Here is a 239449-nt window from a genome sequence, read left to right as displayed (position 1 = left end):
GCCTTGCCTTTGACTTCTCTCTCCTCTCAGCTATAGCCATGAGAAGTGGACCAGTGAAGGAAGGTGCAGGGAGACCTGGGTTTCAGCAGTGCTTTGGAGCATTCTGGATATGTGTGTACTCTGTCAAATACTGGCACACATTTCAGGGGCAGTATGTCATTCTTGTAACCTCCTATGTCTTGGGAAAGGGAGAGTATTGCAGATTATTTTGCTGGACACCAAACTACTAAGAGTACCCAATTGTACCCTTGGGAAGTCATTATAATAGGCATTTCTTAGAGCTCAAATAAATCTTGTCTAAGCATATTAAGAGCATGAACACTAGCCCAGTATATCACAGCAATTATTAAACAACATCAAAGCTATGCAGCGGTATTGCCTTCCATACTATTACCAGTGTATAGTTAATTTTTAGTTCTTTACATTGGTAAATATAGGGCACAAAAACGACTTCAAGATATCTCAGTGAGTTACCCACCTTACCTCTATCTAGTTTAATGTAAAATATAGCTAAATTCTATGAAAACTTCAAGCAAATGTTTTATACAAACTTTAGAGAAGCATAAGAGAGCCAAATATTATAAAGAGGTTCAGATGTTAGGTAGTTAAGAAAACACAATTACCCAGTAAATCTAGAAATGTAAAGATGAAGTAACATTAGAAAACCTATTACTGTAATTTATACCAACAAGATAAAGGTGTATAACCATTCTATTCATTGTCTTCCTAAATACACATCTGATCACTGCGACTGCTCCTTTCTTCAATCTCTTCTACATAGTAGGTAGATTGATCTTCTGAAAATTCCCAATATTGTTTAGTTTCCTCTCTCTGAACTAGCATGGCATTGCATGATCCCAATTCCTTACTTTTGCCTTTTTCACTATGTCCTATGGTCCCTTGACCTCTTCCAAGGACGTTTATGATCTTTAGAATGCCACTCGCCAAACACCCAGTTATTTCTCCTTACTCTGTTCTTAAATTATGGACTCGTAACCATTTTCCTCAAGTTCCAGATCTATTTTCCCTGGGATGTTGTGAAGAAAAATACATAATGACTTGAGATCAGACTAGATAAAAGAGTTGAAAGAAAAGAAAGGATCAAAGTTAGCTCCATGTTTCCCAGCACGAGAGACTGAATAAGTGATGAGAAAGTACATCACTGTAGAAAATCTGAAGGAGAACCTTCTTTGGAGTGAATGTGATGACATCATCTTTAGATAAATTATTCAAATTCATAGATTCTCACATTAAAATTGTGAGCTAGTCAAGTCCTTGAGTAGTTTTGTAATAGGATATGTATATCAGGCATGAAGTTACAGATGGAAATAAAACTTGGAAGTCATCTATAAAGAGGTAATGAAGATATGAAAGAAGGCATTAGAAATGAAAACTAAAAAACTAATATCTTAATGTATTAAATGATATTTTCAAGTTATATGGTTTCTGGAACAATTGAGACTAGAAATCAGAGCTGAAACAAAGTTAAGGATTCTTCTCACTCTGGATTTTATTTTTCTGAACAAGAAAATCAGATCATATAGTGCATTAAAATATTTTTCCTGATCTATTAAATTACTGATAGAAATTTTATACATATGGAAATCAAATTACTTGTTATAATTTCTTTGATACATTAAATGCAAAGCAGAAATTACTTTGAAGACAAAATGCATAGAAATTAGAAAAAACTGCTTTTACTGTGAAGTTTGTGAATATTATTTTTACTATTGCTTTCAAAATAAAATCTCATAAAACCTAAGAAGTTTTACTAAAAAGAACCTATAAGTTAGGAGAACAAGAACAGCAATGGGTTTTTATAATTCTTCATATTTAAAAAAATTGGTAAATCTCAACCCTATAATTTTCTCCTGCATATTAGTCAAGTGAGTTTTAGAGAAAGAGATGTTAAAAAAATTATTTTCATTATTTCAAAAAGATTAAAACAAGTATTTTTTTTCTATAATGCGTACAATAAAAGTCATTTATAAGTCCTCTCCTTTTTGATTATATGTAAATATATATATATATATATATATATATATATATATATAAACGTATTGGATTCAAGCAAATTACCGAAGAAGAAATAATTCCATACTGTTTTCAATGAGAGAACAGTCTTTTATGTCCAAAACAGCTACTGATTAAACAGCCTACAAAACTGAATAAGCAACCTTCTAGAGTCCAATCCGAAAGATTAGAGCCCAGAGGCATCAGCTGATACTGCAGACAAGATTCCAGCTGTGGAGCATTTTGAATGAGAAACTCCTCTTGCCTCTCAGCCACTATAGGCCAGGCAGAGATGTAACCAGAGCTCCGTCTGGTGTCACAGGGAAGGCTGGCAGTGGCAGCATTGCCTTTCCCAATCCAGGAGGCTAGGAACCTGTGACTCATGCATAAGTCATAACTAGTCTTCAGACCACAATTAATGCTATCTGCACATGGATGTGTATACACACAAGCTTACACACACATACACACACTCTCTCTCACGATAGTCAGAAGAACTGGAAGGAAAAAAATTATTTATCTACACATGTTAAAATAATATGAAAACATATTCGTAATAATAGAAAAAAGTCCTATATGATTCTTACTACATCTTGCTTCAAAATAGTTCATATTTAATAGAAAAGGGCAATGGCCAACACGTTTGGCTCAATAGTTTTGATTTTCACCATACTGTCTATATACCATGATTACATACAACTTCTAGGCATCATGTCAAACGATGTCAATTATGTCTGCATTTGTAATAGACCTCTTTCAACAAAGGGGAGCTACATCAAAAAAAAGTCTATCCCAATTTATTTCCAGTGCAATTACCTTTGGTGATAAATTTCAACCACTTTCCTACCAGCATTGTCAACTCCTGTGCCCAACCCATCCTGAAAAACTCTAACCTTAGGTTCAATCCCCACTCTTCCATACCCTGTTGCTGCATGCTGCTGGAGAAAATGGATGGTCCCTGATTACCCTCCAGCTCTCTTCAAATCTATGTTCAGCATCTTTCTTCACTATCCAAAAGAAAAAAATAAAATGTCTACCAAGCATGAGCTATTATAACTGTACTTCTTTATGTCCATCTCTGCCTTCTTAGTACTGCCTTCCTTAGTGTTTCAGACAGTAAGGGGCTTCCCCTGTCTGAGGCTAATCAATTGCCTCTAGGAAAAGTCCATCACCTAGTTTTCTTCTGACATCTCAACAATCATTTTCCTCTACTTTGATTTCTTCCTTTCATCCTATGAACCCATTTTAATTACTCTTATTTTCTAAAAACTCTCCCTTGATCCTGTTTTCAACTAGCTCTTCTTTATCTTTCTCATTATAAGAGTATCTTTAAATTTTATCCAGATGAGGAATTCACTTCCTTAACTTTCACTTACTTCCTTTCTTGGTACTACTGTCACCTGGTTCTCTTCCTGGCACTAGCATTGTTGACTCCTTTACTGAGTTTTTTTCCTCCACATATTACTAAAAAATTATCATTTATAAACTTTTGTTCTAGATCCTTAAGAGGCAATGTAAGCATTCATTACTGAGCAAGACATTGCTACACAGACACTGCTCCATCTCATGGTACCAGCTTTTGAGCAGCCATACTAACTGTGTCTCAGGACTGTGCTTCACAGAAAAGAAAGAAGGATAAATTTATTTATAAACATTCATTTCTTATTGGTCAAAGATCTTGCCTACATTGTGTCCATTCTCCTATGTTTCTGAATAACACATTCATGGGCAGTAAGAAGAGTTCTGTGGCATCCTACATCTTTTGTCAGAGAATTCTCTGGGATAGGAAGCAAAGGGTGCCATTCCACTCAAAAAAATGTCTAGGTGTGGGATTGTGGTACTTTCTTCTTAGAACATAACACAATTGTAATTACATGATGTTGTAATAATTCATTTCACTCCTCAATTAGCTAAGTGTGTGTAACTTAGTACCTAGAACATAGTAAGTGTCCAAGTACATATTTATTAAGTGAATGAATGAGATGGATCAAGTAGCATTTTGTACTTATTAAAAGAACTGGTTTGAAAATCTGACAGATGTAATTTTGAATTCTTATTTCAGTCATATTGTGTGATCTTGGTGAGTTATTAAACTATGAAGTTTCTCCTTTCTCACAGGAAATATGTAGAGAATACGAAAAGATAAATATTCATAGTTTGCTTTCAGTTTTAGATGAGACAATACATGCAAATTTCCTTGTATTGGGCTTTGTACATAATAAGTCCTCAATTGTTTTTAATATTTATTTTTGTTTTAATTTTTGTGTTTAGTGGACTTAATTTTAATTTTGCTGTTATCCAAATGATTGAGGTACATGTTCCTAAAGATCAAATAGTAATTTAGATTTTCGATGAAAAATAGCAGCCCCTGCTCCACCATTCCCCACTTCTAAATTCCACTCCTTAGTGCTTTTCACTGTTTGATCTCTTACTACCTCTATATTCTGTATAATATATTTACATTACCACTTTTGATTTAGTTTGAGATGTTATTTATTAACTTTCTGTAATGGATGAGGGCTTACACTCAAGAAATCACTTCACAATGCATAACTTTCACCTCTTCTTATCCCCTCAGAAAAGTTTTATCTTTATTTTTTAAATGTCACTCTCCATTGTTTACATCATTATGATTAAATAATGTTCTCAGATATTTAATAGCATACTGGGATTAATAGCATACTGAGAAAAAAATACTGTGATTATATATGCATCATTTGGGCTTAATTTGGAATAACAACCATCAATATTTGTTTAGGAATTTCTTTTTTATCTATTACAAAATTTCAGACAGAACATTCCTTCAGTGTGTGTGTAGTAGTTTGTTAATCCCATACCACAAATTTGTCCCTTCCCACTTCCCACTTTCCTCTTCCCTTAGGTAATCACAAGTTTATTTTCTGAATCTGTGAGTCTGTTTCTGTTTTTCACATACATTCATTTATATATTTTTTAGATTCCACATGTAAGTTATATAGTATAGTATTTGTCTTTCTCTGACTTATTTCTGTAAGCACAATATTCATCCATGTTGCTGCAAATGGCAGAATTTTTTTATTTTCTATGGCTGAGTAATAGTCCATCATATAGATATAGATATATACATATATATTCCACTTTTTAATCTGATCATCTGTTGAGGGGCGCTTGGGTTGTTCCATGTCTTAGAACTTGAAGGGATATTGGAAACGTTTGAAAATAATTTCTTTTTTTTAAATTAATTCATTCATTTATTTTCGGCTGTGTTGGGTCTTCGTTGCTGCACGTGGGCTTTCTCTAGTTGTGGCGAGCTTTTGTTGCGGTGTGCGGGCTTCTCGTTGCAGTGGCTTCTCTTGTTTGGGAGCACGGGCTCATGCACGCGGGCTTCAGCAGTTGTGGCGCACGGGCTCAGTTGCTCCGCGGCATGTGGTATCTTCCCACACCAGAGCTGGAACCCACGCCCCCTGTGTTGGCAGGCAGATTCTTAACCACTGCACCACCAGTGAAGTCCCTGAAAATAATTTATTAGTAAGACTTCTATACCCACCCAACCTGTAATCAAGAGTGATGTTAAAATAAAAGTCTTTGGCCAACATGTAAAATTTCAAAAAATCTATTTCCCGTTCACGCTTTTTATAATTGAATTTTATTTTTTATTGAAGTATAGTTGATTTACAATATTGCGTTAGTTCTAGGTGTACAGCATAGTGATTCAGTATTTTTGCAGATTATACTCCATTATAAGTTATTACAGGATAATTGCTATAATTCCCTGTGCATGCTTTTCCTCTCTTTCACTTTCTCTTAATAGACACACAGTGTATACATATATATGTATTTTATTTGTTTATTTATTTATTATTTGTTTATTTATTTACTGGCTAAATCATTTGAGAGTAAGTTGCAGATTTAATTTTTTCAGCATATATCTTCATAGGACAAACACATTATCTTACATAGTCACAGTACACTTATAAAATTAAGCTTAAAATTGATGTAGTACTATTGTCTAATATAAAATCCATATTCAAGTGTTACCAAATTGTCTCAATAATATATTTTATAGCAATGTGCCCCAACAAGGATCCAACAGGAAATCACACGTGTTAGTTTTCATATCTCTTAGGTTTCTTTAATCGGACACCATTCCTAAGCCATTCTTTTTCTTTCCTGACATTGACCCTTTTAATGATTATGTCAAAATTATTTAGGAAAAGTTATTTTATAGTATATTCTTTGATTTCTATTATTTCTTCCTGATGAGTATTTGATATTTTATTCTTTAATCTGTAGCAAAATACTGCATAAAATGTTCTTCATAAATCGTCTCATCAAGAGGCACATAATGTCAGTTTCCCCATCATTGATAATATTAACTTTAGTCACTTGGTTAAGTTGATGTCTTCCAGATTTCTCCTGGATAAAAGAACTTTAAAAAAAAATTAATATTCTTTTGGAAACTTGGGATAAATGAGGAAAAGCGACAGGAAAAGTGTTCTCAGAAACCTAGCTTTCAGTATAGTCAATATTTCTTGATTGATTGTGAATTCTCATACTAAATATCAAAGGCTTACGCTTAGAGTGGAAATAAGATAAGGGAAACCCATAACAGTAAATCTAATGATATATGTGCCAAATTGCTTTATTCTGGGATTTCTTAAAGGAGTTTGCTCTCTGTGTTGTTAAAATTTATGCTACAGCTTGTTTAGGCAAAGGGCCTTCATATCAGTATGGTTTCTTCTAGTTGTTGCTTAAAAAACAGGTATGACTTTTTTCCTCTATAGCCCCCAGTGACACACACTGTGACTGACAGCTACTCTTAAAAGATGAGCACATATTTCTTTCTTAAGAATCTCTTTCCAAGGAACTGCCACATAATTTTAATACAATTTAATCAGAAAGGGGCTATCTGGGTTGACTTCATTATACATTCACACATTCAATCACACCAGCATCACTTTTCAAATACCATCTCTTACAAATGGATGCTGTTAACTTTCTCAACAGTAAAGGCACAGGCATGTGATTTCCACCCATCAGTGGAGAATTAATAAATCACCCAACATATTACAGTTTCACGCCAAGTTAGCACCTTCATCAGGGAATGAAATTAGCAGAGCAAATCCTGGCTAATTGTGAAAGATGCTAATTACCCGCTCACCCTGTAAAATAAGGCATGAGTGATGTGTGAGGAGCCCTGCACAGAGTCAAGAGCACTTGGAAATGCAACACTTAAATAAAGCCTAAAACTGCTTATGCAGAGAGAAATGGAGACCAGACAGAGAGTACAATCTACAGCCGGTAAAATGAAAAAGAATTTGCAGGGATTTTTTAAGATCTCATTTCAGAACTGTAGCAAGACTAGTAGCGGCTTGGATGACTCCAGGGATTCATGATGGAGCCTTTACTTCTAGGTCTGTAATGTAAATCCCCACCTGGTCACTGCTGGGAGCAAGTCCTCACTGGTTAATAGCTGTTCACAGCCAGGACATGGAATAGCTGTGAAAGAAGTGACTTCAGTTCAGCTACTCCTGGGTGGGGGGGTCCCCGTTACAGACTGGCAATAATTCTCTCCCCTGCTGGTGGTCTCTGCAGAGAGGCCAGGAGCTGAACAGGTCACTGGATGTAGATCCTGAGCAGGCATTTCAGAGGCTGCCAGCTCCTGCTTGGCTGAGACCAACTGGTGGAGGTGAGATGGGAGGATATAGCCCTGTCACTGTCAATCTGGGACCCTTCCCCGGATGGGAGATTTATTTCCCCAAAGCTGTCAATTTTCACTCTTTACCAGCACGAGGCTCACATTAAGAAGGGAAGCATGTTCCTAATAGTACTGTTTAGGTGTGTGATTTAAAAAACAAAAACAAAAAACTGTGCTACAACATGTACTAACTTTTTCTACACTTTCTAGCTCCTCTAAAGATCTGAACAAGCACTTAAGACCTCAGTACATCTAAACCCAAATAAACAAAACCAATGTTTCTATTTTTCAGCTTGTCTGTTAGGTCCCACACACTAAATTTGCTTATGAAGGGCAATTATCACTTTAAATTTAATTAAAATGTCCCTGACTAATGACGTGTGCAAGCCGCTAAAACAATTTTACCATTTACAATTGCAAAGGTTACCCAGAAAATGATGTTGTATTGTGGTTAATTTGTGTAGTGATGCAAAGGTGGTAAATTATTAACTCCCCAAAGAGGCAGTATGGAAATTCTTCAAAAGATGAGCTTTGTGACACAATTTAAAACATCAAAATGACAAAAAATAAAGGGAAGAGAAAGAAAGAAAGAAAGAAAGAAAGAAAGAAAGAAAGAAAGAAAGAAAGAAGAAAGAAAGAAAGAGAGAGAGAGAGGGAGGGAAGGAGGGAGAGAGGGAGAGAGAGAGAGAGAGAGAGAGAAAGGAAGAAAGAAAGAAAGAAAGAAAGAAAAAGAAAGAAAGCAAGCAAGCAAGAAAGAAAGAAAGAAAGAAAGAAAGGAAGAAAGGAAGAGAGAGAAAGAGAAAGAAAGGGAAAGAATGAAAGATAGGAAGGAAGGAAGGAAAAGAAAAAAGAAAGGTAAAAGAAAAAATAGTTAAATTCCCCCAAATTTCCAAATCATCTCTTTTAACAAAAAAAAGTGAATAACAAAAATGTGTTTATACTATTATTATTGGAATTCAATATAATATATTTAACTTTAAAAAATAAAGTAGAAATCTTTCATTTTTAGATTTTTCTTTTTACTAATCATAAACAACAAATTCACGACAAGATAAAGGCAACTGCTTGCTTCATTCCATGACTACCACTCCCGGAATGAATTACATGTTGTGATATACTCTACCTCCAGAACACAGTAAGTTTTCGGTACATCATTATTAATATGTGATTAAACTCGTTAGAATGGCAGAGGGTTAAAAATAATTCCATCCAGAAAATCCTTTTATTTTTAATTCAACAGTTTTAATAGTCCTTAAAATTAAAAAAGGAAAAACTGTACTGTGGGCATGCCATATTGCCAGTTATTCCTCTCGGTATGCCAAATACTCCCCTTAGTAATCCAGAATTCGTACTTTCACAGAAGGTAGAGCTGCTATTTTATATATATATATATATATATATATATACACACACACACACATATACTTATATATTTTATATATCATTATATATTATTTAAATCTTCCTGGGACATATTAAGAGGTCACACAGTAATTGCAAAAGCATAGAAATTGCTTTGATGTTAAAAATAAAATTTCAGAACCTTATTAATATCATGATTGGTGTTCCCTGTAATAGATTTTGTTGTTATCACACAGCTGAAAAACTACTATCTGATTTACAATCTTAAAAAAGGAAGACAGGCAGCAAAATATATCCTCATAATGCTATACAAGCTGTATCATATTAAAATTAAGAATATCAATTGCATTCAGTAATACATTTTGTAATTGATTGATTACTGAAAAATTATTTATAACTTTCTTGTTGCTGAATGCCTGCCTTGACAGGATATTGTCAATTCTCATATAACAGATTGGGTCAGATTTGACTGTTGCCTTAATTATTCTTGACTTCTGTGTTGGAATTTTTTTTCGTTCATTGGCTATAAACACTAAATTCGTGTGTAAATTCTGGTTATCTGACCTTATATTTGCTGCAGAAATAACTTAGTGGTAGAATCGGAATTATAATTTTGGGGATTAGGTAGAAGGGTGAATCTCTTCTCAAATTCTCATTAATTTTATTTGCTATAAGAAAGAAATATACCTAGAGAAGATAGAGCGTTGTGTCTACAGTTCTTAGCTGTAGGCTTCAGCTTGCCTCTGATCCTCTAACAATGCTTTGTATTTGGTTCCTAGAAGATACTGACAGACTGTTTCAACTAAAGCTACTTGTGATTTCTTGTTCTGACAAGGACCAGAACAACAGCAGGGGTGTCCTTACCATCATCAGTATCACTGTCAGGGAAAGAAGAGTGCCAGCACTGAGCAGTCTGCTCAGGCCTCTCTTGGCACCAGCAATCGTGGTGGTGACAGCTTCTTGGCTCTATGAACGTTGCTAACATACCACACAATCTAGACCCCGAGAGCCTCAATGGGCTGCACCTATGTTTTTCTTCTTATTTAGTATTAAATAGAGTCGTGTGTGCATAAAATGATTTAACAAATGTTCTGTAACCATTTAAACTATTGCAACAAATACATTTTTTATTGTAAAAATAGTACTTCAATAGCCATCTGACAGATGACTGTTTTTTCCCTAGAAATATTGTCTAAATGGAATAGTAGTGGCCCAGTGAGCATGGAGGACCCTGGAAGTAATAAATGATGATCAGAGCTCTGTAGAAGGCTAAGATTTGTGGCTATTTCAAATAGATGACTGTAAGATCTTAGGCGTTAGGGAATTTGAGTATATGACCAGTTTACTTACTTTAAATAAATTCTTAAGATATATGCTGCTTTTTTTCCCTCCTAGCTCTGATTTTCACAAGGCAACTCATAAAAATGTAGGCTCTTCAAGGCATTGTTAGGTTAAGGGCTGGTAATGTAGTTTAGGGGGAAGATACTTCATTGACTCAGGAAGCCTTGACGTCATATCTTAAGGCTTTATTTTTTTCTACCAGACAGAGTCAAAGCTTTATTGAGGGTGATCCAACTGGGGGTTGTTTATGAATAATAACCCTGTGAAATCCCAGATTCTTTCATGACAAAATCACTTCCATCCATTCAATCTTGAAGGAGCAAAAGACTTCTTCTGCAAGTGAGGGTTAATACATTTGAATGTTCTTTTTTCTGAGATTACAAATGCATTCTTTTTCCATATCCAACAGTTCTTGATCCATATCCAACTGTTTTTGTTTCATAGCCTTCTGTTTATTTTTAGAATGCTATCGTATTTTTTTAGACGCTTATTCAGTTTATGGTAATTCCTTTTTTTTAGATTACTCTCTTATTTATGTGAGTTCAGGAGTGATCTCTCATTGGGATCTTTCCATTAAATTAATTTTTCTCATGGCAGCCATATCGTGGCTGGTTGGATTGTTTCTGTCCATGCTTACTCCTCCGTGTTTGATTTCTCTGCACTGACTTTTCCAGGACCCCAGGGTTCTCAGATGAGAACCAACCCTTATATTTCTGATTCCATATTATTGTCTTAAGGAAATATAACCCATCCGTTTTGAGAATCAGGGTGTCATTTGGCCCAGCTCTTCGTTGGAGGATTGTCACTGACCTTCTTTGACATTCCGGTGATATTGCTCATTATGTATGCTATATTGCTCAGATCCTAACCAGAGTCCAAGCTATTTCCAGCCTCCATCTGCAGACCCAGTCCTCTGTTTCCTCACAGAGGGTAGAACATTGTTAGAGCTGGATCTCATGGGAGTTGAACACAAAGATGCCACGAGTCATTTCCAGTAGTGGAGCCTGTGGGTTTGCCTCTTCGAGGTCTTATTTTCTGTGTTTTCTTTCCATTCTGCTCCCCAGATAAAGTTAATCCACTTTTGACCATGAATATATCTTTTGAAATATGTACTAATAATGTTTCAACTGTCGTGTTGTGTTTTTGTGTATGAGGATTCAGTGCATACTGTCTCTAACGTATTTGCCAGAAGACCTCCCAAAAAACATATTTTAAAATATATGTTTTATATTGTCCAAACTAACCTTGGACAGTTTCATAATAGGTTGTGTTTTCTACAGAATCCAAAGATTGGAAGGAATACAGAACATGTTAGTTCTCAAATAAAGGCAGGATATTTATCGGAGGATGAAGCATCTAAATACAAGAATGGAGAAACCTGGAATATAAATTTTAAGACTGGTATACAGGATATTTTACAGTTTTAATATATTTAACCTATGGATACAAAATTTAAAGGTGTCAAAACATACCTATCGGGATCTATCAATCGACTAATCAATTAATCAATACATAGATATAATAAGCATAGTTTAGAGATTCTGAGACTTGAATATGTGATTGTTGGGTATATAACTCTCCAACAAAAGACATGTTCAGAATGCTATCAAGAATGTGCAATTGACTTTATCTTGTAAAATACCTTATTCTATAAAATATCTTACTCCATAAAATATCCTACTCTATAAAAATATTTTAAAGTGTCATCAATTCATATTTGACACAAAATGTTAAAGTTTTTAAAATCTAATATCACATTAAATCACTTTATTGATTCAGTACAAAAAAAGCTTAAATTGGCAATATGAATATTTAAAATAAGTAGCACGAATGAACTTTCTTGCTAGGTTATTCAACTTAAAGTTGCAGGAACCAAATAAGGAAATATACATGCTATTCAGAAATAGGTGGGATAATTTTTTCCTCCATTGGAAAAAATCCATTTATTTCAAGTATTTACATATTGATCTTATCAGTGCTAATAATACTAATACAATTCAAACTTTCAATTGTGCCAAACTTTCAAAATTTTTCCATGCTAGTTTTCCAATGAGAATGTGGCAATACGTATAAAAGTATATATGAACCATTCATTTTTTTAGCCAACAAGTATTTAGGGACATCTACTCTGTATAGAGCATAACTAAGTTTTAAGTAGAACTCAAATAAGTCACACTTTTTGCTATGGTAACCATCTGTTATTTTTGTCTACAGAGCATCGTTTTCTTTGGGGAATTTTCTATCCCACAGAGCACCTGAACATGGTATATCAACTTTCAATATGTAGGGGCTCTATCAATATTTATTAAATTAAATAATTAAGATGCTTTCTTATAATATGATTCAAATACAATAACAAATGAAAAGAACAAAGAATTTAAGAATGTAAGATAAAGAATACAACTTTAAGCAAATGAGAGCCATGAAAATGACTACATTATATCTAATATTTTTTTAAAGTAATTTTCTTACTCATACAGAACACAAGAAACAAATTGTTTCTGTATATATAAGCCCATGGTAAGAATTTTTCCAGCATTCAATGAATAGTTCTTGGATTTTAAGAGACTATCATTCTGAGATATTCCATTCTGGGGGACTCTCCAGCGTTACATTTTATTACTCTCAGCCACCAGGTCCTCAGTTCTCGCTTCTTCTGTCTCCTTAAATTTCTATGTTCTACCCTTAATGACACCTTTGGAATATGTAGATAAAGATATGCACTTTGTTTTTTTTTGTTTCCATCAGATAGCATTGCAATCCCTCCACATGTGTAAAGCACTGTCTTTCCAAGACTGAATCTGACAGAAAATGTCACAGAGATTTTATGTGTCAACATTTCTCCTAGTTGCTCCCAATTTTATCCTTTCCATTGCCTGTTTATTTTAAAATGAAACACATTTTTATAAAGGGCATTTGTGTTGAGACTTCCAACCATGATCTTTCTTAGAGGACTGTTCTTTTCTTTAAAATACCAGGATTTGCATATCCAAATTCAGTTTAACCTCCTTGCTTTCATTATCCCAAACTTTCACATATCAGGAAGCTGGTTCCCATTCTAAGTTGAAGGGGAAAGTTGGTATGGTAAGAAATAAAAGAGACCATTGAGTTGACAATAGCTTTCTGTTGGCTACTGAAGGCCACACTACTTTAAGGAGATGTTTCAAAGGAGAAAGAGGAGCACTTGAAAGTCATATTGAATTTATTTTCAATGCATTACAAGATTACAACTTTTTATAATTATTCACCTTTTTAAAACAGCACTTGCAATAAATACTTTGTATTTCTGAAGTCTTACTATTTCGTTATCTTGCCATTTCTTTCCCTTTTAGTTGCCATCCTGAAGGAAGAGTTAAAATTGCATGCAGATGTGTTACTTGTAATAACCAAATTTCAAACACTCTACTGGGAAATAATGTTACTTGAGAAATACACTGATAGCAAAACTCTCAAATCAAAGAATAACAAGAGCTTTCTGTAAAATTAGATTCACCAAATGATGTGAAATGTTGATGCTCACATAGTCAACCCAGGCACTCTTAATAACCAATGTCACTAGTTAAAGATTAAATATTTAAGTATATATTTAAGTATTAAGGTACTTTATAAACTTGCTTTAGAATAAAAGAATAAATCTTACTAGGTGGAAGAAATTCAACGTGCTTGAAATGAATAGAATTAACTATGCATCGCCAATATTATATATTTTGATTTATATGTCAATCCCTAATTTATTAATTGAAAGCATAGCTCTTTGACTTCCATCAAAATGCTGGTGTCTACACTGAAAAGTCTAATATTGAGAAAAAAATGTTCATAAGATAAAATCAATGTCATGCACAGGAAAGACTATAAACAGAGAAGTGCAAAAGAACCGCAGCTCAAGAATTTCATAGCTATGTGACCTTAGGTAAGAACTTAACCTCTTTGTCTTCTGTAAAGTGAACTCACTGCAAGCTTGTTCCAAGAGTTAAAGTGGCTAGCTGAGTATCTGGCAGTAAAACTACAAAATAATAGATTTAGATTATATCATATTCATTATTATTATCATCAAAATTACTTTAACAGTATATGCTATTTCTCTATACCTTCAGTCAAAGTTCAGGCACTGAGATATTTTGAACATATACTTTGCTCACAAAATATTTTGCAAAGCTGCTACATATTCAAGAGGGAAGAGTAAACACTTTACATCATAGGTATACTCATAAAGACAGGTACTAAACACTAAATGTAAAATAATGAGTCTCTATCTTACCATCTATTATTGGTTCAGACATGGTAAACATATTTTTTGAGTTACCTATAATAAAGAGTAAAAAGCACGCTAGAAAGTTGTTAACTAAGAAAATCCTTCAGAACAGATTTAAGCTTGGATTATAACAAGAACAATAGTCAAGTAATTTTTTTCTTATAGCTTTCTTAAAAATAAATCAACATTGTCAGTTTGGAAATGTCTACTCATTAAATATGAGCTTTTTAGTTTCAATCCTTTTACTTTATTAAAAAGAAAATATCTATAGAGTAAAGAGCAAATTAATGAATGTTTTTAAATGATGAGTTGAATTCATTTTGTATACATAGAAAAATATCATATTTTAGGAAGATTATTTTGGAATTATTTCCCCTAAAATGAGTGAGCTTCTTATAACCATGCCAGTATGTCTATAAACAGAAAAATAAGTAGAAACAAGTTCTAGGTTAACTGGTCATGATAATAGAACAAATCCTTTAAGTATAAAGGGACTAGATAAAATTACAAGTTTCATATCTTTCTGTCTAGAATAAACTTCTCTTCGTCAAGTCAGCTGTCTCCTCTTCGTCTATAAATCCTCTGAAGAGGCAGTTTACACATAACACAGGTGTTAAATATAATCTACCCCTTTGGTTATTTACCTTTAAGATTAGATATATTCATTGGTTTAAGAGGAGAACAGAAGCCTTGACTGCTTATGTGTTAGGGAGGAAAAGAAATTTTAGGGACATATTCTAGCCTAAGCCAAAGTTAACACGTCTTGGCTTTCATTACTCAAAGGAATGCCAAGTCTAGTTGGGAATAGGACCTGCCACTGTGTCATCACCTCACAACTGTTAGATGCTGACAATAACCCATTTTGGAGCTAATATCCTGACAAACACCACTCTCCCATGATTTAGTTTTGGCATATTTGCAAGTATTCATGAACACTGCCAGAAAAATAAGTTATTCCTACGGGAATTCTTGGAATAAATTAAAAAATAATCATTTCCTTAGTTATGATTTTTATGTACTGATAAAAAGTAGTGAAGCAGGAAAATTTGTGGGCAAAATGAGCTCTTAATCATGTTGATTACATATTTGTAAAACATTAAACATGATTTCATGATGTGCTCTTGAAATCATAAGAAAAGAGAAGCTCAGAATTACAACCTAAGAGGCAAGGGAAAAAATTCTCATGAATGACTATATGTTATGTATAATGTTTATAATTAAAATAAAAAGTGACTGCTTTGCTATTCTTCACTCAGACCCTGTATTTTTTAAAATGGGATTCCAGTGGCATTTTGCTAATTATGAGTCACGATACACCTAAAACCTAGTTCTTAAAGAGAAAAGGAGGCAGAAATTTCCAGCCTCTAATTTAGCCAGCTCAACTGTTCAGATTTTAAAACCGGGAATATAAAATCTCACTATATTGTGTGAAGAGCCAAGTAATATATAGATAGCTATAAAAATAAGAACACATAAATATCAGAATTACTTCTTCAAAAAAAATCTGTGATTTGAGGACCATTTAGAAAGTAAGAATTCTTATAAAAACTAAAAGATACTGTAAAGAATGGAATTATACAACTTAAAATATCTGAATATTAGCTTGAACTTTCCCCCTCAACTTAAATACCCCTATAATTGCATTTATATTTGAGGTAAAATTTAGATTTATATCATAACAATCCTTTCTTGAAATCAAAACATGATTCACTGACTGTCTTTGAGTGACAGTGGTGCTCACCAAATAGGTCCTCTGCTTCACCATACTTCTTCCTCCCCGCCCCCCCCCACCCCGGGAAGTTAGTGGGACCACGTTAATATCTCCAGCCATTAAACTTTCAGCAAACGTGGTATGATGTCCTTCTTGGCCTATACAGGTATATGCATGGCTGAGTCGCTTTGCTGTGCACATGAAACTATCACAACATTGTTAATCAGCTATACTCCAATATAAAATAAAAAGTTACAAGTAAAAAAAAAACTAGTAAGCAATACTCTGTTTCTTCCAAAGCCACAGCGATTCAAGAGTTTACATGTTGCAGAGCCTAAATTATTGCCTTGTCACTTTATGTGTGTGTGTTTCATTTAGTACTCTCAGTTGTCCTATGGAGTAGTGTTATATCTATTTGATAAATTAGGAAACTGAGAATAAAATTGGTCATCACTGACATGATGGACATAGTAAAAATACATGTCTTGAGATCAGACAGAAAAGCGTTCAAGTCCTATATTTGCCACTTGCTTCTTATGTGATCTTGACCAGGTTATATTTTAAAGCCTCAGATCCTTCACCTGAAAAATGGGAATTATTGCAGTACCTCTTTGTGGGATTATAGTGAGAATTTAGTGACATATGTTAAGCTCTTAACATGTTGTAGACACTCAATAATGGAGACCCATTTTTCTTGTATTGTCACAAACCCACAGGCTGTTTGACATCTTTTAATCTTTGACTTTTTTCTAACGGTTAGGATAAGACATAAGGAAAAATCAGCTTTAAGATGAGGCATTTTCATATTACAGAGAATCAGGTACAATCAAGTGTGCCACCATCACACAAAGATATAAATTCCTTACATGGAAAAGATTCTTTCTTTGGTTCTTCTTTTTTTTTTAATGTGAGCAATATACTTTACTACACTTGTCCAAAAATTAAATATTGCAGAATTATAAATTCTGGGTTCCATAGTAAATTCTTTAGAAAACGTTTGTTTTTCTAACCTTTTGTCAATTTTAGGAGGAACACATTTTGAGGTAGGAAGATGGAATTGTAAGAGGAGATCCATTGTTAAGAGTTCTCTGTTAAGATTCCAGGGAATCTTTGAAGAATATTTGTACCTAAGAACACAAGGATGATAAAGGTGATCTTTCTAAATGATTATCTAAAGCTGTCTATTGCCTGATTAAATCTTTCCACTTTTTCCCCTCAAGAATAAGGTTTAAATTTTGTAGCATTTGTGTAGACTGATCTGCTTTCTGTTGATTTTTCAGACTAACCACCATCTTTTTCTGGTAAGCATTAAATCAAGCTATATTCAATTTCTCAAGTGATCCATATTCATTTATTCCCCCAGTCATTATACGTGCAAACCTATGATAACAATTCCATTGCAGACCTGGGGCTTATTGTTCTCTAGGGTGAGAATATAAACCAATTAAGAACAGAGTCATTTTTAGGGATGAGTAAAGAAGTTGTTTGGAAGATAAACCTTCCTGAAGAGACAGGCAGACCTGAGAAATGGCGAAATATCAGGAGAAAGAGCATTTGAGCATCTGGATCTAGCCATACATGAAGTCAGAACTATACCATCTGACTTCCCATGTACAGATGACAAACATATAATTTCTTTCATTTGCAACTATACTTATTCACAGATTTTCATTTTTCTAATTTTCCCCCAAATGTCCTTAAGGTGTGGACGCTAAATTTAATGTGCATAGGAATCTCTGGAGAAGCTTGTTGGTGACAGATTTATGGCTTCACTTTTAGAATTTCTGATTTAACCATTTGGAGAAAGAACCCAGGAATTTGTATTTTTTTAGCCAATATCTCATGTGTTTCTTATATATCTGAGGCTTTCCTACTTTAAGAAGAATTGGCTTTAAGGATTAAGAAACTACATGTTTTGACAGTACTTGAAAAACATAGCAACATACATCAGCAACTTTGCCTGGTACAAATATCGGGTGTCCTTCTTATCCCTGCAAATATACATACAATGAATAATATTTGTTTTACTCAATCAGATAACTGAAAATATGAAATCAATGACTGTATTTTTATAGAGTCATTCCTCTGATCAATAACCATTGGCTGTCTTTACCTAACCCTCAACACCAGGGCACACTAACAAATAATCATTGAATTTAATGACTTCATATTGCCCTAGGTTCAGGACAGCTGTTCCAGAACCTTCTAATGTGAACTGATACTTCTCACTGCTGATGGCGGCCGTGGCCCATGCCATCGCACCATCTGCTCAGCTCTCACTCGCAGCAGCTGCTGCTCTTGCTTTGGCAGCCTCTGCCTGGCTCTCTGTGCCTCGCTCCTGCACTACTCCTCTGCGCTGCTAAAATCACAATACATTTCACCCTCCACTCCTAAACAGAGGAATTCCTTAGTCATTTCTCCTTTTAGATTCAGAGAAGCCCTTTGTGAAACATCTACAGGGCTCACTTTAAAAATCCCTTCCTTCTCAAACTTAGCAATTTCATACTATTAATGATTTCTTAAATTGGAGGGGGGGGGGCGGGGGGAGGGGCGGGCTTAGTCTTGTTTGCCACAGCAGAAATACAGAGCTTCACAAATGCAATGGTAATGATACTTGCTCAGATGATGCTTGCTCTTAAAAAATAGTAATAATAATAATAATAAAATAATTTTTAAGAACTCAAAAATTTTACTAAATACAGAAGAGAATAAACCCTTAGAGCTTTTTGCAATTTATTCATATATAGTTATATATATAAATATATATATAAACAAATGTGATGACTATAAGCTTACCATATATTTGATTAACAAACAGAGAGAAAAGTAGTATGTAACTCTCAGTGAGAAATATAAAATTTTAGAAACATGAATTTATAAGCCAGTTTGGGAAATATAAATACATAGAAATGATTGAAATATAAGATATAGAATGATCGATTAAAGTGTTTCTTTAGAAGAGCTCATCTCCCCAACACTTCTTCAGTGCCCTCCTTTATCTCTAAAGGCAGATGACTCCTCCTCTGCAGAAAATGGAAGGTTTATAAGTTAGAGAAATTAAACAAGAGGAGCTTTGGATTCAGGGACGCAAAATGAAGCACAAGGCAAGGATGCAATAGAAGGAAAAATTAAGGGAGAGGCTAGTACATGATAATCTCTATATGCTGTGTCAGAATTCTAAGTTCTAATCTTCCTCCCTGCTCCTAGAATACCAGCAGTCAATTCTATAACGATCCATACTCTTTAAATTAGGAGATTATATTTTCCCTTTGGTGTGTGTATAGGGGGGGACCCTCCACATTTTTGTATTTGAGGTGTTTAAAGAATTGTTTTAAGAGAGAAAATCATGGTTCTTGTACAAGTATAACATAATCGTGTCAAACAAAAAACAAATCCGAATTAGTAAAGACAGACCTTGTTCAGAAGGCTTATTGCGAGGGAGGGAAAGAGGCTATTGCCTGGAAGAGAGACCAGAACTAAGTATGAACTTTATTATGCTGAAGCAGAGGGCAGTCGGATTTCTAAGGGCTGGGTGAGCTAGAAGAAAAGTACTGGAGAAGATTGGGAGGAGGTCAAATGCCATCTGTGTTTGTGAATTGGTTTTATCCAAAGGAAAAATAAACTTCTCCTATCTTTAGGACAGGAGGTAGTTTCATAGCTCAGAATAAGGCACCCTACTACAATCAGGGTCCCATCTCCCACAGAAACAGAGAGAGAGTAGTGCTATCTCTTTTGAAATAATTAAAAATAATTCTGATAAGACTAGGGGTCTTTGTCTAAGCACATTATGAAGGTAAATAATAATCTTTCCTATTGTAGAGGAAGACATTAATCAACAAAACAAAGAAGCAAGCCCATGGGAACTCAGTAAACTTTGAAAAACATATATATATATATATATATATATATATATGTATGTCATGGCTTCTTTCCAGACTCAGCTATGATAGAAAAGTTTTGCCTTTCTCTGTGTGTTAATTGCTACTTATGCTTTCATATTCTAGAATAAACTGATACTTGAAGATAAAATTGTACTATTTCTCCTTGGGGAAAAAAATAATATACACACATGTATTTCTCTGTCACTGCTGCTCCTCGTATAGACTTCACTAGCAATAGCAATTTTACCTCTTAATCCACATAACCTAATTTCTTTGTACAGAGAAAAACACGGAAGGTAGAAAAGTAAGAATTGACTGTCATACGCAAACATTTTAAGAAATTAACTGAATACATGTAACTGGCAATGTTGAATTGTATCTGAGTTCTATGTTCCTGGAAAGTAGTAACAAATCCAGAAATCCCCAAGCCTTGTGTGTTCCAAGAAAAGGCTAGCCATAAAGGACCTTCCAACTCTCACATATTTAGAAATAAGACACTTCTCCCTCCTTCCTCATGACTCTCATATACTTGTGTATGATTCTTTTGTTTAGTTGCCTCTATAAAACCCCAGACTCCTCCTTTTCTTTGAGACGTTCTTCATCTCTTTTTCCCTATCACAGTAGGCTGAACACAGTTAACTCCTTAATTGTTCTGTGCATTTGTCTTTCACATAGTACAACTTTCTACAGCTATGTACACCCCTTTTATAATAATTTACTAATAATTTCTGGAGGTAGGGAAACATTTCACACACAATAAAGGTCAAGGCTTTTCTTAATTATAGACACACCGACTCCCAGACATAAAACAAATACATGAGAGCTTATAGTTTCAGCTCTACAATCTCAGCCACAGGTCACAAGTAAAAATACACAAGAACTCGCACATTCCTTCCCAGCAGGCACAAATTTATTTATTTATTTGAGGTGGCAAACAGACAAATCCATGAAAATAACAAACTGGATTCTCCACCATCTCTTACCTAGTGGAGAACAGGTTAATACCATTGATCAACCAAGAACACCAAACGGTCAGACGATAAAACCAAACTATCAATTATTGCTGCCACCCACCAATGGGGAACCATTTAGTGGTCGTACATGAACCAGAGACAAAAAGGAAAACACAGAATCAGAAGAGAGGAGGAAAAAAAGCAAGAGGAAAAGAGAGTCACAAGCTGTAAAATTTCATTATCATTTGGAATTCACTTTGGGAGTAAAGAAAAGCCATGCCTGGGGTTAAGCATCACAGTAAGCACTCTTCTCCATCAGTACAGTTTACTAAACTCTGGCAGGTAAATCCACGAGGATCTCGGGGTTATCGCCAAAATGAAAGCCACATTGCTGTTTGATTCCTCTGTGGTCAAGTTTACCAGTTGCTAATTCTGCCCTCACAGATTGAGCTTCCTTGTCAGCGTCTGTAGTGTTTCCTTCTCAAATATAAGCTGACAGCCATAGATCAGCAAATATTTTGAGCATAAGAATAAAAGATATCAAAGCCAACAAACAAGGAAAGTCATTATAAAGTAAAAAGAGTCCATTCAGTTTACAGGTTTTTAAAATGGGAGAAAAAATGATTTTGCATATTATACAAAGATGCTCATTGTGTTATCTTATCCACCCCTACCAGAAGCAGCTATCAAATGATTTACTCAACAAACAAAAACGCAGATTTCCAAATGAAGTTTAAGTGGTTAAGAAGGCAAAGGAGAACCAAGAGGTAGGCAGGATCACTTTTTGAAGGAAATGATTTGTTAATTAATACTATGAAATATATCATAAAAGCTATAAAGAACCACTGGGGAATTCTGTGTAGGATATGATAGTGTACACAGTACTTTCACAAATATTGACATTTTTTGAAACATAGCACATTATAAATTCACTTCAGGATTTTCTAATGTCCATCCTAATAGAGAAACCAAATGCTTAAGATAAGTCACAAACAATTTGCTTCTAGGTGACTCTTTTCTAGAAGTTAGAGCCCATAGTTTCATTCCTATTCTAGATTTAAGATATAGAAGTACTGATACTATGCTATATAGCTCATATAGGATAGTCTTTCCATTTCCCAGGGTTACTGGAGATTGATAAAAGAGAGGCAACTGGGGAAGTACAGGGAGTATGTCTTACACTGCCTCCAGTTAGGTGAGTTAACTTCTCTGACTACACATCCAAAGAGAAAGATTAATCTTCCTACTGACTATTCAGAAGCTGAGGAGCCCACTTCTGCATCCAAATGTGTTGTGCACCAAAAATGTACAAAACTCATGGGTTACTTAGTGAAGGCTTAAGGAATTTTGTTTCTTTTTTGCATTTTTTAAATTGTTTAGCATTTTCTAATTTCTCTCTCTCTCTCTCTTTTTTCCTGATTCTCTAAGTGACCTGTATCTTTCTTCTACTGTCTTGTCTTTAAGTATTTCTTATCCACTATTTCTTGAAAATAGTTATATCCCTTTGTTCTTCTTGTTCCTTTCTTACTCTGCCATTTCAAGCCTCCCCCAAATGCTAAATATAAAGGATATCGTTCTCCACCTACAGTGCTGTTGGGTCTGAAGTTGGGAGGGATAAACTCTGCTCCCATTGGAGGATGGTGACATTTGCAATTTTAATCTAACTCCGCCTGTGCTAGATGTGGAGAGGTGCGTTCTTGAGTTCACCATAATTCATTACTCTGATGTCTCCTCAAAATGAATGCTTCACAACATCTGACCTGGAGTATAAAAGTTGAAGAAGAACTGATGAAGAACAATAAGGTAGTGGAAAAGAAAAATTTCACCTAACACCTGCTAAAAATAGCAAGGAAAACTGTATTCAAGACTATTACAGGGACTTCCCTGGTGGCGCAGTGGTTAAGAATCCTTCTGCCAATGCAGGGGACACGGGTTTGAGCCCTAGTCCGGGAAGATCCCACATGCCGTGAAGCAACTAAGCCCGTGCGCCACAACTACTGAGCCTGCGAGCCACAACTACTGAAGCCCGCGTGCCTAGAGCCCGTGCTCTGCAACAAGAGAAGCCACCTCAATGAGAAGCCCGCGCACCTCAACGAAGAGTAGCCCCCGCTCGCTGCAACTAGAGAAAGCCCGTGCGCAGCAACAAAGACCCAATGCAGCCAGAAATTAACTAATTAATTAATTTGTTTAAAAAAAGACTTTTGCAATAAAGCTCAAGACTATATTGCAAGAGGGAAGAAAGATTGAGCTCAACTCTGTTGAAAAAATAGAGGATTTTAAATGCTGGAGTGAGCTAATGGAAAATTACTAGAGGGCATTAAGGGGTAGTTCAGTCCATTTGATTAGGCCTCTGTGTTTACTAACTGTTGCTTATTGAAATTAGGCTCCTAGCCTCCCACAGAGACTGGGAAGCAGTGGCTCTGCTTTTCTTGATGGTTACATTTCAAAGGATGGTTGCAAGGTCCTTGAGAAAGACATTCCTGGGTTGTAGAAGTTTCACCTTTCAAAGAAGAGAAAAAGATCTTACAAGTGCAATTTTCTAAAGTAAATGCTCTAATAAAAGGGAGTTCAGGAAGAGGCCTAACATAGTCGGAAGAGGCCTAACATTTTGTCAAGCTGTTAAGGCTGTCTTGGTCAGCAGCATAGAGGGTATTCTAGGAAATACATGTATTTAAATTTAATTTAGCAAAAATCTGGAATATGTATGTGTAACATAATCAAATTAAATTAAAATCCTGTGTGTAACCACCTAGAGGGGTGGGATGGGGAGGGTGGGAGGGAGGGAGATGCAAGAGGGAAGAGATATGGGAACATATTGTATGTGTATAACTGATTCACTTTGTTATAAAGCAGAAGCTAACACACCATTGTAAGGCAATTATACTTCAATAAAGATGTTTAAAAAAAAAAAGTAATGGCTATTTGAATTTTTTCCAAAAAAAAAAAAAAAATCCTGTGCCTATTTGTCTTACAATAGTGAAAGAAGTGATATCAGTTTTTCCCTTACTTTTCATTTTGTTGTTCCTTTCTTTAACAAATAATTACTGAACAAGTCTTCTTTGTTAAGTTCTTTGTTTGAGAAACACAAAGCACACACACACATAAGAGAGAGGCAGACTTTTCAACAGCAGTGGGAATTAAGTCCTTGAAGTTAAGGCTTTTACTCAGAATCATCAAATTCCAGGAGAAGTTTTTACTAACAATGTTTAGTCGAAAAATTGAGCCAGGATGATGGATTCATGGGTTGGAATTCAGGTAGGATAGAAACTAGAAATGGAATAATTGCTCCTACAGCATTGTATTCCTTTCACCAAAAAATCATAGGGAAGTTAAAGAAGATGCGTCAGGTGCTAATTCTTATGCACAGGAGCTTCTTTCCAGGCTGACAGAGTCATTACCTCCCTCCCCCCCCCCCACCCCCGTTAATACTCATTTCTTACACTGATTCTAGAAGCTCTACTACATTTTAACTGGGAGTCCCTACATCATGACTTCATCACTAGAAGAACCAAAAAAAGAAAAAAATCCAAGCTCTAGCAGCTATTAGTTTTGTCTTTTAAAAAATTTAGTTATTGAAAATTAACGAATCAGCCTATTGAATATTCTTAAATATTTGGTCAGGAACAGTAGAGTCTTCTCAGATGATCAATATTTTATTTAATAAAAACATATCAAACACATATGATTATTAGAATAACAATTTTGGGGTTTTTTTAAATTGAAGTATAGTTGATTTACAGTATTGTGTTAGTTTCAGGTGTGCAGCAAAGTGATTCGTTATATGTATATTTTTTTCAGATTCTTTTCCATTATAAGTTATTACAAGATATTGAATATTTGCTTGTGCAAGTTCGTGTGCCCGACACACAGTGAGGCCAAACAAACCGAAACATCAGAGTTTGGAGAAAGGTTTATTGCAGGGCCATGCAAAGAGACGGGTGGCTCATGCCCCCCAAAACCCAGAACTCCCCAAAAGTTTTCAGCAAAGCATTTTTAAAAGCCCAGTGAGGGAGGGGTGTCGCAGGGTATGTGATCAGCTTATGCACAATTCTCTGATTGGCTAATGGTGAGGTAACAGGGTGGTGGCACAGGGGTCAACATTATCAGTCCTTAGGCTCCAGGAGGCCTGGGGCTGTGTGCTCACAGTCATCAAGTTGTTAATGTTTTCCAGTTGGTGGGCGTGGTTCACTTTTGTAAAACAGCTCAGGAAATGTGCATCAGAAACTGTTACGTAGGTACTTCAGAGAGGAGCTAGAGCAGAGGATATCTATAGTAATATTTTAGAAAGATCTACGTGATTATGGCACTTGGCGTTGCTACGGAACTCTTTTGTGTATGGGTGAATTTTATTTATCTGTCCTTTTTTTTAAGTTTTAGGCATGATGTTTCAGCACTCTTATTTCTGAGAAAGAAGGAACATACCATTTTTATACTTCCTGCTTCCTACAGATGTCTTCCTGAAAATTGGAGAGAAATTACAAGCCTGTCTTTAAGTTGAAAATAGGAAAAACTGGACATAGAGTTAAAAAGGGGACGGGGCTAGGGAGTTTATGATTGTAACTGCCAAGATGACTCCAATAATTCTTGCCTCCTGTTATTTATGCCCTTGTGTGATATCCTTCTTAACTGAATTAGGGCTACTCTGTGTGACCAATGGAATACTACAGTGTGTGACTTCCCAATCTACATGTTAAAACTATCACAGCTTCTATTTGTGCCCTTGGATCACTTACTGGGGACCAATAAACTGCCCTACTATGAGGACATTTAAGCATCCCTGTGGAAAGGCCAATCAGGAGAGCTACTAAAGGTCCCACCAACAAACAGAACCAGTTTTCAAGAGGTATGAATGAGTGAACTTGGAAACAGTTAAGCCGGCAAGAGGGATAGATGCCTGAGCCTGCAGAGGATTGCATCTGATTGCAATCAATGAGAAACTCCAAGACAAAACTGCTCAGTCAAGTCGGTCCCAAATTCCTGATCCCCAGAAACTGAGAGGTCATATTTATTGTTTGAAGCCACTAAGCTTTGAAATGAGCTGTATTACAAGAAGGGGAGCAGAATACGTCACCCCAAATGTGCCACTTTGGCACATCGATTGTTTTGAGCTGAAGGCAAATAGGACCCAGCAGACTCAGGAAGAGCTTTTTGCCTCTCCTTTAACTGCCTAAACTAATTTAAACTAGGAAAAGAGCTATTACCAGAGATAACTTTTTATATCAGAAAGACTTATCTGTATGGCAGGGCAAACATCTGTTTACCAACCTCTTCTCATCCTCCTGGGAATTGTCTCACTCGCCTTTGAAGCCCCAGACCCCTACCCACTTCTCCGTAGCTCAGGATGGTGTATAAGCCTCAATTGTCTGACTGCCTATGAGTCTACTATATTTTTATGGGGACGCCCATACGTACAAATTTTTTTTTCTCCTTTTAATCTATCTTACATCAATTTAATTATTAGGCCAGCCAAAGAACCTAAAAAAGAAAAAGGGAAAAGTTTTCCACCCCTACGGAAGCTATAAATCATAGGACAAGAGGGGGAAAAAAGTTTAAAGGGCTGTGATATCCAGGAGGTTTCTTAGAATTTATATCCCAAAAATTCCTTTGACTTTATTCTGTGTGTGACAGATGTTTGAATTTCATAGGGTCTAGAGAATTTCAGGTGCGCGGCCCAAGTTTCTGGGCAAGTCTAGAGTTGTTGAGGCATTGCTACACAGAGGACTTTGAAGCAAACGTACAGTTTTACTGACTGATGTGAAGAAGCAATCAGCTTCAGAGGGAATTTTAGTAGGTAAGAGTTCAGCCATGGAGGAAGAGAAGGGAGAGGAGTCTGGGATGAATGGAAAATGGGAATGAAGCCATTGAATTGGAAAAGGAAAAAAAAAAAATATATATATATATATATATATATGTACATCTCAGCAGGAAGTTCTCACAGGAGATGTTATTAGGTTAACTCTTACCCTAAGGATATTATAGCCATAATGTATGTAACTTTTCTTGTACAAATATCATTTTCAAATAGCGTTTAATGCACAGACACTGGTTTCTTCTTTCTCTGTATTTATGTTTGTGTTTTCTGAAATTTTTGGTAGCCAACCTTTAAGTAAATGATTGATTTTTTTAAGTTTTTTTAATTCATATATTTTAACAAACATGTTGTGCTTGTAAACATATTAGTCTTCCTCTATCTATCTCCAAAAGATTTTTGGGGATAATTCCAATTCTATTCTATTCTATCCTGTTATCATATCATATGTTAGACCAATGTGTCTTGATTTTCTGCTTTAGAAAAAAAAGTCATGGCAGATCATTTCTTTCGATGCGAAGAAGCTTAAACAGAAAAAGAACAATGTATGAAAATAAGAGAGATGTGAACGAAGCAGCCAACTGGCATCCATGCTTCGGACTCATATGCAAATCAAGTTATTCTGTGCTTTCCAACACTTCCCAAATTCTTTTAAAACCATATTTGAAGCTGGATAGCAACTCTCTATGAAGACATCAGTGATAAAAATGCAGACAGCATTGTGTTGGGTAGAGCAATGCCAGGAGTTGACAGGACCAACAGATAAAACCAAAGCAATTAAGTTTCCATAAACACTTGACTTGGTGTTGAATCAACACTCTTCTTTCTAAACAGCAGTGTAGCAAGGCATAAATAACAAATCATACATTTCCAATCTATAAACCATGCTGGTTTGATGAAGTAACAGAATTCTTTTCCAGCTTTTCTTTTTACCATGTGGAAGAAAAAAAAAAGTTACTCAGTAATTTGTGAGTTTTACTTGAGACATGAATTTCTCTCTCCGCAAAATATTTAAAGATTTATAGATGAGATTTGGCATGCTTCCAGCTTACTACCATCCCTCTCCAGCAACAACGACAAATTCTTATGGCTAGAGGTGAGCAATTTTTGAATGACATTTAGTCATTCTTTCTCACAAACTGTTTTCCAGGCATTTATTACCAGCTCTTTGGCAAAGCTAGAAAATGCTGTCTCAAGAGCCTTCAATCTTTCTGTTATTTTTTATTTCCTATCCCCCATCTCAACACATAACACAAAATAATTCATGACTACACACTCTTTGCCTTATTTCATTCCCTTGTAGATAGGTATTCAATTGACCTTTCTCAGGAAAGATCCAAGGAACACATTTTTATTAAATAATAGTGTCTTCTTTCTTCCAAAGAACAAAGGCAAAATCCACAATGGAAAAAAAAAAAAAAGAAAAAGAAAAAGATACCAGAACCTATGTAGAGACTGCAATATAAATGGTCATGCACTCATGTAAACAAGCATTTCCCAAGTTTTCAGAATAATAAAATAAATCAAAAACATCTGATTTTACCTGTGATTTTCTACACTCATATATGATTTCTGTCTGTGCAGCAATGCCCTTCTTTGCTTTAAAAGTCTTATTTATCTGCCCTTATCTAGCTCAAATGGCATCTAGAGTATTTTAGTATCTAATACAATATGATTTAAAATTTCCAGACGTTTCAAGGCAGTCCGTTGCTTCCACAAGACTTTGGACAAATTTTTATTAGAAAGCTCTCATATCGCAGGTAGTTTTCCTGTTAAACAAGAAGTTCCTTAGGAAAATGCACTATTTATCTTTTCATTCCCAGAATCTCAGTGTCTGGCATTTATAGTGCAGTTGCCATAAATACATTGTATGTACTATATACCAGGTGCTAGATTGCAAACTTCATGAGATTGAGCAGTTTATATATTTGATTATTTCAGGTTTCTTTAGTGTCTAGGGGAGAGCATGGTACATATTAACATCTCAATAAATATTTATTGAATGCATCCATTCTTGCATGCAAAGAAAGCTGATAAGCTGCTTTTCTTTTCTGGGCCATGGGGTCACTTTCCCTTTCATTGTCTTGCTATCTGACTGTGGCAACAGTGAATCATGCAACTAATCTTTGCCGCTTGTTCCAAATGTGGAAGTTTAAGACTGGTGAGTTTCATAGATAACGTAGTCTGGATTACAAATTAGAAACGCATCCACAATCATGACTTGTAGGCTTCACAGGCTCTAGATTTGTTGTGATTATTATGTGTTCATGCCCCTTGTGTGCTGTAAATTCCTGAATCTCTTGTAAGCATTTTCATTGAGCTGACTTCCTCATAGAGCAAATCTTCCCTGTGGAGTATTGTGTAAAGGCAAGAGCACACTATACAGCCAAATATCTGGTTCTCATCAGAACACTGAATATTACAAACTGTGTGAGCTGGGGTAAGTTATCTATGGCTTTAAGTGTCAGTTTAGTTATTTGAAAAGTGAGATTAATGATAAATGACTACTTAATAGCATTGTCATAATGTTAAATAAGAGATAATGTGCAGCCTTATCTTAACACCATCCATTATAATGTAAAAGTAAATGTTAGTTAGAGAACAGACTTGTGGCTGCCAAGGGGGAGAGGGGTAGGGGAGGGATAGAGTGGGAGTTTGGGGTTAGCAGATGCAAATTAGTATATATAGAATGGATAAATGACAAGGTCCTACTGTATAGCTCAGGGAACTATATTCAATATCCTATGATAAACCATAATGGAAAAGAATATAAAAAAGAATGTATGTATATGTATAAATGAATCACTGCTGTACAGCAGAAATTAACACAACATTGTAAATCAGCTATACTTCAATAAAAAAGTAAGTAAAACAACATAACCACTTTAGGGGGAAAAAAGTAAATGTTAGCTATTTCCATGCTTTTAATAAAGGGATTAATAAACTTAGACATACTATGCAAGTGTAATATTACTTATTCAAATCATTCTCGAGAACTTCTTGTAGCAAAGCTAAGAAGAAACTGATTTTCATGTAGGGCCAATTACCATGTGGTTATGTACATCTTAAAGTGCTAAGGCAGGCATCTTTTATTTCATGAACTATGTGACACTGCTTCCAAAGCAACCAGCCAGTCATAAGGCAGGGGTCCTCTGTCTCTTTTATAACTGAAGGCAGGCTAGTTTCAAATTTTACCTTGAAAGTCAACAGGCATTTCATGGATTGTCATAAACCACTTAAGTATATATGTGATTCTGTTTACATATTCCATTATATTACACTGGTCCATTTATCCACAGTGGTGCCACTAGTACTCTTTCTTAATTACTATAGAATCATAGTAAATCTTGATATCTGATAGTATAAGTCCTCCAGCTTTATTCGACTTCAGTATTTTATCAATGTTCAAATCAAGCTTAGAATAACTTCATGACTCATGACTTAAATAGGATGGACAGACACACATACACACACACAAACACAAGCATTAACCATAAAGAAAGAAAGATAAATGGAACATATTTAAATAAAGAATTTTTTAAAACAAAAGATACAATTAAAAGAGTTCAGAAAGTAAGACAGGTGAAGAAGAAAGATTTGCAATACGTACATTTGACAAATACTTTATATCAAGAACATACAGAGAATTAATACAAACCAATAAGAAAACGGCAGTCAACCTACTTACAACAGCGAGCAAACAATTTGACAGAGACTTCACAAAAGATGGTATCAAAGTGGCTGACAAACATACAAAAATGTGTTCAATATCATTAGTAATTAGACGAATATAAATGAAAAAGCCTGATGAAATTCCATTACATAAACATAATGGATAAGACTAAAAAAAAAAAAAAAGAATACCAAGTATGGGTGAAGATATGAAGCTGGTAGAAGTAAAAAGGTATATATTTCTACAACTCCATTGGAAAAATATTTGACAGTACCTACTGAAGGAAAACATATGTATACCATATAACCTAATAATTCCACTTCCGGGTATATGTCCAAAAAAAGTAAATAATAATATGTATTAAAAGGCATATGGAAAAAGTGTCCATAGAAATTTTATTTGTAATAGCTCTAAACTGAAAACAAACCAAATGTTCATTAATAATAGATTGGGTAAATAAATTATATTATCTGCATACTACCCAGCTATTAACAAAAGTAAACTTCTTTAAAAGCAACATGGATGAATCTCATAGGCATAATATTAAGTGAAAAAGTTTAGGTACTAAAATATATATATTCTGCTTATGTAAAGTTTCAAAGCTGATTAAACTAAGCCTTAATTATGGAAACCAGAATGATTTTTACTCTTAGGAGTTACTGACTGAAAGGGGAGCCAGAGACCTTCTTGGGTGGTGGAACTATTATATATATATATATTGCTTTGGTGGTTACACAGGTATATACGTATTTACAAATTTATCAATCTATACACTTAAAATTTACATACTTTACTAAATATAAGTTATACCTTAGTAATTATTTTTAAATTTACGAATTCACTGAGGCAAAGAAGATAAAAAGGATTGATGATCTAATCCTTGTAGAGTTTATTCTTTTGAATTCTTTAATTAAGGGAAGGAAGGAACTGTTCTTCCTGTAAGTGCTTTCTGAGAAGGACATGGTCTAACAATTTAATCCATATATGAGAAACCATTCCCAAGGGCATGCCAGAGGGCAGGACTCAGTTCTCCTTAGTCTTTTCCCTCATTTTTGATCTTTCCTCCTACCAAATATTAAGTTGCAAATATCCAACTTCTGTTTATACGTTAATAAGGCATACAATCTGAAACAGAAATGTAGGGGAAATTAATTTTAATAGTCAGTGTATCAAGTTTCTGGTATTACTGTTGGAAAATAGTTTGAGTTTGGGCTTAAAATTGCCTATTGCTTATTAGATAACTATGTTAAGTAGGGATTGATGTTCAAGTTAATGAGCATCCGTGAGCTGATATCTCAGCTGCTCTGTAATACTTCTGTTCAGAAGAGCTGCCTTTACCTGAGTCCTGTGCAAGTAACTGGAATTCCTTAGTTAAAATGGCCTACTTAGTATCCAGGTTTTGAGTCCTCCAGGCAGTGGAGAATCATTCAGATCATTCTGGAGGTTTGGCCCTGGTCCTGTTCCTGAAGCTACCCCTGTCCTAATTCTCCAGTAAACAAGCCTCAGTGTGTCCCCAGAGTCTCTAACCCTGGGGCCACTTATTTTTCCACCCCCATAACCTCTACTCAACCTCAGAGTCATGCTCTCCAGTTTTCATCTCTATTTCTGCACCTTGGTCACTTCCGCTGGAGTCACTGTTTGCCAGAAGCTCTGCCTATTGCCTGCTGCTTTCTAGTCCTTTAACCTGACCCTCTGACTCTATCTCTGAAGACGATCCCAGAGCCCAGTCTGTACTTTTATAACAATTATGGGCCAACAAGGATGCCTTTATAACTACCTGGATCCAATCTCATTCTAAAATGCTTAATATACTACTGATGCTCAGGTATTAACCTTTACCTCTCTGTTTTGGCTCAGTTGCTCCAAGTGGATATTTGAACCTTAAGTAAAGGTATCCTCCTATTTTCCTCGTAGCCTCTGATTTCTGAAGAGTTTTAGGTCGAATGCACACATTCTACCTATTCATAGACCCCAAGCCAAAACTTAGGCTCAAAAATCTGAGGTCCCCTGCGGCTTAGTTGCCCTTAACTTCAACCAATCAAAGCTCTTTGGAGGAGCCAAATTTGCTAAGGTAACTGTAATCCCAGTTGACACTGATTGTCCCATGAACACTCTCAAGAGGTCACGATAAGTTTTCTTATGGTTGCTTTCAATTCTTGCACAGGATATAAATTCTGGCATTAAATCATCAATACACAGTATTGTACTTAATTCCTTATGTATCTTATATCATAAAATGGTGATTTTTCACCCATTTATGACAGAAGAAAGATATTATATCTGTATGTAAAATATCCAGGTTGTTTTTACCTATTTCCAGTAATATGGGGGATACTGTATGCTTTCAAAGGCCATCTATCAGAATTATAATCCATTTATAAAATAACATATGCTTTCAAATTTGGATTAGGAAGCCCATTGAGCAGATTGCAACATTCTAAAAAGAACAATAGTAGCCAACTCTAAAGAGTTGGTTGTGTCTTGTAGTCCTATAAATTTGAATGCCCTTTTGTTGGATTTCATTCTAAGCAAAAATAAGTTGATTTTCAGAAAACTTGTGGATTTATCGGTGTCATAGATAATAGGAAAACCTAGGATAAAACATTAGTATTTTAACTCCAGGATCAGTATGACTTTTATTATATCACATGTATTGATTAGCAGAGTGTGTGTGTGTCTGAAATTATTATTCAATTATTATTTAAATTATTTAACTATTAAATTATTATTTCAATTATTTCAACTGTACAAAATTTAATTTAATAAATATTTATTAAGCACTTATTATGTATCAGGTATACTTAGAGGTAAAATTAGTTTTGTATCATGTCAAAAGAAAAAAGTGCAAAGATTTCAATCAATTTCCAATTCTGAAGCACAAATCCTACGGTAATTTACGAAAAGTATCCTAAAAATGGCTGGGTGTTTGTGTTAAAATATTCATGATAACATTACTTATAGAGAAAAATATTAAAGCTTAAAATCAAACTTAGCCAAGATCTTAAGTTAGTTACAACTTATTCACATTATCAAAATGATGCTCTTAATGAACATATAATAACAATAGAAATTCTATTGAATACGATTTTGGGGTATATTATGTGTTTATGTATAAATCTAAGTGCAGAATTTACGCATAAGAAAAAAAGACTGGAAAGATAAAATCTAAATTGTCAATGCCAGTTGTTTGGTGTGAAACAGGTAATATTTTTGGCATTTCTTAAACATTTTATAACAGCTTTTTTGAGGTACATGCTAGTGTATATCCAGAAAACATCATAACAATTAAGATAACGAGCGTACACACCACCCCCCAAAATTTTTCCCTTAGAAAATGCAACAGAAGTTATAGACAGCTTCATTAAGGGGACTAACTTGAATAATAACAGTTCACTGAATAGAGACAGAGATATAGAGATATAGTGTGAGGGGTATAAATATTAATATGTGTGTATATATCAACCTACTATAGTTCAGAAGCTTTTTTATTCTATTTTTTCTTCAATAACTCAGGGAAAAAATTAGTTGCTTTATTGGATTTTTGAGGACTAAGTAAGAGACTAGGTTGCATATTTCATCATCTGTGTTACTATATTACTGTCTATCTTAGGGTTCGAGGGTTTGTAACATTTTGGAGGAAGAAAGAGAGGAAGGGAAAGAAAAAGATGAAAAAAAAAGTGCAATAAGGGACAGATTGTTTGTATGTGTATGTTCTCTGAAAAAGTTGATTTACAGAATTCTTTTCATACAAACATGTTTGGCAGTGTGTGGGAGGAGCTTGAGAGCAATGGCAAATTGCATTGTGTGTATCATTCTGCACAAATCATTTAACCTGCTTTTTGAAAGTATTTCTTTAAAATACAAACCAAACTGTTAGCCTCTTCTGCTTCCCACTCAGCAGGATTGATTCAGAAATAAATTTGTCAGGTCGTAAAAAGAATGTACCAAACAAATTTAATAACCTATGCTTATTAATATCCTAGCATCAGCAACCTATATCAAATAGAAATAAAAGAGAGAGTATATTAGCTCTGATTTGCTCCACTCACAATGACAATCATTTTTAGCAGAGTGATCAGACTTTACAGAATATCTCTAAATCATGTACGTAAATCACTTGTACCAACATCACACCTCCTCGCTACAGGCAATAGAGAATTCAAATCTAATCTTGTTGTTTTATGTTAGTTTCCTGTTGCTACTGTAACAAATTCCTATAAACTCAGAATCTTCAAACAACACAAATTTACTATTTTATATTCTGGATGTCAGAAGTCCAAATGGGTCTCACTGAGCTAAAATCAAGATTCAGCAGGAAGACTCCAGGGGACAATCCTTTTCCTTGCCTTTGCCTACTTCCAGAGGTTGCCCATATTCTCTAGCTCATGGTCCCTTCCTCTATCTCCAAAGTTAGTCGTGGCTAGTTGAGTCTTCCTCATAATCCATCATTGACGCTGGCCCTCTCTTCCACATCTAAGTACCCTTGTGATGACATTGAGTTCACATGGATAATCCAGGACAATATCCCTACTTTAAAGTCAGCTGACTAGCAATATGAATTTTACCTGCTACCTTAATTCTCTTTTGTCACACAGTGTAACACATTCAAAGGTTACAGGGATTAAGACATTAAGTCTACTATTCTTCCAATCACAGTTCTCTCTTCTTCTCTTGGTCCTAATGACTAACATAATAAACCTTGTTCTGATCCTGCAGGTCTCTTTTTGCAGAAACTGCAGGTATATGTAAAAGTGTTTCCACAAAAGGCTTTATTACAAAACATTATTCCACAAGTTTGCAATAGTCTAAATTTATGTTACTTTTCTTTCCAGGGATGACAATGAAACACTTCTTGTTTCTGGCTGCTGCTGCTGTCTTCCTGCATGTTTTGATTACAAGAGTATGTGAGGATTGTATGTTTTATGATTACTTTTGAGAAGAGGATAAGAGCTAACCCTCTGCTAGAACTCACTTTGTTACAGGCACTGTTGTGAGGACGCTATGCCCGTCACTCACCTAGTTCTCACCATAGCCCTATTAGGCAAGTACTATTCATAATCCCGGATTACAGAGAAAGAAACCAAAACATAAGGAGGTTAAGTCATATGTTCAAGGTCAGATAACTGGGAAGTGACAGAGCCTGAAGGTAAATTCAAGCAGTTTGTCTCCATGGGCCTGTGCCTATGTCATGATAGCCTCTCTGGATAATTCAAAAAAGCTAAAAATGTAGGGCGGGAATTACTTTCTTTATAACCGATCCATGCATTTTCCAAGACAAAATGGGAAAAAGGTATTCTTTTTTAGTTTTTACCCAGAAAAGGTAAGTATTTCATCAATATCCCAATTGAGCTCTCTGACTGATGACAATAACAAGAATTTAACACATCCAAATCAAATATAAAACGAAAGGTGCAACAGCACGGAGAGAAGTGTGTGGATCTGTTAGCAATGGGGTTAATATATGAGGCCTGAAACTCACCGCTTATTAAAAACAAGAGTTTCAACATTCACACAGCAGAAACCAAACATTCAATGGTATCTAATAGGATATAAATTCCTAATATTTTATGATCATCAACTAACATGTACCTCTAAATAACCTCAATGATATAAAGAAAATATTACATCTTTTAATGTACCCAAAATATTTTTACGATGAGCTGAAGTTAATAGTGTTGGTAAAGAACATGAGTGGTTTTTTTATTTTCACATGCTACATAGGAGAAGTCAAAAGTCGAAGGTGCTTAATTCAATAAATGAAAGAAAATCCGTACGTATTAGATTACTGGGGTGCTGGTTTGGATCTTTTCACTCACACTTTTTTCCCAAAGAGAAACCAGGTGGAGGTCTTGCCCGATACGCAACAATCCTCCGGCAAGCTGGAGGTGTGGCATTTTGGAGTCATCACCAGGTATAGGCTGTGACCATCACGGTGGGGAACTAAAAAGCCTTGGAGGAGAGGTTTAAGAGAGGAAGAGTTCAAGTTCTGAGATAGCAGATGGTTGAGTCATCCATGTGGATGCTGAAGTCCCTCCATATGACTGCAGAATTTGGGGTGGACAAGATGAATTGTTTTAGGAGACCCAGTTTCTATAAATGAGAGAAATTGACAGGAAAATCATTGTAGGAGAGTAAATGTTCAGGAATGATGTAGGTAGAGCTAATTGCCATGAGTTTCACTGGAGCAGGGTTTTCTTAGAGGAGCAAGGAGAATTATAATCTGGAACTTGTAAGGGAATTCTCATGGGTTCCCAACCTTCCCTCAGATCTAGCCCAGGCTACCTGCAGTATGACAGGAAAATAACACCTCGTGAGTGTGCTTTTGAGGAAATGACGTTCACAGGGGACAGTCTCTAGAGGAGTCTACTGATTTTATAGTTTTCTCCCGATATCCTTAAACTGTTGATACAAAATAAATGACAATAACTACTTCTATATTTGAGCAAGGTATGGCTGAATCCCATCCGTTCAGAAACTGTATTGATAGTCTTGCGGTAGCTGAGGAATAGATAGATAACCACTCAAATTATACTACATAAGCTTTGTCACTTTAAAAAAGTAGTATGAAACGCATGTGATATATCACACACACACACACACACACACACACACACACACAAAAGAAGATGCTCTTTATAAAAATTAATGCTAACCCAAAATATTAAGGCCATGCATTGTTCTTAGTGAGTTACAGGATAAAAGGTAAACAAATGAAAAGAACGGTCACAAATTCTAGACTGTAGTTGATTTGAATTCTATTTTTTTTTTTTAACAAATAATAAAATAAACAAAACTTTTATTGTCAATTCCATATTACAAAATTTTTTTGAATTCTATTTTGTATGTATACATACTGATACAAATATCAATGTTTTCTCATATGAATAAGACAGAGATGCAGAACCTGGGTTGAAGATATTAGAGGTTTTGTACTCAATAATGAATCTTTTAGATTCTCCCAGACACATACCTTTAAATAATATTCAAGTGCAAGTGTTTATTTGGGAAGCAGAGAGAAGGCTTGTAGGAGGTGGGGTGAAGAATGAGCCAAGGAAGGGAAGTCGGTCAGTAAAAGGTGTAATATTATCAAAACATCTTCCACTGTGGTTCACATTGCCCAATAAAATGCTTCAACATGGTCCAAAATACCAATCATAAATCTGAAGAAAACCAGTCACAACCAGAACAGTCACTGTTCTATAGACTTGTATAATGTCAGGCTGACGTTCAGAAGTCCTCAAAACCAGCACCGGAGAAATGGAGACTAATATACTGAGATGTTGTAGATTAAAAAATGCTGTTGATCACTATTCATTCAACATCAATTATAAATTCATGTCACAAAGTCTACAAGTAATATACTATGCATTACAAATTCCACTTAAAAGAAGTAAGACTAATTAATAATTTTCTGGTAACAGGCAAAACCACCTAAAGTTCCATATGATACACTCCTTACAGAACTGGCAACTGTCCAAGAAGATATAGTGGCTGTACATAACACCCTCAGGAGGGGAGTATTTCCACCAGCCAGCAACATGCTAAAAATGGTAAGATTAATTAAACAGCAACCACAACAATGCCAATAATAGTAACGGTGTTTACTGAGATTTTATTAAGTTCTATTTGCTTTCCATATACTAAAAGTTTGGTCTTCACAAACAAACCTATCATGCAGCAGCAGAAGAAACAGAGGCACAGAGAAGGTAAGTAGTTTTCCCCAACTCATAGAGTTAGTAAATGACAGAGCCACAATTCCAACGCAGAAAGACTAATTTCACTCTTAACGGACCCTAAGACAGTGCTTCTCAAACTTGAGCGTGCTTAAGAATCAGCTGAAGCACTTGGTAAAGCACAGGTCCCTGGACCCCACTCTCTGAGGTCTGATTAAGGAGGTCTGGGATGGGGACCACTCCAAGCTCCTAGATGATGCTGCCGGTCAGTATCGTCCATGTAGCAGACCTTGTTTCATAAATTACAGAGGCATTTCACAGCTGTCTTCATTGAGCAGCAGCCCAGAGGCTAAGACACTCTCTGAGAATCAAGATGCCCAGGTTCGGGCTTCCCTGGTGGCGCAGTGGTTGAGAATCTGCCTGCCAATGCAGGGGACACGGGTTCGAGCCCTGGTCTGGGAAGATCCCACATGCCACGGAGCAGCTGGGCCCGTGAGCCACAATTACTGAGCCTGCGCATCTGGAGCCTGTGCTCCGCAACAAGAGAGGCCGCGATAGCGAGAGGCCCGCGCACGGCGATGAAGAGTGGCCCCCGCTTGCCGCAACTAGAGAAAGCCCTCGCACAGAACGAAGACCCAACACAGCCATAAATAAATAAATAAATACTTTAAAATAATAATAATACTTCTTAAAAAAAATAAAAAATTAAAATAAATTTTAAAAATTAAAATAAATAATAATAAAAAAATAATAATAATAAAAAAAAAAAAGATGTCCAGGTTCTAAGCCAGGTGGTGCAGCCAGATGAACAAATATTGGCAAATCTATTTCCCAGTTTCCTTGCATCCCATAAGAGAAAAGAGAAATTGCCTTTCCACTATAAACCTGCTGCGTGAGCAGACTAGGTGCTGCCAAACAAAACAGATTTAGGGACTACTCGGGTGTATTAGGTGATTAGCCTCACCTATATTATATACCGGAAGTATCACTCAGGTTTTTGGTATCGTAAGCCTGGCTCTTTAGCCCTGGACTGGCTTAGAGGAACAAGGGTCAGAAATAATGCAGGCTATGGGAAGTGATTCTAAGAGACAGCTTCCTCATGCAAATGACAAAAAGGAAGGAAGCTAGTGACGAGAAAAATGATTTTGAAATTTATCTCTTGGTCATCTTAGAATCCAAAACAATAAAAGCCAATAGTAGCATAGGCATTCTTGCATTGTGAGTGTTGTAGCTAACATGCATATTGTGCTTACTATTGATTGGCAGGCAGTCTTCTAGAACGGTATTGCATTATTTCATTTAATTCTCTCAGTCATCTTATGATGTAGATGATACTATCATCTCTGTTTCACAGATAGTGAATCTGAACCTCAGAGAAATTCGGTAGCTCATCCAAAGTCCTAAGTACTGGATCAGTACAGATTCAAACACAAATGGCCAGCTCCAGGCACCTGCTCTTAACTCTTTACCTTCCTTAGGACAAACAGGGTTCAAAATCCTTGGTTTCCAGATGAGCAAATAAGTGTAGCTGGGATGTAGTAAAGAAGTTATGGAGTGAACAGAAAATATAGTCTCTGATTTCAGAGACTTTATTATTGTGGATTCAAGGTGAATACAGAGGAAACATTAGAACATATTGTTTGAATATACAGAATGCATATATTCAAGTGCTAAGGTCCAAAGGTATGAGAGATCAACAAGATGATAAAGTAAGTGCACCAGTAAAACTGAGTAACATTTTAAAGGGAATATGGGAGTTGAGTTTTTCCATAAATAATGCATAGGGCACAGATAGAAAGGAACTGATAGAATTACAGTAGAGCTGAAGAGCCAATCACAACTGCCAGGCAGATATTTTCCAAAAATGAAAAAAGTTTCTGCACATAGGATAAGAATTTTATTTGAATAGAACCATTTATTAAAGCCAGAATTCATAACTTTGCTGCAATAACCATGAATACTTACTTTTGATTTTAATCATGGATCTATCACAAAAAAATTAGTATCTTACCAACATTAATCAGAGGAAATATCCTAAAGAGCTTCCTCAAAGAGGTCTGAACTACAGACTGTTTGTAATTAATGTTGCAGGTAGTTTACACAATAAGATAACAGACTCTGAGATGGAGATTGGCATGCATGATGCTTATTGGGGAATAATCTCCAGATTTACACCGACCATGGATATAGATAGAGAAGCAACATAGGACATACAAAGAAGTTTGGTTGTGATGTAGGCATAACAGGGTCCTCAGCTAATCCTATGCGAAGCTGTACAACTAGGACAACTCAGTACAACCTTGTCCTGAGTTGGAGGGAGGTTACATGGCACTTATAGTTACTACAGCTACTTGCTGTTAGATATGGGCTGCCACAGGGAAGTGAGTATTCTCGTCAATGAGGATAATTTTTAGAGAAGACAGTAGGGCAGGACTCTCAGCTTAAAAGGAAATAAGTGCTTCGGTTCAGAAAGTGATCTGGGTATGGGTAGTGCATCATGCATGCAAAACTAGCAATCAGCAGTAAATTAACCAGATAAGTTCCAGTCCTACTTATCTGGTAACCTGGTCATAATAGGCAAGAGTTTATACTCGTGAGTCCAATGATGGTATCCCCACTGCCAGGAGATGCTATGCCCTAATGGGATGTGTTATGTCATCTCTACTTTTTCAATTAGATGTATCCGTCACTGAAATACATCTTTTCTTGCATGAAACAGTCAAACCCTAAAAAACCACATTTTTACTTTGACACTAGGCTAATGAGTTACTTAATTGACCTCACAGTTTAACCAATTCATCAACCTGAGGGGTAATTCTGTAAAACTCACACAGATGGCAGCCTATGCATATAAGAGAGAAACTTCTTCGGTGTCAGGAAAAATATTGAAAACCTAAGTTAGGGCATCATCCAAAAATTATTCTCAAGCGTAGCTGAATGATTTATGTGAAAGCCTGTAGTAAATAAGAAAGGCCACAACTTTTGTTGGTAATAATGTGTTGCATGCAGGTATCGGGACAGTCTTTTAAGTGGATGTGCATAATATGAGAATGAAAGAATGCCTGGGAGAACATCCGTCACATAGTCCCATAACTAGTGTGGACATAGTCCCGTGTCCTTTGATTTGTGTGTGACTCATTCAAATCACAAAAATGTGTTATCCTTTTCTACACAAAAGACCTCATATTTGTAGATACAAACTTAGTCTCTTTTTAGTAGATTTTCTGCTTTTCATCTACTTTGGAGAAAAACCCAACAAAATGCTTCAGCTTAGCACAATTGACACACATCACGAGTTAGGAGCACACACTCCAGAGCCAGACGAACCTGGATTCCAATTCTCTTTTTGCCATTATTGGTTGTATTATCCTGAAAAATTATGCAACATCTCCGCACCTCAGTTTCCTGATTTGCAGATGGGGATAACAACAGTACGTCCCTTGTAGAATTGCTATGAGTAAAGATGAGAGAATATACATATAGAATTGGTAAGAGGTCCTGGCATGAAGTATTAGCTATGATTTGCTATTATTATTATTCATAACTTAGATGCAGATGTGTAATACCATACATGTTTCTAATCACAGAAATATTTATTTATTGAGCATGTAGCATAAGATTTATCATGTCACAGTTGTATTGCATAAATTATCACATTAAAACTTTTGAACAAGCTATTGGGTATGAATTGTGGGAAAACTGTACAACCTTGTCTGTACAATCTCAACTGTACAACCTTGAGATTCAAAGAGATTAAATAATGTGTCAGAGATAAAACTACTAATAAATGATGGGATGGATTTCTAACCCTGGTCTGTTTTACTGGAAGCATTTACTCAAATTCTTTAATATTTCTGAAAGAGAAGCTACAACTGAATGTTACTGCCAAATTGTGATTTTGTAAATTCAAGGGCTAAAACAATGGATTGAAAGATTTGTCTTCCTCTTCCAACCAAAATATTTAAGAGAGTTGCTGTGATTTAAATTGTTAGCTAATACAATTGAGGATATTGCTAGCCTTGGATTTTTAGAAACAATAAACTAGAATCTTATCAAAGAAATGTTAATAAGGCCTTGTGCTTGTATTTCACCTGTAGAACTGGAGTGAAGAAGCTGCAAGAAATGCCAGAATGTTGTCAAAAGATTGTGAATTGGTAGAGAGCAATGCACTTAAGAGGCGAATTACAAGTAGGTATATGACACACCTTTCTGCTCAAAAGTTCTCAGGAATTGTTAAGTAACCTGGTATGGGTAAGTTAAGTCATCTAGCCTATATTTACATTTGCCCCATAAATGGTAGGAATTGTGGCCCACTGCACTGTTTCATTATTATTAATTTTTGAATCTGGAAATTCAAATTTTCAAATTCCTGATTCTGGTCACCAAAAGAAAAGAATCAAAGCTCTCACTATCACAGAAGAGTTCAGTAATGTGAAGATGACTAGCTGGAAAGCTGTATAGCTAGAAGGTTTCCACTCTGTATATTTATTTCAACTTCTTACAATATTACCATGGGGCTATCTTTAGCTTTGGAACACTAATACAGTTGAGAGGTGAGTTATATCCAACTCTACTGAGCTGCCCATGAGAACAATTTTAGGCGCTCAAAAATGAGTCCATCTCATGCCATGTATATTAGGTGGATCCCTGCTGGTTTCCAGAAAAGCCATCAGTACCTCCTACACAAGTAGACATTAATAACATTTACAGGATACTTGTTTATTATAAATATTTTTAAATATTAATGAAACTTCCATAATTACAGATCACTAGGCATCTTTGCCCAATGTTGTTAAGCAGTGAATTAGCAATGTGAGTCCCCCTGCTATATTTACAGATTATTGGGCATCTTTACCCAATGTTGTCGAGCTGTGAATTAGCAATGTGAGTCTTCCCTGCTCCAGAGAAGGGCAGTTTACTCCCAAATATCATATTTGATCAAGGCCCACATCACAAGAGGATGGATGGTTAAATGAGCACATATTTATTTCAAGGTCTATGCATGATGAATACCTCTGTGTGGCTGCTTTCAAGCCATGGGCCTGGTTACAATGCATAGGTTATTCTGATTGGTTTCACCCTTCTCCATCAGCTTGGACATGGCAGAGACTGAGATGTTGGTTGATCTGATTCCCAAGCTTGCAGATCATCTCCTACTGTCAAATTCTCAGCAAACTTGAGCACCACAAGTTTATTCATCAGTGAGAAAGAAAATTGTTAGCAGAGATAGAGCTGAGTTTGCTTCCTCTTATCAAACATTGCTTGGATGCCCAGTGAAACATTTGTAGAATAAAAGTACGAAAAGTATCCTTATAAAGTATTTCCAAATTTTGTAGAGTATGACCTAGATCTTTTTCCTCCTTTCAGATACTTTTTGTGGAGAAAATATGCATCGGACGTCTTATCCTATCTCATGGTCAAACGTAATCAGAATCTGGTACAGTGAGTCTAAATATTTCAAGTATGGGGAATGGACCCCGACAGATGATGACGTGATGATCGAGCATTACACACAGGTAAACTGTGTGCTGGCAAATATACCCATTGGTTAAGTGACCATAAGCATGCGTGGAAAATAGGCGAATGAGAACCATGGGAAATCATTCTATCCATTTTATGCAAACTTACACCCTTTAAAGATTTTTGTTTACTTTTAGTGGGAAATAATATTCGGAAACCAGTATCTGGGATCTGGGTATGTGCAAGGACAGAGAAAAACTAGGGAAGGGGTTGGAAAAGGAGGCTGAAACCTGATAAATGCAAGAGTGGAAGGAGATGAACACAGAAGGGAAGTGGGACTATGTCACTGCAGCCTTATTAGCTATCATCAATTTTACATTGTATTTTAAATGCAGTAGAAGTCATTAAACAGGTAAGTGATTTAACCTGATTCATGTTTTTAAAATACCATTGGGCTTCAGTGTAGATAATAAAATAATTCTACAAAAATGACTTTGAATATCTAAATCAGGTGAGTTATTTTCCAGTAAAAAATAAATTAACAAAACTCATCCAGAATGGATAGATTTAAACATTGAACATGTAAGAAATACAAAAATGGAAAAACAGCTGTTGTCCCCAAAGCAGAAGACTCAGATGTGACCGCAAAATCTATAATAAAATTTACTTAAAATAAAGCCTACTTAAGATTAATGTTAAAAGCTGACAAAGATAGTACATTTAAAACTCATAGACTTAAATCACTTATGTATAGCAATGCAGACATTTCTAAGTAAAAGATTAGCAAATAGCATTCTTCTTTTAAGATTGATATCCTTGGACAAAAGCAGTATGTGCCAGGAATCCAAGAATGTTATAGCATTAGACCATTTATTTATATAACTTACGTTATCAGGCAGAGGATAAAAACCAAAATAATTACCCAGAGAACTAAAAATATGACAAATGTGTGATGTCAATTCCTACTTTCCATTTCTTTTAGATAAAAGTAGACTAGCCCCACTATTTCCATCAAAAGAGCATGAGCTCTATTACTTTGGAATAGTAATTTAATATTTCCTCTTCCAAACACTTATAAGGTTTATTATTTAATCCCCACCATATACCTATGATGTAAAAGATAATATTATTATATTCCATTTTAGGAATAGGAAAATGAAATTTCAAGACATAAAGCAAACTGGTAAATACCATCCCACCAGAAAATGGTAGAGACAGACTTTGAACCTGACTCAATTTTTTCTCGAAGGTCAACTCATTACTCTCCACCATGCCAGTTTTTTGATGATTAAGTAAAGTTCCTTCCATGCTTTGATTTTTATATAATCACCAAGCAGCCTTCATCAGGTTATCATATATCCCATATAGATTTGATAAGAAGAAGAGAATGAGTCAGGGTCAGCGATGGCAACTGAGTATGCATATGTATGTGTGTTATCTAGACACATGGGAATCTTCCTGTTTCTAGGACTTCCTAATAAGCCATGCTCAAAGCATCCTAAAAACATGTGTGTTTATTTTCAATCAAGGATAACAATATTCAGAGAGTAATCATTTAGCAAAATACCAAATTGTTAATAAAATAACCTTATCTTTACAGGTTGTTTGGGCCACTTCTTACCTTATTGGCTGTGGCATATCATCATGTCGTAAAGGAATTCAGTATCTCTACGTTTGTCACTATTGTCACGAGTATGTATTTTACAGCTTAGTTTCACATAGCTTTTAGAAATGTATTTCCCTTACTAGTTTCCCTAATTTAGTTTCTTAACCATTATAAAATAAAACTCAAATAAATATTTCTTTTCAGTTAAGAACTTTAGGGATACAATGTCTTTTAGCCAACACCTAAAACACTACACCCCCACACACATATTTTTATTTATATTTTTCTAAATAAGTCTATATCTCAATATAATGTTCAAATTAGGCACTATTACCAGTCATCTCGCTATGTGTTATTCCTTCTTCAAGTAGCATTAGTTAAGAGAAACAAATTTCATCTAGCTTAAGCAAAAAAAAAAAAGGATATTTATTTTAACAGTGCAAGAGTATTTTTAGAATGCAAGGGCAGAAATGCAGTAGAGTGTCAAGAATGAACAAATGAAAAAGCCAAGTGTTTCTGTATTTAGCATTTTAGTCTTGGCATATCTATTTCCTTTAGACATTAAATTTACATGTTACCAAAGGTGTGAGCAACAATTCCAAGAAGAGATCATCTGATTGCTCTGGTTAGGGACAGCTGTACTCTTTTGTCTTGTCACCTCTGGTTAGGAAGCAAGGTCAACTTCAGAAAAGGGTAATTGCAAGAACCCACAGGGACCCACTTGTGTGGCTTGAGCGGTGATTATCAGAAAGCAGGGATTGTTCTGAGCTGGATATAAACCTCCATTAGTTTGCTACAAATGCCAGTTTAAATGTTATTCTGCTAAGGAAAGTTGTTAGTCTGCACATGTCTCCTTCAGCTACCTGTGTTTTACTTGTTCAATACACAAGTCTTTCCTCCATAAGATGAGCTCCAAGTATGGTATTTATTGAACTCCCATCTCCCATGTGTGTAGCACAATAAAAGATACGCAATATGAATCAATGAAACTGATTTCTCTCATAGTAAGTTACCATATTTACACTTTAAATGAGGTCTCCACTATCCCTGTAGATTCAGTAGATGTAGCATATTCATACAATAGCTCTATGTGAGCTCTTTACTGGTTTTATCATGTCTTGATTTCAGTACTTAATATTTGTTGTGATTTTATCTGTGTGATTAGTACTCAAGACAATAAGGTCTCCTTGCATATACAATGCATCAATTGTACTAAATCCTTGTGGGAGCTCATGGTCTGCAGCAAACTTCTGACAACACAAAAAAGAAAAGTAGAATACATGGGGCTGAAATACGAGAATTCTCTCAGCCAAAGATGAGGCCAAGAGTCTGACAAAACCCCTTGCTGAATTAAATAATGTTTCTTTTATAAATTTAAATTTTAACAATTCATTCAAGGAGAAATATATCAGATAGAATGTTGTTTCAACTAGAATATTTACTTTATTTTTTATGTAATATTAAGTGAAAATCAGGAGTTTGGGGTTTTTTGAGCATGCACAAGCCACTCGTTCTCCTTGCTTGGCCCTGCAATAAACCTTCCTCTACTCCAAAAGAAAAAAAAATTTAAGTGAAAATCAGCCATAATCCCCATTGTTTTCTTGGATATCTAAGGGACGACCGTCTTCTCTGAAATTTTAAATTGGCTCAAAACAGGAAATTCTCATCTATTCTCTCTCCCCAAACTCCAACTCTTTGGCTTTTTCCATGTTGTTGTACTTTCATGTTTTATAATAGTGCATGTGTTTCTACAAATGGCACTGACATGTATCAAAATTCTCATGACATAGGGCAAGATGAAGTTAGAACATCTCCAATTTGACTCACTTAAAAATTTTCTTACATTATTAAGAACGATGCCCTTTTACATAAATGTTTATCAAGTCTTTATGGGTATAAATAAGGCTCAGAGTCCTATCATAAATGTTTCTAAAGCCCCCTGCTTGTTAGAACTTGACTGTCCAAAGAGATGCAAATTGTCTAAATATTCTTAGCACCTCAGAGTTGCCTCCGGTATATTCAAAAAGATAAATTATTCTCATTCTAAGGCTAGAAATCTTACATTTCTTAGAGATTACATACCAGTGGTTACCAGTGGTTTTCAAAAATTGTTTCATTGTTTTAAATTATTTTAATTGATTTTCAATAGTGAGTGAAATTTTATATGCATTTTTCAAACATCAATTTTATTAGGCCCTTTTTTCTTTATTCTTTTTTAAGGGGCAATGATCCTGACAAAAAGAACGTACCTTATAATAAGGGAACTCCATGCGGAGACTGTCCAAATAACTGTGAAGATAAACTTTGTAGTAAGTTTTACATCTCAGTGTGCTTACTCTTGACTGTTGATCTGGGAGCCATGTGTCCTTAAAATCAAGCATGTAACAATATTGTACTTTTCTATTACTTTTTCCTCAATCATCCCAAAGGAAAAATCAACATTATCTGATTTCCCTTCCCCCACCCCCAGAGTGACCCAGAAGACCACTGATTAAATCTATTGGATTGGAAATTAGAATGTCCAAGTCTAAGCTCAAGTTTCCACCCTAAAGCTTAAAGTTCCCACCCTAATATGGGCACCTCGGATAACATGTTAATATAAGTATAAATTTTTCTCTGCTCTATAAAAAGTTTCTTGGCTCTCTTATTGCAGCCCTGAAGTTAGACATCTTGCTTTCAGGCTACCAGTGTTCTCAGATTACTTGCCGGTCATAACCTCCCTAACCTGCCTGACCACTTATCAGCGCCGGTAATTTCTTACTGAGTGATCCTTATTCTTTGAAGTTTCCGCTGACACATTGGAGGATATTAGCTGATGATCACACTGTCCGTGTATCGCACTTCCTTTTATTTCCTAAGTAAATCTTACCTAAAATGCAGTATTAACCAAATGAGTTCCAATTACATGTTCATTTCCTTAGATAGCTAAAGTTTCTTTTTATAGAGCTTCCTGCAGGCATAATTCCTTACTCCACAGGGATATGTTTACATCATAATTTTCAATAAGTTTGTGGAGAAATAACAAACCTCCCCCGCCCCAAAAAAATATCCTTTACCTTCAGATTTGTAAGACCAAAAAACTTATTTTCCTTCACCTGACCAGGTCATTCTGTTTGCTTTTAAAGCAAGGAAAATGTAATCTCTTTCCCTTTACCAATTTCTCTCACTCTTGCTCTCTCTCTTTCTGTCTCCCTCCTCCTTCTTTCCCTCCTCCTATCACTTTCAGTAATTCATTTCTGAAAATAAATGTACTTGGAGAAAGATCAAATATCTACTAATTATCTTTGCTACAGGGAATGGGGTAGGTTTTTTTTATCCAAGAGACAAAAGCAATGTCTACAATGGAATTGAAAGATGCAATAGAAGTAAAATGAGAGTAGAAAAGAAAAAAAGTATTACTTAATAATATTGACTATATAACACAGAATATACATCTCTTAAGCCCTTTACTCACCAAAGAGGCATGAGAAGATGAGAGATAAGCTTTTGAGTCAATATTGGGTAACCCTGCTTCTTCCTTTCAGCGAACCCTTGCGTCTACTACGATGAATACAGTAATTGTAAGACACAGACACGAGGAGGTCCTGCCTGCAGCCACCTGTCAGTTCAACGACTCTGCAAAGCTAGTTGCCTGTGTCCCACTGAGATAAAATAGCCTTTGTTATTTGCAGCTGTAATGTGCTGTTGAATCATAACTTTGACCTTACTTTGCTTCAGCAGTTTCCCCTGCATTTCATGTGGTTTTAATTACACCTGAGATCTTAATTTTCACTAATCAAATATGGGCATCAGTACGTTTACGACAGTGCCCCTCACTCCTGTTCTGATACATCGTGAAGTAACATTGTTTTAAACTTTCTTAAAGCTGGGGTGAATATGATTGATGAAATATGATTGAACTATGAAATATGGAATGAAATATGATTTAAATATAAGGCAGTTCAACACCTGCCTCATATTTAAATCATGTGATGTCTCGTTCTCAGGCTGGCATGATTCAGTGGATTGGATAACTGATTCAGCAACCTGTACTAAAGGAGGGTCTTTCCCTGTTTGACTCCTTCCCCTGCTTTCCCAGGTCTCCAACCGCGCTGATGTTTGTCTTTCCTGTACAATTTACATGCACGAATAATTCTTCACTTCTTAACTTTACTTCTACCTTAAATCAATCATTAAAACAATCCACAAAGCAAACAAAGAGTCCAGTCTCATTACTTGAAAGGTAAACATTGGTTAATTGGAAATGATTTAAATGTCTCATTGTTTCATTCCCATGTCTATACACATTTGTAAAGCAGGGTAAGAAAACCGTGTGAGTGCTTAATTTAACAAAAGATGTATTCATCATTGATTACATGCAAGGGGTAATCCGTATACGGAGGATATTGTCTCCCTCATTTCAAACCGAATTGGAACATTAAAGAAACCTAGTGAGGAGGGCTGTAGTAAACAAAGAGCCCGTGGCTCTTCATTGGATGAGTCTTTGCCAAGAAAGAAGAGTCTTTCATCTCCCTGTTGGGCTCTGCTCTCCTCACAGGGCATGAGAGCTTCCCCTTCTGGTCTCCTGACTCTACTTCATTGAGGTTTCTGTTTATTAATCTTTCACGAGGGCAACTTTTTGAATACTTCCCAACCTCACTCCAGTGACCACGGCTTATCAGGAGTGTTTGTGGACACAGCAGCATTCTTACTCCTAGACTTGAAATCTCATGGTATGTTCCAGGGTCACCGTCAGGGGGAGTGTCAAGACTGGACTCAGAAACCCAAATACATTGTTCTATTAAAAACAGACAAAACAACAACAACAACAACAACAAAAAAAAAAAACAGACATGTGTGGAGACAGCCCACACTCTGTCTATGGAATGTGTATCTCTCTAAATAAACCTGCTTTCAGTTTAAAAAAAAAAACACAGGTGTGTGTGTGTGTACATATACTAATGGATGTCCAGAAAACCTGTAAAACAAAGGTAGTAAAGAGCGTCATTAAGGGCAAAAACCTGATTAGATTGTTGGGTTTGTAGTGGAGAGCAAATGGGCACAAAAATGGATCCAGATTACAGGGAAACTTGAAGGAAAGACAAACTGGATGACTTGGATTTGATGCCATAAGAAAAGGTAATACATCCTGATTCTCAATTTAAAAAGCTCTACAATAAAAACTCATTTCTCTGCAGATGTAAATGGAGGCATGTGTAATAAAATGATCCAAGATATGCAGATGGACAACTGCCTATATTAGGGGTCATTGTTCTAAGCATTTGGTAACCTGGTCATAACAGCAAGATTTCTTTACTAGTGAGGGCATTAGTATACACTTTGCCAGAAGATCTTATGCCCTGATTGGGTATTTTCTGTCAGTTCTACTCCTTCAGGTACATATAGTTTGATAGAAATATGTCTTTTGGTGTGAAATAATTAAAAGCTGTAGAAACATGGTTTTTTTCTCTGTGCCAGGCTGAGTTACTTCATTCATCTCAGGGTTTAGAAAATTCATTCACATGAGGGGTAATTCTAGAAAATGACCACAAGATGGCAGCATATACATATTATCGTTAAACTTGGTTTGAAGCCAAGGAAAATTAACTGTTAGATTGATATCCTAAAATTACTCTAAAGAGTAGCTAAACGATTTGCATTAAAAATTATAGTAGGGCTTCCCTGGTGGCGCAGTGGTTGAGAGTCTGCCTGCTAATGCAGGGGACACGGGTTCGAGCCCTGGTCTGGGAAGATCCCACATGCCGCAGAGCAGCTAGGCCCGTGCGCCACAACTACTGAGCCTGCGCGTCTGGAGCCTGTGCCCCGCAACAAGAGAGTCCGCGATAGTGAGAGGCCCGCGCACCGCGATGAAGAGTGGCCCCCGCTTGCCACAACTAGAGAAAGCCCTCGCACAGAAACGAAGACCCAACACAGCCATAAATAAATAAAATAAATAAATAAATAAAAATTAAAAAAAAAAAAAAAGATTATAGTAAAAACAAAACAACCTCCACACTTTGTTGGCAACAGGTCACAGTCCTTTAAGAGGATGTACACAATGAAAAGATAATAGTGTTAGGGAGGTTATTCGTCCCACACCTACTGATTACTTGTAGAATAGCTGTTGCTGACAACGACCTGATAACATATCTGAGCCTCAGTTTCCTCATTTGCAAATGGGGATAATAATAGCCCCTCCCTTGTAGAGTTGCTGTGAGGGTAAAGTAAGGGGAAAATATATACAGAATTCCTAACAGATCCCAGCATGTTGTGTTAGCTATTAATTTTTTTATTTTTATAATGCACAATTTTCCATTGAGATGCCTGACACTACAGTTGCTTCTAATCAAAGCTGTCATTTATTAATTGTGCTCATAGTACAAAATTTAGTATATCACAATTGTATTGCATGGAGTATCTCATGGTAATAAAGGTAATACATGGCCTTCATTAAGTTGAGGTAGTTTCTTTCTATTCTAGTTGTTGAGTATATCACAAAAGGGTGTCAAATTTGTTCAAACACTTTTGAAACAACAATTGAGAAGATCATGTTTTTCCCCCCTTCCTTCTCTTAATGTGGTCTATTAAGTTGATTTATTTTTGTAGGTTAATCCATCCTTGATTCCAGGAATAAATCCCACTTGGTCATGGCATACAATCTTTTTAATATACTCCTGAATTCAGTTTGCTGGTATTTTTGAGGATGTTTTCAAAAATAATCCTAAATTTTATTGTAGTTCCCTTTTCTTCTAATGTCTGTTTATGGCTCTGATGTTAGCATAACACTGGCTTTCCAGAATAAATTAGAAAGTTATCCCTCCTCTTCAATTTCTTGAATGAGTTTGAGAAGGATTCATGTTAATTCTTCTGTAAATATTTAGTAGAATTCACCAGAGAAACGTCTGGTTCTGGGCTATTCTTTGTTGGGAGATTTTGCTTACTAATTCATTCTCTTTATTATGTATAGGCCTACGGAGCTTTTTTATTTCTTCATGACTTAATCTTGACAGGTTGTGTGTTTCTATGAATTTGCCCATTTCTTTTAGGTAATTCAATTTTTGGCATACTATTGTTCATAACACTCTCATAATCCTTTTTCTTTCTGTGATTTTACTTATTTGTCATCTTTTTTCTTAGTCAAATCTAGCTAAATGTTTGTCAATTTTGTAGATGTTTTTGAAGAACCAACTTGTTGATTTTCTCTACCATTTTTCTATTCTCAAATATATTTATCTCTGCTCTAATCTTTATTATTTCCTTTTTTCTACTACCTTTGGATTTAGTTTCTTATTTTTCTAGTTCCATCAAGTGTAAAGTTAACTAGTTGACTTGAGGTGTTTCTTTTTATAACATAAACATTTACAATTATAAATTTTCATCTCTGTTTTTCTTTCTCTGCAAACCATAAGTTTTTGGATATTGTGTTTCATTTTCCATAATTTGAAGACATATTCTGATTTCCCTTGTGATTTCTTCTTGTCCCATTGGTTGTTCAAAGTTTTGTGTTTAATTTCCACATATTTGTGATTTTTTCACTTTTCTTTCTGCTGTTGATTTCTAGTTTTATTCCGTGTAATCAGAAAAGATACTTTTAAATATTTCATTTTTTTAACATATTAAGATTCATTTTGTAGCCTAATGTGCGTTTTCTCCTGGGAAATATGCTGTGTGCACTGGAGTAAAATGTGTATTCTGCTATTGTTGGCTGGCGTGTTCTTTGTATTTCCCCATTGATCTTATGTCTGTCTGTTCTATCCAATATTGAAAGTGGGGTGTTGAACTCCTACTATTACTGTAGGGCTGTGTTTCTCTCCCTTGATTTCTTTCAGTGTTTGCTTCAGGTATTTGAGAACTCTGATGTTTGGTGAATACATGTTTATAATTGTTATATCTTCCTGGTGAAGTGATCCTTTTGTCATTCTTTGTCTCTAGTAACAGTTTTTGATTTAGAGTCTATTTTGTATGATATTAATTTAGCCATTCCTAATTTAGCCCTCTTGTTGTTGCTATTTGCATGGGTATCTTTTTCCATCCTTTCACTTCAACTTTTGTGTGTCTGGAGGTGTGAAATGAATGTCTTGTAGATGGCATATAATCAGATCCTATTTTTAATCCATTCTGCCAACTATATCTTTTAGAGAGGAGTTAAATCCATCTACTTGTATTTAATATACTTAGTGACAAATAAGGACTAACCTTAGGTATTTTGTTATTTGTCTTCTGAATGTCTTTGTATCCTTTTTGTTCCTCATTTCTCCATTAATCTCTTCTTTATTGTTCAGCTGATTTTTTGACAAGTTTTGATTCCTTTTTTATTTCCTTTTGTGTATATTTTATTATTCTTTGTGGTTACCATGGGGATTATGTAAAACACCCTAAAGTTATTAAAATATATTTTAAACTGATTCCAACTTTGCTTCAATTGCATAAAATACTCCATTGCAACTCTGCCCCTCCTCTTTTATTGATGTCACAAGTTACTTCTTTAAATAAATATTGTGCACCCATTAACAGAGATTAATAATTATTGTTATGCATTTGCATTTTAAATTCTGTAGAAAATAAAAAATTAGCTACTTTTAGGGGTGTGAGTCTCAGCCTATCCATAGGGATGCTGTGGGTTAGAATGTCTGTGGGGGACGCACCTGGGCTCATACTATACGTGGTGGTTCTCACAAACATTTCCCTGGCTGGAGCCAGTGTTGTGGCTGGACTGGCCCCTGGGGTTCATATTATGATTGCAAATGCACCTCAGCAACAACCAGCAGGGAACTTTGAAAAGACAAGTTTTATTACTCACAAGTTGTGGAGAATACACAGCAAGCCTGGGGCCACAGAGTAAGCCCACAGCTAGAAAGAGAGAAAGGGAGTAGACTCAGGATTATGCTTTTATTGGGGTCAAGGATGGATGCCTAGGGTTTTGCGCGTTCACTTTTTATTGGTGAGTGTAAAATGGGAATTAAAGCATGGGAAGGGAAAAGCCAGCGTTCATCAGAGGGTCCGTTAGCTAGGTCAACCAGAGTTTTCCAAAAAGGGAACCTCATGGGTGGGACAGCCTGGTCCTCTCTCTGGTTGTATTGCTGGCAATGTGCTTCTTATACATAAATGTTTCTGAAGTGGATGCTTCAGCAATCCAAATGTTAATGTCAGGCACTTACATTACAATCAAAAAAGCTAACTGCCAGGCATTTACACTACAGTTACAAATCAAAAATTACAATGATATATAAAAATCGTATTAACCATAATAAGTGTGCAGTTCAGCGGCATTAGGTACATTCACATTTTTTGGTGTAATCATCATCACTATCTATGTCCAAAATATTCATCTTTAAAATCTAAAACTCAGTAACTCAAGTGATGGTCTAGCTCTCAGTCCCTTGCAACTACCATTCTACTCTCGTCTCTATGAATTTGGCTACTCTAGGTACTTCAAATAAAGAAAATCATACAATAGTTGTCCTTTTTGTGACTGGCTTATTTCACTCAGCCAAATATCTTCAAAACTCATCCATGTTGTAGCATGTGTCTGAATTGCCTTCCTTTTTAAAGTTGAATACTATTCCCTTGTATGGATATACTAGATTTTCTGTATTCATTCATCTGTCAATGGGCACTTTGTTTGCTTACACCTTTTGGCTTGTGTATAATGCTGCTAATAAACATGGGCGTACAAATGTCTCTTTAAGTCCTTGTTTCAATTCTTTTTGGAATATATCCAAAAATGGAACTGTTAGATCATAAGGTAGTTCTATTTTATATTTTTGAGGAACTGCCCTACTGTTTTCCCCATGGGCTGCATCATTTTACATTTCCACCAACAGTGCACAAGGGATCCAATTTATCCACATCTTCAACATTGTCAAGGTGTCAATTCTATCTAACTAGATCAAGAGAGCCAATGCAAGGTATAGATTTAAATCAAAATCTCAGCAAGTTATTTTGTGAATTTAGACAAACTGATTATAAAGGCTATATGGAGAAGCAAATACCCAAAATAGTCAACACAATATTGAAGAGAAGACCAAAATCAGAGGGCTGACGTTCTCTGACTTCAAAACTTACTATAAAGCTACAGCAATCAAGAGCATGTGGTATTAGTGAAATAACAGACAGATCGGAACAGAAAAGAAAGCCCAGAAATAGACCCACATAAATAGTCAATTAATCTTTGAAAAAGGAGCAAAGACACTACAAGGAAGCAAAGATAGTCTTTTCAACAAATGGTGTTGGAACAATTGGACATACACATGCAAAATGCAAAATCCTATAAACAGGCTTTACACTTTTTACAAAAATTAAATCAGAATGAATCACAGACCTGAATGCAAAATGCAAAACTATGAAATTCCTAGAAGACAACATAGAACACCTAGATGACCTTTGATGTGGCAATGCCTTTCGAGGTACAACACCAAAGGCATGATCCATGAAAGAAAGAATTGATAAGCTGATCTTTATTAAAGGTAAAAACCTCTGCTCTGCACAAGATAATGTCAAGAGAATGAAATGACCAGCCACAGACTGGGAGAAAATGTTTGCCAAAGATACCCCCGATAAAGGACTATTATCCAAAATATACAAAGATCTCTTAAATAAGAAAACCCAATGAAAAAAATGAACCGAAGACCTTAACAGACAAACCCACCAAAGAAAATAGAAGACAAAAAAGCATATGAAAAGACGTTCCACATGATATATCATCAGGGAAATACAAATTAAAACAACAATGGGATACCACTACATACCTGTTAGAATGGCCAAAATCTGGAACTCTGACAACAGCAAATACTGGCAAATATGTGGTTCAGCAGGAACTCTCATTCATTGCTGGTGGGAAAGTAAAATGGTACAGCCACTTTAGAAGACCGTTTGGCAGTTTCTTATAAAACTAAACATTCTCTTATTATATGATATAGCAATCTCACTTCTTGGTATTTACCCACAGGATATGAAAACTTATATCCACACAAATATCTGCACATTGATGTTTACAGAAGGCTTTTTCATAATTGCCCAAACTGGGAAACGACCAAGATGCACTTTGGTAAGTGAATGGACAAATATACTGTGATACATCCAAACAACTAATATTATGTAGTGCAAAAAAATGGAAACATATAGAGGACACTTAAATGTAGTGTCCAATGTGGTAGCCAATCTGCAAAGGCTACTTATTGTACGATTGCAACTATATGACATTCTGGAAAAGGCAACACTATGGAGATAGTAAAATCATCGGTGGTTGCCAGGGGTTTGGAGGTATGAGAGGGATGAATAGGCAGAACACAGAAGACTTTTAGGGCAGTGAAAATACTCTGCATGATTCCATAATGATAGATCCCTGTCGTTATATAGCTGTCCAAACCCAGAGAATGTAAAACACCAAGAGTGAATCCTAATGTAAATATGGACTTTGGGTTATTATATTAAGATGGGTCAATGTAGGTTCATCAATTGTAACAAATGTATCACTCTGGTGGGGCATGTTGATAGTACGAGGGGATATGCATGTTTGGGGGCAAGGAATATATGAGAAATTATACCTTCCCCTCAGTTTTGCTGTGAACATAAAATTGCCCTAAAAATATAAACTCTTAGTTTATTCACACACATACACACGGGTATTTTCCTTTACATTATATTTTTGTAAATAAATAAATATGACATTTATAGAATGTAAAAATTCAGAACTATTGCCAGTAGTGTTGCTATGTGTTATTGAATTTTTTTTTTTTTTTTTTTTGGCCTTGCCATGTGGCTTCAGGGAACACAGTTCCCCAACCAGGCATTGAACCCAGGCCACGGCAGTAAAAGCCTGGAATCCTAACCACTAGGCCACCAGAGAACTCCCTGCTATTGATTCTTGAAGTTAGTATTATTTAAGGCAAAAAAATTTGAGCTAGCTTAAGCATAGAAGCAATGAAATTTATTTCAAGAATACAGGATTATTTTTAGAACTCAATAATAGCATTGTGGTAGAGTATCAAAAAGAGAAAAATCCAAGGGCTCTTGTACTTTAGTTCGAATATTGGTTTATGTCTTTAATTAAAAATTAAATTTACATGTTGCAGATTTCATCAGAGGTATTCCATCAGAGGAATCAGAAGTCCTAATTCCCAGAAAAGATAATCTGATTTTTTTTTTTTTTGACCACGCCGCATGGCGTGTGGGATCTTAGTTCCGTGGAATCTTAACCACAGGATCGCCAGGGAATTCCCAAAGATAATCTAATTCTTTCACTAGGGGCAGGGATACTCCCTTGACTCCTCAACAGTGGTTATAGAGGGAGATCAAGTTAAGACAAAGATGATACAGGGACCCATCTCTGTTGCTCAGGTGGTGATCATCAGAAAGGAGGGATTGTTCTGAGCTGGATATAGCCCCCACCATAGCTGACTACAAATACCAGCTTAAATATCACTTCTGCTAATGACAGCTGATGACTGATCTACGTGTCTCATTCTGCTATTTGTATTTACTTGGTCAACACAAAAGTCTCCTCCCTAAGATGAACTTCAAGCATAATGTTTAACCACTGTCTTCCAGGCATGTGGCACAGTAAAAGATGTTCAATATAAATCAATAAAATTGATTGATCATCATTTAGATTTTTCATTTGCTTATTTCCCCTAAAGATATTTGTTGTGTTCATTTTAAGTTTGTATAGACTTTTCAATAGTTCAGCTTCCTTTGGTATGTTTTGTCCCACTTTTGGCTTTCTCACATAAATTTTGAATATATTGTATTTTTCCCTATGAATACCACTTTATTTTTTCCTTTGGGTGTTTGGTGAAGTTGGAGAATTTCATCAGTTCTGAGAGGCTTTACGTTGCTGTCGATGGTCTCGGGCTCTCTATCCTCCATCCTCCCAAATGGACATTTCTTGTCCTCAAGATAACATCTCTGTTGCTCGGTTTCATAACTGCTCTTCTTCTTAATAGCTGTGTCCCTTTAACTGCTAATGGCTAAAGGCTGCCAAAACTAAGTATATTTATTGTTCTAGGTTCTCGGCTCCCGTCTCTAACTGCTTCCAGCATTGTCCCAGCATTTCTCTATAACTGGCAAAGGAAGAGCAGTAGATATTTGGAATCTACTGCCAGGACTTATTTTCAAGGTGAAGATACCATTTTCCCATTCCTTCTTTAATTTCATGTAGTTTCCTTATTTTGCTGAGTTCTTTGATCTAATTTCCAGGCTTAGCCAATACTCATCAAAGTTCACACCTCGTCCAAATGCTACCGCAATTAGGCCTTTCCTGATCTCAGTTACTGACTTGATTTAAAGGGCATGAAAAAGAGAAATAATGCCACAATTCTATCCAGCAACCTATCCCTATCTCCTCTCCTTGGACTTTGGATACTTCCCACTGAGCCCATGTCTTTGCGTCCATCAAGAAAACATAAAGTTCCAACCATCTTAGGATCCATCAACATTATATCAGTTTTATAATTGCAGAAGTCTCTCTTAGAATTCCCATCTCATTTCTGTCATCTCTGGGGCTAGATGAGGGGTGAAGAATAAGTATTTATAGCTTATGTCTCCAGCTTATAGGAAACTTAGTGTTGTCTGGTCATATTTTGGAACGTATATATTCTTTTTTTTTTTTTTTTATGGGTTTTTAAAAGTTATTTATTTATTTATTATTATTTTTTTTTTCACACACACACACTGTATTTTATTTTTACAAGAGATAAATAGACTGACACCAAGCATTGTACATGGATGACCACAACAAAAGCAACAATGATTGCAATTACCAAACATGAAACACACTCATACTATGTCATAATATTGACATTCAGTCCAGTAATCCTCCACTGTAACAGCTCCTTTACTTTGCAGTGAAAATTGATTTGTATATTCTTTGCCTCTGAGTCCTTGTGGGATTTTTTTTTTTTTTAATTCAGACAGAAAGTCACAAAAATTATACTCTTCCTCATCAGTTCACTCAGTCCCATGTAATTCATTTTTTTTCATCTTGATCTTTTGTTAGCACTTTTATGAGTTCATCAGTTTTTCATTAGAGTTCTGAAAATGCTTATTCATTCAGTTCAGCAGTACAGTCAGTTACCAGAAACCTGTACTTGTCAGAGTCTTTTCCATGAATTTCCTGAAGATGAAACCCTTTTACAGGAACACATTTGCAAAATCATCAGAGTACACCCAGAACTGTCTGTAAATGACAAAAGACTTAAAAATGACCATGGTTAAAGATTTGATGAAAGTTCATAATAATGCAGTTGACAAGAAAATTAGTTATTTCTGAGATATACATTTTAAAGTAATAACTAGGATTATTACTTATAACATTATACCAGAACATATAAGATTTTTAGAAATTTCATGTAATGTCTGAAACATTTATATTAACATATTTCCATACAAATACAAATATAAGATTTTTAGAAATTTCATGTAATGTCTGAAACATTTATATTAACATATTTCCATACATATTTCCATACAAATACAAATATAAGATTTTTAGAAATTTCATGTAATGTCTGAAACATTTATATTAACGTATTTCCATACAAATAACCCAATGAAAGTTTAGTATTAGTTGTTTTGTTTGTTTTTTTATACTGCAGGTTGGTATTAGGCGTCAATTTTCTACACATCAGTGTATACATGTCAATCCCAATCGCCCAATTCAGCACACCACCATCCCCACCTCACCGCAGTTTTCCCCCGTTGGTGTCCATATGTCCATTCTCTACATCTGTGTCTCAACTTCTGCCCTGCAAACTGGCTCATCTGTACCATTTTTTTAGGTTCCACATACATGCATTAATATACGATATTTGTTTCTCTCTCTCTGACTTACTTCACTCTGTATGACAGTCTCTAGATCCATCCACGTCTCAACAAATGACTCAATTTCGTTCCTTTTTATGGCTGAGTAATATTCCATTGTATATATGTACCACAACTTCTTTATCCATTCGTCTGTTGATGGGCATTTAGGTTGCTTCCATGACCTGGCTATTGTAAATAGTGCTGCAATGAACATTCGGGTGCATGTGTCTTTTTGAATTACGGTTTTCTCTGGGTATATGCCCAGTAGTGGGATTGCTGGGTCATATGGTAATTCTATTTTTAGTTTTTTAAGGAACCTCCATATTGTTCTCCATAGTGGCTGTATCAATTTACATTCCCACCAACAGTGCAAGAGGGTTCCCTTTTCTCCACACCCTCTCCAGCATTTGTTGTTTGTAGATTTTCTGATGATGCCCATTCTAACAGGAGTGAGGTGATACCTCATTGCAGTTTTGATTTGCATTTCTCTAATAATTAGTGATGTTGAGCATCTTTTCATGTGCTTCGTGGCCATCTGTATGTCTTCTTTGGAGAAATGTCTATTTAGGTCTTCTGCCCATTTTTGGATTGGGGTGTTTGTTTCTTTGATATTGAGCTGAATGAGCTGTTTATATATTTTGGAGATTAATCCTTTGTCCGTTGATTCATTTGCAAATATTTTCTCCCATTCTGAGGGTTGTCTTTTCGTCTTGTTTATGGTTTCCTTTGCTGTGCAAAAGCTTTGAAGTTTCATTAGGTCCCACTTGTTTATTTTGGTTTTTATTTCCATTACTCTAGGAGGTGGATCAAAAAAGATCTTGCTGTGATTTATGTCAAAGAGTGTCCTTCCTATGTTTTCCTCTAAGAGTTTTATAGTGTCCAGTCTTATATTTAGGTCTCTAATCCATTTTGAGTTTATTTTTGTGTATGGTGTTAGGGAGTATTCTAATTTCATTCTTTTACATGTAGCTGTCCAGTTTTCCCAGCACCACTTATTGAAGAGACTGTCTTTTCTCCATTGTATACCTTTGCCTCCTTTGTCATAGATTAGTTGACCATAGATGCGTGGGTTAATCTCTGGGCTTTCTATCTTGTTCCATTGATCTATATTTCTGTTTTTGTGCCAGTACCATATTGTCTTGATTACTGTAGCTTTGTAGTATAGTCTGAAGTCTGGGAGTCTGATTCCTCCAGCTCCATTTTTTTGCCTCAAGACTGCTTTGGCTATTCGGGGTCTTTTGTGTCTCCATACAAATTTTAAGATGATTTGTTCTAGCTCCGTAAAAAATGCCATTGGTAATTTGATAGGGATTGCATTGAATCTGTAGATTGCTTTGGGTAGTATACTCATTTTCACAATGTTGATTCTTCCAATCCAAGAACATGGTATATCTCTCCATCTGTTGGTATCATCTTTAATTTCTTTCATCAGTGTCTTATAGTTTTCTGCATACAGGTCTTTTGTCTCCCTCGGTAGGTTTATTCCTAGGTATTTTATTCTTTTTGTTGCAATGGTAAATGGGAGTGTTTCCAAAATTTCTCTTTCAGATTTTTCATCATTAGTGTATAGGAATGCAAGAGATTTCTGTGCATTAATTTTGTATCCTGCAACTTTACCATATTCATTAATTAGCTCTAGCAGTTTTCTGGTGGCAGTTTTAGGATTCTCTATGTATAGTATCATGTCATCCGCAAACAGTGACAGTTTTACTTCTTCTTTTCCAATTTGTATTCCTTTTATTTCTTTTTCTTCTCTGATTGCCGTGGCTAGGACTTCTAGAACTATGTTGAATAATAGTGGTGAGAGTGGACATCCTTGTCTCGTTCCTGATCTTAGAGGAAATGCTTTCAGTTTTTCACCATTGAGAATGATGTTTGCTGTGGGTTTGTCATATATGGCCTTTATTATGTTGAGGTAGGTTCCCTCTATGCCCACTTTCTGGAGAGTTTTTATCAGAAATGGGTGTTGAATTTTGTCAAAAGCTTTTTCTGCATCTATTGAGATGATCATATGGTTTTTCTTCTTCAATTTGTTAATATGGTGTATCACATTGATTTGTGTATATTGAAGAATCCTTGCATCCCTGGGATAAATCCCACTTGATCGTGGTGTATGATCCTTTTAATGTGTTGTTGGATTCTGTTTGCTAGTATTTTGTTGAGGATTTTTGCATCTATATTCATCAGTGATATTGGTCTGTAATTTTCTTTTTTTGTAGTGTCTTTGTCTGGTTTTGGTATCAGGGTGATGGTGGCCTCATAGAATGAGTTTGGGAGTGTTCCTTCCTCTGCAATTTTTTGGAAGAGTTTGAGAAGGATGGGTGTTAGCTCTTCTCTAAATGTTTGATAGAATTCACCTGTGAAGCCATCTGGTCCTGGACTTTTGTTTGTTGGAAGATTTTTAATCACAGTTTCAATTTCATTACTTGTGATTGGTCTGTTCATATTTTCTGTTTCTTCCTGATTCAGTCTTGGAAGGTTATACCTTTCTAAGAATTTGTCCATTTCTTCCAGGTTGTCCATTTTATTGGCATAAAGTTGCTTGTAGTAGTCTCTTAGGATGCTTTGTATTTCTGCGGTGTCTGTTGTAACTTCTCCTTTTTCATTTCTGATTTTATTGATTTGAGTCCTCTCCCTCTTTTTCTTGATGAGTCTGGCTAATGGCTTATCAATTTTGTTTATCTTCTCAAAGAACCAACTTTTAGTTTTATTGATCTTTGCTATTGTTTTCTTTGTTTCTATTTCATTTATTTCTGCTCTGATCTTTATGATTTCTTTCCTTCTGCTAACTTTAGGTTTTGTTTGTTCTTCTTTCTCTAGTTTCTTTAGGTGTAAGGTTAGATTGTTTACTTGAGCTTTTTCTTGTTTCTTGAGGTAGGCTTGTATAGCTATAAACTTCCCTCTTAGAACCGCTTTTGCTGCATCCCATAGGTTTTGGGTCGTCGTGTTTTCATTGTCATTTGTCTCTAGGTATTTTTTTATTTCCTCTTTGATTTCTTCAGTGATCTCTTGGTTATTTAGTAACGTATTGTTTAGCCTCCATGTGTTTGTCTTTTTTACGTTTTTTTCCCTGTAATTCATTTCTAATCTCATAGCGTTGTGGTCAGAAAAGATGCTTGATATGATTTCGATTTTCTTAAATTTACTGAGGCTTGATTTGTGACCCAAGATGTGATCTATCCTGGAGAATGTTCCGTGCGCACTTGAGAAGAACGTGTAATCTGCTGATTTTGGATGGAATGTCCTATATATATCAATTAAATCTAACTGGTCTATTGTGTCATTTAAAGCTTCTGTTTCCTTATTTATTTTCATTTTGGATGATCTGTCCATTGGTGTAAGTGAAGTGTTAAAGTCCCCCACTATTATTGTGTTACTGTCAATTTCCTGTTTTATGGCTGTTAGCAGTTGCCTTATGTATTGAGGTGCTCCTATGTTGGGTGCATATATATTTATAATTGTTATATCTTCTTCTTGGATTGATCCCTGGATCATTATGTAGTGTCCTTCCTTGTCTCTTGTAACATTCTTTATTTTAAAGTCTATTTTATCTGATATGAGTATAGCTACTCCAGCTTTCTTTTGATTTCCATTTGCATGGAATATCTTTTTCCATCCCCTCACTTTCAGCCTGTATGTGTCCCTAGGTCTAAAGTGGGTCTCTTGTAGACAGCATATATATGGGTCTTGTTTTTGTATCCATTCAGCCAGTCTATGTCTTTTGGTTGGGGCATTTAATCCATTCACGTTTAAGGTAATTATCGATATGTATGTTCCTATGACCATTTTCTTAATTGTTTTGGGTTTGTTTTTGTAGGTCCTTTTCTTCTCTTGTGTTTCCCACTTAGAGAAGTTCCTTTAGCATTTGTTGTAGAGCTGGTTTGGTGGTGCTGAATTCTCTTAGCTTTTGCTTGTCTGTAAAGCTTTTGATTTCTCCATCAAATCTAAATGAGATCCTTGCCAGGTAGAGTAATCTTGGTTGTTCTTCCTTTTCATCACTTTAAGTATATCATGCCACTCCCTTCTGGCTTGTAGAGTTTCTACTGAGAAATCAGCTGTTAACCTTATGGGAGTTCCCTTGTATGTTATTTGTCGTTTTTCCCTTGCTGCTTTCAATAATTTTTCTTTGTCTTTAATTTTTGCCACTTTGATTACTATGTGTCTCGGCATGTTTCTCCTTGGGTTTATCCTTTATGGGACTCTCTGTGCTTCCTGGACTTGGGTGGCTATTTCCTTTCCCATGTTAGGGAAGTTTTCGACTATAATCTCTTCAAATATTTTCTCTGGTCCTTTCTCTCTCTCTTCTCCTTCTGGGACCCCTATAATGCGAATGTTGTTGCGTTTAATGTTGTTCCAGAGGTCTCTTAGGCTGTCTTCATTTCTTTTCATTCTTTTTTCTTTAGTCTGTTCCGCAGCAGTGAATTCCACCATTCTGTCTTCCAGGTCACTTATCCGTTCTTCTGCCTCAGTTATTCTGCTATTCATTCCTTCTAGTGTAGTTTTCATTTCAGTTATTGTATTGGTCATCTCTGTTTGTTTGTTCTTTAATTCTTCTAGGTCTTTGTTAATCATTTCTTGCATCTTCTCAATCTTTGCCTCCATTCTTATTCCGAGGTCCTGGATCATCTTCACTATCATTATTCTGAATTTTTTTTCTGGAAGGTTGCCTATCTCCACTTCATTTAGTTGTTTTTCTGGGGTTTTTTCTTGTTCCTTCATCTGGTACATAGCCCGCTGCCTTTTCATCTTCTCTATCTTTCTGTAACTGTGGTTTTTGGTCCACAGGCTGCAGGATTGTAGTTTTTCTTGCTTCTGTTGTCTGCCCTCTGGTGGTTGAGGCTATCTAAGAGGCTTGATGGGAGGCTCTGGTGGTGGGTAGAGCTGACTGTTGCTGTGGCGGTCAGAGCTCAGTAAAACCTTAATCCACTTGACTGTTGATGGGTGGGGCTGGGTTCCCTCCCTGTTGCTGTGGCGGTCAGAGCTCAGTAAAACCTTAATCCACTTGACTGTTGATGGGTGGGGCTGGGTTCCCTCCCTGTTGGTTGTTTTGCCTGAGGCAACCCAACACTGGAGCCTACCCGTGCTCTTTGGTGGGGTTAATGGCAGACTCTGGGAGGGCTCACGCCAAGGAGAACTTCCCACAACCTCTGCTGCCAGTGTCCTTATCCCCACGGTGAAACAGAGCCACCACTCGCCTCTGCAGGGGACCCCCCAACACCAGCAGGTAGGTCTGGTTCAGTCTCCCCCAGCGTCACTGCTCCTTCCCCTGGGTCCCAATGCACACATTACTTTGTGTGTGCCCTCCAAGAGTGGGGTCTCTGTTTCCCCCAGTCCTGTCAAAGTCCTGCAATCAATTCCCACTAGGCTTCAAAGTCTGATTCTCTAGGAATTCCTCCTCCCGTAGCCGGACCCCCAGGTTGGGAAGCCTGACGTGGGGCTCAGAACCTTCACTCCAGTGGGTGGACTTCTGTGGTATAACTGTTCGCCAGTCTGTGAGTCACCCACCTAGCAGTTATGGGATTTGATTTTACTCTGATTGCGCCCCTCCTACCGTCTCACTGTGGCTTCTCCTCTGTCCTTGGACGTGGGGTATCCTCCTTGGTGAAGTCCAGGGTCTTCCTGTCAATGATTGTCCAGCAGCCAGTTGTGATTCTGGTGCTCTCGCAAGAGGGAGTGAGAGCATGTCCTGGAACGTATATATTCTTAAGGAATATTTCTATTACGGTTGTGAGAATCATTTATCTTTCTCCCTTTAGTGAGTCTATCTAATATCTTCTTTCAATCCTACTTAATGCTGGAGACACAAGGACACACATTCTCATTCTTTGTCTTCTGATTAGCTAGATGTTACATTTAGAGAACTTTAAAAGATATAACATAACTGTACTGAAGGATGGAAGTTTTTTATATGAAAACTGAGTGATTAACTGCCCTAGTCACATTCTTCTATTTCCTATTGGAAATTGTAAACTCTGCAGTAATAAAATTTGTGTTAAGTGCATGAGACCCCTGGATGCGTTTTTTAGAAGACAATTATGAAGGCATATAGAAGGTGTTTTCAAGTTTTGATTAACCAGTATATTACTTTATCTCATGATGAAAAAAACCTTAAAGCTAATTTTTAAAAAAATCATAGCAGTTTAAGTATCATTAGAAAAATAACTCTGTTACCATGAATTTGAATACTCTAGCTGCTAATCACTGTTTTGTTAAAATTTGAATTGAAGGAATCACTTTTGAAAAACTTTCGAATCAAAAAGTTTTAGAACACAATTTCCTTATTATTTGTGGGGGACTAAGCTGCATTTTGGACTCTAGTGAATATGAAACACAACCTAATTTCAGCAGCACACTAATCCTTTCTTAGGATTACTTTGAGCTGAAGATGATTGGTCTTGTTTATTTTTAAATGATTCTTATTTACATTAGTTTAATAAAATTAAAATTCCCATCTTAATCCTCACAGCTTGGGTTCAGCCTATCCTGTGCTTATCTGAGTTAATAACAGAGTTCCACAGGAAGTCAATATGCAAAGACATTTCAGAATATATATATTTGTCATTTGGGTGGCTTAGTCATTTCATTTTGTCTGTATATTTATCTGATGCTTTTTGCATTTAGTAAAAAACCAAAAACCGCCCATACTTAACAAACAAAATTTAAACAATACTAAATTGTGTTCATATTTAATAATTAGTCTTAATATTTATGTAATAGTACTATATTAGTGAAAAGGATAGGTGAATAGATAAATCAACAATGAAAGAGCTAGATAAAACAGGTACTATAAATTTTCAGCCATTTACTAGTAAAATAACGTCTGTGCTTTTTAACGTTGCCAAGGGAAAACAGCACTCAGTCTCAGGAAACATGGCAGTTATAGTTACAATTGCCTTCATGCATCTAAGAGTTGGAATGAGAAATGTCAAGCCTCTTTGCATGGGGTACAGAGAACTACTTTGTGATGGACCTTAATCTTTGGTTTGACATCTTTTGACCCAACCCATCCTCTTAGGTAATAGGTTAATTCATTCCTTTAAATCTTGAAAACAACTAAGCATAGGAGAAAATCATCTAGTACTCATCTGACCAGTATGAAGACAGGCAACATGTCTTCAACCAATGCCTGCTGAACTTGAAGCCAGCAGCCTGGGATCAGGAATTCTGGGCATTTTTCTGAAACTTGTCCCTGTTACTCTTCTTGAATTTCCTGACCACAAAACTGTCGTGGAAGGGAGGAGGAGGGGCAAAAACACGCGTGTTTGTGAGCAAACCTTCAAAATGCCAACTTTCTCTGAGTGCATTGTTGACACCACACTGGTATTGGGTGTCAAACCCAAGTATCTATGGACTTTTCCAATCAGCTCTTTAAATTGTTAATTCAGAAGATCGTGCTGGGAAAGGAGGCCCTCCTTTTTTCAGCCACGCCCTGGGCATTTTGAATCCTGATATTATGCCCTGGGCATTTTGAATCCTGATATTATGCCCTGGGCATTTTGAATCCTGATATTATCTCCAACCGGCTCGTACTGTTCTGTTCACGTATGTGAGCAGACATTTATTTTCCTCCTCAAGTGATGGTAATGACGGTAATGAGAAAATGTGTAGGGTTTTCACGGTGCATCCCTGGAGGGAGATAAGGGAGTTGCGTGAATAATTCAGTTGGCTCAGGACCGCGCTGATGGCATAAAGCCCGGTGACGTCGCCCGCACGTGGCTGGCAGGGTATTTAACAGCCGTGGCCGGAGCGGTGAGCAGCAGCAGGTCCCTGGCCGTCGCCCTGCAGCAGAAAGATCTGGGCTCTAAGCCAAGGTAAGAATTGGAGCAGGCTGGTTTAGACTAATTCTATTCTCCTTTAACTCAGAAATCTAAGAGCTCACATGACAGCTACCCAAGGGATTTTGTTTTTGTTTTTTCTTTAGTGAACTAGTAGTAAAACCCTAGCCTTCTGCTTCACTGTTCAAAGTAAATAATTTTATCTTACACCATAAAACTATGATTCCTCCTGTACTATTCCTTCAGGTACATTTTAATCTGATAGAACCATTTTGCAAACATATGAAATGACAGTGCAGTCTTCTCTAAGTCGGATTTCAAGCTCAAATATATACGTATAGCTATACAATGCATAAATATACCCACAAACGTACACACATGCACACTTCTTTATTAACTCAGAATGAAAATGCAAATGAATTTATTAGCCTAAGAGTGGCACCAAATGGAAATTTATGCACATACATTTAGATAACAGAACCCTTGAAAATAAAGCAGTTGCAGCTATTAATTTTCCTCTGACAGTTTTTTAAGTTCCTCGTAAAAAATGAAACAGAAGAAACGAAATTGAGTTATTTGTAGTGAGGTGGATGGAGTTAGAGTCTGTCATACAGAGTGAAGTAAGTCAGAAAGAGAAAAACAAATACAGTATGCTAACACATATATATGGAATCTAAGGAAAAAAAAAAAAAGTCATGAAGAACCTAGTGGCAAGACGGGAATAAAGACACAGACCTACTAGGGAATGGACTTGAGGATATGGGGAGGGGGAAGGGTAAGCTGTGACAAAGTGAGAGAGTGGCATGGACATATATACACTACCAGACGTAAAATAGATAGCTAGTGGGAAGCAACCGCATAGCACAGGGAGATCAGCTCTGTGCTTTGTGACCACCTAGAGGGGTGGGATAGGGAGGGTAGGAGGGAGGGAGACGCAAGAGGGAAGAGATATGGGAACATATGTATATGTATAACTGATTCACTTTGTTATAAAGCAGAAACTAACACACCATTGTAAAGCAATTATACTCCAATAAAGATGTTAAAAAAAAAAAACAGCATGAATACTGTCAATATATCACAAGGGCCACATTAGGTTTTGTGATATACATCATAATATAAAGAGCACTGTTAGAGCACAAGCTGGGAGCCATTAAATCATTCTAAATCACTGTTACATTCCATTAGTGTCAATGGTGAAACCACATAGTAGGCTTTACTACAAACTTCACCTTGGTAGGCCATTGTCTCTAATAACCACTTCTCTATGATGTGGTATCATACACAGAAATCCAGGGAGATAATAAAGTCTCCCTTATTTCTTTGTTATTGGATAGGTAAAGTTAAATTTAGCTGTAAGTAAAAAAAAAAATCCTGAAGCTTTGTTCACTAACTGCAAGTTGCTGCTATTTGGACAAAAAAAAAAATTAGGCAGACTTTGGAAGAACAGTTTGAAATACATTTAAAACCAGGCAATGCTGAGGCCAGGGTAGGCTGGGCAGTGCCAGCAATTACGATGTCATTTTTGAAATGCAGTTTAGCACATTTGTGCGCCTCTTTACACTTTGGTTCAGGAGCAGAGTATTGATTATAGAAACACTGTAAGTTTCAAACCTGCCCTTTCCCTCATTCTCCCCTGGTTTGTGCTGTACCCTTTTAAAAAGTCATTTGGGCACTTTGTTGAGGTGAGGTTGGTAAGGACTTCAGCTCAAACTGAGATCAATTTTCAAATGTTTCAGGGAGACTTGTTGTACAGTGTTCTGTGCCCCTCTTCTTTACAAAGAGAACCATTTATTCCTCTCCCCCTACTACGAATTTAGTCACAATCCCTTCACTCTATTTCTTAGATACAAATATAATGCTCACTGCAAAGATTTCTACTACACAATAGACACCTTTGTTATTGGCTAAGGACGTTTTAGGATAGGATAAAATAAGTGAAAGTCAGATGCAATTGCATAAATGAATAATAATATAATGAATGACTGAAATAATTCATCATTTAATAGACTACCAGATCAAAGACAAAATTCTTTATATTCTCTCTGTATTAGCTTTGATAAATTGTAAAGTGTTTAAACAATTACTGATTGTAAATAAGTACTTTTTTTTTTTAACATCTTTATTGGAGTATAATTTCTTTACAAAAACAACAATCTACCCTTTGCAGGTGAGTTTTGAATAAAGCCAGCTTAGGGCATTGAAATAGATTATTACTCTAATGGCTCCACTTTGCTTTTGGTCCATTCTTTAGGAACAGACTTAAAAAAAAAACAATAATACTACATGTATCCCTCTGATAAGATGATGTTTTAAACTTAGGAAGAGAAAGCAATAAGGCAAAGAGGAACAAATAACAAATACATTAAGGGAAGTAGAAATAAGTCACCAGGAGTTGAATACTTCAGAAGGATAAACAAATAAAAATCATAGTGAGGAATCTGGTAGATGTACGTTTATAAGAATTATCTAATAAAAGGGAAAAAAATAAATAAATTTGGAAATTATAAAGTAGATAAAGTATAAGAAATATAGAAATCCGGTCTCATACCTGGTAGACTTATTTAAAGTGTCCTCATGCCATGAAACACTTTTAGATTTCTCTGTTAACAGTGTTAGATTTCTTTGTTAATTTGCTTACCCAAATCAGATGTACCAGATTGACATAAAAACATGTCTCTCCATCCCTCCAATTTCTCTTCCCTTCCGTTTTCTTTTCTTCTTTCTCTCTGTCTCTCTCTCTCTACCTGCCTCCCTCCCTCTCCTTTCCTTATCTTTTTCCCTCTGTCTCCCTCCCTTTCCCTCTTCTTTCCCATCTTCTTCCTGTTAGCTCTCTTGCCCTCTCTTCTTCTTTCTTTCCTTCCTTTTTAAAAAATTAACAGTCTTTTTCAATGCTGGGTTATGCATAATATGTTTGGAAATAGCAATGCTGGAAAGTGTTAACATAGCACTTCATGGAAGGAAAATTAAAAATAAAAACCTGAGCTATTACGGCTTTTTTTAATGAGGATTCAAACAGAAAAAAGCATAAGCTTGATTTGCTGTCTCTGTTGCCTAAAGAAAGTCTTTTAGCTAAATCCTCACCTCTGACCTTGATTTTTACTTTCAGGGTATATTGTATTTCTCTTTTTTGTTACATGTCTGGTTTGCAATGTCATTGGTGTTAATAGGAAAGAGAGAGAATTGCTGTTTGAAAAGTCCATGCTCTGCTTTATGAAGGCTAGCTTTATTTTCTATTTTTGTGATATTTTCTTTTTTTGCTTTTGAAAAAAAATCATGATAAAGGTCAACTCTTAAATACGTTGGAAAACTTACCTGAGTCAAAATTACATTTAAGAAATAATAGATGTTATCTTCTGATGTCAAATTGGCATATCAGATTTTATCACTAAAGAATTTAATCTCAAAGTGTCATAAATAAACTGGTACCAGAATTAAAAGGAAAACATTGTTGATGTTTGTTCTAAAGTGCTGGTTTTAGGCTTCAAATGGGGAACACACTAGGTTTGATTTGTATCACACAGTTATCAGACAGAGTAGTTGTGTCTTCCAGATCAAAGGAAAAAAAAAAACTCCAAGTCAAGCCATATATTATTGCTTCTTAATTTCCTTTACCTTCTGATTCCAGAGAAGATTTTGCTGAAGGCTTAGTAAGAGTAAGAATCTACAGGGAATGCTTCACTTGTGGCTTTGCCTAATTCTACATTCCTTCTAGATGGACATGGTGACGGTTGGAAAGTTGTGGGGAAAACTTTGCAGTAGGATTACACTATGGCTAATCTGCCAGGATCAAATAACCTACTTATTACTGAATATGCTAATCCATTTTCCATATTCTATACATCCATTCCAATTTTAAGAAACAGTGCTTAAGGAATCTGGATTAATATGTGATCATAAAGCCTGCATGGAAAACCAAGAAAAGCAATGCCATTAAATACTCTTTCATAGAAAAAAAAAAAGAATTAGAGCAGGCTAGGAAACTGGAAATGCCCAGCCCGGGGATGGGGGTGGGGAGGTAGGTGGGTGAAAACAGGGGAGAGAAAGATCTGTGGGGTGAGGGGTCTTCTGATCCTCCATGCCTCTTCAGGCACTCAGGTTGGTACATGGCCTGATTCGGTTCAGACAGACGACAGAGTGGTCAGTTTTGTTGCTCAGCACCTAGCCACCAAAGACTCAACATCCTGTCTAAGATATCCTATTGAAACTTGTTACCTATTGTAAAAGACAAATCATTCTATTTATGTGAAACACTGAGTCATAGCAGAAACCTTAAGTCATTTCTAACTCTGGTTTTTCATGAGATCAAACTAAGAGTTTTAGTTTCTTATTTATGTTTTGAACGAATAGTTATTAGAAACCGTATATTACAAACAATTAGAATTGTGACTGAGGACTCTTCTGGACTTTATGTAATCTGCTGGCTTCCAGGAAAAGACATGAAGAGATATAGGTAGGACCCCCCAAATCCACTCAATACCCGCCTGGCTACTTACAGAAATTACCTTCTAAAGAGTGTATGGGTTGGAGGCCTAGATAAGGAGTTGAGAGTCTTGAAAGTGTGCTGTGATATTCCAAGGAAGTTGGTCAACCAACAGTTAACTGAGCTTCTTTAAGAAGCTCATATCGGGAGTAGAAGGAAGTGCTCTCACTCCCTCTTGCGAGAGCACCAGAATCACAACTGGCTGCTGGACAATCATCGACAGGAAGACACTGGACTTCACCAAGGAGGATACCCCACATCCAAGAACAGAGGAGAAGCCACAGTGAGACGGTAGGAGGGGCGCAATCAGAGTAAAATCAAATCCCATAACTGCTGGGTGGGTGACTCACAGACTGGCGAACACTTATACCACAGAAGTCCACCCACTGGAGTGAAGCTTCTGAGCCCCACGTCAGGCTTCCCAACCTGGGGGTCCAGCAATGGGAGGAGGAATTCCTAGAGAATCAGACTTTGAAGCCTAGTGGGAATTGATTGCAGGACTTCGACAGGACTGGGGGAAACAGAGACCCCGCTCTCGGAGGGCACACACAAAGTAGTGTGCATATCGGGACCCAGGGGAAGGAGCAGTGACCCTGGGGGAGACTGAACCAGACCTGCTGGTGTTGGTGGGTCTCCTGCAGAGGCGGGGGGTGGATCTGTTTCACCGTGGGGACAAGGACACTGGCAGCGGAGGTTCTGGGAAGTGCTCCTTGGCATGAGCCCTCCCAGAGTCTGCCATTAACCCCATCAAAGAGCCCAGGTAGGCTCCAGTGTTGGGTTGCCTCAGGCAACAGGGAGGGAACCCAGCCCCACCCATCAACAGGCAAGTGGATTAAAGTTTTACGGAGCTCTGACTGCCACAGCAACAGTCAGCTCTACCCACCACCAGAGCCTCCCATCAAGCCTCTTAGATAGCCTCAACCACCAGAGGACAGACAGCAGAAGCAAGAAAAACTACAATCCTGCAGCCTGTGGACCAAAAACCACAGTTACAGAAAGATAGAGAAGATGAAAAGGCAGCGGGCTATGTACCAGATGAAGGAACAAGAAAAAACCCCAGAAAAACAACTAAATGAAGTGGAGATAGGCAACCTTCCAGAAAAAAAATTCAGAATAATGATAGTGAAGATGATCCAGGACCTCGGAATAAGAATGGAGGCAAAGATTGAGAAGATGCAAGAAATGATTAACAAAGACCTAGAAGAATTAAAGAACAAACAAACAGAGATGACCAATACAATAACTGAAATGAAAACTACACTAGAAGGAATCAATAGCAGAATAACTGAGGCAGAAGAACGGATAAGTGACCTGGAAGACAGAATGGTGGAATTCACTGCTGCGGAACAGACTAAAGAAAAAAGAATGAAAAGAAATGAAGACAGTCTAAGAGACCTCTGGGACAACATTAAACGCAACAACATTCGCATTATAGGGGTCCCAGAAGGAGAAGAGAGAGAGAAAGGACCAGAGAAAATATTTGAAGAGATTATAGTCGAAAACTTCCCTAACACGGGAAAGGAAATAGCCACCCAAGTCCAGGAAGCACAGAGAGTCCCATAAAGGATAAACCCAAGGAGAAACATGCCGAGACACATAGTAATCAAAGTGGCAAAAATTAAAGACAAAGAAAAATTATTGAAAGCAGCAAGGGAAAAACGACAAATAACATACAAGGGAACTCCCATAAGGTTAACAGCTGATTTCTCAGCAGAAACTCTACAAGCCAGAAGGGAGTGGCATGATATACTTAAAGTGATGAAAGGGAAGAACAACCAAGATTACTCTACCCGGCAAGGATCTCATTTAGATTTGATGGAGAAATCAAAAGCTTTACAGACAAGCAAAAGCTAAGAGAATTCAGCACCACCAAACCAGCTCTACAACAAATGCTAAAGGAACTTCTCTAAGTGGGAAACACAAGAGAAGAAAAGGACCTACAAAAACAAACCCAAAACAATTAAGAAAATGGTCATAGGAACATACATATTGATAATTACCTTAAATGTGAACGGATTAAATGCTCCAACCAAAAGACACAGGCTTGCTGAATGGATACAAAAACAAGACCCATATATATGCTGTCTACAAGAGACCCACTTTAGACCTAGGGACACATACAGACTGAAAGTGAGGGGATGGAAAAAGATATTCCATGCAAATGGAAATCAAAAGAAAGCTGGAGTAGCTATACTCATATCAGATAAAATAGACTTTAAAATAAAAGAATATTACAAGAGACAAAGAAGGACACTACATAATGATCAAGGGATCAATCCAAGAAGAAGATATAACAATTATAAATATATATGCACCCAACATAGGAGCACCTCAATACATAAGGCAACTGCTAACAGCCATAAAACAGGAAATTGACAGTAACACAATAACAGTGGGGGACTTTAACACTTCACTTACACCAATGGACAGATCATCCAAAATGAAAATAAATAAGGAAACACAAGCTTTAAATGACACAATTGACCAGATAGATTTAATTGATATTTATAGGACATTCCATCCAAAAACAGCAGATTACACGTTCTTCTCAAGTGCGCATGGAACATTCTCCAGGATAGATCACATCTTGGGTCACAAATCAAGCCTCAGTAAATTTAAGAAAATCGAAATCATATCAAGCATCTTTTCTGACCACAACGCTATGAGATTAGAAATGAATTACAGGGAAAAAAACGTAAAAAAGACAAACACATGGAGGCTAAACAATACGTTACTAAATAACCAACAGATCACTGAAGAAATCAAAGAGGAAATCAAAAAATACCTAGAGACAAATGACAATGAAAACACGACGACCCAAAACCTATGGGATGCAGCAAAAGCAGTTCTAAGAGGGAAGTTTATAGCTATACAAGCCTACCTCAAGAAACAAGAAAAAGCTCAAATAAACAATCTAACCTTACACCTAAAGAAACTAGAGAAAGAAGAACAAACAAAACCCAAAGTTAGCAGAAGGAAAGAAATCATAAAGATCAGAGCGGAAATAAATGAAATAGAAACAAAGAAAACAATAGCAAAGATCAATAAAACTAAAAGCTGATTCTTTGAGAAGATAAACAACATTGATAAGCCATTAGCCAGACTCATCAAGAAAAAGAGGGAGAGGACTCAAATCAATAAAATCAGAAATGAAAAAGAAGTTACAACAGACACTGCAGAAATACAAAGCATCCTAAGAGACTACTACAAGCAACTTTATGCCAATAAAATGGACAACCTGGAAGAAATGGACAAATTCTTAGAAAGGTATAACCTTCCAAGACTGAACCAGGAAGAAACAGAAAATATGAACAGACCAATCACAAGTAATGAAATTGAAACTGTGATTAAAAATCTTCCAACAAACAAAAGTCCAGGACCAGATGGTTTCACAGGTGAATTCTATCAAACATTTAGAGAAGAGCTAACACCTATCCTTCTTAAACTCTTCCAAAAAACTGCAGAGGAAGTAACACTCCCAAACTCATTCTATGAGGCCACCATCACCCTGATACCAAAACCAGACAAAGACACTACAAAAAAGAAAATTACAGACCAATATCACTGATGAATATAGATGCAAAAATCCTCAACAAAATACTAGTAAACAGAATCCTACAACACTTTAAAAGGATCATACACCATGATCAAGTGGGATTTATCCCAGGGATGCAAGGATTCTTCAATATACACAAATCAATCAATGTGATACACCATATTAACAAATTGAAGAAGAAAAACCATATGATCATCTCAATAGATGCAGAAAAAGCTTTTGACAAAATTCAACACCCATTTCTGATAAAAACTCTCCAGAAAGTGGGCATAGAGGGAACCTACCTCAACATAATAAAGGCCATATATGACAAACCCACAGCAAACATCATTCTCAATGGTGGAAAACTGAAAGCATTTCCTCTAAGATCAGGAACGAGACAAGGATGCCCACTCTCACCACTATTATTCAACATACTTTTGGAAGTTTTAGCCACAGCAATCAGAGAAGAAAAAGAAATAAAAGGAATACAAATTGGAAAAGAAGAAGTAAAACTGTCACTGTTTGCGGATGACATGATACTATACATAGAGAATCCTAAAACTGCCACCAGAAAACTGCTAGAGCTAATTAATGAATATGGTAAAGTTGCAGGATACAAAATTAATGCACAGAAATCTCTTGCATTCCTATACACTAATGATGAAAAATCTGAAAGAGAAATTTTGGAAACACTCCCATTTACCATTGCAACAAAAAGAATAAAATACCTAGGAATAAACGTACCTAAGGAGACAAAAGACCTGTATGCAGAAAACTATAAGACACTGATGAAAGAAATTAAAGATGATACCAACAGATGGAGAGATATACCATGTTCTTGGATTGGAAGAATCAACATTGTGAAAATGACTATACTACCCATAGCAATCTACAGATTCAATGCAATCCCTATCAAATTACCAATGGCATTTTTTACGGAGCTAGAACAAATCATCTTAAAATTTGTATGGAGACACAAAAGACCCCGAATAGCCAAAGCAGTCTTGAGGGAAAAAAACGGAGCTGGAGGAATCAGACTCCCTGACTTCAGACTATACTACAAAGCTACAGTCATCAAGACAATATGGTACTGGCACAAAAACAGAAATATAGATCAATGGAACAAGATAGAAAGCCCAGAGATAAACCCATGCACCTATGGTCAACTAATCTATGACAAAGGAGGCAAAGATATACAATGCAGAAAAGACAGTCTCTTCAATAAGTGGTGCTGGGAAAACTGGACAGCTACATGTAAAAGAATGAAATTAGAATACTCCCTAACACCATACACAAAAATAAACTCAAAATGGATTAGAGACCTAAATGTAAGACTGGACACTATAAAACTCTTAGAGGAAAACATAGGAAGAACACTCTTTGACATAAATCACAGCAAGATCTTTTTTGATCCACCTCCTAGAGTAATGGAAATAAAAACCAAAATAAACAAGTGGGACCTAATGAAACTTCAAAGCTTTTGCACAGCAAAGGAAACCATAAACAAGACGAAAAGACAACCCTCAGAATGGGAGAAAATATTTGCAAATGAATCAACGGACAAAGGATTAATCTCCAAAATATATAAACAGCTCATTCAGCTCAATATCAAAGAAACAAACACCCCAATCCAAAAATGGGCAGAAGACCTAAATAGACATTTCTCCAAAGAAGACATACAGATGGCCACGAAGCACATGAAAAGATGCTCAACATCACTAATTATTAGAGAAATGCAAATCAAAACTGCAATGAGGTATCACCTCACTCCTGTTAGAATGGGCATCATCAGAAAATCTACAAACAACAAATGCTGGAGAGGGTGTGGAGAAAAGGGAACCCTCTTGCACTGTTGGTGGGAATGTAAATTGATACAGCCACTATGGAGAACAATATGGAGGTTCCTTAAAAAACTAAAAATAGAATTACCATATGACCCAGCAATCCCACTACTGGGCATATACCCAGAGAAAACCGTAATTCAAAAAGACACATGCACCCGAATGTTCATTGCAGCACTATTTACAATAGCCAGGTCATGGAAGCAACCTAAATGCCCATCAACAGACGAATGGATAAAGAAGTTGTGGTACATATATACAATGGAATATTACTCAGCCATAAAAAGGAACGAAATTGAGTCATTTGTTGAGACGTGGATGGATCTAGAGACTGTCATACAGAGTGAAGTAAGTCAGAAAGAGAAAAACAAATATCGTATATTAACGCATGTATGTGGAACCTAGAAAAATGGTACAGATGAGCCGGTTTGCAGGGCAGAAGTTGAGACACAGATGTAGAGAACGGACATATGGACACCATGGGGGGAAAACTGCGGTGGGGTGGGGATAGTGGTGTGCTGAATTGGGCGATTGGGATTGACATGTATACACTGATGTGTATAAAATTGATGCCTAATAAGAACCTGCAGTATAAAAAAACAAACAAACAAAACAACTAATACTAAACTTTCATTGGGTTATTTGTATGGAAATACGTTAATATAAATGTTTCAGAAATTAAAAAAAAAAAAAAAGCAGCTCATATCTTGGGACTTCCCTGGTGGTGCAGTGGTTAAGAATCCACCTGCCAATGCAGGGGACACGGGTTCAATCCCTGGTCCGGGAAGATCCCAAATGCTGTGGAGCAGCCAAGCCCTTGCGCCACAACTACTGAGCCTGTGCTCTAGAGCCCGCGAGCCACAACTACTGAGCCTGTGTGCTACAACTATTGAAACACCTAGAGCCCGTGCTCCACAACAAGAGAAGCCACCGTAATGAGAAGTCCGTGCACCGCAATAAAGGGTAGACCCCGCTCAAGGCCACCAGAGAAAGCCCGCACGCAGCAGCAAAGACCCAACACAGCCAAAATAAATAAATAAATAAAAATAAATAGATAAAAGAATTTACCATTGGCATAGGTTAATTAACTCTTATAAGCCTCAATTCCTTCATCGGTAAAACACCACCACACCTGCGAAGGTATGAGAGTGAAATTAGACATTGTATTTTGCCCCACACTGTCAAAAATGTTCATTCCTCTCCCTTTGATAATCACACTATTGAGAAGAAAGGCAATACATGGAAGAGGTACCAACTGTCCACTATTTACAAATCAATAAGGCCTGAGAAGTACTGCAGATAAATAGTTTAGAATTTTCTTCTCCTCCAAGAATTTGGGAGTAGCAATTGCATAGGAAGACAGTTAATCTAAGCAGTATTCCTTTAATTTACAAAGTGAGTAATTTTTATATGATGAATGGTGGGGAAGAGAATATGAATGCTTCCTAAACTTCATATTCTTGTTGCTTCATCTAAAGGACCAAGGATTTTTTGACACATTGAGAAAGCACAATGTGGGCAACCCAATGCTGAGTCTTTTAAAAAGTTAATGAAGATATTAAATAACCTTTGTACCCAATCATGGATTCAGCAAATTCGAACGGCTAGATTTTCAATATATTAGTTCTATTTGTATTTTTTCTATACTGGGAAATTTGAAAATATAGACAAGTGTAAGGAATAAAATAAATATAACTTCTAATGCCTCCATTGGAGAAATAACTACTACTAAAGTATTTGTACATTTCTGTGTAATCACAACCCTGAAATCTTGATTAGAGTTGTGTATAAATAAAAGGACAGAAAGATCTACTTTTCATAGACAAGAGGAAAAAAACTAAGAAATGGTATACACTAAAAATAGACTTTGCCCTAAAATTGAAATGAATAATCGATGCAAGATCATAATTAACTGTGTCGAAATCTGTTTTTTTCCATATTTTTTTTCTGATGGGCTTAGGAGCAATAGAAGTGGGCAGAAAGAAGTGGTATGTCCCTCACCTTTATAGGTATAATTCAAGTGCAACAGTCAAGTTCTTCAGCTTATTTTTTATTGTCCCTATCAGAGACAAGGTTGGTTCTATTATGATTCTACTGGCACCATATGACAGTCCTCTCTTGTTACATTACTTATAAATTTGGGAATCACGGCTCCTTTGAGATAACCAAGATCATTACGTTAGTTCTTCCCTCCTAGTTAGAGGTCCATGTACTACATGTTTCAATGTAGACCTTTGTTCTCTTTGACTTACTTCCTAGCAATGGCTTTACTCCCAGTTGTGCTGTTTCTGGCTGCTGTGCTGCTACCATCTTTCCCCACCGAAGCAAAGGTAAGGTTAAAGTGGAAAAATCTTTCCAGAGCTATCCAGGCAGCTCTGTGGGATGGCAAGGCACTTTGAGAGTGGAAGTAATGAGAGTGTCTAGTACATCACAGAGTACTCATTGGTAGCTCAGAGCACTTAATGCAATTATCTAGATGAAAGTTTAAGGATGAGCAGTCCAGTACAGCAGCCACCTGTCACACATGGCTATTGAAGACTTGAAATGTGGCTTTTCCAAAACAAGATGTACTGTAGGTATAAATTACACACCAGATTTCAAAGATTTAGTACAAAAAAAGAAAAATATTGCATTATTTTTATATGGAGTGTATGACGGAATGATATTTTACAAAATTAATGCATTAGGTCCTTAGGGCTGTTGTAAGAAATTAACACAAGTTTGGTGGCTTAGCCCAATAGAAATTTATTCTCTCACAGTTCTGGAGACCAGAAGTCTGAAATCAAGGTATCAGCAGGGCCATGCTCCCTCTGGAGGATCTAGGAGGGAGTCTGTTCCATGTCTCTCTCCCAGCTTCTGGTGGCTTCCATCAATCCTTGGCTTGTGGCTACATCACTGAAATCTCTGCCTCCATCTTCACATCACCTTCTCCTCTTGTGCTTCTTATAAAGACACGTGCCATTGGATTTATTTTTCATTCAGTATTGGTCCCTGTCCTTAGGAATGTACAAGTAGGCAGGAGAAATAGACGCATAATGAGATCATGGAGATAAAATGTGGTCAGACCCATATTCACAGTATTTGCAGAGCTTTGAAGGGGACTCAGTACTGGGGGAGCAGAGAATAACTTATCCCAGGGTGTCAGGGGAAGATCAACCAAGGACCCTGTCTATTCAGACTTACACTTCAAAAGCTTACTCATGCTGGGACTTCCCTGGTGGCACAGTGGTTAAGAATCCGCCTGCCAATGCAGGGGACACGGGTTCAAGCCCTAGTCCGGGAAGATCCCACATGCCGCAGAGAAACTAAGCCCTCGTGCCACAACTACTGAAGCCTGCATGCCTAGAGCCCGTGCTCGGCAACAAGAGAAGCCACCACAGTGAGAAGCCTGCACACTGCAACGAAGACCCAATACAGCCAAAAATTATAAATAAATAAATAATAAATTTATTTTTAAAAAAAATCTTACTCATCCTCATGTAACATCAGCCTTTTGTGTAAATTTAGGCTATCAAATTGCTATACCTTGTGGGAGCAATTCACACACCCTACTCCACCTCCAGGTTTAGGACCCATCCCCTCCAACACACACACACACACACACACACACACACACACACACACACAAAGATACACCAAAAATATCAGCACCTGATTTAATACCTTATCAGTTATATTTCTGTTTCTAAAAGGAACAAAGTCAGCAATAGTCCATTTACTGGATGGCTTTGCTCCCTCCAAATGGCCTTGGAGATTTTTTTAATGGGGTCTTTTGAGTGACCCTATAAAATCTACCTATAACAGGTAGAATCACCCATAGTCAACATCATTCTCAATGGTGAAAAACTGAAACCATTTCCACTAAGATCAGGAACAAGACAGGTTGCCCTCTCTCATCACTGTTATTCAACATAGTTTTGGAAGTTTTAGCCATAGCAGTCAGAGAAGAAAAAGAAACAAAAGGAATCCAAATCGGAAAATAAGTAAAACTGTCACTGTTTGCAGATGACATGATACTATACATAGAGAATCCTAAAGATGCTACCAGAAAACTAGTAGAGCTAATCAATGAATTTGGTAAAGTAGCAGGATACAAAATTAATGCACAGAAATCTCCTGCATTCTTATACACTAATGATGAAAAATCTGAGAGAGAAATTAAGGAAACACTCCCATTTACCATTGCAACAAAAAGAATAAAATATCTAGGAATAAACCTACCTAAGGAGACAAAAGACCTGTATGGAGAAAACTGTAGGACACTGATGAAAGAAATTAGAGATGATACAAACAGATGGAGAGATATACCATGTTCTTAGATTGGAAGAATCAACATTGTGAAAATGACTATACTACGCAAAGCAATCTACAGATTCAATGCAAGCCCTATCAAACTACCAATGGCATTTTTCACAGAACTAGAACAAAAATTGCACAATTTGTATGGAAACACAAAAGACCCCAAATAGCCAAAGCAATCTTGAGAAAGAAAAACAGAGTTGGAGGAATCAAGCTCCCTGACTTCAGACTATACTACAAAGCTACAGTAATCAAGACAGTATGGTACTGGCACAAAAACAGAAATATAGATCAATAGAACAGAATAGAAAGCCCAGAGATAAACCCACGCATATATGGTCACCTTATCTTTGATAAAAGAGGCAAGAATATACAATGCAGAAAAGACAGCCTCTTTGATAAGTGGTGCTGGGAGAACTGGACAGCTACATGTAAAAGAAAGAAATTAGAACACTCCCTAACACCATACACAAAAATAAACTCAAAATGGATTAAAGACCTAAGTGTAAGGCCAGGCACTATAAAACTCTTAGAGGAAAACATAGGCAGAACACTCTTTGACATAAATCACAGCAAGATCCTTTTTGACCCACCTCCTAGAGAAATGGAAATGAAAACAAAAATAAACAAATGGGACCTAATGAAAATTAAAAGCTTTTGCACAGCAAAGGAAACCATAAAAAAGACGAAAAGACAACCCTCAGAATGGGAGAAAATATTTGCAAATGAAGCAACTAACAAAGGATTAGTCTCCAAAATTTACAAGAAGCTCATGCAGCTCAATATCAAAAAAACAAACAACCCAATCCAAAAATGGGCAGAAGACCTAAATAGACATTTCTCCAAAGAAGATATACAGATTGCCAACAAACACATGAAAGGATGCTCAACATCACTAATCATTAGAGAAATGCAAATCAAAACTACAATGAAGTATCACCTCACACCAGTCAGAATGGCCATCATCAAAAAATCTACAAACAGTAAATGCTGGAGAGGGTGTGGAGAAAAGGGAACCCTCTTGCACTGTTGGTGGGAATGTAAATTGATACAGCCACTATGGAGTGGGAATGTAAATTGATACAGCCACTATGGAGAACAGTATGGAGGTTCCTTAAAAAACTAAAAATACAACTACCATATGAACCAGCAATCCCACTCGTGGGCATATACCCTAAGAAAACCATAATTCAAAAAGAGTCATGTACCACAATGTTCATTGCAGCTCTATTTACAATAGCCAGGACATGGAAGCAACCTAAGTGTCCATCAACAGATGAATGGATAAAGAAGATGTGGCACATATATATAATGGAATATTACTCACCCATAAAAGAAATGAAATTGAGTTATTTGTAGTGAGATTGATGGACCTAGAGTCTGTCATGCAGAGTGAAGTGAGTCAGGAAGAGAAAAACAAATACCATATGCTAACACATATATATATGGAATCTAAAAAAAAATGGTTCTGAAGAACCTAGGGGCAGGACAGGAATAAAGACACAGACATAGAGAATGGACTTGAGGACACAGGGAAGGGGAAAGTTTAGCTGGGACGAAGTGAGAGAGTGGCATGGACATATATACACCACCAAATGTAAAACGATAGCTAGTGAGAAGCAGCCCCATAGCACAGGGAGATCAGCTCAGTGCTTTGTGACCACCTAGAGGGGTGGGATAGGGAGGGTGGGAGGGAGATGCAAGAGGGAGGGGATATGGGGATATATGTATACATATAGCTGATTCACTTTGTTATACAGCAGCAACTAACACAACAATGTAAAGCAATTATATTCCAATAAAGATGTTAAAAAAATAAAACAGGTAGAATCATTTTACTAGAATACTGAATGCACTTCGACTGAACCTCAACATTCCTTCTCTAAATACATTCTAAATATATTCTTTCTCTAAAAACAGACACCATGTCAGGTAAAAGTTCCCCTTAAAGTCTAGGATGAGTCTTGAGGTCCACTCTTACCCCACTGCTGCAGCCTGATTGAATGTGGATGAATCTGTCTTCATGTTCTTATTGTATACCCTTGTACACGATATTATAAAATATTATAAAACATTATCACTTGTATGTCTAGAAAAATCACACTGAGGGTTCCCTTGAAACTAGAAATTGGCATTTGCGGCCTCAGAGGAGTTTTTAATTTGTCATGCCGTGAATTCCATTCCCATTCTCAAAACTTCAAACTACTTCTTCCCTATTTGTCATTGCCTTGGTTCAGTTCATTGGCAGTGCTTAACAACTCATAGTGGCTTGAACTGAGCACTTTGTAAAGTCATCTCAGAGCCCTTGAATTAACTTATTCACCCTTAAATGCAATTTTCAAAAATGTTTAAAAAATAACCCTAATTTTATTTCCCTGTAGGATCCAACCTTTACTGCTCTGTTAACCACTCAAATGCAAGTCCAAAGAGAGATTGTAAATAAACACAATGAACTAAGGAAATCAGTCTCTCCACCTGCCAGCAACATGCTAAAGATGGTAAGAAGCAAGAGTATAAATAAAGTGGTGTGAACCAGCAGTGGTAAGAGCAGGCAGCTAACTGGCATCTCTTAAAGACTTTTGTGGCTTACAAAGTTCTGTCTCTATTTTTCTATTTCATTTAGCTCTGTCATGGGCAGGGCAGAAATGAATTTTCCTTTATAATGGTTAAAGAACTTGTCAAGATTACAGGGCTCTTAAGTTGGGAAGGCAGAATTTGGAAGCCCAATCTTCAGACATCAAATGTGAAGGTGTTACATTTTTGGTTCACTATCTTCCCTAGTCGAAAATAAGAAATCTCCTATCCTTCAGGATCAATGCCATTTAGGGTAAATAACAGCCCATTTCCCAGGGAATAGTCCATAAAAGCTAGATATCTCCCATGTGGACACAGCGGGCTACAAATGGAATTGGCTATAAACTAGGTCAGCTTATTACTATTGAAATGTAGTCAGACTATCGCACATGTTAATTAGTATTTAGAGCAGCACCATTATTAAAAATCTTAGGTGTGGCTGCTATGCTATCATAGTCAGATAATATTGTATTAGGTATTTCTCTCGGTAGACATACCTGTGGACTTGTCTTTGTGTGGAAACTGGCACTGGGACAGATAAAGACACACACACACACATACACACAAACAAAAAGGTACTTTCATACCAATGATAATTAGATAATACGTCTACAGAAGTTTTAAAGTAATGCAAATCAGCCTACCAATTAGACTTTAAAGCATATACTTCACTGGAGTTGAATCTTTGTGTATTTTGTTTTTCTTGTGACCTTTAGGAATGGAGCAGAGAAGCAGCAGCAAATGCCCAGAAGTGGGCAAACAAGTGCACTTTAGAACACAGTAATCCAGGTGACCGGAAGACCAGTATGTAAATGAGTCAATGTTTGTTGAATAAATGAGCAAATAAAATATTAGATAAATAAAATAGGATAGACCATTCTGGGGCATTGTATTCAGAAGACTTTGTGAATAAATGTTGTTTATATGGCTGTATTTTTAAAATTAAACTATCTGTATATAGAGAGATATGATAAGTACTATTTCAACTATAAGTTGATTATTTACATTATGCAAATTATTTCTTAAGCAGCATCTCATTTGCTCCTCTTGATCAGCTCATGGTGAACAGGTCATGCATAATCATTTTCCCGATTTTAAAGATTAAAAAATAAGGATGCGGAAGGAATGAATTATGCAAGAACACAACTGGAAGGAGTATCATATACTGGAAAGTTAACCAGGCTTCCTGATTTCTCACCCTTTGTCCTTTTTGTGATATTGTGTAGCTGTATGGTGTTTTGAAATCAGATTATTTTGCATTCACAAAATGTGTTAAAATATGTTGAACTCTTCCTGAATTTTACTCTAAAAATATTTAAGCTTTTTTTAATCAGGATGAATATTTTGGGTGTGTTGATTCATTTTTTAAAGTTTTGGTAACAAATTGTCAAGTATTTTGTACAGACTGTGTGCCTATAATGCATAGAATAATATACTAGACTCAAAAAAACTTTGAGACGTATCTTACCAATGATCATAAAAGCCATGAGAGAAAAAAAACTTGTATTCACAAACCTTACATAAAATGTTTCACATTATCAAGCATGATATACACATAGGTAAGCCCAATTTAAAGGTAGTGAATAACTTACCTGTTATTTCAGTAGAATTATTCTTGTTTATATTGTTGATGCAAACATTATGATGAAATTACAACAGGAGGCAACTGTGTTCAGTAGAACATTGGAACAAATGGTCTTAAAGATCCAAGTCTACTGTTAGTTTCTTAGTTTCTGTCTTTCTCTATTAAAGGAGATATCCAAAAATATTTTATACTCTCTTTAAGCAGCACATAAACATTATATTTCAAGTCACCAAAATGTAAATATTAAGAGAGGGCTGAAAAGGGTAGAGAAAAGTTTCTGGACTGCAAGTCACTTCTTTCTTCTTTAAATTAATTTTACTGTGGTAAGAACACCTATCTTTTTTTTTTTTTTAGTGTTTAAAAAATTTTATGCTGCTAATAACACTTAACATGAAATCTACCCTCTCAAGAAATGTTTAAGTGTATGATACAATATTGTTGATTGTAGGTGCCATGCTGTCTATCAGATATCTAGAAATTATCTCGCTTACCAGAAAGTTTATGCCCATTGATTAGTAACTCCCCATTCCTCCTTCCCCCCAGCCCAGCAACCACCATTCCACTCTTTGATTCTATGAATCTGACTATTTGAGATACTTCATATTGATAGAATCAGGCACTAGTTTTCTTTCTGTGACTAGCTTATTTCACTTAGCAAAATATCCTCAAGGTTCATTCATGTTGCTGCATGTTGCAGAATTTCCTTCTTTTCTAAGGATGAATGATATTCCATTGTGTGTATATACCACATTTTGTTTATCCATTCATCTGCTGATGGACATTTAGGCCATTTCCACATCTTGGCTATCGTGAATAGTGCTGCAGTGAACATGAGAATGCAAATATCTCTTCAAGATCCTGATTTCAATTCTTTTGGATAAATACTCAGAAGTGGGATTGCTGGATCATTTGGTAGCTCTACTTTTAATTTTTTGAGGAACCTCCCTACTGTTGCCTACAACAGCTACACCATGTTTTATTCTCACCAACAGCATACAAGAATTCCAATTTCTCCACGTCCTCACCATCACTTGCTGTCTTTTGTTTTTTGATAACAGACATCCTGACAGGTGTAAGGTTATATCTCATTGTGGTTTTGATCTGCATTTTTCTGATGATTAGTGACATTGAGCATCTTTTCATATACCTGTTGGTCATTTGTACGTCTTTTTTGGAGAAATGCTGTTCAAGTCCATTTTGCTCAAGATTCTTAGTCATTTCCTCAGGCAGCCCCCAGAAAAGATGGATCTCTGACAGTCCATCCAACTCTTTCCCTCCCCAGGGAGAGGCTAAGAGCTGGAGTATTTTGTTTGTTCACTCTGTGCTGAACCAGGAAGGGAGGCTATGGCAACTGCCAGCCCAAGTATCTGTCTCTGTTCTCACTAGCCGCAGGCAGCGAGTTTATGCTAGGTCTTGATAGTATTCCAAAACAGGCAAGTCAGGAGCCAGTCCTTCAGGCAGCCTCTGGAAAATGGGTGGCATCAGATGACCAAACCAGCTTCTTCCCTCCCCAGGGAGAAGCAGGCAGCTGCGGTTTTTGTCGGCTTGCTCTGTGCTGAGCTGGGGAGAAGGGCTATGGCATCTACCAATCCAAACTGCCATCTCTGTTCTCCCCCAGGGAACAAGATTGTGCTCCAGGACTGGCAAGAAAGATGCCAGTTCTTTGGGTAGCCCCAGAGAAACTGGAGCACTGGACACGTTGATCAACTCTGCCTCCCAGGGAAGAAAGGAAAAAATGAAAGGATTTTTTCATTTGCTTGCTCTGTGCTGAGCCAGAAGGAGGAGTTATGGTGTCTACCAGCCCAACCACCATCTCCATTCTTAGCCGACTGTCTGACCTCCAAGACTAGCAAGACAGAAGCCAGCCTTCTGGGGCGCCCCCTTGGAAACGTTGGGTTGCTGGACACATGAGCCAACTCTTTCCCTCCCCTGGGAGAAGCTGGGAGTTAGAGGGTCTCTTCCTGATTGTATAACACTCTGCTGAGGGTAGGGATTCTCGCAAGAGGGTTTTCCAATCTTCTAGACGCTTCAGTGAGTCTGGTTTCATATCCCTCAGGGTAAGGAAGCCTTTAGTTTTGTTTTTGGATTTCTGACAAGGGCAATTTGTTCATGAATTGTTGCTGAATCAGTGTGTGTATTGGGGAAAGGAGAGTCCAGGGCTTCCTACCTCACCATTCTGCTGATGTCACCCTCTGCAAGGTCCTTCCTGCCTAACTCTCTGAGGGGAATTTGGCCTTGTGACATTATGATTCTCGGATTAAGGGAAGATCTACAAGTTTTGAACACCTTCCTGATGTCAGTTGCCTCTTGATTGGGACTCTTAAAGACTGCCCATAAACCTTTTTTTTTCAAAGTTTATGCAGATTCATAATCATAAATATTTATTCTGGGTCCTATATGTGAAAAATCTCTGCTGAGGGTGGGTAAGAGGAGAGAAAAAATAAAATTTGGTTGTTGCCTTTCATAAGCTTACAATACAAAGCTGAGAGCACACACATTATACCTGTAAAGAATTTAGCATGAAAAAGAATGCATCTTTGACAATCCAGAGGGAGAAGGATTTTGTTTGGTTTGGTCTGGTTTTAATTTTTTTTGAAATATAGTTAATTTACAATGTTGTGTTAGTTTCAGGTGTACAGCAAAGTGATTCAAATATACATATATATATATATTTTTACATTCACTTCCATTATAGGTTATTACAAGATATTGAGTATAGTTCCCTGTGCTATACAGTAGGTCCTTGTTAGAATAAAGTCTTCTCAACCTATTCAAAGTTTGCATATTGTGGCCAGCCTCAGTGGGCTAGGTAGATCTGTCTTCTATTCAGCTTTACAGTTGAAAAGGAATGGAAGCATCTTTTTCATGTATTAACAGTTAGCAAATACAGGCACTGAGTTTGAAGGGCAACATCCTTGTGTTCATATAGTTGACTTCTCTTGCCACGGCATGCTTTTTTGTTTTCTTCATGAGTGATCTGTTCACACTTAGGTACAAAATGTGGTGAGAATCTCTACATGTCAAGTAACCCTACTGCCTGGTCAGATGTAATCCAAAACTGGTTTGAAGAGCACCACAATTTTGTCTATGGTGAAGGACCGAAGAGCTCCAGTGCAATTGTTGGACATTATACCCAGGTAACCAGAACAAATGAAAAACTTCCACCACAAATGCTCTAACAGAGAAAGTTTCTCCTAATGATGACCAACTCCAATGTTCAATCTGGGGGAAGGGCTTGAGTATAATAGAGTCCTGGCATTTGGCTGGTATTTCATCTAGAACTGTCATTTTTTTTTCCATGGGCTGCAAAATTCTTGGCAAGGAAGTACACTCTGTACTTTTCCAACATTATAAATGGATAAAGTAGTGAATATACATGAAATTTAATATTTTTAAAGTTTGTGACTTTGTTTCAGTAATTTAAATATTTCCATAAGGTGTACGGCTACAAACTATAAGAGTCACTTTTTTTTCAAATATTTGGCTACGTTGGGTCTTCATTGGTGCGCGCAGGCTTTCTCTAGTTGCCGTGAGCGGGGGCTACTCTTCGTTGTGGTGCGTGGGCTTCTCATTGCAGTGGATTCTCTTGTTGTGGAGCACAGGCTCTAGGCACGCGGGCTTCAGTAGTTGTAGCATGCGGGCTCAGTAGTTGTGGCACGTGGGCTTAGTTGCCCCGAGGCATGTGGGATCTTCCCGGACCAGGGATGGAACCCGTGTCCCTTGCATTGGCTGACGGATTCCTAACCACGGCACCACCAAGGAGGTCCCAAGAATCACTCTTTTGTTTTACATTTGCTATTATTTGTTTTCTCAGTATTTTCCCCTCTTCTTTAATGTACTCTCATGTATTCCCTTATGCATTTGTAGCTTGTTTGGTACTCATCTTTCCGTGTTGGATGTGGAATTGCCTACTGTCCCAATCAGAAGAGTCTAAAATACTTCTATATTTGCCAATACTGTCCTGCGTAAGTATATACTTTAAAGTCGAATGCCAATAATTCCATCAGCAATTTAATATTTTAAAATACTCTTACATTTAACCAACCAAAATAAAAAAGCATATTTTAATAAAGAGAAAGGATAAACCTTTGGAAATACTGCTTAAGGTAAGATACATTCAACTTATCAGAGAAGAGACCAAGTTCTCATTTCCAAGAGTAAAAGCTGAAACTCTCTTTCCTCAATTATGAAGTCATGTCTTTTCTCTCAATTGCCTTTCCCCAGGGCTCAAGGTTATTCTGTGGGCACGTGTAGTATGCATTTCTCTAGATTTGATGTCGTCAGTTCTCACTAATTTCACACCCTAGGTGGGTGGAAGCTTGATGATTAAGCAAGAGGCAGTAGTGGAGTGAAAAATAAGGGATAGTAAATTGTGATTTCAGCCCTTTCTGCTGAAACGTTCCTATTCTTACTTATCTTGAAAACCACATATGTTATTATCATTAGAAATGATTCATTCTTCTGGGTCTCCAAGGTTTTTCAAGAGATCTTTAATATATTTCAGAGTCCAGAAAAAGGAAACATCTTAAGCTTTTGTTTCTCAGAAGTTTTCACAAAAAACTCCATAATGAACAATTCCTTACAGTCTTTATTTATAACAGGAAACATGCTCTTTCATTAAGCAAAATGTTTGAAGTTCTCCACAACAAATCCTATGGATAAACTGAAGACCTAACCTCAACATATCTGCTAGTCTTAATTTCTTTTAAAATTTGAAGTTCTTGACCACTACAGGCAGGGAGGCCCCAAACCAAGCCTCATACAGGATTTATTTGATACTATAGATGACCCAGGGGTATGGGTCTCCAGTTTGAGAAATATGACCTCCAAAGTCATTTTCCTGAAAACAGCTATTAGAGTTTAGTAGAAAGAATAGATAGGTCATTTGGGGAAGGACAACACGGGCCTAGGAAGACCCTGAGCTCACCTCCTCCCATGCACACACTGAATCTACACCTACACATATAAAGAAATTGCTCCTGAAGACCTGAAGGCTGATTTAGCAGCTTCTGTAGATAGAAGGACCACATAGAAATTAGTAGGAAAGATGGAGACACTGTATGCATGGGAACCCCACCCCCATTTCAGCGATCTGCAGTAGGAGGGATATAGCTGAGGGGCTTGAGAACAGAGTCACCTGCCCTGGGACACAGCAAAAAAAAACCCAGCAATTTAAAAAGCGCTCAGACTATACAGAAGGAAAATCCATCTACTATCCTGAGAGCTTCTTCCAAATGAACAGGGAACTGCTGGAGCCCTCTCCAGAGTCGGAGACACCAGTGAGCACCATTGTTTGGTCCCCCTGGGACTCCCCCAGTCCACACCTTTCCCAGCTGCAGCCCTAGCCATCCCACCAAGGCAGCCTTAAGCACAGTGCTCCCCAGGGACTTCCTCTAGCCTGGCCCATTCCAGTTCAAGCTGGTCTGCTAAAGCCACCAGTCACAAGCAGTCACAGGGGATGCTCTTACACAAGGCCACTCCTTCAAGACCAAGAGCAGTAGCTGTTTAGCCTAAATCATAGAAAAAAACCCAAAATTTAGCAACTATACTCCAATAAAAAAAATTTTTTTAATAATAATGAAAACAAAATTCAAACAAAATGAGGAGACAGGAATATGTTCCAAATGAAAGAACAGAATATAACCCCAGGAAAAAACTCTAATGAAATGGAGATAAGTAATTTACCTGATAGGGTTCAAAGAAATGGTTATAGGATGTTCACTGAACTAGGGAGAATAATGGAAGAACACAATAAGAATTTCAGCAAAGACTTAAAAAATAAAAGAACCAATCAGAAATGAAGAATATAGGAACTGAAATAAAAAATACACTAGAGAGAATCAATAGCAGATTATATGATACAGAAGAACAGATAAGCGATCTGGAAGATAGAATAGTGAAAAATCACCCAATCAGAACAGCAAAAAGAAGAAAGAATTTTTTTTTAAATGAGGAGAGTTTAAGGTACCTCTGGGACAACAGCAAGCTACCAACATCTAGGGGTCCCAGAAAGATAAGAAAGAGAGAAAGGAACAGAAAACATTTAAAAAAAATAATGCCTGAAATCTTCCCTAACCTGAAAAAGGAAACAGACATCCAGGTACAGGAAGCTAAGAGAATCCCAAACAAGATGAACCTAGAGTTACACCAAGACATAATTAAAATGGCAAAAGTTAAAGCGGAAATTTCTAAGGCAACAAGAGAAAAACAACTAATCACACAAAAGAGAAACCCCATAAGACTATCAGCTGATTTCCAGGAGAAACTTTATAGGCTGGAAGGGAGTGGTAGGATATATTTAAAGTTCTGAAAAAACAAAAACAAAAAAAGCTTACAACCTAGAATATTCTGTTCAGCAAGGTTATCATTCAGAATTGAAGGATAGATAAAGAGTTTCCCAGACAAGCAAAACTGAAGAAGTTCATCATCACTAAACTGGCCTTACAAGAAATGTTATAGGGTCTTCTTTAAGCAGAAAAGAAAAGGCCACAACTAGAAACAGAAAATACATATGAAAGAAAAAATCTCACTGATAAAGGCAAATATATAGTAATGGCAGTGGATTAGCCACTTAAAAAGCTAGTATGAAGTTTAAAAGACAAAAGTGCTACTATCAATTGTAACTGCAACAAGTAGCGAAGGGCTACACAAGGTAAAAAGATGTAAAATATGACACAAAAATCATAAAACAGTTGGGGGTAGTAAAAATTTAGTGCTTTTAGAAAGCCTTCGAACTTAAGTGACTATCAGCTTAAAACAGACAGCTATAGATACAGGCTGATATATATGCACCTCACGTTAAGTACAAAACAAAAACCTACAATGGAAACACAAAAAATAATGAAAAAGAAGTCCAAAGATAACACTAAAGGAATCCATCAAACCACATGGGATGTACAGATGGGAACTGGAATTATTGTGGTGATTTCATAATGTATAAAAATATCAAACCACTATGTTGTACACGTGAAACTAATAGAATATTGTGTGTCAAGTATAACTTAATAAAAAAATCGATAGATCCTTGGAGAATGCATCCAAACTCACTGCCTGGCTGTGAGAGGGGAGGCATCGGGAACCAGGCATCTGAAGTGAGAGCTGAAGTGAATAATGAGGAAAGCGGGAGTGAGAGAACCTCCAGAACACTTCTGTGTCTATGTCACAATTTTTCCAAGGGCTACCACATGGACAGCCATGTTCTGTGCAGGAAGACAGATTCAAATACATCACTTTGGGCCCTTGGCTCCCTTGACACTACTGAGATTTGCATTCCCATGTGTTTTCCGATGAATTAGATAAATTTAACAGCCAATAGGATAATCATCATCGATGAGTTACAAGTTAGTCACTGTAATTGACTACACTCAGGCTATTGGCATTTATCAAAACTTTTTAATCTAACGTTCCTTTTTCGGTAAACATAAAAATCTCTCACGCACTACCTCTGGAAACTCACAAACCTTCCCCAGCTCTCCCTGACCCACAAACACACACACCACAAACTACTTAAATAGCACAATGCCATCTCGAAATTAAAAATATATATATTGGAGCTTTACTGCCCCTAGTTCATATTAGAGGAATTAGGGTATTTATCCTTTTTCAAATATAAAATTATATTGCAATATTGAGTATTCTTTTTCATACTGCAACCTCCTGGCCCCAGGATCTTTCCCTGTCTCTCAAAGGGATATATTTATCCCTAGCTAGCTCTTTGCGGGGCACGGCCTTACCAATCTGACCAAGTCTACTGGGAGATGAAAAGTGTATTGCTGCAAAAAAGTTATCTGAATGCTTTAGACTAGTTATGCCAATGTAGCTGCCCAGCCTGAAGAATTAGAGTCAAGGGGATGGGTCGATGTGTGTGAAGTATTTTCTTAATTTGGATGTTATGTAAATTACATGTTGGGAATTGTAATTTTTCAGTTTGGTTTTGTTGGTTTTTTTTTTTTTTTTTTGGCCCGGCGGTGCGGCTTGTGGGATCTTAGTTCCCCGACCGGGGTCGAACCTGGGACCACAGCAGTGAAAGTGCAGAATCCTAGCCATTGGACCGCCAGGGAATTCCCCTCAGTTTTGTCAACAGAACTAAAAACATTACTTATATACTTATATATATTTAGTGCTGATGTTGCCCTTGGCAACTAAACAGTAAAGTGAAAAATATTTGACAGTGTGTATTTTACATTACAGTGGTAATAATGTGAGTAAAAAGAATACCCCTTACCAACAAGGAACACCTTGTGCCAGTTGCCCTGGTAACTGTGACAGTGGACTATGCAGTAAGTTTAAAGTGATTAACTTGCTATTATAATCAAGAATTGATGTTTAATTTTCTTTTTATGGATAAAGAAATCTCCCAAAGTAACCAATTTAAATAACATCTTTATGCCAAGACAAAAAGATTACCCAACAGAGTGTGTTTAAGTAAACATTTTACACATTTCAATAACCTACATATTCTCTGTAATGAAAAGAATACAGGCATACCTCAGAGACGTTGTTCCAGATCACTGCAAGAAAGAAAATAGGGCTATTAAGCGAGTCACACAAATTTTTTGGTTTCCCAGTGCACATAAAAGCTATGTTTACACTATACTGTAGTCTATGAAGTGTGCAATAGTATTATGTCTAAAAAAAAACCAATGTACATTAAATTAAAAATAATGCTTTTGGAAAAATTGAACCAATAGGCTTGCTCAATGCAGGGTTGCCACAAACCTTCAATTGTAAAAAACACAATATCTGCAAAGTACCATAAAGTGAAATGCAATACAATGAGGTATGCCTATATTATCATATGTAAGATAATGAAACATCTAGCATCCATTTGTCTCTGTGACCTCACAGAGCTTATTAATAACTATACATTCATGCTTCTGATAAATAATTTCATCAGCGTTAGTATCATTACACCAAAGGTAGTATTTTGAAAGAATAAAAATGTATAAATCTAAGGATGTGAGACCACATTGTGTCTCAGTCTGTACAGGCAAACTGAATGTTTCTTTTGTGCAAATGAGTTCCTCATGCTGATTACTGCATTTTTTTCTATAGTATAATTGGAAGCATGGTGATTAACATAATAAATGATCACTTGCCCTATAAATTAATCATGGTTTTGTGCACATTTTTAATGACAAAATCCAACCTGTATATGATATGGGTTCATAGAATCCATAAAGATATTGTTGCAAAAGGAGGGAATAAAGTAAATGTCATATGTGTCATTTCTAAAGTTGTCACGATCTGAAGTAAAAATAGCTGTTGGTTTTTAATAGTTGGGATACTTTTATTAAAATTATTATGAACAATAGAGTTGACTCATTCCCTGAGATTTTTACCTTTCAAATGCATTCACCTTTAGTCAACATTCTTTCTTACTGAATTATAGAACTATAATTCAGACTATTGATGATGTCAAAACTATAAATTAACGAAAGGAAAAAAATCAGCTAAAAAAACATGGAATATTTCTACCTCTGCTGAATGCTATATTAGCTAAGGAGCTTGGAATTTATCCTATTAGCAATAAGCACTCAATTGAAAGGTTTTCAGCAAAAGAGTGACAAGGTCAGAATCATGTTTGATAAAGAGCTTTCTAGCAATGGTATGTAGAAACTATTGGATGGAAGTCAGCAAGAAAACTATTGAAAAACATGGGCTAAAAAGAAATTGAATGTCTTAACCTCATTACTGGGAAAATGAATGAAGAACAATGGACAGGGCTGAGAGACAAGAAGTAAAATAGCCAGTGTTTGTTACCAGTGCTGGCTGGTGCTGGTCAGAAGTAGAAAAGGAGTTCAGATTGATTCAGTTCCTGGCCTGAATGACTGAGTAGTCAGGGAGCCATTCCCCTGGGATTGTGGGAGGAGAATAGTCACCTTGGATCCACTGTGGGTAGGAGGATGAGTTTAGTTTGAGATTTGTTGGGTTTGGGGTCCCTGGAGAACATCCAAAAAAGAAACATTAGAAAGAAAGAAGGCATATTATCATTGTTTTACATCTCTATCTTCCCACTGGAATCACTTTCTCCTGAAAGAAAGCATTGGTGTCTGAGGCAGTGTGTCCAATAGGATGAAATGACAAGGATGTTCTCTATCAGCATGTATCTTACAAGTAGCCACTAGTCACACGTGGCCATTGAACACTGTGGCTGGTAAGATTAAGGAACTAAATTTTTAATTTCGCCTAATTTAAAATAATTTAAGTTTAAATAGCTCTATGTGTCTAGTAACTCCTTCCATATTAGATTCTGTAGGTATTTTCATTTTACTCTCTTTGCTAAGGGAGAAAAATAGGTCAATTCATTTTAGAAACATGTCACCAAGTTCAAAATAAAAAGTGATGGATTAATCAGTGAGCTCAACTAAGGCACCTCATATGTTCCTCAAGAAGTGAAAGGCCCCTTGTGGTGTAAGTGACGCTGACTTGTTTGTCCAATCTTACCCACTCATACACTTTGAATATGTGGATTGTTTTTTCACTACTGAGAAAAATGATAATGAGGTAACATTTGTTTTTGTTACAGCCAATTCTTGCGAGTATGAAGATCTCCTTAGTAACTGTGATTCCTTGAAGAAAACAGCTGGCTGTGAACAGGAATTGCTCAAGGAAAAGTGCAAGGCTACTTGCCTATGTGAAGGCAAAATTTACTGAAATGCCCAATTTGCATTGTGCAGGACTAAGTGGAGAAAATCTGCATCATTTAGTTGACACATACCAAGAGGGAAATTGTAGGCATGTTAGTTACAAATTTGATTCCAAACAGTAAGGAACCTTTTTCTCCAGGATATTTACAGAGATGTCTTTCATACAACGATTTACAAAAGTAAGCTAGTTTATGACAACAACTTTGGACTGATACAAATTTGTCACCTTACATTTAATTAACTGAATCAAGTTGAGAATTTTGAAAGTTGTACAACCACAGGACTTAGTCACTAGAACTTTGGATTAAAATAAAGAATTACATGTTTCCTGAAACAACATGCCAAAAAAAAAAAAAAAAGACTGTAACATTGTCATTCCTACTCTAAGACTTTTTACATGGTTAAAGAATGAATTCAAAGATTGACATCTACCTTTGTCTTATGACATCCTCTTTAAATAAAAGCAAACAGCTTTTAAAATAAAGAATTTATCTAAGCAAACACATGGATGTGATTCTTGAGTCATATTTTATAATATTAATATATAACCCCAGCTAGACTAGCCCAATATATGATTAGACAGAGCAAAATTTCCGAAAACATTTGCCTATAAAATTAAATTTTGGGAATTCCCTGGCAATCCATTGGTTAGGACTCTGCACTGCCACTGCAGGGGGCCAGGGTTCGATCCCTGGTCAGGGAACTAAGATCCTACAAGCTGTGTGGTACGGCCAAAAAATAAAAAAATTTTAAAATTTAAAAATTAAATTTTAACAATAACAAAAAGGAATCAGTTGTATTCTCATTTTGCTTTTTGCTTTTTGACATTTTGCTCCCTTCCGCACTGGTTTGATATCCTACCTTTTGTATAAAAAGAATAGTAAATACAGAAATACACATGCAATTTCACATTTATGCAAAATGTACATGAAACATGGGAAATATATACCAGAAACTAATGAGATTGGTTATATAGAGTGGGTGGGTGAGAACGGGTTGGGCAGGATGGAGGGTGTCAGAAGGCTAGGAGAAAATGGGTGGGGTGTGACACTTCTCTATTTCCTTTTATATAGTTTCAGCTTGTGAATTTTGTTTCACATACTCTTTAAAATAAAATATCATCAACAAGGGTGGGGAGAAAAATCCAAAATGAAATAAAAACAAGAATAAAATAAATTGTATTGCACATAGATCAAATAATCACCATAAAGGGTGGGAAAAAAGAATCAATTCAACTGTTTGAATGTCATATTTGGACTGTATGTCTTCTATATTTATATAAACAAATGTTCAACTCTAGTCAATAAGATTTTGTTTTGTTTGTTTTTAATATAGACACATGGATTAGTAATTCTGAAACTACTATGTATCCTACAAACACACAAATAAATATAAATAATGGAGCCAGGATTCTCACTGTTGGAGAAAGGCTTTACACACATGGAAAGAAGGAATACAGGATTAAACCCTGTGTTGTTGCATTGGAATTGGAGGTATTAGTGTGAATTTGTAGTTTTTCACATATACATAGAGGTGTTAGAGAAATAGTGAACAGAACAGAAGGAATTCCTGCCCTCCTGCATGGATAATTTTTGAAACTGGAGGATTAAGAACATAAGGGTTCCCAGAGTCACTAGGGACACAAACCATTCTTTGGGATGATAAAAATTATTCGTAAAATGTAACAACAAAATGTAGTCTTAACCACTTTTAAATGAAACACATAGTGGCTTTGAGTTAAAGAAAGTTCCAGGGACCTCCCTGGTGGCGCAGTGGTTAAGAATCCGCCTGCCTATGCAGGGGACATGGGTAAGCCCAGGCGCTACAACTACCGAGCCTGCGAACCAGAACTACTGAGCCCACGTGCCACAACTACTGAAGCCCGTGCACCTAGAGCCCGTGCTCCGCAACAAGAGAAGCCACCGCAATGAGAAGCCCACGCACCGCACCGAAGAGCAGCCCCCGCTCGCCGCAACTAGAGAAAGCCCGTGTGCAGCAATGGAGACCCAATGCAGCCAAAATACAAAATACATAAATAAATAAATTTAAATCGATGTGATGCTAATTAGAAATTTAAAAAAAAAAGTTCCAGAAAAAAACGGTTTCACGTTGGCCCCATGAGGTATTAATCCTTATCCCGGCAAGGTTAGCAGCCAGCAACAAAGACGGTAGTAGCTGGCGAGCAGTCACTTCAGTGGCGTCCAGAAGACAAACTCATCTTTGAGATCTGGAGCTACTGGAAACATGTTCACAGAGAGTCCCCAAGCATCAGAATCCTTAGAGTCCCAGATCTGTGAAACAAGGTGGGGTAGAAAAGTAGACAAAGAGCAGATGCTATGGGGGAGGTAACAGGATCTGTTAGCACACGTGAGAAAATCCCTGGGGGCACCCAGTAGCAGTTGGGTGAAAAGTGTAGGGTTTATGGCTCTTTCAATAGCAGGCAGAAGGGAACGCTCTCTTCCCTGTCACATACATGCACACACATACATGAAAACAACTGATGGAAACTGTCTTAAAACCAAACCCCCTAGTACTGGGAAATACGATTATAAAATGTACTCTGGATCTATGTATAGAATATTGAAATGTCATCAGGTACTGATTTCGCCATTTCACATTGAGATCATGTTTCTCTTTTGTAAGTGAAATAACGCATGTAAGATATTTAGGAGTAAGAGAGACTAATGGTGCTCAGTAAATTCTAATTTACTTCTCTGTTTCACCTTAGTGCTACCAAAGTTAATTAGAAAACATTCTACATTCCAGGTGATATGCTGATTTTTTTACGTTCATTTTTTGCACTTTATCCTCGCAATAGTCCTTTTGTCTGCGTTTTGCAGGTGAGTGAACAGGGACAGTAGGGTGAAGTATTTTGTTCTGATAGGGACTGCCACCCAACATCAGAGCACAGACTCAACCCTCACGCTTTTAGGGAATACACAATGCTGTTTCCTGATCTAGACTGAAATTAATTGACAGTTTGGATGAAAAATGCATTCAGACGGAGGATTTAATGGGAAATGAAATAAAGTTTTATACAAAGTTCTTAGGTTCTTTGTTCTATATTCATGGAGATGTGTTTACTTTGGACAATGTGACATTTAAGACTTGTATTAATAGTTCAATGGTAGTCAGGCATGGAATACCTCCTTAGAATTTTATAAAATTACATCATGACTCAAGCCTATTGACTTCCATTTCTATTATCTTAACAACCTGTTCTATAGTTATAAAAAAGGTGACAAGAAATAAATTAAAACTTGAAGAGAACTAATTAGGCTGGGTGAGAGCATGAAGGAGACTTCTGGAATTAGTATAGCTGGTTTCATAGCTATACACATATGTAAAAATTAAAGTGGCTATATACCCTTAAGATTTTGTGCATTTATTGTATATTAGTTATGCTTCAATTTTTTAAAAAAAGATGCAGGGAGGGAGGGAGGGAGGGAGGAAGGAAGGAAGGAAGGAAAAAAAAGGAAAAGGCAAAAAAAATAAAAGAAAATAGGTTACTATGATATGGCAAAGAGCACAGGTTTGGGAAGAAAATCTGGTTTTTGTTTGGTGCATATTATGATTGGAGGTATGGAGTGGCAGTTGAATATATGAGTCTAGGATTCAGTCTAGAATGGAAATAAAAATTTGGAAATCATCTCTGTATAGTTGATACCTACAGTCATGATATTAGATTAGATTCCTAGGAAGTGATTGAAGGAATGTGCTAAATCCCAGAATATGCTGAAGCTTGGAAAATAAGATATAAAGGTTCACCAAAAGTGTCAAAACAGGAGAAGAAGTGGAAAGGACTGAAGAGTATAATGTAAATGGATGTCAGAGAGACAGATTACTGTGTAACGCCTATCATTTTTTTCAATCAAAGAAATGAATCTTTAAATTCTCTATGCCTGTGCAATTACCTGAAGGAGGAAAGGAATAATTCAATCTCTAAGGAGACACAAATGGATCATCCAGATGCGTGGGGAATACTGAAAACCTTTTGAAAATGATCATGAAATTACTGTCAGTTGATAGCTATCAGTTAATCTTGAAAAATGATGAGGAAGGAGAGCCATATAAGGTGACTGACATGACAAATGGAAGGAACCAGAAAATCTGGAAAGCTTGATATTAACCTGTGGGAAATTCCTATGATTTAAAATATTTTTCTTATCTTCTTATATTTAAAATATTTGACTTATCAACCCAATCAGGTTATACAAGCTCCTTGGAGTTATGGACGACTTTTCTCTTATGTCCCCTAAACACTCAGCACCCTGTAGAACAATATTTGATGTTCAGGGGATGTTTGTTGTGTTGAGTTGTTTCTAAACTCCTTTTCTATTTCTTATGTTATTATTTTTATTTTTAAATTCCAGATGGATTTTTTGGTATATTCAACCCTGCAAATATGAAGAACCAGAGCTTAAAAGGACCTTCAGAGGTTCTATGGCCTACTCTCTTTTTAGAGATGAGAACACTGAAACCCTGAAAGAGGTTACAGAAGTAATTAGTGCAAGTTACAAGTCTAACATTGATTCTAAACCCAGGTTCCCTGAGTCCAATTTCAGTAAGTGTTTCACTAAAACTACACTTATTCTTAAATATCATCATTGCTTACCTCTCTACCATAATCATATTTGCCTTCATTACCTATTTCCTTATTCAGTATCAATCCCTCAAAAGATTATCTGCTTTGATTTTTTGGCATCTCCCCAAGTATATCCTTATTCATTGTTAAATTTGGTCTATGTTTAACTAGAACTCTGTTCAGTAACCCACACCCAGTACTCTGCTCAACATTAGCTACAAATTAGTAGCAATTTAATAAATGGATACATGAACAAATAAGTAAATGAATGAAAAAATAACTCATTAATTGCTACAGGAATGTATTTTGTGAGACTGACACAGATTTTTTCAGAATCCAAAGGGTTCTTTACCAGAAGGATGTGTTGCCAAAGAATTCCTTAATGTACTTCTTGCTAAAATTGTACGTGAAAGAACACTACCTGCTCTCTAATTTAACAAAAAAAAGAGAATAGTGTCGGCTCCACCTTTTTGGTAAACATGGACCATCGCTACTGTTTCTGTGGGGAAGAGGAAATAAGAGCCAGCTTCCCTTTGAAACATAGTAAATACAAGGAAGAAACATACATAAAGGAATACTGAAAGTTTAGTTGATTCCCAAGTCCTCTCTCTCTCTCCTTAATACGATGTTTATTGTTTTAAAATGTTAAGTTGATATATTGGTTGTTTGGTGCCTATAAAATTGAAAGAGAAAGTAACAGTGTCTAAAAATGTAGCATAAAGGAACATACCACAATATATTTATTTGATGGAACAAGAACATTGAAGTTAAAAGGCAACTCTGAGCATTGATATACATCATTATATTTATAATTGAATATCCAACTGAATATCCAATACCATTATGCATATCTCTGGTAAAAAAAAAAAGGATAGTCTTTCATTCAAAAATATATTAAATATATATTGAGGATCTACTATGTCCCATATGTACTGATTAGTTGCATTGGGAAAGCCTGACTTTATGGAAGGTATGGATCTCCTCAACATCTTAAAACAATGTGGGCAGGTTTTATAATGTTTTCTAAATATAAAGAACTCCAGGACAGGAGGTCATCATTATTATCAGGGATGCACATTTGATTCAGCTTTTTTATTGGCAACTTGGAGTTGTGAGTTAGGATGCTGACTTGCCAAGCTTTAGGTTGAACTAGAGCTGGAGAGGATAACCAACTCAAAGGCAACATGAAAGTCATCAGTGGGGTCAAGTCAAACCAATGTACAAAAAGAAAGGAAGGAAAGAAGGAAGGAAGAAGGAACATTAATTGCATAACTCAATAATAAAAAAAAATATGAGAAAAGACAAAAAAAAATTATGTGACCATCAGAGGGATAATTTCTGCAACTTGCCAAGTCTTACTGCAAAACAACAAAAATAAGAAAATCCAATAGAAAGATAGGCAGAAGTCCTTATCAGATGATAAGAAAATAAATACAATCACCAATAACATATGTAAGGAGGCCTGGCTTTATATATAGATATAGAGGATGAAAACTTAACATTTTTCATATATCACATTGATGAGAATTTAAAGTTTAATAGTACCCAGGGTAAGGGAAGAAAGCAATCACTTTCTTATGGGAGTACACATTAGCACAAATTTGAGGACAATTTGACGATTTTTTAAATGCACATATTCTTTGATCAGCAACTTCACTTCTGGGAAATTCTTCAATAGCTATATTTACTTTATGTGTGTGAAAATGTCCGAACAAAATGATATGATTGCAGTATTGCATGGAATCGTAAAATATTTTTAAAAAGGCTGAAAATAGCCTACGTGCTTAAATCTACATCAGGAAGGAACTGAGTAAAGACCTTATGGGATGTCTACAGGAGGAGTCAACAAATTTTTTTAAATTTTTATTGAAGTCTAGCTGATTTACAATGTTGTGTCAATTTCTGCTGTACAGCAAATTGACTCAGTTATGCATATATAGATATGCTTTTTTCATATTCTTTGCCATTTTGGTTTATCACAGGATATTGAATATAGTTCCCTGCGCTATAAGGTAGAATCTGGTTGTTTGTCCATTCTCTATATAATAGTTTGCATCTGCTAATCCCAAGCTCCCAATCCCTCCCTCTCCCCCGCAACTTCTCCCCCTTGGCAACCACAAGTCTGCTCTCTATTTGATGAACTTCTTTTGTAAAGGTCAAGATAGTAAAATTTTTAGGATTTGTGAGCCACATAAGATCTCTGTCACATATTCTTCATTTTTTTTTCTTTAATATAGTATTGGCACAGACTTCTGATCTAGAGAATGGGATACCATGGCCAATAAAAATCATTCATGTGCAAAGAAGGAAAAGTCATGTGAAATATTGTCTGGCAAAACCAAAAAGAACAAAACGTGTTTTCTTTATCTAAAGACCTTCTTTCTTATAATACTGGAAGAAATGGTATCCATCAGGCATATGTACTTATATTTACCTTTTTCCCTCCTGTTCAAATGGGAAAACTGTCCTTGCTCCATCCAAGGCCAACCATGGCACCCATGCTCTGGAGCCCAATTCCTTTTGCTCACACGAAAAGCTTTTTTTTTTTTCCTTCACAGGAAAATTTCACTTTTTTGTCTTTATTAATTCCTTCATTTAGACTTTCCCATTTTTCTCCTCAACCCACTCCATTCCAGCTTTCATCTCCTCTAAGCCTCTAAAATCATTCTCATTAGGGTAAGTAATACCCGAAAGACTTAGTAAAGGAGCGCCAACGACAATTAGCCGAAGAAAAAGAACAATGGTGTCAGAGTCAGACAGACTTGCATTTTAATTGAGTCCTGGAACTTTTCTAGGTGCTGTTAGATTTTGGGAGTGATTTAGTTTCTTGGCTTTCCCATTTGTACAATGACAATAAGAAACAAACCTACCTTGATGGACTGTTTCAAGGATAATAATTAACCTGTGTAAACAGCCTGGCAGCTATCAGGTGCCAGTGGATGTTTTAAAGGTCAGTAAACGCTTACTGGAAAGACACATTAGTGCCTGAAGCCCAGTACGCTGATGTACCTTGATAAAACGCAATGGGGAAAGAACCAAGTTCCGGGAGGAAAAAAAAAAAGTCCTGCCATACTTTCTGGGAGGCCCTTCAGTTCTAACCTTATCTTTGGAAAGCAGCTTGCTCAAGACCGTGCCTGGTTTACACGACTTCCCTTTCATTTTAGCTGTACCCTCCCTTGGGCCTAACGGCCAGGACCCTAATCAGGCGGGATCTCCCTGGAACCCAGATACAAGTTTCTGTCCCCACCCTTCTCCTCTACTATCACCTCCTTCTCTTTTGTTCTATATTTTAGTTTTGTACAGTGGAATTGCAGCTACTGCATTTTATTATGAGTGAATTTAGGGAAACATGTTTGGGACCTAATCCTTTCTTGGCAAGACTGTGGAGAATGAATATTTTTCAACATTAAAACTCTTCTTCACCTTAACCAAGTAACCAAGGTTAACATCACCAGTGATAAAACATATCCATATCTCATACTCCGTGATATGTTAGGAGGAGAAGGGCAGTTCACCTCTGGAGTAGTTAACCCTAAAATCCATAACCCCAGTCTAATCATGAGAAAACATCAGGCAAACCCAACTTGAGGAACATTCTGCAAAATATCTGAGCAGTACTCTTCGAAAACATCAGAGTCTAAGAAGGCACGATAACTAAATGCAATATGGGACCGCGGATTGAACCCTGGAACAGAAAAAGGACACTAGCAAAAAAGTCTGGAGCTAATAGTATTGTACCAGTGTTAATTTCCTGGTTTTGATCATTGTACTATGATGATGTTAGATGTCAACATTAGAAAAAAACTGAATGGAGGGTCATAATGAACTCTCTGTTATCTTTGCAATAGAGATAAATCTTAAGTTATTATTCTAAACCTAAAATTATTCAAAATTAAAAATTTAAAAATCTCTTCTGATTCCTAATGTTGATAGGATATAAACACTTTAGTGGCTTTATTAGTTAAATAGTATGCCTTCATTTTTCCAATTTATTGTCCTTAAAGCAAGGTTTCAAATTTCTCCCCCAAACTGCCCCATACATTTGCCACTTTGTTAGCTTTTTAATAACCTAGGTTTCACATCTCTTTTTGATTGATAAAGTACCTGCAGTATATTCTCTCTCATCTAGTCTTTACAACTTCTTGAGATGGAAAAGGAGTCCTCACTGCCACATTAAAGATGAGCAAAATGGTGACAAAGGCAGTTTGAGATTCACTTTATGGTCTGTGAGTTAGCAACAGAGTTTTGTCAAGAACCTGGACGGGTGCAATTCAACAACACTTTAAAAAAAATTATGAGCAAAGGATCTGAATAGACATTTCTTTAAGATATACAAATAGTCAAAGCACATGAAAAGATATTCAACGTCATTAGTCATCAGGGAAATGCAAATCAAAGCCACGAGGTCATAGCACTAGAATGAATGGCTGGGTCAAAAAATCAGACAACAGCAACTGTGGATGAGGATGTGGAGAAATCAGACTCCTCATACACTTCTGGTGGGAACATAAAATGGTGCAGCCACTTTGGAAAATTGCCTGGCAGTTCTTCAAATGATTAGTCTTAGACCTAGAAATCCCACTCCTCAATATATCCCCAAAAGAAAAAAAAGTATATCTACAACAAAAACTTGTATGTAAATGTTCATTGCAGCATTTCTCATAATAGCCAAAAGCTAGACTGAAAATTTTTGAGGCAGCAAGGAGTGACCTCCTTAAAAAGGGGATGTTTTTATAGAATGTCAACTGTGGCTCAACACTTAACCCATAGTAATGATCAGATTTGAAGATTCTTTGTACCTGATCATTGGTTGATGAGATTCATCCATTTAACAGGCAGGGGTAAATACATGTTAGTGATCCCCACTCTTTCCATAGTAAAAACTACATTTAAATAAATATAGAATTATATTTTAAATATATAATATATAAGTGTATAACAGTCCTCAACAGGATAGAAATGTAGTTTTCATATCTTTTGATTTGAAAAGTACATAGGGCATATTTTTTTTTCTCAGTGCAAAGTTTGAAGTTCATAGCAATTTTTAGTATTCTGTAATAAAGCCATTATGTATCAGGGACAAAGTTTGGGGACATCTGTCGAATAACTATATGCAAACATAAAATATTCTCTATTATCTAGATGTCCTCACTGGGAAAAAGAGTGCCCCAAGTAAGAAAGTTGACATCTATCTTAATTTGATAGTACCTTCCAAATTAAAGTAAAATAAAATATAATAAACAGAAGACAGAGCTAAAATTGGAAATGTCTTCCTTTAATATTTCAGAAGATTCTTTGACATTTTTCAGTACCTTGAGATCAGCAGGAACCTAAATTATCTTACATAGAAAATGAAATGGTTTAGCTGAAAGAAGTTAAATTTAGGAAATTGGACAGACATGTCTGGCCAAGCTCTGCCTTCTACCTGCTGTGCAACCTTGAGCAAGTTGCTTAAACTCTCTGAGCCTCAAGTTTATTATCTATCTATAGAGTTCTCTTCTACTTGGCAAAGTTAGTTTTACTGTCTTTGTTAAGGATCACTTCACAGGTCCTCTAGCTCTTCTTATGCAACGCCGATCATATGAGGGATGTTGAATTAACTTTTCTAAGGTGCACAGTATCTCCTAGGAAGATTTTGACTAATATTCCTCTAATTGTCCCTGGGATGTAGAGTTAAGGAGATTTATTGCTATAAACTAAGGTGTCCATGAGAATTACCAAGGACAAGAAATGATGAGGAGATTCCTGAGGTAAAATTACATTGAAACAAAGGGGAAGTAAGGCCAAATTTAAAACGGACTTTTTTTTTTTTGGCTGCTTTGGGTCTTCGTTGCGGCGCGCGGGCTTTCTCTAGATGTGGCGAGCAGGAGTTGCTCTTCATTGTGGTGCACGGGCTTCTCATTGCGGTGGCTTCTCTTGTTACAGAGCATGGGCTCTAGGCGCGTGCTTCAGTAGTTGTGGCACGCGGGCTCAGTAGTTGTGGTTCGTGGGCTCTAGACCGCAGGCTCAGTAGTTGTGATGCACGGGCTTAGTTGCTCCATGGCATGTGGGATCTTCCCGGACCAGGGCTCGAACCTGTGTCCTCCAGCATTGGCAGGCAGATTCTTAACCACTGTGCAACCAGGGAAGTCCCCAAAACAGACATTTTTAACCAGGGTTCCATGGATAGAGTGCAGGTGGTCCATGTACTTGAGCAGAGAAAAAAGTGCATTTAATTGAAATTCAGTATTTCCATTAGTAGTTTTATGACTTTGTCACCAATAGACATCCCCAATAATTTTCTCTCATATTATTCTTGTTCCAAATATCTTAAAATAATGAGTAATAATTGTTTATACTCCTACTCCTACTTTGAAGTTATGCTAGTTATTAGAAATGCCACTAGATCTTGTTATTTTCTATATTATGAAGAAGCATCTACATCAGACTTTTGGATTTTATTATATTTTGATCAATGAATTTCAATGCAACTGGTTACCTTGATAATTCTATGCATGTTATTTTGTACATTTAAGAAATATTTCGAGAAGAAATTCAGAGGCTTCAACAAACTGCCAAAAGTGTCCATAGCACAGAAATGTTAAGAACCCTTGGCTTAAGACAAGGGCCTACACCTCAGACAGCTGCTTTGGGTGTGCTGGTGCTCACTCTGGTCCTGTAACCCAGCTCGGTGGTAATATTCTGGGAAATAATTCCACAGCCATGTAGGATGATGAGGAAACACAGGGTCCCCCAGCTATAGCCCTGAGAGGTGGAAAGAGCCTTTTTGGGGACAGGAAAACTTTTTCTTTTCTTCACTAGATACATATGGGATCCTAGTTCCCCGACCAAGGATCAAATTTGGAATTCAGGCCCTCTGCAGTGGAAGCTCAGTCCTAACCACTGGACTGCCAGGGAATTCCCTGTTACTTGGTTTTTTACAACCTTGTGTAGAGTTTATCAGCGTAAGTACTTTGCCTTTATGATCTGTTGGAGTTATCACAAGCACCCTTTGGGCCACTGCAAAACCAGAAATCAAAGTGGGGGACGTACACGTGTGTCCCCGAAGTTAACCATCTGAACCCACTCCTGTGGTGCTATCTTTCACTCAGTATGATAATTTCTAGGTCCTTCCGTGTCACTGCAAATGGCATTATTTTGTTCTTTTTTATGGCTGAGTAATATTCCATTGTATATATGCAGCATTCTTTTTTTTTTAATTAATTAATTAATTTATTTTATTTTTATGTCTGTGTTGGGTCTTCGTTTCTGTGCAAGGGCTTTCTCTAGTTGTGGCAAGCGGGGGCCACTTTTCATCGCGGTGCGCGAGCCTCTCACTATCGCAGCCTCTCTTGTTGTGGAGCACAGGCTCCAGACGCGCAGGCTCAGTAACTGTGGCTCACGGGCCCAGTTGCTCCGCGGCATGTGGGATCTTCCCAGGCCAGGGCTCGAACCCGCGTCCCCTGCATTGGCAAGCTGACTCTCAACCACTGCGCCACCAGGGAAGCCTATTTAGCATTCTTAATACTGAATGCAAGACCCTTTATAATCCAGCCCAGCTACCATTACAACTTTATCACCAGCTACCCCACACCTGGTCCCTCCCCATTTCTCCCAGCTTTACTTAACGAACTGCTATTCCTCAAATATGCCATGTTCTTCCAAGCCTTATGCTAGTCCCTCTTTCTGTTTTACTGGTAAAGCCTATTTATTTTTTTAATGCCTCCATCCATAGCATTTCATGTGCTAGTAGTGTTCTTGGGCCAAGACAAAATGAATTGCTGCCTTATTTATGTTCCCCAATACTTTTACAAACACTGTTATATTACTTATCTGTTTTTATATGATCACTTGCTTACATTTCTGTCTTCCCAACTAGATTAACTTCCTCAAGGAAGTTAATAGACCCATTCTATACTTTGCTTACTTTTGTGTCTCCTAGAGAGCCCAGCTCAGTGCCTGTCATACAATTAGCACCAAGTTTCTGCTGAATTAAAGTTACATTAGAGTCTAGACACTAGGAATAATGCCACTTGCAGCAACATGGACGGACCTAGAGATTGTCATACTGAGTGAAGTAAGTCAGACAGAGAAATACAAGTATCATATGATATCGCTTATATGTGGAATCTAAAAAATGGTACAAATGAACCTATTTACAAAACTGAAATAGAGTCACAGATGTAGAAAACAAACTTACAGTTACCAAGGGGAAAAGTGGGGGGAGGGATAAATTGGGAGATTGGGATTGACATATACACACTACTATATATAAAATAGATAACTAATAAGAACCTACTGTATAGCACAGGGAACTCTACTCAGTACTCTGTGATAACCTACACAGGAATAGAATCTTAAAAAGAGTGGAGGGTTTCCCTGGTGGCACAGTGGTTGAGAGTCTGCCTGCCAATGCAGGGCACACGGGTTCGAGCCCTGGTCTGGGAGGATCCCAAATGCCGCGGAGCAACTGGGCCCGTGAGCCACAACTACTGAGCCTGCACATCTGGAGCCTGTGCTCCGCAACGGGAGAGGCCGCGATAGTGAGAGGCCTGCGCACCATGATGAAGAGTGGACCCCGCTCGCCGCAACTAGAGAAAGCCCTCGCACAGAAACGAAGACCCAACACAGCCAAAAATAAATAAATAAAGAAGCTTTCATTTAAAAAAAAAAAAAAAGTGGATATATATATGTATAGCTGATTCACTTTGTTGTACAGCACAACATTGCAAATCAACTATATTCCAATAAAAATTTTTTAAAATAATTAAAAATTTTTTAATTTAAAAATGTAATAAAAAGGGGGAAAAAAGAGTCTAGACACTTGTGTGCAATAGATCATTTCCATCAGCTGGCTTCTTTCAATCTATATTGTATTTTCTTCAAACCAGCATTTACAACAGTTTGATTACAGAGCATAATTCACTCCAGTGGATGGGGCGTTTTCACCAGTCTTGCCCATTTTTTTTCTTGCAATGTCACTGGAGTGCCTTGAGCATGCAGCTTAATTCTACACACAGAGCAGCCCCTCTGTCCTTATCAACCTCCCACAGACCGCGAAGCCCTCAGTGTGCCTCTGTCCTTTGCCACAAACATGAGGTTCACATTCCCTCTCATGGCCATTGGCCTGGAAGTTGCCATGATTGTTTTATTTGGATTATTTGTTCAGTATGAAACGGATCAGAACTTTTCCCAGCAGCCCAACAGCACCAAGTCACCTACCGTGGATGTGGACAGATACCTTGACTTGTATCCTCGTGAGTAAGCAATCTGCTTCTTATTGTACATTTTTGGGTTCTCAGAATGTGGACCCATTTTAGGTTCTCAGAATGTGAGGTCTGTAAATACTGTAACCCCTAGCACTCTACATGGGAGCTCCTTATAGAATTATGTGATAGTTCTGAGCGCTAAGGTTGTTATAAGTTTATGCTGGGGCATCTGGTCTCTGTAGTTAATGTGTTTGGGTAGAATCTGTGTTTATTAAAATATCAGAACAAGAAGCTGAAAATGTAAATAATTGATCAATGTTTTGTGTTGCCTACATGCTGCTAAATGACCTTATTTTTCCCTTCATCACTAGTTCTGCAAGGTATAAAAATATCCGCCTCCCCCCCCCAAAAAAAAAGACTCAAAGTTAACTTTGGAGGAGAAAGAGTAGAAACAAAATGGAATATTGAGAAGGAATTCATGTAAGGGCCTTAAGGCATAAGAAGGGGTATTAAGGATGATATAGGATGTAAATGATGTACTTAAGGTTTTATAATATTCTGAAAGGAAGACCGTTTGTTCCTCTGAGATGAGAAGAAACGTGTGAGCACCTGACATATTTTAAAAGCAGGACCCTTCCCTGGGAATGGCGACTGGAGGAAAGAAGGGATTTAGTTTCAAGTTTGGATAGGCAGGCTATGAAACACTTAGTGTAAAAATAATAACTACCATTTACTGACTGCTTACTATGAGCCAGGCATATTCATCACCTTGTTAACCAGGGAGGGAGGTTGTAATATAATCCTGTTATATAGACTGTTTTTTCAGTGAGGCACAAATAATTTTAGTATTTATTATTTATTAAATGTTAAATTTTATTAATTTATTAAATTATTTTTGTAGCGATATTTATTATAGTTCTACAGCATATGTCTAAGCTTTTAAAAAAAATATGACATTTGTTCTCTCATTCCTACACATTTTTGAGGAAGTTTATATAATGCGGAGTATTCTCATGTAGAAAAGGTGACCTAGAGTTGCCAAGCGACTCAGCCAAAATGCACATTCACAAGTTAAGGGCAGAGTTAGGACCATAAGTCAGAGACTCAGGGTCCAAATCTAGTTCTCTTTACATAGATATCCAAAAGAGTTCTTGATTAAAGAATTTTATAATTTGCAAGTTCAAGAACACCAAAACAGAAAAGAATTCTGTTCAACTCTGTATGCTTTTGTACATTTCGTTTCTTCATCCAGTAAACATTTTTACTATGCACCAAGCATGTGCTACAGCAAACTTACTCAAAGATAAAACAAGTAAGATCTCTTTATTGTAAGACTCCACTGTTCGGTGCACATGTAAACGAAGAGCTGCAGTATGGCATAGAAACAAAATGCCAAAAATATAATCTAAGATTAGTGTTATTCAAATAAAGTTATCTTAAGAGATCAAAAGCTTCATAATTTGCATAATTCAAGCTGAATTCTCTCAGTTCCAGTGTCAACACTCGTAGGTAAAACTTCAATTCAGAATTTGAGATAAAAGCCAAGTTGGAGAGAAGAGTTACTAAACATGGTCATTTTTTTCAAGCGCCTAGCAATCACATGACCTTTATACTCTGCTTGCAAGGAACATAGAAATTCATTCATTTTATGATGCATTAAGAAAATATCTATTTAGCTCCCAATTCTCGTCAAGCAGTCTTCAAGGTCCTAGGCTCTAGGCAGTGAATAAAGCAAAGCAAACAAAACAAGCAAAGTCCACGCCCTTACTATTACCGAAAGTGGAGTCTGGCTGCTCGCCGCTCAAAAGCCAATAAAGAAGCAAGTTTGATGGAAAGGAAAGTTTGCTTTATTAGAGATGCTGCAACTGAGGGGGAGGGTGGACTCCTGTCCAAAGGCCGACTCCCCCCCGCCCCCCGACAATCAGGGCGCAAGAGCTTTTATAGACGGAGGGAGGGGGCTACATGCAGAAAGAGCACAGTTAGCTCTGACAGTCCTCTCGATATTGGTCATCAGTGGTCTGATCAGTGTCATATTGACTGTTTTAAGTACAGTTAGTCTTTAGTTCCAGGGTTGGTTTGTTCCCATTTCTTTGAGGCCAATTCTCAGAATTGTGGCAGCTTATGTCATGGCTACAGTCTGGTCATCATGTAGTTCACTTCCTCCACCTGGCGGGGGTTTCAGTGTCTATAAGGCAGCTCACAGGATGTGGCTCAGGATATTACCTATAGCCCATGAGGAGGAACTAAAGGTCCTTGACTTTGGTTAATGACTAAACTATTATTATTTAGTCTTTTTGGACTGCTATTCTTTGCTTCTGCATTTTCTCACTTCTATTAAACCTATTCTTTGGCTAGAGTTTTTCCACACACAAAAGGCAGGTGGAGGGCATGGACAGGGGGAGGACCATAGGGTCCTGCTCTATTTCATTATGAAGTTTACATTCCAATGGGGAAACCCAGACCATATATATATATACACATATATATATATGAATAGATATATATTCAATACGTATATATATATTCATATTCACATGTATACTGTGCCGGGAGGGGAAAAGCATTTACACATATATACATATATGTGTATATATATATACACATATACATATGCATATCTGTGTGTAATACAAGCAAATATATACATGTATATATTTGCCTGTATGTTATACATACACACAGCACACAGCCATACACTCACACACACACACTCACATGGTAATAAAATGCCACACCAATAAACAAAGCAATATTTAAAAAATAGATGCACCTGGACAAGGGGGATATCCTTTCAGCCTTTCTCAACCAGGGTTATGTGAATGAATTAAGTCTTACTAGCCCAAGGCATCCACTGCATACAATTAATTAACTTCTCTTCTGTGCTTCTACAGTGGTACCAATCCTGTACCATCTCTGAGAGAACTAGAAAATAGTTACTTAAATCATTGTCTTGTTCCATGGTTTAAATGAGAAATCTGATTGAGAAAGGCAGTTAATGTAGAGTCTGGATAGGTCTTTTTGATATGAAGTGACATTAAACAGAACGAAAAGAGGCAAGAGAATAAACTATATGGAAACGGAACAAGGACATTTTATATGGAAGAAACAGCAAGCGCAAAGGCCCTGGGGTATTTAGTATACGCAGTGAGCAAGCAGGGAAAACAAAGTCAGAAGTGTGAGAGTTTGAGTGCTACAGAGCCTTGTAGACCGTGGTAAGCAAATTGTTTTTATTCTGAGTTGAGAAACAATTGGAGGACTTTGAGAGGAGGAGTATGACATGACTTAAGTTTTAAAGACATTCTTCTGGATGTTAAGTAGAAAAGAGTTTGCAGGGGGTCAGGGGAACAACTAGGAAGTCATATACGAGAACCATCCAGTAATCCTGAAGAGATATGAAAGTAGGCTGGGCCAAGGTCATAATGGAGGAAGTTCCGAGAAATGGTCAAATTCTGGCTATAACTTGAAAGTATCGCTAAAAGGATTTTCTGTTATATCAGCTGTATCAAACATGAAAACAAGAGAGGGATCAAAACATGATATCTAGGGCAGGATTCTTTTTCACTTCTTTAAGGAAACATCAAATCACAGTTGCCAATAATAATAATGATTAACAATCAACAGCCAACACACAGACACACACACACACAGACATACACACACACACAAACCACAGCATCTTCCTCACTATAAGAGCAGTGAAGCCAGGACATAGGCAGGGGGCAGGATAAGGGAAGAAGAATTTAAGCAATTGAGGCCCCTGGGGGCCCAGAAGAAGGACATTAAGCAGAACACAAAGTGAAATTTTACTTGGAAGGCAGTCTTCACTCATTCAAAATGCTCCCCATAACTCAAGTCTATACACAATTAAAAGTTCTCTCTTCTGTAAGGTGGCTCCCAAGATCTAAAATTCTGGTTAGTACTAATCTTCCAGTTCAGCTATGTTATCACTGGTTAAAATATTTTGTAGAACAGCCCTAGAAACCACACAATTATACTAATTATACCTATATATTTTTTCCTACATTTCAAACAATTGATGTACATCAAACTTATGCAACAGCGTAAGTCACTGGAGAGAAGATTATTAAATATTCACTCACTAAGAAGCAAAGTTCAAGTCAAGTCAACAACCATTTGGGGGCACCTACCTAGCGTCATGGACCGTGCCAGGTTCAGGGGTTCAAGCACAGAAGAGGCTCATTTCCTGCCTAAGAAGCTCACAGGGAGTTTCACCAGTTCTCAGTTGCAGTGTGGTGAAAGCTATGAAATTTTCCACAAATAAATAAAGTAGGACCTTAATTTATATTTAAAATAAATTCAATAGGATATAAGTTTATTCATCTCTCTCCTCACTTGCATTCCTCACTACGCAATGCAGAGAAAGGGATGATATCACACAATCCTGGCATCTGCTCCCATCCCAGGGCACAACTACGGAAGTGGGCAACACACCTGAATATCACATTGCATGTCATGACGGACCCCAGAGAAAACTCATTTGAGGAACTAGATACACTCTATGGTTTTTGGCCTTCATGGCACCCAGCAAAGTGTTGGCCGCTTTGTTGAGGCAAATAATTTGAAAAGGAATGACGTTTGGCTGTGACTGTCAACTAATCCTTGCTAACACGTAGCAAGACTAGAGAAAAGTAGAGTTTAAGGAGAAGGCTCCTTGAAGGCTGTTAACATGTTATCAGAGATTCTACAAATACAAGGTCTTTAATGCCTACAGGACATTAAAACCACATCAATGAACTTTATGTCCTCTGTTAAACATTAGAATCCATTAGTCTATCTTGAACTTTGAGTGGATCCCATGTGTGATCTTGTTACATTGTACATTGATCATTTGAAAAATACTGATTCACAGTTATGCAGATACTCCAAATGTTGACATATTTCATTATATAATATCAAAAAAGGATACTTGTTAATATCACCAACAATCTCACCAGAAACCCCAAGAAGTTTCAGAAAGCTGACAAGCTTGTAGTGGCAGACATAAATTTTCTGAAATTCCAATTTTTTAATTTACTTCTAATTTTTTAATTTACTTCTTATTTAATTAAGTATAGTTGATTCACAATGTTGTGTTAGTTTCTGGTGGAATTCTAAGTTTTTTTTAAACTCAAAATGTATTACTGGCAACAAATACTGTGAGTTCTTTTCATTGAAATCACAACATCACTTCGTTCATTTTTCAGAAAAAGTTTATACCCATTTGAAAAACCATAGTTTATATCAATCTGTTTTCCAAAAAAAAAAAAAAAAATGGAGTTCTGTGGAAAAGTTGCTCACTCAGTTCATAACTCAAACAATAACAAACGTGCTTTTTCTTTTCTGAGACGACCATCATGTTTCAGTAGTGTTTTATGTGTAAAGACATGTATGAGAGGGTCAATAGTTACAATTAATAATTTTTACTGATTCATCAAGGAATTTGTAAGTAAAACTGGTTTCTTTTACTGCAAGTGTGTGGTCATGAAGAAAACCAGACTACTAGTTCAGTTTGGTACCACTGCTTTCATTCATGCTAAAGTACAAGTAGTTTTCTATACCATTGTTTTTCATCATCTGCGGAAATATCAACACAGTGAAAAAGTCAAATAGCATCTTGAATTAGAATTATCATAAAAATAATTTTAACCTCATATTCCCTGAAAGTGTTTCCAAGATGCCCAAGATGTCTGCAGATCACACTTGAAGAATTACTGAAGATATAGGTAAACTGGCAACGAATGTACACAGCACTAGAAATTATTTTATGAATTTCAATACCAGCAACAGATTAGTATGATGATTTATTTTTTAAATCTCAATTTAAGAATATGCTCCTATATTTATTCAGATATCATTCGGTTCGTTTATTTATTTATTTATTTTGGCTGTGCCACGCGGCTTGCAGGATCTTAGTTCTCTGACCAGGGATTGAACCCAGGCCAGGGCAGTGAAAGCACCAAGTTCTAACCACTGGACCACCACAGAGTTCCTCATTCAGTTCATTTACTACAAAAGATTCAGCAAATCTAGATACACGTGACAGGCAAAAGGTTACTAAAAGTGCAGGGTAAATGATTCCTAGGAAATTGTTTTCTGCTATCCTAAGTGATACAATGCTTGAATACAGACTCACAGACATAGAAAACAAACTTATGGTTACCAGAGGGGAAAGGGAACAGGGATGGACAAATTAGGGGTATGGGATTAACAGATATAAACTACTATACATAAAGTAAATAAGCAACAAGGATTTACTATATAGCACAGGGAATTTTACCCAATATCTTGTAATAGCCTATAATGGGACATAATCTGAAAAAAAAAAAAAAAATAAAGGCAAATCACTATGCCTTATACCTGAAACTAACACAGTATTGTAAATCTACTATACTTCAATTTTTAAAAATTGCCTGCTACTGAGAATATCTGATTTAGACAAGTCTTGGCAGCCCTTAAAACCCGTCAGAAGACTTCACAAAAGTACCAATCACTAAAGAAATCCCTTTTTCCTTCTATGAAGAGGATACTTAATTCCTTTAATGGCAGAGTCTTGCACCATAAAACTAAACTCATGACCCTCTCCTTTGACACCACCTGCAAAAAAAAATTCCTAGTGCAGGATGAAAGACAATACATAATCCTAACTGTTTACAAACCTTTTTATCCATACCTTTCATACAGAATCATTATTTGTCAAGAGCCTTCTCAACTTTGTAAGCTCTCTTAGGTGAGGTTCTTTACGCCCTCTTGTGGCGAAAAGCAGTAACAAGAATTAGATTTGGGGGAGCAGTGGGAAACAGTGGAGCACTGTTAATACAAGAAATTCCTCCCTCTGTATAATGTCTGGTTTTCCAACAAAGGGAGAGGGGGATAGAATCTGAATAATTATTACTCCCAGTGTGAGACATTACAAAATTAGTTAAAACAATTTTTAAATTAGTTGGTTACTGCACACTTTAAAATCAGCTGATGACAGGAGGAACAAGAGTACTCTCGGAAAAAAGAAAAGAATGTTTAGAAAAATAACTTGGCGTAATGAAAAAAAAAAAAACAGCGAAGACAGTAAGACTGGGTTCTTATTTTTATTTTAGTTTTGTGATTATAAACAACTCACCTAACTTCTCTGGATCTTAGAGTCCTGACCTAAAAACAAAATAAAATAAATGAAACAACTTATAGAGCTAGGAGAGACTTTGGGCTTCATCTAATCCAAACTGTTCTTTAAAGAGGAGAAAACTGAGTTGCAGAAAGGTCTAGGAAAATCATAAACAGTACGTCACGCATACTCTCTGAGCTCCACTCCAACTTAGTCTACAATCTAAATCAGATGTTTACGTAAAAAATTTAAATGGTGGTAAAACAATCTGTAAAAATAGATGAATGTATGTGGTCACCTATATTTCCAAAATCAAACAGGTTGATGTTAGTTGACAGTTGCCCATCGGCAGGTCAGGTAAAATCCCAATTCTGAAGTTCTCTGGGAAGATATGAGATGAGGGCGGGCATCCAGCATGCCAGAATGGGTATAAGTCAGATTATTGCCAATAGGCATTATCTCACTAGGAAAACAAAAAGACTGCAGCATTCTCCTCTCTGAGACCTCCCTCAAAGCTGCTAAGGAGAGGGAATCTTCAGAAATCTATTTTTTCCTTTTTCACCCTCCTCAGACTGACTGTCTTGGGAGGTTGCACCAACAAACAATAAAATGACCAAAAGGCTCACTGCATGGATGGGGTCGAAAGAATGATGACCCTGTGTGTGCCTGAATCAGCAAGTTTGTTCTGGTTTTCTCATTCTCTTTATTACATTTGCAGCACTCATATACAAGTGAGACTAGCTTCTAGACCACCAAAGGACCCTCATAATTCAGTCTATGATGCCAACTTCTGTCTGTCCTGGTGTTTGTCATAGAGTAAGATGGTAGGGTAAGTCCCCACGGCTCCAACCAGCCCTTTTCAAATACTGGGAATCTTTGGAAAGACAGCACCTTCATCCACTTCCGGGTTTGTGATCACTGCCACAGATTAGTTGATCGGATTTAATCGGAAAAGTTTGAAAAAAAATGTAGTATGCAAGCTGTGTTGGGGAGAGAGTCAGGACAGTTCTACAGAGACGAGGGGAGCCCAAAGGGAAGGTGCTACAGACTCTAAGAGCGACATTAGCCTGAAAGAAGGTTATTGGGGAGTGTCTTATGATCAACACCTGCAGCAGAAGTGTTTGGGCAGAGACAGAAGCCTCAGCTGACCCCACCAGAAACTCTGAGACTGGGATTGCCTAGCTTCAGGTGGCCCTCTCCCGAGGCAAGGGGACGCTCATGTGAACCAGTCATTGGGCTCAGGCTTCCCGAGGGAAGGCCTGTGACCTGTATAAGACAAGAGTGTTTCCCAGAGAGAAGGGAGAGCTGTCACCTGGCAGCACTCCCTACAGCCCCAGGAAATGTGAAATATAGCTTTTGCAGTATTGCAGATGAGAACACGGAAGCTCCCAGAGAATAAGTGACTTGCCCAAGGTCTCACGGTCACGTGATGCAATTGGGGGATATCAGCCTACATCTTCAGAACCAAGTCAAGTATCTGTTCCTCAAGAGGATACAGCCTTCCTTCCATTGGCTTAGAAAGTGTTAACAAAGACGTTATTCCATATGACTTGAATAATGACCTAGTAAGATTTCCAGCGCTGGTCCTACTATACACATTTGATAGATAAAGACAGCAGCTCATTCATTTAGTCAATGTTGCCTCTTTTCCTCTACGCACGCTTTTATGACAGATTCAGGGAAGCAAAGGATGGGTATGCCCTAATCCCTTCAATCAGGAAACTCACAATCTAGTGCAGGCAATGGGCACCTCACAAAATAACTATTACAGTGTGATACGTGCTAAATAAATGGTAATGCAATGTGACAAATGCTAAAGCTGAGGTTTGGGAAAGACAAGAGGAAATATTAATTTTCCCTGGAAATATTGGGAAAGTCTGCAAGAGCGGGTGATACTTGCACTGTGTTTTGCAAAGTTTTCCTCAGGTGGAAAGTAATGGAAAACTCTTCAGGGAGAGGATGAAAGACACACTGGTATGATAGTGCATAGTCTTCCAAGAAAAGGCTCAAACACTGAATAATTTGCCCAAGGTCTCCTGGCTGGTAAGTAACCAAGCAGGCACTTGAACCCAGCCCTTGGCAGCCCAGTTAACGTTCCCTTTGTAGTGTTTTCTGAAAAGGATGTAGCACTTAGTAAATGGAATATGCTATGATGTAACACTTTCTCAGTGGTCCCCTTATGCAGATTTTTTTCCCTCTGCTCTTTTGCAGTCTTCCAAGATGTGCATGTTATGGTATTTGCTGGGTTTGGCTTCCTCATGACCTTCTTGAGAAAATATGGCTTCAGTAGTGTGGGCATCAACCTACTCATTGCTGCTCTGGGCCTCCAGTGGGGCACTATTGCACAGGGGATCCTGCAGAGCCATGGAGAGAAATTCCACATTGAAATCAAAAAGTGAGCACCCCTTATTTTCCAACCATTGTGTTTTCAGAGCAATTGTTTCTCTGCTTAGTCTCTTGACAGTCAGCCTCTGAACTAGCTTGCAAATTGTTTCCTTTCCATGATAGAAGATCGTTGGGATCCAAGGATCTAAATCAATGCCTTGCTCAACTGAGCTGGACCATACATTCATGTCTATATCCACTATGATTTGACCTTAAGGGTATGAGAAATCTCCTTCCACAAAATTATTATTCCTTCCTTATTAAGGTAATAATAATAATTATTATTCCTTTACCTTATTAAGGTAAAACCCTAAATGAGGTAAAGAACAGGTAGCTTAAAGGAAATGTGAGAGCAACTAAAGATTGTATGGTAATTGGAGGTGGGGGTGGGCAAGGACGTGGGAGAGGATAAAAGTAGGCCTGGGAGAAGCACCTGATGGGGACAGGTGGGGAGAGGGGCCTTGAACTCTGGACATGGTGGTGGTATAGTTCATTACAACCCACGTATGTGGGGTGTGCATCATTCTTCAGTGTCTTCTTTCTTCTTCCCTCAGCATGATAAATGCAGACTTCAGTACAGCCACAGTTCTGATTTCTTTTGGAGCTGTCCTGGGAAAAACAAGCCCAATCCAAATGCTGACCATGACAATTTTAGAAATTGCTGTCTTTGCTGTCAATGAATATCTGGTTGTCGAGATATTTGGGGTAAGTGTTCTAGTGATACTTACCTAGCTTTGAACATCACAACACATGTATTGGATGCCCACTATATTCAGGGACAAACCTTGGTGACAGTGACACCACAGCAAATAGTAATCATAGTAATCATTTGAGTGCCTACTGTAAACCAGGAGTTTGATAAACATTATTTAATTGCACTATCACCACAACAGTGTAAAGTAGGTATTATGATGTTACTCTTTATACACGATAAAACTGATGATCACAGATGCTAAATGACTTACTTGCCTGAATCTGGATTCAAATCCAGAATTTTCTAGCTCTACAACTCTTTTTATTAAAATACATTTTCTATCAATGATCAATTCCTATTTATATTTCAACTACTCATTGAATAGCTCTTTCAAAGCCTTTTATTAAAGCTTAGATGAAATTTCTTCTCCTCCATGAAAATCTCATTGATTCCCCCAAGGAAAATAAACAGAATATTTCTGGGTACTCTCCAGTATTTTATTTATGCCTCTATTGAACATGTAATTCAATAGCAAACACTTTTGGTAACTTTCTAGGTGTCATGTGTTGGTGATTCAGTGACAAACAAATAGTTAAGGTCTCTGTTTTCATAGGGTGTACAATCTAGTGGGGGAGATAGACATCCAACAAATGATCATACATTCAACCATCTACCTATAGAATCACGCACACACACAAAAAAATATTATTATAAATTGCAACACATGCTTTGAAAAAATAAATGGAGCGGCTCTGAAGGAGTATACCTAAAAGACTTAATTTAGACTGTGGAATCAAGGAAGACTTGTCTGAGGAAGTGACAGCTAAGCTGGACCTGAAAGGTACATAGGAGTTTATCAAGCATGAAAATTTAAATAAATTTGTATCATTTTCCTACTTTAATAAGTACAGAGCAATGCCTTGGGTTTGGCACACTGAACTTTCCATCTAGAGACAAGAAATGTAGAAAACTGGATCAAATCCATTGTGTCCTAAAGAGGGACCTAACATGCACTTCTTCAAATGAATCTTGGACCTCAGCTGGTTTTCTTTTTCTTTGGTTTTTTTTTTTTTTTTTTTGTGGCGGCACTGAGCAGCATGTGGGATCTTAGTTCCCAGACCAGGGATCGAATCCGTGCCCCCTGCAGTGGAAGCGCAGAGTCTTAACCACTGGACTGCCAGGGAAGTCCCTCAGCTGGTTTTCATATCATCATTGCAGGGTGAAGCTTCTTGAAACTTCAAGTCTTTGAGTTACAATGCAGTGAGCTTTTACTGCAATGTCAAGTGAATGCAAAAATCATGTTTGTTTTGTATCAAGTGCAATGCATAATATTTCACTGAGAATCTCCCTAACCTGGAAAAGTAACCTAAAATGTATTGAGTGCCCACTAAGGACCTAACAGTTGAAAAACATGGTCCCATCTAAATCTTACCACAAACTCTATTAGCTGGGTAACATTTCCCCATTTTACAGAACTGGAGATTCAAAGAAGCAGAGTAATTTGTCTAAAGTCACATCAGAGAAGTACCTGACCTAGGATTGAAAGTCAGTTCTGTGTGGCTCCAATGCTTGCACTTTTTTGTTTTTCACAACCCTGTTTTATTCCCTTTCTCTGACACATTTTTCTCTCTCTTGATCTTTTTTTCTTTAACCCATGAAGCAGTTCTTTCATTGACCTCCCTCCTGTAGTGAGCTTCACCTCTATTTACATGAATGTTTTGCCACCCTCAGGCCTCTGACATTGGAGCATCAATGACCATCCATGCCTTTGGGGCCTACTTTGGTTTGGCTGTAGCAGGCGTCTTGTATCGATCAAGCCTGAAAGAAGGGCATCACAATGAAGAGTCTGTGTACCACTCAGACTTGTTTGCAATGATTGGTGAGTTGGGATGAACTTGGCTGATTCTTGTCTATTTGGTCAGATGCAAGGGAATACCCCTATTTTCCCCTAACTCTTAGATAACAAAGCCTAAAAGTAAAAACATCTTGTCAGTGCCCAAGGCAAACGGCTTCCCCTGGACTGTCTTCCATATTCAGAACTAATATCCCTTTTTGTGATTTACTACAGGGACTCTTTTTTTATGGATATTTTGGCCCAGCTTTAATTCGGCCATCGCTAATGCTGGAAAGAACCAGTACATGGCCATCGTAAACACATACTTCTCTCTTGCCGCCTGCGTGGTTACAGCCTATGCATGCTCCAGCCTTCTTGAGAGCCGAGGCAAGCTCCATATGGTAAGTGCCATGTTAACCCCCATGGAACTTTCGCTAAGCGACCCTGATGGCTGCTCTGATGACTAGTTCATTTCTGCATCACTGCTGAGCTGCCCGAACAAATCATAACACTGCAAACCTTGGAGAATAATCTGAAAATAACATTCCTTTATTCTTCAAATGTGTACTCTGGCAAATTAGAAGTGTTATCAAGGAATTTACAGTCCAGTAGGGAATATAATCATGCAAAAATCAAAGATCTGAAGCATATTTCTTTAATGATAGAGCTAACTGTCCCCAAGTTCTTAGAAAATCTTTCTTAGAAAGAGGAATTTCTACAAGAGTAGAAAAAGAGAGTGGGAGAATGCAAGTTGATTTTATTTTTCTAACAGCAGATATTTCTCTCAGAGAAATAACAACTAAATGTAATGTGGGATCCTGAATAGGATTCTGGAAAAGAAAAGGAATATTAGTGGGAATACTGGTGAAATTCAAAAAGGTATTTAATAATATTACACCAATGCTAATTTCCTAGTTCTACAGTGATGTAAGACGTTAACATTGGGGGAAACTGGGTGTGGTATATATGGAAACCCTCTGCAATATTTTTGTAACTGCTACATGTCTAAAATTATTTCAAAATCAAACTTTTTTTATATCTCCCCCAAAATAGTCTTTTGAGTTTCTTGCCTAAGAGCTTAAAGAAATATCAGTGAAGGAATAATCCTCAGATCAGCCACTCTTCTTTTCTAAGCTGAGGGAGAAAAAAGATATTGTACCAAGATATTACTTTCTTTTTAAAAATTTTTATTTATTTATTTATTTATTTTGGCTGCGTTGGGTGTTCGTTGCTGTGTGCGAGCTTTCTCTAGTTGCCTTGAGCGGGGGCTACACTTCATTGCGGCGCGCGGACTTCTCATTGCAGTGGCTTCTCTTGTTGCAGAGCACAGGCTCTAGACGTTTCACTAGTCGTAACACACGGGCTCAGTAGTTGTGGCTCGCAGGCTCTAGAGCACAGGCTCAGTAGTTGTGGCACACGGGCTTAGCTGCTCCACGGCATGTGGGATCTTCCCAGACCAGGGCTTGAACCCGTGCCCCCTGCGTTGGCAGGTGGATTCTTAACCACTGCACCACCAGGGAAGTCCCACTAAAATATTTCTAAGCGTAGCTAAGGACATGTATTTCAGTTCTCTACAAATTGTTTCATGAGAAAAAATTGAAAACAATAAAAAGAAGCAATCGTACATGTACAGCTCAGTGGTTTTCTTTCAAAAGTATTGATAACCTGTCTTCCTCTGGCAGAACAGCCAGAATATGATTTTTCTGAGGAATTCTGGTAAATGGAAACTGGTTACTCTTTCCTCCATCCTCAAATGTTCTCAGAAGAGTGACACTTGCAAAAGCTGTTGTCTTTGATGTGTAATGTGTACATTTCAATGTCTCTAAATCCCCTCTTTGATTATCGGAATATCATGGACTCTGCAAAAGCACACAGTGGCCACAGGCCTCTTTCAGTTCACGGTAACCACAAATGCATTCCAAAGCTGCATAAAGAGGCAGAACACTGCCAGAATAACTGCTGTATATTCCCACCCTCCTACTACAACTTCTTTTGATTTCCTCACATCCCTCTCCACACTGGTCTTACTAACTTGATCTCTCATGCACGACCAAAGAACCCTACAACAAGGATACCAAGTGTCAACTGCTGGGAGGAAAGGCCTTCTGAAATTACAAAGAACCTTCTTCTTAAAAAGGAATCCTGGGACTTTCCTGGTGGCACAGTGGTTAAGATGCCACGATCCCAGTGCAGGGGGCCTGGGTTCGATCCCTGGTCAGGGAACTAGATCCCACATGCATGCCACAACTAAGAGTTCGCATGCCACAATTAAGGAGCCCTTGAGTCGCAACTAAGGAGCCTGCCTGCTGCAATTAAGACTGAGTGCAACCAAATAAATAAATAAATAAAAATTTTAAAAATAAATAAAAAGTCCATTCCCCAATAATATTAAAAAAAAGTAAAGAACGAATCCATAACCCTTCCAACTGAAGAATGTGTGGTGTGTGGAATCCACTGAATCCACGACTGCTACAGTCCTTCTGAACTCCTCCTCCTTCCTCTCACCTCACTCACATTTCTGTGCCCTACACAGGTTCACATTCAGAATGCAACCCTTGCTGGAGGAGTGGCTATAGGCACTAGTGCAGACATGGCAAATACCCCATACTATGCTATGATCATTGGGAGCATTGCAGGAATGGTCTCCGTGTTTGGGTTCAAGTTTCTGACTGTAAGTATTAACAGATACTCTGAGTCAAACTTTGGATCTGCTGCATCATCTTCTCACATCCCACCAGCAGAAAAAAGCTATGAAAAGTCCTTTCCTAAGCACCTCTCCTTCGGTCATTCAACATGTCAGTGTTCCAGTGGTTTCTACTCTTTCTTGCTTTCTTTTGTTTATATCAGTTACTTATAACAGTATGAACTGAACATACTTGTATTACTTTCCTCAGGGCAGTTCCATTAAAGGTTTTGTTGTTGTTGATGTTTGTTTTGTATAATTAAGTACTCTGAGCCCTATTCGGGGGATTTAGGATACCATCAGTGGGTAAGAATGAGTAGGAGTTAAAGTCACTCACCTTCAAATCTATCTACCTAAGACTGAAATGAGCAGTTTTGCCATCAGTGTATTCAGATTCTTTGATGTAAGCAGGTTTCAGATGAAGATGGGGAACTGGCCTGCAGATAAAAATTTTCCTGCATGGTCATTGACTTCAGTCACACAGCTCTCTATAGCTAACAAAATAATAAAGCTTCCTCTTTTTACAATTTTAGCCATTTTTCACTACTAAACTGAGGATCCACGATACATGTGGGGTCCATAACCTACACGGCTTACCTGGTGTGATAGGAGGCCTCGCCAGCATTGTGTTCATAGCCTTGGAGACAGCTGACAGGTGAGTGAAAGAATGGGTTTTCCTGTTCCCCAAGGTCAAGTGCTGTTTTCTCTTACTCTTAGAGAAACCCAGTGATAAGAGAGCTTTTTCTTTAGCAGTCCAGACCACAGTTCGTAAGTACTGTTCTTACTGAAGCCAAAGAGACACAACCAAGATAAAAGAATTGTATTGGAAGATGTTTCTTAACCAGCATTATTAATGGTTTTTTTTTTTGTTTAATTAACGTGTTAATTTAAATTTCTCTACCATAGGCAACTGTCTCATTGCAGATAGGACAATTTGATCATCACATTCAGATTACAGTAGGCTTACTCTTTTACTTAGTCCTACCAAAATCAAGCATATGGGGCATATGTGATGAACTGGCAACCTCTGCATCCAATCCACACAAAGAAGAATGAGTTAGCATAATGTGGAGAGCATTTGGATCTGGGGAATCAGAACAACTGGCATATGGTTCCAACTTTGCTACCTAGTTAAGTAGCTTTTGACAAGTCACTCAGCATGTCTGGTTCTAAGTCTTCTCATCTGTAAAATGAGAGACTTGTACTATTTATTCTCTGAAATCCCTTCTAGGCTATAACAGACCTAGATTCTTCCCCAAGTGGCCAGAGAAAGAACAGCCATCAGTCAAATTTAGGAGAATGGAAGTGATGCCATAAGCCATCAGTCGTAATTTTATGCAACAAGATTGGAACAATTTGATATGAATGCCATCCATGCAAAACAGCTAGGAAAACTGTAGAGTTCAGATCACTCAGGGAGTAAGAAAGGAGGAAACAAAATGCTCAATTTTTGATTGAAAACATGAGGAAAAGGTGAATGTGTTTGATGATGTCTCAACAAACCACTGGCTGGAGTTATATAATATGAAAAGAAAGTGTTTCTCTTCCATTTTAGCAGATTAAAGTATTACCATTTTAAGACCAGTAATGATAAATATTTGAAAAACTTGCTTCATCGTATTTTCTACTGAATAGAAAATTTGCTTCCTCTTCATGTGTATAGGTGACCCATTTCTTCTGTATTTTTTTGGTTTTTTTTTTGTTTTTTCCTACTTTTGTAAATTTGGAGGACAACCCTAGAGATATCACATCTTCTTTTAGTTCTTTCCAGGACCCAACAGAGTGTTGAGACCAAACACTAATGTATTTTAATGCAAATCAAGCGTGACAAAAGTTTGAGTTAAAGAGTTCAACTCCTAAGTATTATAGTGTGTAAACGTTCTGCACACACACTTAAGAGGTGTCTCAGGATTAGAAATAGAGGAATTCTTGGGCATCATGCCTGGATCAGTTCCATAGATGCAATAAAACTAGTCTGTCTGGCTCTCAAAGGCTGGGTCTTGCTGGGTGGCCAGATTCGGGGTAGGTTTCATGGTTAAGAGTCTAGTCCTTGGGTATACAGGCTTAGCAACTTCTTAATTTACTCAGGAGGCGTTGAGGGGGGCAAGCCTTGGAAGGCCCATTCACATGTGTGGGTAAAATTCACACATATTTCACACAGCAGATAAAATACCTTTGTACAAGAGCCAAATCTATTTACTCACATGTGTCTATTCAGAATATTAAAATGCAAATCGAGTTTCTTGGTACGCATAGAACAAGGAGAAGTTAATATACTTAAGGGACATTTTTTCAAGTTATGGCAGCTTTACTCTAATAGTGCTGTTAATTTTGTCTAACTCAGTGTTTTCCAAGCCTATTTTATCATGGAATAACTTTCATCAAAAACATCTTTTAATACCTTGTAAAAGATCTTGGCAAATTCTAGTAAAATTAACAGGCAGCTTACAAAAGAAGAAAATCAGATGAGTAAATACATATTAAATATTCAACCTTGCTAGTTATCAAAGAAATGCAAATTAAAACAAGTTATCCATTTTTCAGTTATCAAATTGATAAAGATTTAATAAATTATAATATTGAATGGTGGCTAAAGTGGAAAAATGGGGATATAAATTGTACAAGGTCCTATTTGGAAACGCCCTTAAGAAGAATATAAACCTTTACTGATAATCCTATTTCTAGATAGGTTTTATTTTAGGGAAATTATTGGACAAGTCCATAAGCATGTTCCTAAGAGGATATATTCTCACAGCATATTTAAAAATATGAAACATCAGAAGCAACCTAAATATCCAACCTATAGCACTATAATTACAGTATATTTGTACAGTGTAATACTCTAGCAATTAAAATTATGATCCAGATCTCCATTTACTGACATGAAAAAACATTAAGATTTAATGGGAAAATCAGTATCATGACATGATTGCATTTTTATAAAAATACTTGCTTATATTTTACATGTTTATACTGATAAGATTGGAGGGAAATTAAACTTTTTCCTTTCTTTTCTTAATTAGTGATTTTGAAATTTTTACAATGATCACATATTACTCGTACAATTTTTTCTTTAGTAGAAAAAAAATAATAAACCCTTCAAATAAAGAGAAAAAAAGGAATCTGAGTTAAGTACATTCTTTTCCCTGAAGGATGAGGAAGAAACAACACATTCTCCTAGTTCAATGGTTTGCTTTCCTGCAATAACTCAACTATTTGTTAATTGCCTGTTAAGAGTGAGGCACTGTGCTAAGGAGATTCCCACACTCCTAATTCATTTGACACCCTTATGCATTTCTATAGCTTTTTATCACATTCTTCTATTCCCCAAATTATAAGGAATTTTTCACTCATTTCATTTTAAGGTAACTACTTCTAAGATATAGATACACTTTAATATTTTCAGTGAGTTGTCCCTACAATACATGTTAAAATTAGCTTTCCTGATTTTTAATTTCATCACAATTGTTTTTTGGGGGGATGAAGTAAGGGGAGATGGCTGCTCACATTTGTTTTGTATATTGCTCCATCCTCAGTGCCTAGAAGGGAAGCTGGCACAGAGCAAGTACCCAATAAGTAGTTGTTGAATGAATCAGATTGCCAGTCAGAACCTTGTACCACATTTTTAGAAAATACTAAACCCTCTAAGGAAGATCTTTTTTTTTTTTTTAAATATCTTTATTGGAGTATAATTGCTTTACACTGTTGTGTTAGTTTCTGCTTTATAACAAAGTGAATCAGCTATATGTATACATATATCCCCATATTCCCTCCCTCTTGTGTCTCCCTCCCAACCCTCCCTATCCCACCCCTCTAGGTGGTCACAAAGCACCGAGCTGATCTCCCTGCGCTATGGGGCTGCTTCCCACTAGCTATCTATTTTACATTTGGTAGTGTATATATGTCCATGCCACTCTCTCACTTCATCTCAGCTTACCCTTCCCCCTCCCTGTGTCCTCAAGTCCATTCTCTACAGCCACTATGGAGAACAATATGGAGGTTCCTTAAAAAACTAAAAATAGAACTATCATATGACCCAGCAATCCCACTACTGGGCATATACCCTGAAAAAAACCATAATTCAAAAAGAGTCATGTACCACAATGCTCATTGCAGCACTATTTACAATAGCCAGGACACAGAAGCAAACTAAGTGTCCATCGACAGATGGATGGATAAAGAAGATGTGGCACATATATACAATGGAATATTACTCAGCCATAAAAAGAAACGAAATTGAGTTACTCGTAGTGAGGTGGATGGACCTAGAGTCTGTCATACAGAGTGAAATAAGTCAGAAAGAGAAAAACAAATACCGTGTGCTAACACATATATATGGAATCTGAGGAAGATCTTTTCATCATTCCTGAAGAAAAAGGTAGTTCCTGTTTAAGTGCTTATAAGAATTTGTGAACGTTGATCAAGAGTTTCAAAGAAAATAAATATATGAGATAAAAGAAAAATTGTAACAAATGTTTGTTTGCTGGTATGTAATGATGCACTCTGGCCTGAAAGGGGCAGGCATGCATGCCCTCAGGAGATGAGCTTTGTTTGCTGGCTTGGAAAAACAATGGAATTTTTTTGGCCTCCTAGGTCTGCCATGGCAATGCAGGCAGCTGCGCTAGGTTCTTCCATCGGAACAGCACTTGTTGGAGGGCTAGTCACAGGTGAGCATAAAAAGTAAACATATGTTTATATCTCATGCTCTCAGCATATTAGATGATAATAAACATTGGTAAATTTAAAATTTTTCTAAACTTCTGACAGTAATCATGTAAGCTCAAGGGGATGACTTTACAACAGTATTTTAATTACTTTGCAAATTGACTTTCCTCTTCAGCATCATAACATGACTTATTTTCTCCCCACTTTCACAGGTCTGATTCTAAAGATACCTATCTGGGGACAACCAGCTGACCAGGACTGCTACGATGATTCTGTTTATTGGGAGGTACTATATAGCGTTCTGAGGATGTACATGATGACTACACCAGGGAAAGTTTTGCTCACCTCATGTCTAGATGTCTGTGTGGCGTCCCTATGATGAAATTGGTTGAACTCCCTATTTATAGAGAGAAATTGAGAAAATGTGCCCAGAAAGATAAAATCAGAAGCTATGATATTTTCCAAAGCAGAAACTAGATGAAGAAAAGACAGACTTTAGTTGGCAAGTGCCCTTTCACTCCTCCGAGAGCAATAAAAAAGCTCCTCATAAAACTGTAAGAATCCTAGGCAGTGGTGTGAGATTTTACCCCACATATAAAAGTAGATGAAACAGGTGGAGCACGCAAGGTTGAAGAATTTCAGTGAGTACACAAGAGGTTCTAGGACTAACAAAACATCAGCTTCTTTCCATCCTCCGGTTTCTATCTCTTTATTTCATTGACATTTTCTCCCAAATTATTTCCTGCAAAGCTTAAGACTGATAGATATTTGGATGTGTTCCATGGGATTTTCAAAGAGAACAGGTTTGGGAAAGCGAATGTAGTCAGGGTGGGCAGGATAAATATATTTGTTTTATTATTTTTTCCCAACTCAAACAATTTTTATTTCCAGTTTTTTCTAAGCTTGAATAATAATTACAGAAAATCTTTGTTTCAATACTAACCTCTGACAAGCCCAGTGAAAGAAACTAACAAAAGTGCCCTAATCTCTTCTTTTTTTTAAGGTCCCTAGGAGGACAGAACTGGACATGTTCAGTCGTTTCCATGAACACGGCAACCACAACCAGTTAGAACCTGAAGCCTAAAAACCATTCCTGTGCCTCCGCCTCTTTTCCCATTGCCTAGACTTGAAATAAAATGGCAGCATCCAGTGAGAATATGGACCAGAATGGATAGATCCTGAGCCCCAAATGTCCAGTGTGAAAATGTTTTAACATAATCTGGTGCTGTCTCTTGGCATCAATGATCGTTTAGTTGAAGAAATGTGACATACAACAGATGGTCAAATGGATTCTATTCAGGACTCCCAGATTACTCTTGCCAGTGGGTAGGTACAGGGTGAACGTTCCATGTATTTTCTTGTATCTTTTTTTTTTCCACATAGAGGAAAATTTACAAAGAGACCAACATTTTCCAATCATGTCTTAATGTACATACTATGTCTTCAATCCCAAAGATTATAAAACCTAAGCCAATGAAACAATAATTTATATAAGAAATCTATATAAGAAATAAGAAAGAAATGTATGTATGTAAAGCAGTAATATGATTGTTTTTTGACTAAGCTCTCTTGATTTTAAAAATGGTCTAGTTAGTAATGTTATGTCTTTGTTTTGTCGGCTAAAAAAAAATGCACAACCTAAAAGTTGAGAATCGTGTTCTATTTGGTAGACTTTCTGAGGACATAAGCCCGGGAGACAGCCTCTCAGAGAGTTCTGAGGGACTGCTTGGAAGAGGTAAGGGAGGAACCAGGATATACAGGAGTTTTGCAACAAAGACCAAGTAGTCAGAACGTCAAAAGATTTCTGTTAATGAAAGAAAACCAGACATCTCAAGTTAATGAATTTAGCACTTTTCTATGTATGGGAAGATGCAAGAGTCTGGGCTCATTGAAATCGTTCCTTTGATGTGCACCTCAGCTATCTGGGGCCAGTAGCCTGTTCTTCCCCATCCTGAGTCCCCTCAGGTGCACCGCTGGGGGAGGCTGCAGTGCCTGAGGGCTTGCTGGTAGGCATCCTGCTGTTTGCATCCTGAGCTCCTTCAGGGCTCACCCTCAAGAGAACAGGTAGTGGCTAATGGCTGCAACATCCTTTGTTTACTGATATGGCAGGCGACATGTTTCATTCACAGTTTGAATATTCTTATGCTTAACTTCTTTTGCATGTTTACTAATTTGCAACAAGAGCGCAAATGCTATCTGACCAACGTCTGTTTTGTATAAAATTTCAGTGGATTAAATCTTATTATAAAATAAAGCATTTGTCTTTTTTCTTTGGTGGTTAGAATTCATTTTAGTAACAAGCACATGCACACACATTACACACATGTACACACACATTCCTCATACTTAGTCCATATTCAATTCAAATAAATTTTTACTATGTATTCACTGCAAAAAAAATCAAGTTAATGTCTCACGTTATAGGGTACGTTTTGAAGAACTCAGTTTTAGAAAAAGGTAACTGACATAGTCATACAAAACCATTTCTAGGGAAATAACATAAAATTTTTTTCTCTCTGTTAATGCTGAAGATTTTTCTTCTATTTCTGGAGTCATGGTCTCTTGCCAGGATGCGCTTAAGTATCAGTGAGGCCCTGCCATAATTAACAGGACTTCAATTCCTAGATGCTAGAACTGAAAAATTATAATAACAATTAATTATTTAATGTTATTGCTCTGGGAAAATAGTGTAATTTATTTGTAGATCCTAAATATTTTACTAGATAAATAGGTGACTTCTTTCAAACCTGCATCAGTTTCTCTTTCAAATGGGCTTTTTGAAAAAGTTCACCTATAAAAATCCACTGTCCCCACTCTTGCTGATCATCACAAAGAATCATTTTCGACACCAGGATGTCCCAAGTCCTCCTTGTTCCTCTGATCATAAGGCAACGTTCAGAGGGTCTCCAGAGAGTTCATTTGGATATGCAGGTCAATAGGTTTCAAAAAAAACATTTATTCTAAAGTGGCTACTTGAATGCTCGACTGGGCAGCACGTATACTAAAATTGGAATGATATAGTGAAGATTAGCAATGGCCCCTGCACAAGGATGACACTCAAATTCATGAAACATTCCCTATTTTATAAAAAGGGGGGGGGCACTTCCCTGGTGGTCCAGTGGCTACGACTCTGTGCTCCCAAAGCCGGGGGTCCGGGTTCGATCCCTGGTCAAGGAACTAGATCCCACATGCCTCAACTAAAGATCCTGCATGCCTCAATGAAGATCCCACGTGCCACCACTAAGACCTGGCAGAGCCAAAATACAAAAAAAAGAAAAAGATGCATGGAACTTCCCGGGCGGTCCTATGGTTTAGACTCCGTGCTCCCAATACTTCAGGGGGCACGGGTTCGATCCCTGGCTGGGGAACTAAGATCCCACAAGCTCTGTGGTGTGGCCAAAAAAAAAAAAAAAAAAAAAAAAATTACATTAAAAAAAAAGATACAAACTATTATGTATAAAATAAGCTACACGGATATATTGTACAAAACAGGGAATACAGCCAATATTTTATAATAACTAAAAATGGAGTATAACCTTTAAAAATTATGAATCACTATATTGTACACCTGTGATATATAATATTGTACATCAACTATACTTCAATAAAGCGGCTCCTTGATATTTTTGTAAATTGTTTCATCAACATAAATTCAAATGTCAGCTTTCTGCATATTTTATTGGTATCCTCCTAAAATGAAACCTATTAAAGTATGACCAAACGTCCTCAGAAAATACTTGGATATTTTGCTCAATGCCTCTTTGAAATAACTAGACTTTCCACAAGTTTTTATTTTGAAACAATCTCAAGCTTTCAGAAAAAGTTAGAAGTAGAGTACAAGGAACTGTTTGTTTCCTGAACCTTTTAAGTTTCTGGCCTCGTTATCCCTGAATATGTTAGTATGTATTTCCTATTAACAAATATTCTCTCAACCAGAATATAATCATCAAAATCTGGAAATTAACATTGCTAAACTATGACCATTGTTAGCTCGGGCTGCCATAACAAAATACCATAGTTTGGGAAGCTTAAACAACAGAAATTTATTTTCCCATAGCTCTGGAAGCTGGAAGTCCAAGATCAAGGTGTTGGTCAATTTGGTTTCTGGTGAGAACCCTCTTCCTGGCTTGTAGATGTCTGCCTTCTCTTTGTGTGCTCACATGGCCTTTCCTAATTGTGTGAGCACAGAGAAACAAGAGAAAGCTCTTTGCCTTCTTATAAGGAAACCAATCCTGTCAGATTAGGATCTCACGCTTATGACTTCCTTTAACTTTAATTACTTCCTAAAATCTCTGTCTCTAAATACAGTCACATTGGGGGGTTAGGGCTTCAACATGAATTTGAGAAACACAATTCAGTCCATAGCAACTATCAAATCCTGAGACCCAATTAAAGTTTCACCAAATGTCCCAATGATGCCCTAAACAGCAAAAGGATCCAGTTCAGAATCACATTTTTGCCTTTAGTTGTCATTTCTCTCTAGTCCCTTAGTCTGTAACAGTTCCTCAGTCTGTCTTTGACTTTTATGACCTTGACACTTTTGAAGATTATAGGCCAGTTATTTTGTAGAATAAAATAGGAAGGTCAGGGGCTTCCCTGGTGGTGTAGTGGTTAAGAATCCACCTGCCAATGAAGGGGACACGGGTTCGAGCCCTGGTCCAGGAAGATCCCACATGCCGTGCAGCAACAAAGCCCATGCACCACAACAACTGAGCCTGCGCTCTAGAGCCCGTGGGCCACAACTACTGAAGCCCACATACCTAGAGCCCGTGCTCCACAACAAGAGAAGCCACCGCATTGAGAAGCCCACGCACCGCAACGAAGAGTAGCCCCTGCTCGCCGCAACCAGAGAAAAGCCCGTGCGCAGCAACGAAGACCCAATGCAGCCAAAAATTAAAAAATAAAATAAATAAAAAAATAGGAAAGCCAGTGGCCTCCATCATTTCCTTAACTAACATACAGTAGTTCTATTTACTGACATCCATTTTACTCAACTCATGGAATTAAGCAAACTGTCTGTTCTATTACTGTAATCATATTATTCAAACAAGTATATGTTACCAGTTTACTTAATAATTGAATGATGCAATTTTAGCAGTTTGCCAATATGGAGTCTTTCTAAAATACCCAATTCAATATTATTCATGTTTTACAAGTGCACTTAATGTGAGTGGTAATTTCTATGTTGACTTTATCAGAAAATGCAGTTTGGGAGTTCCCAAGACCACACTCAGTTTCAATAATTTGTTAGAAAGATTTACACAATTCAGAAAAGCTATTATGCCTGCAGTTCCAGTTTATAATAGCAAAAGGATACAGATTAAAATCAGGTGAAACAAGCAGCACATAAGACAGGGTCTAAGAAAGTTCCAGACACAGTCTTCCAGTGGTCCGCTCCCAGTGGAGTCAAGCAGACTGGGCTTACTAGCAGCAATGATGTGTGGCAATGTGCATGAAGTACTGGCAACAAGATCACCCAGCCTTGGTTTCCAGGGTTTTTATTTGGGCTTTGTCACATACACTTGGCCGGTCACCCATGTGGCTGACCTTAGTGTTTACCCTCCAGAGACCAGCTATTACCACACAGCCAAAGACCACACCATAAACCATATTATTACCAGAGACCACCCAGGTGGCCCAAGGTTCCCAGGTAAACAAATACACTTTATCAAGCAGGACATTCCAAGGTTCAGGCGTTATCTCCCAGAAACTCAGAGCAAAGGCCAGACCTCAAACAATTAGATGTTATCAGTTTACTTAATCCTTATTTGAATGATGCATTTTTAGTAACTTGCCTATATAGAACCTTTCAAAAACAGCCAACTCAATGCTCACTTGTTTTATAAGTGCAATGAATGAAGGTGGTCATTTCTAGATTGGCTATATTAGAAAGACTATAAAGACAAGTTGCTAAAACAACAACAACAAAAAGAAACAAAGAAATTGCTCTTGTATCAGACAAGAGCAACATATAAAATAAAATAAACAAGACAACAATCAAGACTGGGAAGTAAACAACACAAAAATCTAGAAAGATTCTTCATTCAGATTGCTTGTCTAGTTTCTTTCTGTTATTTAAAGAATCTGAAGCTGAATATCTTAGACAATGCACTTTTTGTGTAATTAATGCCAGGAAGAAGATAGGAAATTTCAATCAGCAGACCCAAGGGTAAGCCCTTGACTTTACCACAAAAAGTTGGTGAATGAATGCATGTGTGTGGATCTTTATTCTCTAATCCTTTTTTTTCAGTTTTTAGCAATTTTTTTCAATAATATGTCAAAAATTAGATAATAGGGATTTGACAGTGTTGAATTTTACCTAAGCCCTGTGCTTCTGGAAACAGGGAAGTTTAAAGGAACCTCACAGTTCACTGAAAAAAAGAAAAAGAAAAAAAAAAAAGCCTTTCCGCATATGATTAGATAAGACTCACAAAACCCCTTGTTTACCTGTGACAAGGCCAGGCACAAATTCCTATGCTTTGCCTCATAACTTATTTCCTAAACTACTCATTTCACTGACCAATCAGAACAAAACGCTTGTTAGACAGACTGGTTAAGCTTCTCTCCTTCCTCCAGAGCCCTGAACTTTGGCCCACACCCAGCATGAGCCAGCAGACAACCCTGCTCAGAACAGGCTGGCTTGGGGTGGGAGGTGTGAACATTCTCTGACACTATCCCACCTGTTACCCCGCTTCCACGCACCCTGTCCTTCCTGGCCTTGTTCACCCCTCTCTGTACTCCTAAGATGCTTGCGGACTTCATTATGATCGCAGCATTCACCCTCCTACAATAGTCCCTTTCCCTGCCTTGCAATAATCCTTTTGAACTAAGTCTCCGCTTTCTCAGTTGGTTTTTTATTTGACAGATGTGACTAAATGTTGGGGCTATATAGATTATAGGTTACATTTATGTAAGGGAAACTAGGTTAAAATTCACACTGAGGCAAGAAAAATAAGGTAAAGTTCAAGAGTGAATATGAAAATGAAGTTAGGGACCCACTCATTTGCTTTAAAGATTCTCAGTGGATTTTTAGCTGAATATGTATATAAATATATGTTTTTGTCATGTGAATATTCTTAAATCTAAAAATGTTATATGTATATATTTTATATATATAGTATGTCTATCTATGAACCTAAAATATTTTTTCTTTCTTTCCTTCTGTCTGTTCTTTATTTCTTTCTAATTTTCTTCCTTATTTCTCTTTCTTTTCCTCTTTTACAGACTAGAAGGCCTCTCTCCCCTCTACTGCTTTTTTTGAGTCACTACCCAGTTGTCAGCCAAATGCTGCCCTTCCTTGCCCCCCTTTCATGCTTTCCATGCCCTTTTAATCTCAGGCTTGGGCACAGGGCACAAAGCCCCTCTCCCTGAGGTCCACCCCTAAAACATAGCCCAGCTCTGAGGCACTGAATGCTTTTGGTGTGTTTACACCTTATCCATTCCAAAATCACTTAAAGTAGTAAATAATACCATTTAGATTGATTGGACAATTTGATTAAAAATCTCAAACTCTACTCAGATGGCCTATTTCTGGAATTCTTTGTATTTCTGGTTCATGTCTTAAATCTGAGAGATTAGTTTTTAATTATTGACTAAAGAAATTGTGGTATATGTATACAATGGAATATTGTTGAGACTTAAAAAAGGAAGAAATCTTGTAATTTGCGACAACATAGACAGAACTCAAAGGCATTATGCTAAGTGAAAATAGATAAAGACAAATAACATATTATCTCTCCTTGTGTAGAATCTAAAAATATATATACCAAAAAAAACCCCCAGAAAACTATGTTCATAGATACAGAGAACAGATTGGTGATTGCCAGAAGCAGGGAGTAGAGAGTAGGAGAAATAGGTGAACTATTTTTTGGGTGGGTTTTTTTGGTTTTTTCTTTTTTTCTTGGTATTTTTAGTTTAGATAAATTGAAAAGAATAAAAGATAGAAGAGTTCATCACCAGAAGGTCCGTACTACAAAAAATGTTAAAGGAAGTCTTTCAGGCAGAAAGAAAATTATACCAGATGGAAACATAATACACAAAGGAATGAAGAGCACTTGAAATGGTGATTATTTGGATAAATATACAACTTTTAAAAATTTTCTTACTATTTAAGTGCTTTAAAAGATAATTAAATGCTTAAACAACAACAACAAAATAACAATGTATTCTGGTATTTATAATATATGTAAAGTAAAATGTATAAGAACAGTAGCATAAAGACCAGAGAAAAAGGAATGGACATATACTATTATAAGTTTTTATACCATAAGGAGTGGTGTAATATCACTAGAAGATAGAGAATGATAAATTAAAGGTGTGTACTAAAACCCTAAAGCAACTACTAAAATAACAAAACAGTTTTATAGCTAATAAGCCAACAAAGGCAATAAAATCAATTTATATTAAAAAAAAAAGATAATCCAAAAGAACAGAGAAAAACAGGAAAAAAAGAGCAAAACACACGTAACATAAATAGAAAACAAATAGCTTAACAATATCACATCAAATATAAATGGGCTAAGGGCTCAAATTAAAAGACTTATCCTTGTCAGATTAAATAAACAATACAAAACCCAAATATATGCTGCCTTCAAGAAATACACTTTAAATATAAAGACAAGAATAGGCTTAAAAGTAAAAGGATGAGGAAAAGATATTCCATACTAACACCAGTCATAAGAAAGCTGGGAGAGCTGTATTAATATTGGACAAAGTAGATTTAAGAAAAAAGAATATAACTAGTTATAAAAAAGGTAATTTCATAATAATAAAACAATTAATCAAGAGGACATAACAATTCTAAATATTTATGCCCCTAATAACAAAACTTCAAAATACATGAAGCAAAATTGGATAGAACTGCAAAGAGATATAGGTAAATCCACAATTATGGTCAGAAAAATCATTACTCCTCTCTCAATAGTTAACAGCTATAGACAGAAAATCCCCAGCTTTCTTCACTCAGATCTTAGGAGATAAGGTTGAGTATATCCAGCAATTTTCTTTATACAGTCAGAATCAGAGCAATCAAGAAACATTTGATTGCTGGTCAGCTATCATCATTTCCAGGTGCTATATTAATCAGAGCCAGATGTGTGAATCAATACTGGGAAGTAGCAATATATTAAAGAAATTAATAGCCCAGGAATCAGGGAAACTTGAATTCTCTCACTTAATAAATACATGACCTTGGGCAGATTGGTTAACTTCTTAAAGCCTCATTTTTTTCATTTGTAATATTGGGATAATAACAGCATCACTAGGGTCTATTACATATTGCATTACCTATTATTATATAACAATTTGAATCAGATACAAGTCATTTTAATCCCTGACACACTCCCATTTGGTCTGATTGGAATCTCTTTTTTGTCTCTCCCTCCTTCCTTTGTTTTAGAAAAAGAGTTTAGTTGATGGGAACACTGTTAAGTGTGGATATCACGGAAAGGATATCACTGAAACTAACAGTCACTTTCTATGCAAAGAAATACAGCCCTTTGTTCTGTGCCTGCAGCTGCCTCTTTTAGACTTGGCTCAAGAAGGTTTTTGTTAGTGCCTGCCAGACAGGATTATCTGGGATTGTGTTCCAGCAAGCCAAAGTCATGCCAAGCAGAGGAGTCAAGTAGTTGTGTATATTTAGTATCATGGCATGAAGCCACGTGTTGTAAAGAACACTGCAGCAGGAGCAGACCTAAGTCCTAATCGTAGCTCTATTAGGAAGAAGTGCATGACCCTTACCAAACCTGAACTCTCTGGGTCTAAATTGCATTACCCATAAAATGACAGAATTTGATACGCATGGTCACTCAGTTTCCGCAAATTCTATGTTACTAGGAATGACTCTCTAGAAACAAAATGTTCAGGGGACTTCAATAATTCATTTACTCCTCCATTTATTGACCAGTTTCAATTCAGTAAGTGCCAGGAGCTGTTCTGTTCTAGACACTGGGGATTCCATAGTTGGGGGCAGCGGGTAGGAATGGTCAGGGGAAGAGTCCTTGCTTTCAAGAATTTTTAATTCCTTGGAGAAAAAGAATGATACACTAAAAGGTAAATATATAATATAATGGCAACCAGTAAAAACTTGAGGAAATATTGTTATCAAGAAGGCAATATGTAAAAGATTGTTCAATCCAGTCTATTAATATAGTTCCTTTTACATAGTCATTCTAACACAAAAGGGAAAGATATTTCTTTCTTGATCAAGTCAACTAGAATGAGCTATCTCCCAGATGCATGGTTAAAAGTCAGTAGCATAAAAAGGTAGAAAATTTAGTGACAGCAAAATGAAAGAGTCAGCTCTGACAGAAGGGGATAGGGACATAAACAAATGAAAATGCTCGTCAGGGAACAAAAGAGGGGAAAAAAATGAGAAATGCCAGGTATAATTCTAAGTATATTTCAGGAGCTGTGTATCTGTTCATTCTTAACTCGTCACAACAAGTCAACCATTTATGTATTATTACTATTTTCCTCAGTTTAAGATAAAGAAATGAAGGCTCAAAGAGGTTGAGTACCATGCTGAAGGTCTGTGCTAGGATCTGCACGCAGTTCTCATTAAGTTAAAAATCAGTGCTCTTTCCCTGAAACTCTTTTAAGAGAGTGGAAAAGTATGAGCTCATCATTGTACAAGAACCTTGAAATTCTTGATGTGACACTGTTATGTGACCAACCAGACACAGATCATGGTGTATCTTACCAAATACCAGTAGTTGTATTGTAAAAGTGTAGATTTCACACTGAAGATTAAACATGTTGTATTTCTCTGAAATTTTAAGACTAATCCCTGTTTTACATGAAAAGAAAATCCCTCCAGCCTTTATTGAATAAAACAGATGGAACTGATAAGCGAAAGGGAGAAAAGGGAAGGAAGCTCACATAAGGCAAGCTTAAAGTGTAGGGCTTAATTCATGTTAATTATAAAAATAGGTGGTTGACTATAGCACAGAACAAATACTATTAGCAACACTTTCAGGTTTGTGATTTGCATTGAAAACTGCTGATTTTGTCTGGTTGCAGTCACAAAGATTTCTATTTTTTTAAATAATACTTCTACTTAAAGATAATGAGTGGACCTGAATCTTCTTTCATACTTCCAATTCTGAGCCTGATTCTTATTTTTATCTTAAATATTAAAATCTTCATGACCAAAGCTTCCAAGCGACATTTTCCTCCAGGACCCAGACCTTTAACAATTATTGGAAATCTGCACATCCTTAATCTGAAGAGGCCATATCAAACCATGCTGGAGGTAAACAAATAAATAATTTTTCATTTAATTCATGTTTATAATTTCCTAAATCATTTTTACCCTTGTGGGTTTATTAGCATGTATGTATTTAAAACTGCTTCATATACAGTATGTATAATGAGGTAATTAGATAAGATTCAAAATTAATAGAGCTGCTTTAAATTTAATTTTTACTTTTTAAAATTTGTATATATAAAATACTAGTAAATCTATTTCTATTATTTAAAGTGGTATTTTTATCTTAACGTATTTATGACTTGCGAACTTTATCTCAACTACTTCAATCTACATATTTCATATATACCCTACTATGAAGGAACTGAGCTGTGATCATAGTCTTACTCTAGAAATTTTTAGTTAAACTCAAAACAGTGTGTTCAAAAGTCACAACTGATAGCATGGCCCCAGAAACTGAGACCCAGAATTTAATTTTGAGCTTGCCATTAATTAGCTGTGTGAATTTATGTAAAAAGTTGGTCTCTGTTTTCTTATCTGTAAAATGAAAGGGCTAGACAACGTACTAGACCAATTTTTCTCCAATTTCCACTTCAAAGATTTTAGAGTTCCTGACTGTGGGGTAAGATGGAAGGAAGGAAGGAAGGGAAGAAGGGAAGAGGGAGGGGGAGCAGAAATTTATAGTTGGGATTTGGCTGTAAATTTCAATTTTTAAGTTCTAAAGGGCAGATACTTTAAATTGAGTTCTGCTATATTCTATAACTTCCTAGTTTGAAAAGCCTAGCAGGAGATATACTGAAGAGAAGACCAGTACTTTACTTCAATGGGCAACATAATAATAATAACATTTCATATTTGTATTGTAGTTTTTATTTTACAAAGGGCTGCTAGGATTCCACTTACTTCTCACAGCCACCCTAGGAGGAAAACAGGGATGATATTTTTATCTCAATTTTACATATAAGTGTGACTCAAAGCGATTGACTTATTTAGTAACTAAAAAACCAGGACTTGAGTTTTCTGATCTTCTGAAACTACTTTATGGCTTTTTCTCCTACATTCAAAAGTCACAAAACACAAAGGTTAATTCCTCAGAAGAACACTTTCTTTCAATAGTGTCCTTCATCTAATTCCATATGCCCCAATCACGTGTGTTTGTTTCCTCAATATTCCTGTCCTTTGCTTATATATTAACCAGCCTAATCTCTTTACTACTTAGTCTTTCATTTTTTTTTTCTCATTCCCATCTCTGTACTATTGTTCTGTGCTAATTTCACCTATGAAATGTGTTCTCCCCACTTCTCCCTAAGCTCTGTCTACCATTTTTCTTCTTTAAAATTTACCTCTCGGGACTTCCCTGGTGGCACAGTGGTTAAGAATCCGCCTGCCAATGCAGGGGACACGGGTTCGAGCCCTGGTCCGGGAAGATCCCACATGCTGCGGAGCAGCTAAGCCCGTGCACCACAAATACTGAGCCCACTCGCCCTAGAACCCAAGTGCCACAACTACTGAAGCCTGCGCGCCTAGAGCCCATGCTCCACAAGAGAAGCCACCACAATGAGAAGCCCTCGCACCGCAACGAAGAGTAGCCCCTGTTCGCCGCAACTAGAGAAAGCCCGCGCGCAGCAGCGAAGACCCAAGACAGCCAAAAAGTAAATAAATTTAAAAAATAAATTTTAAAAAAAGAGGACTTGATCTTTTTTTAAAAAATGTACACTTTCTGGAACATTCTGAGTACTAGAGACGTGACGAGTCTGCCTGGTTAAGAGATCTGATCATTCTCCCATCACAGATTACTGCATCAAGTATCTTACAATGCAGGGATTGTGAATCACACCAGTAAATAGTTCATTATACGGCTTTAGTAGATTCTTACCATCTTTGTCATCTTTCACCTGTTCCACTAGTTATGCACGGAATGTGGATAAGCCATGAGTGAGCAAGGGGTGCTCAGAGGAATCCACTTAGGAAATTGAATTTTAACAAAAGAGGACTGTCAGTTATTACAAAAATTATAAAGCACTAAATGAAACCTTAGTATTTATTCTGAGCCATGTCAATGCACAATAGTGCTGCAATTCAATTTTTTACATTTGCAAGTGAAGTTGCTATCTTCTAGAATGTAAGAAAAAGGAGCCTTGTCAATTCCCATTTTTCAATAATACCACAGACAATCGACCATATTATTTCACTTTGGACTCTGCTAGCATAAAACCGCAGGTTTACTCTAAATACACGTGCTAGAGAACACTAGGTCAGACAACTATGACGACTAATTAAAAAAAGTTGTTTTTAATTTATTTGGTTGCGTTGCGTCCTCGTTGCTGCGTGCAGGCTTTCTCTAATTGCGGTGAGCGGGGGCTACTCTTCATTGTGATGCTCGGGCTTCTCATTGCGGTGGCTTCTCTTGGGCGCGAGGGCTTCAATAGTTGTGGCACACGGGCTCAGCCATTGTGGCTCCTGGGCTCTAGAGAGCAGGCTCAGTAGTTGTGGCGCAGGGGCTTAGTTGCTTCGCGGCACGTGGGATCTTCCCAGACCAGGGCTTGAACCTGTGTCCCCCGCATTGGCGGGCGGATTCTTAACCACTGCGCCACCAGGGATGTCCCTAGGATGACTAAATTTAAGCATGGTCTTTTATCTCTGGTATTTATTAAGTCATCTGGGGTGGGGGCGGTTAGGAACCCCTTTGTGAATCTGACCAAAAACATAAAGCGTGTCTCTCAGAAAATGAATACACTCACAAACACACTAAATTTAGCAAACAGTGAACTTTTTAATGGTATGGGAATATTGGATTTAAGTGGTACTGCTCTGTGAGACCTATGGACAGTCAGCCTTTTAAAAATTTAAAACAGAATTATTCTGATCCTACAAGGAAATGTTAGTAGTAAATTTAGTATACTACATTGAACCAGAATAGTTTGACCTGGAATCACCTGGGATTTTGCAAGCAAAACACTTAGATTGATAGCTCTGACTATAAAGACAAATTTTTTTTATGTCTCATCTAACCTCTAAGTACATATATCTATGACCACAGGTATAATATGCAAAATACTCTGGATACATAGAACTTATTTTAAGTCATATAAATATTAATTGTAAGTTACTAAATTCCAATAAATGAAATCCTCTTGTCTAGTCTGGTCTGCCACTGTTAGTTGAGGTAAAATCTAAGTCTATATGAGATGCTATTTCTATAATGCTTTCAGAAACAGTGGTATCATTTCCAATATCCCAAGCATTACATATGTATATTTAATTTACTCTGTTGTTTTTTATTTTTAGCTTTTCAATATGTTTCCTGTTTTGGGATTCCTCCTAAAAAGTTATAAGTACTCAGGAATAGAGATGAATTATTTTCCTTGATAAGGATGACTTTCCTCGATTACCATTATAAATTTGGCAAAAATGATCCAAGAAGTTTCACTGATTCCTTTCTGGTGAGACAGCAGGAAACAACAGCATTTTCTTCTGAGGTTACCTTAGCCTATTGTTTATTATTTGATTTAATTAATAGCATCTGGAGGAAAAATACTCCTTTCAGAGAAGAAAGATAACTAGACTCAAGTTAATAATGACAGATTTGTACACTACAAAAATGCTATTTATTACATTTTGCATTCTTAAATATTTTCCACCTCTGTTTATGTCACTCTCTGAAAAAACCAAGATATACAGAAGATCTCAGATATGTTAGCTTTTAGAATTAATATTCTTTTTTCTTTACAACCTTGAAAAATATGTTTCAATTGACAAACTCGAGAGATAATTTAAGTTTTTTTTTTTTAAGAAACAGTGCCAGGAATATTCCAATCACTCAATTAAAAACTTATTCCCAGTTTTCCTAAATGAGAAACAGACCTTCCCATTTTTTAGAATTATGTATCATTATTAGCATCTGGGATGGGCTTTATCCTAAAATTCTGCACAACATTGTCATAAAATAAAATTCCACTCGATTGAGGGAAGAATGTAACACTTTGTTTTTTCAATTCACTTGAGGTTATTTGTGATGGTTGCCCAGGATAAAATTATTTCATCACTAATGATTCCTCTTCCTCTTTCAGGAGAAAGATACATCTACTGACTTTTTCAGTGATGACAATTTGGTGGCACTTGTTAGTAATCTGCTTGCAGCAGGTACAGCGACCACGGCCTCCACGCTGCGCTGGGGGATTCTGCTCATGACGCGATATCCTAAGACCCAGAGTAAGTCTTCTAAAATTCAGAGCATTGTCTGAAGGAGAGGAAGCAGAAACTCTTGGACTGGACAATGCAGAATTCTAGAGTTTCCCTGATACCTTTATTTGTACCCTTGAGGATAGTTTGTACCTTTAGTCTCCTTGTGATATAAGAAAGTAGATTTTCCCCTCTAAGCAACCTGAGATGGTCTGAAGGCATCACTACATGCAGGTCCCCAGAGGAGCCCTAGGAATAGAGGCCTGGAGGTGGAAGCAGTGGGGGGAAAAGATGAGTCAGAACTCAGAGAGCACTTGGGCTTGACTTTCACATTTAAAGAAAATGGAGAGACTGTTTCAATACCCGCCTCCCACCGCAGACTGTAACCATGCTCTGTTTTATCCAGAAAAGGTCCATGATGAGATCGCCAAAGTCGTGGGTGCCTCGAATGGCACACAGAACTCAAATGCCTTACGCAGACGCTGTCATTCACGAAGCACAGAGATTTGCTGATATCCTGCCCGCAAGCTTACCCTGTGCAACCACCACAAATATTATATTTAAAAATTACTATATTCCAAAGGTAAGGGTTTAAGAAGATGGGTGAGGGGAAAGGGAAAGAACATCAAAATGCTGCTCAAAATCACAGAGGCGCTGAGATGAACTGGTGCGAGCTAGGTAGAGTGTTGTGTTAGAAAGAGCCTTGGAGTTGTAGGGCATCTAACTGACCCCGTGCTACTGCTGTTAGGTCCTTTCGTTTCCCTGAGCCCCAGTCTTCTCTTTCATGGAATGGAAATAATCTAGCACAACTACGAGGAGAAAGTCCATGTATGATGACCAGGCACATAAATGAATGAATGGATGAATGGATGACTATTATTTAACAAAACACTTAAAAGCAGTTGATTGCTTTTTGTCACTTGAAAACTATACCAGTTCCTGTGATAAAACAGCTAACCACAATGATAGTATGGCAAAACTTTCTTCAAGAGGAAACTGTGATTCACCAAGCTGAAGCAGTGAACATTGCCCTTGATTTCAAGGCAAACTTTTGTTTTTATTATTATCTTGGTGTAGTTTTAGTTTTCAGAATACTCTTTCCTATATCACAATTAAAACTACTTTTGTTGACAGCCCTACATTGTTTCAGAGTATGTGGCAAGCTTTGGAAGTGGGGTAGCTTATTTTGGAGGATTTGTTTTGATGGGCTTGTTAAATTTAGTTTGTCCACCGTCACTGTCCCTGGAGATAAAAGATCAAACTTTAACAGAGCCCCCAAACCCACCAGGAAGGCTCAGAGTCACCAAATGAGGACTATTTAACTGCCATCATATGAATTTAGCAACTGGAATTTATCAAAAGTTAAATAACATGCTGTTATCACATAGCAGATACCTGACTAAGAATTTATTCCCAGTTCTGAATCCGAAGCTTGTGTTTTTTAGAAGGTACCGAATGAAAATTTGGTTGAGTACATGACTACTTCACACTCAATCCTAAGCCCCACCTCCCCCTTCTCCACTTCCTATTCCTTCTAGAACACACTGCTTCACAAAAATTGCCAACCAAGGTCACCATACATCTTAAAGAGCCACTTTTTTTAGGAAGAAGTTTCATCTCTGTCACTAATAACACTTTTATCTCTAGGGCACTGAGGTCATCCCTGACCTCTGTGCTTTGGGATCAAACACAGTAGGAAAAACCAAAAACATTTAACCCTAAACATTTCATTTCCTTAACTCTACCGGGAAGCTTATCAAGAAGGAAGCTTTCATGCCCTTTTCAGCAGGTAAGGCATCTTACTTGAGAAAGGTGATTTGAAAAAACTGGAGAGATTTGGCTTTGTCTTAAGCCAGTGCTAAGGTTTTATATCTTTCCATGTGGCACTAAACTTCAGAAATATGGAAGAGTCCTCCCCCGGCTTTCAATTGGCTGTAGGACTTTAAGCACTGGAAGGACATTTTCTTAGGGAATCCTTGAAGATTCCTTGTGGGTGAGGCTAGGGCAGAGCCTCAGGAATTTGAAGAGAAAGTCAAGCAGGGCAACAATGGGCAAACCCACTTCACTCCAACCAGAGAAGCTTTAATTGTGTAAATACCAGTGTTTCTCTTAGGATTTCTTGAAGAAAGCAAAGTGGGGAAAAGAAAAGAGCTTTACATTAAATTTGAAATCCATGAACTAAATGAACTTACTCTATAATTGTCTGGATTTCTAAGAACCTGAAATGAGTTCTCCATTTCCAGAAAAGAGTCTTAGCAAAACTTCACCATAAGCAGTTTGTCATCTTTGCACTTGTACAAACAATGGCTTAGCATCACTCCAGATTCCCATTCAGTGATGGGTAAACAGCAGCCACCCAAAAAATAGACTTTCTTTACCTACTGATAACTAAAGGATGCAGAGAGATACAAAGCACAGTCCATTCTCCTAGTTTCTACACACATACACACGTAGGCACAGGGTAATATACAAAAAATGTTGCATGCATTCATGACTCCTGCTTTAAAATGAAAAACATAATATCACATCTGGAACAAGAGGTAAAGTAAATGAAAAGTAACATACATGTATTTGCAGTGTTTCGAGCTCAATTTCTCTCAACACTTCCCTGCATTATAGTTTGGGGGGGGGGAAAAGCCACAGAAATATAAACAATGATCTCTGGAGGATACACCAGCTATATCTAACTCCAAACCTTCATTTTACAAGTGAAGAGATACATATTGCTTTCCAGAGCCCTTTATCAGCTCTTGGACTTACTGCTGTTCATCTTTAAAGAAATTATGTTCTCTATGACACCCTGTGAACAGTAATTACTTTGACTTTTGTTCTTGAGCTCTGACTGACACTGTGTTCAGGGCCTCCGTGGTTTCTCACGCACTTGGACCTGGAGCTTCTTTGGACCACAAGGCAGCAGCAGATAGATTTTTGCAGGGTGGCCCCATCCTTAAAGGATTTTGCCCAGCTTACCTCAGGAATTCTAAACATCTCTAGATATATATATATATATTTTTTCTACTTCAGGAAATCTAGGAGTAGGAATACTATTTTTTATCATACACAAACAGAAATATTACTAAAATATAATCCCAAGTGTCACAATAAGAAAAACTATTATAAAATCAATTTTATGCCTGAACTGTGAGAGCTAAATCTCTCCAAACCCTCATGTTTCTCTAGTTGTGTTTGAAGGCGCTCTTTTCCCCAGTTCTATCCTTATCACTTATTATTTACTGCATTAAGGTAGAGATTTTACTTTCTCTTATATAGGGATTAACAGAAACAGCTTTGATTCGAAATCAGGAAATCTGAGTTTGAATTCCAACCCTTTCAGTCCCCCATTTTTATGACTTTATGACTACATGTTGGCAGTGGCATACTTAGTGAATGTGACACCAGTAGCAGATAATTTTTAACACCAATATGAGAAAATAATATTCAATAATAATCATAAACTAAAACAATAACTTTGATCCTTCTGTGAGTCTGATATAATAATTATGTATGTAAACTACTGTCAAATAACTAATAAACTTTAATAAAACTGAAATGTCTGCAAAAGAAACAGAACTACTAAATTATACAATTCATGGGATATTTTATTTTCTTGATTCATTCTTTAGTTATAAAACGATGAATAAATAATAAATTTCATGTCAATTATCCAAATGCAATAAAACCGTTCATGTGTGAACTAAAATTGCGCTTATTGAACAAAAAATATTACATTTTGCTGTTTCCCTATTTAAAATTTTATACATGCCACATATAATGTCAGAATTGAAGTAACTCGAGTTCTTTTTCTAAATCACTACAACCACTGGGTTACAGTTTATATTGAATCTACTCTCTTTTTTTAAAAGAGTTTTTTTTTTTTTTTAATTTATTTATTTATTTGGTTGAGCTGGGTCCTAGTTGCGGCAGGTAGGCTCCTTAGTTGTGGCATGCAAACTCTTAGTTGCTGCATGCGAACTCTTAGTTGCAGCATGCATGTGGGATCTAGTTCCCTGACCAGAGATTGAACCCAGGCCCCCTGCATTGGGAGCACGGAGTCTTAATCACTGCGCCACCAAGGAAGTCCCTGAATCTACTCTTAAAATGCAGGAATATATAGGGGTTGGAGACACAAAGTGCATTCCAAGTGAGTAAGAAAGGTTCTGAACTCTTAGGAATTTACTCTCTAAATGAATGCATGTAACTGATTCTGTGTGTGTGTGTGTGTGTGTGTGTGTGTGTGTGTGTGTGACAGAGAGAGAGAGAGAGAGAGAGAGAGAGAGAGAGAGAGTGAGAGGGAGAGAGAGATTGACTTGCGGGGCAACACTGAGAGTTGTTTAAATTATCTTCCACATAGAAAAAAAATAATAAAGGAAAATGAAAATGTGCTCATTGGAGGCTTACCTCTCTATTATTAAAGTTCAAACAGTAATCACAGGAATTTTTTAGAATTTAGTTCAACAATAGAGTTTTTTCAGAGACAAGTATTTTATTACTAAGTCCATGGTGATGATAAAAAGCAGACAGGCTTTTAGTCCAGCATTATTTTTTTTTAATCTCTGAAGATGTTGTACTGCTTATTTTTCATTCTTGGGGCAAACCCTGCCCATTGCCTAAATATAACCCTGCCACTGAATATAGGTCACAGAACCTCCTTTCTTCTACTCCCGTATTTTGATCTAATATCATTTCACTTGTAAGTTTGCACATTTTCCCATCCAGTTATGTTGGGATGGAAAGACTGTAAACCCTGAACCTATAACCTCAGAAATCTGGGTCAATATTGAGGCTGGCTTGGGAAGTCCATAGGCTTGCACAGGGTTTCTCTCTGAAACATGGACATCAGTGGTCAGAGAATCCTTACACAAGGTGACTGTGTTCACAAGCCCTCCCCTTCAAGTTCTTTTGATTTGGTAAAAATTACCTGGTGCTCCGTATACCTCGTACCTCCCCCGTATACCTCCCTGTCCCTCTCCCAAGTAAGTTGAATTCCGGTTATTCAATTGTACTCGCTTTTCCATGGACCTAGCAGGCTTTCAAAATAAGCTCAAAGTCACAAGATTTTTTAGAAGTAAGACATGGGCCTAAGGATGATCCAACAGGCACACAAACCAGCTTTAACACTCATGGTTCCAAGCCTGGGGCAGGTTGTCCAACAAACCAGCCTTAAGATTAGGCTTGTGCACTAATCAACCTCAGTGATCACTGGGTAATACTAGGTGAACCCTTACTTTTCTCTCAGTAAGGTAGCACTAGTCCATTACATAGCATATTGGGTGCCAACAGTCAGGGCTGAACTATGCCAAAGCATATTTCACCCCATGAAGAAACTACTTGCAGTGCTGCATTCTGGATGTTTTTAAGAAATAATTATAACGTGATTTTCTCCAAAAAAGAATTCTGTGACTGGACCTTCCAGAATTCTGTGACTGGGTCTTCTAGTTTCTAACTTCTAGTTTCTAACAGAAAAACAGTCTTAGTAAAAACCACTGGTTTGGGTTTGATATGGTTTCTTGTGTTGTATGCCTTTTGCTCTTAAAAACAAACAACCAAAAAAACTAAAGCTGGTTAAGATAAAAATTAAAATAGACAATAACAACAATAGTAACAGTAATAATAATTTTGAGTATTTATTGTATATGAGGCACTGTTCTAAGTAGTTTAAACTTACTCCTAGAAAAAAATCCTGAGGCTGATACTACCAGGTTGTAGAACTTGAATCTACAACCTCTGGAGCAACTAGCCTGGGAAGGCAAACCACAGTCTCTGCTGCAATCAGCCCAGAAAGACCAGGACTTACTTGGTCAATGACTGCCAGCTTCCCTATTTTTCTTTTTTCTTTTTTTTTGCACCCTTCCAACTCAGGACCTACCAGAGAGAGCCCTAAACCATTATATAAGAAGCCCCTCTTGATAGCCCACCTCTAGCTTTCCCATGTTAGTAGCTTCCAATCAGAGCATACATGAAACCCCTCCTTTCTTCACTGTTGTCAAACAAAAATTGTACTAGACTGAGTTAAAGACGCAAGGAAGACTTTATTCAAGTCTGTTGCAATAGGGGAGAGAGACTGAACTCAACTCCTTTGAAACAAAAGGTGGGACAGCTTTTAAGAACTGGGGTGAGCTAGTGGAGAAGTACTAGAGGACCTTAGGGGGGAGGTTGGTCAAAGCCATTAAGCCATCTGTGTTTGCTAACTAAGGCTTATGAAGTTGGGCTCTGACACCCTCTTGCAGAGACTGGGAGTCAGGGGCCCCCATCTTTCTAGATTACATTTCAAAGGGATGGCTTCCAGATCCTTGAGAAAGAAGGTCCTGTTCCTGGGTTGGCAAGACGTTGGGGGATTTATATCTCAAAGGGGCAGAGAAAGAAATTTACAATTGCAAGTTTTCTCAAGTAATGCTCTAAGGAGCTCAGGAGCTATAGTCAGGAAGAAACCTAAGGTTTAGTTGAGCTGAGAATAAAGTTAAGATCATCTTGGTCACTATAAAACTTTCCCACTGCCCCGCCTGCCTTTGCTCCCTTGCCTAGTGCAAGTGATGCTGCAAGCTCTGAATAAACAGCCTCTGTTTGTCCTATTTTTGTGAAGCCTGCAGCCTCCTAAAAGTAGTCATTCTCTCTTATACTTAGAAATCTGAGTTTGAATTTAAATTTATTCCTTGCTTTAAAGCTAACCAAGTCTTATGTTTTGTTAACTATTAGTTACATTGTGCCTAATAAATGATTATAATTCCTTATTCTTTCCGAAGTAAATTGGACTGTTTCTTATCTTCATCTACAGAAGAAAAGTTACAAAGATTTGCCCTCCCTAATGAAATAGCAAAGTACTGACCAGAGTTATAAGGATGTCAGGGTGTTCAAGAGTCACAGCCTGCTTTCTTATCTGAATCAGTTGATTCAAATTCAGGCTCTACCTTTTTCCCCACCCCCTGGTAATTCGTTACAAGTGGCTGGCAAGTCTCGACTCAGCCTGCAAGTGTTGTAATAGGGCTTTCTTTAATGACTTCCTGTCCTCTTCCCTTAAGGGGATCTTTAAGTAAGTATTGTTTCACATTCTTAGACAATAAAAGAACCACATTTCTGGCATAGTTTGAACTCCAATAACCAATCAATCTTTCATTAGGAAAACTTTAGAATAATAAGGCTCTTTAAAAAAACACTGCGAAGCTTTTTAGAGATCTCTTTGCCAATTCACAAATCAATACGTTTCACTCTTTTGTGATCTCTAAATGTTTTCATAATTCTACAAAGTGTTATTACCATGGCATTGTTTTCCATATAGGAGAAGAAAAACTTTTAAGTTTTTGTAAGTGACAAAGTAGGATACAGAACTAAATATAGCATATATGTCAATGCTTCTCAAACTTTAATGTGAATCACCCAGGGATCTGGCCAAAATGTGAATTCCGATTCAACAGATTTAGAGTGGGGCTTGGAATTCTGCATTTCTTAAAAAACCATTCTTGGAGATGCCCAAGCTTCTGGTTCACAGACCCCACCTTGAATAGCATCAGTATATGTTAGTTTACATAAAGACAATACTCAGATTTTATATACAGTTTATGATCAGAAAAGTGTATGTACATACACATTAAAAAATCAAATAAATAAAACCAGACTGGAAACATACCAATTACTAAAAGAGATATGGGGTCATGGGTGAGTTTTTGTTTTCTTTTATTCCATTTTTCTTTTTCCTCACAAAATAACATTTCCTCAAATTTTTTTGCAATGAATATAACTTTTTCTGTTAACAGAAAGCCTCTTCTCTTTCTCCTTTTTTCTTTCTTTCTTTTTTGTTTTTAAGCAGAAAGGCACATCAAGTGCTGGTGATGACCAACAAGAATAAGATCAGCGAGTCAAATGTAATGACTCTCAAAGGTGATGGAGGCTGTGGACAAAGGTTAAGAGAGGTTGACACTTGCTTGATCCATGGCAGTTATGTGACTATAATATGTGTCTTATGGTCACTTGAGTGGTCAGCTGGCTTCCAAAGTTCTTGCCGTGATTCATCCACATAAGACAATTGTAGATGATCACACTTTTGGTGAGGTGGAGGTAAGACCAAAGAGCCAAGACCCAGTCATTCTCAGAGACTTCTTGGTATTGAGGATGCCCAGGCTTCCCTTCAGATTCACTCCCAGGACACTGTTTGTTTGGTTTCTTTCTGTTTTTTAAATTTATTTATTTATTTATTTATTTTGGCTGCATTGGGTCTTCGTTGCTGTGCGTGGGCTTTTTCTAGTCGCGGTGAGCAGGGGCTACTCTTCGGTGCAGTGCGTGGGCTTCTCATTGCGGTGGCTTCTCTTGTTGTGGAGCACGGGCTCTAGGCGTGCGGGCTTCAGTAGTTGTGGCACACAGGCTCAGTAGTTGTGGCTCGCGGGCTCTAAAGCACAGGCTCAGTAGCTGTGGTGCATGGGCTTAGCTGCTCCGCAGCATGTGGGATCTTCCCAGACCAGGGCTCGAACCCATGTCCCCTGCATTGGCAGGCAGATTCTTAACCACTGCACCACCAGGGATGCCCCCAGAACACTGTTAATTGGGAAAAGATTCCTCAGCTTCCTCCCACAGCAGGGTTCTGCTTGGATTGGGAAAATCTGTGAAGCAAATTCAGTAGACTTCAACTTATTACTCTTTGCATCGGGGAGACATCTGTTTATAGAACACGTATAAGGACATTATAGGCAGTTAGCAGGGGGGTTAAGTGCTTTAAAAATAATTTTTACTTAAAGGAAAGAAAATTAACCCAAATGTATTTGGATTAAAGGAGTCCAGCTGACTTGAATACTTTTTTGACAGAAAGGAGATGAAATGAAAATTAATTGTGCCTATTCTGCTTTTCTGAGATGACAAGGGCATCAGATTTAAAATCCCAGAGGGCAAACAAACTAACCTGACAGGTCCTAAAGAAAGTACTCCAAGCTCCTACCTGCCAAGGGGAACTAAGCAGTCTGAGAAACCTCTTCAAAGACTGTCAAACATGGTGCACCTTAGGCCTCTTATCACAAGCTGGGGAGGGGGGGGCGCTGTCATTACTAAGGAATCTAAGGAATTTAAATTTATTGATCCATTAAATGTTGGGAAAAGCTAGAAATAAGACTTTTGTTTCAAGAATGCAGAAAAAAGTCCATAAAAACCACTGGTTTGGGTTCTATAAGATTTCTTGTGTTGTATGCCTTCTGCTGCTTTTTATTAAATAAAGCCCTAAAGCCTTGTTAGGATGAAAGTGAACTAAACAATAACGATAATACTAATAATAATAATCGCTCACTTTGAGCATTTATTATATGCCAAGCACTGATCTAAATATCTTTCATCTAACTTAATCCTAGGAAAAACCCTGTAAGATTGATACTATTTATTATCCCTATTTAACAAATAAGGATCCAGAGGCACAGAGAGGTGAAACACTTGCCCAATGTCACACAGTTAGTAAGAGGTGGAGTGGTTGTGAACCCAAGTAGCTCAAGTCCTGAGTTTGCTCCATAGGGAAGGCAACAGAATGTCGCTACTGTTTTTGGTCAACTTTAAAGAGGCTTTTCTTGTCTCTATTCAAAGCTCTATCACATGGGGCATATGTTGACTCACAACAACTGAACTTATTGAGTCAGGTCTGAAATTTGTCTGCCAAGAAGTTTAGCCTCACACTGGAGCCAGGCAGGGTTGTTGGATGAAAAGATCATTCATTTCATGAAGCCTGTATTACCTTTTCTACCTACCAAGCAGTTTTGAGCACAGATGAGCTCAGGTGCTGAATTCCTCTCTCAAGTGAGGATCACACTGGCCTGAGAACTGCTAGTGGTGAATCTCAAGCCCACAGGTCTGGCCAGACTCAGGGACATTAAGGTGATCTTAGTATTTCTCATAACTGACTGAGTCAGAAAACCTAGGCTGCCCTCACTCATCTTTTGACTCCCTAGAAGTAAGTCCTAAAGGCATCCCCAAACTTTTAGGAGGGAGATGATCATATTCTTATCTACTTAGTAAGCATATGCAGTAACTAGCTTTGTGACCTACATAAGCCACATGGCTTCTAGGCCTAGGTTGGCTCAACTGTAAAATAGGGACATATCTTACCTATCTTGCCTGCCAAGAGGCAAGAGGTGGATCAGATGATATTTGAGGGCCTGTCAAGCTCTAAACTGAAAATAAGGGGCAAAGGAGGAAGAGTAAGGGAGGGGGCCCTGTTCAATAGTTTACTCCTCAAAAGCCAGAGTCCCATTTGTTTTGTTAATTCCTGCAGTAACCAGATAACTCCTTCAGTTCATCAGTTCATCTCTAGAGGGGGTGCTTTGCTCCTAACACACCTCCAAACCAGGCCCCACTACTAGAGTTAATAAAGATGGTGTTTAATAAAAAATAAATAAACAAAATAAAAATGAGTTGTTTCAATAGCATCAGAATAAATTTTTTTTTCAACTGTATCAGGAGAGATTTTTTTTCAATCCAGTCTCGACTACAAATCTTATTAGTAAGAAGCTTCGAATAAGAATAAGATATACAGTCATTTTATGGCAAACTATATATTTCTATCTACCTTTGGAGCAGATTTATCTGCAGTGTTTCAAACATTAAGATAACTAAAAATTTCATATTAATAGCATTTTTTACTGAACTAAATTAGATACTTGGGGTAAAGCCCTTTGAAATAGCATTTCACCTTAAAAATTCAGTCTTCTGTTTCCTCCCCTTCTTTTCCTAGCTCCTCTCTTTTCTTAACACTTAAAGGTAATTAAAAAATTTTAAAAAAAGAAAGAAAGAAAAGATGTGCACACCAGAAGACAGTAACAAAAAAAGATTTTGTTTACTGGCTGTTTTGTTTTACATTTTATTTTCCCATTTTTTACTTTCTTTTTCAGTTTCAAAACAAGCCTCTCTCCACATATATTCCCACCCCCACCCTTTTGCAGAGAGCAGACTTCAAACTTCACTTCTGCTTTCAGGTCTTAAAGAGAAGGGGAGGGCAGGGAGGCAAAAAAGTGACCGAGAGTTATCTCAAAATAAAAATTAAATACAGATTTTCTTATTTCAAAATCCCCACGTTCTGCCAATTTGAAAATACCTTTCCTCCCCTCTTCTAAGGTTCCCAGACCGTCAGAGTATTTAAGCCACGGTATAAAGGAGGTATCGTGTTGTTTACAGTTCTTCAGTCTGCACTGGGTGCCGTGTGCCTCCCTGAAGCCTCTTAAAAGGTTCTTGCTGTCGGTTAATTTCAGGCTGGAGTTTCCGGAAGAGCACTTTCTTTTCCTAAGGATGAGCGCTCCTTCACCAACTCTTGAACGTTCCTCGGGCTCCTCTTCCCCACTGAATCTCCTCGGGGAGTCAGGTCCTGAGGGACCGTGAAACTGTCCCTCCGCGGCGTGGACACGGGGGTCTCTCTCCCTCTCTGTGCCGAGAGCTCGGGGTTCTCCAGGGGTCCCGGCGCCCCGCAACCGGTTTCACTCCGTGTTGGCGGGGAAAGTGACCGCGGTCATGGAGCGCTCCTCCGTCAGCGTGGTCATGCAGCCCTTCGCCCACGCGACCTGCAGGACTTCTTGTGTCACCTCATAATCCACGACCCGCACGAGGAGGGGTTTGGGTGGGTCCCCCGGAGCTCGGGAGGGAGCGTCTGCACGGCTGCCAGAAATTCGCTTTTCCCGTGGAAAGAGAGGCGAAGGGCAGTCGGGTTCCCGGCCCTGTCCGCCCGCTTTGAAAAGGTCCTCCTCATCGGCCACTTCTTCCCGTGCGGAGTCCCCCTGAGTCCCCAACCACCTCTCCGGGTGCAGAAGAAAGAGCACTTTCTCTCGGACCCAGGAGTCACAGTGCACATTCTCTCCGGCCTCGCGGTGCTCGCGGGCGCCGCCCCGGCTGCTGCTCGCCCCCGCCGCCGAGGGTTCCGGCGCGCCCAGGGCCAGGGGAGCCCCGCGCCCCGCCTCGCGCACAAACGGCCGGGCGCGCCGCACGCTGTGGGGCGAGGCCGCGAGATTCGGAGCCCCGCGGGGACCCGGGGCCCCCATCCCGGGAGGAGGGCCATTCATCCGGTGGGTCTTCCGCCGGTTCTCGCAGCGAACGCCAGCGGAGCTCTGGAAAGCGCAGGACGGCCAGTTGGCCGTGGGCGTGGCCTCCTCGCGCCCCGCCTCCCGGGCCTGGGACTGTCCCCGCTCCCTCCCTTCCGCACCTCCCTCCCTCTCTCGCGGCTTTCGGGCCTTTTAAAGGCGAAAAACCTCACTTGCCCCGCAACCCCACGATCGCCCCTCCTCTTCTTACCTGCGATCCTAGACCTGCGGCCGTGGTCTCATTTCTGAGTCTCTCCCCTTTCTCTTCTCAGTTCTATCCTAGTTTCCAGCCCACCACCGTTTGTCTCTAAACAACAGGAGACACCCTTGCACTGCACACACACCCGCACTGCCCCACGAAATGTCCAACACAGTGTATGCCTTCTTTCCAAGGACTCTCCTTGGAGTGAAGGAACAAGGAAGTTTAAAAAAAAAAAAGTCTGATTTAATCAAGTTCTTCTGATAAAAGTTTCCGTGTCCACTCCGAATCCACCCTCACCATCCTACCAAGATTATCGAATGTAGATCAAAAGCATCTGATTGGGAAAGTTGAGTCCTTTGAGAAAACGCCTGTGTATTGTTTGTTGTTCTTCGTTGGAATGCGGGAATCAGTAAGACAATGGTCACACCGGTCTTCATTTTGGTTTTGGCCATGCTTGTCCAAAGGGGCATTAGTGCCTTTGATCAAACGGAAATAAACAAAACCAAACCGCTACAAGAACTTAAGGAGGGCTTCCCTGATGGCACAGTGGTTAAGAATTTGCCTGCCAGTGCAGGGAACACGGGTTCGAGCCCTGGCCCAGGAAGATCCCACATGCCGCGGAGCAACTAAGTCCGTGCGCCACAACTACTGAGCCTGAGCTCTAGAGCCCACGAGCCACAACTACTGAGCCCACGTGCCACAACTACTGAAGCTTGCACGCCTAGAGCCCGTGCTCCACAACGAGAAGCCACGGCAATGAGAAGCCCGTGCACCGCAACGAAGAGTAGCCCCTGCTCCCGCAACTAGAGAAAGCCCACGCTGAGCAACGAAGACCCAACGCAGCCAATAAATAAATAAATAAATTTATTTTTTTAAAAAAAGAACTTAAGGATTTAAAATTTTGTGTTTGTTTTTAAAATTTCCCCTTTCACTACTCCCCTACCTCCCTCATCCCCCCCCCCCCCCACACACACACCTTTAACCCCAGAAGTTAAAAAAATATATATATATGGATCTCTGGGTAGGCTTTCAGAATCTCTCGTTGCCAGGCCCTCTGACACACTTAACTTTGCCTGAGGGTAATGCGGAAAGCTAGCTAACAGAAAAAAGGGAGCTTAGTTTGTGATTTCCAGTTTGTCCTCGGTTACAGGTCCTTGCTTTATTAGAAAGTGTTCACTTTTCCTGTCTACTTTAGAAAAAAATGACTGCAATGGTGGAAATTTCTGCCCGTACTTTGAAGGACCGAGTAGTATGGTGAAAGATATTTTGGAAAGAGAGGACCTTCTGATGTCTGACAAGTCACTAAAAAAAAAAAAAAGTGTACAAGGGGTGAGAAAACCTGGGTCATACCTGGCTGACTGGATGCCTGACCTTGGGCCAGTTACTGCTAAATTACAATTAACTAAATTTTTCGAGTGTATTAGGCAAGAATTGCTCTAAGCATTCTATATATTTAAACTCATTTATTCTTTTTTTTAAAAAATAAATTTCTTTATTTCTTTTTGGCTGCGTTGGGTCTTCATTGCTGCGCGCAAGCTTTCTTTAGCTGCGGTGAGTGGGGACTACTCTTTGTTGCGGTGCGAGGGCTTCTCATTGCAGTGGCTTCTCTTGTTGTGGAGCACGGGCTCTAGGCATGCGGGCTTCAGTAGTTGTGGCTCTCGGGCTCTAGAGCGCAGGCTCAATAGTTGTGGCACACGGGCTTAGTTGCTCCGAGGCATGTGGGATCTTCCCCGACCAGGGCTCAAACCTGTGTCCCCTGCATTGGCAGGCGGATTCTTAACCACTGCGCCACCAGGGAAGCCCAAACTCATTTATTCTTCACAACAAACTAAGGAAGTAGCTCTATAGTCTCCTTGAGAACTCTGAAGAACAGGGAGGTTAAGATCAAATACCAATAAACAGTGGAGCCAGGATTCTCACAAGTTTAAATGGTTGGTCCTATTTTAAATGACCTTCCTATTTTTAAACCTATGACTTCATGTTCTTTTCTCTTCATTTACTTAACCAGGAATCACTGAGTGTGTGCTAAATGTCAGCTACTGTTCTAGGTGATGGAGGAAAGAAGCTGAATTGCTTGTCCTGTTGGAATTTTCATTCTTTACATCAGTTACATACATCAAATCCTCTGTTCTAACGTAGGAGATAATAAGCTAACTTTAACGCACATGAAAATCAACTGCAGGCTAATGCGCTAAACTACTCTCTAGGATTCTGCTCTTATAGGTTTCGGGGAGGGCTTAGAATGTGGATTTTTAGCAAGACCCTCAGCAATTCTGATGCTAGTGGTGCATGGACAACATTATAAGAAACATTACCAAAGATAATACTCTAGACCATAGATAAACTCTAGGCCGTTTTTTGCTGCTTTCATGTGGCAATAAGAACACTGTGTTTTCCTTCCTTGCAGGAATATTGGGAGAATTCCAATGAAGGTGCCTGTATTCTGAGGGAAGTGTAATGTAAACCACAAGATTTATTGCTTTCAAATTTTCATGCCAGTGGGGGTTGGGTGAGGGATTAGAGTAGGCATGGGGAATGGGGAAAACCTATTTGCTGAGGAGTGAGCCTGATTCATCCACCATAAAGCACCTGCATTTCTAGATGTCAAGAAGTTGTGTATTAATGCATAAAAGAATGTTAAGAGGAAATGCCAAACAATTTAAACGTCAAAGAGATAAAGTCTAAAAAGAACATAAAACAAAGAAATAGGCAGCTTGCCTTCAGGATAGTGGTGTCTGCTATGCTTTAATATCTCACAGTGCATAAAAGCCTGATAAAGGGTGCTGATAAAATGAACCCATTTACTTCCCCTCTGAATTGCCTACTACCAACTCTAATTTAAGGAAAAGAGGCTTTGTCATAAGGATATTAGGAGCTGACAGATTTGTTGGGAAAGTGGGAATACCAGACTTTAAAACAGGTAGAAATCAAAGCTGTTGCCGAGGGAATGAGGAGTTGGTACAACAGGAACAGATTTCTCCGCTGGACAGATGCACTCCAACTCTCTCACTTGTCCCTGTGGCACTTACTCAGGAGTCAAATTCCACTCAGAAGTATCCACCTGGCTCAGTTTATGCAATCTGCTTACCCCTTTACAATACAGGACAGTAAAAGAAAAGGTACAGTCAAAGAAGCCTTTGGGGGATCCCCTTGGCTTCTGTAATGGAAAAGCAAACAGCTGGACTTACCACCTAATAAAACTGTATGATAGGGAAAGGTAACATTCCAAAAAAGAAGTCAGGGTGCTGTTAAGATTTTTTTTAAATTGCACTAATGTCTATCACACTAACTATTATAAACAGAGTGTGGATATGGGAGTGACAGGGTATTCTGGATAAGGCCACATTATGAGCAATGGTGCAATGGTGAATATGGAGGCACGTGTAGAGAATAGTTTTGTCCTTGACATTTCTCTTCTCTCACGTCTAAAACACTCTCCATGATTTTATCCATCCCGTGGCTTCAACTGCAACCTGTACTCTGATGATTCTCCAATTTATATCTCTATTATAGACCATGATGCTTATTTCCAGACTTGTGGTAGATTGTATTATTGTCTCAAATTATTTATTTCCTCATCCTGAAAGAAGATCATACTTCCTGGCTTGTGTACCACATGACTTGCAATGCTCCTTATTCCCATACACTTCTCTACCCCACTGATGTTGACTTTGGCCATGTGACTTGCTTCAGCTTAAACAGGTGTGACGTTGGATGCCATCTGAGCAAAAAGGAAGAGTCATTGCAAGGTTGGCCCTGGGCAGGCCCCAATCAGAGCTACCATCTTTGCTGTGATCTGGGAATGAAGACAGTACATGGGACAGAGCTGACTGGAATCCAACAAAGTTACAGCAGCTGATACATATTCTAAGCAAGAAACAAACTTTTGTTATAGTAAAACAATGAAATTTGAGGGTTGCTTCCTACCACAGTCTAACCTAGTGAAAAATGTTTCTGTTCAATTTTCTACTGGACACCTCTTTTGAATGTCACTTGAGAACTAAAATGTTGCCTGCCATATTAGTAAACAAAGGATGTTGCAGCCATCAAGCCATTACATTACAGCTGTCCAGATTGTGGACCCTGAGGGAACTCAGGATGGAGGCAAAGGGGCTGCCCACTTCAAGCCCATCTAGCCGTCAGCCCCAGCAGTCGCCCCCGACGGTGCACCTAAGGAAACTCAGAATGAGAAAGCATAGGATAACTGCCCCAGATAGCTAACTGGACCCAGATAGCTGGGGTGCATAGCACAGGGATGATTTCAGTGAGCCCAGACTCCTGTATCTTCCCAAACATAGAGAAGCGCTAAACTTAACTTGAGATACCCGATTTTCTTTTATTAACAATAATCTGTTGATATTTCAACTATCTGGTTTTGTTGCAAAAACTCCTATATATCCTGGCTTCCTCCCTCTCACCCCCCGTCCTCTTCGGAGCAGTCTCTCAGTGTTATTTGAGATGCTGTCTCCCACGCTTGAAGTCCTAAGAATGTCCGCCGAATAAAACATAACTCTCAACTTTTATGTTGTGCTTTTCTTTTTTCAGTCAACACACTCTAAACCTAAAATACCTAAAACTGAACTCATTATGTATTCTCTTAAATCAGTCCCCTCTTTCAAGTGTTCCTTATCCCAAGGATTAGCTTGACTACCAATTCTATTGTCTTCCCTTTCCCTCAGCGGCTAGACCCACCCCACATATCTAATATTTAACCGAGTGTTGATGTGTGTGTATGTGTGTATTTCCTCTCTGTCCCTACCTCTCCAATCCCCACAGCTACAAAAATAAAGTCAGACCCTTAAGCATGACATAAAATATCTTCATAATCCTACTATCACTGTTTATAGTTTAATGAATAAATGAAAAAAGAAACAAACAAGCCACCTAAATGAACACAAAGTGCAAGTCTGAGACTAGGGTGAGGTTATTGTGTATAAATAAAATCCAGCCTGATTATGGATAGACCTTGAAAACTATGAGCCTTTTAGAAGAGATTCTAATCATATTTCCTTTGACAACTAAGGTTCTCCGGACCTGAAGAACTCAGACCCTGCAAAGAAAATCTACACTGGACTGAGTCAGGTGACTTTGATGGGCCTTGTTATCTTGGGCAAGTCTCCCAATGCCTCCAAATCTATGTTCTTATCTGCAAGGTATAAATAATACCTGTCCTGTGTGCTTCCCAGGGTTTTTGTGGAGGTCAAATGAAACAATTCTTCTGGTAACACTTTGAAACTATGAAACTTGCAAAATATTTTAAATTTATTTTTTTTAAGTTCATTATTGTTTGTTAGAACTGGGAATCCAAACCACACTTTTTAATGAAATCCTTAGGGAAAGATGCACAAGTCAAGGGCTGGAGCTAGACAATAAGCACCAGACCCATAATCTTAGAATAGAGGAGCTAATGTTACTAGCTACAAAATGGAGAAAAAAAGAGGAAGAGAGGGAATGTGGCAGTTCTGGGGATATCAAGCAGCTTAGCCCAGTGGTCTGAGATAAAATGGAAACTGAGGCAAATTTTTTAAAAAGGAGTCTTTGTTTTAAATTTTGTATTACCAAAGGGTGTGTTCCTGGGAGAAATAAAAAGAGGCTTAGTTTACCTAACATGTGGCCCTGAGACTAACTTGCTATATATGTATGATATTTTTTGAATGAAACATTTAAGCACATTGCCTTTTCACTCCACAGAGAGTTGGCGACCCTTAAAAGATGTCGGCCAGGCACTTTGAAAGGACAAAGAATGCTAGGTGTGCCAGTCAGCTGCAAGAGATGATGCACGCAGCACTCTGAATAGTAGCTGCATAAAGGGGATTTTTAAACTATAATTCATTGTCAGCTGCCTGCATTATCCAACATTTTAAAGTATATTCATCATCATCGTCTCCTGTCAGAGATTAGGATTTAAGACCAGGCTCTTTCATTGAGTATGAGTAAACAACTTATTAAACAGGAAATTTTGTCATTAGTAATTGAGTTGGCATTTTATGATGATAATAAAGAACCAGTGTTCTTTATCCTACATTCATCTTCAGCATAAACAAAATTTGACTTGTTCAACAGCAGCCCATACTACTATTCCAGAGATAATTCAATCTTTGACTCAATATGGGTGAATTAATACTTATGAAATACTTCATATAAAATAATCACTCAGGTTAGTAAAATAAAGGTCATGATCTTAATATACCCAATCTTGATTAGTTTATAATAAAACATTTTTAATGGGGCAAGGCAATTTTTCTTCCCATTACGTTATTTTATTAACCAATGTGCATGTGATCAGGTATGGGGTATAACAGCTGTAGAAATCCTCAGTGATGTTTTACATCTAGAGAGATTTCATTCCCCAAATATCTAGCTGTTATAATTTGCTACGTTTTATCAACAAGCAAAGAGTGGCTGGAAAATACTGAGTCTCTCATTTAACAAGTCTGCAAACGAGTTGACCTGGAATGTCTAGGAACTCAAAGAAACTGTGAGTAATAATCCCTCGTTACCTCTTACTCATACTTCATAATTCATCCCTCCAAGGCAAGGCTTAGACAGAATGGTGTAGTAGGTTAAACTGATCATTAGTAACCCCACTGCTTATCTCTACTCCCCCTTCTTTCTCAACTCTTTTACTGAGGACAATCTTATGTTATTTTCAAAGCCATAAATTCATTAAGAAAGGCATGGAATTTAGCCCTCCTTCAGTTTAATACTCCTGATAGGTACCCTTTCCTCCTTTCCTCTGACCATGCTTTGTGTCTCTTTTACCTCTTCTCTGCACTTTCTCCTCCTTTTTTTTTTTTTTTCCTGGTCTTTTATGCAGTTCCTTCCTTCCTTTCTATTGTGATATAGTGCAGAATTGGAGAGCGTGAGTGATGGAGCCAAACTCCCTGGATTTAATATCTACCTTTGCCATATATTAGCTGAACGACTTTAGGCGGCCTATTTAACCTTTTTCTTACCTTAGTTTACCCATCTGAAAACTGGGGGTAAGAACAGTACCAATCCCATAGGGTTGTTGTTGGGAGCAAATGATTTAATATATTTAAAGCCTCTAGAACAGTGCCTGCCACATAGTAGATGCCATTTCCTCTAGAATGAATGAAGGCAGCGATTTTTAAAAATTTTGTTCACCGCAATGTAACTATCACTGTTGTATCTCCAGTACCTAGACCAGTGCCTGATACCATTGTTGAATTAATTAATTTTCTATTTCTACTGTGTTTATCTTTCAGTGTTTTTCTTTGGAGCTCTGCTTCTTCTTTCTTCCCTCCTCTCAGGTTTCCATCATCTATTGCTCACCTAAATTGTCTCCTATGGCTCTGGGTCTAAGGTTTTTGAGTAGAGTTAAACATCACAAATTCAACATTTATCAGTAATTATTAGTCACGGAGTTTCCAATGAAAAGAGAAAGAAGAACTCTTGAGTCAAGGAAAACTGAGAATAAAATAATACTTTAAATACAATATTTTACATGAAATTTGTGGTGACCTGTGTTTGTCATTTATACATAGGTTAATAAGCTGCCTGTAAAAATCTGCCACTTTCTACCATTAGTTTTATTTTGATTCAAACGTAAAAATATTTAAAAGAAGAGTGTAATAAACAGCTGTTGTTCACCTGGATTTACTGATATTTTATCATATTTGATCTCTCTCTGTCTTTACACACACACACACACACACACTATATAGACATTCCTTTACTAGGAATTATTTGAAATTAAGTTACAGATATCATACTTTACTGCTAAATACTTCAGCATGCATCTTAACAAAATAAATGCCACCACATTACCAATATCATACTTAAGAAAATTAACATTAATTCGATAGTATCATTTAATGTATCATAATAAATTTTTCCCAATGGTCTACAAAATGTGTGTTTTAGAGTTTGTTCCTCTGATCCAGAATTCAATAAAGGTTCATGAGTCGCAGGTGATTCAGTTTCTTAGTCTCCTAAAATCTAGAATGAAGCACTCACATCTTTTCTTCCCACCCTTGATATTAACTTTTTTGAAGAGTTCAGGCCAATTATCTGATAGAATGTTCCATCCACAATTTGGATTATTCTGATTCTTCCCTTATGATTAGATTCAGGTTACACAGTTTTGGCCAGAAATCTACATGGTGATATATTGCACTTCTCACTGCACTGTATCAGAAGGCACACAATGTTGTGTTCTTCCACTGTGGCTCATGCTAAGTTTGACCACTTGGTAAAGATGGTGACCACCGGTCATCTCCATTATACAGGTCCATTTTACCCTTTACAATTTGTAAGTAGTAATAATATTAAATAAATTTTATTTAATATTATTTAATAATAATTCTTGCTTGAGTTAATTCTTAAATTGGAGATTGCAAAATGTCAACTTTCTAATTTGTCATTCCTTCTACATTCCTTAGTAGGTATTCTTCTGTAAAGAAGAGCTTTTGTTTGCCAGACCACCTCGTTTTCATATCATTGTGGATTCAAGGATTTTTTTAAAAAATTCATGTGTTACAATCCACTGCATTATTGTTATTTTCGATGCTGTTATATATGGTATCAAATTTGCCAAGTAGGAAGTTTGTTGTACCAGTTCTGTTTTCTTTTGACATGACCAATTTTTTTTTTTTTAATTGAACCCAGGTCCTTGGCAGTGAAAGCGTGGAGTCCTAAGCACTGGACTGCCAGGGAATTCCCAACATGACCACATTTAGTCTTGAGCATTTCCTTACTTTCTTGCCCAAGGTGTTCTTTCCTTTTCTTCTTTCCTTTTCCTGTTCTTCAGCCTTTTCTCCAAGAGTTCTATTTTCCCTGAAAGGTATTTACGAAGATCTGACTATCAGGGATGATCATTGAGTGTTGTTACTTGTAGCCCTTTTCAGTCAACAGAGCCAAAGAATAGATGTTATCTTTAATCCCAGGTTCCTACACTGTTCAAAAGTCAAAACAATATAAAAGGTACATATTCGGGGAAGTCTTATTCCCATCCCTAACTCCACTACTTATAAGTCACTTAAAAAATAGTTTCTCGTTTAATCTTCCTGTGTTTCTGTTTGCAAAAGTAAGAAAAGTTAGCAGAGATCTATTTGATATACACTAATTTTCTCATTCTTTCTTACATACTCTTGTACATGTAGCTTTTTTTTCCACTTAAAAACGTATCATGGAAATTACCTCAAATTACATCACAGAGAACTTCCTTGTTGCTATAAGTGCTTCATTGTGTAGATGTGTCGTAATTCATTCACCTGGACTTTGAAGGATGGAAATTTAGGTTGTTTCTAAAAGTTTGATATTACACATAATATGGGAGTGAATAACCCAGTGCAAACATTGGTTTTATATTTGTGGAGGAATCCTCAGGGTAAATTTCTGGAAGTTGAATTGCTTGTGTAAATGCATATGTATTGTATTAGACGGTACTGAATTCCCCTCACTGGAGTTGTAACTTTCCTACTCCCACTACCAGTATATGAGTATGCCTATTTTCTACAGCTTCAAACTTGGGTTCTCAATATTTTTTAAAAGTATTGCATGACAGTTTAATCACACTTTTTTTTGAGTGAAGTTAAGCATCTTTTCATATGTTTAAGGGTCATTTTGTTTTTCTGTGAACTAACCATGTCTCTTGCCCATTTTTCTATTGGATTTGAGTATATTTTTTTTTTCTCCTCTCAGTGTTAAGGGCTCTTTATATTTTACAGAAAATAGTTCTCTATTTGTGATATAAATTGCAAATAGTTTCTCCTAGTGTGTAATTTATATTTTGACGCTAGATCTTTTGCCACTGAGAAATTACACACGTGCACACATACATATGTATTTTATCAAACTTATTATTTTTCTTTTATTACTTCTGAATTTGGAAAGCCTTTCCTTATACCCAGATTATAAAGGAACCAACCAATGTTTTCTTCTAGTATTTGTATGACTTTTCTTTTTAAAGTCTTTATTTATTTATTTATTTATATCTTGGATCAATTTGGAGTTTATTCTTGTATAGGTATGAAATATGAGTTTAATTTAATTTTACTTTTTTTCAGATTGCTATCCATTTGTCTCACTGCCACTTATTTAAAATTCCATCTTTACCCCAGTGACTTGAGATGCCACTTTGATCTTATTTTAAACTTTCCTGTGTACTTGTTATTTCTGGACCTTTTTTTCCCCTGACTTTGTTCTGCACAATCATGTACCATTACTACACTTTATATAAGTTTTGTAGTATGTTTTAATGTTTGCGGGGTTAATCTCCCCTTTTAACCTATTTTCTTTTCCTGAAATTTGGATTGTTATTTTTGCATATTTATTTTCCATGTTCTTAGTCTCAGGAATCTGATAAAAGGAAATAGTCAAAAATGCAGCAGAGAGACTTCCCTCGTGGTCCAGTGGTTAGGACTCGGCACTTTCAGTGCTGGGGCCTGGGTTCAATCCCTGGTCCGGGAACTAAGATACCATAAGCTGCACAGCGCAGCCAAAAAAAAAAAAAGCAAAAATTCTAATGGGACAACTAGAAACATATCAAGTGCTCACTTTGGGAAATAATCTAGAACTAAAATCTGACATCTAGTGTCCACTGCAGTAACTGCATGGTACTAACTAAAGTCTGACAGTCTTACTGGATTATAAGCAATGTCTTTTAACAGTGTTTAAAACCTAGAGTATATTTTGCCTTGGAAACAGATCTGTTAGAGGGAGAGAAAGCCGCACATCAATTAGGAAGAAGAATACCCGGATGTTCGCTATTTTTGTTTGTAACTTTTAAAATCACAAGAGCCAGAATAAGGGGGAGTGAACAAAAGTTCACTCAAGAAAATAAAGTTCACTCAAGAAGTGAACAGGGACTTCCCTGATGGTCCAGTGGTAAAGAATCCGCCTTACAATACAGGGGACTTGGGTTTGATCCCTGGTCAAGGAACTAAGATCCCATATGCCACGGGGCAACTAAGCCCCGTGCCCCTCAACGAGAGCCCACGTGCCTGCAAACTACAGAGCCCACGCACCACAACTAGAGAGAGAAAACCCATACTCCTTAACGAAGATTCCTTGTGCCTCAACGAAGACCTGACGCAGCCAAATAAATAAATAAATAAATAAATAATTTAAAAAGAAGTGAACAAAATTGGAACACGGCTGGAACACACATGCCACCAGCACTGCTGAGGTTGGAGGGGGTAAAGAAAAGAGGAGAGGCTGGGAGTGGCTTCTTTCTCTCTTTCACCTCATTGCTCAGGTACAGTAAAATCAGAAAAAGCAAAGGGCTGTCGGCAACTGGGTTTTATAGCTGGAGCCAAGATTTCTATCAGAGATTGAGAAACATGGGTGAATAGAAACTTGGGGAAAGAGAATTAGGCTGTTAATGTTACCTATACTGACACAACAATCCCTTCGTCTGCATTTTTTTTAAACTATTTTTATTTTCCCCAACTAAAATGATTTTAATGCTAACATCCCAGGTTAGAAGGGAGAAATCATCTTTGTAGTAGGTGCTGTGCTATTCCATCGGCTGTGTTTTACTTTCAGTTTTATTTTTTCCCTGTTCCTAGTGCTTACTGGGATTAGGGAAAATGGATACAAAACTTTAGGTATTATCACAGACAACTTACAGAAATTTAATTTATAGTTCTTTCATGTTTTTTTCTCAAAATTCAAATCACCCAACAAAAATTAGTGATGAAAAATGCAAAATGAGTAGAAACAAAACTTGTGTTATTAAATGAGATTCTATTCTACAGGATGTCTAAATGTCCTCCGAAACTGCCCTGCCTTGTCCTGCTCCCAAAGTTTGAGCAGACTGAAATCTCCATTCTTCCTCTGTATTTCCCCTCAGTGAGTCTTAGGCAGAGTGAACATTCATCCTCACTAAATACAGACAATTGCAAAACCCAGTTCGCATCCACCCAGAGCCGACAAGTACATGTCTCTGGAGAGTTGAGCATGTTGCCTGTACTGAGTCCTCAGAGAGTTCCTAGCTGCCTGAGAGGCCAATTAGCATAATAATTCAAAGTACAGGCTTCAGAATCTGACAAACTCAGGCTCTGATCATGACTTAAAATCTGCATAACCTTTGATGCCTCATAAAACCCCCGAGCCAGAACTCCGACAATAAGATAAATCACACACACACACACACACACACGTACACAAAAGTATATATAAAATTTGGCACAGGGCTTCCCTGGTGGCGCAGTGGTTGAGAGTCTGCCTGCCAATGCAGGGGACACTGGTTCGAGCCCTGGTCTGGGAAGATCCCACATGCCGCGGAGCAACTAGGCCCGTGAGCCACAATTACTGAGCCTGCGCGTCTGGAGCCTGTGCTCCGCAACAAGAGAGGCCGCGATAGTGAGAGGCCCGCGCACCGCGATGAAGAGTGGCCCCCGCTCGCCGCAACTAGAGAAAGCCCTCGCACAGAAACGAAGACCCAACACAGCCATAAATAAAAATAAACAACAAACAAACAAACAAAAATGGCTTAAGAATAAAGTCTTAAAAAAAAAATTTGGCACAATTATCAGCATGTAGTTAAATGTTAAGTAAACAGTAGGCACATTATTATTAGTAAGACAATAAGGCACAGGGCTATAATAATGATGCCATGTATCACCTGGGAGTAACCCTCAGTTATCAATGCTAAAGATAATGAGAATCCCTGGGGCAGAAACTAGACCACATTCTCCCAAGAGATTTATGGACTCCAGTTACTTAGACCTCTTCCCTCTGGCACCAAGGATAAGTCTCTAGGTAACAACTGGCTCATGGTGGCCTAAACATATTGTCACTCCCAAGGAATCATACTTTTTTATTAAAACAAAGCTCTCCTTCAGCCAGTTTGTTTACTTTTCTAAGAATAAATACCTAAAATTTAGATTTCCTCTAATCTTTGTAGTTGGGATTTTTGTGACCTCCATGGGGTAAGAAACCAATATTTTCTATATGGCTAAGTCAACTTTATCCAGACTAGATAAATCCAACCATTGTGTTTGTGTCTGCTTTTATTGCAGATAGAAGAAAATAGCTTGTGATGTTTATCTCTTCCTTTATTGTCCTTGAAAGATATGCATACACAATCAATTGGAACCCAAATTAAAACAAAAATTCTGACAAGGATAAAAGACTAATAAGAGTATTGATTTTAATCATTTAATCAATTTAATCATTTAAATTTCCTTTACGAAAAAGATACGTGACTTAGAAAAAAATAGGTTGAAATCAAAATAACACTGTTCTGGCTCGTCCTCTAGCACTGATTATCTATATGATCTCGAAGAAGTCATTTATTTTCTTTGGCCCGTAAATCTTCATATGTAATGAGAGAATTAAAGTTTATCTTATCAAAATTCTCTGAGTATGTACATATGCATACAGAAATATGAAATAAATGTAAATATATGTGTATGTATGTTTACACGTGCATTTGCATATCCAGATTCACACCTACATATGCATCTTAGTTTCCCATGAGAAAGCAGATTATAAACAAGGGGGCTGGAATAGGTGATAGGCAATGTCCAGTCCTATGCCGACATCATCTGTTTTGAGCTTTTTTAAAAAAATTTTTATTGATTTATTTGTTTTTGTTGTTTTTTTGTTTGTTTCTAGCTTTTAAAATGCCCATATCTTCATTCCTCCATCCAAGGCAACTGAGAAATGGAAACTTGTTAGCAGTACAAATTCTCAGGCCTGACCTCGGACTTACTGAATCAGGGGCTGTGGGGAGAGGTTCAGCCACCTGTGTTGCAACCTGCCCTCCGGGTGATTCTGAAGGGCACTAAAAGGTGAGAACCACTGCATTCAAACATTCCCAGGGAAGAACTATAGGCTAGAGTCCTAGGCAGAAGTGGAGAGACAGTAATTAAAGGGAAAAAAGCAGGATACTCTACAGAGAACTTGAGTCACAGGTGGTAGGAAGAGTTTGGGGAAACAGCAGTGGCAGGCACAGGGGAGCATTATTTTGGGTCATAGGGAACTGGCGTGGTAGTGGGAAAACCGAGCAGAAGCCCAAGCAGCAATAAGGAAGCAGTAGCCACATGCTCCCGTGTTAAATCACTTGTTCTCATGCAGTCATTTCTGCTCCTTTGCGAAGACCCGCTGACTTTAGAACCTTCTTCTTACAGTGGATCGCAAAGGAGGATAATTATCTTGTTTTTAGCCATAGCTGTCTCTGACCCCTATAGTCATTACTGTAGAAACTTGAGACAGGGAGAGTTAGGCATTCCCAGCCTAACCCTGCTTGTCTTCTGGTCCTTTTCAAAAATTTAAGGTTCTCCTGATTCTAGTTTTAATTTTTCCCCTCATTGACAGCTAAGGAGCATGTGTTATGTTCAGAAAAAGGAAGAAAATTCCTGGAGTTCTAATGGGCTAGGGGTGAACTTGCCCAGAGAAAGCTGCAGGGGTGAGAACAAGCCTATAGAATCGACAAGGCAAGAACTCGGCTTGGATGCTGTTTAGGAGGCTAATGGAGAACATGTTGTCATCCAGGACATTGCCCTGAGAGGGGAATCCAGCGTGAGGGCCACCAGCCAGCTGTAACCTTTCCTGCGAAGCTCTGGCAGGGTGTAGCCATGGCACATGGTGGCAAACTGGTCTGTGACAGACCAAGACACGGGGTTCCCCTTGTCATCATGGACACACACTCGGGAAGCAGGAGAGGAGGTTGGCAATATACCAACGACACTGTTCATTGCCGCCCCAAGACCAAGTCCGGTTGAGTAGATAAGCATCAGCAACTCTCAGGTAGGTTAGTCGTGGGGAAGAACTCATTCTCGAAGAAAATGACATGAGAAGAAATATGAACTCGGTATCACGGGACCACAAACAACTACTTCTCTTTTTATACCGACTCAAACTGAGAAATCATCCTCGAGATAGTGCCTTGCAAATACCATAATATTTTCAATGAATTAGAATCAGTCACTCACCACTTATAAACATCTTTTAGGGTTTCATTTCTGATAAGACACAACACTCATTATATTAGATTTAAGTCTTTCCTTCGAATTTTATGCCCCTTTGTTATTGTCCTCAGAATAGATGAAGGTAAGTATTTCATTTTTCTGTAAAACAGATCTCAGACTTGATCTTATTAACTCCTGACACTGCTGACACCCTCTCTGAGGGCCTTAAACAAGTCCAGATTCTTGGGCCCCTAATCGTTTCCTTGGTAAAAATAAACGTTTTAGGATTGAATTTCTATCTTTATGCATCCGTGACCAGAAAAAGAAATACAAATTTCTTAATATTCTAGGCATACGTAGATGCTCAAGAAATGCTAGCTCTTCCAGACCTTTCCCTAAAAGGTCTGGAAAAAGGTTTAAAAACCCATGACATTAAGATAAAAAAAAAAAGAAAAGAAAAGAAAAGACAGAAATTGGTGCAATTTCTGAGAACTGAGATGGATTACTTAGTTGCAAGTCTCTGGGGCTGGTTGTGCTTCCGAATTTGCTTTCATTCTAGAAATTATCAGTATCCTAAGACCATCCCCACTTAAAAGACTGGTAATGTCATTCTCACTATGTCCTTCTTTATAAAGAACACGTTTGTGTTTTCTTTTTATTAGCGGTTCTGCAGTGTTAGCTCACATCCCAGGCATTGCGTGGACTCTGGCACTGGGCCACTCATCTAACAACTAAGCAGGGGGAAAGAATAAATAAATACAAGCAATAACGGGCTCAATAGGCTTTCTCATTTAATTCTTGAAAATAAACTTCAAAACAAAGTCAAAGAAGCCTCAGGCAGAAATGTCACTGCAAATAAAAACACTAACACATGTGTTTCAGGAGTGACAGTGGAGACTATGACCTTGTATGTGAAGGGCAGATATCCAAAATAAGGTGTCCAAATTTGGGTAATGATGTAGGTGTTAAAGACAAACTGTCAGACTTCCCTGGTGGCGCAGTGAATAAGAATCCACCTGCCACTGCGGGTTCGAGCCCTGGTCCGGCAAGATCCCACATGCCGCGGAGCAACTAAGCCCATGCGCCACAGCTACTGAGCCTGCGCTCTAGAGCCCGCGAGCCACAACTACTGAGCCCACGTGCCACAACCACTGCAGCCCACGTGCTGCAACTACTGAAGCCCCTGTGCCTAGAGCCCGTGCTCCACAACAAGAGAAGCCACCACAATGAGAAGCCCGCGCACCACAACAAAAAGTAGCCCCCGCTCGCCGCAACTAGAGAAAGCCCACATGCAGCAACAAAGACCCAACGCAGCCGAAAATAAATAAAAATAAAATAATAAAAAAAAAACAGACAAACTGTCTAACTTCCTATGCAGAAATAAATCTGATTTTAAAAAGCCTGACTGGGGATCGAGGAAAATTTAAAACAACATCTCAGGGATAGGACAGTAAACAGACTGTGGGAAACTCTAAAACTCTAAAGGACAAATAGCCTGATCTTTTTTACTTCCTAGCTCTATCACCACTTACTATTTGAGTGATCTTAAAACAAAGTTACTTAGCTTTCTTTGTCTCTGATTATGCAGGATGGGAATAACAGTGATTGCTATGAAGTTTAATCCCCATAGGGTTGTTACTAGGATTAAACATTGGTATAAATGCATGTATACATGTAATGGGCTTAGAATAGTGCCTGGCATATAGCACATATCAATAAATATCAGCCATTTTAACCATTGTTATTTTTGTTATACAGCACTGTCGTTCCATTTGAAAACTTACCTTAATTTTAAGGACCTCCTTGGAGGTGGAAATGGGTAAAACTGGCTAGGGCACATTTGTTTCTATTAGTTAAAAAAGGAAAAACGTCCATGTAAAAAAAGTACTCTATGGTAGTTTTATTGTATTTGGAAAACATCCCTCCTTCATCTTCCTCTTTGTCCAATTTTAACAAGTATAACCAGTCTTTGGATATGGTTATAAACAGCTGTCACTTTAATGAGGAGACAAACACCCAAGGCAAGAGAAAGTGGTTGTGTGGTGGTTAAGTGGTGAGAAATACATTCAAGGGTGGCAACTCTTAACGAGAAAACTAGTTAGAACAGAAAAATGTATCAGTCACTTTGGACAGAATAAAGCACAAATGGGAAATTTGAATTTCTCTCTGCTTTTGCTTTCCTTCTTTCCTCTCTCTTCCTTAAAGCTGAATATTTCTTGACAATGAATGAAACCTGAGAGGATTTAGGATACTTATGTTTGGAAACTAAGCCAACCTAAATGATTCAAATATTAATGCTGACAGGTGCACCTACATTTATTTCTGGTAAATAGAGAATGCCAAGAAATTCTGTCCAAATGAAAGAAAGTAAATCCCTTAATTTTAGGTTGCCGGGCAGGTGTCTCATATTTAAGCAAAACCTGTTTGTTAAACATATGCCCAACTGAAAGTTGGAGAATGGTAGAACCCATATAAAATAATGATTTTAAATGACTGACAGTAAACTGTGTTTCTGTAACATCTGTACAGGCTGCCTTCCCCCGCCAAATTACACCATTTTCCCTCCTTCCTTCAGCAGCATTATTGGGGACCCATTTTCATGTATATTCAGCGACTTTCCCTTTCAGCCTTTTTCAATCTTTTCCAATCTGATAGGTGAAAAAGTTCTGCTGTTTTAATTTGCATTTACATGATTATTTTAAGGTTGAAAATCTTTCAAGTACTTACTGGCCATTTATGTATTTTCTTCTGAGAATTGCCCATTTTCCTATTGGTATTTAATCTATTTTTTACTGGTATTTTAGAGCTCTTTATGAATAAAGACATTATTGTTGTTTTATATATGCTATAGATATTTTTCAGTCTGTGCTGTGTCTTTGACCTGGTTTTTTAATTTTTATTTTAAAAAGTTCAGTTTTATGTAATGATCTATTAATTTTTTTTCTTTATGGTTTTATCTCTATTTATGAGACAAAACCATGTGTGTCTCTGTTTATATGAATAATACAGGCATACCTCAGAGATACTGCAGGTTCAGTTCCAGACCACCACAATAAAGCAAATCTTGCAACAATTTTTTGGCTTCACAGTGAATATGAAAGTTTAGTGTATGACTACTACTACAGTCACACTGTAGTCTACTAAGTATACAACAGTATTATATCTTAAAAAATGTATATACCTTAATTAAAAAATAATGGTGTTGGAAAAATGGCATCAATAGACTTGCTCAAAACAGGGTGGCCACAAATCTTCAATACATAAAAAACACAGCATCTGTGAAATGCAATAAAGTGAAGTACTACAAAACAAGTATGTCTGTCGGGCTTTATCTACACTGACATCAGTTATTTATTCATAAATTCTGTTCAGTTTCTATTTTTCTATTTAATTTTATTTATTTTGAATATATTCTGTCATAAAGTAGGAATATTTACCACCACCCTCCACCAACATCCCCAGTGCGGTTGGTTCACTAGCTTTCTCAAGACCATTTATTGAATAATTTATTTTCTCTACATTTTATTTGATATTCTATCTTTATCACAGGCTACATTTTTACACCATATAGGCTCCATTCCAAAATATTTATCTTTTAGAATTTAAAGTTTCTGGCATGGGCACTTATCAGTCACCGGAGAGAAAGTATATGATAGTTGGCATGGCCTGTGTATGTGAGAATTTAGACAGATGAGGATACTACATAAGATGACCATCTGAATTACTAGGACCTTGTGCAGTTGAATTTCAATTTTATTTGGGTCTGTAATTAACTCTTAAATTCTTCACAAAGAGTATACCACAATTCAACCTTTGAAGAAAATATTGTGTATGTTGCCTGCTACCTACCAGAAGATACTGTACATCTCTCAAAATTAGATCATGTACTTTTCAAAGCTACAAGAGGGTAGTATGACCAGTTTATGCGTGGTAGAGAACTACCCCTCAGCAACAATGGTAAGTCAAAATTCCTGTTGACTTTCAATCATCTGTTAAACAGATGTTCTGAGAGAAACAGCAGACTTAATGTAACTCCTTCATCCCCACCAAAAGCGATTATAAACATCATGGTTAATGATAAAAGTGATTTGGGGCTCTACTTGCCACTCTAAAAACACAAGGGTTGGGCTTCCCTGGTGGCGCAGTGGTTGAGAATCTGCCCGCCAATGCAGGAGACACGGGTTTGAGCCCTGGTCTGGGAAGATCCCACATGCCGCAGAGCGACTAGGCCCGTGAGCCACAACTACTGAGCCTGCGCGTCTGAAGCCTGTGCTCCGCAACAAGAGAGACCGTGATAGTGAGAGACCCGCGCACCGCAATGAAGAGTGGCCCTCACTTGCCGCAACTAGAGAAAGCCCTCGCACAGAAACAAAGACCCAACACAGCCATACATAAATAAATAAATAAATAAATTAAATTAAAAAAGAAAGAAAAACACAAGGGTTTTTAAGTTTTAAGACATTTTTTGAAATCTTTTTCCTTTAGTTGCTTTGCCTGGCATGTAGCAGACAGTCCAAAGTATATACTGTAATGTTCTCTTTAAATGTTGCACTATAGGTTTCCTTTCTCGAAGATTTTCTTTCCCTTAAGATCCATTAATGTCCTTTTTGACCATTATTTCCTGAGACTTTTTTTTTGACCCTTTTGCTGAGCTGCCCAGGGTTCCCCATGACGTGTGGTCTCCCTCACTGCAGTGAGCACTAAACCCAACTTATTTAACCGAAGCTGTCTTCCTGGTGGTCTCAGCCTGGAGGGCATTAACAGAATTATAGCACCCTCTAAATTAACTGACAAAACATTCTAGGTTAGACAGAAAAGTAATTATTTTATTTTATAAACAGATAAAAGCAACCCAGACAATATACTGTGGTTGGTTAAAAATGATTTTTAATATATTTAAGTGATAATTTCTTCACGTGTATATGCTTATTATCGCAATGAGAAAAGATTTAGAAAGGGATTTTTTTTTTGGTTTGGTGTTTACTTTAAGGGAATAAATGAACTTGGGTTCGTTTTTAACAATTTTATGAAATAAAGGTATGCTCTGATGAGAGTAGAAAATAAATATTCAACATCTATTCACTAACCTAACCAAAGAAATAAAATGTTCATGCTACCTCTAAAGTTAAAGACACCTGGCAAATCTTAATTATGCCACAAAAAGTCTAGGGAGTTATGTAAAAGAGCAAAGGCATTTGGGGACTTCTAGAGTTCGACATGACCGGACAGAAAATGCAAGTCATCAGCCAAAAAAACAATACTGATACCAAACACTTACATTTTTATGTGCTAGGCACTATAAACACTTTACGTATGTTAAGTCACAGTATCATATTTCCTCTGCACTAACCAATAAATGAACTCTATTCAGCCATTATAAACCATCAGATTGTGGCTGTTCTCATTTTACGGTTTTAGGCAAATAACTGGAAATACAGCAACATAAATGTGAGTTCCTACATGTGGGAATTGATAAAAACAGTTTTCAAGGCCTACGTTAGATGTATAGAGGTTAATGGTAGATTTATAGAGGTTAATTTTAAAGCGCATATTAGGAGAATCCTGAAGAAGCCTCAGCCCCGGCAATATCACGTAGAATAACATTTCTACAAATTCATAAACATTAAACTCATATGGAACAATCTACAAACAAAACAAAACAATAAACTCTTTAAGAGGCATCCAGTCTTTTATAGACTTCTTCAATGAAAGTTAACATGTTCTTCATCTGGGGTGAATTATGGAGAACATCTAAGTCTTTCAGAAGAGCGTTCTGGTTTGGAATTAGCATCAAAATTTCTTTCTGTGGGCATGACAATAATTCTTTTTTAAATTTTATTTTATTTTTGATATATAATTGATATTAACATTATATTAGCTTCAGGCACACAGCATAAGGATTTGACATTTGTATACACTGCAAAATGATCACCACAGTAAGTCTAGTTAACATCCATCACCAAACACAGTTACAAACTTTTTCTTCCTTGTGATGAGAACTTTTAGATGTACTCTCTTAGCAACTTCCAAATATACAATATAGTATTAACTCTAGTCACCATTCTGTCCATTACATCCCCATGACTTATTTATAAATAACTGGAAGTGTGTACCTTTTGACCACCTTTACGCATATACTTAGTTTTTAATCTTTCATTATGAAAAATGTTATATGTATGTTATTTAGAGAGAATGGTATAATAAACCTCACATAATCTTCACTCAGCTTCAATTATCATCAACTCACTGCCATTCTGCTTTTAAATCTATGGTATTCTGTTTTCCCTCTGCCCATTCCCATTCCTCTCACCCTAGGTAGATTTGAGACAGGAAAATTTTGTTACTTTCTGGGGAAACGTAAAGGCTTTCTACCACTGTGAACACTTACACTATAATACCTATGGGGGTCCTTTGCAAAGGTAAGTTAGCAGTGTGCTGTGTACGCCCAAATGGGACACAGTACTGTCTTAGGAAAAGTTGCACGTGCCATTATCAGAAGCACAAACAAAAGCAGCTGTCAGGATTTGCTTCCAGAAACCCCTCCTACAGCCATGACTGCACAAATGTGGACACAGCACTGTCTTAGGAAAAGCTACACACGCCATTATCAGAAGCACAAACAAAAGCAGCTGTCAGGATCTGCTTCCAGAAACCCGTCCTACAGCCATGACTGCACAAATGTGGACACCGCACTGTCTTAGGAAAAGCTGCACACGCCATTATCAGAAGCACAAACAAAAGCAGCTGTCAGGATCTGCTTCCAGAAACCCGTCCTACAGCCATGACTGCACAAATGTGGACACAGCACTGTCTTAGGAAAAGCTGCACACACCATTATCAGAAGCACAAATAAAAGCAGCTGTCAGGATTTGCTTCCAGAAACCCGCCCTACAGCCATGACTGCACAAATGTGTAAAGATATATGCGCAAGGGTGTTCCTAGCATTACCTGTACTAGCAAAAATTATATATTTCCATCATTTTCACAAATTATTACATCATGGCACATCCATACAATGGAATGCTATACAGCTATTGACAAGAATGAGATGTTCAAGTTATACTGTCAAATGAGAAAAATAATTTTGCCTTACAGTTTATATCATGGATTTTGTTTAAAAAAAAAAAAAGGAGTAGCATATAATGTTTTTACATATATACAATTCGTAACTGGTGATGCAGTTAATATGGTAAATTGGTACTTACCTGAAGTATGGGTGCTTTGAGACTCTTCTGAGAAAGTTCGGGAAGAGAGAGTACCTCACTATCTATTTGAAACATCTAAAGTAGAAAAAGAAAGCTACAGATTATTTCATAAAGCTAGATTATTTCAAAAGGCTGACTTCTCTTATTACACTCAAAAGCTGTCTGGGTAGAATCTAATCATGAAAAATTATATCCAGATTCTAGCAATACTTTTTTTAAAAAAAATTACCTGTTTTACCTTCCTTTCCTCTTCTTCTACCTCACTGCTCAGAACATGAACTTTGTTCTTTAAGCTGTGAATATCCCCAGTCATTGACTCTATGGTCTCCACTATTTTATCTGTTTCTTCCTGCATCAGAGAGAGAAAGCTAATGTTTTAAATTAAATATATTATTAAATGAAACCCAAACAGCTATTAATATATACATACATATTTTAAAAACACCTTATATATTGAAACACTTCTGGAAGAAACTGATAATTTTCATTTTTCTTTCAGAAATAACTCCCTAGAAATTGATTTACCAACGGAACAAAGATGTATGTGAAGCTTTCCTCAAAAACTTACGAGAACTGCAGGCATCGGATAACCTGGAAGACCTGTGTGAATCTAGCAGAGCCCAAGGACTGATGGCAGCAGGTACAGGAGCATTCCTTAAGCGGTATGTAACAGCAGAGAAACTCTAACTTTAATTTAGGAACATCTGAGTGCTATTTTCATTTGCCAAAAGAAAGAAATGCTGAACATTAGGGCAGAGATAGTAATAGAAAATGAGTGGCAGTTTCTCACCTAAAAAGAAAATATAACTTACGGGGGAAAACAAAGAGAAAATAAGAAATGAATGAAATGAGTATAATGATATCAGGGGTGTACTGATTGCAGGCCACACATAGAGTTAGCCAGCTTCCAGGTTTCTAAATGGTATTAAGTACTGTACTGCTTTCAAATCTAGTCCTAGCAACAGCCAAGGATAGCACTGCCCCTGGGGATCAGGGAACAAGTAAAGAAGCCACACAGAAGTCATACAGAAATAATAACTCTTAAATCCTGAGGAGTGATATGGTTGATACTTACATCTACATCATTCTCCAAATACTGGAAGCTGAATTTTTACCGTCAACTATAGTAATTTTCCTCAACAAATATATTATGGCTTCTAGTAACCATTAAAAAGGGTACCTGCAGAGGTCTGCAACTGCCCATAGGCTGTTTTTGATCAGTCCAAGAGCTATGAATGGTTTTTACATTTCTAAAGGATGGTTAAAAAACAAAACAAGACTATGCAACAAAGACCATACATGGCTCACAAAGAGTAAAATGTTTATCACCTGGCCCTTATAGGAATAGTGTGCTAATCCCTGAGTACCCACGACTTTGGGTCTGTGAGCTACACTTATTAGACCAAATAAGGTCACATTCATGGGTTCCAGGCATTAGGGCTTAGACATATCTTTTGGTGGGCCACCATTCAACACACTACAAAAGGGAATGAATAATAGCACTGAATGAAGGAAAGGGTTAATGTAATAAGAACTAAAATTTTTCAGTATAATTTAAAAAATTAATTTTGTTTCATTGCTTTGGTTATCTTCTTTGGGTATTCATACCATATCCATGCTGTATCTTTTTTGCCAAACTTTTATATTTGTCACTTTTCCTCAATACCTTAAAAAAATGTCATTCTTTCTTTTTCAGTCTTAAGATTTTCTCCTTACTTTACCTTTTATTTAAGTATTATTTGTTCTGTTCATTTGCTTATTGCTCCTTCTAACTTAGTCTGCATTACTAAAAGCTTTTTTTCTTTTAGCTCTAATTCTTTCCTGAATTCCATAACTTAATTTTTTAGTATTTCTAATATTTATGACTTTTTTCATACCTTCTATTCTTTTTCTAAATTTCTTTCTGCTCGCTTGGGAAATTAGGTTAGCATTCATCTGTTTTGTGAACACATATTTTTGGCATGCTTTTGTTGTCTGTAGAAATGTTACTTTTTGTCCTTCTTCTAGTATTTTCTTATGCTAACTCTGGTTGTAAGATCAGAGAGATTAAAAACTATGCCCCAGGGCTTCCCTGGTGGTGCAGTGGTTAAGAATCCACCTGCCAATGCAGGGGACACGGGTTCCAGCCCTGGTCTGGGAAGATCCCACATGCCGCGGAGCAAATAAGCCCGTGCGCCACAACTACTGAGCCTGTGCTCTAGAGCCTGCGAGCCACAACTACTGAAGCCTGCACGCCTAGAGTCCATGCTCTGCAACAAGAGAAGCCACCACAATGAGAAGCCCGCTCACCGCAACGAAGAGTAGCCCCCGCTCACTGCAACTAGAGAAAGACGGCACGCAGCAACGAAGACCCAACGCAGCCAAAAGTAAAAAATTAATTAATTAATTAAACGAATGAAAAAACAAACAAAAAAAACTATGCCCCAGCAGGTCCTATACCATCTTCTCGGTATCTCTGAAAGACTTTGTTCACCACTGCCTTTCCCTAGCAGCAGCAGCGAGAGTTCAATGAATGTGTCCTTATTGCATGAACACAACTTCTCTTACTGGTAACTGATACAGGTTTTGGAAAGTCATCACCAGCAGTAACTCTAGGCTGCAGTGGGAAAAAGCCATTCTAAGTAAGGCACATTGGAGAAAACTAATAGACACAGATAACACCTACAAACTCCTAGTTCAAAGACTCTTATGCCAATGAAGAACTCTTATGCCCAAAATGCCAACAGTGCTTCAACTGAGTAACTAACTGACTGTGAAGCAAACGTTAGGCTGTTGTGATGTTATAAGAAATATACATTTGATTTTCATCCCTGATTCTTGGCACAGAGCTTCCAAATCCTTGGCATTTTCTGAATGATTGAAGTGGGAGGAGCACTTTTTGTGATTCATAATCAGTCCCTTTCAACCATACCTGAATTTATGCTACTTAATAACTCATAGAGGATGGAGGCTGGTTGCCAGAGCAACCAAAATCCTGTGATCAGAGGGTTGGAACTTTCAGCCTGGATCCTTGATCTCTGAGAAGGGGAGAGGGCCTGGAGATTTAGTTAATAATAGATATGCCTACATGCTGAGGCTTCCATAAAAACTCTAAATTACTGGATTCAGACAGCTTCTAGGTTGGTAAACACATGGAGGTGCTTGAACAGGCATGGGAGTTCCGTGCCCCTTCCCATATACCTTGCCCTATGCATCTCTTCCCTCTGGCTGTTCCTGAGTTGTATCCTTGTTAATAAACCTGTAATAGTAAATAAAGTGCTTTCCTGAGTTCTGCGAGCTGTTCTAGCAAATTATCAAACCGGAGGAGGAGGTCATGGGAAGCCCCGATTGATACTTGGTTGGTCAGAAGTACCGGAGGCTTGGCCTTGCATTGGCATCTGAAGTGGGGGGCAGTTCTGTGGGACTAAGCCTTTACCCTGTGGGGTCTGTGCTAACTCCAGGTAGTTAGTGTTAGAATTGAATTAAATTGCAGGACACCCAGTTGGTTTCCACAGAGAAGTGGAGAATTGCTTGGTATGAAAACCCCACAAATTTGGTGTCAGAAGTGTTGCGAGTATAGAAAAACAGTTTTTTCCATTTAATTCTATTTATGCTTTTGGCACACGGAGATCCAGTTTTAGGTGTAAAAGAGAAATGCCTCCCAGTGTTACAAAAATCACACTATCATTTACTGTCTCTGATCAAAGACTATTTACTATCTCTGATTTAGTACTTTATGCAAATATTAAATGTTAAAATAACATTTACCATTATTATACTTTAAAACCTTTTAAAATAACCTTTAAAAAAAGTCAAACTCATAGAATCAGAGAGTACAAAAGTGGTTGCCAGGTGCTGGGGGAAATAGGGAGAAGTTGGTAAAGGATACAAACTTGCAGCTAAAATGAATAAGGTTTGCGGATCTAATGTAAAACATGGTAACTATAACTGATATTACATAATTGAAATCTGTATTATATAATTGAAAGAGAGTAGAACTTAAATGGTCTTATCAAAAAAAAAAAGTGAGATGACAAGGGAAATTAACTAGATGGGGGGAATCTTTTCACAATGTATAGTTATATTAAATAACCATGATGTACACTTTAAATATCTTACAATTTTGTCAATTATATCTCAGACAAAGCTGAAATTTAAAAATTAACCTATATTAATGTTATCCAACTGTTCATTAAGTGGGGGAGCTAGTGTCAGTACTGAGAATATACTCTTGCAAAGTAATAACATTGGGATGAAAGTTAAATACAATCTCATACAATGAAGAAAGTGAGGCAACCACTAAAAAATACCACTCTATAAATTTACAATATATGTAGAGCTGTTGCTCACAAATAAATCCTTCCATTGTTATTCTCAATCATATGGAAAATCTGGAATGACCTGTTTGTGAATGGTGAGTTATTAGAAATCGTTAGGGATGCATTCCTTGCTTAAACTACCACCACCTCGTATTTACTAACAAAGGTTAACAAACTTATTGATTTACAAAGTTGAATTGCTAACAAAGACCGTATCTACAAACTACTTCAAAATGGCAAAAGGATATATGGTCCAATCTGTTTTAGTTTTAATAATTATTTAATAAGCCCCCTGAGGTTGCTTTTCTTAATTGTTCAAGTATCCACTAATTAAAAGCCTGCTGTTTATCATGACAGCTAATATTATCTCCCACTGTCTTCTACAGAATAATGATTAAGAATCACTTGCCCTGAAATCGGACTAATAGGTTTGCATCATAACTGTAAGCAGTCTGTCTAAGGTTCAGCTAGAAATGCCCATATGTCTCTTTTTCACAGTCGTAAAATGTGAAATATAGCACAGGTCTCTTTAAATCATTAAGGGCTATAACTGTAAAGTGCTTAGAACAGTGACTAGAACACAGAAGGCCCTCATTACATGTTATCTATAATGACTATAACAACAGTAATGATGATGATTGTGTTCTTCTTGCCAATAAAGTAGCATATACAGGACAGAAAAACTAATATAATGTGTTTTGAAATGCTACAGCATTTAGTGATGAATTCCTATAATCTGATATTTAAAGTCCGATGAAAAAAATAAGACTGCTACTTAATTACAAATATATTAGAAATAGTCTTAACTTTAGAGGCCCAAAGTTCAGGCAAAGTTTTTGCTTTGTTAAAAAAAAAGTTAATGAAAAACCTGGTCCAAGATCTAGTATTTGTTATTAGAAGAATATCATGACAATTTTAAAAACTTTTTGGTCTTTTCCCCCTTCCCCTCTAAAGATGAACTCCCTGTTCAAACTTCATACCTGCAATAATGCCAGACCCTCTTCATTAGCTCTGTGCTGTGCCCTTTCCATTTTCAGTAGACTTGACACATGAGTTAAATCTTGCTGCTTTTTGGGAGGGACTTTCAGGGTTTCACACAGTTGCAGCAATCTTATGGATAGAATAAAAACATAACTTTATTTTTGAGTACCATTAGTATCATTTTTGTTTCTTGTTTTGAAATACTGTCATCCTCTTTTTTCTTCCCTCATACTCCCAAGGGCTGTAATGTTCTTTTATTTTAAATAAATTTATTTATTTTATTTATTTATTTTTGGCTGCATTGGGTCTTCATTGCTGCACGCCAGCTTTCTCTAGTTGTGGTGAGCAGGGGCTTCTTTTGTTGCGGAGCACGGGCTCTAGGCACGCGGGCTTCAGTAGTTGCAGCACGTGGGCTCTAGAGCACAGGCTCAGTAGTTGTGGCGCACAGGCTTAGTTGCTCCGCAGCATGTGGGATCTTCCCTGACCAGGGATTGAACCCGTGTCCCCTGCATGGGCAGGCGGATTCTTAACCACTGTGCCACCAGGGAAGTCCTGTAATGCTCTTTTATTAACAGTGGCTAATCTTAGCAATAAGTCGCCTCCCCCAAATCCCTGACAAATCATCATTTAACCTTTCAATTATATTTCAATCATTTTTTAATTGCATAACTGTATTACCTTTTCTTTAGGAAGTTCAGATGATATTGAATTTTTTCATTTTCTCTAACACTGTTACTCAAAATTGCTCTAGAAGAGAAAAAATAGGGATTGAATAAATATTAGTTTGAAACATAACTAGTATAATCTGTTTACTTTTTCTCTCTGATTTCTTTCAAGTACCCTTTTTTACTAGCCAGGCAGAATCAATCACTTTTTCTTTTATGTTAAATACATTTAAAGCAGAGGAATAATCTAAGTTCTTTTTATCACATTATATTGTTGTAATTAATTTATAGGCCTGACTCCTCTGATAGATTTCAGCTTCTTGATGGCAGAATCCTGTCTCTGTATTCCTTTTAGCATGTTAGCTTCCACATAAAGTGTCAATTTGAGCTAACTTCTTCCTAAAGTATCCCTCACCAGAAAAAGTTGTAGATAGCAGATCAAGCAAAGATTTCAATTTTATTCCACTGATGAAATTCCAAGTTTCTGAAATTAATAAAGACATTTTTGCTGAATGCTAAGGCCATCAAAAGACATTAAATAAATCTTGCAAAAGAGAAAAACACCCTATCACCATAAAGTACATAATAACATTTAAAAGGATACTGTCTATAGGAAACATATAAGCAGAAATAAAAAGAGTGAAATAGAAAAAAATTTCATACTCACATTATTACTGATTCCATCATAGTTTGCAAATGTTCTCTGCTACTCTTCGAAAGAGGTTGCCAGGTTTTTCTCTTGTGGGTTGCGATCTTTACCTGTTTTAGATTAGTATGCTTTGCTTGTCCTGTCACCGGTGAAAGAAGAGACTCTGGTTTTTCTAGAAGTTTGTATGTTTTTACTTAAAAAGTGATTCAAATATAAATTTATCTAAAAGAGCTAATGGAATTATGAGAACCAATATTATGAAGCTGTATAAACTATTTAATTTCCTTTTTATTGCACAGCCATAACAGGCCAGGTATTGAATATGAATATGCTATTGTTATATTAACTAAAATACTATTAAGTGATATTGCGGATACAAACTCAAGACAATCTTAAATAAAGAACCAAGCTACAACTCTTAGGATTCAACATAAAAGTCTGGTTCTCAGAAATGACCTGAATTAAAGGGCTTCATTGAGAAGACTAGAAAATGATTTCTGCCAAATGCTGGATGGCAACTGAAACAAAGGAGATTAACCAAACCACAAACAGATAATCAGTGTCTACTAGGTTGTTGATATTATTCTACTTATAAGAAATAAACAAAGGAGATACACTATTGGCTCACATGAAGATTAGTTTTGGAGAGAAGGGAGATTAAATAATTACATTTCAGGTATGCAAAGCATTACAAAAGAAAAAGTACAGTGCACTATGGAAGTATAAAACCGGAGGACCTAACTTGGTCTTGGGTGAGGAGAGGTAGAAAATTCTTCCATGCTGAAGTGATGTTTAAGTAAAGATGACTACTCCAAACTAAATTACTCCAGACAAACTCAGTGGTTCCAATCTAATCTAAATAGTGGTGGCGAAACAGAAGCATATTTGTCTCAAAGAGAAATCAGTAGGTGTGTCTGTATATCACAAATCAGTAATAATTCAGACTGTGGTACACTTTGAATTTCTCTTGCTCCTTTCAACTTAGGACCCTACACAGTATTTTGCTACAGGTGGTAAGTAAAATTTCAGTTGACCAAAAGAACTGACCAACCAGTGCTACTTATTCTTGCAAAAATAAGAATGTAACTGTTTATTACTGTCTTTTGCTTATGCAGAACTCATAAACAAGATACTGAGAATTTTTTCATAAATATAGATAGCTTGGGAAAGATAGGTTAAACAAGACATAGAAAAGGAATACCTTCAAAAGACAGATGTTTTGGATGACTTCTATTTTTTTTCGCTGTGTTTCTAACCTAGAGGGAAAAACACATGTGTATGCACAAAGAATTAAACATTAGATAAAAAGATACTGCTATTGCAATAGATTTGTCATGTATGTTGGAGAGAATTCATATACCTTCTGGCAAGACAGAAAAAAAGTATATTGCTACTTCTACAGAAAAAGGATGTGTATTTATCACAAGCAGAGGATATACTAAAGCTACTCCTGAACAATGGTGATAAAGTATAATAGAATTTCATATGGTGTCAAAGAATGTTTTAAAGAAATCATACTCATCTTGTGAGTATGTGAAATACTGTGAAATAGTGTTATATACTTTTCCTGAAAAACAAATATAGGCGTTGTCTAATACAGGGTGAATAGAGAAAAATTGTTGATTATTTCTTTTATGGTAGGAAGAAGTTAATTCCTCCCAAACTAATTTTTCTCTATGTTAATAAAAATCTCCTCCACCAATTGACAGATTCTCTTGTCTTTTAACATATGAATGCCATAGAATCTGTATACTATATTCCCAGTCTTCCTATTTAAACACCTTAGCAATGCCCCATAGCACTTCTTCCCTAAAGAATTCTCTGATCAATATCTTTAGAAATTGAGGTAAACAATTTTTATGTGAGAACTTTTACAAACCATGTTGCAACAGCTCCCATATAACAATATATGTGGAATAAGAATTACTATAATTTGTAGTAAAGCTGACCTTTAGTCTTCACATACTGCTTTACATAGAACAGATGATATTTCTAATCAGAGTCCTGAATGATAAACTTGATATTTCATTACCTCTTTCTCTGATAACTCCGCTTCTTCATTATCAATTTTTCTTTTTGGATTTCTTTTTAAATGTTGAGACCTTTTCTTAGAAGGATTTGCTTTGCTAGACATCTTGATGTAAACAGAACAACTATAACAGTGTTTCAAAATGTCTGTAAAGATGAAAAGAACACTAAAGACTTGTTTTATTAAAAACATTTTGTTAAAAAGACTACTTATAAATGTTCCAAATTTGCCTTTAAAAAAAAATCATAAAGAAAGCTTTGGCATAGTATTGTGTGTTTTTAAAACATTTAAATATATTTTAAAACAAATAACATTGGTTCTCATTAGAGTAAAGATATCTAATTCAATTTCATTCCTAAAAATTTCTTCCATTTGTATGGCATTAAAAAATCTTATATAAAAACACTTTTACACCTCTTACTTTATACTCCCCCAGACAATAACGTTATCTCTATATTTAAATCCAAGAAGATGGAAATATATAGTGCTAAATTGTTTTACTCTAGTCACAGATAATGTCAACTCAAAGAATAACATTCAGGCCTTCTTATTTTAGGCTTAATGGATTTATCATTCAACTTAACGTCAAAGATGGGAGACGATAATTTTTAGGATTATACCATGAATCTACGTTGTAGACATTCATGTGGTAAATTCACTCATAAGGAATTAAGAATTAAAAAGTTAAAAAGTTAAGCTTTAACTTTTTCTGGGTTATGTGTATTTTAACAAAAGCACAGAAGTATACTGATTACTCTGTCTTCTCACACATTACAAAACAGGCACCGGAGTGGGGATGAGAATGTCAATGACAAAATTTAGAATAATTCCTTTTCCCCATTTAATAGTTCTTTATCACCAAACTCATTTCTGCTAAAAGAAACAGAGGGATAAAATATATATTTCTGCATTAGATCATAAAGAGCAGATAGCTAAGAAGTTACGTACACGTTTGGTACAGTACACGTGAACACAAACCCACATACACACACACACACACACAAGTATGTGTGGTGTGTACATTATATATACATATTTTTCTAGACATATATAGTTAGATATATAGACAAACCAGTCACCATTCCTTTTCTAAAAATTCAGAGTTTATCACATTACTACAATTTAAATATACGCGCAGATTTAGAGACAGACAGTAAAGTGGGTACTCTGGATAAATCTATTCTCTCAAATTTTAAAAGGAAAAGTTCAAGCTTTTCTTTTTCCCGTAAGACAAAAATAGTGGGAAAGAAAGAATTAACTGAAAGATCACAAACCATACTTGGAGACTACATGTCAGATCAGTTACAAAAAGCAGTGGAAGCTAAAATACACTTTACCCTGCTTTTGAACAATGTGGCACCTTATTCTACACACAGTCTCCTCTGTTGCATTCCTGAAATGTCAAATTCTCTCAACTTGACATCCCTGCCATATATTTCCCCTACTTAAAAACCAATCCATATGAGAGTTTTGCTTGTGGACCTCTCCTGGAAGGACTGCCATGTACAGTACAGTTGTTCACTGAAGAAGAGCATCCAGGTGAGAGAACAATTGAAGGCTGAGATTTAGTCCTCATTCCATTTAGGAGACTAAAAATGGTGCAAATTCCTTCTCACTCTTGTTATTGAGAGGTGAAGTATATGTCCCCTTGTCTTCAATCTTACAGACTGTGCAGCGGTTTGAGCAGTAGAATATGGTGGAAATGATTCTGTACCAGTTTCCTGGCCCAAATATGAAGAGACTAGCAGCTGCAACTTCCCCTTGCTTGGAATATTTGCTCTTGAAACCCAGCTAGCACTCTATGAGGAAGGCCAACACGGAGAGGAACTAAAGACCCAGGCAAAAGCCCCAGCTGAACTCCCAACCAATAGCTAACACCAACGATTGCCAGCCTCGCGCATGTACCTGAGCCAATACACTGCAGCTGACGCTGCGTGGAAAAGTTATAAGTCAACCCTACCAAGTTGTTTCCAATCCCAAATTTTGGAACAAGATAGGTAATTTTTTTTAATTAAAAAAGAAAAATCCTTCCGTAATACCTACCTTATAACATCCCAACTCTTTACCATGACATTTATAGTCCTTAACAATCTAGACCTGCCAAGCTTTCCATACTTCTCTCCCACTACTCCTCAACTGCATCTCCCTCTCCAGATAGACTGGATTCCCGGAACACACTTTGAGTAGTGCACATACTCTACCCGAGCTGCTCTCTCCTGTCTATGCCCAACCTCCTCTCAGATCATGAGCCACCTGCTTCTGAAAGCCTTCCTAACCACTCCACCTCAACGCTCTACAGAAGTCTGTGGGCTCTTAATGGTCTCTTTCATTTGGCACTTATTTATAGTTTGGTTTTGTTCATCGTTTTTCTTGATATTCTTTATTCAGTAACATGTAATTCAGTGCTACTCCAAATTTGATTTACAAACTGTTTGTTACAGTCTTTTAAAGTATAGACATTAAAAGTATTCATTTAGAAACTTTTATGGCAATTTGACAACAATTTTATGTATGTTAGATCTGGCCAAAAAATAACTGGCTTTGTTTTTTCTTTTTAAGTTTAATTTTTCTAATAATTCATTAAAAAAGACTTTCTTTTTTAGAGAAGTTTTATGGTTACAGAAAAATTCAGCAGAAAGAACAAAATTCGAGCATATCCCCCCTTCCCTACTATCAACATCCCATACCAGAGCAGTGCATTTGCCACAGTCCATGAACCGACATTGACACATCCTATCACCCAAAGTCTATGGTTTACATTAGGGCTCATTCTTGGTGTTGTACATTCCATGGGTTTGGCTAGTATTCAGTTTTTTTTAAATTGTATTTTACAAAAGTATCAGTTGTGACTGATTAAAAATTTTTAAAAAACCCAAAATTGGTCCTTTACCACAGACAGTCTGAAAAGCTCTGTTTTCATTGATACCTACTTGAGGCAATTAGCCATAGTGCAGAAAGTTCCTCCACCTCAGCACTATTAACATTTTGCATGGGATAGACCAAAATTGTCTCCAGACAAATATCTGCTGGTGCAAAACTGCCCGAGGTTGAGAACCACTGCCAAGAGCCAGCCAGGGATGAGGACAAATTGCCCAGGTTCCAAATCCCAGCTCTGTCATTTAACCAGCTGTATAGCCTTGGGGAACTAAATTTGCTCACTTTCCCCACGGCTAAAAGTATCAACATCAAAGGCTTTTGTAAAGCTAAAATTTTGTACAGAATACATAAAGTGCCTAGAACTTGGGACATAGTAAGAACTCAATAAATAAAATAATCTACTGTTACTGTTGGGCTAGTTGTAGCAGATACAAAAAGGAAGAGTAAACTTTGGCCTGTTTTGGATCCGCAGGAAACCACAGGCTAGTGGTAGTAGCTACAGACACGTGAAAACAATTCCTATGTATATTCAGTTATACACAATGCGACAAATGTTACGACACAAATGAGTGAATATCTCAAATTGGTGTGGGTATGGGGGGGGACATACAGAATTCAGAGAAAAAAGTAATATTTGAATTACATTTTGCAATATTTAGCCAGAAGGAAGGGGAGTAAAGCATTTGAGAGAAAAAAAGCCCGTTGGCAAGACACTTCAAAAGAAACTGGTCTGTTCAGGGGCAGAAAAAGTTCAGAGAGGCTTTGACGTGTACGGGAGGAACGGACAGAAAAAAAGACTGGGACTGTAGTTTGCAGCCAGTCTATATACTGCAGTAAGAAATGTATTCTTTACTCTGTAGGAAACAGGGAAGTATTCTAGGTTGTCTTGTTTTCTTTGCCAGCGTGCTGAAACTCGTGGAAGCCACCAAGCTAGACCTCTGTATGGGCACAACAGGTGAGCACGACGTCTGGCAAAACTGCAAATACACAATGTTTACCTCTTGACAAATGAGGCCTAGGTGTAGCGACGCTGCCGACCGCAGCTTCCTTAAGGCTCAAAGGCACTCATCACTAAGGCCGCACTTAGCCCCACGACTGACTGCGGGAGAGGTTAAGGAGGGAGAACAAGGATTACGATGATTCGGGGAAACGAGGGAGGAACCATGTGTGGCTTCACTCACTCCTTGCGAATCAAATACCACTTTTTCAATCACTGGTTCCGAAGGGCACACCTGTTCGGATCTCCCTGCTCTTTGAAAACCACCTCAAGCTCCTCAAACACGAGTCGCCGAGTTTGCCACCAACGCGCCGCACACAAAACTCATCCCCAAACTGGAGCCAGCGTCAGGGAAAGCGCTTTCACTACTCACCAAAGACGCCTCTTGAATCCTTCCAGGTGCCGCGCTCAGAGCAATTCGCGCCCAAACCTTCCAAAGCCGCGGAGACCCGGAAGTGAACCAGTAGAAACCGGAAACACTTGTGGAGAGAGGCGGGAATCTAGCCACGCCCCTAACGTCATCGGGAGCGCTCCCGCGAGAGCGCAATGAGATTGGCTGGAAAGAGGGTGGTGTCGGCCTACGCCCCCGTCCCGTCCCGCTGGCCTTTGCGTTTGCTTGGTCGCAGGCCCAGCTTTGGGGACCTTTTACTTGTAGGGCTGGGGCGCCGAGGTCCAGCCGTCCTCTCCCGCATCCGCGGTCCGAGATAGGCCGACCCGTGAGTAAGACCGTGCACCTTGAGGCACGTCAGCCTTTCAAATCCCTCCATTCTTCAGACTCCTCTCTCCCCCCTTACCTGTCCTCTGAGCCTCGGTCCTTTCCCTCCTCCCAACCTCCCAACTTTCTCCTTCTTTACTTTACGACCGGGAAGGGATCCCACTCTCCTCTACTTGCTTCTTAGGTTTAGATTCTCCACCGACCGCTCTCTTTCAGCGAGGGGGAGTCCGGAGGTACTGCAGGATAGAAGGTGCCTTTACTGTCCCAGAGGCCATGTCGCCATCTTCCTTGGCCCCCCAGGCACCCCGAAGTTTCTCTAGGCCGAGGGCGATTGTAGATTTCACAGGGATGTGCTGGCTTCACAGCTGCCTCGCGTCTAGGCCGCGATGATTGTGAGGGTTTTTTGTAAGAGGTGGCGGGAGTGGAAGTGTCTTTCTGTGTACAGATGAAGGTAAGGTTGAGAGAGGGAAAGACAGGTCTAAGTTGACATGAAAGTGTAAATTACTAACTTGTTCTCATTTTTATCTTGAAAGTGCAATCCTTCATAAGCTCGAAACTCAATAATCTGTTTGTGAATTTGTGTCGCATTTAAAATCATTTGATGATTTTCTCCCAGTATTTTCTTATGGTTAATGATTTATTTATGCTAATAGTACATTTAATTGGCATGCTGTATGCTGTCCTCTCCAAGCTAGCTTTTCTTGAAGTATTAGTGCGGAACCACATGTAAACAAACTTGGAAGTTATTTGATTCAGAGCTGTATGTAGGTGTTTTACCCATATTTTTTGAGGGTGTGGGGTCAGGCTTGCTTCATCGTTGCTCTTTAATACATTCTAACCGTCAATAACTTATTATATTTGCTTTGCATGTTGCTTCTTTGGATGCTGAAGCCTCTCTTGATGGATATGAGAAGAATGCAGAAATCCTGTTGCCATCAGCAGAAGTTGTGTTCTTATCTAAAAGTGATGTCTATTTCCAACCGTTACCAATTTGCCATGCGATTTTAGGAAGTCACTTATATAGGGCTCTTTCCTATCATTTATCCAGGTTTAGAAAAGCCCTACCTGTATTTTGTGTGAAGTGAGTTTGATATTATCTGTCTGCAATCTAGTCTCAGGCAGTTTTCAGATTACTTTTTATATCATTACTACCCTAATGGTTCAGTTATAAATTAATTATTTTTCTCACCCACCTTTTAAGCTGGTACCTGTAGTTTATGGCTCACAAGAACTTGGATGACAAGGACCCCATGGATTTAATAGAATAAAAATCATTATAGTTAAAAAAAAAATAGGAATTGTTTTTGTTGTATTTCTGTTTCGACTTTGTTCTATGCACTTTTTAACTAGTTGAACACATTGCATGTATAGTTTTTTATCTTTCACTTAATACTTTTTGAGCCTATCTCCTTTAAGAAACCGTGCATAACATATTTTAAATTTTAACTTACGTATAATATACTTACAGATAAGTGCACATATCATAATTGTAAAATTTGAGGAATTTCCACAAACTGAACACATCTTTGTAATAGGAATTCAGATCAAGACCATCACCCCAAAGCTCCTTTCTTGCTCCCTTTCTCTCCTAGTCACCATACGTAACCACTCTTCTGACTTCTGACATCAAAGATTAGTTTTGCTGAAGTCCTAAACATATTTTAATAGCTATATAAAATTCTGTAATTTGTATATACTGTAATTCACTTATTTCTTCATTGTTAGACATTAATGATTCTAAGTTTTCTTTACTACAAGTAAAACTATAGGGAACATGTATTTTTTTTTTTTAATTATTATTTAGTTATTTATTTATTTATCTTTGGCTGTGTTGGGTCTTCGTTTCTGTGCATGGGCTTTCTCTAGTTGCGGCAAGTGGGGGCCACTCTTCATCGCGGTGCGCGGGCCTCTCACTATCGCGGCCTCTCTTGTTGCGGAGCACAGGCTCCAGACGCGCAGGCTCAGTAATTGTGGCTCACGGGCCTAGTTGCTCTGCGGCATGTGGGATCTTCCCAGACCAGGGCTCGAACCCGTGTCCCCTGCATTGGCAGGCAGACTCTCAACCACTGCGCCACCAGGGAAGCTCCGGGAACATGTATTTTATCTAGTAACTTTCCCAGGACTGATGGCCCTCAGTGGAATGGCATAATCATTTCAGAGACCATTTTGTGCATATTGCCAGTTTGCTTTTGGAAATAGTTAAATCAGTTAATACTCCCACCAGTGGATTGTCTTTTGTTTCACAACTCCCTAACAAATGTTGGTTATTCTTATTTTCTTTTAAGCTCCACTAAATTGATAGGTAAGAAATAGTATGGAAAATAGAATTTTAGGCTCACTTTGCTGTTGCCTTATCTACTACATGGCATGATGACTATATTGATAAAATTTGCAACTCAAAATCTTTTAAAATACTAGGCTCTACATATTGAGACTATATGACTCTGACAAGGATTTAGTAATTCAGGTGAACAGTTACTGCTTTTCTGTGTGGAATTTTGATCAAGCCACTTTATTTCTGTATTTCTCTGGACTTTAATTTCTACATCTGTAAAATGATGAAATCGGACTTAGTTACCTAAAATGATGAAAAAGACTCTGCTAATTATCAGGAATGTACAACTCTGATGTTGGATCAGTTTATAGAATAGAGGAGAATATATACAGTATATGAAATTTTATATACGTGTGTTTTGCATAAACATAAAACATATATAAAGAAATATGTTTTATATGAACATAAAAAAAAACAACGTTCTAATATATTGTAGTGTGGGAGATGATAAATGTATAAGGAGGGAAACAGAGCTCTGTGGTATGGATTACTGAAGAGGCCATTTAGCTGAGCTTGTAGTTTCAGGGACAGGCTGTGAGTATATTAGTTAAATGCTTCCTAGGTTTAAATGCTAGCTCTTCCGTGCCTCAGTTTCCTCATCTGTAAAATGGGGATAATATTAGTACCTATTTCTTGGTGCTGTTACGAGGATTAAAATTGCTGCTCTACATAAAGTCCTTAAGGAGTGCCTGTCACATAGAAAGCCCCGCATACTGGAGGTGATGCCTTAGCCAAAGAAGAGCATCTAGGTCAATGGAAGAGCAAGAGCATGTCACAGAACTTTGACGTATGCAGGGAACTGTAGATAAGCCAGTATTTCTAGAACACAAAATGTGTAGAGGTCAAAGACAGAGGTGATTCTGAGAGATAAGCGGGGATCAGGTCGTGGGGGCCTTGAATACCTGTTTCGTTCACTACTTTTTTCTCCAGCGTCCAATGCTGCCTGTCATAAAGTAGGTGTTAAATAAAAACCTTTTGAATGAAAAAGTTAGTTAGGAGGCTATGCTCAATCCTCTACGTGATGCAGAGCCTTTGAAAAATTTTAAGAGAAGTGTGATACATGATCATGTTTTCATTGGTGTCAGTGTGTGGAGTGGATGAGAGGTGGTAAGGTTGGTCGGTAAAACCAACTAAGAGTCTCTTGAGGAAGAGGACTAGAACTAGAACAATGATAGCAGTTATGGAAAAGAGGGACCAGAGTTAAAAAATATCAGGTGGAGGGAGCAGCAGAGGAGAAGAGATGAAATCATACTAATATACCCTTTCTTTTTCTTTTCCCTTTTCACCAAAAGCTCCTATTTTACTGCTGTCTTATAAATACATATGCACTGTGTTTCTTTTTCTAGGTCAGTTCTTGTTCCTGTTGGGTGTTTTCCATGCTCCATCATGTTGAGGGCTAAGAGTCGGCTTTTTTTGCTTTCACCTCATCACCTGAAGCAGCTGAAAGAGTCATCAGGCTCCAGGCTTATATGGCAGCGACTTCTGCATCAGCAACACCCTCTTCACCCAGAATGGGCTGCCCTGGCTAAAAAGCAGCTGAAAGGCAAAAACCCGGAAGAACTAATATGGCACACCCCAGAGGGGATCTCCATAAAGCCTCTATATTCCAGCAAGGATACCAAGGACTTACCTGAAGAACTTCCAGGAGTAAAGCCATTCACACGTGGGCCGTATCCCACCATGTACACCTTTAGGCCCTGGACCATCCGCCAGTATGCTGGTTTTAGTACTGTGGAAGAGAGCAATAAGTTCTATAAGGACAATATTAAGGGTGAGATTTTAGTGAGACGTAATATTTATGATCAAACATACACTTCCTCATCTTGGTTTTTTTGAAGGGAGGCTGGTTAATCTCTATAAAGGTAATAGTCACTTTATAATTTTGTAGTTAAGGCTATACTCTGAAAAAAATGTTTTTCAACTTCCATGGTCAAAAAGATAGATGGGGCTTCCCTGGTGGCTCAGTGGTTGAGAATCTGCCTGCCAATGCAGGGGACACGGGTTCGAGCCCTGGTCTGGGAAGATCCCACATGCCGCAGAGCAACTGGGCCCGTGAGCCACAATTGCTGAGCCTGCGCGTCTGGAGCCTGTGCTCCGCAACGAGAGAGGCCGCGACAGTGAGAGGCCCGCGCACCGCGATGAAGAGTGGCCCCCACTTGCCGCAACTAGAGAAAGTCCTCGCACAGAAACGAAGACCCCACACAGCCATAAATAAATAAATAAATAAATAAATTTAAAAAAAAAAAAAAAAGATAGATGACCCAGAATAAAGTGCTAAATTCTTGAGAGTAAACAATACTTACATGCACATTGTGTAAAAGGAATTAGGTGAAGTGAAGTTGTATGAAGAAAAGAGACCTTGGCTTTCTTTACCTTTGAGAAGCTTTTACTTAAAACCGTCAGGATAGGAATTGGAGGGGAAAATGGTTTAAGTGATGGTCAAAGAAAGGAATAAACAAATGATCATGTACAAATTTCAGTTTTTTGCATGGTTTTCATAATTCTATTTCCCATAATATTTGAATGGTCAAGACAAGAACAAAAATAAATAAGCGAGCATACAAATACTAAATTATGTTAACTATATACAAACAGCCATATGTTTTCGTGAATCTTAAATATATTTCTATCAAAAATTGTTAAGATAGGGCTTCACTGGTAGCACAGTGGTTAAGAATCCACCTGCCATTGCAGGGGACATGAGTTCGAGCCCTGGTCTGGGAAGATCCCACATACCACGCGGAGCACAACTAGGCCCCTGTCCCACAACTACTGAGCCTGTGCTCTAGAGCCTGCGAGCCACAACTGCTGAGCCTGCATGCCACAACTACTGAAGCCCACGTGCCTAGAGCCTGTGCTCCACAGCAAGAGAAGCCACCACAATGAGAAGCCTGCGCGCCGCAATGAAGAGTAGCCCCTGCTCACAGCAACTAGAGAAAGCCCGCGGGCAGCAACGAAGACCCAACGCAGCCAAAAATAAATTAAAAATAAAAAAAAAATCATTAAGATAAAATCTTGAGATGGACATGAGATATATGACATGTTTGGTTCCATCTGTCCTTTATTATAGTGAAGTCTGGAATTCACTTTGTGCATTTTAGCACATGGGAAACAGCAGACTTTTAGTAGGAAATAAAGTATTTTATTTAAGTTTGTTTTGAGCATAAAAAATGTTTATTATAAAAGTATAATGTGATGAGATGAATCAACACTAAGTAGTGTTAAAGAAAATCAGTTTACTTTGATGCCAGACTCTAATCCTACATTATTTTTCTTTATATATTTAGCCGGTCAGCAGGGATTATCAGTTGCCTTTGATCTGGCAACTCATCGTGGCTATGATTCAGACAACCCTCGAGTTCGTGGTGATGTTGGAATGGCTGGAGTTGCTATTGACACTGTGGAAGATACCAAAATTCTTTTCAATGGAATTCCTTTAGAAAAAATGTCAGTTTCCATGACTATGAATGGAGCAGTTATTCCAGTTCTTGCAACTTTTATAGTAACTGGGGAAGAACAAGGTGTACCTAAAGAGAAACTTACTGGTACAATCCAAAATGATATACTAAAGGAGTTTATGGTCAGAAATACTTACATTTTTCCTCCAGAACCATCCATGAAAATTATTGCTGACATCTTCCAATATACAGCAAAGGTATCCTTTGTGGTTCTTAGAGATTTTGCTGTAGTTCTTTGAATGTAGGAATTTTTATAAAATGCCATAGCCTAATTTGAATTTGGTAATTGAGTCAGAGTAATAGTTGTAGTATAGAGTCAGGGTGTGGGTTTTGTGTTTATGTGTGTGTATTGTTAGTTTTTAGTTTTTGGTCTTTAATGTACTAGTTTTATGGTCTGTCATTACCTATGGGACTCTGGGCAGTAGACATTTATTGTATTTTCTTTATTGTTAAAATTTTTATTCTCTGATATTTGTTAGAATCAGGGAGGGCTTATAATTTACACTTCTTTTATTTCTCCCCAAAGTTCAGATTCAGTTGTGAATAGACACTGGTGTCAGACAGATGGGGATCAAAATATTAGCTTTATTTCTGCAAAAAACTGGATTAGAAGATAACGCTTATATCTGCAACCACAATGAGGTCCCTAATATTTCACCCCTGAACTAGGTTCATTTTCCCAAGATTGGTGGGAAAATAAGGTTCTTGTAGTATTCCTATATTAGCAGCAATCCTTCTACAGAGAAACATAAAGCTTCTTCATTTCCTCTGAGTAATTCATTTATATTTTCCCCCATCATTCCCATTTTACTTTTTGCTGGCAATGCTCTCTTCTTACCTACCTTAAAATTAGACCATTATTTCATGGCAAAGGGCAAATCTCTTCTCCATCATCAAACCTTTTTTTTAATCTCTTTACCTCTTGTAATTGCTGTTATCTCAGAACTCTTGCTAGCATTGCCTGCTCTCCTCATTTGATAAACTTTATACTTTTCAATTTTATTGCTTTTCATAGATTCCATCTGCTCACATGAATTGTATAGAATACATGCCTATCACCTTTTTCAATTTCAAGAACACATGCACAGGAGGATTGATTTGAGCAGTATATGACAAACACACACACATACACAAATAGCAGTAGCTTTAACTAAATAGGAGTCAATTCTGTTTCAACTAAAAAAAGTTGGAAGGTAGACTCAGGGTCTTGGTTGTATGGAAACACTGCAGTCGTGAGGATTCCAGCCTCCTTTCATTTGGCTTCTCTATTGTTTGTGTGCCAGCTCATGATTAAGGAAGTAGGTGGGCCGGCTGTGTTTGTGTGGGGAGAGGGACCTAGCCCCTCTGATTAAAGGTGAACTTCCAGAAGGAACAAACCAAACTTCCACTTACATCTCAGTGGACACAAAGAGAGAAGATTGGAAATGTAGAACACTTTGGCACTGACTGTATGGTTCAGTTACAAGAGGAGAGTGGAGAATGGCTATTGGAGTGGATAGTACCAGTCTGCTGTTATGTACTTGGGCATTTAACCTTGTGAAACACTAATGTCATCTGCAAGTTCAAAATTGCTTTATATAATCTTTCAAATAAGTGATAAAAGTGCCAGTTTCAGATATTGATCAAGTATGTTATTTGAAGTAACTAAACTTTTATGTTGTTCCTCTAAAAAATATTTAATTGTGACAAAATACACATAGCATAAAAATTACCATCTTAATCTTTTCCAAGTATACAGTTCAGTGGCTTTAAGTACATTCACATTGTTGTGCAACCATCACCACCATCCATCTCCAGAATTCTTTACATCTTGCAAAACTGAAACTCTGTACCTATTAAATAATAACTTTCCATTCTCCCCTTCCTTCAGCCCCTGGCAACCACCATTCTACCTTGTGTTTCTATGAATATGACTACTCTAAGTACCTCATATAAGTGGAATCATACAGTATTTGTCTTTTTGTGTTTAGCTTATTTCACTTAGCGTAATGCCCTTAAATTGCATCCATTTTATAGCCTGTTTCAGAATTTACTTCCTTTTTTTTTTTTTTTAATTTATTTATTTTATTTATTTATTTTTGGCTGCGTTGGGTCTTTGTTGCTGTATGCGGGCTTTCTCTAGTTGCGGTGAGCGGGGGCTACTCTACATTGGGGTGCGTGGGCTCCTCATTGCAGTGGCTTCTCTTGTTGCTGAGCACGGGCTCTAGGCACGCAGGCTTCAGTAGTTGTGGCTCGTGGGCTCAGTAGTTGTGGCTCGTGGGCTCTAGAGTGCAGGCTCGGTAGTTGTGGCTCACGGGCTTAGTTGCTCCACAGCATGTGGGATCTTCCCGGACCAGGGCTTGAACCCATGTCCCCTGCATTGGCAGGCGGATTCTTAACCACTGCGCCACCAGGGAAGCCCAGAATTTACTTCCTTTTAAAGGCTGAATAATATTCCAATGTTCCCAGTGTTTCTACTATTCTTAAAAAAATTTCTGCTATTAAACTCCTCTCAGTAGAGAAGCACATGTTTGTTTCCTTCTCGTTTGTAACTCCAAATATATTCAAGTAGTCTCTCAATTCCATGTAATTCAATCCCCTTATTGCTTTTGTGATGAACATTTTTCAAGAACTCTTGGTTAGTTATAAATAAAATATTTGCAAATGTAAAATACAGATAATCCATACCATACACTAACAACAGCTAACTTTTTTTGAATACTTATTGTGTACTGGCATAATACTGTACTAAGTTGTTTAGATGAATCGTTTCTTTTAATCCTGCAACAATTCCATGAGGAAGGTAGAGTTATTATCTAATTTATAGTTTAGGAAACCAAGGGATAACAAGGTTGAGAAACTTGCCTACAGTCTTCTGGCTAGTTAAGTGACATGACTAGAATTTGAGCACTCTGACTTGAGTCCATGTTCTGAACCAACTGTAATGAGTGTCTGATTTAGTTTTTATTATTTTATCTTTGGTTAATTCTTGGAAGGATAATAGTTTTTTGGTTCTGCAGGTTCTGTGTGATATGTACCCCACCTAACGTGACATTTTAGGGGGATAGTGGATTAGTGGTTGTGGTAGAAGGAACCTGTCTGAATTATCCTTAGCATTAAATGTCACAGTAAATCAAACTGAAATCTTTGATTTTTAAGCCATGCATTTTTTCCTGTTTTGATATACAGTACTAGCACTGAATCATTTTCTTTTTTTACCCACTGTGTACTTATGCATATTCAATGAGTTCATTCAAATAAGATAATTAATAACTAGTTAATAATAATTAAATTTATACATCTTCAGCAGATTCTCCCAAAGGTTTGAGGTCTTAGGACCTCTTATGAGGTCGAAGTCATGAGTTTGGAATTAAAGATGTCATCATTCAGTTCTTGGGCCAAAGGTTACATTCCTAACCTCAGCCAGCTAATTTCAGAGTTTAACTTTTGGTGCTAAATGATGGTTGGTGATTCTTTTTCACTAGAAAAATAAAACAGGTACAGTCCTTACAGTGGTTCATTGGATCAGCCATTTTAATTGGAAAGTGAATTGAATGTAACTAAACATTAAATATTTTCAGTTAATATTATGAACTAATTAGTATATCTGAATCGAATATCATTTTAAAATAATATTGTCTTTTAGAAGATAGACTTAATAGAACCTTTCTTATACTTTTATTTACAGTTGTATTTTTTTATTATTTTATATAGCACATGCCAAAATTTAATTCAATTTCAATTAGTGGATACCATATGCAGGAAGCAGGGGCTGATGCCATTCTGGAACTGGCCTATACTGTAGCAGATGGGTTGGAGTACTGTAGAACTGGACTCCAAGCTGGGCTGACAATTGATGAATTTGCACCAAGGTGAGTAAATTAAACTCCAATATTGCCTCAACATTAAGAAAGTTCACAGGACCATTTTATGAGTGTATAACAAAATATATTGATAAAAATGAATTTGTATATATAAATATACCAGATTTTTTTTTATGTTTTATCTGAGTGATAAAGAGAGAATAAGCCAATACTGTTTATAATTAAAATTCAGAATTAAATTTGACTGTACTTCTTGGTAAATTAGAGGAATTTTGGCCTCTGCTGTTCAGAGAACACAATTAACCAGCACATTTGACAAATAATATTAAAATGTAAATATGGTTTTCAAGACAGATTTGCTTTTGTTCTTTTAATATTTCCATTTTAAAATACAGAAGTCATCTATTATTACAGGTTTAAGGTTACTGAAGTACATATGCTTTGATTTTAATTCAAACTAAGTTGCTTGAAATTAAAATCTGAGCTTTTTGTGTGTATGTGTGTGTGTGTGTGTGTGTGTGTGTGATACAATTAATTTCCATTTTATAATCAAATTCTGGACTTTACTATTTTAGGTTGTCTTTCTTCTGGGGAATTGGGATGAACTTTTATATGGAAATAGCAAAAATGAGAGCTGGGAGAAGACTCTGGGCTCACTTAATAGAGAAAATGTTTAAGCCTAAAAACTCTAAATCTCTTCTTCTAAGAGCACATTGCCAGACATCAGGATGGTCACTTACTGAGCAAGTATGTATAACATTTAAAGTGTAGAATTTTAGTAAAGTCATATATTTTCTTCTAAGCAACTTGGCATAGTCAAGAAACAGATTTAAGAACTTATCTGCTAATATTTGAAAATCATAATTATTCTGAAGCGTAACACATGCTTATATTTGTTTTTACACAAATTATAATAAATAAATAAAATTGGCCCCCTCTAGTGGTTAACAATATAAAATCATTTATATCTTAGCTTACATATAAGGCTGTGTATTTTACTTTTTTAAAAGTAAAAAAATATGATGAGGAAGAAGTACAAATTATAATTTAAGTAATATTGTCTTAAATAATTTTAATGGTTAAAATTCTTAACACAAAACTTCCTCATTAAAATTTGATTTTATACCTACAAATTTTTTTACTATAGTTGTGTTTAAATAAGCATGCATGCAAACAAGCCATTTAAAAACTATTATCACTTGGGTAATCTATTTAAATTTCATTTCATTAAAAAATTATGTGGTGGTGATCTTTTTTAACATGCATTTTCTTTCCATATTAAATTATTTTGATACATTAAAATAATTTATAACTTTAAAGTTACATTGCTTTTATAAATTTAAAACAAATATAAACTAGTAGTCTCCCTATTAAATATGATTTCAGGTACTTATAAATGGAGAAATATAGATTTCAGAGTTGGAAAGAACTTTAGTAATTGTTCTTGACTTAGCCGCCTCATTTTTACAGCTAAGGAAGCTGAAGTTCAGAAAGGTCCAATGACTTGCCCAAATCACAGTTAGGAACAGAATGAACTAGAAGTCATATTTCTTGTCTCATAGTCCATTGTTCATCTGTTTTATTAATCGTTTATTAATAAATCATTGCCAGTTTTGTGTACCTCATTAGGGTAGATACTTCAAGGTATACAATAATTAGGAGATAGTGAATTATGAAATGAGGTATGTTAATTATCTAAGTAGAGAAAGTATACACTCATGATGCACATATAGAAGACTATTTAGGCAATACAAAAATAAGCACAACAAATACTTCATTTTTCAGATGATTATAAGAGGCGATGTTTTAGTGCCTAAGCACAGACTAGATCCTTTGGCTCTTAATCCTAAGTCTGGTTTGTTTACTAATTTGTCTAAATTTATTAGATATTCTGAAAACTAATACAGACTTTGGCAAAGAAAGTATGCATCAGCCACTGCTTAATCATTGTCATCTTTTACGGCTGCAATATATATCAATTGTTGGCCTTGTTTTGTTTTGGTTTTTTGCCTTTTACTAAATGTTTTAGGATCCTTACAATAACATCATTCGTACCGCAGTAGAAGCAATGGCAGCAGTGTTTGGAGGAACTCAGTCTTTGCACACAAATTCTTTTGATGAAGCCCTGGGTTTGCCAACTGTGAAAAGTGCTCGAATTGCCAGGAACACGCAAATCATTATTCAAGAAGAATCTGGGATTCCTAAAGTGGCTGATCCTTGGGGAGGTTCATATATGATGGAATCTCTCACAAATGATGTTTATGACGCTGCCTTGAAGGTCAGTTTCTCCTCTTTGAAACTTTGTTTATAAGATTTACAGATTTATAAAGATTTATAGATTTTTGATATATAAATCAAATCATTTATAGATTTATATCAAGATTTATAAAGTGTTTCAGAGAAAAGGGAATTTTAGATTTGACTTTATAGTATTTAAAACTGAAACTTAATTTAAAAATACATTTGTATTTGTATTAAAGTATTTTATTTCAAAGAGTTAAAAAGACAACTAATGTTAAAAGACTATAACAAAAAAGCAGTCCTTTCTCCTCCACTTGCTTGTTTTCCTGCTTCCTTGAGTCAGCTACATCTTTTTGTTTGTTTTTATCTCCATGTTTTAAAATTACATGTATATACTGTTTGTTCTAATTCAATCAATTTTAGACCTTATCTACTGCTTTGCTAGTATGGTAGCTTAGTATTTTAGCTGGATCTTTTCCCTTCTTTCCTTTGTCCCATATTACCAATATAATTATATCTCAATGTAAATCCTTCCTGAAGTCCTCTATATTCTCATTTGATTTAGACTGGTTTCTCTCTAGACCGTTGCTGTCCTTGACCTTCCCTTTGCCATTATTGTCAGAATCCTTTTCACCTCTGCTATGTTGTATCTGTGTCCTGAATCCTGTCTCTTTGTTGATTATCCCTTGTTATTTTGAAGCACATCTTATGGGAACCTCCTAAAAATGGCGCATGGGAGATGAATTAGTTGAAACTTTGAATGTTTGAAACTGTCTTTATTCTACTTTCATATTTAATTGATAGTCTGGGTTTGAAATTTTTCATTTGGGAGTTTGTAAGCAAATTTGTAAGCATTCACCTACTTTTTATTCTAGCTTTCAGTATTTCTGTTCAGAAATCTGATGCTATTCTCACTCAGGATGTTTCTTTCTGAAAGTTTCAGGATCTTTTCTTTATTTTTGTGTTGATGTACCTTGGTGTGTGTATTTTTTCCTGCACTGTCCCCTTTGGTGGACATTTTTCACCTGGCCCCTTTTTCATGTTATCATAGCTCTGGGAAATTTGTCATGTATTATTTTTTTGATAATTTCTCTCCACTCATTTTCCTTTGGTTTCTCTTTTTAGAACTTATGGTTATCAGGTAAGGACCTCCTTAAATGATTTCTGACATTTTTATCTGTTCTATAATGCATCTTTGAGTTTTTGTTCTGGTTTTTTGGAGAGTCATCACCTTTATCTTTCTACTTAAATACTTTAAAATTTATATATCGTATTTTTAATTTCTGAGAGCTCATTTTTGTTTTCTAATTTTTCCTCTTGCATTCATACTAGTTGTTTCATTATTACAGAATCTCTTCCTCTTTTTCTGAGGATCATTATATTTTTTGAAGTTTTCTTTTATATCCTGTATTGTCACTGTTTCCTCTGTGTGCCTTTTTGTTTGCAGTCTTAGCATTCATAATGTAGGTTTTTGTTTCAGTAAGACATCTTATTCTTGCCTCTCCCTGTACTTGATGTTTCATAGTCCATTGCTTCTCTAGTTCAGTAAATTTTGGTTTTCCTGACAGAATGGGAGAGAGGTAGTTGCAAATTCTCAAGTAGTCCCCTTCTTTTTAGCTTCCTAGAAGATTCTTGGCTTCTTTTGAATCTAGTACAGGTTCTTCTTTCTTGAATCCATCAGCAGAAAGCCAGTTTGACCTTGCTCCTATCTACGAAATCGTATTCCATTCCACCATCCATTTTCCAGTGTCTCATGTATATATGAGGCTGTGATTGAAGGTTTAGGTGTTTCTTGATGTCAGTAATGCTAGAGTTATATCATTACTCTGCTGCTCAAATCGAAAAATAAAATGGCATTTTGAGATGTACTTTTTAGAGTATTTATGTAACCACAAAAACTTTATTTATGTAATTAAAAATAAAAATTACAGAATTAGTGTTATCATTAGTTGGCTTCTAAGACTTGAGCGAGAGATTTTTGTGTTTTCCAAAATATGCTTGTTAGTTTTTCTGTTGTCTTTTTAAATAATTTTAAACACAGAATGTCTTTTTTCTTATTGATATAATTGGCATATTAACACTGTATTAGTTTGTATACAACATAAGGATTTAATATATGTATATATTGTGAAAGGATTATCAGAATAAGTTTAGTTAACATCCATTACTACACACAGTTACAGATATTTTTTCTTGTGATGAGAACTTTTAAGATCTATCTCTTAGCAACTTTCAAATATATAATACAGCATTATTATTATTATTACTTTTTATATTTCAGCTTACTTTTTTTTTTTTTTAAACTTTGGGTTTATTTATTTTATTTATTTATGGCTATGTTGGGTCTTCATTTCTATGCGAGGGCTTTCTCTAGTTGTGGCAAGTGGGGGCCACTCTTCATTGCGGTGCACGGGCCTCTCACTGTCGCGGCCTCTCTTGTTGTGGAGCACAGGCTCCAGACGCGCAGGCTCAGTAATTGTGGCTCACGGGCCTAGTTGCTCCGCGGCATGTGGGATCTTCCCAGACCAGGGCTGAACCCATGTCCCCTGCATTGGCAGGCAGATTCTCAACCACTGCGCCACCAGGGAAGCCCCCTAATACAGCATTATTAACTCCGCAGAATTTCTAATTAATGCTCTGTTGTTAATTCTTTTCTTATGAAACATTAAATTTACCACTAAAATAGTTTATGATTTTATTAACATTAGTAATTATATAACATAACACATTTGTTTATTAAAATATTTTCGTCTTCTCTTCTAGTTTTATTAATCTGTTTTTCCTTGTTAGCTCATTAATGAAATTGAAGAGATGGGTGGAATGGCCAAAGCTGTAGCAGAGGGAATACCTAAACTTCGAATCGAAGAATGTGCTGCCCGAAGACAAGCTAGAATAGATTCTGGTAAGATAAAGTAGAAAAGTTTATATGTGAAATCCAGTATTTAAAAAGAAATATTAATTTCTGTTTGAAGATAACATATAAAGTTAGTAAAACAAAAATTATAGAAAAATGAAACTTGGATAAAATGTTTCTCATGAATCTGTATGTATCTATCTCTGTGTTTGTATTTTTGCATGCCTGGATACACATGAGCAAACACATGTAGAAAGTATGTGTGGAGGTTTGCCCACTTATTATGTGTATATATGTGGGTAGATATCTCCACCATTTTGAAGATGACATTATTATTGGTCATTGTGCTCTGCATTGGACTATTCATTTATTTATTCATTCAATCAGCCAGTACTTTTTTAGTCTTTAGTATTTGAGACACTGTGCTATGTCTGGGCATACAACTGTGAATGGGACAGACATGGTCTCTACACCCTAGAGCTTACATTTTGGTAAGAGAGAAAGAGAAAATGAACAAGTAAACAAATAAATAGACAAAATAGTTATGGATTATGGTAAGTTTTATGAAGAAAATAAGAAAAGAGGTATATCCTGAGGTAGGATATACCTCTTTTCTTGGCGAGATGTCTTTAGCTAGAGTAATAATCTAGTAGTTTGAGGCAAAATATATTTATAGTGTTAAAGAAGTATAATTTGTAATTCTGGTTTATCACTTATAGATTTTAAAGGTATTTTTTGTTTAAAAGTGATTGGCTGTAAGAGGATTCAAGAAAATATTAGAAAAGCCATTGCATGTTTGTCTTCTACCTCATAAATCTTAGTTGGTAGCTGCTACTACAGTTTTAATTTCGTAGTGTTAGAAGAGAGTTTATCAGAAACTCTGGGAAAGCATATAGTTTGGGTGAATAATCAAAGCCCTCCCTTACAGAGATTCTGATATATACCTGTCTTTTCCCCTCCTATCCCCATTACATATTGGTATTCACTGATCTATATTGAAATTTCATTAAGAGTAAGAATACTACTTAAAAATATCAAACTTATAAGGAAAATATGTGTGGTGATCAGAGCATTACTGTTAGACAGTTATTTGTGAATAGAATCTACATATTATTTTCCTCTGGGAGATTAACAGGTTCTGAAGTAATTGTTGGAGTAAATAAGTACCAGTTGGAAAAAGAAGAATCTGTGGATGTTCTGGCAATTGATAATACTTCAGTGCGTAACAAGCAGATTGAAAAACTTAAGAAGGTAATAACAGCTATCATATTTTGAGCGTTTTCTGTGTGCTGGGCACTGTCCAAGCCCTCACGCTGTCCTGCTGCATTGTTAGAACCACCATATGAAGTGTGTATTATTTCCCAACATTTTAAAAGTAAGGAAACTAAAGATAAGGGAGATGGAGTAACTTGCCCAGGATAAATAATTAAGCATCCAAGACTCAAATCTCTAAGTCTGTTGACACCAAACACTCATGTTTTTAATCATGATATCTGCCTCTGTGAAACTTATACGTTCTTATTAAAAACCACACCATAATAATAATGTCTCCTATAATTTACACATTTGAAGTAAGTCTTAGATGATTATATAACTCACTCAAAGTTAAAAACAAAATTAAGTTCAGAGTCCATATTTGAACCCAGGTCTTCTCACTGTAATTTATTTCCATGTTCCTGATACTACTATGAAAGAATCATTTGCTTTCAATTTAAAAAAAAAATTCAAATAAATTTGAATAGTGCTTTAGTAAGATACAGTTTAGAATGAAAGATATTTAGATTGAAACTAGAGAACTGTTTTAACTTTTAATTTCCAGTTTCTCACTGAGATGAACCAAAGTATATAAAATACTAAAATAGATAAAACATATTAATTCTTACTGCTGTAACCTATATATTTCTATTGTATGAATCTACTTTGGTCTCTTAATCTCTGGCTTTAGTAATTACTGCTATTTCTAAGGCAGGAAAGTTGAAATTCCTTAATGGTTTTCTCTGTTAACTTTCCCTATGATTGTTTAAGATAGGACTTTTTTCCCCTCAGTTCAGATGTTCTTTAAGAATCCAGTAGACTTTGTCCAGTTAGACTGTATGTGTAACTTTCAACTTCTATTTGTTTTTTCTATTAGAGTTAATGGCAGATGTTTAATGATATTATTTCCTTTTTCACCCTCATTCAGGAGATAATGACTCCTCTCCCACATTTTTGTCATTTTTTAAAGGGTCCTATTTAGGATGTAGCATTATATTTCCAGTGGTCACAAAAGTCTCAATATTTATTGTATTTGGAAAACTGCTTTTTTCCTCACTTGTACTTAAACTCTCTTAAACGCACAGCTTGAGGGCATCCACTTTCCATAAATGATATCTACCTTATTTTGGGTAAGAGTGAGAAAATCAATAATGATAATGGATTTGGGTTCCTCCTTGCCTTTAATATAAATTTTCTAACCCACCTGTGCTTATAGATATGATATAATTTTAGTGGCATCTTAGGCAGTATCATATTTTAGACTTCTTTACAGGTGGTGAAAACTTGTAAAAAATTGGATTTTAGGTAACTTTGTTTAGGCAGGTTGTTAGCAGAGCAGAATAGAACTAAGACCCAAGGGAAAATGTTTTTGACTACACTTTTCATTGTCTTTCTCTCTCTTTTGCAGTATTTCTCATTGTCTCTGTCTCTCTTTTTCTCTCGGGATTATTTTTAAGTAGAATAGCGATATACATACATATTATTACCAGTAGACTATTAATTAGCTAAGGGAAACTTAAAATATAACTAAAATATTCCCTAAGTTGTAATCTATTAAGTAGCATGTACTACTTGGGAGGGTCAGCACTATTATTTATTATTGCCCTGCTTGTTTCTGAATTATCAGTGTTATACAGAATTTAGTATTATTTTAGGAAGTCCTTAAATGTTGAGGGAATGAATAAATGTAATGAATATCAATGCTAGGATACATATTATTCTCTTCTATTTTTTTCTTTTGTTTTTAAAGTTAGGATTATGGAACAATTTCCATATGATATAAATAAGAGTATAATCTGATCTCTGTTTTATTCCCTAATCACATAAATGGTCCCTTTCCTTACCCTTTTCTGTAAGGTCAAATCCAGCAGGGATCAAGCTTTGGCTGAGCGGTGTCTCAGTGCCCTGACTGCATGTGCTGCCAGTGGAGATGGGAATATTCTCGCTCTTGCAGTAGATGCAACTCGTGCAAGGTAAGGATATGTAAGTTTGGAGATTTCCAAATCCTAAAAGTTGACCAGTTTAGTTTTTCAGGGTGTACTTAAATAAAAGGCTGATTCTATAAACCATGTGAGCCTAAAAGAAAATATTGGAAACCAAAAAAAAAAAATTCTTGTTTTTCTTAAACATCTGTGCATTTAAAACATTCATACATTTTGAATGGAGTGTATTAATATTCGTGTATTTCCCTGTGGCTCAGGACATTCGAAGCTATTATAATAAACCTGTGTCACTGATTTGCAGGTTGAAGTTTGATATACTTTCAAGGATAGGGAGACATTATTATGTTGGACAGTAATCAAACCTGCCCTTTGTCCAAGCTGGACAGTATCTCTGTCTTCCAAGACTGTGTACTATGTAGACATCTCTGAAAAGATAGTCCAGCATAAAGGCAGTCAGTACTTTGCCTTACAGAACATGCAGAAAAGCAAGTGACACAAAAACTTTTCTCCCAATATACGATAATGTCACTAAATAAATTATTTTTGCTTTTATTGTTTATTGCTTAATATAATGGACTTCTAAGTTGTTTCAAGTGCTTAAGGGATGGAGTGAATAGTATATTGGTTGTTTTTTTGTTTGTTTTTCAGTTTTAATTTCTTTTTTTTTTTTTTTTTTAGTTTTAATTTCTTAAAAGAAATAAGATGACTTCTCTGCTTAAAATCCTTCAGTGGTCTCCCAGTCCTTTTAAATTAAAACCTAATCTTACCATGGCCTGCAAGACTGCTGGATATGATCCTTGCCTACCTCTCTGACCTTGTCTTATCCTACTTCCTTTGTTATGCTGTGTACCAATGTCCTTCTTTCTATTTTTAGAACATAAAACTTGTTTTCCTACTTCTCAGAGCCTCTGCATTTAGCATTTCCTTTTCAAACACTTTTCCCTCTTAAGTTCCCTTGCGTGTCTCTTTCTCATCATTTAGGTCTTAGTTCAGAAGCTGTATCTTCATATCTTCAGTATCCCTAAAACATTTTTCCCAAACACCTCATTCCATTTTGCCTATTTTAGTGTCTTTATAGTACTTATTACCATAAAATTATCTTATTAATTTATTTGTTTGTTAGTGCATTATCTGTATTCCCTGACTAGATGATAAATTCTGCAAGAGCGGGTACTTTTGGTTTTTTTTTTTTTGGTCTTACTTATCACTGTATCTCTAGCACTTAGCAGTGCTTGGCCCATATTAGGCACTCAAGACGTGTTGAATGAATTAATAACCAAATGGAATATGCTAAAAGATTTACTTTTTATCAAAAAATATCAGTAGGAATATTGCTCTTTGCCCATTTGTATTGTTAAGCAATGAATTATTCAGTAACCTTTAGATACTTGTCTATTAGTAGTTTTTAGGTCATTCAGTCATTTTTCAGTAAAGGCATTCAGAATCATTTTTTTTCATAAGTATTCTGAGGAAAGATCCTATCATGAATGCAGTAGAAAGCATTCGGATTTAGATTTTTGACAGCCTATTTTTGACTTAGGTAAGAAAATATGTATAATTATATTGAATGTTAAGTTAAATAAATATTTTTATCCCAAGTAATGATGTTAACAGAACTTCCATTTAATATTTTAGATGTACAGTTGGAGAAATCACAGATGCCATGAAAAAGGTATTTGGTGAGCATAAAGCTAGTGATCGTATGGTGAGTGGAGCCTATCGCCAGGAATTTGGAGAAAGTAAAGAGATATCATTTGCTATCAAGAGGTAATATGTGAGATTTCTTAAACCAGAATGTCATCTTTTCTGTTAACACAATCCCCATGAATCGACAGTGGGCTTAATTTTTTCACATACCACTGGAAAATATTTGACTTGTACTTTCCTCTTAATCTGTAGCTTTACTAAAATAATATTTTGAACTTTCACCACAGTCCCCTTTAGGAGTTTCTCATTTCAAGCATATGTTTGTTTAACTAACATTGATATTGCTTCATATCCTCCAGGTACTTAGATTTCAATCTCCTTACGATGGTACATTTTCATATTTTCTGAAGTTTTATTTACATTGTTTAATTGCTCAAATAATTATAAAATCTTACTTTTCCTATTTGAAAGTAAATATTTGGTTGCCATCTGTGCATAAATTAAAATCACTCGTCACTGGACTGACAGTAAATAACTGTCAAACATGATTTGGAAATATGAATTAATATAAATTGATCATGCTTCTGAAGTGTGAGTAGTAGCTTCCTGATGATTGGTTTTCTCAACCACTGTAATAAATTTTCCATGAAAAATATTATGTCACTACTCATATATGAGATAAATATCAAAACAACCAAGGTGAAAGTCATCGAAATGGAACATTTTTTTTTCTTTTAACAAAAATAAATTTGTTTCTTCGTGCTTTTTCATCTGAGGCGTAAATTTATTGATTTAAGCAAGCAAGTATTTTGATTATACATTAAGATACCACATTGAGGTCACCTTGGGGGAGTTCACACTTGTGAAGGGTAAGTGAGATATGGACAGTTCAAAACAGCTAGGAGTCATGTATATGTACAAATACTTCTGAAGGCATTTTTTAGTTTATATTTAACTATTTCTGCATATTGTACTCTGGGGACTGTCTTAAGTTGTAAAGTTGTTATTTCCTTATCTTGCTTCACTGTGATGTTCTCAGTGTTACAGGCTTACAGTCTGTGCCATCTTTCAAATTTTTTTCTAAGGGGGGAGATGGTAAACATACTCAGGCTTTAATGGAGTTCTTAATGTGAAACAGAGATACTAACAAAATATGAGTAAACAGATTAGATGTTTTAAATAAACTTGAAAGATTTACTGCAAATAAATTAGAGTCTTATATCTTACCTTTGGACAATTAATATATAACTGTTGTATTTTAAAATGTTCCTTAGGGTTCAGAAATTCATGGAATGTGAAGGTCGTAGACCTCGTCTTCTTGTGGCAAAAATGGGACAAGATGGACATGACAGAGGAGCAAAAGTTATTGCTACAGGATTTGCTGATCTTGGTTTTGATGTGGATATTGGTCCTCTTTTTCAGGTATTGAAAATTGTTGGGAGGAATTTCAAGTACTATTGCTACATACTGCGGATAGGTCAACTGGAATGAAGACTAAAGAGTATTCATTGCATTTTCACCAGGAAAGAAGTAAATCTTCCTGAAGAGGCCCAGCCTTTATAGAGTCTCCCATAAGTGTTTTCCCATTTGGGATTTTAAAATACTACTCTAGAGAGGCTAGAAGAAATTGTTACTATAAAGAGTTAGCACAGACTTCTGGAGACATGTCCTGAACTGTGTTGGTAGATAAATATGTAAATGTGTTTAGAGTCTTAGGCGTTTAAGGTTGGTTTTGTTAAGAATCTCAAATATGTTTCAGGTTAAACAAATAGTATACACTGTATTTAGATTGCTTTCAGTCTTCCTCTAAGTTGAATACTTTCCCATTCTACTTTTTTACTTACATTTTGCTGTCCTTTTGCTTTAGTTTGTTTGTTTGTTTTAAATAGTGATCAAATATAATGCATTTTCAACATTTAGTGGTTAGCTTTTGGAAAATAATTTTTCATAAAATAAAAGAATTTTTAAAAATTGTTGTCAGCCATTGGCATCTAAAGGAATTTCTCAAATAACCAAAAGTTTATTTCCCCATTATATACCATCTGCAAAAATATAATTTGTCTTTTAGTACCACCAACTTTGTTACCATAATTCTGCATCATTAAAATAAAAACTTATCTGTGGCTGAAGGTACAATCATGCAGTTCTCTGATGACTGATTTAATTAAAATTAGATTTGATGTTTTTAAAATTGCAACATTTGATCATTTAAAATACAGTTTAATTTATATAAACATAAGGCATGGAACTGAATTGTTTAAATGGAATTTTTTAATATAAATTTATTTATTTATTTATCTATGGCTACTTTGGGTCTTTGTTGCTGCACGCAGGCTTTCTCTAGTTGCAGCGAGCGGGGGCTACTCTTCGTTGCGGTGCACAAGCTTTTCACTGCAGTGGCTTCTCTTGTTGCAGAGCACGGGCTCTAGGCACGCGGGCTTCAGTAGTTGTGGCTCGCAGGCTCAGTAGTTGTGGATCTTGGGCTGTAGAGGGCAAGCTCAGTAGTTGTGGCGTATGGGCTTAGCTGTTCCTCAGCATGTGGGATCTTCCCAGACCAGGGCTCGAAGCCATGTCCCCTGCATTGGCAGGCAGATTCTTAACCACTGTGCCACAAGGGAAGTCCCTAAATGGAATTTTAATCTAATCAATTTTGGTAGCATGGATGATATGAGTAACAAATCATGCTTAAATTAAATGTCTTACCTCTAAGAAATCAATAGCAGGAATATGCACATTTTTAAAGGTTTTAATTTCATGTGTTAATATTTTTCACAGACGCAAGGTTTTACCAATATGTTGTGTGACTTACCTAGAGATCTTCTTGAATGTGGCTCCATTACTGAGTATAGAATCTTTTGTTTCTGCACTAAAATTATGAGCCTTAAAATCTTGCCAACTCAGAAAATTGACAGATTTTGATAGTATTTTTAGTGCTTATAATTGTGCAGTGGTTTCTCAGGTGGCCTTATCCTTCCCAGTTGTCTCAATTTACATTATATTTACAATGAGAAACTTGTAGGTACTTTTTATATGAAATGATTTAAATACATGTGTATAGTATCAAAGCAATGTCACAGACTCATTACAGAGCAGATATAATCTTTGGTAATTCAATTCATAATTGAATGTTTGAAAACATCCTTTATGATTCTATATCCCAATGGTTAAATTAGTTAATAAATGAGAGGCATGCCCTCCTTGGCACTGTCCTTTCTCTTGTTTATGCACTTTCCTGGGTGCTGTAGCCCCTTAACTAGTTTCTATAGTTCTCACCTTATTTTGCTCCATATATTACTGTTAATTCCGTGTTTCCATGGGAGAATGAGGTCCTGGAGCTTCCTAGTCCACCATCTTGTTCTTTCCTATTCTATTTTAAAACCTAAGGCTCACTTTTTCATGTTGCATTTTATTTTCAGTCTTTTACTTCTTTATAAACCCTATGCCATGTTACCTCTCAGTAAATGTTGATAGTGAAGACAACAGATGTATTTTTTAAAAATTATAATGAAGAGATAATATATATTTTGCCTATATTCCTACTTTATCTTGAACATTTTGGGGAGGACTATATTTTGGTGTAACTTAAATCTAATTGATAGTTTGTAGTGCTAGAAGCAGATATAGCCCTGGTGTTTATTATAATAATTGGATGAGTTAGTGTTTGATGGTGAAGTATGAAGTTATATTCACTTCAAGATTTTTAATGAGGAAAATCTTGGAATGTTGATTGAAGTAGTATAACACTTTAGAAACACATTTAGGGATAAATAATGGTTTGTCTCTTTACTTTTGAATTGTTCAGACTCCCCGGGAAGTGGCCCAGCAGGCTGTGGATGCAGATGTTCATGCTGTGGGTGTGAGCACACTCGCTGCTGGGCATAAGACCCTGGTTCCTGAGCTCATCAAGGAACTCAGCGCCCTTGGACGGCCGGATATTCTCGTCATGTGTGGGGGGGTGATACCACCACAGGTATTGTTCATCTCCTACATTTTCTAGTACCATGATGGGACACCTGAGTAGCTTATTCATAGTTCTTTAATTTTCTATATACTTTCTCTAAAAATTTGTTGCAGATTTAGAGCCAAATCATTTCCTAGGTCATTTACTAAGTAAATTCTATAAAAGTGATCCATGTTGTTTTCTATTCAGACTATATTATAATTCAATATGCATAATTTGATTTAATAATATATAATGCTGTATGAGAGAGTTGCCTCCCTACAAACTAGTCACCTAGTTAGAGATCTATCTTCTTTATATTCAATAAGCAATGATGGAGAAGGAACAGGATAAAAGTAATAAAATCTCACAACTGGAGTAGCGAAAAATGGTGAACACACAGTGACTATATCAGCCCCTCCCAAGAGATAGAGTGAGCACCCCTTGTCCCAGCAGTGGAGCCAGTCCTTTAGTCAGTCAGTCGGTAGCACTTACTTCTGTTGTTTTAGAGTCACTGCCTTGTCCATTTCCTGCCTGTTCCCATCCCTAAATGTTGCCTTAACTCAGCACTGTATAAATTACATGGTCCTGTAAGAGCCCCTTTTTCATGAAGCTAATTTGATTGGGGTATAGTTTTCTTAGAGACAGAAATACCTAATTCAGACAAAAATGGAGTCAGCCTGTCCTAAAAATTATTGGCTGAATGGGGCAGAGGTGGATTCTTGAACAAAAAGGTAGATCCTCTTAGGAAAGGAGAAATGGATGCTAGGTAACAATAATGTCAATTAATTTATTAAGGGGGCAGGGACACCTTCCTGATAAGTTAAAATAGTTAAGATATAAATTGAGTCTATTTCCAATTTAATTTTTAATTATATCAAATTTTCTTTTTCTACTAAGAATGGAAAAAGTATTGAGTTACAAGAACTTTACATGAAACTGCTCCTAAGTAAATGATTCATACATACTATAAAGGTCTCACCACTATATAGCAGGAATCTGTCAGTGACATGTGACCTTGTGCCCATGTCTACAATTGTTTTCCCTCCATTACAACTCAGAATATAAAATAATGAATTTATACACTACTTAGGAAATGAAAAAATACACATATGTATGAGGTTGTGAGATTGGTGACAATGTGGGGCTGGCGACCAAGCTGTGTATTACTTATTCTTTCTAACAACACAATACTTAATGTGGTACAGTCAACACAAAACTGCTTTTGTTAGCACATTTGCTCTTATCTTCATAAATATAGTTTACTATTTGGGAATATAAAGGGCTTTTAGTCTTTATTGCTGTCTGTCTGTGGAATACTTCTATCAAAATGCAGTTTTAGAGTCTACAATCCCTAAGCTCTTGGGCATGATATTAAAATTTAAGAACCAAAATAATTAGGCAGCACAAAATACTGGCATTGAAATATGAATTGAGAAGAAATGCAGGCCTGTTATATAAGTGAGCTGACATTTTCAAGAAATATATTTCGTATAAGTCTCTGGATATTTAAATTACCTAGAACATCTGTAGGTGTTTGCCATACTTTTTTCCCCATGAGTTTAAAGACTAAGGATCATATTCTATAAGGACACACTTGTGTGTTAACATGGGTATCCTTTATAATATAATTATATATCAGTTAACACCCATGCATTTTTCTCATTATTTGTTTTCAGTAAATATATAAAATGTTGCTATTATTCAACTGAAAGTCTCTTAGATTTTAGATTAGAAAGCACTAATATATGGCGGTTAATCAGAATGATTGAGCCATTGCCATTGTGGAGCTTATAGCAATAAGATGTTAAGTGCCATTGCAGAATTATGGTATTACAAGAATATTATAAGGAAATAATAGAGATAGAAAAGAAGTAGCTGGGGGATAATTAGCATGACCATGTAATGAATCATCCAATGTGATCACTTTTAAGAATGAAAATGAGTACTACTAAAAAGGGTGCTGCAAAAATAATCCAGTTAAAAAATGGACAGAAGATCTAAATAGATGTCGACAGGTGCATGAAAAGATGCTCAACATCACTAATTATCAAGGAAGTGCAAATCAAAACCGCGAGATATCACCTCATATCTATTAGAATGGCTATCATCAAAAAGACAAGAAATAACAAGCATCGTCAAGGATGTGTAGGAAAGGGAACCCTTGTGCACTGTTGGTAGGAATGTAAATTGGTGCAGCCACTATGGAAAACAATATAGAGACTTTTCAAAAAGTTAAAAATAGAAGTACGTATGATCCAGCAATTCCAATACTGGATATTTATCTGAAGAAAACAAAAACAGTGACTTGAAAGATATATGCACCCCCATGTTCATAGCAGCATTATTTACAATAACCAAGACATGGAAATAACCTAAGCGTCCATCAGTGGGTGAATGGACAAAGAAAATGTGATACACACACGCACACACAAACACAGAGGAATATTATTCAGCCATTAAAAAAAATGAAATCTTGCCATATACGACAACATGGGTGGATCATGAGGGCATTATGCTAAGTGAAATAAGTCAGACAGAGAAACAACAAATACCACATGATCTTACTTATATGGAGAAGAACAGATTGGTGGTTTGCCAGAGGCAGTGGTAGAGGGTGGGTGAAATGGGTGAAGGGGGCCAAAAGGTACAAACTGTCAATTATAAAATAAATAAGTCTTGGGTATATGTGTACAGTATGGTGACCATAGTTAATAGTACCGTACTGCATATTTGAAAGTTACTAAGAGAGTAGTATGTAAGTAAGTAGTACCTTAGAGACTAAGGACATAGTACTGAGTAACTAAGAGAGTTACCAAGAGTAACCACAGTTACTAACCACAGTTAGTTAGTAACCACAGTTACTCAGTGTGTTACAGAGTTTTAAGTATAAATCTTAAAAGTTCTAAACTCAAAAGTGCACACACAAAAAATTGTGTAACTAGGGTGACAGATGTTAACTAGACCTACTGGTGATCATCTTGCAGTATATACACATATTGAAGTTGTATACCTGAAACTAATATTATGTGTCAATTATACCTCAATAATAAAAAAAAAAAAAGACTCATGGGAAAAAAAAAAAAAGCTGCTGCAACAGTAAGCACAAACCAGAATGTCCTGGAAATATGATCACCCTAGTGGATGAGGATCAGGACTTTAAAGCACGTCCTAAACTTGATACAGCTACAAATATTCTGCTGTTAAAACAGTCTAAAGCCTGGAGCAGTATTTGTGCCCTGGGAATCTTTTCACTCAAACTTTGTGTAAAACTAACAAACAGCAGCAGCAACAACAGAGAATTTTTTTAAATGAGTTAATTTTCATTTCTAGAAAATCGAATTCCATCACGAAGCCAAATTCAAAGTACTACACCATTCACTAGCTGTAGACAAAATTACCTTGGAGGAAATAAATAGCCTTGTAAATTTAAAGCTATAATGTGTTGCTAAATTTAACACAAATAATGGCAAGTAGTAAAAATTTAGGTGAGAGAAAATTATGGTTTAGGGCTCAGAAGTTCTCAGTTGGTGGACCATACAGCTTCCCACCACGAACAACACACTGGGGTGTTTGGAAAATGGGCGGGATGTCTTTTGTTCTTTTAATGTCTTGGAGTACTAACGGTGGTGCTAGTGGCAGTCCCAATCAAGGAAGAAGTTTTCAGCCCCAAATGCCAAGAGTGTATCGGATGAGAAAGCTTGGGGCGTTGGGGATAAAGAAGAAAGGACAGCATTCATTGTCCTTTTGTTTCATTTTCTTGAAATTAGAAATATTGTCTGTTCTACTAATTAAATTCTTTCAACAGGATTATGAATTTCTGTTTAAAGTTGGTGTTTCCAATGTATTTGGTCCTGGGACTCGAATTCCAAAGGCTGCCGTTCAAGTGCTTGATGATATTGAGAAGTGTTTGGAAAAGAAGCAACAATCTATATAACATTCTGTTTTTGTTTTAGCTTTCTAAACTGTTCTTTCACTAATGATCAAAGAAGCCACATCTTCCAATTATTCAACACCTAATATGTGCTTTCCTGAAAGCTTTACATTCAAGTACCTGACTTATAAGAATGTTGTTATGCTATAAGTGTGTATGTATAGTTTCACTTTAATTTTAATTTTAAAAATTAAAAAAAAATCCTTAAAAACTCTCTATAAAATTATCCTTAAAAACTCTCTATAACATATGCTCAATACTTTGTCAGAAACTCTAGACAAAGGTATTATTTTTTTTAATTGTGATATTTATTTGAAAGATTTCTTATAAACCTATTTACTTTTTATTTTAAGAATTAAACAATGCCTAAAAAAAAATCTGACTAGTCCCATTCTTTTTTTTTTTTTTTTATAAAGTTGGGCTTATCCTTATTTATTTATTTATTTATTTATTTATTTATTTATTTATTTATGGCTGTGTTGGGTCTTCGTTTCTGTGCTAGGGCTTTCTCTAGTTGTGGCAAGCGGGGGCCACTCTTCATCGCGGTGCGCGGGCCTCTCACTATCGCGGCCTCTCTTGTTGCGGAGCACAGGCTCCAGACGCGCAGGCTCAGTAATTGTGGCTCACGGGCCCAGTTGCTCCGCGGCATGTGGGATCTTCCCAGACCAGGGCTCGAACCCGTGTCCCCTGCATTGGCAGGCAGATTCTCAACCACTGCACCACCAGGGAAGCCCTAGTCCCATTCTTTAATTTAGTTTTACATTGACTTGAACACCAGAAGATGTAATCCCTATATATAAAATAATTATACCTATCTTGGAAAAAATAATGGGAGTGTTTATGTAGGGACTATATTGTGATTGTAGTCCTCAGCCAAATTCTACCAGAATTACTTCTATAAGTGTACTAAATCAGACCCAAAGTTGGAATGGGGGGGCGGGGGGGAAATGGCAGAATATTCCTTCAGGTCTGACTTTACTTTCTTCCTGAACGTGAACACGTGACCCTGTTATTGCTAGGCTTGGCTTAAGACTCAGGAGAGTGGATCTTTATGAATAGTCCCTAAAATGAAAGTGCACAGGCTGTTACCATGGCTTCCTCCAGAATGATGATGTGAACCGGGAGTGTAAAAGGGCTATGGTGTCTGTATCTGAAAAGACAGTGGTGTGATTCAGTCTGAGTCTGAAGGCTTGAGAACCAGGGGAGCCTATGGTGTAAATCCCAGTCCAAGGGCCAGAGAAGAGATGTCTCAGCTCAATTAGTGAGATGGAAAAAAGTGGTGAATTCCTTCTTCCTCCAATTTCCTTCCTCCTCCAGGCCCTCAACAGACTGGATGGTGCCCACTCACATTGGGGAGGGCAGTCTACTTTGCCAAGTCCACTGATTCACATGCTAATCTCAGCCAGAAACACCTTCACAGACACACTTAGAAATAATGTTTAATCTGGGTACCCCATGGCCAGGCAAGTCAACATATAAAATTAACTATCACAGAGCCCTTTGACATTGCTGATGGGAATGTACAATTATACAGCTGCTGTGGAAGGTGATATTATTCCTCAAAAAAATTAAACAATTAACATATGGCCCAGCAATTCCACTTCTGGGTATACGTGCACAAGAATTGAAAGCAGGGAGTTACACAGATATTTGTACATTAACCTATGTATATTAATGTTAATGGCAGCATCATTTACAATAGCCAAAAGGTAGAAGCAACCCAGGTGTCCACTGACAGATGAATGGATAAACAAAATGTGGTATATACATACAACAGAACGCTATTCAGCTTATTTCTAAAAAGCAAGGAAATTCTGACACGTAATAATGGATGAATCTTGAAAACATTATGCTAAGTGAAATACGCCAGTTACAAAAGGACAAATATTGAATGATTCCACTTATATGAGGTACCTAGAAGAATCAAATTCACAGAGTCAGAAAGTAGAATGGTGCTTGCCAGGGCCTGGGGAGCGCAGGGGACAGGGAATTAATATTTAATGGGTATAGAGTTTCAGGTGGGGAAGATAAAGTTCCAGAGATGGATGGTGGTGATGGTTGCACAACAATGTAAATGTACTTAAAGCCACAGAACTGTACACTTAAAAATGGTTAACATGGTAAATTTTATGTTTTGTATGTTTTACCACAACAAAAAAGTATTTAGGACAGCCCTGGCATATGGTACCTGTTTTATAAATGTTAGTTGTTATTATTAAACAAGAATGAATGTTAAGTCATGAAACTGGGAAGGTAGGCAGGGACCGATTTTGTACAGAGGCTTGTACAGTTCAGGGATTTGGACTTTATCCTGAAGATAAAGATAGAGATTCATATAAGGGTTTTAACCAGGGAAATAATCTGATGAGATTTGTTTCAGCATAACGGCTGTGTGGAAGATGGCTTTTAATGGAGTCGAGACTGGAGATAAGAATTGAGAGACTGTTAATATAATACAGAAATTCTAAGTATCTAAGCTTATCTGCTTAGGTGCTGCTCAGAAATGGCAAAGATGGAGAGACTATGATCTTATTTTTGGAAGACTGAATCGACAGAATCTGGCTTTTGTCTTAAAAAAAAAAAAAAGGCTCTTGATCCTTAGGTATTTGCTGTGTGGAATCTGCTCCCCCCTCACCCATTTTAGTTGTTCTTTTGTGGACCTTTTTTGATGTGCAGTGATTTCACGACTGGATACACTGGCATAATGTCAACATTAGGAAAAGGCAGAATTACAGGATTTGTTTTCTAATGATTTTTTGGTCAATACCAGAGCTTTAGAAGCTTTTCTGGCTTTGGAAGTATACTAGAATGATGTCTCTAGGCATCTGAAGATGTCAAATCCTTTCCTTTAATGGAAATATAAGTGTTATATAAATACTAATATTATAATAGTAATATAGGCAGTGGAGGAGAGCTTCGAAGACGCAGCCTTTCTGAGCAAAACCTGCATAGAAGTAGGAGGGATAAGCAACAGAGGAAAACCGGATGAATTCTTCTGATTTCCATTTCAGGGAGTGGGGATTCATTTAACGGGGTGGGGATGGGGGGCTGTTAAACAGCTCTAGGTCTCTATTCACAGACAAGATTATGCTATTCGTCAGCATCACTCTCCACTAGTATCTGCATATTCCTATGCACTCCATACTACTCAAAATTCTTTTCTTTAAAAAAGAACCTAATAAAATCACCTACGTTAAGGCATAAAAGTCTGCTAGCATTGACCATGTTTGTTCTATCAGGAGTATTTTTATTTTTATTTTTTAAAATTAATTTATTATTTTTGGCTGCGTTGGGTCTTCGTCGCTGCGCGCGGGATTTCTCTGTTGCGGTGAGCGGGGGCTACTCTGCTGCGGTGTCTGGGCTTCTCATTGCGGTGGCTTCTCTTGTTGCGGAGCACAGGCTCTAGGCGCGTGGGCTTCAGTAGTTGTGGCTCACGGGCTCTAGAGCGCAGGCTCAGTAGTTGTGGCGCACGGGCTTAGTTGCTCCGCGGCATGTGGGATCTTCCCAGACCAGGGCTTGAACCTGTGTCCCCTGCATTGGCAGGCGGATTCTTAACCACTGTGCCAGCAGGGAAGTCCAATCAGGAGTATTTTTATTTTAAATGAGGAAAAAAAAACTTACTGAAGTGATGAATATCTAAATATACTTGTTGCTATTTGGTAGACACTCGGTAAAAATGATGATGATGATAATAGTAATGGTGATAGCAACTAATGTTATTTCTACCAATAGCTAAATCCTGACCCATTCCCAACAATTATGGACCATGCTTTAGACCATTTGACGAAGTTTGATTTTTATAAGTACCTTAAAGTTGAGACATAAAATTAAAAAAAATATATATATATATATTTGCTACTAAGATATTCTTATCTAATTTGTGCTTATCATTATGAAAAATGCTCTCAGCATTCAAAACTATTTTCAAAGAAAATTATTTTGGTTTTCGTGATTAAACATAATATTATTGTTTTCTGGTTCTCAGATCCTCCTTTTATTTGATTTGATTTTTCTATTCTACCTGTAGGTGTCTCCCTAAGTTCAGGATTATTCTATTTCCCTGAAAATATTCGAAATGATGCCCATTCTGGCGACCCATAGGTGCTATAAACACTCTCAGAAAATTTCTTTAATAATCTACTTAGATGCACCTAATGTCATCCTTTGTGATTGTGATCTATGGTTGATAAAACAACATGTTGATAATTGTTCATGAACTGTACTGCATTTGTGCTAAAATGAGCAGTTCATTAGCAGTGAAGCTAGAATATGTCCTTGGATATGAGATTGTTATTGAATTCTATTCAGTAAATCCATCCCTAATTCACACTCATTTTAAGTTACTAATTCTTCATGGCATGTTTCCTCCCTCTGCACTTGAACCTCTTATTGTTATACTGATCTTCTCTTTCCATTTACCATGAGATCAGAGAATGATATTAGGAATATTTATACACAACGCAATATACAGATTCCATTAAAGTCCTTTAAAAAAGAGAAATGCAGAATTTAATAACTTCTTTCAGGATTACTTGAATATCCTTTTGATTCTGAGACCATGGACAAAATATCAATTCAGATAAATGCCATGAATTCATGTAATGTGTACTATTGGTTGACTCTCAGGTGTTAAATTCTAATATGCTATTACTTTTTATTTTTATTTTTTATTTTTGGCTGTGTTGGGTCTTCGTTGCTGCGTGCAGGCTTTCTCTAGTTTCGGCAAACAGGCTACTCTTCGTTGTGGTGTGCAGGCTTCTCATTGCAGTGGCTTCTCTTGTTGTGGAGAACGGTCTCTAGGCGCGCAGGCTTCAGTAGTTGTGACTCGCGGACTCTAGAGCGCAGGCTCAGTAGTTGTGGCACACAGGCTTGGTTGCTCCGCAGCATGTGGAATCTTCCCAGACCAGGGCTCGAACCCATGTCCCCTGCATTGGCAGCCGGATTCTTAACCACTGCGCCACCAGGGAAACCCTAATGTGCTATTACTTTTAGAAAATAAAGACATACAAGATTTTATTATGTTTTAGCAGAGCTCCACATGGCCAGTACGCATTACATATGTCTATAGAAAAGAGACATTTTCATGTTAAATTATTACCAAAATAGCCTAAAACTTGTAGTAGAGTAACATTGATGATATTCTCAGATTTTCTAGACTATCTTTACTTCAAACAGTCTGTCCTATTCTCTCCTTTAGTTTTCTCATTCTCGTTAGACCATATGGTCATCAGAGCAATGTTAGTGACAATTTTCTGTCAGAATAAATGGTTATCTGGACAATAAGTTTTGAAGGACACTAGGCAGATGGCTGTCTTTACCTCTAACATGTTCTTTGGTTTAAGGCATTAAGACCTCTAAAAATATTCTTCAGAATTGCAAATATATCTGATGAAAGCCTACTATTCAATTGAAAATTTAAATTTGATTCTAAAAGCAATGACTGAGAGGGCTGTTGCAAATTCTGCACGGTTGTGCACTGCCCACCTCCAGGGAGAGCCATTTACTTTGTAGTCTTGCACTGTCACAGCCCTGCATACTTTGTGCTGCTGTTTTCCACCTTGAAGGGGGCATAACGGCAGACCCCATGTCAAATGTTTGTCTTAAGGATTAAATGAGATAGATAGTGCATGGAACCCACTTTGAACTGTGCAGCCTGCAGTGAAAGACCAATCAACGTTATCTATAGTAATTATTACACTTTATGCTAGCCTCACTTCTAGCCCTTGGAAATAAAAATAATGTATACATATGACATGGTTCCTCTCAAGGAGATGGTAGCCAGTTTGCAGGAGATGAACTCGCAGGAAGATTGTGACTACATGATGTGAAGGAAGTCTCCACATGATGCTGTGAGAATACAAAATTTCTGACTCTCATCCAAGTCACTGCTCAGTTGGACAATAAATTTGTAGACCAAGAGAAGAAATAATCAACTCGTATGATTTCAAAGATGCCACCCCCAAATACACTTTCTCGCATGCTTAGTTGTGCTGGAAATTCCTTTAACAGTAGACCACATCTTTAATTCTAGTTAGGACTGAGAGTAAACTCTAAATAACTCTGGGAGAAGTGTTGACAATTCATATTAGATCTTTTTACGCACATACATTTTGATCTGGGAGAGAGTATAAAGGAGCTAAGAGAATAAAAAGGGTATTTGTGTGAGTAATAGAATGGGGGCAGGGGCAGAGAAGAAGGGAAAATTGAGGCACATTCTTGCAATGGGTTTTCCTGAACAATGGGAAATTGGCAACAAAGTTTTTTTTGGTTGTTTGTTTTTTAAATTACCTGTGTACGACTTATGCTCTCATCCACCCTACTGTCCCACCATTCCCAATGAAAATATGGGTTTGCTGAGGCCAAATTTGGTTCAAGAACCAGGAGAGCCCAACATTTGTCTGATAGGACACTTTCGTAAAGAGAATGTCAACAAAAACTACGCGCCCCATAGAGAACCAAGGATGGAAAGAAAATAGTATGTATGCTAGAGAATGCTGCACGTACACCTCTTCTATACAGACATATCTCCTCTGTCAAACTATTTTCATTAAATAATTTGAGTATTTTTAACAGGTATGTATGTGTGTATTTGTGTGCATGCATGCATGTGTGTGCGTATGCATGCACAGGAAAACAATTTTCACTTCATATTTTTGCTGAGGGTCCACTTACTGGTACTGAAGATATGCGGGTGACGTGGAAGCAAACTATTGTGGGTATTGATGGGTATAATGCTTTCTATTTCTAAGATTTTTTTTTTTTATTCAATACACATTTATTGGGCAGCTTGGGTATGCCCGCAACCTTTCCAGGGTCCCGGGAAAACGGAAAGTAATAAGAGACGAGAATCTAAGTCCCCTTGGCTTGTGTGCCCTGGGAGGGTAGGTCGGGGCTGTCTGGGTGCCCGCTGGGCCCCGAGGAGGGCGCAGGGCACACGGTAGGGCTCAACAATCGGTCCCGGAAAAAACGCGAGAATTGATGTGCCACGCCCTCCAGGCGGAAACAGACCCGACATTGCGGAGGCGTCCCGGGGCTTCTGGGAACTCCACCTGCGGCCCGGGAGGCCTAAGAAGGGTCGGACCCGCGTGCCTAGCGCCCTCTCCGGGGCCCTCGCAGCTCAGAAGACCGACTGAGGTGAGTGAGTCGCGTTTCGGTCCAGGCCAGTAGCTCCAAAGCACCCTTCATCCCCGCGCCTTCCACCCTTTTGGCTCCGAGGCCCTATTTCTTCAAGATTCCACCCGCGAGGCCTCCCCTCTTCTCCATCCTCGACTCCTGCTACCTTTTGGAACCCTCGGCGCTCCCCCTGGACACGTCCTCCTGCCCGGTGACCGAGCTCCTCGTCAGGGCGCCTCAGGGCGCACGGAGACCCCTCCCCAGCCTGGCCGGGCGCCGGGGATCTGGTAGCGAATCCCTTTAGCCTTTCCCTCTAACCTGGAGTATCCCTTGATGTGCTGGTGCACGGCCCTTTCCAGATTCTTGGACAGCAATACCGTAGAAATGAATATCGCTTCCTTAAGACTCTTAGACAAGCAAAGCTTTTTATTAGAAGAGATAGAATGTGCACAACGGAGAAAGCAGGCGGGGGGAAAAGGGCCAGCTCCCAGGGGCAAGTTGCTTTTATAACAAAAGGTAGGGTTTGTCTCATAATCACTGATAATTTCTTTGATCAGCAGCAGGGGGCTCCAGGGTGGCTGTCAGGAATGGGGAGTGCTGCTCTGAGAGGAAAGAAATGCAGGAGGATTTTCTGCAAGAAAGCACAGGCACGGATAAGGTGCAAATGTATAGTTGAGCTTTTTGTGTTATGGCAGCTAGATATACTCGTCAGTGTAACAGAGATAAAGTTAATCTTTTAAGCCTGTTTTTTCCCCCCCTTCTGGGACTCAGGCCCCCAGGGCCTTTGTTCTTTAGCTTGCAAGGCCTGTTTTGCCCAAGGCGTTCCCTGGTCCTTTTCCAAAATGGCTGTGCTCTTGTCTTCCTGTCTCAGATGCAGTCAGGGGACTCCAGCAGAGCCTGGGAAGGAAACCCTCAACCACACCCCGGGGACTAGGGCTGGGGAGGGAGCGGTGCCAGTGTGTGGAGGTCACTGGGGGCCTCTAGTTCTAAGATTCTGATTCCAATATGAAAATACATTTACTTTTTCTTCTTTTCATTCTGTTGATCAAGTGGCTTCTCTAGGCATGTGGTTTTTCAATTTATTTATTTTGAAGTATAGTTGATATACAGTGTACAATGTTGTGTACAGCTGGTGTACAGCATATATATATATATATATTCTTTTTCAGATTTTTTCTATTATAGGTTATTACAAGATATTGAATATCTGTGTTATATAGTAGGTCCTTGTTGTTTATTTGCTTTATATCGATATGTAGTAGTGTGTGTATGTTAATCCCAAATTCCTAATATATCCACCCCCCATCCCCTTTGGTAACCATAAGTTTGTTTTCTGTGTCTTTGAGTCTATTTCTGTTTTGTAAATAAGTTCATTTGTATGATTTTTTTTTAGATTCCACATATAAGTGATACCATTAGATATTTGTCTGACTTACTTCACTTAGTATGATCATCTCTAGGTTCAGCCATGTTGCTGCAAATGGCATTATTTCATTCCTTTTTATGGCTGAGTAATATTCCATTGCATATACATATATATATCTCCTCTCTAGGTTTTTTTGGTTGTGCATCAGCTCAGCCTCTGTGAATCATGTCCAGTTGTGGAAAGAGCATGGACTTGGGCATTAGATTGACCCAAGTTCTAGTTCAGCCTTTTTCCAGATGTTGGATTGTGGGCAACTTCAACTGCTTGTCTTGCTGAGCCTCAGTTTTCTGTCACCCTCCTTGAATGTTTTGTATATGAATATATGTCTCAGCAGAGTAAACACTGAAGAATGTTAGTTTTACTTCCCTCAGGGAGAGAGAAAAATGTGTGGGTTATCCAAGAAGACAATGACACAATTTTTCACTCAGTTAAGACTGGAAGGGAAAAAAAAATCAGATTTTCTACTTTACTTTGACTACTAAAGATATCAGAGGACACTAGTACATAGGATATGTTATTTATTTAGTCTGTTTCCAAGGTGTGGATTTGTGATATATAGAAATCTACAACAGCAAAGCCAAAGTAAGTTCTAAAAATGGATTTGATTTGAGTCACCTTGTCAGCTTAGAAACAATATTATGAATACAAGTGACAAAGTCCTAAGGAAAGGCAACAACATGCCACTTTGCTGGCTTTCACAAAACTTAATTTTCCATGCAATCTCTAGTGCATTAAAAAAATGAAATGTAACATCAGTGTTGAAGGGTGTCTCCAGATGGCCTTTTATTAGCTGCTGAGAAGGCTGCTATTATTCTCCATCAACTGTACACATCACAACAACAATTCTCACCTTTATATGCAATAAGCTATCACTGTTGCATGAGATACTAAATGACTCTTGGAGGACTGGTCCCTGAGATATTTTTTGAAAGGCCATGTGCATGGCAGAGTTCACATGACCACAAATCTGAATTTGTTCTATTTACTTGAAGGTCAGACAGTGTTGGTTTGCAACCTTGGGAGCTCGGTGGGTGAAATCTGAAATTGGCCTCCATACGCGGAGGGCAAAGAGAGAACGAGGAAAGAGGTAGATCACTCCAGATTGGTAGGTGGCAGTTTTAATAGGCAAAGGAACTTACATCTGAGGCTTGTCTTGGATGACTGTAAGATGAGTAGATCTCCACACCCATCCATCAGAATCTTAAAAGTTTATGTAGAGGCCTTGACTGGGTTCAGTCACGTATTCAGTCCAGATGGTCTCAACAAAACAGTGCTCTCTCAAGAATTGTCCTTGAAATGTCTCCGGCTATGGGAAAGGTGGGTGGGATGTACATTCCAAGGACAGGGAAGGGGGTGAGGCACCTCCGATTGCCTGGGTTCAGCTCTTGGGTCAGCTGGTGGTCATGTCCTCTTGATGACCTACCCCAACAGACAATGCCAGTGAATACTTTTTGCTTGTTTTTTGTACTTTGAATAATTTCTGCTTTCTACCTCTCTTATGAGAGTTCCATTGATTGGAATAATCTCAGAAAATTTTTAAAGTGGAAAAAATAAATTATTGTTTGAGACTTTATTCAACTGAGCACATCCCAACAGCTCAAGACTAGAAGTTTCTTTGTAAGGGCAGGTCAACTTAGTTTTTTAAAGAATACTGAGGGTAGGGAAAATGTTTAACTCCACTTTACATTAGCGTACAGAAAATTTTTGTTTACTTTCTGAGCTTCCTGCCGCTTTCCAGCACCTCTCCCTGTTTCTAATTGCATCATTTTCATAAGGCTCTGCATAGAGCAAATTCATTCAAAGTTCCCTAGTGATACAGATTTGAGAAAAAAAACCCAAAAAACCCTAGAAAGATGTAGAAAAGTTAGGGCTAAATAACTGTGTTTTAGGTGAAATTTTGGATGGAACCTGGGTTTTGACAGTGTGTTGATTTACATGGTTATTAAGGATGTGAGAGCCAGGTCATGATAAGCCCTTGGTCTGAATAGGAGAAATTAAGGGTCACCAGGAACAAAGTGTCTAGTGAAATGGAGGCCAAGGACTCTTGTGACCAGCTCGTTACTGTCCTCCAAGGGGTCTACACGAACCATGGGATGTGGCTCTCTCCACTCACACTCTTACCAGGAGCATGTAGGGCATTAAGAATATGGCACCCTGGCCAACATCCATCCTGGCTGGTTGATGTTCATGTCAAATGATCTGGGAACCAAAAATAGTTGTGCAGGAAGAAAATAAACTCTGATTAACAATGAACATCACATGTGGAGGGAGAAGAGAGCTGAATAAAAGACTGTGTCCTACTCTCTAAAATCTGCCTACATTCTTTTTTCTTCCCTCAACTATTCATGAGATATTGAGTTCCATGTTTCTATCAGAGCATTTACTAATTGGTGCTACATTAGACTCTGCTCTTAGAGCACAGAGACTAAGTCTAATTCACATTGATTTTCTCCACAGTCTAAACTTTGCACCAACAGTAAGTGCCCAATAAATACTGTAGAATTAAACTTCTCAGTAGGGCTTGCATTCATGACCCCTGTCTTAGATTTACCTATTCACTGGGTATTCATTTTTTCTTGTCTGCTCATTTCCTCTTCTCCTAGACTATTGGCTGATTTTTGGTGGCGATCTGCCTACCTGGTTCCAATTCCAGTTGATCCCTGTGATTTCTAAGTTTGTATACTACTAGACTTACAAGGTTGAGGAAGCTTAATTTGTACTATATTACTAGCCTTTTTCCATACTGAGATTCAATTCCCTCTTTAAAAATATGGAAAGGGTAGTTTAATCTATTTTGTAGGGTAATGTGAAGATTAAGTGAGATAATTTATTCAAAAGGACTTTGTGAACTGTCAATCACCATACAAAATGATGTTATTATTAATAGTTAATTGTAAGCTCTTTGAGAGTAAAATGTACCTTTTACTGTGGCGGATTGTGTTGACTGCTGAAGCATCCTACAAGCCCCTTTGTGTTTCTTTGCTGGCAGAATCCTCCTCCTGCCATAGAGGCTGAAGATGCCTAAATACTCTCTTTGCTGCATCTCCGGCAGCTAGGACTTGGGCAGGGGACCCAATTCTAGCCAATAAGACCTAAATGAAAATCAGCTCTGTGGTTTCTGGGAAATATTTAACTCTCTGAATTGAAAAATGCATGAAAACAAAATATCCTGTTTTCTGCCTCGCTGTGGTTGTCTGGAACGCTGATGGTGATCATGCCACTCCAAGGAGAAGAGCCAAAAGTGAGAGTCACTAATTTAAGAGCGGCAGAGTGGAAAGCTGTATGGAACATGGGTCTCTGATTCTATTGAGCGACTACTGATAAATGGAATATTTATAAATGGAATATTTCCTGCCATATCAATAAACAAAGGATGTCACAGTCACCAATGATTGCAGCCCTCCAACGTGAGCTGGTGAGCCCTGAGGAAACTCAAGGCTGAAAAGAATACCTGCCATCTAGCAGCCGTCAGATTGCAGCCACCTGAGCCCTGAGGAAACTCAGGATGTGAAAACACAAGCTACTGGCCCCAGATAGCTGAGGTGCATATCACAGGAATGATTTCAGTGAGCCCAGACTCTTGCATCTTCCCATACATAGAAAAGCGCTAAATTCCTTAACTTGAGATGTCTGGTTTTCTTTATTTAACAATATAATCTTTTGACTTCCCAATTACCTGCTCTTTGTTGAAAAAACTCCTGTATAACCTGGCTCCTCCCCTCGCCTCCTCAAAGGAGCAGTTTCTCAGAGTTATCCGAAATGCTGTCTCCCGGGCTGCAGTCCTCATTTAGTCCCAGATAAAACTTAACTTGCAACTCTCACATTGTGCATACATTTTTTTTTAAGTCAACACTACACAGACCCTGGAACTGCCTGGCCTCCAGAATTTTTGTTATGGGGGAAAATAACTGTTCTGACCAATTAAACCAGTTTTAGCTGCGTATTCAGTTGCTTGCACTGAACGCATTCTAGCTAATATATATTTCTAATATATCCTTCACAATGTCAAGACCAAGTTTTTGTTCTTTTTTCAAAACACTTTTTTTATTGAAGTGTAATTGGTGTACAATATTATATAAATTTCAGGTGTACAACATAGTGATTCACAGTTTTTAAAGGTTATACTCCATTTGTAGCTATTATAAAATATTGGCTATATTCCCTGTGCTGTATAATATATCCTTGGTGGCTTATTTTATACACAGTAGTTTGTACCTCTGAATCCTCTATCCCTATCTTGCCCCTCCAGCTCCCCGCTGGTAACCACTAGTTTGTTGTCTATATCTGTGTAAGTTTAGGTTCTTAAATACTCCCTGTTTGATTATAACTATATTTCTCTTCATCACATGTTTGTGTAAAATGGGTACTCATGGTCCCAGTCTCCTTGCAAAGGCAAAGAAATTGCACCCTAAGAAAACAAAGACAGATTGTTCAGATTATACGACCTTGTCCACAGGCCCAAGGCCTGAAATAAACTTGACTTAAATTGAAAGCAGACAGGCTGTAGGCAAGATACAAAGATTCACTGGAAATGGAGACCATGATTGAGGACAGTGCTTCCAGCTGACTCTGCAGACTGGAAATGCGAAGCTTCACAGCCTCTTTCTTAAACAGCCCCACACTTGCTTCATTGTGGTGAGTGCTGTTTCTTCTTCACTTCTTCCTACTCCTCTTTCTCATTCCTGGGGTGAAATTTGTGTGATTTAGTGAGCCCTATAACAGTTTAAATTCAGAAAGACTGGTCACAGATATGCTCAGATACACTCAAAATCATGTGTATGCTTTCTTAAGGGAACAGCCCTTAGAAAATCCCAAGGCTATCATTGAAAATCTGTATCATCTAAAATAATCCATCTAACATGTTTGTCAGGCTATAACCATAATATAAATGGCATCGGACACATTTTACCAGTTGGATAGTCTTCATTGTTAAAGCTTTGCTTTCTGATTCTATCCTAGCCAGCCATTAACTCTCAGCATGAAGAGAAAATATTGCTTGAAAGACTGACAAATGCCCTCATCAAGTGATTGTGTTGGGCTGGTTGTGTTGTCGGCAAGAGAGCCGACTGGTCATTAGTGGCTACAACAGTTTTATGACCCATTAGTTTGCTTGGTAGTGGAGTGATGACCATTAGGACTGACCACAATGAGGCTGTGTTTTCCACCACAGCTGGAGACCTGTGCAGCCTCCTTTTAGATGTCAGGACACAGCTCCTAACATTGAGAGTTCCCCAGAGTGACAGATGGAATTTCAGTCATCCAAGGGCCCAGTCTTCCTTCTCTCATAAGTGATATTGCTGCCAAATTCAGCGGTTTTATCAGCTGCTGTGGAGACTCTTAATGATCAAAGCCAGTCATACTGTTCAGTTAGGCAGAAAGAGGACACAGACGTGAGCAGAAAGGCACAAAACCAGGGAACACAAATGAGAGTGAGAAAATTCAAATCAGTGATGGAAACCCTGTCTGGAAAAACTCGCTGAGTCTAAAAGTGTCCACAACAGAGAAGTCTCCAGTGCCCAGGGCTAGGTGGTGAGAGAGCTCTTAAGAATGCCCACCCAGGGTGAACTTGGATTTGGATAATGGCAAGACTGACACCAAGGAGGATTATTGGCAGTGGGTCTCCAGCAGCGTTAGCCTCTTAGGCACCTCTGGTCATTTTAGCTCATCTGCAACAGGTGAAGAGAACAACAGGTTGACAGCTGCCTCAATTGGAAGAAGTGCAGTATCAGAAATGGCCAGGAGAGGTCAGCATTCAGGAAGCTATGGGAGGACTTGGCTGTTTGGGGAAGCTGTGAGGGCCACAAGCAATCCAAAAGTGATGGGAATCTCCGACACAGAAAGGAAAGGTGTGGCTTTCTCAGGGACTTGAGCACGCAATAGGTTTTTGGTGAGTATAGCATGGTAGGATTGCATGGGCCCAATCTTTTCAAGGCCCAAGACTAGAGCTATTTATTGTCTTTATAATTGCCTATCTCCTGCTATTTCTCCTCAAATACACAATATACTCTTTTCTTTCCTTATCTTTCTGTTATTAATTCTTAGCACTTTTTATAGTATTTATGTCTGTCTAATACATGTACACACATATATAAGACAGACAAACACACATATGTCTGCATATCACATAATTGGATTTGTTTCTGACAGTGTTTATCCTAAAATTTGCAACTAATATCGTCATGTCATTAAATACTTTTGAAAGCATAACTATTAATGACTGTTTCCTATTCCATTGACTGCATATAAGTAATTCATGTAACTATTTCTTTATTGTTGAGTTTTTAATGTTGTTTAGTGTGGGGTCTACTTAAACTCAATGCCATCCTCCTTAAGGAGAGGCCAGCTAACATGCTTTTTGTGCTTTGAGGACAGAAAATTAAGGAAGCAGCTTATTATAGTTGAAATTGCTCGGGATTTAGACTCAGCAGATCTAGATTTCCGTCTGAGGTCTGCCCTCTCTTAGACAATCATGTAACCTCTTTTAACTTCAGTTTTCTCACCTATAAAAATAAGATTAATCATTTATGCTTTATGAGGTTATTATTATTAAGTTAGAATGTTATTGGGAAAACAATGGCACTTAGAAAGGGCTAAAAATATGTATATATTTTAGGAATTTTAAGGGCTTTTCCTTTTCTAAGCAAAATCTTTAGGAGAGGAGGAAAACTAAGTGGCAATAATACCCATACCAGTCAGGGTTCTTGGTTACAAAAAAATAGAAACCGATTCTGGCTAAATGGAATTTATTGAAAGGGTAATACACAGATCTCTGAATTTAAGGGAGGGCCGAAGAAATAGACGAAGAAAGCGGACCAAAATTTGAAGTCATGTCACAACCAAAATTTCATCCTGCAAATAAGAGCATCCCTTTCTACATTATCACTGGACTGGCCTCCAGGAAGTCAGTCCCTGTTGTCAGAAGCATCTTCATCCTTAGATGCTCTGGTAGTGCTTTACTCTTAACTTCACCACAGCTGCTCTGAGTAAACACATTCTTTTTTAAAATTTTTTTAGACAAATGAAAACATGTTTTATTTACAAGAAAAAAAGTCTTTACACTGTGTACACATAAAAATATACAAAACCAAATTAGAAAATATCAAAGTGTTAAAATGTGCACAGACACTTTTGAAAGGTGACTCCTGGAAAACCTCAAGCCTTAGTTCGTTTGAAGAGTACACATTTCAATTTTAAAAATTATCATGCAAAAAAATTCCCAAAGCTGTTAAAAAAGTTCACTGGTTTCCACCAGAAAAACTTCATAAGGATTTTATCTAGAGTAAAACAGGATATGTGGTATCATAAATGTTAGGTTTTAACACATTCGTTCTTTAATTGCTTTCAACGTTTCTATAGTTTTTATAGTGTATGTTCTATCCCTCTTCTGTTAAATTTATTAAGAATTTGATCTTTAGGATGCTATTTTAAATGAATTTTTCAAAATTTTATTTTATAGCTCACTGGTAACGTATAGAAACACAGTTGGTTTTTGTATATTGATCTTGTACCTTGAAAATTTGCTGAATGCATTTTATTCAGTTAGCTTTTTAGTGGATTCTTTAGGATTTTCTATATGCAATATCATATTATCTGAAAATGGAATAGTTTTACTTGTTTCTTTCCAATCTAGTTGCCTTTTATTTCATTTTCTTGTCTAATTACCATGGCCAGAACCTCAGTACAATGTTGAATAGAAGTGGCAAGAGTGCATATCCTCATCTTGTTCCTGATCCTTAGGGAAAAAGCATTAAGTCTTTCACTATTAAGTATGATATTAGGTCAGTTTTTCCATGATGCCATTTATCAGCTTGAGAAAGTTTCCTTCTATTCCTAGTTTGTTGAGTTTTTTGTTTTTTGTTTTTGTTTTTTTATCATGAAGTGGTATTGGATTTTGTGAAATGCTTTTATTTTGCACCTGTTGGGATGATCATGTGGCTTTTGTCCCTTATTCTACTGATATGGTGTATTACATTGGTTGATTTTCAGACGTTAGACTACTTGGTCATGTTGTACAATTCTTATATATTATAGATTCTGTTTTCTAATGTTTTATTGAGGTCTTAATTTTCTCCGAAATTTTTTGTATTATTTTCTCAAGGTTCAAAAATTCAGTTGGGACATCTGCTGGCTAATGTTATGTCTGACAGCCATGCCCCAACTGCCAGAGGTCTGGGAAAGACACTTTTTTTCCTTTTCTTCTTAGGTAGTAAGAGATGGAACCCCACCTCTACTCACTCAAACAGAAAAAATGTTTGCATACTAGACATCCCAAAATGACAAATATTCATTTTAACATTCCATACAAACAGCCACATTTTGGAAGTCATTATTTTGTGTTGTGTATTCATATTCACATTTATAAGCATATATAGAATTGTACCGTGAAAGGGGCAAGTTTTTTTGATTTCATAAGGTGAACTGAATCACACCCTGTTTTGCATTTTCACTTTGATGTGCAGCCTCTTTGGTGCCTCTGGGGTAACAATGTAGGCAGAGGAGAGGTTTACTACCTAAATTACAGGATGCCAATGTTAGTGCTGAGGGTGACTTTTGGTGGCATGAATATATTTCAAGTGCTAAAGAGTTTCTCTTTCTACTTTTCAAAGCCATTGCCTGCTGCTGGTTGAGGATAGTAACAGTCCATCTCAGAAAAGTCAGAGGTCCCCTTTTATTCTCACTGAGTTCCAGACTTCTGTATTAATTCTTCCTCTTTACAGCACCCTTCCACTCTCAACACACATACCCACGTGGACTGGGAAAGTGAGTGTGGAGATCCTCCCCAGCCCCAGGGTGGGATTTGGAAGGTGAGTCAGAGGGAGGTACAAATTTAAGCTCTTCTAGCACAGGGAGGAATCAGCAATCGAGGTATTCAGTGCATGCTTGTGAATGGATTACCTTAAGCTCCATGATTTAGCACAGTGAAGCCTTCCCAGAACACTAGGGAGAGAGCTGGACATCTCATATTGTGCTGATCAGAATTCGCTTTTGAGTTTAGGTCGCGAAACCCTGGCCCCAGAGCTGAGGAGCTCTCCTCTGTTACTTTTCAGGTTATACTCTACTGAGGGCAAGGTGCTGCTGATAATTGGACACATTCGTCTTTTGGTGACAGGGTGATACTACTTAACATCCAGGCTGTCTCCCAGTGTGCTGTTCAGAGTGAATGAGCTCATTCTGTGATTCCAGAGGAATGCAGGATAATCGTCCTCTCACATCTTAAATCAAACCCTGCATTTTTTTTTTCTTGGAAATTTGAAATGGTTGGATATGTGTTTATTTGAGAGAGGAAATGCTTCTGAATCTTGCTGGAGGGCCATTAAATGAGGATTCCATTATTAAGATGGAACAGGGGGATCCTGAATTGAACCAGGAAGCTGCTAGTGAGAGCTGGGTGATGCTGATCAAGACACCCTCTGAGGATAAATGCTGCATTTATGGGCACCGTCACATTCTGAAGTGAAGAACAGGGAAGTGGGAGACTGGGGGGGAAAAAAAAAAACCTTCTAAGGTTATTTACAGTTTTTTTTTTTTTTTTACAAACAGAGCCAAGTTCATGTTCAGGCCAATAGGAGAAGACTATTTATGGAATGGGATTTGAAAAAAGAGAAAAATGGTCTCTGAACTCCATGAAACCCCATTAGCTTATCAGGCATAACTCTTCAGTGATGCTCTTTTCATTTCAAATATTCCTGGGAAAGGAAACATGTGAAACCATAATTAGCTTTTCTCCACTCAACTTGAGACACTTACTTTTTTCCCCCCTCATTTATTTAAGACACTATTATTTGGTATCTACCGCATAGGATTTTCTTGGGTGTGTGTGCGCGCACGCGTGTGTGTGTGTGTGAGAGAGAGAGAGAAGGCGGGTGGGGGGGGATACATAGAGAAATTGTAGAATTTTTCCTCTTTAGAGCTTACAGCCTAGTTAAAAAAATGACGATGTGAATAAATAACTTTAATATAACACACACAGTGACATATACCTTGAACAAAGTAAAGGTGGATTTCAGAAAGGAGAAAATTTCCTTTATTCTTTTATCCATTTACTGATTTTAAAATTTTATCCAGTCGATGTGTCTTAAGCCATACTCTGTGCCAGGCACTATGCTAGGCACATGTGAAGAAAAATAAGGACAGTCTTTTTCTTCATGGAGCTTAAAGTTCAACTAGGGGACAGAATTTAGAGACGTAAGCCCATCACTGCACACATAGTTACACTGCGTGTGTCAACTCTAGCCAAATAAAACAGACTGCAACAAATAGGGGTGGGTACTAAGGTGGTCTTATTTAATTTGGGATGTTGGGAAAAGCCGCTCTGTCAAAGTGACATGTAAGCGAAGATCCAAAATTGAGGAGGAATTAGCTGGACGAGGACCAGGAGAAGAGCCGAGGCAGCAGGACTTCTAAAGCTCAGAGTGGAGGAGAAAGCAAAAAGAGACGAACAAAACTCCAGTGGCACATTGGAAACTGGAAACTGGAAAGTTGGCCAGTGGAGTATAGGAGAGATGAGAGTAAGATGAAGCA

The 239449-nt window shown here is 37.4% G+C and overlaps 6 protein-coding genes across 21 annotated transcripts; 4 read left to right on the top strand and 2 right to left on the bottom strand.

Moving 5' to 3' along the window:
• The first annotated feature begins 9324 nt into the window (after positions 1 to 9324).
• CRISP1 (cysteine rich secretory protein 1) lies at positions 9325 to 50196 on the top strand. Its single transcript, XM_082347675.1, is given in 10 exon segments — positions 9325 to 29291; positions 29295 to 29315; positions 29319 to 29439; positions 35505 to 35572; positions 38094 to 38222; positions 42443 to 42533; positions 43713 to 43861; positions 45406 to 45497; positions 47632 to 47720; positions 48936 to 50196. Coding segments are annotated over 10 exon segments (924 nt in total). The 5' UTR covers positions 9325 to 29258; the 3' UTR covers positions 49067 to 50196.
• Positions 50197 to 54190: 3994 nt separating this feature from the next.
• CENPQ (centromere protein Q) lies at positions 54191 to 192745 on the bottom strand. Of its 11 annotated transcripts, none has more exons than XM_082347660.1 (9): positions 192639 to 192720; positions 188395 to 188537; positions 187564 to 187618; positions 186381 to 186501; positions 185727 to 185795; positions 185048 to 185177; positions 179999 to 180118; positions 179770 to 179844; positions 54191 to 56220 (listed from the first exon to the last, which is right to left on the bottom strand). In XM_082347660.1, exons 2-9 carry the CDS (start codon positions 188494 to 188496, stop codon positions 56215 to 56217), a joined length of 678 nt encoding a protein of 225 aa, XP_082203786.1. In that variant the 5' UTR covers positions 188497 to 188537; positions 192639 to 192720; the 3' UTR covers positions 54191 to 56214. The 11 variants fall into 11 exon arrangements, with proteins under 11 accessions (XP_082203786.1, XP_082203778.1, XP_082203787.1 ...); XM_082347652.1 differs by lacking the exon at positions 54191 to 56220 and adding an exon at positions 126040 to 126185 and having other exon boundaries at positions 180008 to 180118; XM_082347661.1 differs by lacking the exon at positions 54191 to 56220 and adding an exon at positions 126051 to 126185.
• On the top strand, positions 67848 to 97437 carry LOC309608174 (cysteine-rich secretory protein 2-like). 3 transcript variants are annotated; one of them, XM_082347663.1, is made up of 8 exons: positions 67869 to 68003; positions 80089 to 80159; positions 84510 to 84626; positions 85419 to 85506; positions 89279 to 89424; positions 90155 to 90252; positions 94478 to 94566; positions 96816 to 97437. In XM_082347663.1, exons 2-8 carry the CDS (start codon positions 80091 to 80093, stop codon positions 96941 to 96943), a joined length of 735 nt encoding a protein of 244 aa, XP_082203789.1. In that variant the 5' UTR covers positions 67869 to 68003; positions 80089 to 80090; the 3' UTR covers positions 96944 to 97437. The 3 variants fall into 3 exon arrangements, with proteins under 3 accessions (XP_082203791.1, XP_082203789.1, XP_082203790.1); XM_082347664.1 differs by having other exon boundaries at positions 67871 to 68003; positions 85419 to 85491; XM_082347665.1 differs by lacking the exon at positions 80089 to 80159 and having other exon boundaries at positions 67848 to 68003.
• RHAG (Rh associated glycoprotein) lies at positions 97581 to 133345 on the top strand. Its single transcript, XM_082347673.1, has 10 exons — positions 97581 to 110757; positions 120017 to 120200; positions 120745 to 120895; positions 122616 to 122763; positions 122953 to 123119; positions 125252 to 125389; positions 125935 to 126056; positions 129995 to 130068; positions 130279 to 130352; positions 131070 to 133345. Exons 1-10 carry the CDS (start codon positions 110595 to 110597, stop codon positions 131148 to 131150), a joined length of 1302 nt encoding a protein of 433 aa, XP_082203799.1. The 5' UTR covers positions 97581 to 110594; the 3' UTR covers positions 131151 to 133345.
• LOC309607359 (uncharacterized protein C6orf141) lies at positions 156231 to 158134 on the bottom strand (the record flags this gene model as incomplete). Its single annotated transcript, XM_082345804.1, has 2 exons — positions 156231 to 157630; positions 157988 to 158134. The coding sequence occupies 2 exons, from the start codon at positions 158132 to 158134 to the stop codon at positions 156884 to 156886; spliced, it is 894 nt and encodes a 297-aa protein (XP_082201930.1). The 3' UTR covers positions 156231 to 156883.
• A 57-nt stretch (positions 192746 to 192802) lies between the features above and the next one.
• Positions 192803 to 220770, top strand: MMUT (methylmalonyl-CoA mutase). Of its 4 annotated transcripts, none has more exons than XM_082347579.1 (13): positions 192803 to 192981; positions 196662 to 197086; positions 198603 to 198970; positions 202467 to 202624; positions 203152 to 203323; positions 204606 to 204854; positions 207608 to 207719; positions 208807 to 208922; positions 210783 to 210898; positions 212504 to 212635; positions 213790 to 213937; positions 216318 to 216485; positions 220264 to 220770. In XM_082347579.1, the coding sequence occupies exons 2-13, from the start codon at positions 196702 to 196704 to the stop codon at positions 220390 to 220392; spliced, it is 2253 nt and encodes a 750-aa protein (XP_082203705.1). In that variant the 5' UTR covers positions 192803 to 192981; positions 196662 to 196701; the 3' UTR covers positions 220393 to 220770. The 4 variants fall into 4 exon arrangements, with proteins under 4 accessions (XP_082203705.1, XP_082203707.1, XP_082203706.1 ...); XM_082347581.1 differs by having other exon boundaries at positions 192863 to 192985; XM_082347580.1 differs by having other exon boundaries at positions 192868 to 193005.
• The last annotated feature ends 18679 nt before the right edge of the window (positions 220771 to 239449 follow it).

This window comes from Balaenoptera borealis (assembly GCF_965194805.1).
Source record: "Balaenoptera borealis genome assembly, chromosome: 12".
Lineage (NCBI taxonomy): Eukaryota > Metazoa > Chordata > Mammalia > Artiodactyla > Balaenopteridae > Balaenoptera > Balaenoptera borealis.
The sequence above is the reverse complement of the archived record's forward strand: the minus strand, read 5'-3'. Positions and strand labels throughout refer to the sequence as shown.

Bases quoted from the DNA above. Each gene is read 5' to 3' on its own strand.
- RHAG (XM_082347673.1), top strand. From the start codon at position 110,595: ATGAGGTTCACATTCCCTCTCATGGCCATTGGCCTGGAAGTTGCCATG. The intron at 125,390-125,934 runs GTAAGTATTAAC...TTACAATTTTAG, and splicing joins TTGGGTTCAAGTTTCTGACT to CCATTTTTCACTACTAAACT. The intron at 130,353-131,069 runs GTACTATATAGC...CTTTTTTTTAAG, and splicing joins ATGATTCTGTTTATTGGGAG to GTCCCTAGGAGGACAGAACT.
- LOC309608174 (XM_082347663.1), top strand. From the start codon at position 80,091: ATGGCTTTACTCCCAGTTGTGCTGTTTCTGGCTGCTGTGCTGCTACCA. The intron at 84,627-85,418 runs GTAAGAAGCAAG...TGTGACCTTTAG, and splicing joins CCAGCAACATGCTAAAGATG to GAATGGAGCAGAGAAGCAGC. The intron at 89,425-90,154 runs GTAACCAGAACA...ATGCATTTGTAG, and splicing joins TTGTTGGACATTATACCCAG to CTTGTTTGGTACTCATCTTT.
- CENPQ (XM_082347653.1), bottom strand. From the start codon at position 188,496: ATGTCTAGCAAAGCAAATCCTTCTAAGAAAAGGTCTCAACATTTAAAA. The intron at 187,619-188,394 runs GTAATGAAATAT...TTTTCCCTCTAG, and splicing joins CGGAGTTATCAGAGAAAGAG to GTTAGAAACACAGCGAAAAA. The intron at 154,043-179,769 runs GTAAGTACCAAT...TTTGCTTCACAG, and splicing joins TCAAAGCACCCATACTTCAG to ATTTTCCCAATCCAAGCAGA.
- MMUT (XM_082347579.1), top strand. From the start codon at position 196,702: ATGTTGAGGGCTAAGAGTCGGCTTTTTTTGCTTTCACCTCATCACCTG. The intron at 208,923-210,782 runs GTAATAACAGCT...CTTTTCTGTAAG, and splicing joins AGATTGAAAAACTTAAGAAG to GTCAAATCCAGCAGGGATCA. The intron at 210,899-212,503 runs GTAAGGATATGT...TTAATATTTTAG, and splicing joins GTAGATGCAACTCGTGCAAG to ATGTACAGTTGGAGAAATCA.